At 31.1% G+C, this 264,281-nt stretch overlaps 31 protein-coding genes, 2 long non-coding RNA genes, 1 other non-coding gene and 1 pseudogene across 49 annotated transcripts; 20 read left to right on the forward strand and 15 right to left on the reverse strand.

Moving 5' to 3' along the window:
- Positions 1 to 898: 898 nt before the first annotated feature.
- TRNAK-UUU (transfer RNA lysine (anticodon UUU)) lies at positions 899 to 970 on the reverse strand. The gene has a single exon. It is a non-coding gene; the product is annotated as a tRNA-Lys (tRNA).
- Positions 971 to 17,052: 16,082 nt separating this feature from the next.
- On the reverse strand, positions 17,053 to 18,466 carry LOC137825865 (phospholipase A(1) DAD1, chloroplastic). The gene has a single exon (XM_068631658.2). It carries the CDS (start codon positions 18,419 to 18,421, stop codon positions 17,135 to 17,137), a length of 1,287 nt encoding a protein of 428 aa, XP_068487759.1. The 5' UTR covers positions 18,422 to 18,466; the 3' UTR covers positions 17,053 to 17,134.
- Positions 18,467 to 32,054: 13,588 nt separating this feature from the next.
- LOC137823555 (uncharacterized) lies at positions 32,055 to 33,315 on the forward strand. The gene is made up of 2 exons (XM_068628741.1): positions 32,055 to 32,386; positions 33,228 to 33,315. Exons 1-2 carry the CDS (start codon positions 32,055 to 32,057, stop codon positions 33,313 to 33,315), a joined length of 420 nt encoding a protein of 139 aa, XP_068484842.1.
- A 122-nt stretch (positions 33,316 to 33,437) lies between these two features.
- On the reverse strand, positions 33,438 to 37,923 carry LOC137825547 (uncharacterized). The gene is made up of 2 exons (XM_090293602.1): positions 36,219 to 37,923; positions 33,438 to 35,539 (listed from the first exon to the last, which is right to left on the reverse strand). Exons 1-2 carry the CDS (start codon positions 37,921 to 37,923, stop codon positions 33,438 to 33,440), a joined length of 3,807 nt encoding a protein of 1,268 aa, XP_090149728.1.
- Positions 37,924 to 39,260: 1,337 nt separating this feature from the next.
- LOC137826496 (RGG repeats nuclear RNA binding protein A) lies at positions 39,261 to 44,095 on the forward strand. The gene is made up of 7 exons (XM_068632474.2): positions 39,261 to 39,777; positions 40,714 to 41,032; positions 41,110 to 41,175; positions 41,290 to 41,419; positions 41,989 to 42,144; positions 42,247 to 42,303; positions 43,602 to 44,095. The coding sequence occupies exons 1-7, from the start codon at positions 39,591 to 39,593 to the stop codon at positions 43,782 to 43,784; spliced, it is 1,098 nt and encodes a 365-aa protein (XP_068488575.1). The 5' UTR covers positions 39,261 to 39,590; the 3' UTR covers positions 43,785 to 44,095.
- A 2,682-nt stretch (positions 44,096 to 46,777) lies between these two features.
- Positions 46,778 to 50,886, reverse strand: LOC137823376 (ras-related protein RABD2a). Its single transcript, XM_068628483.1, has 8 exons — positions 50,647 to 50,886; positions 49,727 to 49,799; positions 48,767 to 48,814; positions 48,636 to 48,683; positions 48,369 to 48,440; positions 48,114 to 48,269; positions 47,862 to 47,965; positions 46,778 to 47,076 (listed from the first exon to the last, which is right to left on the reverse strand). The coding sequence occupies exons 1-8, from the start codon at positions 50,658 to 50,660 to the stop codon at positions 46,983 to 46,985; spliced, it is 609 nt and encodes a 202-aa protein (XP_068484584.1). The 5' UTR covers positions 50,661 to 50,886; the 3' UTR covers positions 46,778 to 46,982.
- Positions 50,887 to 65,174: 14,288 nt separating this feature from the next.
- On the forward strand, positions 65,175 to 67,478 carry LOC137826844 (uncharacterized). Its single transcript, XR_011083596.2, has 3 exons — positions 65,175 to 65,250; positions 65,640 to 66,057; positions 66,880 to 67,478. It is a non-coding gene; the product is annotated as an uncharacterized LOC137826844 (long non-coding RNA).
- On the reverse strand, positions 65,515 to 67,076 carry LOC137826843 (flavanone 3-dioxygenase 3). The gene is made up of 3 exons (XM_068632989.2): positions 66,855 to 67,076; positions 66,328 to 66,575; positions 65,515 to 66,155 (listed from the first exon to the last, which is right to left on the reverse strand). The coding sequence occupies exons 1-3, from the start codon at positions 67,074 to 67,076 to the stop codon at positions 65,582 to 65,584; spliced, it is 1,044 nt and encodes a 347-aa protein (XP_068489090.1). The 3' UTR covers positions 65,515 to 65,581.
- A 2,016-nt stretch (positions 67,479 to 69,494) lies between the features above and the next one.
- LOC137826089 (uncharacterized) lies at positions 69,495 to 73,266 on the reverse strand. Its single transcript, XM_068631938.2, has 2 exons — positions 70,235 to 73,266; positions 69,495 to 70,011 (listed from the first exon to the last, which is right to left on the reverse strand). Exons 1-2 carry the CDS (start codon positions 73,155 to 73,157, stop codon positions 69,656 to 69,658), a joined length of 3,279 nt encoding a protein of 1,092 aa, XP_068488039.1. The 5' UTR covers positions 73,158 to 73,266; the 3' UTR covers positions 69,495 to 69,655.
- Positions 73,267 to 75,915: 2,649 nt separating this feature from the next.
- Positions 75,916 to 83,732, forward strand: LOC137823595 (uncharacterized). Its single transcript, XR_011083152.2, has 3 exons — positions 75,916 to 76,359; positions 82,213 to 82,287; positions 83,541 to 83,732. It is a non-coding gene; the product is annotated as an uncharacterized LOC137823595 (long non-coding RNA).
- Positions 83,733 to 86,908: 3,176 nt separating this feature from the next.
- LOC137823594 (subtilisin-like protease Glyma18g48580) lies at positions 86,909 to 96,144 on the forward strand. Its single transcript, XM_068628799.2, has 11 exons — positions 86,909 to 87,091; positions 87,244 to 87,353; positions 88,208 to 88,305; positions 88,388 to 88,543; positions 88,629 to 88,749; positions 89,090 to 89,636; positions 93,934 to 94,028; positions 94,142 to 94,390; positions 94,490 to 94,619; positions 94,718 to 94,934; positions 95,278 to 96,144. The coding sequence occupies exons 1-11, from the start codon at positions 87,005 to 87,007 to the stop codon at positions 95,817 to 95,819; spliced, it is 2,352 nt and encodes a 783-aa protein (XP_068484900.1). The 5' UTR covers positions 86,909 to 87,004; the 3' UTR covers positions 95,820 to 96,144.
- A 244-nt stretch (positions 96,145 to 96,388) lies between these two features.
- On the reverse strand, positions 96,389 to 100,238 carry LOC137823593 (uncharacterized). The gene is made up of 2 exons (XM_068628798.2): positions 97,269 to 100,238; positions 96,389 to 97,026 (listed from the first exon to the last, which is right to left on the reverse strand). Exons 1-2 carry the CDS (start codon positions 100,102 to 100,104, stop codon positions 96,671 to 96,673), a joined length of 3,192 nt encoding a protein of 1,063 aa, XP_068484899.1. The 5' UTR covers positions 100,105 to 100,238; the 3' UTR covers positions 96,389 to 96,670.
- Positions 100,239 to 102,446: 2,208 nt separating this feature from the next.
- Positions 102,447 to 107,068, forward strand: LOC137825925 (subtilisin-like protease Glyma18g48580). Its single transcript, XM_068631737.2, has 11 exons — positions 102,447 to 102,618; positions 102,803 to 102,912; positions 102,995 to 103,092; positions 103,185 to 103,340; positions 104,393 to 104,507; positions 104,684 to 105,230; positions 105,330 to 105,424; positions 105,514 to 105,762; positions 105,873 to 106,005; positions 106,121 to 106,337; positions 106,409 to 107,068. Exons 1-11 carry the CDS (start codon positions 102,529 to 102,531, stop codon positions 106,948 to 106,950), a joined length of 2,352 nt encoding a protein of 783 aa, XP_068487838.1. The 5' UTR covers positions 102,447 to 102,528; the 3' UTR covers positions 106,951 to 107,068.
- A 10,642-nt stretch (positions 107,069 to 117,710) lies between these two features.
- On the forward strand, positions 117,711 to 123,984 carry LOC137824008 (uncharacterized). 3 transcript variants are annotated; one of them, XM_068629421.2, is made up of 10 exons: positions 118,021 to 118,600; positions 118,682 to 118,749; positions 119,514 to 119,623; positions 120,196 to 120,264; positions 120,445 to 120,560; positions 120,658 to 120,712; positions 121,785 to 121,905; positions 122,543 to 122,590; positions 123,240 to 123,334; positions 123,463 to 123,984. In XM_068629421.2, the coding sequence occupies exons 2-10, from the start codon at positions 118,722 to 118,724 to the stop codon at positions 123,562 to 123,564; spliced, it is 744 nt and encodes a 247-aa protein (XP_068485522.1). In that variant the 5' UTR covers positions 118,021 to 118,600; positions 118,682 to 118,721; the 3' UTR covers positions 123,565 to 123,984. The 3 variants fall into 3 exon arrangements, with proteins under 3 accessions (XP_068485520.1, XP_068485521.1, XP_068485522.1); XM_068629419.2 differs by lacking the exon at positions 118,682 to 118,749 and having other exon boundaries at positions 117,711 to 118,600; XM_068629420.2 differs by lacking the exon at positions 118,682 to 118,749 and having other exon boundaries at positions 118,017 to 118,600; positions 119,529 to 119,623.
- Positions 123,985 to 125,783: 1,799 nt separating this feature from the next.
- On the reverse strand, positions 125,784 to 133,548 carry LOC137826977 (putative WRKY transcription factor 12). Its single transcript, XM_068633147.2, has 4 exons — positions 133,098 to 133,548; positions 132,839 to 132,915; positions 132,096 to 132,260; positions 125,784 to 126,224 (listed from the first exon to the last, which is right to left on the reverse strand). The coding sequence occupies exons 1-4, from the start codon at positions 133,362 to 133,364 to the stop codon at positions 126,062 to 126,064; spliced, it is 672 nt and encodes a 223-aa protein (XP_068489248.1). The 5' UTR covers positions 133,365 to 133,548; the 3' UTR covers positions 125,784 to 126,061.
- An 11,694-nt stretch (positions 133,549 to 145,242) lies between these two features.
- On the reverse strand, positions 145,243 to 147,572 carry LOC137826489 (Mitochondrial transcription termination factor family protein). Its single transcript, XM_068632465.2, has 2 exons — positions 147,051 to 147,572; positions 145,243 to 146,152 (listed from the first exon to the last, which is right to left on the reverse strand). Exons 1-2 carry the CDS (start codon positions 147,495 to 147,497, stop codon positions 145,781 to 145,783), a joined length of 819 nt encoding a protein of 272 aa, XP_068488566.1. The 5' UTR covers positions 147,498 to 147,572; the 3' UTR covers positions 145,243 to 145,780.
- Positions 147,573 to 148,809: 1,237 nt separating this feature from the next.
- Positions 148,810 to 151,501, forward strand: LOC137824288 (Ribosomal protein S21 family protein). Its single transcript, XM_068629863.1, has 3 exons — positions 148,810 to 149,049; positions 149,884 to 150,263; positions 151,126 to 151,501. Exons 2-3 carry the CDS (start codon positions 149,935 to 149,937, stop codon positions 151,133 to 151,135), a joined length of 339 nt encoding a protein of 112 aa, XP_068485964.1. The 5' UTR covers positions 148,810 to 149,049; positions 149,884 to 149,934; the 3' UTR covers positions 151,136 to 151,501.
- A 1,948-nt stretch (positions 151,502 to 153,449) lies between these two features.
- Positions 153,450 to 155,805, reverse strand: LOC137824289 (Pentatricopeptide repeat (PPR-like) superfamily protein). The gene has a single exon (XM_068629864.2). It carries the CDS (start codon positions 155,676 to 155,678, stop codon positions 153,654 to 153,656), a length of 2,025 nt encoding a protein of 674 aa, XP_068485965.1. The 5' UTR covers positions 155,679 to 155,805; the 3' UTR covers positions 153,450 to 153,653.
- Positions 155,806 to 157,671: 1,866 nt separating this feature from the next.
- On the forward strand, positions 157,672 to 158,628 carry LOC137825188 (uncharacterized). Its single transcript, XM_090293739.1, has one exon. It carries the CDS (start codon positions 158,063 to 158,065, stop codon positions 158,369 to 158,371), a length of 309 nt encoding a protein of 102 aa, XP_090149865.1. The 5' UTR covers positions 157,672 to 158,062; the 3' UTR covers positions 158,372 to 158,628.
- A 2,995-nt stretch (positions 158,629 to 161,623) lies between these two features.
- LOC137825189 (uncharacterized) lies at positions 161,624 to 165,128 on the reverse strand. Of its 4 annotated transcripts, none has more exons than XM_068630864.2 (5): positions 164,876 to 165,128; positions 164,600 to 164,677; positions 164,263 to 164,325; positions 163,952 to 164,140; positions 161,624 to 162,435 (listed from the first exon to the last, which is right to left on the reverse strand). In XM_068630864.2, the coding sequence occupies exons 1-5, from the start codon at positions 164,963 to 164,965 to the stop codon at positions 161,800 to 161,802; spliced, it is 1,056 nt and encodes a 351-aa protein (XP_068486965.1). In that variant the 5' UTR covers positions 164,966 to 165,128; the 3' UTR covers positions 161,624 to 161,799. The 4 variants fall into 4 exon arrangements, with proteins under 4 accessions (XP_068486965.1, XP_068486964.1, XP_090149867.1 ...); XM_068630863.2 differs by having other exon boundaries at positions 164,263 to 164,322; positions 164,876 to 165,080; XM_090293741.1 differs by lacking the exon at positions 161,624 to 162,435 and adding an exon at positions 162,650 to 163,695 and having other exon boundaries at positions 164,263 to 164,322; positions 164,876 to 165,070.
- Positions 165,129 to 167,034: 1,906 nt separating this feature from the next.
- LOC137824263 (uncharacterized) lies at positions 167,035 to 167,964 on the reverse strand. Its single transcript, XM_068629822.2, has 2 exons — positions 167,512 to 167,964; positions 167,035 to 167,379 (listed from the first exon to the last, which is right to left on the reverse strand). The coding sequence occupies exons 1-2, from the start codon at positions 167,915 to 167,917 to the stop codon at positions 167,174 to 167,176; spliced, it is 612 nt and encodes a 203-aa protein (XP_068485923.1). The 5' UTR covers positions 167,918 to 167,964; the 3' UTR covers positions 167,035 to 167,173.
- A 579-nt stretch (positions 167,965 to 168,543) lies between these two features.
- LOC137824264 (smr (Small MutS Related) domain-containing protein) lies at positions 168,544 to 173,286 on the reverse strand. Of its 3 annotated transcripts, none has more exons than XM_068629823.1 (5): positions 172,793 to 173,286; positions 171,283 to 172,130; positions 170,112 to 170,497; positions 169,162 to 169,231; positions 168,544 to 168,926 (listed from the first exon to the last, which is right to left on the reverse strand). In XM_068629823.1, the coding sequence occupies exons 2-5, from the start codon at positions 171,993 to 171,995 to the stop codon at positions 168,863 to 168,865; spliced, it is 1,233 nt and encodes a 410-aa protein (XP_068485924.1). In that variant the 5' UTR covers positions 171,996 to 172,130; positions 172,793 to 173,286; the 3' UTR covers positions 168,544 to 168,862. The 3 variants fall into 3 exon arrangements, with proteins under 3 accessions (XP_068485924.1, XP_068485925.1, XP_068485926.1); XM_068629824.1 differs by having other exon boundaries at positions 171,283 to 172,093; positions 172,793 to 173,090; XM_068629825.1 differs by having other exon boundaries at positions 171,283 to 172,045; positions 172,793 to 173,085.
- Positions 173,287 to 177,197: 3,911 nt separating this feature from the next.
- On the forward strand, positions 177,198 to 182,539 carry LOC137823949 (cysteine protease ATG4). Of its 5 annotated transcripts, none has more exons than XM_068629324.1 (9): positions 177,198 to 177,392; positions 178,282 to 178,811; positions 178,901 to 178,986; positions 179,127 to 179,177; positions 179,337 to 179,716; positions 180,693 to 180,831; positions 181,671 to 181,729; positions 181,825 to 181,895; positions 181,980 to 182,539. In XM_068629324.1, exons 2-9 carry the CDS (start codon positions 178,343 to 178,345, stop codon positions 182,192 to 182,194), a joined length of 1,470 nt encoding a protein of 489 aa, XP_068485425.1. In that variant the 5' UTR covers positions 177,198 to 177,392; positions 178,282 to 178,342; the 3' UTR covers positions 182,195 to 182,539. The 5 variants fall into 5 exon arrangements, with proteins under 5 accessions (XP_068485425.1, XP_068485428.1, XP_068485426.1 ...); XM_068629325.1 differs by having other exon boundaries at positions 177,269 to 177,712; XM_068629326.1 differs by lacking the exon at positions 177,198 to 177,392 and having other exon boundaries at positions 178,320 to 178,460; positions 178,553 to 178,811.
- A 2,236-nt stretch (positions 182,540 to 184,775) lies between these two features.
- LOC137825890 (2-dehydro-3-deoxyphosphooctonate aldolase) lies at positions 184,776 to 192,091 on the forward strand. The gene is made up of 14 exons (XM_068631692.2): positions 184,776 to 185,008; positions 185,120 to 185,217; positions 185,908 to 186,004; positions 186,707 to 186,772; positions 187,330 to 187,389; positions 187,494 to 187,568; positions 187,691 to 187,775; positions 188,239 to 188,297; positions 189,072 to 189,116; positions 189,904 to 190,002; positions 190,184 to 190,231; positions 190,371 to 190,418; positions 191,285 to 191,343; positions 191,831 to 192,091. The coding sequence occupies exons 1-13, from the start codon at positions 184,976 to 184,978 to the stop codon at positions 191,339 to 191,341; spliced, it is 870 nt and encodes a 289-aa protein (XP_068487793.1). The 5' UTR covers positions 184,776 to 184,975; the 3' UTR covers positions 191,342 to 191,343; positions 191,831 to 192,091.
- Positions 192,092 to 194,280: 2,189 nt separating this feature from the next.
- On the forward strand, positions 194,281 to 199,432 carry LOC137823536 (uncharacterized). 2 transcript variants are annotated; one of them, XM_068628723.2, is made up of 12 exons: positions 194,281 to 194,798; positions 195,603 to 196,150; positions 196,231 to 196,320; positions 196,443 to 196,682; positions 197,093 to 197,314; positions 197,387 to 197,684; positions 197,777 to 198,099; positions 198,207 to 198,313; positions 198,407 to 198,510; positions 198,596 to 198,669; positions 198,764 to 198,863; positions 199,042 to 199,432. In XM_068628723.2, the coding sequence occupies exons 1-11, from the start codon at positions 194,585 to 194,587 to the stop codon at positions 198,860 to 198,862; spliced, it is 2,319 nt and encodes a 772-aa protein (XP_068484824.1). In that variant the 5' UTR covers positions 194,281 to 194,584; the 3' UTR covers position 198,863; positions 199,042 to 199,432. The 2 variants fall into 2 exon arrangements, with proteins under 2 accessions (XP_068484824.1, XP_090150486.1); XM_090294360.1 differs by lacking the exon at positions 195,603 to 196,150 and having other exon boundaries at positions 194,313 to 194,798.
- A 2,922-nt stretch (positions 199,433 to 202,354) lies between these two features.
- On the forward strand, positions 202,355 to 206,677 carry LOC137823442 (uncharacterized). Of its 2 annotated transcripts, none has more exons than XM_068628579.2 (5): positions 202,355 to 203,060; positions 203,702 to 203,800; positions 204,480 to 204,524; positions 205,621 to 205,758; positions 206,271 to 206,677. In XM_068628579.2, the coding sequence occupies exons 1-5, from the start codon at positions 202,701 to 202,703 to the stop codon at positions 206,601 to 206,603; spliced, it is 975 nt and encodes a 324-aa protein (XP_068484680.1). In that variant the 5' UTR covers positions 202,355 to 202,700; the 3' UTR covers positions 206,604 to 206,677. The 2 variants fall into 2 exon arrangements, with proteins under 2 accessions (XP_068484680.1, XP_090150487.1); XM_090294361.1 differs by having other exon boundaries at positions 202,383 to 203,055.
- Positions 206,678 to 207,769: 1,092 nt separating this feature from the next.
- On the forward strand, positions 207,770 to 209,569 carry LOC137823443 (uncharacterized). Its single transcript, XM_068628580.1, has one exon. The coding sequence runs from the start codon at positions 208,388 to 208,390 to the stop codon at positions 209,336 to 209,338; it is 951 nt and encodes a 316-aa protein (XP_068484681.1). The 5' UTR covers positions 207,770 to 208,387; the 3' UTR covers positions 209,339 to 209,569.
- A 2,774-nt stretch (positions 209,570 to 212,343) lies between these two features.
- LOC137826542 (uncharacterized) lies at positions 212,344 to 214,064 on the reverse strand. 2 transcript variants are annotated; one of them, XM_090294493.1, is made up of 5 exons: positions 214,008 to 214,064; positions 213,819 to 213,845; positions 213,586 to 213,624; positions 213,460 to 213,486; positions 212,344 to 213,313 (listed from the first exon to the last, which is right to left on the reverse strand). In XM_090294493.1, exons 1-5 carry the CDS (start codon positions 214,044 to 214,046, stop codon positions 212,663 to 212,665), a joined length of 783 nt encoding a protein of 260 aa, XP_090150619.1. In that variant the 5' UTR covers positions 214,047 to 214,064; the 3' UTR covers positions 212,344 to 212,662. The 2 variants fall into 2 exon arrangements, with proteins under 2 accessions (XP_090150619.1, XP_068488640.1); XM_068632539.2 differs by having other exon boundaries at positions 213,966 to 214,053.
- An 86-nt stretch (positions 214,065 to 214,150) lies between these two features.
- On the forward strand, positions 214,151 to 216,571 carry LOC137826540 (uncharacterized). Its single transcript, XM_068632538.2, has 4 exons — positions 214,151 to 214,442; positions 214,530 to 214,638; positions 214,867 to 215,088; positions 215,580 to 216,571. The coding sequence occupies exons 2-4, from the start codon at positions 214,543 to 214,545 to the stop codon at positions 216,159 to 216,161; spliced, it is 900 nt and encodes a 299-aa protein (XP_068488639.1). The 5' UTR covers positions 214,151 to 214,442; positions 214,530 to 214,542; the 3' UTR covers positions 216,162 to 216,571.
- A 5,144-nt stretch (positions 216,572 to 221,715) lies between these two features.
- Positions 221,716 to 223,400, forward strand: CYCP4;1 (cyclin p4;1). The gene is made up of 2 exons (XM_068632371.2): positions 221,716 to 222,114; positions 223,016 to 223,400. Exons 1-2 carry the CDS (start codon positions 221,780 to 221,782, stop codon positions 223,293 to 223,295), a joined length of 615 nt encoding a protein of 204 aa, XP_068488472.2. The 5' UTR covers positions 221,716 to 221,779; the 3' UTR covers positions 223,296 to 223,400.
- Positions 223,401 to 229,192: 5,792 nt separating this feature from the next.
- LOC137826720 (uncharacterized) lies at positions 229,193 to 230,000 on the reverse strand. Its single transcript, XM_068632812.2, has one exon. The coding sequence runs from the start codon at positions 229,921 to 229,923 to the stop codon at positions 229,402 to 229,404; it is 522 nt and encodes a 173-aa protein (XP_068488913.1). The 5' UTR covers positions 229,924 to 230,000; the 3' UTR covers positions 229,193 to 229,401.
- Positions 230,001 to 233,914: 3,914 nt separating this feature from the next.
- On the forward strand, positions 233,915 to 234,957 carry LOC137825729 (transmembrane protein, putative (DUF1279)). The gene has a single exon (XM_068631473.2). It carries the CDS (start codon positions 234,145 to 234,147, stop codon positions 234,520 to 234,522), a length of 378 nt encoding a protein of 125 aa, XP_068487574.1. The 5' UTR covers positions 233,915 to 234,144; the 3' UTR covers positions 234,523 to 234,957.
- Positions 234,958 to 237,837: 2,880 nt separating this feature from the next.
- On the forward strand, positions 237,838 to 240,439 carry LOC137826116 (SNARE-like superfamily protein). The gene is made up of 5 exons (XM_068631975.1): positions 237,838 to 238,071; positions 238,180 to 238,276; positions 238,475 to 238,553; positions 238,647 to 238,728; positions 240,091 to 240,439. The coding sequence occupies exons 1-5, from the start codon at positions 238,039 to 238,041 to the stop codon at positions 240,229 to 240,231; spliced, it is 432 nt and encodes a 143-aa protein (XP_068488076.1). The 5' UTR covers positions 237,838 to 238,038; the 3' UTR covers positions 240,232 to 240,439.
- Positions 240,440 to 243,460: 3,021 nt separating this feature from the next.
- LOC137823701 (V-type proton ATPase subunit B3) lies at positions 243,461 to 249,313 on the forward strand. Its single transcript, XM_068628929.2, has 15 exons — positions 243,461 to 243,615; positions 243,796 to 243,852; positions 244,050 to 244,105; positions 244,218 to 244,316; positions 244,637 to 244,696; positions 245,344 to 245,455; positions 245,532 to 245,740; positions 246,461 to 246,592; positions 247,091 to 247,228; positions 247,485 to 247,635; positions 247,726 to 247,808; positions 248,368 to 248,415; positions 248,646 to 248,699; positions 248,781 to 248,864; positions 248,961 to 249,313. The coding sequence occupies exons 2-15, from the start codon at positions 243,798 to 243,800 to the stop codon at positions 249,144 to 249,146; spliced, it is 1,467 nt and encodes a 488-aa protein (XP_068485030.1). The 5' UTR covers positions 243,461 to 243,615; positions 243,796 to 243,797; the 3' UTR covers positions 249,147 to 249,313.
- A 10,154-nt stretch (positions 249,314 to 259,467) lies between these two features.
- LOC137826025 (AT-hook motif nuclear-localized protein 23 pseudogene) lies at positions 259,468 to 260,884 on the forward strand (annotated as a pseudogene). Its single transcript, XR_016514715.1, has 2 exons — positions 259,468 to 259,606; positions 259,755 to 260,884. The product of XR_016514715.1 is annotated as an AT-hook motif nuclear-localized protein 23 pseudogene (transcript).
- Positions 260,885 to 264,281: the final 3,397 nt, after the last annotated feature.

Here is a 264,281-nt window from a genome sequence, read left to right on the forward strand (position 1 = left end):
AGTTAAGGCTTAAAGTCTATTTCGTAATAAGATATCGTTACCATATTAAAAAAATGTCTCTTATTAATATTAATATATATTTAGCATATACATAAAAATTCACACTCGCTAATAATTCAAAAATCTATAAACTTCTAATATAATCATATGCAAAAAAAATATAGTTGGCAAGAAAAGAATTGTGTATTTCTAACATCGACGAATTAAATTTGAGGCTTTAGAATTATTTCTACATAATTGGTGCCGTATTCGTTTTATGGACCATATACTACTATTTTTGGCCTATCGTTCAACTCTTTGACATTTGATTTTATTTTCTAACAAAGGGTTCAAATTTTGACCAAAGTTCAAATTCAAACTTCTGCTACCCTAATTTTTTTATCTCAAAAGCATGAGTTTAACATCAAAAAGGAAACACAGAAACTTAAAGAACCAACCTCACATGTGTTTGAATTGAAGTCAAATAATGAGGTTGAAGTGTTTTCCAAAAAATTCATTTGTGGAGAAATGTTTTTCTTCAATAAACCCTACTCATAAAACTTCAACGTACGCTTAAATTGGAAATAAATACTTTGTATAGTAGGGTTTAATGATTTATAGTTTTTGAAAACAAAAAACTAATTAAAAAAAACCTAATATTATTGAAATTTGTTGATAAAGTGGAGCTTAAATTCATTTGTAAATTAACTTTTGAGCTTGAAATAAAACTAAAAGTGGCCGCGATTGATTTTTATTTATTTTATTGTGCTCTTATACCTAATAATTAATGTGCACTTATACCTAATAATCTTTGATTGATCAAAGTCAAGTACAAATTTAATTGTTAAATTTATGTTAGTTAATAATATTTCATTGATTAGAATGAAAATTAGATTGAAAAAAGAAAAATAAAAAAATTCGCCGTCTGTGGGGATCGAACCCACGACCACGTGGTTAAAAGCCACGCGCTCTACCACTGAGCTAAGACGGCTTCGTTGAGAATTTAAACATATAATACATTTTATAATAATTAATTTATTTCTTTCACCACACTTTTCGTTCTCCATCACCCAATAATATATTTTGTATAAAAAGATACTATTTTCAGGTTACTCATACATTCCAAAAAATATTTTTAAACTTTTTTAGATTATAGATTTCAAACAACAAATAAGGAGGTAAGAGGAATTTTGAAATACGTCATGTGCAACAATATAAAAGACATTTATAGATTATCCATTTTGAAATAATGTCAAACTTCTTCTAAAACAACAAGTCCTTATTCTAAGTAATATTGAATTTTATTCTCTTAAACAAGATTTCGATTTTGAGTTATAGTTGAATAAGAAAGGCTTACTAAAGGTGATGATCCTAATTTGTCCAATAAATATTAGTCATCAACAAATTCATTAATACCCAATAAAATAGTTAACAAAAAAACCTTAAAAATGAGAAAAATACCTTCTAAGATACACATTTCGAAATTATGATATAATGAAAGTGTGCTTTCCCTTTAAAAAGAAAGAAAAAATAAAAAAATAAAACATATTGGTGAAGGAGGAAGACATTGGTGTACGAAGAAAAAGTCTTATTCTTGTATTTAATGATCTGGGCCTAAAATTAATGTGATAGCCCATTTTACGATTTTAAGTCCATGGAAAAATCATGTACGATCCCTTGACTTCTTAAAATTGTGTTTCTATATAAAAAAAAATACTATTCTCTTCTCAAACTATTCTTTTCCAACTTGTTAATGTTTCTTAACTATAAATTCTGAAATGTGATTTGTGAAATGTTTGAAAAATATACATATTAGAAAATAAATTTCATTGTAACTCATATTTATAAAATTAGTCTTTAAGAATAAGGATTCTCCCATTTATATATTATTAATTTATTTATAGTTGATATGACAAACATATTTTTTTAATATTTTGTATGTAGAACTAGATATTTATAATTATTTTGATAATAATATGATAGAATGTGACATAACATCTTCAATAAATATCATTAGGATAGATTTTTATATTATATTATGAAGTGATTTTAAATTAATTTATCTTCACAAAATTGATTTGTAAAAGGATGTTTCATATTATGAATTTTGATTTTATCTTTAATTAATGTGGAATTTGTACTATATTATAAGGTTATTTTTTAATTCTCAAATTTTTATCTAATTTTAGGACATAATTCAGAATGGTATTATGAAACATATATTTTTATATTAGAAAATGATTATTTCAAATCAAAGTGTATTTTTTTACGTTTTGATAATTGAATGTGTATTATTTAGTTTTGGGTATGATCCTAATAGCTTATATGTTTTATATTATAAAATAATCATTTAAAACGGTCATTCCAAAATATATTCTAATTTACTTAAATATATTTTAGAATAAAATTCCCTAATATACTATTCATTAAATCATATGAATCGTAGAATGATTTAGATTGAATTAAGTTAAAGATTTAGATTAATATATTTTTAATGTAAGTTTTTTAAATTAATTAAATGATTTAGATTGAATTAAGTTATACAAGTAGATTATTTTCAAGAAAAGTTATTAAAGAAGGCTCATACTGTAGATTCCACATTTTGCACATTTTTCATAAAAAGAATCTATAAATATGAATAAGATATGAATGCCTATGAAAACAGTGAACTTAAAAGTTTGTTAAACTCTTTCTGGTTGTTCAAAAACTCATTATTGGCACAATATGCATTAAATGATTTTTATATAATGAATTTAAATTAATGTCAGAAATTAAAGCTCAATTTTTTTATTAAAAAAAGTGTACACATTACTTTCACTAAGAGAAATGATATAATATAATGTCTAGTTATGCTGTAGATTAATTAAAAAAAAAAACCTTGAAGAAACAAAATAATGATGTAACAGCTATGTTAAAGAAACAGAATAACGATGTAATGCATGCCTACAACTAATACCACAAACTTTTGGAAATATCTACATATTTGGTTACCAAAACACGTTCTTTTGTAATACTTAATTTTTTTATTACTTTATTATAAAAATTGATTTTTTTTGTGTGTAAAATTCAAAATGAAATAAAAAAATTTAACTCACTCACGTATTTTTTTTTAAAGGAAGAACTGGAATTTTACTAAGTTTGGTATTAACACAAGGTGTGAACAACCAAAATAAAATATAAAAAACTACTTAGACAATATATATCTCTACCTCCTTTTAACAAAAGAAATTTAAAGATTGTACTACATTTACAATCATGATTTGAGCTTCTTTAATATAACTTAATTATCCATACTCATCACATTTGGACCAATTCAAGCAACTTGTGATACAAAATTCATATAACACAAATTGTCATGAACCAAATACAACAACAAAAATGGGGTATTATATATGCATTTTTTTCTCACACCTTTTTAGGCATAGGTGATTTGAACTCACCCATGGATGGGTAATGCTACAATATGTCGTACATAATTGAGGTATAATGTGCTGTTGGCTCACGTGAGTAATGGTTGCAAAGACACCAAACTCATCATTTTCCCAATCCATAAATTGGCTACTCATTCACAAAGCCTTTTCAAACTCTATTCCCTTTTTTTCCCAAATTTATATAAGAGAGGAAGGTTAAAGGTTGAGTTTCATGTATAAGGGTTAAATTATATTTAAAATGGTTCTTATTTATTTATTTTTTATTGTCGATAAAAAAATGTAGAGTTTACCCTTTTATTCAACTCAACAATTCGTTTTCTTACAAATTCAATTACAATCTCAATTAAACAGTATTTATATATCATTTCAAAAATTATTAATTAAAAAACATTAAATTAGAAGGGATTGTTGTTATTGTTGCAATTGAAATGAATAATAAAATTAATTAGAAAGAAAATTGACTCTTAAGTTCATTCATCGATGAATTCTTCATCGATGAATTCTTCATCGATGATCGTATGATTATCATCTATCAAATTTCTAAATAGAATCGAATTTAGCCAAAGAAGCGTCACTCAAATTCAACAAAATCTAATTAATAAAACAAGCACCAATCAAATTCAACATAATCTAATTAACTAAAAAAGTGTCCACTGATTCATTTAGTACTACAATCATCTTCAAGCGTTTACTTAGTGAGATTTTAGTATTTTACCTCTTAAATTAAGGAAACAATAGATTGTTCAAAATAAAGCCAATTAAATAAAAAAAATTGAAATTTCAATAAGCATTAAAAAAATAATTCCAATAATCAAAATTAGAATTCGAAAACACCAAACTTTATTAGTCTGTTATTGAAATTGAAGAACAAAACTAAATTGCACCGGACCTTATAATATAATCAATCATTAAAGGTTTATTCTTCTCCACGGAGACAAAACAAAAAAAATTATAAAGGAAAAAATGTAAAACTAAGGAAAATAGTTCAACCAAGTTAAAAAGGACTTCAATATATAGTGTAAGATGATGATCTTCCTTTTTATACTTTGTATCAATTACAAGTTATTTTTCTTGTAAATTTCAAATTCAGTTTTTGTTTCCAATATTTTTTTTCTAAAATTTTATAATTTTAATCTCTAAGACTCATATTATGGAAGTTGAAATCTTTCTCACAAAAAACTCTTCAACTAAAAGAACAAGTCTATATAATTCTTAAAAAAAATAATGAGAAACTAAGTCACAAACTATAATCACTTTTACTATTGTCATTCATTTCCTTCTTATTTCCTTCCACCTAATGTATGAACCACATTGCAACAAACAACAAAATGTACCTTAATAACATCAATAACAGTCACACCAACACAACTAACAAAAACAAGATTAATATATACAAATTACTCTAATTATTAGGTATTTAATTTTAATTTTTGAATTATGCTGGAGCTACATTTATAATTTCAATAATTTATATATAATTACTCTTAACATTATTGACGCCTTTTTCGTATGTAACATTATTGGCGGGAATGTCTCTGCAAATAAGTGCTTATATTCTTTTTTTTTTTACATACGATTTTTCTTTATTCTTTCTCACATAAATGTTCTGAAAAATCGTTTTCTATAATGAATTTAGCTTTTCATGAAATTTATCCCAAAAAAATTATTTAATATATAATCAGATTATATAATAAAATATTAAGATAATAATACAACTTTTACAAATATTTCAAATACACCTTAACATCTAATTTTAGTAACAAAAAAAATTATAAAAACTTGTTAAAATATTATTTAAAATGTATTTACTAAATCACCATGTGTATTTTTTTAATTCCCATAATAGATTACACTGAAACCAAGTTGAGTTTTCGAAAAGTGAACGAAAAATAGTTTATCTTTAAAAAAGGGAGTTTCTATAATAAAGTATTTTGAAGTCCTAGTATATATAGTGATGACCCGTACACTACCATATTTAACATATACATCACAAACATATAACTCGTTAGATTCACGTCTTTCAATCTAATGAGTCAAACATATATATGCAAAGAGGTTATTCACTTGGTTACAATTAAAGTCACTTGTTTATTTGCTTGGCGAAAAAAATGAAACCTTCAACCTTTCACGTGTTTCACATGAATCTCAAGACAAATAGACCTTTCCATTATTTCAGTTTTGGCAAAAAATTATATTCAAACCTATTTATTGCTTTTTTTTCGTTAACTAATTTCTATAGGGTAGTTTGTCCGGTATTCTATGTTAACTTTTTATTTTTTTCCTAAAACTTATTTTTCACACATAACTTTTATGTTATATATTCATATTTGATGTATACATATAATTTAACCTTAAATAAATGGGAGTATATTAGTTTTAATATGTTTTATTTTAAATTAATAAAATAATAACAGAAAAATATCTTATTATTTCATTTACTATAAAAAAATAGGTTAAATATATTTTTCGTTAATGTACTTTCACTCGAAATTGATTTTCATTCCTAATGTGGATTTTACTTGTACTAAGAAAAATATTGTTAGTTTTTTTTTACAGATTTTCAATGTAAATTAGGATGTTAAAATATCTCGCAATAACTTATCGTGAATGTTATAATATTATAATACAGTTAACGCTAAAAATTTATTTGTTACGTAAAAAGACAGTTAGTAATAATCCATGTTAATAGTTTTCTTCTTACAAATACTCAGAAGGTCTAAAATTTGAATTAGGAACAAGAAACTAATTTTAGCTTACAAATCATATTTAAACCAAAAAAAACCACTCATACACTAACAATTACACTCACAATTAAAGGATATTGAAGTGATAGTTGTGTTGAATTACATATTTAAGTCTTTTGATGTAGATAATCCATATTAAAAAATGAAAGGTTAGTAATAATTATTGATGGAAAAGTGAAGAAGTGAGTGATATCTGTGGAGAGTAAGTAAACTTAGGAGGATGTTGCATGGAAAACATGAATTGCATGGAATTTCCCTTTATCAACTTGTGTAGGAGCTAAACAAAAGACTACACTTCACTCACTTCAAATTAGGCCGTTTCACGTTTAACTTGCTGACAAATACTCTCATGCCAAAAGCCACACCCAAATTGTCTAGTGAAGATATAAGAGATGGGTCTCACTCATGCAAGTTTTTTCATCTTTCTTGCTCACATTTTATGACTTTGTCTTGTGAAGATGAATGGGATGGGACCAAGTTCTTCAGTCATTTACCCAATCATACACCTATCATCTTCCTTTGGGACCCTCTTTGCTCCTTACTTTACATGCACAAATCACTGTTATTCAACCTTCTCATATGCATTTTTTTTTATCTTTTTCTGAGTTTTGGCCCTTCCAAGAGAACCACAGATTCATGCCATCAAATGTCTATCACTCTAAAAGTGCATGACAAGCCCATTCTCTAAAGCAGAAACAAACCCTGGCCACGAAATTCCACCTAAAATATCTGTGGACACAGTCATGTTAATTATCTTAATATATCACTCATTTTCAACTTAAGAACTTAATAAATTATAATTTTTTAGTTTAAGTTTTATAAAAAAAAAAGTATTTATTTTTTATTATTATATTGATTTTCTTAATTAATCCCAATTTTTTTAATATTTCTCTTCAGGTCCTTCAACTTGTTTTTATCGTGGTAACTTATATGTTACTTATTTTTATTATAATAACTTATATATTTTTCATCATATGTCTTGCAAAAGGGAGTTAGTGTGTATAATTTCTCAACATTCTAAATTTTATGATACATATTTCAACATGAGAAACACATGATACATGAGTGACAGAGGTCACAATAGGGATTTAAACTAAAATATTTACTTTAATAATTACTCAAGATAGATAAAAGGTTGTCACTCAAATAAAAATTGATAATCTGTAAGAATCCAAAACGTGTTTAAGCTAGTTGTTAATAAAAAAGATTCACATATTCGTGGTAATAGGTGTTAAATATTGTAGTTAAATATCGTTATTAATATTTTATGTGGATAAATAATTAATATTGTTTATCAAAGAAAATACTCAATTATTTCTACTACTAAACACTAAATATTTTTAGTTATAAAAAACATATATTCAAATAACTATAAGGACCAAAATTGTATTAAACTTATTATATATCCATTTTTTTTTATATAAGTAGAGTATTGTTAAAAACAAATTACATTGGTTCTAACCCATAAACTAAAGGTCCTCTCAGGTCAAATCAGAGAGATAAACAAAAATAAAGTACAGTTTCATTATAACAATAAAGACAAATTGAACACTAATCTTAATCTTAATCCATGTTCCTGAAGCAATAGTAAGTAAGTACAGAGAACCACATTGAAGTTAAAAGGAACATCTTCAAACATAATATTACTATGATAATTTATATAAATTATTAAGATGTGAGTGTCTAATACATGTTTAAAAATAATGGATTTTCTTTAAATGAAAATATTGGTGATTAAAAATAATAATCACTACAAAAAAAATAATTAAATAATTGAATATAAACTAATTTTAGAAAAAAAAAACAATTAGTTACTATAATGACTCAATTATAAATTATTTTAGAGATTAAAATAATTTTTGTTTCTAAATTAGTTTCTATTATTCTTAAATAGTTTTTAAATTTGTATCTAATTAACTATCAATATTTTAATAGAAACTAATTTAGAAAGCAATTTTTTTTAGTCTCTCAAATGTTCTCTAATTTAGTTACTATAACAATTAATTATTTTTTTCTCTAAAATTGATTTTTATTCAATAATTTTCTTGTAATGAAGTAAAAAAATTAAGTATTTATGTAATTATGAATATTCTAACATGTGTTCTATTTATGAGAGTTTGTTACCTATCACAATCCTTTATTATCTTCTATGTAAGGAGAGAAATAGTTCCAATAACGCTGGAAAAATCATATAAGGAATCAATTTACGCGTGGAACAACAAATTCAAATGGAGTATACATATATAAACCTAACATTGATCACACAAACAATATAAATTAAGGATATATTTATTTGAAGATATAAAGATTATATTACATAAAGATTATCTCCTATGAAAAATACACAATAATTGTCAATTTATGAAGACATGTAAAGACAAATACTAGATAATCAAGATATCAAAAATACAATGCATGCTTCTTGATTTATGAGCTCTTCAATCTAATAGTTTTCTGTAATTTGTTACGACAGTATATAAAACTTTTTGTATTATTTACCTTGTAAAGTTAGTAATTTGTATTTAGTCTACATCTCCCTTTAAAATATTAAAATAAATTATTAAATAAAATTAATTTTGAAAATCAAAATAATTAGTTATTATTTGATTAAATTAGAACTATTTTATAAACTAAAAAATTATTGATATTTAAAATAATTTTTATTATTAATAAAAATTTAAGAAAATAGTTTCTAAATTAGTAACTAATAATTAGTTACTAAAGTTTTAACTACTTAATACTTTATATTTTAAATTAATTTCTATTAGTCTTTTAGAGACTAATTTATAATCTAAAATATTAGTAACTAATATTTTAATAATTTTCTTTCTTCTAACAAACATTTCTTATTTTGTACCCAGGATTGACATTGAATTCTAAATCTTAGAGGGAATTAATAAAGAATAACCAAAAATATTATGTATTTTTATTCTAATTAAGAGTCGTCTATGTACTCGTTTCTAATACAATTTATTTTTTTATTGTAAAACTTTTTATATTTTTACGTTAAAGAGAATTGAACATAATTCAAAAGTTGTAGGTGAATCGTATAAATGATTGTATTGTTTTATTAAGATAAACTAGAGGTATTAAGCAATCTTGCTATGAGATAGAAAAATTGAGGCTTTCTTCTAAACTTTTCCTAATACTTCATAATTCACATGACTTATGTGTGAAATAAAATAAAGTTTAACTTAATATAAAAAAAAATATCATTTTAAATTTCATAATAATCAACTCATATATAATTGTGTTTTGAATTACATTGTTCATAAGACAATACTATCTTGGTAATGAAAAAGTAAAACACATAAAATATTCTCCCTTGAAACAATATGTTCATTTGCACACATTAATTTGAATAGCCAACCTATCAAGCATGATCCTCCAAAATAATGCAAGCACCTTTGAGAAGAAGACTGTAATATTCCTTTTTTTAGATGTAGACAACTTTGGTTTTTATATGGAACTATATGCCTCCAAAAATGTCAAGATGGTGTAAAAAAAATAATATATCTTTCTCATGTGTGTCCTACTTGTTGATATACATGTTTTTTCATCAATCCAAAGATATCAAAATTATTAAAAAATATATAAAAATGATAGGTCATTTATTAAATTTCAAGAGATGTAAATATAAATCTGTTTAGAGAGTTTTTTTATAAGTACCTTTAGAAGATAAAAAAAAAATTGAAACCAATTTTAACAAGTTAAAAATAGATTAGGTATAAAAGTTCATTTACACAAACTTTTTCATAAGCAATTTTAGAAGAAAATTTGGAATGAGTTTATTTATAAGTAATTAGCTTATTCATAAACTTGTAGAAGTTTATACATTTTTTCTAATTATTACTTTTTTAGTTTCTGAATAAATTAATTTTAACTTAAAAAAAAAAATTATTGTATCATTTTATTTTTTTCTTCTAAAAATACGTGTGGATAAAGTCACTTATACAAAATATATTTTACAGGAAATTTTTACATTGGTTATTTAATAAATAAATGTATAATAAAATGTCATAAAAAAACCTATAACTTTTCCAATTTTTTACAATATTTACAAGTTTATAAATTCTTTATTACATTTCTACACATCACAAAATAACACAACTATGTTAATATAACATTTAAAACACATAAATTGATTATAACTCACTAGTTATTTTATAAGTTATTATTATAAAATTTATTTATATATTATAATTATTGTTTAATGTATTTTTAATAATTTAAAATAAATAATACTTCTAAATAAGTAATAACTTTAAAGTAGTTAATTCGACTCAACTATTCATACTTTTTTATATTTACAAATATCATATATTTATACTAACTTAAGCGTTATATAATTTTTTTGGAGTAAATCTCTCATTTTTTGTTGTAATCAGTTAATACAAAAAATTGGATCCAGGTATAACTCATCTCTTCTCCATATCGAAACTCTCCAAATTCAGTTTTACTAAAAATAACATTAATCTAACTCAATCCAATTTAATTTAATCTTTTAAGATTTGAATATTGGACATGAGGTTTACATATTCTACTCAAGACTAACCAATCCTAATCAAAATTATTAAATAATATTAACTATTAACAAAAGTAATAATAATATGATTATTATTCTATTAACTAAATGAGTATTTTTATAATATAATATTATTTAAACATTACATAATATAGTTTATTTAAAAAAGTATTCTAAAAAAATAATAAAAAATGTTATGAAATTATAAAATTTAACCAAATAAATATAAAAACTTATGATCCTATTTATCCCATTTAATTCAATCTAATCAAGATTAAATTATATTAGATGGTACCTAGAGAATTATATAAAAATTTGACACAATATAAGGTGAGATTCTTTTATTAAATTGGATTATGAGTTTGTTGATCGTGTTTTTTTTATCAGCAAAGAATAAATAAATAAAATAAGGTACTTCAGGGTACCCCAACCCTTATACAAAAATCTCAAATCAAGTTTCCTAACACCAAACCAGTTAGGGATCCAACACATCAACCATATTAACATGCCAGATCAAGATACAAGGGCTCAACAAACACAATTACATCAACCCTCCAAAGGAATCACATTCTCAAAACAGGACACAACAATCCAACAACTAAACCAGATCTTTGCCAACAAACAGAAGTACGCCAAACATCCAAGTGTCAAAACCAACAAATCAACCCTACGAGGAGGATACAGAAACCAAAGAACCGGCACAAAGCACATCACGACTTCCAAATTTGGACAAATGTTGTTAAACGCGAATCACCAAACATCAATCTCTCAAAACTCATACAACATAATGATTTCAATACCAATCCGAGTAAGATAACTCAATCAATCTTTCCTTTACTGTAACCCAAGATCAAAATCATCAATCTGACCCTGTCAGGAAGAAACAGAAGCCAATAAAACCTGCACAAAACACACCACAACTTCCAAACCTAGACAAAACATTAAACATGAATCACCAAACATCAATCTCTCAAATAACTCATACAATATATGTATACCTTATGTTTCATACCAACTTCTTTGAATACCATGTTTATCTAAATAATGTAATTAAAAATAATTAGGGATTGTTTAGTTTGAGATTTTTTAAATTTTAATTGTAAAATTGCCACGTGATTTTTACTTTATATTTCATTTCCAAAAGTTTCAATAAAAACAACAATTAAAAGCTACTAGTATTTTCATTATTGATTACAGATTTTTGAAATAAAGGAAACTGGCCACTAGCTTTCATTCATTTATAAAAAAAAGTGAAATCACACAAATGGTAATGAGAACAATGTTAAGAACAAACCAAAATCTCTCCATTTTTTTTAATAAAGTAAATGCGTCGTTATCTAAAATCCAATCATGAAGGATACAAGGAGAAGTGAAAAATCACTATTTTTTTTTACCAAACTTAAATATTGAAATTGACAAAAATAAACAAACAAAGGTGTTCTTGTATGAGGAGGGCAACAATGGATATAATATCAATACCTGAAAATTTAAGAAAAAATAACTTGTGTTAGATGAATAAGACATCGATATTTTATTTTGTTTGATTGGCAAAGAATGAATATAATAAAAAAGAGTATTTTAGGAATATTTCAAACCCTCGTACCAAAAAGAAAGGGGCTAGTGAGCCACCATTTACAAAAAACACTAAAAAAACTAAACAAAAATACCTATGCAAAAATATTACACTACACACCCTAGGGTCTAACAAAAGGAGCTAACCCCATCAAGAATTGTTCACAACCCCACCTGTTATGAACAAAATGAGTCAACAGATGTGTTGTCTTAGAGATGTCTAACATAAAAACAAAACTTTCACAAAGTAAAGTCATGCATTGTTCCAACCTCTAATGTATGCTCCATCAGAGTTAGTTTATCTAAAACATAATTTGTAATTTAACATCATAAAAACTCATCCTCTACGTCTATGCTTAGAGATATGCCTTGTGCATCAGTTGTTTTTTCCTTCAAAATAGCAAAATCACACCTTCCCTTAGACATGATACCAGATTAAAGAAGAAATTAAGTCACTTATATAGCAAGAATAAACAAGACAACCATGAAAACTTCTTTTAAAATTTGTGGGGGTCATATCAGTCACTTATCCCCCTACTGGTCTATATACCTAGGGCACTGTATTAAACATTAGTATCTTGATCAGTTGCAAGCCTTCAAAGTCCAGAATTTTGCTACATTTCCACATATTTACAGCCTCTGACAGAATAAGCATTTCTCCCTTTTCACTTTCTTTCCTGCAAAGCATAACCTTGCAAATACATTTTCCAGCCAGTTAACACAGGACAAAAGCATAACATACAAAAAGCTGACATAAAAGTACCCAAAACAATTTAGTTATTTGATAAAGGTAGACACTTATGCAACAATTTCAAAATTGATTTCAATTAAAAACCCAAATGCAATTTCAGTAACAAAACATACTACACAGGTTGAACCTTAAAGCCTATAAAATCATAACAACAACAAAATATGACATTGTGTCTAATAGACACCATTATTGCCTCAAAATTGAGTTTTTGTGGCTACTCCAAAGACCATAGAAGACAACACTACCCATATTAACAATTCTTTCCTAAGTGCTTGTTAGATACCTTTTAGGAATTAAGAAGGACAAAGATTCCAGTCAGTACAAGAGTAACAAATCTAGGAAGTTTGTTTTTTTATCCAAGTCCAAGATTTCAGTTGAGCCATATAAAAAATCTCCTTTGTATCTACCCTCCCTTCTTAAAAAAAGTACATTGTTTTTATGCTCCTAAATGCTCCAAATTATTACAATCCAAAGATTTTTTTTTCGTACTAGATTTTGTTTTTGATTTAAATAGAAGAGGTGGAACTGTAGAAAATGTTGCATTAAATTGTAGTGTTGGATAGTTTGGATGCCTATCCACATACCACAAACTGCCCAGACTTTACACAATATATCATAGGACAAAAACATATGGTGGACAGTTTTCAGGTGTTTTAGGCATATGGAGAAATTTTAGTACTTAGCAGCACCCCTCTTCTAACTAAGTTTGTTCTTGTCGGAACCTTCCCTTTCATAACCCCCCACGCCAATGTTTGGACATTAGGTAAAACATTAACCGACTAGAATATACCAAAATCAGTGGACCTAATCATTGTATTACTGCTATTAAGATATGTATATGCATATTTCACTAGGTAAATCCCTTGATTTTCTTCCAACCATAATCGTCTATCCTGACTATCTAAATTCAAATTTACCGCATTAATCATATCTAATAATTGCAGTTCTTGTGAGGTCTCCCAAAAAAAATTGCTCTTTCTTCAAATTAGCAACCAGTCTCAACCCCTTTCCCTCCTAACAATTATGTCTCAAACTATTTTGTATTGAAAATTAGATATAGAATACAAACTAATGAATATATACATAAGTAAAGAACCTCCCAACCAATTATCCTCCCCAAAACGAACTTTGTTTCTTGTCCCACCTTCCACCCTATATTCCTATCAAACCAATAGTCTTATTCAACTATTTTTATTAAATCTTTCCACCACCAAAATTTCCAAATAAAACATCAATATATTACTTTATAGTTCAAAGGATGACACATTGGAACATTTTTTTTTGCATGATCATTCTTGACATGATATACATCATTTATTACTATATGGACTTATATACTATTCTACCAAATTCTATGAGAGCACTCTACATGCAACACTTGGTCTAGGAGAAGGAGATATTTTTTTCTTATCACTACAAGAAAATTATTAAATAAAAATCAATTTTAGAGATAAAAAATAATTAGTTGCTATAGTGACTAAATTAGAGACCATTTTATAGACTAAAATAATTTTTTGTTTCTAAATTAGTTTCTATTATTTTAAATAGTTTCTAAATTGGTATCTAATTAGCTACCAAATTTAGAATCTAAATAATTGGTAGTTAAAACTTTGGTAACTAATTAGATATCAATTTAGAAATTATTTAATAATAATAGGAACTAATTTAGAAACCAAAAATTATTTTAGTCTCTAAAATGTTCTCTAATTTAGTCACTATTTTTTGTTTTTAAAATTAGTTTTGATTTAATAATTTTTTTTTAGTGTATATGTGGTATAATGAGTTTGATAGAGAAATAACTTTTGCAATGATGCTATTATAGTGAGATTTTGCATCATTATTGATTTTTTTTATTAACAATACCTAACTAGGTGTAAGTGATATTAGAGGTATTAAACCCACATCATTATTGAATGTGATCGATAATATATATAAAACTATTCTTTCAACATGAGTGTTTGTATCCTAGGCTAAAAGATTGTTAAATAATGTGTTTTGGGGAATAAAATTACGTGGAGGAATAATATGTGTGGGTTACAGTGAGATCATTTTGGAAAACGTCTATCAGGTAAGGTAGAGATTGTTTTGTGCTAAACTATTTTCATGTTACATTACATTTATAATTGAGTAACCTCTGTAGAAGATTTTTTTTTTTTTTTTGGATACACTTAGTATCACTATAGAAAATATATTTTATTCCCCCTTTGAAAAAAATAACAATACCTCCCATTAAATAATTTTTTTAATGTAATCCCAGTTTCTACACACTTTAAACTTTGCATTATCTACATATGTAGGCAGTAAATAAATAAAAAATATTATCCTATTAAGAAGAATATATCAATTGAGAATGGGCAAAGAAAATGGTTCCTCGTCATTGCTTCAAAGAGCTAGGAAGAAACGACGTCTTAGAAAAGAAATAATGACAAATACAATAGTGTGTATCAAGACTTTATTATATATATCTCATTGTGCGTAAGAGCCTAACACTTGTGTTCAAACTTACATTATCTAGAGTGGGTTTCTTATTTTTTTTACATAAACTAATTCCAATTCAAAATAATTATGTGCTAATTGACTTGCGAATTATCCAAGACTAGTTGATTTGCATTTTAAGAAAATTTATTGACAACCATTGAACCTGAGTCAGAGTCAATGTCAAATCAATCCTTTTAAATTTCTGTTTTATCATATAATTGTGTTTCTCATTTCTTTCTTCTTTATAAACTATATGCTACAATGACATCCACAAACTTGATTTAGTTTTTATCACAATTACTAAAAATGTTTTTTATTTTCTTTTCTTTTTAAATAAATTATATGTTTTCACACTGACCTAATATAAGTTTGACAAGTTAGCATCAGAAGGAAAGGGACTGAGCAATCCATGAGTTTGTTAACCAATGAAAGCAACTGTTCTTTTGTAACTAAATTTTCAACCACTTTTTGACTCCAAGTTGTGATATATGCAATGTATGTGATCATTGACTTGCCATAATATACATATTGGTGAAGCTAGGATTCCAGTGATGCTTTGAGTTCATGCACACTACCTTTGGAGAAAAATGATTTGAACTACACGAAAGGACTAACTAAATAATCCTAGTTCTTTTTTATTCCGTTTTGTTTGTTTATCATTGAAACGGTGACGTGGTATCAACTATGAACCGAAGAAGCTAGAACCAAAATTGAAAACTGTGCATTGGCAACATGCTTTTCCATCTTCTTGGATATGATTGAGACGGGTACTAAGGGTGGCAATGGCGTGATGATGCAGAAAGATATGGGGATGAAAATGTGCTACAAATCTATCTAACTAAAATACGAAGGGGTTGAAAGGATAAATAGATAATGTTGTAAAAAAAATTTGGGGAATGTTTCTTGTGCGCTTGGTTTCCTTATAGGTAAGAGCAATTGTTTTTGTGATCGGAGATTATTCAAATGTATTACTTACACGGAAACATGTTTGCATTATTAACCTTCACGTATTGGAAGTAGCTTTCGTTAGCAACTTGAAGTGGACATTGCGAGCGAAAACCTTAATGGTGGAAAGCACGCATGCTCTCTACTTAGAACTCAAAAATACACCAATTGGGGCAATCTAATGGGGCCTTCCTTACCAATTATGTGCTCACTCACAACTTTCGTTTCGTATAACTATTTTATTAGTTCCTCATTCTGCCTTTTCTTTTTTCAGCCAATTTGTTCCACACCACTCTTTTCATATTTTTCTTCTATCTTTTTTTATTGCATTATTATAACTTTCAAATATCTGCAAATTACCATATGCATGCTCTGTCAAATAATGCACTACCCTTCTACCGCACCAAACTATTACTTTCTTCTTTCTAAGTTCGGTTGCCTATAATATAAAGGACAAAACCTTAACAATATGTCTAATAACTCGTTCAATCCCACATTCCCAAAATTAAAGCCCTGCAATGGAATATGAAAACTGTCAAACCAAACAAGATTCCACGTGTCACTAATTTACTTTCCTTGCTCTATCTTTTCTCAAAAAAAAAATCAATTCGAGCTGCTATTCACAGACTTTTGTACAGAGTTTAATAAAATGAAAATAGATTTAAAATAAATTAAATATACAATAAAGTTTTCAGAAAATTTGTGAAGCTCAATGGTGAAGAAACCTCTTGGCAGTGGCTCTAAAGGGACATGTGGAACTGACAAAGCCGTCAACAAGATGCAGATAGATGTTCAAATCGTGACACGTGGCAATGTTGATTCCCCTGAGGTACGGAGAATCCCTGCTACAAAGGCGAAGCTCCTCCCCAATCTCGGAGTACAACAACCACTGTACCTCTTCCACGCGCTTCCGCATCCATTTCTGAAAACTAGCCACGTGGGCACCTCCCATGCCTCCCACGTCACCGTCTTTTTTCTCCACGTCATCAAACACAAATCCCGGTATCTTGGTTATAACATCGTCCGAGTTCACTATCCGCAACACCTTAGACCCCTGCTCCTCCAGCCGCCGCCGAAAGCTCCGGTTTCCCACGCGGGGGCCGCCGAAGGAGATCGCCGTCACATGCGGTGGCCGGGGAAAACTGTTTTTTATGTCATACGCGGTTAGAGTCGCCAATGCCGCCCCCAAACTATGCCCAGTGATGGTCAAACTCAAGTTTTCTCCTTCGTAAGTTTTAAGGAGGCGAGCAATCTCTGTTCTCACCATATCTTGCAGGCTCATAAACGAAGGGTTGTTACTCACCTTTGACGTGTACAAACTGAGGAACCCACTTTCCACCATGGCTCCATTTTCTTCAATACTGCATGGCTCTGCTTCCCTGATCCCAGTTGAGTTAGATGGAATCACGTTTGTCAGAGTGGCTCGAAGATTCTCGAGCCACTCAAGACACGTGGTGGTACCTCTGAATGCGATAACAATGTCTCTTCGACCCAGTCGTTTGATCTCTTCTTTGTTTTGACACACTGCTACGTACCCAATGTAGCTTGATTGTGTTGCCACCCAACTCGGTGCTTTGTCCACCCAACTAGGTAGTTTGATCCCCGAGGTTGCACGTAGGTGTTTGGTTACCTTGTAACCGGTGTTGTGTAACCCGCACCGTTCCAAGTGCGTGCTCTTTGGAAACTTGCATGTGGCGTAGTTAGGGGAGGAAGGGTCGAACTCGAAGGACTTATACGCGGCCTCAACGAATTGGCCATAGCGGAGAATCTCGGCGCGAAGGTTCTCGTCCAAGGGGTCTAACAAACCATTCCAATTGTTCACTCCTTGGTATTCCTTCCATTTCTTTCCAACTTTGTTGGTCAATGACGACGATGATCGTAACTGGGGCATGTTTGTGTTAATCATTTTCTCCATTTTTTGTACGGGTTTGGTTGATTGAAGGAGGGTTGTGCAGCGTGGTCGAATGAAGGTTGGAGCGTGGTGAAGAGTTCTCATCAGTGACACTACTGAGTGAGAATGAGGGAAAGACAGGGAGGGGAATGAAGTTTTGTGCGCTGTGTTGGTATGGTTTGGAAGGGAAATTTATAGGTGAGAGAATAGTTGAGAATGGGAATGGTGCATTTACCGTATATGAGTGCCAGTTTTCGTAGAAATAAAAAGAGTGTGTTTGTGTGTGTCATATACGTTGAATTGTTTTTTTTTTTTTTTCTTTTGGTATTTTTTATTATATCTAGAAAACCTTATAGATCTTGGTTACGTAGAGCCATTTGGGTACGACCACGTTTGCAAAAGCTCCAGCTTTGTTGTGCTGAGGAAATTAATGGCCAATGTCTCACAGAGAGAGAGAGAGAGAGAGAAAGGATGTTTTGAAATGGTATCGATTTTTGGCGGAAAAGATTCTTGAATCCTGTTTTCTGAGATGACTTTGTACTGTAATAATTGATACAAATGTTTAATTAAGTTATAATTTTCTTTTGGAAATTGAGGTTCAGGTTTTGGGCAGACTAATTGCTAGGTTAATGTCATTTGCATACAATAAATTTTCATGAAAAAAGAAACTTTGGTAGCAGCGCTTAAGTCGCTTACTTGGGTGAACCAATCATGCAAGTTTTTTTCATCACTCTTGGTCCCATTTTATGACCTTGTCCTGCGAGGATAAATGAGATGGGACCAACATCTTGAGCGATTTAGCCAATCATACAGCTGTGATATTTCATTGGGTCCCTTTTCTGTCCTTAGTTTATAAATTAGTATTATTCGGCCATCTTATATGCACTTTTTTTAACTTTTACAAGTTCTGACCCGTGCAAGAGAAGCATAGATTTAAGGTATTAAATAAACAGTCTGTCAGTAAAAATGTATCACAAGCCCAATGTGCACTCAGGAGGATCAAAAGTGCCATATTGTCATTTAACTTTGCTATTATCAACCCAAATTATGCTTACACCCTGAGTCTAACAAAATTTCACTTCATCCTCTTAATTTATGAAACAATATACTGTTATACTTCCATCGCTTCTTATATGCAGAGTATTATTTGAAAAAGAAAATATAGCGCTGGGTACTAATCCGTAAGAAATTAGAGAGATAATAAAAGAAACTAATCCATAAACTAAGAAATTAGAGAGATAATAAAAGAAAAACAATCTACAAAGTCATCTAAAACTTGGTTAGATCTATGGTCAACAAGTAAGAAATATGTATTGCAAGTGATAAGAGATGTCTTGTAGAATTGCTTACTAGTGTTGAGATATAAACAAATTGATTGGGATCCTTAGAACCTTTATATTCATAAACACATGGTTAGAACATAAAGGTTGTAATGAACTTTTCAAATGACTATGGCTAAAACATATGGAGTACAAGAGCTATAAGAGGTGGAAGGAGAAATTAAAACAAACTAAATGAAGGTTTAAGGAGTGGAACACTCAAATTTTTGGTAATTTAGATAGTAAGATGAAAGAGTTGAGGTCACAGATTAGAAAACTTGATGAGAAGGATGATCTCTGTGAGTTGAGTAATCAAGGAAATGATTTTAGAAGAGAACTTATGGTTGAGATGAGTCTTTTGGAATTTAAAAAAGAAACTTTAAACCAACAAAAGGCTAGAAAAAAGTGACTGCAATTAGGGGACTCTAACTCTAAGTATTAACATTCAATAATAAAATGCAGGAGAACAAGAAATGCACTTCATGAACATAAAATAGATGGGATGTGGTGTGAAGACTTGGGAAGGATAAAGAGAGAAGTCAATAAGTATTTCCAAGGTAGATTTTGTGAGAATGTTGAAAGTAAGGTGAAGTTGGATGAGTGAGGCTTAATTAAATATCACAGATTCAAAATAGGGATTTAACTGCTGAAATTACAAAATTAGAAATAAAATAAGTCATATGTATGGAATTCTAGGAGCAATAAGAGTCATGGACCAAATTTTAGTTGTATAAAGAGTAAATGGAGTACAAATAAACAAGTTTTGATTGAGTTCATAAAGAAATTCCACGAAAAGGGGGAAATTTCACTTGGATGCAATACATCTTTTGTCACTTTCGTTCCAAAGTATGAGAACCCCAAGTTTTAGAAGATTTTATACCGATTTCAATAATTAGTTGCTTTTACAAAAAAAAATCAAAAATTCTAGCCAATAAATTAAAGAAAGTCCTTCCAAATGTCATTAATTTTTCACAATCTACTCTTCTTGAGGGTATTAGATTGTTAGATAGTATAACTATGGCTATAATGGATAATGAATTGTGTGAAGTCAACCTTAATTTTTTGTACTTATCAATGGAAGCATCATAGAGGAGTTTACACTTGTTATGAGATTGAGACAAGGGGATCAATTGACTCCCTTCTTGTTCCTCATAGCTACAAAGGGCATTGCAGGAGTTGTTAGACATGCAACAAGTAAAAACATGATTAAAAGAATTAGAGTGGGGTAGAAAGGGATATAGGTTGGTTTTTTGGAGTATGTAGACGATACAATATTCATTTATGAGGAAAATGTGAGTAGTATTGTTACGATTAAGAGCATTCTCAGATGTTTTCAATTGACTTCGGACTTCGGGTAAACTTCTTTAAAACTAAAATTGGAAGAATCGGAATACAGCATAAGGATCTTCAAAATGACTCTAGGCTTATGAATCACAGTGTCATGAGCATTCCATTAAAATATATGGATCTTTGGGTAGGTGGTAATCATAAACAAGTAACCTTTTGGGAACTTCTACTCAATAAGTTTAGAAAAAAACTAGCTTCCATGAAAGGGTAATACTTATCATTTACATGTAGGATATGCCTCATCAAAGTTGTTCTCACTGCTGTAGCATGTACTATATGTCTTTTTTCAAGATGCCACAAAAGGAACCAAATGAAAAAAAATCCAACTAAATTTTTTCTAGGATTGGGGTGGTGAAAATAGGAAGATTTCATAGGTGAACTAGGGGGACATTTGTACTAGTAGTGAAGAGTGGGATAAGGGGTTAGAGATTTAAAAAACTTTAATTTGGTTGTGTTAACAAAATGGAAGTGAGGTTGGGTTTAAATGGTAGGGATATTTAGAAAAAAAATTATAGACTCAAAATATGATGGGTGGAGAGATACGGTGGATATAAATAATATTAAACAGCCAAGATGGTGGAAAGATATAAATGAAACATAGAAAAAGGGAGAAAGTAATTCATTTGATGACAATTTAAGGTGGACAATGAACAATAGGTAAAAACTAATGTTTTGAAAGATAGATATCCTAGACTATATGTTAATGTTGTCCATAAATCAATAACAATAGAAGAAGTTGGATTTTTGGAAAATGAAAAGTGGACATGGCAAATTCTTTGGCGAAGTGACTAGTTTGAATGGGAAAAGCCTACACTGAACTCTTTTATGGCTAAGTCAGTGAGAACCCAACTTGAAATAGACAATGATAATTGGATATGAACCATCACCAATAATCGTACCTACACGGTACAATATGCATAATTGGTAATCCATGTCAGTGTAGACATGACAATAGATGGAAGTTTCACATAATATTATAATAATTTACATAATATTTGTTCTCACTTTCTTATTTTTATCTTTTCTACATGATAAAAATAATTATATCAATTTAAATAGATGAATTTATCAAACTTTTCAAATTTATTCTCAACCGTTACATTTATTAGAATACATACATAGAAGTCTTGATCATAATAATACATAGAAATCTTTATCATAATAATACATATGAATCATCACCAATAATCGTACCTTCACGGTACAATATGCATAATTGGCAATCCATGTCAGTGTAAACATGACAATAGATGAAAGTTTCACATAATATTAGAATAATTTACATAATATTTGTTCTCACTTTCTTATTTTTATCTTTTCTACATGATAAAAAATAATGATATCAATTTAAATAGATGAATTTATCAAACTTTTCAAATTTATTCTCAACCGTTACACTTATTAGAATACATAGAAATCTTGAAAATAATAATACATAAAAAAAAGTCTTGAACATAATAACACATAAAAAGTGTTAAAGCATAATAACATAATAGTGATATTTTTTTATATGTCACACATCATTCACACCAATCATTTAATCAACATGTTATTGTCAATAATTCTATATCACATCAATATAAATATAAGTTACAACTTACAACTTCTTATCATAATTATTATTCTATAATTTTTTAAAAGTTGCAGTGTGTTAATAATTATATAGATGTCTAAATATGTAATATTGTTGTAATTAAAATATTTATGAAATAACAGGAAAATTTCCGTTTTTTTGGGAGTGTATTTAATAATATGTTTACTCACTATACAAAAGTTATTTATTTTCATTTCCTTCCATACTTTAGTTATTAAGAATCAGTTCATATATACTAAGTTAACACATCCACCATTAATAACATTGCAAGAAAATTGTAGGTTTATAAAATAGAAGTTAGAACTATGGTTTTAGTTTTGTGAATTTGGACTAAATTTTATTTTAATTAGTATACTAGTATTATTTAGTATTAGTCTATCAATGGAGAATAACTCTCCTTATAGGTTGAATTTTAGTTTTTTTTTTGTCACGTTCGGTTATTGATAACACCCTAAAATCTGTACACATTTGTAGAGGTATAGAAAACATAAGTTAAAGTCTATGTATTAATTTTTAATTGTTAGATTAAATTTTAGTTTTATTACTATTAATACAAAAATATATATTAAATATCAATTAATTTATAAAAAAATATTATATTAACTAAATTATATATTATTTTATAAATTAAAAATTTATCGGTATTTAAAGTGGTTTTTGTTATTAATAAAAATTTATAAAATAATTTTTAAATTTGCATCTATAATTACTTATCAAAATTTTAATTACTAACTATTTTATATTTTAGATTAGTTTTTAGTTAAATTAGTGACTAATTTAGAATTTAAAGTAATTGATAGTTAAAATTTTGATAGCTAATGTAAAAATTATAAAATTCTATTAACAATGTAAACTTTAAATATTAATAATATTTTAATTTATATAATATTTAATTTAATTAATATAATAAATAATTTTTATTTTTAAATTAATTGATATTTAATGAATTTTTTATATATATATTAATATGATTTACTACAAGAAAATCATTAAATAGAAATCATGATTAAAACTTTATTGTTAATTAGATACTCATTTAAAAATTATTTTAAATAATAGAAACTAATATAAAAATCAAAAATTATTTTAAACTCTAAAATATTATCTATAATAATTAATTATTTTTTATTTCTAATTTTTTTTATTTAATAATTTTTTTATTTAATGAAATTTTTTTAGTGATTAATTAATGTTTTATCTTTTATTATTATTTAAGGATTTTTTTATGATGAATGTTTATCTCAATACTTTAATGTTTGATTCGTGTGCCAGCTAGGAATTCAAACTGAGAAACTTAATATTAGATATGATAAATAATATATAAAAAAAATCATAAGTTTATTAACTTTCATTTTGAATTAAAAATATTGTTTTAATATTTTTTATAATTTTTCCACTCTATAAATTTGGTCTCTATGACTAGTTATATTTAACCTTTCTTAAAAAACTCATACATTAGACTACATTTCTTCTAACTAATTATATTTTCGGAATAAATATGAATTTCAAATTATAAGAGTCTTAACTATTTTACATAAAAAAAATATGAATATGAATTTAAATTTAAAATTTAATCTAAATATTTAAATTTAGCTTAAATATTATTTCTTGTATAAATATGAATTTGATATTTTTACATCAAAAAATTGAAAATTTTGCTAGAAATTCATATTAAATGTTTAGTATTGGACAACAATGAATAAGAAGAAGAGCAATATATAACAAAATCATAAACTTATTCTCTTAATTCAAAATATTATTTTAATCTCTTATATAAATTTGTCTGTGTAATTGATTAAAGGCTGTCCTATCTTCTAAAAAATCTGTACATTTGGTTATACAATCATTTGAATACCAAAATAAGAAGATTAATGTTTATATATCTACGTTTCAACTAATTTTTATGTTTATTATATATTAAATAAAATATTTACTTTTTTAAAAAATAAATATAAATATAAATTTATAAAAATCTTAACTAATTCATTTAAAAAATATGAATTTAAATTAAAAATTCAATATAACTATTTAAAATTTAATCCAAATATTTGGATTTAGCTTAAATATGGATTGGACGGAGCCGTAGTTATCTAAATTTATGAATAAAAATTCATACTATAAAAGGATGGATTAAAAAAGTAGTGTAAGTCTTAAAAAAAGACATTTAGATTAAGTAGTTTGAATAATCTTTATCTTTCTGAATAAACAATAAGAGTGCACAAACTTTTTCTTTTCTAATTTCCTATTAATAACTTTTCTTTTTGTTTTGTTTAATACACTTAAAATGTGAACTCCTCCTTCGTAGTTAGATTTTTTTTCTCTTTTTATTCCACATTGTGTACTAATTATAAATGTGTTACTCACCACACATTCTTCAAAATCTTTAAACATTTCACACTTGTGTTTGGAAAGGAAACTTTACAACCTAGTTAGCAAACTTATAATAAAAATTATTTTATGCCAATAATTTTTAATTTATAAATAATATTTAATTTTATTAATATAATAATTAATTATTTTTTTAAAAAAAAATAGTTTTATTTAATAATTTTTTAATGTAAAAATGAAAGAATTGAGTAATATATAAAAAAAAGGTTAAGATTTTGGATTGTATCAAATTCATTTACTTTGGTTAAATTATGATTTATTGATGAAAGAAATTGATGATTGATGTGGAAGTAAAACATTCTATCCCTTTTACATCAAAGATGACCCTTCAAAAAATTTAATATATCATGAAAAAATTAGCTATAATGACTAAGGTTTTCTTCAAAAAGGGAAAAGGGAAGATGTTTAGAAATTATATTTAGAAACTTGAATCAACTAATCCAAATCAGCTAATATTATACTGTTTTTAATTTTAAAATGTTAAAAAGTATAAATTGTTTTTACTCATATTTCACAACAAACTCCTATTATACTGTTTTAAATTTTAAAATGTTAAAAAGTTTTTTTTTTTATCAGCATGTTAAAAAGTATAAAATATTGTTACTCATGTATATCACAATATAAAATATTGTTACTCATGTATATCACAATATAAAATATTGTTACTCATGTATATCACAATAAACTCGTTTATACATTGTAGTTGTATAGATAAAGTGTGTCTAAATAGTACTTGGTTGTATAATTGTTGATGTGTTTGTTGTCTCATCGCTCCTCATTTCAAGTCTTCTCTTTTAATTGTTGGTGCTCGATCAGGGTTAACATAAAAACGGTATTTCGACGATCAAGTAAGTACTCGGTGTATAGTGAGAACTGATTAAAGCGTATTGTCAAATATTTATTTATAATGTTTAGTCATAGACCCTTATTGTGATAAGCCAAATATCAGTGATTAACTTATATGACTTATATGTATCATGATGTCTAATTTATAGAGAGATATATTTGTATATTTGATATTTAGAGAATATCTTTGCAATCTCTCAATTAATCGGTGATTAGCTGATTTCTCAGAAATGTCACCCACATTAAGTGGAACATAATTATGAGTCACAGAGAAATTCTATAGCTGTCATTATTGTCATTTATTGAGTATTTTAAAGTATGATTTTAATACGGTCAATCAATTACCAATTACAAATGTCGGATGACTGACTCAACCATCATCCGATACCAACCGATTATATATAATAAGAAAACTCATCCTTAAATTTTTAATAATTTTTTCTCAAATATAAGTGTCTTTTATATTGTACATTCGTAAATATTTTTTATTTACCAGCACTCGATAGTATCGTTTACTTCAATGAGATAAAATATCAGAACCCATTTTTTAATACAGAATTCACAAATAATTCATCACCAATTTTTTTAACTAAGTCAATCATTGAAGTGAATAATCTTACACTTTACCTAAACCCTTAAAATAATAACACTAATATTTGGATCAAATTTCAATGGATTTAGGAAGAAAATATTTATAAACTATGAGTAACATTTAATCTTAATAACTTTAGACTTTTCACATCAAACAACAATAGTAATTATTAATAAGTTATACGTATAAAGAATTGAAAATTAATAACATATAAATGTCTTGAGAAAAAATAATTCGCAATTTACTCAGTAACTAGAAACTACCAGAGCCAAACAATAAATAGGCCACAACCTCATATGAAAGAGAAAAAAATAGGAAAACATTCATCCGACAATATTTCACCTAGATAATCAATAGGTAAGCTATCACAGACAGAGTTTATCTATTTAGAGTTCTGAAATAGATTAGTAGGTTCCAACATACTAAACAACTAGTTAGGTCAATTTAAATATTTTTATTTAAATTTAGTTTATATATTAAGAGATATATTTTACAAAATAATATGATTAACTCCTATTGTTACATCAAGTAAATACATTATTCTTTCTAAAGAATATCTTTATTAGTTTAATTTAAGTTAGGTTTTTCGAGAAATAATTATGGAAGAAATCTCAAAAATGAAACATAAATCAAACTCACTTTTTTACTTATATGCTGTTCAACCTTTATTTTTTATTTAATATAAGAATTAGGCTTAGAATTTTAAGAGATATATCACATTATAATATTAGTATAATTTTAGTAACTTTAATAAAAAAAATTGAGAAATTTAAAATAAAGCAACAAATGGGTTTCCACGGTTTAGAGTAGAGTTTAGTATAAAAAAACTTAATCACGACTACGAATAATGACACTTGATAGAACTCCGTTATAGCAAAAAGTGTGGTGGTCATCGTTAATGACGATTATAGTTATAGTCATCGTTAATAATGGTCACAATGAGAAATAACGATGGTTCTTCTACCTAATCGTCGTTATAAATGTTTTTTTTATGAAAAATGATGATTGTTACTCACTTAACCGTTGTTATAAAGGTGAATAAAAACGAAAATTTGCTCAGCCCACAACCTAACTTCTTCTCGAGCCCACAACCTAACTTCTTCTCGAGCCCGCGCCCTCACTTCTTCTCCATCCAACGCTCCATTCGCATCGTCGTCTCATTTCTTCCTCTCCTTCACAACACCGTGCTCCACTCCTCTCCTTTACGCCACTGAGCTCCCCCCTCGCCGCCATCACTGTGAGCCCTCCCCCTCCGCACTCATCGTCAGACACTTGTCGTCGGACGCTGCAACCACCGCATCTCTCACTCTCGAATCTCCTTTCACCTCACCACCGCGTCGGACATCTCGCTGCCCACCGCGGACTTTGCTGCACCTGCAACTCCACTACAAAAGGTTAGTTAGTATTTTTAAAATTTATTTTATAATAAATATTTGCATGTATGGGTTTACAGTTTAGTAGTTTAGGGTTTGTGAGAACTTGATTTAATGAATATTTAATGGAGAAGTCCTGACATTAAAGAGAAGAGTGATAAATTTGGAGTAGCAAAAAATTAGCATGCAAAAACTTCAAACGACCATAACTTTTGATAGATAAGTCGAATGAAGACGTGTAAAAAATGAAAATTGTTCGAAACGAGACAAAGAATCACATGGCCAATCTCTAAAGGGGATTAGGGTGGACCAAAATTCCAAAAATCCACCATTTACTATCATTTTTTTTTAAGTATTATTTAGGTATTTTCAAGTATTTTAAGGTTTTAGTTCTCATACTTTCACTTGTCAAAAAAATCTGAATTTTTGCATGATGTTTCCTAGTATAATTTCAATATTTATCAAATCATTATGATTATATTACATTCACAAATTTAATACCCATACAGTACATAATGTTATGTATTCTAACATGAAATCTTATTATTTTAGTGTTTATTCTGAATATAACATGTAGAGTGAGAGGGAAAGTGCAAATGCAAAAAAAAGTTCACTTGGATGCACCTTTAGATATTTAAAGTATATGTGTTCAGTCACTTTAATGTGTCTCATTCATTCATTTAATAACATTTATTTTGACTAGTAGAGCAATAAGCAATCTAAAAACTATGAGTGTAGTTAATATGTTATACGGTAGATGTCATCGACTATGGTGCAAGCTAAAATTGATAAAGGTTGATATTAAGTTATACCTCAATACAAAAACACTTTAAAATTTGATAAATATTTATTATTCATGCACTAATTTATTGTATGTAGACTTTCATATTTAAATTATGATATGACATGTTTATATGTAATAATAAAACATTTAAAAAAAACATTTATAATGACAGTTTAAAAACTGTTTTTAAGCATTTATAACGACAATTTCAATGGGAACGTCTTTAAAAATAATTTTTTTTTAATTTTTCATTGTTTATTTGGCATAATAACGACCATTTTTTACATGTGTCATTAATGTGGTTTTATAACGATGATTCTAGAATCATCGTTATAAACAACTGATTTATAATAGTACCTAAAGTAATGACGGTTCTTGAACCGTCTTTATATGATCTTTTATACTAGTGCTAGCAATTTTATACTAATACTAGTGCTAGCAAGATAATCAATTGTGTACCTTAGGCAGCCATATAGTTGACTTGGGGTGTGATATACTTTAAAAGAAAAAAGGTGAAAATTTTGGTAAAGGAATGGAAACGTAGCTTAATATGAACCACATGATGAAGTAATAGTAAAAGAAATATAGTATGAGAACATTGTTCAAATCCAAAACTTTAGGAGAATCTATACCAATAATTGTAAGTGATTGGACAAAGACACAAAGTAAGGCATTTAAAGTCAAAAGTGTAGTTGTTTACAACTGGGGATAATTATTAAGGACTAATAAGGACAGAAATCAAATCATATATATATTATTTTCTCTTTAATAATTTTGTACTGCTACAAGATGTGTATTTTAAAAAAACTGGAAGTGTATAAATACTACAACCAAACAAACTCAAATAAAGATAAAGAATACGTAGTAGTTGCTTATCATCTAACCAACATAAAATGCACTAAATGTAAAACCCAAGATGCTATAAATAAAACAAAAATTCCAAGAGAGAAAAAAAAAACAGTGCGTTTAGAATGAATTGAAAATTTGAATTCATGGAACTTTGTGACATATTAATGCAGACTAAATTTTTTTTATACCATACGTGTATGTCTCTGATTACTTTAATAAATGAAATTTTCATTCATTTTGTATATAATTATACTGGTTGCATGTCATCAATTATAAAGTATTGACTTAACTTTTTAGGTTTTATTATATTTCATTAATTTTAAGACTAATTTATAATTTTTACTTCAATATAACAGTTATATAACATTTGCATCCTCATTAATATTTTATTAAGTTATTAAAAAATTATTTTTTTAAGAATAAAAAGTATTTTTTTTTAGTTTTTATAATTAAGAGTCTTAAATCATATTTAAAAGTCTTGTATTTTGTGTGTGTTATATTAACATACTTTAATAAAAAAAATCGTATCTCATGACACCGTCTAAAATATAAAAATAATTTAATAAATATTTATTATTGTATAAAGGATATAAAATATTAATATTTTTATATAATCCAAAATATTTACTAAAATATGTTTCATGCCATACTTTTTTGGTCGTATTACAACAAAATCTAATACAGCAATTAATATTCGTACAAAAAAACAAACAAAGCATTTATGTCATGGAGATTTTTTATGCTTCCTGAAAAGGAACCTCTTTAATGAAACTTTTAAACTGCATAAAAAGAAGCGCAGAAATAAGGATATGCGTCAAAATTTTATTAGTTGCTAAAAACAAATGTCTAAGAAAATTAAGACAAAAAAAATATTAAATACTTCAAATGTATAAAACTAGATCAAATTAATCATGGTATCTAATTTTTTTACTTAAGTTTTTGCAAATTTTTAACGCAAAAACTTGATTAAAATACTGGAGTTTTGTTTTTAAGAGACTCAAGTTTTTTGGTGGAGACTTGAGTCTTTGTGTATTATTATTTTTTACAAAAATAACTTAATCACTGATTTTTTAGAAAATCATTTGGTATTTAACACTTAAGATGAATAATTCGAGTCATTTTTTCTTGAAATGTAAAGTAATTGTATAAAAGGACAGAATTAAATGCCATTTCACAAGTACAATTGACTTATTTTCTTTAATTATAATTGAAAATTTATTTATGGAAATTTTCATATTTTTTTTATAGTGATTCGGAAAATTAATTTGGAAAACCAGATTCTTACAAAGTTTTGAAATTTAAATTTTGAAAGACAAAGTAGCAGGTAAAAGAACTCAGCATTTGAATTTGTGTAACACTGTTACATTAGGGTAAAGAAGATGGACGCACTTAACACTATTTGGGCTTTACAACTTGTGGATATGGATTGGGCTTGTGTGGCGTGTGATCCATAGCCGGCTGTTTCTTCCTGCACCTCCATATATTCTTCTCCCACCTCCATACATTTTCATATTTCCAAAAATACCCCTCTGTAATATTCCGGATTATGTAATCCGGAAGTCTTTTTTTAAATTCATAATTAACTTCCGGATTACATAATCTGGAAGTATTTTTTCAGATGCAGGATTAATTTTCGAATTATGTAATCCATAAGTCTTTTTTAGCTTCCGGATTACATAATCCGGAAGTCTTTTTTAAATGGATGTATGGATTATATAATCCAGAAGCTATTTTATGGGGTGACACAAGAAGGTTAAAAATGTATTTTCATGTTGTGTATGGGGGTGCCAGAAGAACCTATGGAGGTGCAGGAAGAAACAGTCTCCATAGCCACTTCTTCTGTGCACCGCTAAGCCCAAAACTTTCTGGACCAAGATATCATGGGGAGATTCTTCCTGCACCTCTGTCATTTCTTCCTTCACCTCCATACTTTAGCCGAAAAGTCTATTTTAACCTTAATGAAAAAAATAATAATTCATATGTCCTTTCACTCCCATAAGCTTATTCGTTGAATGAGAGTAGTAATGAACCCCCTTTGTGGGATGAAAGAAATCATCTCTGGTGGTATGAACTAGTAGGTAAAATGTTTTACAAAATGAATTATGAGAGATAGTAAAGTACAAGAATATTTTGGTCTTCATATATACCTCCTTCCAAAATTTTAGTTTTCTAAATAGTTTTTAATGTGTGACTACCTACAAATCAGCACATTCAACATAAATGTTTGCATATATGTTTTATGTACGCTTTAGGAAAAGTAAGAGGATTTATTCACCATTTGTTTTTTGAATGTCCTAATGTTATGCATATTTAGAGTTGGGTTCGGCAATTTTTCCTTACTTCTCATTTTTCTAACGTGGATGATCTTTTTTTTATTATTAAAAGTGATGGTAGTCATTTGGTTAATTTGATTAAACTTGTTGTGATAACTTTTTCTATTTGGATGATATGGTGTATGAGTATTTATGTTAGATTTAAGGTTAAAATTGATGTTTTTAAGGTCATTTCGGTCATCAAAGATCTCACTTGTTTAGTGGGTAATCCGTCTAAAAGTTCTATGCAAAATGATATGTTTGATTTCAACATGCTTAAGTTTTTTGGTATTAATACTCGTAGTGCTAAAGTTTTATATTCTTTTTCTGTTCAATGGGAGTTTCCTTCCCCAGGTTGTTTAAAACAAATACTCATGGTACTGGTAGGGGTTATCCAGGTCTTACTACTTGTGGTGGTATTTTACGTGAGAGTATGGGGGAATTTATTGGTAGTTTCTTTGTTTTGCTTAATGTTCAAACTGCTTTGGTTGTTGAATTTTATGGACTTATACATGCTATTGAGCAAGCTCAAAAGATTAGTCTTACTAGTTTATGGTTTGAATGTGACTTTGTCTTGGTTTCTGTTGCATTTACTGTTATGACTAATGTTCCTTGGATGTTTGGTAATAGGTGGCACACTTGTCTTAACTACTGTGGGAAAATCAGGTTTATGGCTTCTCACATTTTTCGTGAAGGGAATACATGTACTAATAAGTTTGCTAACTTATGCGAGTATATTCATTGGTATAATAGACTTTCACATAGTCTTTTCTTAGAGTTCTTTATTAATATGTATAGATTACTTATGTACCGTTTTTGTTAATATATGGGTTTTGGTATAGTCTCCCCATATTTTCTTGTATTTTTTATTTTTTTATTTTAATAATATACTTTTCATGTGGTGACAGATGATTGTTATTATTTGAGGTGTCAAACTAGCCGAGATGTCAAGTTTCATAGTGATACCTAACATGAGAGTTTTTATAAAAAAAAATACAAGAATAAAGAGAACAAAACTGATATGAATTTTGACATAAAATAGTCCAAGCAATGTACAGTAAACGCTCAACATGGTTTCCGAATTCTACAATTTAAAATACAAATTTGTATTTTGAATTATAGAAGTTGAAATGCATTTTAATGACTTATGAATTCTACAATTCAAAATACAATTTGTATTTAAAATTGTAGAATTCATAATGCATTTTAATGACTTTTGAATTGTAAACTTTGGAATACAAAGTTGAATTTCGAAATCTACAATTCGAAAGCCATTTCTGAATCTATAAAATGAATTTCAAATTATAAAATTCAGAAGTTAACTTTATATTTTAAATTATTGGATTTAGAATATAAAATTGATTTATGAATTATACAATTCAAAAAAAATTACTTTTGAATTATAAAATTCAAAATATAAATTAAAAAAATATAATTTTGAAATTATAATAATTATGGGTTACAAGGTGAATGAAGAAATTTCAAATAACATGACATCTCTCTGTAGGGTACTGTTAACAGAGTCGACGCAAGACTATGCAATTGATAGAGCAAACCTGCGGAAGCTTGAAATGAGTCCAAGGAAGAAGCCCTGATTAACAAGAGAGAAGCAAGAGATACAGAAACCCTAAGGTTGCAATGAGAAGAACAGAGATAGGGTAAAACAATGTCGTGAAGAAAAAGAAGAAGAAAGGGAAAAAGGAATATCAATTCAATATTACTGAAAAACCCAAACTGTCAAAGCATTACAAAAGTGAATATATGGTACTGGAAAGGAAAAAGCAGAAATAAAGGCCCAAAGATCCAGAGGCCCAAAAAACAGAAAAACCCAATAAAAACATAACAGATATTCTTTATCACCCCCCTCAAGCTGGGAGTATAAGTTCTTCATTCCCAACTTGGATTGAAGAACATTAAAGATGGAAGGAGGTAAAGGCTTGGTGAATATATCTGCTGTCTGCATGGAGGAAGGGATGGGAAGTAGCTTGATCAGTCCAGCATGTAGTTTTTCCCTAACCAGATGGCAGTCGATTTCTATATGTTTGGTTCGTTCGTGGAATACTTGATTGGAAGCAATTTGTATTGCTGATTGATTATCACAGTAAAGTGTGGCTGGTTGAATGAAAGGAATGTGGAAATCATGGAGCAGATAGGATAGCCATTGTATCTCGCAAGTGGTGGCTGCGAGAGCTCTATACTCAGCCTCAGATGAACTTCTGGATATGGTCTGTTGCTTTTTTGATTTCCAGGAAATGAGAGAGTCACCTAGATAAATAGAGAAACCTGTAACTGATTTTCTTGTCTCAGTACAAGCTGCCCAATATGAATCACTGTATGCCTTGAGCTGGGTTGTGCTTGCTGCTGAAAGAAAAATTCCATGGCCAGGTGCATTCTTGAGGTATCGAAGGATGCGAAAAACAGCCTGATGATGAACGGTGGTAGGTGCAGAAACAAATTGGCTGAGCTTGTTCACGCTGAAGGTAATGTCTGGTCTTGTGTTTGTCAAGTAGATAAGGCGTCCTAGCAATCTTCGGTAAGAGGATGATTCTGCAGCATCTAGAGGGACACCTTGAGTGCTAGATGGAGGTGAAGAATGAACCATAGGTGTTGGAACAGGGGCACATCCAAGCATTCCTGTTTCATGAAGAAGATCCATGGTATATTTGCGTTGTGAAAGGTGGATTCCAGTGCTGTTTCTGGCAACTTCCAGACCAAGGAAAAAGGTGAGATCGCCCAGATTCTTGATTTTAAAATGTTGATGCAGCAGATTGGTGATGTGGGTGATTTCCTTAGTATTGTTCTCGGTGAGAACAATGTCATCAACATACACAAGAAGAGCAGTTATGTGATTATCAGTAGTTTTTAAGAATAATGAGTGATCAGCAGTAGATATAATGTAACCATTATTAATTAAAAAATTGGATAATTTGGCGTACCATTGTCTGCCGGCCTGACGTAGACCATAGAGGGAGCGTTGCAGTTTGCAGACAATATTGGAATTAGGAACAACAACTCCAGGTGGTGGCTTCATGTAGACTTCTTCAAGTAACTCTCCATGAAGAAAGGCGTTGTTAACATCGAGTTGTTTCAGATTCCAATTATGAGATGCAGCTAGCGCAAGTAAGAAGCGCAGGATAGTCAGCTTTGCGACCGGGGCAAAAGTGTCAAGGAAGTCGAGTCCTTCAAGTTGGGCGTAACCCTTGGCAACGAGGCGTGCTTTGTAGCGATCAATCGTGCCATCAGATTTGTGTTTGAGTTTGTAAATCCATCGACATCCAATTGCTTTCTTTCCCGATGGCAGAAGAATCCATGTATGATTAGCTGAGAGAGCTTCCAGTTCGTTCGCCATGGCCTTTTTCCAGAAGTCATGTTTGGAAGCATCCTCATAATTTTTGGGTTCAATAAAAGAAGAAAAGGAAACAATAAGACCTTTAAAATTAGGAGATAAAGCAGAATATGATACAAAATCAGTAATGGGATATTTAGTATTTACACTGTGTGTAGATGACGAATCAGTATTGAAGTCATGAAGGTAAGCGGGAGGTCTCTTTGCCCTGGTTGATCTCCTTGGTGAAGTATTAGTCATATTTCCAGTGGGTATAATGAGCTCAGTAGTAGTATTGCAATTGTTAGAAAAAAAATCATAGTTTGAATTGTAAGACTGTGGAATAGGCAGAGACAAATTGTTGGGACTATCATTTTTATCATCTTTCAAATTATATGGAAAGATATTTTCATAAAAGACAGTATGTCTTGAGATCTCAATTTTATGATTTTTAAGATTAAGAAAAAGGTAACCTTTAGTCTGAGGTTGAAAACCTAAAAAAATACCAGACACATATCTGTCATCAACTGTCATCAAGTTTCTTTCTGTGAGAAGTAATAGTGCTAGAATAACAAAGACAACCGAAAACACGCAAAGAAGAAATATCATAAAGAAAGCCACGTAACTTTTCATATGGAGTCACGTTTTGCAATAAAGGGGTTGGAATACAATTAATTAGTAAAACAGCAAATTGCCAAAAGATGGGGTGTAAATTGGCTTGAAAAAGCAAAGCACGAGTAACATTAAGAATATGCTGGTGTTTACGTTCGGCAATACCGTTTTGTTCCGGTGTCTCAACACAAGTTTTTTGATGGATTATGCCTTTAGAAGAAAACAGATTATTCATGGAAAATTCAGCACCATTATCAGAGCGTATAGTTTTGACAGTGGTGTGAAAATGATTTTCAACATAAGATAAAAAACTAATAATGTGTGTTCTAACTTCAGATTTCGTGCACATAGGAATCACCCAAGTATAACGAGAAAAATCATCCACAATAGTTAAAAAATATCGAAAACCATGCATGGAAATAATAGAACAAGGGCCCCAAATATCCATATGTAAAAGATCAAAGATATTAGAAGTATTGGAATTACTTAAAGGGAAAGAGAGTTTTCTTTGTTTTGCTTTATGGCAAGTATCACACATATAAGGTTTTTGAACAGAAATACAGGGGTATATAGATCTCAAAACATGCAGTCTTTCATTAGAAAGATGTCCCAGTCTATTGTGCCACACATTAACATCCTCAGAAACACAATGAACAGAAGGAATGTATCTGTTGGAGGCATTTCTTTGAAAGATAGAAGGATGAAAAACATACAAGCCATTTTTGGCCTCAACTATACCAATCTTCTCTTTCGTTAAATTGTCCTGTATCACACAATCCTTAGATGAGAAAATCAAATGACAGTTCAAATTTAAAGCAAGTTTGGATGCAGAAACAAGATTGAAGGTAAACTCAGGCACATACAAAACATCAGTAAGGTAAAGTTTATCATTAAAAGCCACAGTTCCAAAACAACTAGTATAAAATCGATGACCATTCGGCAAACTGATAAGGACAGGTTTAATAATTTTATATGATGTAAAATCAGATAAACAAGTACAAACATGATCAGTTGCTCCTGAATCTAATATCCAAGAACCTTTAACAGTAGTATAGACATTAGAGAAAATGACATTACCCGTTGAAGAATCCTTTTGATCTTTATTGACAGCAAAAGAGCCAACTTGATTCAACTGTACAGGGGGCTGATTTGCAATATTATTGATGGAGTTTTGCTTGATCAGTGCTGATAAAACTTGATATTGTTGGGCTCTGAATACAGAGGGCATGTCCCCATTTATTTGTTCTTGTTGACAAATTTCAGAAGAAACATCATCAGTTACATTAGCATTGAGTAAAGGAGTGGTCCTGCTATTAGGTGGGTTATAACCCGAAGGGAAACCATGTTTCCTGTAACAAGTATCAATGGTATGACCATTCTTGCCGCAATGGGTACAAATCTTTCTATTGCTATTGAACCTAAAATTTTTATTTTCCTGATTGGGAAACCCCACCTTTTTGAAGCAAATCTTCTCAGTGTGACCAAATTTTCCACAGAAAGAGCAAGTAGGAGTAGAATTACGACTAGCACTAGCATGGTTAATATTCGGAATCAAAAAGTTACTTGCTAATTGACGTTCTTGCTGGGCTACCAAAGAAATTTTTTTAGAAATGGGTGGTACCGGTTCCATAAGAAGAACGTGCGATCGAATGTTGTTGAATTGGTCATTAAGTCCACGTAGAAATTGCATAGCTTGGTCTTCACGTTTTCTTTTACTGATATCAGAAGCTACAGAGCAAGTACACTTAACTTGACAAACACATACATGGTTAGGTCGAAAGTTATCAAGCTCATCCCAAATAACTCTGAGTTTTGTAAAATAGTCAGTTACAGATAAATCATTCTGACTCAATGAGGATGCTTCAGATTGCAAATCAGAAATCCTAGAGAGATCACCTTGCGAATATCTGGTTTTCAAGTCGTTCCAGATATCGACAGCTACATCCATCCAAATAATACTTTGTCTAATAGGGAGAGATACCGAATGTACTAACCACGAAACAACCATGTTGTTGCATCTAATCCAAGCTGAATATGTAGAGTCGTTCGTTGGTGGACAGGGATGAGTACCCAAAACGAATTCCACCTTATTCTTTGCACTCAGCGTTGTTACGATGGACCTGCTCCAGGAATGGTAATTCGTCGAGTCAAGCACTGGCGAGACCAATGAAGCTACTGGATTCTCACCAGGATGGAGATACAGGTAACTGCTTGTGGAGGGTTCCAACGTTGGTGTAGTTGTTCTCGTTGTTCGCCCTTTTGCCATTTCGCTGAAAGAAAACAAGAAATAGGTCGTAAACACATAAAAGATTCATAAAGAAAGAGAAGATGAAAGGAGAGTAGAGCGTGCAACAGAGCTCTTCAAAGGAAGAGCTCTGATACCATAACAGAGTCGACGCAAGACTATGCAATTGATAGAGCAAACCTGCGGAAGCTTGAAATGAGTCCAAGGAAGAAACCCTGATTAACAAGAGAGAAACAAGAAGCAAGAGATACAGAAACCCTAAGGTTGCAATGAGAAGAACAGAGATAGGGTAAAGCAATGTCGTGAAGAAAAAAGAAGAAGAAAGGGAAAAAGGAATATCAATTCAATATTACTGAAAAACCCAAACTGTCAAAGCATTACAAAAGTGAATATATGGTACTGGAAAGGAAAAAGCAGAAATAAAGGCCCAAAGATCCAGAGGCCCAAAAAACAGAAAAACCCAAGAAAAACATAACAGATATTCTTTATCAACTGTGTCAAAATCTCCATTGGTTATTTTCATACTTAAGAGAGTTTGAATTTATGTTAGAAAGATCTACTTATTTTTAGTTTGTGATGGTGTCTTAAATATAAACATTTTCGAGAGAGTACATTTGATGTAAACAAAATATGTTATATATATATATATATATATATATAATCCGATGACTGAAAAAAAATACAACAATAGAAAATTATGAACAAATTAGTTGAATTAATTTTGATTCATAAACGTTACTGTATTTTAAAAAATAATCGATGATTACTAACATTTTCTAAAGTTAAATAGGTGAATTTGGTTTTGTGTGTGATAGATTGGATAATTTTTCTTTGCAAGTAGATTGCTAGATAATTGATAATGTAGATCTTTTGCACCATTCAAAATGAAGTTGTTTGTCTTTATCCGTTCAAAATGTGAATTATTGAATATAAACAAAAAAAAAGGCAGAACTTTATGGGGGAAATATAGAATGAATGGATCAATAACAATTGTTTTATCTGTAGATTATATGAGTGGTTTATTAAATGTTTACCACTATATTTTTTTTAATTAATAATACTTAATATCAACTAATATTATTTGTGTTATTTTATAAAATATTAAAATATATTTTGATAAATAATGCTTCATTTGCCTTTTTGGCCGTGTGACATCACAATAAGCAACAAATGCAAGATTGAGAAATCAATTGAAAATGAAATGGTCAAGAGACATAATAAAAATAGGGAGATAATTAAAGAACCTCCAAAGTAATTTAACAGTTTTAAAAAATAAAATAGAGAAAAATTGAAAAAGGAATATAAATATAAATTAAAATTGACAGTATAAAAAAAAATAATTAAACAAGAGTAATATTGTGGTGTGATGTAAAGATCAGATAGATACATTGGTATTCCTAGGTCTGAAATAAATAAGAGAGTTTGAAGAGATTAGGTTGTGCTGTCTATTTTATTCTATTCTCTCACACTCTCTTTCGCACACTCTCATTCTCTCTCTTGTTGCGGCTAGGGTTTTAGTTCTTCACCCTCGCATTCCCTTCAATCTTCTTCTTCTCTTTGATCTCCCTTTGCGTCTCAGTTTTCTTGGGAATGGAAACTTTGCTAGCTTAGTACTAAGGAGTGGTTCAGGCCCTGTGTTTCGGAACGTACGGTGTCGGTTTCGGATTGAGAATAACAGATTCTGAGAGATGGCAACCATGAACCCATTTGATTTGTTGGGTGATGACGCAGAGGACCCTTCTCACCTCATCGCGGCCGAGCAACTCAAGGCCGCGGAAGCGGCTGCGGCGGCCGCGGCGGCTCCCAAGAAGGCTCCGGCTCAGCAGAACAAGCCTGCTCAGCTGCCCACCAAGCCTCCTCCTCCTGCTCAAGCCGGTGAGGTTTTCAACTCATCAAAGTTTTACTTTTTGGGTTTTCCGATTTTGGTTTTTCGGGTGGGGTGGATTGAAAGAGTGTTAATCGAGTTTTTTGATGACTGTGTTTTGATATCTGATGTTTCTGGATTGTTTGGTTCAATGGGTTTAATTGAGTAAGATTTGCTGTGTGTTTTTGTTCTTTTATGTTATTGTTTGTGAGCGATTTGTTTGCATTTGCCGTTGATCATGATTTCGTTGTTGTGTGTGTTTGATACTTGTATTCATTGTCAGCGTTTTATTTTAGCCTGCTTGTCGTGTTTGGATTCGCGTAGGTGATCTCAAGTCACAATGAAATGATAACTAATTTGATTTTTGATAAATGTTCATGTCTGGTTTCATGTTTAGGAATTGATTCTGGGGTTAGATTGAATTTTGAGTTGAAAAAGCTTTAACTTGCTTTTTGCACTCGATAAAAAATTGAGATTTTACTAATTTTGGTTTTAGATTAAAATCATTAAAACATATATCACCATCTAAAAATCAATTACAATTATAATAAACATTGCAAACGTGTATGTGAAGGTTGGTTGTGTATATTGGAAGGGTATTATGTGGTAACTGGTTTTCTTGCAAGGTATTGGGTGTCGGATACATAATTCATTGTAAGTTTTGTTTGAAAACACTTTCTGTGAGAACATGAGTCAATTACAATGGGTTACACGATTAAACATTTTCCATTTAAAACTGTTCTTATTTGTAATTTGTTTATGGATATTTTCCATTTCAAACTCTGTTCTTTTTTGGAATTTGGGTATGACATTGCCAGAATTAACCGGTTGAAGGTTTTTTAAGTCAGTTGATTTTTGGTTGGAATTTGTCCCTCTAGTTCTGAATGTTTATTGACAATCCTTATGTTCTTTTTTATTCACATTTTCTGCTTCTGTGTTGTTGACAGTGAAGGAGTCCAGAAATGAACCTGTTCGTGGAGGTCGTGGAGGTGGACGAGGTGCTGGACGTGGGTTTGGACGTGGTCGTGGGTTTAGTCGGGACTCTCCCAATGATGAGAACTCATTTCCTGCTGCTGGAGCTCCTTACAATCAGGGTTCTGTTGAAGAAGGAGATGGTGGGAGGTCTTCTGAAAGACGTGGTTATGGTGGACCACGAGGTCCTTATCGCGGTGGGCGCCGTGGAGGTTTCAGCAATGGTGAAACTGTTGAAAGTGAAGAAGGACGCCCTCGAAGAGCATATGATCGTCGTAGTGGGACGGGTCGAGGGTGATGCTACAATTGATAATGATTCCTTCGTTTGATTTATGTTTTAAAAGTACTGACGTCCTTTTGTCTATTTGCAGAAATGAATTTAAACGTGAAGGTGCTGGTCGTGGCAACTGGGGAACTCAAAATGATGACATTACTGAGTAAGCATTCTTAAAATGTTTATTCTATTATTTGAATAGTAATTTACATTGTTTCAATGGAAATTCTGTTTTTAATTATTGTTGTTTATTTTTTTTCCTCCTTGTTTATATTAGAACAACTGAGGAAGTCGTGAATGAAACTGAAAAGAATTTGGGAGATGAGAAGCCTGCAGTTGAAGAAGTAGCTGATGGAAACAAGGACAGTCCTGCTAATGAAACTGAAGAGAAAGAGCCTGAAGATAAGGTGAATGCCAGACCTATTCTATGCTTTTACTAAACATACCATAAACTGCCATCTCCTCATTTAGTTGTTTGATAATTGAAGAACCAACAGAAGGTGTTTTCCTTCTTGCGGTGTCTGCTAGCAGCACACCAAATTGATTGAGCTATTTTATTTTTATTTGTCAATTGATTATTATTCCTTGCTTTTCCGTCAAATTTTTTCAGCCTTTTGCAAGTGTAAGTTTTCATGTGTATTTGTTTTTATTAATTAGTAAGTACAGTGCATGGCTCTGGTGTATCTGTAATTGCTAATTATACGGCGATGTGGTTAATTTGTGGTGGCTTGATTCCCCACATCCCCATTTCTTCGATCTCCTTTCCGGTCCATAAAGACTACCTTACTATGATATCATCTGATTAAATGTCAACATTTGATTATATCATATAGCCTCATTGATAACAAATTATGGATTTGTCTATATAAACTCCCTTGATTTTGTCTCTGGTGGTTGCCATTTGCACTTTACTTTCTACTCTGTGTTTTTAGTTTCAAATTTATTGATCTGTGGGTGTTATGGTTTCATTTGCTAGGAGATGACTCTGGAGGAATATGAGAAAGTGCTGGAAGAGAGAAGGAAGGCCTTCCAAGCACTCAAGACTGAAGGGAGAAAGGTGGACGCCAAAGAGTTTGAAACCATGCAACCCTTATCAAGCAAAAAGACCAATCATGACATATTCATTAAACTGGTGAATACATTTTTCACCATTGTCTTCCCTTCTATGTATCTGCTGTTGTTCTCATATGCTGGAAATACCTGTTAACATGTTTCATATTTGTCTTCTTTCCAGGGATCTGATAAAGATAAGCGAAAGGAGGCCTTGGAGAAGGAAGAAAAATCCAAGAAGGTTTGACTTTATTGAATTTTCTTGTCTTGTTTGTGAATTTATTTCTCCTAGATTTTCATCTTCTTCTGCTCAATTAACTCGTTTCATGAAAGATTACAAAACAAGGATCAATGTCACACACATTTCATGGATTATTATTTGGGAATTATAAGAGATTTTAGAAGTTAAAAATATATTTTCTATTAAAAAATTAAATATAACCAAATGTTTAATAAATTCATTTAGTATTTTAGAAGTTATTTAATTAATAGAATACCATTTAAATAATTATTATTACTTTATCTTTTTGTATCTAATGTTTATTGGGGAAATTTATGTATGAAGTAAAATACTTAAGGAAATGTAGTCAAATACGTGATTAACTAGTTTCAAGAATGAGGACTTAGTTTTTCATATATGGGTAATTAATTGCTTCCATTTTCAATAGTCTAAATTTTTATCTAATTACATTGTGAAATTATTGTCTCTTGTGGTCATTTTGCGAGAGTGAAGAGGTTCCAGCTAATAAGTAGTTCTATTATTTATTTTATTAAACTCCAGAATAATCTTTTTTACCTTAGTTCATCAAAATATTTCTATAAATGCTTGTTATTTTAGTATGCTTTACTCAGACACTCGTGTGTGCTCCCGCCTGCCTGTGTGACCCATGTATGGGTTTTTTGCAGGTGTTGTGCATGTTCCTTTTCTAAGCTTTAATACTAAACACCTTCTCTCATGCTACTTAGAATAGGCAATATAAGTCGTCTAGAGTCTAGAATTAGGTAAGCTGAAATGTTTCCTATTGGCTAAAAAATGTTTTTCTCAACAGCAATAATAATTTGTGCTGATGTTATTTGAAAATTTGTAACTAATTTGTACATTGAGAAGGATAACTTTTATTTTTTAAGAGTAAATAATTTGTACACTAAAGGAGTTTTCACTGTCCTACATGGTAATTTTGTTGACTTCTGCTTTAACTCTTAAGACTTAACAGTTTCTTTGTAATGCTTCTTTGTCTCACTTCTTATGTAGTCTGTTCCTAACTTTATTATTATCTTACCTGGGTGTCATATTATCTCAACTTGTTAACTTTATTATTTTCTTAACTAAGCATGGTCAAATACTCTTGCTTTGTTATTTATGTCCACAACATTTTCTTGTTCCTGTTTTATCAAATTTTTAGGTTGAATGTTTGCGACAAGCAATGTAATTTCCAAAGTGTGCAATGAATAGTTGATTTCTGTGATCTTTGTTGATGTTCATTATCTTTTGTTTTTCTGACTAAATATTGTTTTACTTATTGGATTTCATATTCTTAGTCTGTTAGCATCACCGAATTCCTGAAGCCTGCTGAAGGGGAAACTTACTACAACCCAGGTGGGCGTGGTAGGGGGCGTGGTGGCCGTGGCTCACGTGGTGGTTATCGTGGAGGTGCTACCAACAATGCACCTGCCCCATCCATTGAAGATCCTGGGCATTTCCCAACCTTGGGTGCCAAGTGAGGTTTCCCAGAACCCTTTTGACATATCCCCGTCATATTTCCATTTTTGGGTTCTCATTTTAAACTTATGCAGGAAAAGAACTTGGGTTATTGAATTTCCTGGTTTAGAAGGGTCATTTAATTTTATGCCTTAAAATGTAAATTTAGGTTGTTCTTCATACGGTCCTGTATCCCTTGTAGCCTGTTTCCCCTTATGCTTTGCTTTAACTGCATTTGACATGTTGGGGTATATGGTGTGGGGGGAAGTGGTAAGAGACATAAGTGTTGTTGAGTTTCCTTTTTTTCATAGATAGACAACTCAGTTTTGCTTCAGATTGTGTTATCGTCTTCTATCCCAGTCAAACAAGAATAAGCTAGAACATAAGTTGAAGGCTCTTTCTCTGCCTGGTGCCACTGCTTACTTCCCACTACCTAAATTTCAGCCAGATAGAATGTTACTCTTTTGTAATCTGTATGCTGCTTTTTAAAATACACTTTAAACAATCAACCCAACCCAACTTTTTAACAACTCACGCTTCCCATCATTATTTAGCACTACTTAATTAGTGATATATAATTGTAATTGTTCTTAATATTAAATTATATTTTGACACAACAATTCTCATGTGGTCTTGATGTTAAATTATATTTTTTCAAAGTAACTATTCAAAAGGCTCAAGAATAATGCTGCAAAAATCATCTTCACCCCTAAACAGTTTTATAACTTATTTTATAGCTGCTCCAATATTGTAAAAGAAGTCATCGAATCTTGAAATGCATTTATGTAGCATTTTGTTAGTTATGTCTGGTTTTTGAATTAGGAAACATTTTAAACTTAATCTTAGTTAAAACATCATTAATATATTTCAGTGTGCTTTCTTCAGGTAAAAGATGATTTAATTATTCTAAAACTCATGTTCTAACCGAACTTTTATAAAATTTGCAAACTGCTCTGGTTCTTTATTTTCTTAATTATAAATTATAATAATAATGTGAAATATAGTGGTACTAAAAATAAGGTCAAATGTTGAAGTTATTGTATAGCTTTTCTGTTTTGTGTTATTTTGGTAAAGAACGGAAAAACAAACGATATTGCGTAATTTAGATCGGTATATATAATTAACGAGTTATCTTAATATATTTTTTATATCTAGAATTATTATTAATGGTAATACATTGTTTTAATTTGTATATCTTATTTTAGACTGTATTTTTAAATTATCACTATTATTTGTTTCTACAATCGTATTTTGAATCTTTGATATGATTCACATATTTTTATAATACATCACAAACCATGTATGTAATAATAATAATAATTTTTTCAATAAGAATAAAAGTGCCTTTTCTTAAATAGTCATCATTATTCAAGAATATATATACTTTTGTAACTTTTTTTTTTTATCATTTTTTAATTAAACAATTTTATCTTTGGCAAATTAAAATAATAATTTTATTTGATAACGGATATAAGTGTATAACTTGTAAAATCTAATTACCCAATTTATATCCTCTGAAGTAATCACAGTATATCTTTTTTTATTATATATTATGACAATGTAATAAAAATATGGATATAAATGCAAGAGTATGCTTATTTAATATAATGTTAAGGATAATGGTAATTGTGGTAATAATTTGATTAAGTGTTTTAAAAAATATATAATCTAAATAAAAACATTTAAGGTGTAAATGAAAAAGTAGAGAAAAAACATTTTAGTTATGTAATTTTTTAGTTTGTTTTGAAGTTCAAAAAAATAGGAACTAATTTGATTTTCATATATAAGTTTCGTATCATTAAAAACTAACATTGTACAGAATTAACTAATTTGATCATACATTTTCATTTTGAATCCATTTAAAATTATATTTGGTGATATTTTTTTATAACTCAATAAACTTACTATGCACAATAGTTGGATTATCCTTTTCTGGAAGTGCCTTAAACAGTGTTCACTTGAATGAATGAAATGAAACAATTTCAAGATTCACACGAAAGGGGAGGAAGAAACTGATTTGAAATTTAAATTATATGCACCTATATAATTGAAGTAGAAGACATGATTATTATAAATTTTTATATCACAATATAATTGTAATCTTTCATAATCTAACAGCATTTGCACTAGTTTTCTGTTTCACATTAGATTATCCTTTTCCGCAACTACTCTAAACTTTCTGTCTTGATTGGAGATTGTGGTGATGTATATTCACTTTTTTTTTTATTGACATAGCATTATTAGTAGACAATTGTTTTTTTAAGTATACAACTAGAATTTTAATCCTTAGTCTTTAAGTATAAAGAAACATCTTTAGAAAGAAGTAAACTCCTTAAGTGGACGTAGACTTCTTTAGGAATTATTCCTTCACTTTCTACAGCTAGCAAAGGACATTTAATGGCTATGCTTCATTGCTCCAACTTATAATAAGAAAAGAAGAACAAAACCAACCAACAGCTTGGCTTGTTCTTCAAGGGTGAACATATATAAATGTGGTCGGTTCATCATTCATGATCTTGTGAATAAATATATAATTAATATTACTTTAAATTGTTGGAATTAATGTTTGTACGTTAATGAGTTTAAATAATAACTTATTCATAATCTTAACTACGAAGTTATCATATTTAAATAATAACTCATTGTTAGAGTCATAAAGAAAATCACGTATATATGTTAAAATAATTATTATAAAATAAATAAACATTAGCTTTTAAATGAATGAGCCTAAAAGAAAACTCATTGCAGCATTTATTCTTATTTAATTAAGATTTATAGAATCCTGATAAAAAGAACTTATGAAAAGAAGGATATAAACCTCTTCTGTAAATTCAATTCAAGTTCTATACATCATTTTCAAACAAAAAAAATAGTGTATACTAGTATTTTAATATTTATTTCGGTAGCCATGTGGAGTAGGAGTATAATATAGCCGAAACAGAGGATATAACGGGTCTATGACAACAAATTGTTCATGCAGTTCTATGACAGCACACACAGAATAAACAAAAAGTAGTAGTCCCAAATGGTTTAGTAATATATATTTAACAGTAGGAAAATATATACTTTGCACAAGCCACATCATTAAGTATATTCAAAGAATGGTCATCTAGGTCAGTTTCAAACCAACAAACAAATTCTGACATCGGTCCACTATTTAGTGAAATTAAAAAAATATTACATGAAGTGACCAAAATAAAATGGATCTGAATTACTTGTGGTTAGGAAGAGCAGCATCCACCTTTCTGTGCAACTGGTTGTCCCCTGATCTGGACTGTTGGAGGCCTTGCATTATTTGCAGGTTGGCTTGCCATTCTATGTTCACACAATAAAGAAATTTACCATCAGATTAGCTTGGAAGGACTAACAGCCTGACAAGAAAAATTCTATGAATATGATCTATATATCACTGTTTTTATACTTAAATCATCATTAGGAAATTAGAGGAAAGGTAAAGCATAAAATTAATATATATAGTTTTATACCCATTACTTGTTCATATACATTTTTCATAAGCTATTTATTTAAAGGAAAAAAACAAAAACATCACATGGCAATGTGATGGATGGCTCCACCATTTAATTACAGGTTGACGAACATTGACATTACATAGCTGAATAGGAAAAGTCAAGTTCTCTCATGACTCTACTACAGGTTGACAAGTTTATGAGTGTCCCTTCCCTTGGGTAGTAGCATTTGAATACATGGAAGGGAGCTTCTTAGTCCTTGGGGTTAATCTTAGTTCAAACTATCAATGGAGATTTGGATTTCAAAATTATTTCATCAGGGTCAAGTGGCCATGGCTTTTTGCCTGACCTAGTCAACCTCCTTACAATATGGGACCAAGTTATTCAGTCAAGGTAAGTGCAGGTATGGCTTAAATTGGAATGCTTAGAATTCCAGCATAGACATAAAAATAGTCGAGTACCATATGTTTGCTTGTATTCTAATGTAAAGAATATGAGCTACAGTATAATTATTCATTAGAGTAGATAGGCAACAACTATTTCTTGGGCCTGCTTCTAAGGCCATCAAGTCGCACTAAAATTTTGGAATTTTCTTGAATATCCATTAAGTTAGAAACAGTCAGGAATGTATACCTATTCTTGATTGAAGCAGCCATTGCCATGAAAGCTTGTTCAACGTTTGTAGCATCTTTTGCACTTGTTTCCATAAAAGGTATGCCTATTTCATCTGCAAATGCCTGTAAAAGATAAAAATATAAAAAGGTAGGGTAAGGGTAGCCCAAAAAGTAATATAAGAGTAATATCACTCGGCGACAGCACTAAGTGTGAACAAAATCTTGAAGCTTAATCCGAAAAAAATTAAAGGGATGTGCATCAAAGCCATACTTTAGCTGTATCATATGACACAGCTCTATTTTCTGTCAGATCGCACTTGTTGCCAACCAAAAGCTTGTTAACACTATCACTTGCATAGCGGTCAATTTCACTGAGCCACTGCTTCACATTATTGAAACTCTCTTCATCTGTCACATCATAAACAATCTGCCAGAGGAACCAGTCAGTAAAGTATGCAAGGAAAGGATGCACCTACAAAGGGGAAATCAATATCTAAATGCACATGCCAAGAAAATCATCACCCACAATGATCCCATGGGCTCCACGGTAGTAGCTACTGGTGATTGTCCTAAATCGTTCTTGCCCAGCTGTGTCCCACTAGATACAAAACAGATCAAAATCAAGGGAGAAAAATCTGTCAATACAACTATGAAATTTGGTAATCCACATGGTGCAGAAACATGATGACTTAAAGCAAAAATATTTGTCCAACAAAACAATGAAAAATGATAGGTCAAGCTCGCTGACAACTTAATATCAATAGATAAAGGACAAAGTCAATCAGATACATACGATCTGGAGTTTGATGGTCTTTCCATCCTGCTCAACTGTACGTATTTTCTACAAAATTTGACATGAAATGAGTTTAGACAATGCTTCAAACAGTTCTAGCTAAAAATTTGTAGTCTTTGTATTGTACTCACAAAATCAACTCCAATGGTGCTTATGTAGCTCTCTATGTATGAATCATCCTGTAACATAATATAGAAATTTTTATACAGTTAATCCAAATTACTCAATTAAGCTACAATGTACCATCTTGAAGAACCAAGGGCTACCATCATGCAGCGTGAAGCTACGTAAGTTAGAAAGTGAGATGAGTATAACAATCACAATCTCTAAAAAGTAGACTAAATGACAGAAATATTTCATGACATTGGCTGTATGCTTCGGCATTTGCCAGTTTAGTGAAATTCACATAACCACTTAATGAACCAAAACAGGTTAATAATTCTGTTTTCCACGTTTATTTTTTTATTAGACATTCTACAAAAGTCAATTTCACTTGTTCAAATCACACCAAAACCAACAACAGGTGGTCGCATTACTTTCAGCATAATCCAACAGGAAATAATAGGTTATGAAAAGGGGATTCAGTGCATCTGCAGTGTCGAATTACTTTGTAATCTTCCTTCTTTTTTCTGCATTTTCAGTCTCAATAATAGAGGGCAACTCTGCTTATAAGGAGTTCGATCTCCATATTTTTCTACTCAGTTATCAAATTCCCATCAAAGTACCCAACAAAAAGGTATTATTTATTTATAATTTCTTAAAAGCATGTATGATACGGTAAATGATGAACCATAAATATTTGTGACCATTCTATATATGGGGAAAACGTATGTTCTTACACACATAGCAAGTAAAGGCTAGTCCACTAATTCAATATTTCACTTTTTCTTTTAGGTATTATAGAGCTCCAACAGAACTAGAACCTCAAACAAGGAATCAGCTATCATTTATAAAGATGTTGTAGTTTGTTACCAATTACCATATTTAATTACAGCAAACGCAATGGACGGTATTATTCTTTAGACAAGAGATGTAACCGAAAGAGTAGTAGTAACAATAATTAAGTAGTATAAAAAAGGTTGACAGCTTACTGCAAATCTCAGAAGAAGACATGATTTACCAACACCAGAGTCTCCAATAAGAAGGAGCTTGAACAGATAATCACTGCAAACAATAACCACATCATATTAACTTTTGTCTCCTATAATAGACTATGCATCAGAGACGGAAGCAACCATTTCTCTTTCACACACAAACATTTAGATAACAGTTAAATTGAAAACCAATCATACTGTCTCGATTCATTAAGATCTATAAACCAATATAACACAAGGCGTCGTTTTCTTTTTCCCTTATTGTTGTTTTATCTAATAAATGGAATAGCCCAACACCATATAAGCACCAATCCAAATCCCATACTTCCGATGTGAGAAGTGAACTCCCATATCAATCTAACAACTAACAACCTTGTAGATAACCTCTCCCTTTTCCTCTAAGCTCACATGTTTAACATAATTTGATGATTCTCCCAATTAGCTGCTACTCAAATCATGCAAAACACAAATAAAACTACCAAACAGTATGCGCAGTTCAATTGTCAATTCAGTTTGTGATGACAGGTATTGATCAGGGCAAAGGAAAAATGGAATCATACGAACTCAAACGACTCTTAGAAATCAACAGGGAACAAGACCACGGTAACTCCGCACTTCAAAATCAATCATAAAGACAAACACAGCGATCACAAAAAACGAATTGGAACCCATGATTGAAAAACAATCCCCCAAAAATAAAAGGATAAAATATACCAAGCGGATCAAAATTTATAAAAACACATCAATCTAGGGTTTCACGGCAACAGTATTTGATGCTGACAGAACCAAACAAATATTCTCCAATTTAACTCCCACCCCACATACTCTTTTGGTATGGAACATATAAAAAGCGAAAAAGGAACAAACTTCACTCAAATCATACACGATTCGAAGGAAAAGGGAACAGATGAACGTACTACTCGGGATTCATTTCGAGGGAAGAAAATGAGGACCGGAGATTCACCGGAGATCGGGGAGATGCCGCCGGAGATAGGTCCTGGGTGGAAGCTTCACCTGGAGTTTCAGAAGAATCGGAAGCACGAAGGAATCGAAATCTAAATGCAACCTCGCTGGCGTCGCTTATTTGTGCTTCTTTTCTTTTGAATGAAAATCGCGTGGAAACGTGACAAATACGGTGACGTATTTGTATTTGGTCATGGTTCGTGTCGCCTAGAAGAGTCAATTAATTAAATTGTCAATTAAAGTAAAATACTTCAATTATTTGAAATTAATTCATAATGAGTGAAATGTAAGAAAAGATTAATAGAAAATTAATTACGAGTGAGTGAGAACGAGGAAAGATGCATAAAAAAAAAGAAATGAATTTTATATTCCATTAATTAACATTTAGATATTGAATTTTAGTGTCTACATAATTAATTATACAAGTCACCGAAGATTATCATATTAATTGTTAAGTAACATTTAAAAAAAAAATACTAACTACCATAATTTACTGCATTTCTCATCTTCAACCCATAAAAAGTAACATCAATGAAGAGCATATTTGATTTGATTAATCTTTTGACAATACTATTTTTTAAAAAGGTCATATTCTTTTAATTTATTTAGACAAGCTTTTTCATAAAAATAGTGAAAACAACCTTTTCAAATTAAAATGAAAGAGTATGTATATTTGTATTTTTTTAAAATAAATTATAAATTATAAATTTATATTATAATATTATAATTTATTGTAAACTTATTTGTATTTATATTTTTTAAATATTAAGATGCATTTATATTTTTATAAATTTTATTATAAATTTATGAATATCTATGTTTCATAATTTTGTGATAAATTTATATGTAAATTACGTTGTAATTTATATTAAAGAAAAACATCTTGAAGGCAAATTAATGTTTTCCTTTCTTCATAAATTTACAATACAAATATATATATATATATATATATAATTAAATTAAATAATATAAACAGGTGACAAATGACAGGTGATAAGCAGGTAAGATGTAACAGATAACAGATAGTAGATAACATGTAGTAAGTAACAAATAATAGAATGAAAATAGTAGATAGTAGGTAGCAGTTAACATATAACAGGTAGTATGTAACATAATGTGTAGTAGGTAACATAACATGTAACAAGTAAAAAATAGCATGTAACGGGTGGCCGATGGCAGGTAACATAGTAGGTAACATAACATGTAACAAGTAACATAACATTTAACAGGTAACAACTAGTAGGTAGCAGGTAACAAGTAGCAGGTAACAAGTAGCAGGTAGCAGGTAGCAGGAAGAAGGTAGCAGGTTGTAGGTAACACGTAGCAGTTAGAAGGTAGCAGCAAGTGTGTCGCATTGTCAGAAGTAATAATTTGTTCCTAAAGACGGATATCGATCTCACAAGGAGCAGTTGAATTATCAAGTACAATGTTCGCTAAATATAAAACAAAACAACAAAAAGTGTGTTGAAAGTGTTATGTTGGCGATGATTAATGAGAAAACACACAAACAATTGGTTGCTTCAAGTTGTAAAAATAGGGATTAGGTTTCATCTTTCTCACTCTCATGTATTTTGATTAACATGTTAACATTATGTTCTTTGATTGAAATTGATGTCCGTATTAAATTCATTTATATCAATTCCTCGCATATAAAATTATTAAATATGTTTCCTAAATATCGTTACATATTTATAAAAACAACTTAGAATCAAGCTCAGACGTTAATAACAATTAACATTTCAAATTTATTCATAACACTCAAATATGTTAAGTATTATTGTTTAGGTAAGAACCATAAAAATATTTTCCAATCAAATTTAAGATTCTATATCAAGCATTAGAAAAAAAAATACAATACCAATAATCAATCAAGAACAAAATATTATATCATATTTAAATATCACCTCCATACATAAGAGATTGAACAAATTACTCCCAAATCCACTAGGCAGAATTAGTCACACATCTTTTAGCACCTTTTATTCTCCCATTTGGGTTACAAGTCACTCATTGGTATTTTCCTTTCAATATTGCACACTAGGGTTGAGCCTCAAGCCCCCTATTTAACCTAATTTGCTAGGGTTAGGTGACTTCTTGTGTCGCGCTAATGGGCTTGTTGATTAAAACATAAAATGGCCCAAAGGTTCTGGCGCTTTCCTGCTTAAGTGAGATATAGCTCGCTTGAGTAAGATGCTCTAATGCTAATTTGGGCTTTCTGTGCTTTTATGCGTTTGTGCGTTTTGGGACCTTCTAGCTTTCTCCTTTTAACTTATATTATTCATCTTTAGCCCAATCTTCTCCATTCTTCCCTAAATATATGAAATTAACATCAAATTTGGAAATAAAATATTCTTATTCAAATAAAGATCATAAAATATGTAAAAAGGTAAAAATTTCAAAAATTAAGGATTATTTTATATATATTTTAGCAATTAATACTCATAAAAGCCTTTATTTTAATATGAAATATTACTGAAATTAGATACTTATCAGTAACAAATAGGAAGGTAACAGGTAACATGTAACAGATAGCAGGTAACAAGTAATAGGTAACAGGTAGTACGTTGCAGGTTGCAGGTGGCAGGTAGATGGTAGGAATTAGTATCAGGTTTTGGGTAAGGTAGCATGCATCAGATATCGAGTATCGAGGATCAAATATGGGTATTGGGTATTGGGTTTGGGGTATCAGGTTTAGGGCATCAGGTAACGAGTTTAAGGTTTATGGTATTAGGTTTATGGTTTATGGTATCAGGTTTAAGGTATTAGGTTTGTGGTTTAGGATTTGGGGGTATATGATATAATGTGTAGGGTATCGAGTATTAGGTATCAGGTATAAGGTACATGGTATATGGTTTAGGATATCGGGTTTACGGTAACGGTAATGGAAACGATAACGATAATATCAGGTATCATATATCAGGTAAGAGGTATTAGGTATAACGTATCAGGTTTAATTTATGAGCAATGATGATGGATAACACAGAAAAGCCTTGTGGCGGAAGGGAACGATTTACATTACTTTTGCATCAAATGGGACTCGAACATATAAAAACTATGTAGTAGTACATATGACCGTGGAACCAAAACAAATATGAAAGTTTAACCTGACAAATCACTTTCCCGTCTATGAATCTTAACGCCCAAATAATCAATTGGACCTCGAATTTCCAGATGAGGCTTTCCAACCTTTACTCAAACAGCAGAAGTTAAAGAACAACACATAAATAAAATTAGTTACCAGAGCTTCGTTAGTATTGACCTAAATGGGTTATGACACATCTGTAATGGTAACGACAATAATAACAGTAACTTAATGATAACAGAAATGATAACGGTAACGATAAGAGTAACGATAATGGTAACAGTAAAGTAACGATAAAAGTAACTGTAACAGTAATAGTAACGATAATGGTAACAATAATGATAACAATAACAGTAACAGTAATTGTAACTGTAACAATAAAGGTAACGATAATGGTAATGATAACGATAACGATTGTATCAGGTATTAGATATCAAGTAAGAGGTATTAGGTATCAAGTATCAGTTTTAATATTATTTCGTATGCCTAACTTTTTAACTTTTAGTCTTATGAGCAAGAATGATGGATAATAGAGAAAAAAACTAATGGTGGAAGGGAAAGATTTACATTACTTTTACATCAAATGAAACTCGAAAATATAAAAACTCTCTAGTAGTACATATGACTACGAAACCAAAACAAATATGAAAGTTGACCCTGACAAATCACTTTTTTGTCTATGATTCTCAACGCTTAAATGGTAACGGTAATGACAACAGTAACGATAACGGTAATGGTAATGGTAATGACAATGATAACGGTAACGGTAATAACAATAGTAATGATAATGACAATGACAACGGTAACGATAATGGAACGACAATGGTAACGGTAATGCCAACGATAACAGTAACAGTAACGGCAACGACAATGGTAACAAAACGACAACAACAACGGTAACAACGGTAATGACAACAACAACACGGTAATAGTAATGGTAACAACAACGGTAACAGTAATGGTAACAGTAACGGAACAACAACGGTAACGATAACGCCAAGGTAACAGTAACGACAACGACCACGAGAACGGTAACGGTAACGGAACAACAACAATAACGGTAACAACAACAATAACAGTAACGATAACAACTACGATAACGGTAACTGCAACAGTAAAGGTAACAGTAACGACAACGGTAACGGTAATGACAACAGTAACAATAACGGTAACGAAACCAATAACGGTAACGGTAATGGAAACGGTAACCAAAACGGTAACGACAACGGTAACGGTAATAGTAATAGAAATGACAACGGTAACGATAACGATAATGACAACGGTAAAGGTAATGACAACAACAACAGGAACGGTAACAGTAATGAAACAACAACAGTAACGCTAACACCAATGGTAACGGTAAAAGTAACGGTAACGCAAACTACAACGGTAACGGTAACGACAACGATAATGTTAACGGTAACGGTAACAACAACGGTAACCGTAACGGGAACGGTAACAGGAACGGTAACAAGAACAGTAACGGTAACAGGAATAGTAACGGTAACGGTAACGGTAACGACAACGGTAAAGGGAACGACAACGCTAACAGTAACAGTAACGACAACTGTAACGGTAATGACAATAGTAACGGTAACGACAACGACAACGGTAACGGTAACGACAACAACAACGGTAACGGTAACGACAACGATAACGGTAACGACAACGGTAACGGTAACGGTAACGGAAACGGCAACGGCATCGATAACGACAACGGCAACGGTAACGGTAACGATAACGGTAACGGTAATGGGAACGGGAACGATACGGTAACGGTAACGGTAACGGAAACGGTAACGGTAACGGAACGACAACGGTAACGGTATCGGTAACTACAACGGTAACGGTAACAGTAACGGCAACGGTAACGGTAACAGAAACGGGAACGGTAATGGTAATGGTAACAGTAACGGTAATGGTTACGACAACGGTAAAGGGAACGACAACGATAACAGTAACAGTAATGACAACGATAATGGTAACGACAACGACAACGGTAACGGTAACGGTAACGAGAATGGTAACGGTAACGGGAACGGTAACGACAACGGTAACAGGAATAGTAACGGTAACGGTAACGGTAATGGTAACAGCAACGGTAACGACAATGTTAACGGTAACGGTAACAACAACGGTAACGGTAACAGTGACGGCAACGGTAACGGTAACGGTAACGGAAACGGGAATGGTAACGGTAATGGTAACGGTAACGGTAACGGTAACGACAACGGTAACAGGAATAGTAACGGTAACAGTTACGACAACGGTAAAGGGAACGACAACGATAACAGTAACAGTAACGACAATGGTAATGGTAAAGGCAACGGTAACGGTAACGAGAATGGTAACGGTAACGGGAACAGTAACGACAACGGTAACAGGAATAGTAACGGTAACGGCAACGGTAACGATAACGACAACGGTAACGGTAACATTAACGGTAACGACAACGGTAACATTAACGGTAACGGTAACGGTAACGGCAACGGTAACGGGAACGGTAACGGGAACGGTAACGGGAACGGTAACGGGAACGGTAGCGGTAACGGTAACGGGAACGGTAGCGGTAACGGTAACGGTAACGATAACGATAACGGGAATGGTAACGGTAACGGGAACGGTAACGACAATGGTTACAGTAATAGTAACGGTAACAAAAACGATAAGGGAACGACAACGGTAACAGTAACAATAACGACAACGGTAATGGTAACGACAACGATAACTGTAACGGCAACGACAACGGTAACAGTAACGGCAACGACAACGGTAACGGTAACGGTAATTTTAACGGCAACGTAACGGTAACAATAACGACAACGATAACGGTAACGACAACAATAACGGTAACGGCAACGACAACGGTAACGGTAACGGCAACGGCAACGGTAACGGTAACGACAACGGTAACGGTAATGGTAATGGCAACGGTAACGGTAACGGTAACGGTAACGGTAACGAAAACGATAACGGTAACGGTAACGGTAATGGAACAGTAACGGTAACAACAACGGTAACGGTAACGACAACGGTAACGGGAACGGTAACGGTAACAACAACGGTAACAGGAATAGTAACGGTAACGGTAACGGTAACGACAACGGTAAAGGGAACGGAAACGCTAACAGTAACAGTAACGACAACTGTAACGGTAATGACAACGGTAACGGTAACGACAACTGTAATGGTAACGGCAACGGCAACGGTAACGGTAACCGTAACGGCAACGGCAACGGTAACGGTAATGGCAACGGTAACAGTAACGACAACGGTAACGGTAACGATAACGGTAACGGTAACGGTAACGGTAAGGACAACGGTAACGGTAACGATAACGGCAACGGCAACGATAACGGCAACAGTAACGACAACGGCAACGGTAACGGTAACGAGAACGGGAACGGGAACGGAAACGAGAACGGGAATGGGAATGGGAACAAGAACGAGAACGGGAACGGGTAATGGTAACGGTAACGATAATGATAACGATAGTATCAAGTATCAGATATCAGGTAAGAGGTATTAGGTATCGGGTATAAGGTTTAATTTCGCATGCCAAACCTTTTAACTTTTAGTTTGATGAACAAGAATGATGAATAACCAAGAAAAGCCTAGATTACTTTTGCATAAATATGGAACTAAAATAAATATGAAAGTTGAACCTGACAAATTACATTTTCGTCTATGATTTTCAACACCTAAATAATCAAGTGGACCTCACACTGCCACATGAAACTTTCCAACCTTTACTAAAAAAGTAGAAGGTAAAGCACAAGACATAAATTAGTAAACTTAGACAACGATGAAATACTTACGAGAGCTTCGTTAGTATTGACTTAGTTGGGTTATGAGACATTTGTAACGGCAACGGTAACAGTAATAATAACAATAACAGTAACAGTAACAGTACGTTAGTATCGAACTAGTTGTGTTATGAGACATCCATAACGGTAACTATAACGGTAAGGGTAACGATAACGGTAATTGTAACGATACCGGTATTAGTAACAGTAACAATAACAGTAATGATAACGGTAACGGTAATGGTAACTGTATCGGTACGATAACGGTAAAGAGAATGATACCTGTAATGGTAATGCAAACGGTAACGGTAACAGTAACGGTAACGATAATGATAATGATAATGATAACGGTAACGATAATGATAATGATAATGATAATGATAACGGTAACGATAATGCTAACTCTAACGGTATTGATAACTATAACAATTACAATAACGATATCGATAACAATAATGGTAACGGTAACGGTAACGTTAACGCTAAAGGTAACGACAACGCTAACCGTAATGGTAACGATAACGATAACGGTAACAGTTATGGTAATGACAACGGTAACGGTAACAGTAGCAATAGAGGTAACGCTAACGGTAATGGTAAGAGGTATTAGGTATCGAGTATAAGATTTAGTTTTGCATGCCAAACCTTTTAACTTGTAGTTTTATGAGCAAGAATGATGGATAATCGAGAAAAGCCTAGTAGTGGAAGGGAACAACTTACATTACTTTTGCATAAATATGGAACTCGAAAGTATAGAAACTCTTTGTAGTACATATGACCATGAAACCAAAATAAATATGAAAGTTGAACTTGACAAATCACATTTTCATTTATGATTCTCAACGCCTAAATAATCAAGTGGACATCACACTGTTGAGAGATTACTTTATCGGACTCTCTGTAGGGATTCACTTGGGTGAATTCTTCCTTCATCGAGAGGTTTTGTTTACGGACTCTCGGCAAGGATTCACGTAGGTGAATCTTACCTTCGCCGAGAGGTTTCTTTATCGGACTCTCGTAAGGGATTCACTAAGGTGAATTCTACTTTCACCGAGAGACTTCTTTATCAGACTCTCGGTAGGGATTCACTTGGGTGAATTCTACCTTAGCCGAGAGGTTTCTTTATCAAACTCTTAAAAATGTGAGCGTTCCTGCACTATACGGCTTTTTGGGGTCGCCTTATCTTGCTGGAGGCAGATTTTATCAAAAAGCGGTTGATTACTCGGTTGGTTCTCGCGTCCCTATGCCCAAAAGGATGGGCGAGTTCAAGGGATTCACTTGGGTGAATTCTACCTTCACTGAGTGGTTTTTTTTTATCGGGGTCTCGGTAGGGAATCACTTGGGTGAATTCTACCTTCACTGAGAGGCTTCTTTGTGGAACTCTCGACAGGGATTCACTTGGGGGAATTCTACCTTTGCCGAAAGGTTTTTTTATTGGACTCTCGGGAGGGATTCACTTGGACGAATTCTACGTTCACCGAGAGGCTTCTTTATCGGACTCTCGATTAGGATTCACTTTGGTGAATTCTATCTTTGCCGAGAGGTTTCTTTATCGGACTCTCGATTGGGATTCACTTGGGTGCATTCTACCTTTATCGAGAGGCTTCTTTATTGAAATCTGAGAAGGGTTTCACGTAGGTGAACTCTACCTTCACCGAGAGGTTTCTTTGAGAGTCTCTTGGCAGGGATTCACTTGGGTGAATTCTTTCTTGGCCGAGAGGTTTCTTTGACGGAGTCTCGGCAGGGATTCATGTGGCTGAATTCTTCCTTGGCCGAGAGGTTTCTTTGACGCGCTCTCTACAGGAATTTACTTGGGTGAATTCTTCCTTGACCGAGAGGTTTCTTTTTGGGCTGGTCTATACCTCTCCTTGCATATTCTTTTCGTTGCCTGTCATATTCCTCGTCGTTACCATGTGGACACTCTGAAGGGTTTCTTCCTGACCCCACAGTGGGCGCAAAAAATGTTCTTACAAGGTTGAAATCCTAATAGAGTGATTCCTTGAGTCTTCGTCTTCTGGTCTTCTTGACCTCTAGGCATGGTCTCCAATTGGTTCTTCCTCTCTCCAAGCCGAATGGGGGGGGGGGGGGGGGGGGGGGTACCTGCGAAGGTACTTTGTTGATCAAGTCAGTCCGAGTGCGATATGCCGATGAGTTGAGAGTGAAAAAAAAACCTTTTGGATATTTGTACCTTTTGGATGGGCCACAACTGTTATGGATCTGCTTTTGGGTCCAAATGAGGGCACTATTGTGCTTTAATAATGATTATAACTAAACTAGTTTAATTACTGTTAATTGCGAGTTTACTGTCTGTCCTCGATTTTAAGAGAGTTATTCGACTTTGCACAATTTCTCGGCCTTCTCAACCATCCGATAGTACAATAACTTTTCAATCCAATAATATATTAAAGTCAGTGGAGATAGTGGGAAAAAAGAAAACCAGACCTAATAAGACGATTCTTTGCACATATCTTAAAGACCTTCCACCTTCTCTGTGGTACATAACCATCACTCATAATAATTAATCGCCACCAAAATATGTTAGAGTGTCACTTTAATTGTATGTTTCTTTGCAATTATGGTTACAAAAATAAACTTGTTCTTGCAAGGGCCTAGAAACAATCTTCTTTCTTTTGAGGTTGTTGATTTCTTGGTCTTCTTTCTCGGTGTGAACTGTCGGTCTGGGCTTTTGGCTTGGACCTCTCGGTCTGGGCTTTCGGTTTGGACCTCTCGATTTGGACCTGAATATGACTTGTAGACTCTCACTTCTTTGGGCTAGGTCAACTAGATGTCTCAGTTCTTGGTCTCGGTCTCCTTTCACGGATGAGTGTGTGTACCTGAAAGGTGCTCCAATGCCAAAGTCAGAATTGGTACTAGTTAATTATAAGATAAATTCACTTTACTTACCTTTTAGGTTGAACATCTATTATAAGACTCTTTTATTGGGCTTAGAAGCTGCTTGTGTCATTTCTTTTTTGTACTAACATTTTTAAACTCACATCTGTATCTTTGAGTCTTTTTTATGGACTTTGTTACAATAACTAATTTAATTTAATTTATTTATTTTTTGTATTTAACTATTTGGTGACCTTTTCCAAAATGACTACTTAAAATTTGTCTCACAAATTCTGTGCCTTATACACGCACTACAAAATACTTTTTAATTCATGTCTCCAATTTTTAAGGAGTATTTTTATTTTTAATTTTCCTCCAAATTAATTGCATCAATCTCTTTTGATAAAGATATTTCAAAAAATGGTACATTTATGGTTGTTTGTAAGGAAAAAACTATTTTTTTATGAAATAGTTTAAGTGTATGTTTGTCTGGATATATTTTCTTAGAAATTTGGTACTGGAGATATTACAAAGTTCCATTGGATTAAAGTTTAATTTTCCTCCTATGCATCAACATCAATATATTCGTAATAAAAAATGATATTTTTTATCAATAAAAAAATAAAAAAAATAAAGTATTTAAGAAATATCCCAACCATTCAAAACTACTTATCATTCGTAACAAGAAATGATATTCGAAGAAGAAATGATATACCTGTGCATACCAGCATTTCACCTTGTGTTGGAAAATCCTTTCTAGGAAAAACCTCTTTCCTACACCATGAATTCCCTTGCAGTTTTTACCAACATAACACCATAGTTTGTGATGTGATATTCGCAAAAGTGATCCATACTAGTGTATCAAATTATCCATTCATGTTCGTTAGGACCTTTTGGAGATGCTATTACATTATAATATATATTCACTATTATTTGCTTCCTTCTCTGTTTTCTCACTTATCAGCAACAAAAATAATGAAAATCACGATATTGTTGATGATCATAACAAAGTATGAAAATATATATACTGAAAACAAATTCTTCCACTGATGCAATCACAAAGGAGTTGAACAACAAGAATTTTCATGAAAAACATATCAAAATAAGAGAGTGATAAGAAACATGAACAGGTTACTGATAATCATTTCATCATTAAACAATGAAAACTTAAAACATTCCATGCTAGCTCATAAACCAAAACCTATGTCACTGGTTTGAGACACTAGAATGGATCACCATGGCATATCGCATGATCCTAAAGGGAGCGACTCAGAGAAATAAACGCAGTGAAGAAATGAAAGAGATATATAATAATGGGATAGCTCATGATTTTCGATTGGTGGATGTGGCTTTTGATCGCTTTGCACTGCAATATTTATAGATGGATTGAGTTAAAGATGATGATATGAGTTTAGATGCAGGTGGACATAGGTTATGAATAGTTTTCAAAATTATTGTTGCGTCTCATGACTTTTTACGATCACTTCAACGACCATTCATCCACCAATAATGGCATTTGTGGTGGGTGGACACAACGTTTGAACTAATTATTACATATTTCTCCTTTCTCAATTTTCACTAGAAAAAAACTATTTTATTGCAGAAATATGTCCGTAATGTACCTACCAAGGAAAAAATGTAATATCCTTATTTTATTCACATATAATCATATAAGATGTATTAATTTTTTTTTTTATATATATATATATATATTTGTACAGTACTTCAAAATACATCTCTCTTCTTACTTCAAAATACATCTCTCTCAAAAATACATCTCTCTTCTTACTTGAGCAAAAATGGATTGAAAAACACCTTATTTTTCATCCTATTTTCACTTAAGCGAGAATAGATTTTGAAACAACCCAAAACTCACTGCATCGATCTAGCTTGAGTAAGGATCTTTCGCTTGAACGAGACATGCAGTACAAAAATGTGTCAAAGTGTTATCTTTCAAGTTTTCCTTCAAAATTTCACAATCATAACTTTACAAAATATAACATCAAAATAGATACCACTTTGTTCATATTTTTTCAAGTACTATTATTGAGTTATTATGTCAATCTATACACAGGTGTGCGCGCACACACATATGCTTTCTAAACCAAAATCATAAAAAAATAAACAATACTCATCAAACATTACACTTTAAGTGATTCATCGAACTATTCAAATACATTAATTGACTTCTTCAAATCAAAACCAATATAAATTCTACAACATCTACCATATCTACAATTTCACATTCCAATCTCAATCAAATTCTAATCTACTAAAAAAACAAGTCATGCTGAAAGCAAATTTGAGATGGTGATCACATCATCCCCACATACAAATCTTTTAACTTGATATTGTCATACTTATGTGGTACTTTTAAATATTTTAAAAAGTTTGTATTTTCTTTAGATATTGCATTATAAATTTATAATAATTGTAACTTTATTGAATTAATACATAATATTGAATTAATATATGATAATCTTATAATTTTGTAATAATATTTTTTTTTAAATAGAAGACCAAACAAAAATTAATGTTCATGAATCTATTTAAGTTTACTACAATTTATAATATATAACATTTTTTTAATGAATTTATTTATTAAATTATTAAAACAATTAAGTATATTATTTCTTTAAAGATAATATATATATTAAAAAATAAAAATTATTATATCGTTAAAATGTGTAAAAAAAGAAATGTACTTTGTAAATCGTTAAAAATTATTAATTTTATTGATATTATTAATATTATCAATTTTATTAATATTATTAATATTAGCAACGCGTGTTCACAGTTTTATTAGATGAAAATATTTGAAATTTTATAACAATTAGTTTTCTAATAACTACTAAAGTAAAAACATGTTATTAATTATAAAAATATTTTTATTAAAAGTAATTATAAAATAACTTTTTTTTAAAATTTTGTTGTATGTAAACAATTTTATTGTCTAAGTGGTTTTTTTTATTAAGAAGAATTATTTGTATGGATAGAAAAAATTATAATTAATCTTTAAATAGAAAGAATTATACTAATTGATTAGTTGTTAACAAAATAAAAAAAGATAATAAAAAACTAATAATATAGCAAACTATTAGAAGCTGACAGTCAATATATACATGATTATCTCATATATATTAAGAATGAGGTTTATAAAAGAATGTTTATAATGTATCTGACCAAATATAAGCTATTCCTTGCCTATTAAGGTTTATTTTGGTAAATAAATTTATATTTAACCCAATATTACAAAAGGTTTTATGAGATGAAATTTCTACACATTTGTATTATAAATTTAATTTGATCTTATCTATTCTGTAATTGAGGTGGATACAGGGCGACGATTTTAATATATTTCCAACTCAAATTTTTTATACAACATATTACAACTTCCAATAATACTGTTTTAATATTATTTATTTATAATTTTTCTTATTATATATTTATTTCTAAACCTATCATATTAAAACATATCAATAATAATTATCAAACTATCTTCTTAAATGACATATATCAAGAGTTATATACAATAATTGTCAAATTATCATTTATTATTCTTAAATGATACTGCAATGGTGCCGTTGCTTAGAGTAATTGCTTCTACCCAAATTTACCCTCCTTCTTTATAATTAATTTTATTAATTTTGTATTTAATAATTTAATTTATATTTCAATTAAATAAGTTAATTTAATATATCATTATTATTTGAACTTGTTAAACAATTGTAAAGTAAAAAATGAGTTGTCAAGATAAATTTTTCCTTTTCTTTACGAGTTACTTTTTTTTTTCTTTTAAATCAGATACGATGAATGAAGTTATACCTGTGCAATGGCTTTTATACCGTTAATCTCTTCCTGAAACTAATTCTCCTTGTTGGCTTGTGAAACACCTGAAAAAGTTAGAACCAACCACAGGACTACGGTGGTGGTGGCCTTGTGTTTGTCTGAGTGTGTTGGTTGTGTTGATCCCGCAGTAGAACAACCACACCATCATTGTCAGATGCATCCAAATAAGTGTTATAGGCAGAAAATGTAAGGGCATGTATGTGGGAGGAAAGAAGACACTTGTGTTCTTGATTATGGATGTAGTTAGGATCAGTTTCAACTCGAGTAGGGAGCTACTACATATATAGATACGGACACGAAGATATGTATAATTTTTAAAATGTAGAATAGGGATACACATTTATATATTATATAATTTTAAATTATATAAATTCAAAATAAATATTTATGTGCAAAAGTATGTTTCAGATTCTTTTGAGGGCAGAAAAATATTTTTCATGACGGGTTCAAAAAAATTTGTTCTTATTTTTATAATCATAATAAAAATTTATACAATAAATTTAAGTTTTTTAGAAAGTTATTGTATTTACACCTTTAGAATTTTCAAAAATCTAACAAATATTTTTTTGAATTAAACAGTTCACTGATAAGTATTCTACAAATGTCAATGTCGATACAGATGTGTGTGAGAGGCGCACACGCAATACTTAAAAGAAGTGTGGGAGAAAGATGCTAAGAATTAACAAAAGGCAGATAGAATAATGCAAGAAAATAGGGGCACTGTTTTAAAATAAATAAATAAAGAATTGGTGTATCTACGTGTTGAGTTGAGAAGCCTCCACGAGAAAGAAAAGAAAAGTAACCAAAATATGTTCTCTACGTGTTGGGTAGACGACCCTCCACGATGTGCTTCTTCTCCACGTGTTAACTATGGGAGAATGCTATATATTAGGCTTCAAGAACGTTAGGGAGTGTTCATCTTACAAGCCTGCCACACAAAGGCTTTCTGCAATGAAGAAAAGAAGAGGAGAAACGAAGGGAAAATCCGGGTAAAGTTTGAATTCATTGTTTCTTCTTTAAAGGCCAATTTTACATATTATCCAGAAAAACAATGGTGAGAAATGTAGATCGAGGACTTCAATATTATGGCAATCTGTGTGCGATGTTGGTGTCTTTCATTGGTAAAAGCTGAACTTTATTTATATATTTTCTTTATTCCAAGTACATACTATATGAGATCCATAGCTAGCCACACGCTAAAGGGAGAAAAAAAGAAGGGAAAAAACACATATACTTGTATGCCTATTGCTTTAGACCACTTCATAAAACAACCCCTAACAAACAGCTTGCTATTGATGGGTTTAGACCCTCTAAATATCTCTAGGGTTTGTTCAGCTTTAAAGTGTCAAGAAACCTACCCTTTGCAATATCATTGCAGGATATGAAGTCCAGAAATTCCCTGAAGCAGAACTCCTTGTAGGACTTAGGGTGCTGTTCATCAACAAGTTCCAGTGCAGGACCCATCTTTCTGTCCATTGCAAAACTGTGAAGACTCACAATGGAAAACCTCTTCTCATCCCCGTTAACCGTTGCTCGGTGAATGACACTCTTGTATTGTCCATTGCTCATAACTTCCATTTGGTCACCCAATTGCACCACAAGTGCTCCTTCCACAAAAGGCACGGGCATCCAGTTGTTGTTTTTGTCCTTGATTTCTAGGCCTGAACGGGTTTGAAGCAGCACAGTTATGGAGCCGTAATCAGAATGAGGGTGGATACCTAAGGTGAGACCAGGTTCTGGACACGCAGGGTAGCAATTCACTGCAAGTGTTTGCGACCCTCCATTGATTTCTTCATGTAAGTAACTGCGGTCCAACCCCAGGCTTTCAAAAATCATTTCCATCAGTTGATTTTGTAGAATTTGCACAGCTTTTACGTACTTTCCCATACTCTCCCTGACAACACAAGTTGTGTGTGTCTGTGAATTGTATATTTTATACATCAAGAGAAGCTTTCATCATGGCACCAGCAATTTTTTTATTAAAATAGGTCTATTTCGAAAATAGTTTGATATTATACCTTTATTTTGTTAGTAAAATTCTCATGGAGATTTCAAAAACCTTATACCTGTAATTTGACGGATTTGAAGGCCACATGTGAATCCAGTCCGAAATTGGATGGGAGTAGTGTTTGATGAAATCTCTCCAGCAGTAAACTTCATCCCTAGCTTGATTAAGGCTTGTTCCATACCTAACAGGTTTGTGAACATCTTCAGAAAATAAACGCATCTGTTCATCATTAGGAAGGTTGAAGAACTCTGTTGAGACTTCTAGGGCTTCATCTATTACTGATTGATCAATCCCATGGTTAATAACCTACACAAATTAAAGTCTTCTGTAAATATATAGTGAAAGTCACCATGGTTACACATGTCTTTCTAGAACCTAACCTTGCACTGAAAATTGTCTCTCTAAATGTAACTCACTTCTAAGCAACGGTGTCTTGAAAAACTATTATTCCACAGCACAATCAATGTAAATGTGGATACACATGTACATGTGTAAGCTTGGTACAAGAATTTGTAATAACAATTGGTGAAATCATATATATATATATATAAAATATTTGTTTATTTAAAATGTTGCTATATATACCTGAAAGCAACCAATCTCCATGCAGGCAATTCGAATTTCATTGATGTTTGATCTAGAAAGAAGAGACAAATCTATAATGGGAGGAGTGGTGGATACTGGAAGATGAGGGCTAGGTCGTTGTGATGGTGGAAGAACATAACGGTGGGGTACAGAGGACACTCCAAGCTGGTCAAGACTCACAGCACTGGTAAACGAAGAAGCACCATTTCTCTGTGGCTCCATTGTTTCTCTTCCCAAATCTTATCTTGATCAATGGTAATGATTTGAGATAGAGACAGACACAAATATATTTATAAGCCCTAGTGGATATGTCGGATTCATGACAGTCCTCTATCCATATTTCCTTAGGTTGTTCACTTACATTGTACATTGTACATGCAAGAAAGTACAAAAACATGTTTTTCGTTCGGAAGTGAGGGTGGATTGAAGTGATGATGGGAGTTGAAGTCAAAAGGGAAGAAAAAAAAAAGCAGAGTGATGAAGGAATTGTTGAGTTGATTCAATATTGTTGTGGAGTTAGTGCTAGTGGGAAACAATAGGTGGCTTGTTTGGTCCTTTTTTGTTGGATAAATGTTTGGACTTTTTACACATACTATAAAGAAGTACAAGTACATGCTGCATGGAGATTGTTGCCTTCTTTTGACTTTGCATACAAATCAGCAGTTCAGAAGCTGCCACGTGTTCGTGCAGCTGTAATCTAAATGCTATCTGAGAAACATAGGGATGAGTGTGATATTAAAAAATAGTTTATTTGATTACGAATGTGTCCCTTATATATGTGTCCTCGAAATTATCCAAACACTCATCATTGTTCACAGTTCCTTCCCCATTTCGACCACAAAACTGGTCATGAACAACGTATCTAATGGTATAACTAGGAGCTACGTTTTCTCAGGTGCATGAATTTGTTGTTTTGGTACTACTCTTTTTCACTAACCACAACATTTTGGCTGCTACTAATTTTTAATAGGATAAATATTTATTTATTTTACCAATGATTATTACGTTAGTTAATTTCATCAATTCTAATGTTTTTTTTTTAATTTCAATTTCGAATAATTCTTTTATAAAACTTATGTTTATTGATTGCTAGCTTATTTCTAATCATGAACTCATAATTGGGTTCTTAACAGCTTGAATGGTATATATTGACACACCAAATTTAAGAATTTGAACTACTTTTTGTGTTGACTTTACTTGAGACTTAATTTCTTTTACATGTTATCTCTCATTTTTCTATTTTATGTATTTTATAAGATAATAACCAATTTTTAATTACCGAAAAACAATATTATTTTTATGATTAAAAAAATATTACTTGAGATAAACTAAAATTATAACATAATTATATGTTTTTCGTGTTTTATTTAACGTTCTTAATTTTTTCTCTTATTTTGAAAAAACTACACAGAGTTCTCTCTTTTCCCGTAGTATGCTAATTTAAGCCACTCTACCATTTTTTTCAAAAAATAGAAAAAACAGTCACCTCCATTTAAAAATGTCTAAGACCATGCACACTGAGTGGAGAAGTGACAACACCTGCCAATAAATTGTGACGTATAGTCTAAAATTAATTGCTACAAAATACAACATATAATGTGAGTTTAATATTTCGAACGGAATTTTAGGTATATAACGTGAGTTTAATATTTCGAACTGAATTTTAGGTTTATAAATGGTGTAGGTAGCTAAAACTTATAGCTAATTAGATTAGTTTAAAAATTTATTAATAATAAAAAATATTTTAGTTTAGTAATAAATTTTTAATTTATAAAATAATATTTAATTTAGTTAATAATTATATTATTTTAAAATTAGTTTATATTATTTATTTTTTTAGTGGAAATCATGGACATTTTTCTGGTTAAATATTTCTAAAATCTCACTGAAATGTTGAAGCAGTGTGCTACTTCAATAATTTCTTTTTCTTGTTTCTTTGTAGGTTTAATAGAATATGATATGAATTATCTAATTGGGCTTTTGATTTTTACCCAATGGGTTAAATTTCTATGATGGATGAGAAAACTTCTTATATTTTTTTAATTTCAATAATACTTTTATAAAGATAGTGAAAAATGTGATGTTTTTTTTAAGTGATAATTATTTGTGGTGATGTGTGACTGGTAATAAGTGATAATTATTTGTGGTGAATTTTGTGGTGTTTTTTTTTATTGTGTTACTTATTTTCAGTGAAACGAATACAAAGAATGAAACTGCTGTATCAAAAACACTGATTGAAATAAGTAAGAAAGTGTCGTGAATAGAAGAGATATGAGAACTAGAAGAGATACTTTTATGTTGAAAATTAATATTATTTGTACAAATGCTTACAATTATTAATTTAAATATTATTATTATAAAGAAAAAAAGTTTTCAATTAAGTAAAAAAACTGTCAAACCATATACTTTTATGTCAATAATAGGTTATATTAAAAAATTATTGGAAAAAACATAATCAATTATGTTGATAATTGATTATATATTATTTAGTTATAATTAATTATATATGAATGACTGATAATAGATTATGATTATGATTGAAGTGATGAACATGTGATTGCTGCAACATGCATATACCAAAGTACGTGGTTGTTGCAACAGGCATAAGCCAAAAAGAAAGTGATTGTTGCAACACGCATATACCAAAAGCATAAGAGTGGTGTAACATATATAACAGTGTGAGGGTGAATCCCCTATTATTATTACAGTCACAAAACAAACAAGCTTACATCATAATACTTACAAAGGATAAGTGATGAACACAGACGCAAAAAAGAAAAACAAAATATTTAAGTAAAACTTTAGAGGAGTTGTGCAAGTCTGATCTTGGGGAACTTATCTGCTAAAGGTGATTTACCCATCATAAGCTTTTTGGCCACTTGATCCATGGTTGGACGAGAACATGGATTTTCACTCAAGCAAGAAAAAGCCAAGCTTGCAACCAAAATGACTTCCCCAACAACCCATTTAGGAGGATGAGGAGGTCTTTGGTCTATTACATCAATTAGTAGCAAGCTATGAGTTATTGCTGCTGAAGATGAAGATAACAACGAAGATATCAGATCCCCAGGATGCTTCCCCATGATGATTTCTAGACAAAGCACTCCAAAACTGAATACATCACATTTCTCACTCACTTCCATAGTCAGGGCAAGCTCTACAATAAACAAACCTTTTGAAGTTACTAACAAAACCACAGTAGGTTTTTGTATATGCTACAACTTCACCAGCGTATATTTTTATTTGCATGTAACACTTTTTTACTTCACTTCTTAACATTCATTGGATTAATTAGCTTAATTCCTCTACACGTAAACAATGGTTAAGCATACTTTGAACATAAAGTGGTGGAAATTAATTGCAAAAGAAAAGGATCATACCTGGAGCTGCATACCCAAAGGTGCCTGCAAACGTGGTCCAAGTGCGTGAACCAGGTTTTAGAATCTTAGCTGTTCCAAAATCAGAGATATGAGCTTCTTTTTGTGAATCTAAAAGAATATTCTTGCTGGATATGTCTCGATGAATTATTGGTGGTGAGCAATCGTGATGCATATAGGATAAAGCATAGGCCACACCTTTAACAGCATTTACCCTCATTTCCCACTCAAATGCAGCTGCTTTTTTTTCATGGATTAGTATTTGATCCAAGCTACCCCCTTCCAAGAACTCGTAGACCAAAAATGAGAACTGTGAATGTGAGCAAAATCCACACAGCTTTACAATGTTACGGTGCCTGATTTCTGTCAGAGCTTGAATTTCATTTTCAAAAGCTTTAAAATTAGGCTTCTCTTCATTTTCCAAATGAAGTTTCTTCACCGCAAAAACCTGGCCTGCAGGCATCTCAGCTTTGTAAACAGATCCTTGCCCTCCAAGTCCAATCAGATATTTTTCGTTGAAATTATCGGTAGCTTCAATGATATTTTCAAACATAATTTTTCCATCGTGACTCCATATGGAAAACACTTCTCCAGACACTGCTTTTCCTGAATGTACATTTTCTTTAGCATGTATATCTTTCTTTCTTGTTTTTCGACAGAGAATATACAGTGAAACTGACACCCCACCTAATACTAGAAAAAGAGCACCCAAGGCAATGAATAATGCTGGTTGAATGCCCTTGTGCCTCTTCTGACTGTTGTTGCTTGGGCAAAGAATCAAGCCAGTGAGGTTGCCACACAAGCCTCTGTTATTTTTCAATGATTCAATAGAAGCATTAAGAAAAGCTTTATTATTCGGAAGTGGCCCTTCTAACTGGTTGTATGATATGTTGACCGAAATCAAACCTGAAATGCCATCGAAACTGGATGGAATATTTCCAGAAAGATTGTTGTGAGAGAGATTCAGCGATTGCAGTAGCTTCATCTCTCCAAGCTGCCTCGGTATAGTTCCACTCAACAAATTCCCACTAAGATCAAGATATTCAAGAGGCTGAAATTGGCTAAACTCCGAGGGAATATTTCCGTTTATTTTATTATTGCTCAAAGTCAAGTTTCGTAACTTGGGCAATTCTACAACTTCTATCGGTATTGTTCCACTCAACTGGTTTTCTGCAAGATCCAACTGTTCCAGATTTTTCAGTGATCCGATTTCTTTTGGAATGTCTCCAGAAAGATGGTTGTTGCTAATCTTGAGTTCAATTAAGGATTTCATATTCCCAAATTCCTTTGGAATCTTTCCATTCAAGTGGTTAGAAGAAAGGTGAAGCTTGCCTAGGTTGGTTGCCTCAACAAGTTCTACTGGTATACCACCAGAAATGTTATTGTTGGATATCCTTAAGGTACCAAGATTAGGACACTTCCCCCAGTTTGGTGAAATTTGGCCGTAAAACTTATTGTCGCTCAAATCAATGTATACCAAATTTGGATATACACCAAAATCCTGTGCTATATCTCCTTCCAATTGGTTTCCTTCCAGCCTGAGTCTAGTAATAGTAGGACAGTTCTTTAAGCTTATTGGCACTGGACCAGTGAAATGGTTGTGATGAGCACTAAGGGATATTAGGGACCCAGCAGAGCAAATTTGAGGTGGTAAATGGCCTGTGAAATCATTCTCAGCAAGAAACACGTAAGGCAAGTTCCGAATGTTATTCAAGACTTGTGAAACGCTGCCATTAAGTTTGTTGAAGGACAGTTCTAAAACGGTGAGGTTTTTCAAATTTCCGATTGTGGCAGGAATTGTTCCGGAGAGACTGTTCGTTTGGAGACTAAGTGTTACCAAATTGTTCAAATTTCCTATAGAGGGAGGAATTGATCCAGAAAGATTGTTAGAGCGTAAATACAACTCGGTGAGCTTGGTCAAGTTTCCAATTGTGGAAGGAATAGGTCCGGAAAGGTGGTTGTAATCAAGTCCAAGTTGCTGTAAATTGACCAAGTTTTCTATGGAAGCAGGGATTGATCCAGAAAGATTATTGTTATCAAGAAAGAGCAAGGTCAAGTTAGACATGGTCCATAAGGAGGATGGGATTGGCCCAGATAGAAGGGAGTTATTAGAAAGGCGAAGTTGATTTAAATTACTCATGTTGCCTATTGTTTCAGGGATAGCACCAGAGAGAGAATTTAATGCCAGATCAATATTCCTAAGGTTTCTCAACATTGAAATTTCTTGAGGAATGGAACCAGAAAGTTTATTACATTTAATATTTAGATACTCTAACTTGTACAACTTTCCAATCTCTGGTGGAATGTAGCCAGAAAAATCGTTTATTCCTAAATCTAGATATGACAAGTTGGACAAGTTTGCTATGGAATTAGGAATCTCTCCATTTAGTTGACATTCGTAAAGATCAAGGCCTTGTAAACTTCTTAGTGTCCACATTTCTTGAGGGATGGAACCGTGGAAAGAATTTGTTGAAAGATTCAAAACATTTACTTTGGACAAGTTACCAATTTGTTGGGGAATGGTCCCATAAAAGGAGTTGTTGAAGATGTTTAGGATGAGGAGGTTGGGAAAAGCGGAGAAGTTGAGGGTGGAAAGTGTACCTGTCAGTCCGTAATTTGCAAGATTTATGCTGGAGACCAACATGGATTTGTCACACTGAATTCCTTGCCATTGACATGAAGTAGAACCTGTCCAAGTTGACAAGAGATCTTGGCTGTTATTATCAAAGCTGTGTTTCCACTTTAACAGTGCATTTGCTTCATTCTTATCAGCTGCAGCTTGATCACCAACAGTTCCTGTGCTGGCAGCAGAGGCCAAAACTACTGTTTTGGAAAACCAAGCAAGTTGGAGTGAAGAGTGTGTTAGAAAGGCCAAAAGAAAGGAGGACAGAATCCGCCATAAGGCTAGAATCTTGATGGATTCCATGGTTCAAGTGTAACTGGATTTTGGGATGAAGACTACATTTAAAGGCTCATATTCTTGTAAGGGAAAAGGTGTGTTATTGTGAGGATTGAAACTTGTGAAGCTACAATATCCTTATAATGTGGGACGAGTGGGCACTTCTGACATGACTACACTAAAGCCAAACAAGATATTTGACTTTTTTATTCAAACAATAAAAGTTATTTACACAAATACCAATCTCCAACATTCTTTTTCTACTGCACAAAACGAAGAAATCATTCATGGTAATGTCAAGAACCATGTTTACTTCATGGTGGTTGAAGAGCCGAAAAGACACCTACCTTGTGAAATGTGACTATGATGAGGATACTCTTGACAAAAGGAAACAGATTTAGCATGTTAGAATAGTAGAATAGTAGCAGAACCTTGACTCAACAATGATAAGAAATGATATTGGCACATTGATAATGTTAAGATGGGAACAGCAAAAGATTTCTTTTTTTGAGAAACTCGAGAAGGCCCAACATGAAAAAGATTTGGTATTTTTCACTTGACTTGTCTGATAAAAGGGTTATAACAGTTTGATGATATAACATGATTGATCTGTTTCCTGTCTTGAGCTACTGTGAAATACCAAGGCAAACTTAATATTTTTTTCTTTAGTTGTGCTGATTAAATGTAATTAACACAAACAATCAACAAGTTCATTAAATTGATTTTGATTACCAAATTTCTTTTCAACTATTGTAATGATTATTTAAATGAATCATAAATTCATTTACAATTATATTCATAATCAGTTCTGTTAATTAAGACTGGTTTTATATTAACCGGACAGGTTATTTAGTTAAACTTTATTGTTTAATTTTATATGTTGTGAAACATGTAATATTCATTCCAAATAATTTCAATGTATATAACCCCATACAAATTCAATTTATTTACCAATTAAACTTTATTATACATGAAATTTATAAAATAATTATGATTAACAACTTTTAAAATCTATAATATGAAAAAAAAAGTACTAAATACTTTACTTCACCAACAAAGTTAATTTTCTGCATTTCTAGTTCCCATTGAAGAAAAACATGTGTCCTTCGCAAAAAGGGATTAAAGTTGTGTTTTTGTTACCAACAAAGAATAAATAAATTAAAAAGAACACTTTAGATATGTTCCAACCCTATATAAAAATCAAGACGAGCTCACTTCCTATGTTTCAACAAGAAAAAAAAATCTAGTTTGTTTAGCACTCTACTATGCTTTATCATAACTAACACTACAACAACTATTGTAAAAGATTGTTACTATCATTACTGCCATAACAACTCAAAAAACCAATACAGTTTCTATAATTACAATCCCAAACCTTTCCAAACCAGCAACAAGATTTCTTAGACACTGTGTAATTTAACACTTCACTCACCTTTCATGTCAAGATAACTCCTTCTTACATAGATTTGTTGTGACAAAGGAAATGCAGCTAAAATGACAGTCACAATGATTTTGGAATTCCATTCTGAATTATGCAGTATTACTCTACTTCCCTGAAGGAGCATTCTTGGTGCTGGAAAGAACCATGAACCAGACCAACATACCCTTTGCCTCTTCCATCCTTCCTGATTTCCTGCTCATTGCCTTGTCTACCAAATTTTGCTTCCTTTTCTCAGATTGATAACCCAAAACTACATCTTCTAATAATAACAGTACGCAAATTTTCATCATTGTCCTCATAGTGCTTCTTCCTTTCACACTGGTCTCCCTCCATCTTATATCTCCTGTCTCCACTACATTACACAGCCTATGTGATTACCACCCGGACACCTATAATTATCACATCTACATCACAACAAAGCCTTAAGCAGCATACGTATATGATCAAACTGTTCTAAACAACACAAAACACAAAACAAAATTTTGTTATCAACTTAAGGAATGTAAACAATTTAAAGGATAAATCACCCAATCAGAGAAAGATAAATTAAAATTTGTTATTTTCCTTCTCATCCAAGACCAAACTAGTAGTTGTGTCAAACTAAAGATTTCTTCTGCATCCACCTTCCCTTCTTTAAAAACCACACAATTTCTTTGATTACAGATGCTCTAAATCACCGCTACCCAAACCCCTTTCCAAGCACGATTCTTTTTCTCATTAAATTGAAACAAACCAATCTGAAGCAAATGGTGTTTCATGTCACTGTGATAAACTGATTGTTTCCCCACCCACTTTGAAACCATCAACCATACCTGAAAAGCTATTTTACATTCTACAAATAGGTGACTGATTGTTTCCTCTACTAGATCACATAAAGGGCGCATAAGTGTTGGCAATTAAACACGTCTTCTCTAGAGATTAGCTCTAGTTTGGATTTTTCCTTTGAGAACCCTTTAATCTAGCATAAAGGCATTAGACACAACTTTAATATCCCATAAGACTTCCATTGCTTGGTTACTGTCATAGGGTATAGACATTTGCAAGGCTCGATATGCAGATTTTACAGAGAAGATACCACCTTCTTCAGCTGCCCAGACTATCTAGTCCTGAAAGTCACGTTGAATATTACCAAAATTCAAATTGACTATGAGTTGTACAAGTTGTTCTCTATCCTATTCAAAGAGGTCCTTCTCCAACCTAGGTTCCATTCTTACGTTGTTTCATTCCACAACCCAACCTACTGAATACTTTTCGTTGTGTCTTCTAAGATAACCTAGGATATTTTTGTTTCAAGGTTAAGTTACCTAACCACTTATTTTCCCAAAACAAAATTTCTTTCCCTGTCCCAACTTTCCACAAAACCAAATTATAGAACCAACTCCCTATTTGTCCTTCTTCATAGATATTGCACAAGTCACACCATTACCAAAACCATGACTTGCAGAGGTTAGAATTTCTCTTACCCATTCCATTGTCATACTTAGAAAAAATCACCTCTCTCCACATTCTTGACGATTCCACTTTCCATTTTCACACCCATTTCGCAACCAATGCTTTATTAAAGCTTCTTACTTCCTTTATCCTCTGACCCTCTCCTTCTTTGGTTTGCATAGGTTTTCCCACTTTATCCAAGCAATTTTCTTATTATCATTGCCCCATCCCCATAGATACCTCCTTTACAAGCTCTTGATTTCTTCGCAAACTGACACCAGAGCTTTAAATAAGGAAAAATAAAACAGCGGGAGTGCTGTGAAGACCAATTTAATCATGCAAACTCTTCCTCTAAAGGTTAGTTTCTTTTCTTTCCATAGAGATAGTTTCTTCTTGACTATGTTGGTAACCTCCTTCCAGAACTCCTTTTTCCTCGGGTTACCACCAACTTTTATTCTCAAATATTTGAACGAAACCAACATTTGAGTGCACTTTAGCATGTGTGCATATACCTGGAGCTATTGACTTTTCACTCCTATGACTCCTATCCTTTTCTTGTGAAAATTTACTCTTAACCTGACCGCAAGTTTAAAACATCTTAGAAATTTTTTTTATCGTCATAACATTTTGGTTTGTCGCTTGACACACCACCAGAGTTTCGTTTGCAAACTAAAGCATTGAGACCTCAACCTGACCAACTCCTAATTTTACCCCTTTCAACTTTTTTTTGTTTAATGCTTTCCTTACCAATCCTGCCAGACCTTCCAGTACTACCAGGAATAGGAAAGGGGCGATTGGGTCCCCTTACCTCAGACCCCTTGTGGTTGTAAATTCCCGAGTAACACTTCCATTAATCAAAACTGATACAGATGATGATTCTAAGCAATCTTTTATTCATCTTATCCATTTTTCACTAAACTAAGTCTATTTAGCATATAAAACAAGAATTCCCAACATACTGAGTCGTAATCAACATTTATAATTAAGCCTGACTTCTTCCCCCTTCATGAGATCCTCCACCACTTCATTAACCACTACAATACTTTTCAATAACTCTTGGTAAAGCAATTTTCATTCTATTAGCTAAAATTTTAGAAATAATCTTATATATTGCTCTGACAAGGGATATTGGCCTATACTCATCCAGTTTCGTAAGATCATTTATCTTTGGTACAAGGGCTATAAAGGAACAATTGCATCCTTTTGGAATTCTTCCTTTTTTTTCAAAGCTTTGAATCGCTTGGTAGATGTCATACTTGAGTGTTTCCCAACTTCCTTTAATGAAATTGAAGTTGAAGTCGTTCGGTTCAGAGCCTTTTGTACCATCACATTGCCAAATTTCCTTCCTTATCTCTTCCTCCGTTATCTTTGTTGACAACTTAATATTTTTCTCCTGAGTAACTTCAGAGAAGTCAACGTTTCCAAATCTAACCTTGTGATTATTAGGTTCAAAAAAGCGTTTTTGAACAGACTTCTAACCACAAATCTAACAGTAATAGGGTCCTCTTTCCACACACCATCCACTTCCACACCTTTAATTTGGTTTGACATTCTCCTCCTAGCAATAGTCGAATGGTAGAATTTTGTATTAGAATCTCCCAGCTTAATCCAATTTATCCTAGCTTTTTACCTTAACATGGATTCAATTTTGCAGTTAATTTCCTTGAGATCACTAAAAAGCTAAACTCTTTTCCTTCTACCCTCCTCACTCAACCGTCGGTCTGCATCTTCAATGTCCAACTTTCCAATTTGTGCAATTACACCTCTCTTCGCGGTATAGACATTACCAAAGACATGTGTGTTCCAGTTTTTCAAGTCATGTTTTAGCATTTTAAATTTCTCCTTGCATTTAGTCAAACCTTCTCTGCTCAGAATATAAGAATTCCACTTAGTTTTGACCATATCAGCGAACCCTTTATCTACAAACCATGTATCCAAGGTTCTAAAAGGCCTTGGGTACCAATCAACCGAGTTAGTATTAACTATAATAACATAGTGATCTGAGACTTGTCTTGTGAAAACATATTGTTTACATGTCGACCAAGTGTCAAACCATTCTTGTGACACCAAAACTTTGTCCAGTCTACTATTCGCCTTTCCATTTGACCTGAACCATGTGAATTTTAATCCCACAAGAAAAACATCAAGAAGTGAGTTCTTCTCCGTAAACTCATTGAACCCATCTATCTTTCTTTTATGTCTTGTCAATGTATTATTGTCTTCTCTCATTAAGAGACCTTATCGCATTAAAATCGCCAATAAAATAGCAAAAGCATTCCACTTGTGTTTGCCTTAGATATGAAAGATTGTTCCATAGTTGTTTTTTCTCCTCCCATGGATTAAAGTTGTATGAGTCAAGTCCTAAAAGTAATTTATTTCATTTAATTGGATTTAAGTTGTGGGAGTCAAGTCTTAAAATTACTTTATTTCATAAACAGTAAAATAGAAATTAACAAAAGAGACCATAAAGAAAGACTAAAAATAGAAAGGAATCCAGATATCCATTCAAATAAAATAGTTTAACTATGATGTATTGAAAGTGTTATAATCATAAATTACTAATTAGTTAATAATTTTTTTAAAGATCATTTTTTAATGATTGCTCATTTATTCTTTCAAAACGATGAGTAGAACTTATATATGTATGAATAAAAAAGGCACAATTTTATAGGCGTTGTCTTATTTTTACTTAAAAATTAAAGTTTTATCTAGTAAAATGGATAAACATTTATCTTCCATAAGGTAAGAGCATTATTTTTCAAGAACACTTATAATTCCTATTTATTAAATATGATAAGTTATTTGTGTGAGGCTTTGTGGGAATGATGTTTGACCATTATTCTAGACTATCCATGTTAGTAGCATTGTTCTACACATTCCAACCACCTTGGATAAGCTCTCACTGTCTCTCATTAGAACATCCTAACAAGAAAATTACTATAAGAAAATCATCAAATAAAAATTAATTTTTATATATTAAAATAATTAGTTGTAATAGTAACTAAATTAGAGATCATTTTAAAAATTAAAAAAAAAATTGATTTATATTATTCTTAAATAGTTTCTAAATTGGTATCTAATTAGTAACCAAGATTTTAACTACCAATTATTTAGATTCTAAATTTGATAGCAAAAACCTTGATTGTTAATTAAATATCAATTTAAAAATCATTTAACAATAATATAAACTAATTTAAAAATCAAAAATTTATTTAGTTTTTAAAATTATTTTTAATTTAGTCACTTTAACAATTAATTATTTTTTATTTTTAAAATTGGCATCATTTTCGGTTGCATTGAAACAAAACCTATTCATCCAATTACTCCTCAATGAAACCTCTCTCTGTTTGTGCTTTATAAGAATTTCTCCACAGAGAAGATACAACCACCCTTACCTAACACTCAACAATTTTGAATGTTACACTGTCTTAAAAGTCATCAGCATATTTATGACCAAACAAATCAAACCCAGCTACATATAGTCTTCATTCAAATCATTTTACCCACAGACTAGTTCAACAATCATTTTTGTCTAGAAAAATTCCTGAATCAACCCATAATTATTGAGATTGAAAGTTTATTAAACAATCCATTAAGACTGAATACAACTGGAAAGTGAATACTTCAGGAATAGTTAAAAGCCTTTGCACCATTAATTATTAAAATATGCAATTATTGGGCTTATCATATCTTGATGATCAGCTATAAGTTTTTTAACATAGAATTAATTGTAAAAGGATGGTATATTGAGGCAATAAAATAGAAGTTGGAAATAAGAGAAATGATGAACAAAGTGATTTTGAAAGTCTTGCACAAAGGTAATAAACAGGGCATCTATCAAGAAAATCATGAAATAAAAATCAATTTTTAAAGATCAAAATAATTAGTTACAATAATAACTAAATTAGATATCATTTTAAAAATTAAAAAAAAAAATTGGTTTCTAAATTAGTTTCTATTATTGTTAAATAGTTTCTAAATTGGTATCTAATTAGCAACCAAAGTTTTTGCTACCAAATTTAGAAACTAAATAATTGATAGTTAAAACATTGGTTGCTAATTAAATACTAATTTAGAAACTATTTAACAATAATAAAAACTAATTTAGAAACCAATTTTTTTTTTAATTTCTAAAATGGTTTCTAATTTAGTTATTATTGCAACTAATTATTTTAGTCTCTAAAAATTGATTTCTATTTCATGATTTTCTTGTAGTGTATATGATTAAAAGTAATATTTTCTAGTATGCATGGTACCATGGTTCAGTAATATTTTCCGATGAAGAAGGAAATCAGACGCTACATATTCTGTTGATGATCTTGTAAGATGTAGTTGGGAGGGAAATGTTTAAGAAATAACAGTGTCGTGAGTAGTAGTTAATTATGTTCATGTACACTTACGAAAGTTTTGCTGAAAGAACACATTTATAAACTGAACTTTATATTCCTCAAGACATCTTTTTCCAAAGTTTGCATTATTACGTCCCCACTTCTCAACTCTTAATTACTTTAAGGAAAAATACACAATGCCACTCTTAAGCATTGCATCTTTAGTATTTTCTTAAGTGTGGTTTTGTGAATTGATTATTTATATAAACAAGTTGATTATTTGTGAAAGCTTGATGAAAAAAAAAACTTTATTATTTTAAAAGAATGTATGTTTTCCTAACATGCATTTATAATTTTAGACATGTTGAACTTTGTGACTATAATCTCTAACTTTTTTTTATCAGTAATGAATGTGTTAGAGATTGCACATCGACTATAGATTAGATCATTTCATAATATATAAGTAAATGCAAATTTCACATCGTAAGCCGGTTTTATGAGATTAGGTTAGGCTTAAAGTCCACTTTTTAGTATGCTATCGAAGTCATTTTTAACCTATCATTTATCAGGTCATCCGCTATCGAGCCGAAGTGAGTGCAAACAAAATTCACTTCTTAGTACAATGAATTAAATAAATTGAACATTTAAGAGATATTTAAATTCATATATAAAAATATTAGGATTAGGATAGTCTATCACACCACTAGCACCTGATGATTTCCCATTTGTTCTTGAACCATACACATATCACCCTCTCATTGCATATTCTTTGATAGACCAAAAAAAGTTAACCGCAACTTTTTCACACACAAAAAATCATGTACATAAATCACCCAAACTTGAGAACAATCTAATTCTTCCCGGGTAATATTCCTCAATATCTTGTCCTTGATAACTCATGTATTCCACTTTCTTGCTTTTGTTTATCTTGAGTTAGCATTTCTCAAAATAATTATGTAGTTCAACCCGAGATTGCATCGTGATGAGCAACATAATATTGCATTAGAATAGCCTATTCTTTCAGTAACCCACTATCATACATTATGTTTTTGTTGGATTTTGGCTTTGAGGCACTAAGTTGTAACATATATGCTTCATCTATCCAAGCACCTGCAATATAGAGAAAACATACCTAATAATATCTATTGTTATATATATTTGTTATCTTATATATGTATTATTGATATTATTATTTTATTATTTTCATTATTTATAATTATATGTTATTATTAATAGTATAATTAACTATTTTTGAAATTGTTTAATAAATTTATATAATATTTAATTTTGTATATTGTATATTATAATAAAATGCATGCACAAGGGTATTTAGGTAAAATGCAGTAATTATACATAAAATTAGCACAAATCTCTTCATTTGTGTGTGAGGATTGAAAAAACACTTTCACCCTTCCCCCACCCTCAAAACCACTAAAATAAATACAAGAAACACCCTCTCCCTCCTCATACTTGGAAACAAACATAACATCTAGGAAATGTAAATTTTAGCACAGAACTAAAAGAAGATAATAAGGTGCTAACAAAAGAGTTTTTAGAAGAGGAGATTAGATGATTATGTTGTAATGTGAAGGTAAAAAAACCCAAGTACAAATGAGTATAATTGTACCTTTACTAAGAAGTTTTGGAACATAATTAGAGGGGAACTTTCTACATGGTGTGTAAAGACCGAGAAAATTAATCTTAGAGTAGAAGTGATACAATTAAAATAACACATAAATATTTTATTATTAAAATGAAAAGAGCATATAAATAGAAAATTCAGTTATTCAGGTTTCATTTTAAAAGAACCATCATCTCTCTAAAAGTTTCCTTTTGCCTTCATCTCCCTTCTCACTAAGATTCTGACCTCCTCACTCATCAGTTTGACGATCAAAGTCCGCCATCAAACTCCTGATAGTGAATACTACAAGATTGCCCTATCAGAATGTTTAATAGAGTAAGTTCATTTTTGCTCTTCTCTTTTAGTCAAATTTTGAACTTGTTTGAGTTGTCTCTGCATAAGCTTTGCATGTGACTCTTTTTAGTTAGAATATGAATTTTAATCAAGACATAGTATTTTAAGGAATGACAATACTATTAAGAAGTGGACTTTAAGCCTAACTCAACCCCATAAAACCGGCTCATGGGGTTGAGGTTTGCACCCACTTATATATTATGAAATGTCCTTATCTCTAGTCGATGTGGGATCTCCAACACACCCCCCTCACACCGAGAGTGATAGATAGAAGCTCGTGCGTGAGACTATATATTATGGGTGGTCCGATAGCGGCCCGATACCATATTACGAAGTGGACTTTAAGCCTAACTCAACCCCATAAAACCGGCTCATAGGGTTGAGGTCTGCACTCATTTATATATTATGAAATGTCTTTATCTCTAGTCGATGTGGGATCTCCAACACACCCCCCTCACGCCGAGAGTGATAGATAGAAGCTCGTGCCTGGGACTATATATTTTGGGTGGTCCGATAGCGGGTGGCACGATAGGCCCAACAAATACTCGCTAGGATAGGCTCAAAATGGCTCTGATACCATATTACGAAGTGGACTTTAAGCCTAACTCAACCCCATAAAACCGGCTCAATGGGGTGAGGTTTGCACCCACTTATATACTATGAAAGGCTCTAATCTCTAGTCGATGTGGGATCTCCAACAAATACCATGTTAAGATTGTTTAGGATGTGCATTGACTAGGTATTCGTTTAGGAGATATCCTAACTCTTCTAAGATAATGAAATCATATAAATGAAGTTATTCAGGTGGTAAAAGTCGAATGAGATTCATATGAAGGGGTAAATTGTTTGAAAGATAACTAACTTGACCTGTTATATGAATTAACATTGTCATACTATGAGAGATGATATTGAGATTATTTATGTGCATAGTTGTGTGGATTTCACAGTGAGATAGTATGACATATGCAAATCTCTGAGTCTAAGTCAATGCACGAGTCTTTCAGAAGTAGAGTCAAATGTCTATCTATTTTGAGTCACTAGAAGTCTGACATGTGAAAGATGAATTATGAATTTTAATATATACTTGATGATTTGAGAAATTGTATGAGACTTGATGAATTATGTTTATTAATTTGAAATTAAAATTATATAGAAATTTATTTTATAGCTAGCTTACCCTGTGCTTTATTTTGTGTTTGTTTTCTTTATCTGTGATGATCATGTATTTTACACAGAAGCATATGAGGCTGCAGGTGAAAGAAATCCCTAGTGAGCAGATAAAAGATATATAGTTGTTTTTATTAATTTGTTGATGTTTGTAAATATAATTTTACTTGTGAAATAATGTATATTTTGAACTACTAAACATATGATATAGATAAATATTTATGTTGAAAATTCACGCATATTATAATATTAGATGTTGAAAAATATGGGGATCCTACGTAATTATGAAGATCATACCTACAATTAAGGGTTGAAGTATCTGATGAATGTTTTATTTAGTTTATTTTGTCTGATAAAAAAACTTTTGCAAAATCAAATTATTTAATGTGTACATAGAAAGTAAAAATAAAATATTATAACTATTGTGAGTTCAAATTAAAATTTTCATAGTGTTTAGAATGTTAAATAAAAATGAACACGATACAAATATATAAAAAAAATTAGTAAATTTATCATTTAAAGAATTTTTGTTTAAAATAGTATATTAATGTTTTTTTTATGTGGATTTACAATTTAATTGTGCACCCATGCACCCACATTATCTTCTAATACATCATCATGAGATTCCTCTTTCATTTTCCAACGTTCTACACGTTGACACCCAATTGACCATCATTACTCATTGGAAAAAGAGAGAAGTAATTAATACTCCATTTCTCTTAACTCATGAATTCATTTATTAATATATATATATATATATATATATATATATATTAGACAATATTTTAATTTTTTAACATCCTTGCAATTGTAAATGTAATTTATACACCTTAGCCATATCTTTTATTATTATTTTTATAAATCTGGAATAAGTTTTTATTAGTAATGTATTTATTTCTAAAGTTATTTGTAAACTTTTATTTTCTAAAATTTAATAGATAATCCATGATAAAGAATCTTGCATGAAGAAAGAAATGCTTCAACTTTGGACCACATTCCTACTAAAACATGATCCTTTGCGTACGTACTTTATTTTATTTATTTTCATAACTTTAATCATTATTAATATTTTTTTATTTACGAAGTATATTGTTATAATTATATTTGTTTTTAAGATAATCCATGACAGGGACCACCACTTTATTTGTAGATTTGAAACATATGATTATAAATTACTTGTCTTAACTTTCTAGCGCACTAACGTAATACGAGTAACATATCGTTTTTTGTGCACTCACCTTTCTTTTTCTCCTTTACAAAAACAACACTGGACCAGAAACCTATATAAAAATATAAATATTTTTTCAAACAAAATTACTTTAGCCTTCGTTTGAATGAAGTGGTGTGTGAAAAAATGTTTTGTGAGATAAAAAACATTCTTTGTAAATATGCATCAATTGTGGAAAAAAATTTAGTTATTTTAATATTATAATAATAAATAATTAAACTAGTATAGTAAATATAATAATTAAAAATATCAATGGTAAATAACATTATAAAAATAAATAAAATAACTTCTATAATAGTTTAGCTTTTCATTTATTTATTTTTATTTTACTTTTTGCCTTTTTCATTTTCTTTCTCCTTACCAAATGGGTTAATAATAAAAAAAGAGTTAAGTTCCCCTCATAGAAAACTCAGTCATGGATGCTTACTTGTATAACATAGACAATTGTATAACATAGACAATGATACGTGCACTGATATGACACCGACACGGATAAAGAGATACGTATAATCTTTAAAATATAGCATATGAGGACACAAATATATATATTATATAATTTTGATTATATAAATTGACAATAAAAATTTATGTGCACGAGAATGTTTTAGGTTTTTTTGTAGCGAGAATATGTCTCTCATGGCTGGTTCAAAATTATTTGTTTCTTATTTTTATAATCATAATAACAATTGATTACATAGTTTGAGTTTTTTAGAATTAATGTATTTCTCATTTTTAAAATTGTGTTAGAATCGTGCTAGAATTTTCAGAACTCTAATAAATATTTTTTGAATTGTATATTTCACTGATACATGTCCTACGATTTTGATACGTATGTCCAACATCTACACACCATTTAAGAGGCATGTCTGAGTCGTGCGTACCCATCTTTAGCTTTATGAAAAGAACAATATATTATTTTTTATAAAGAATTAAATAAAAAAGTATTTTTTTAAACATTTTATTATTTTTTATTATACAAGAGGTTTATAAATACGTGAGAAAACACTCTTACATTATGATTTTATTTGTGGAGTAATAAAAGGAAAATTTTATAATTTTAGATATTTGAAGTTGAAAAAAATACAAAATTTGATTTAGTTTTTAAAAACCAGCGTTTTTAAAATTAAATAATGTTTTCCAATATATATTTGGCCAATCTTTGAAGGAAATGTGAAAATCTGATTTTTTTGGAATTAAAAAAACTTTTAATAAACAAATATTACTTTTCAATGAGAATAAAATATTATTATTTTATTTTGTAGAAAAAAGTGAGATGATTTTTCGAATTAATAATGAAAAAATATTTTTAGTGATACAAATATTATTTTTTTAGAAAAATAAATAAATGTGATCGATCAAACAAATTTAATTATTTATGAGAATTATGATTTGTAGGATTCATACATCAGGACATAGTTTTTTTTGCATATATATGTTTTTCTTATTTGAAAGGCCGTTAAAAAAAATCATGAAATAGAAAAAAAAATTAGAGACTAAAATAATTAGTTACAATAGTAACTAAATTAGATACCATTTTAGAGTATCTCTTATAAAAGAGAAATACATGTATCTCTTATAAAAGAGAAATAAAAATTTATCTTTTAAACTCTATGTAAAATAATACTTATATATATATTATAAGAAAATCATGAAATATAAACTAAATTTTTAGAAACCAAAATAATTATTAATAATAGTAACTAAATTAGAGATATTTTAAAAATTAAAAAAAAATTAATTTATATTATTATTAAATAATTTTTAAATTAGTATTTAATTTGTAATTAAAGTTTTTAAAATTATTTAATTTCTAAATTTGGTTAATATTTAGAATGCAAAGAAAACAATGAGCTATAAAAGTTTTCCAAAGATTGGTGAAGAAAAGAAAAAGTTTAGTTGTCTCCTTATTATGTCTTGAAAAGCAAAAGCTTATGTTGCACATTTCCCAAAGACCAAAAGAGAAGGTTTGATTGAGGGGTAAAAACTTATACATTAACAACTTACTTTTTATTTTTATTTTTTACATTCCTTTACAATCAATAATACTATTATTTTTCATAACATTTAATTACAAATATTTTTTTACACTCATTTTACAATCAATATTATTATTATTTTATATAATTTATGATATATATTATTTTAAATTCATTATATCATAAAATTATTAGATTTAAAAAAAAAAAACGGACTCTTCTTTACAGATATTTGGGTTTTCAAAAAGTAAAATTTTTTATGCCCTATATACATGCATTTCATAGCTGGTATGCATCATAAGCACTTCCCAAAGATCGCTTCAAAAGAATGGCCAACTCCATCTTTCTCCTCCACCTAGTTTCCTCGTTTCTTCTTTTCACTTTCTTGCTGGAAGCTGTTCATGGCACCAAAAAGGCAAGCAACCTTGTTTTGCATATTGCTCATTCATATCAGTAATTTGTACCATGAAATTATGATGACTTGCTTCTGATATTGCTGAGTTTCCCACCATTGATTTGCTTCTTCTTCATTGCTTATATTTCACAGATCTTTGATTTTGTTTACAGTGTTACATTGTATACTTGGGAGCACACTCTCATGGTTCCACCCCTACTTCTGTTGACCTCCAAATTGCTACGTATTCTCATTATCATTTATTAGGTTCAATCCTTGGAAGGTATCAAATCATAGTTTTTTGTGTTTTTTTTTCAAGACCTAATTATATATTGTTCGAAAAAGATTGTTTGACAGCTGAAACACTAAAAAGATTCATTTTGACAAATATTTAGGGGATGGTGTTTAGTCGGCAGTTATTCATTTATATCTAAATACTATTTTTATTTTATTTATATATTTTAAATAAGATTATTTAAAAAATATTTTTTAAATATAAACTAAAAAAATAGTCTTACATTTTAATTTAAATAAAATTACATAATAAATTATTAATATAAATAAAATTAGTTTTTTTAAAATAAATTATACTACGAAGTATAAGTTTAAATAACATTAATTTCTCTAAAAACAATTTTAATATCATAAATCTAAATAAAAAAAGTATAAAATATTTTAATAGTTAATTTTGTTCTTGTTAATAACTTCATTTATTCACAGATAAAATTTTAAAAAAAAGTAACCATAGACAATAATGCATAGATTGAATATAATAGTACTGTCCTTGTCTTATTAATAAAAAAATTAAATTGTCTATATCCATTACTCACATGTATTTAATATGTGGGTACCCACACATGTGTGGGGGTAAATTCTTTACCATTTCTACTCCTATTAAGTTTTAAGAATAAAAAGACATCGTTACATGATATGAATATCTAAAGCCACGCGACAAAAATCATTGGAAGGAATCTTCTTGGAGATTGACTATTTTAAGTAGTGATTCTATTTTTTACTTAAGATGTCCTTCTCACGTAGCCTTTTACAATTTAAGCATGTAATTAAACTAAGAATCATAAAAGTCTGTGAGATAACGAGATTAATTAATTGATAATATGTAGTTAATTTGTTTGACAGTGAAGAGAAAGCGAAAGAAGCAGTTATCTACTCATACAATAGACACATAAATGGCTTTGCTGCACTGCTCGAAGAGGAAGAAGCTGCAGAAACTGCAAGTGAGATTCCATTGATAACCTATTTCTTTTCATTTTATTTTGTTTCAAATTAGGTTGTGACACAGTGTTTGGAATGAGGCAGAAAACCCTAACGTGGTGTCTGTGTTCTTGAGCAAAATACATAAACTGCACACTACCCGCTCATGGGAGTTTCTTGGACTACACAGAAATGGTAAGAACTCTGCATGGCAAAAGGGAAGCTTTGGTGAAAATACAATAATTGCAAACATCGACACAGGTAATTATAATTAGCTTTATTATTTATTATTTGCATGCAAATTTATGTTCATCATCTTTAATCCTGAATTTGGCGTTGGATATAGGTGTTTGGCCAGAGTCAGAGAGCTTCAGTGATAAAGGATATGGCCCCGTTCCCTCCAAATGGCGTGGTAATGTCTGTCAAATTAACAAACCTCCACGCTCTAAGACAAATCCATGCAACAGGTTCTTCTTCTCTTTTACCCTTTCTTTCCTCAATATATATAATTTACATAATTCAGAAAGAAATAATGACAATAATTGGAGACCAAATAATTGGAGACCAAATAAGAAATTAATTTCGTGGGACCTTTTTTACAATTGTTTCTATCCTAGGAAGACACAATAATTCATGGTTGAATTGTTTTTATGTTTATGTCCTTTCTCTACCACCTTTCTCCTTCGCTTTCTCTTTTTCTTTTTCATCAATCTTTTTCTTTTGTACCTACTTTCCTACATTATTCAATTTATACATATATATCATATTTAAAACCATTTTCTGTTAAATATTGTTAATAATATACAGAAAGCTGATAGGAGCAAGATTCTTCAACAAAGCTTTCGAGGCTTACAATGGCGAACTTGTTCCCTCGCTGCAAACAGCGCGTGACTTCATGGGGCATGGGACCCACACTCTGTCAACCGCCGGGGGCAATTTTGTGGGAGGCGCAAGCGTGTTTGCGGTGGGTAATGGCACCGCAAAGGGTGGGTCCCCGAGAGCACGAGTTGCGGCGTACAAAGTGTGTTGGTCTCTGACGGACCCAGCCAGTTGTTACGGCGCCGACGTCTTGGCTGCTATCGACCAAGCCATCGACGACGGCGTCGATGTCATCAATCTTTCTGCTGGTGGCGGTTACGTTGTCAGCCCCGAAGGAATATTCACGGACGAGGTTTCCATTGGAGCCTTCCATGCGATTTCTAGAAACATCCTTTTAGTTGCCTCTGCAGGGAACGATGGACCGACGCCTGGTTCTGTGGTGAACGTGGCTCCTTGGGTCTTCACCATCGCTGCTAGCACCATAGACAGAGACTTCAGCAGTAATTTAACCATTAACAACAAACAGCAAATCGAGGTAAGTACCATTATCACTAATTAATATTTTTTTATCATAAAAAGTAAATAATAAATATGACTAATCAGTTGAACTCTTGTACAAAACAAAAATAAATAAAAACAAAAACATCAAAACTATCTTCAACTATCTACTCCAAAAGTTACTAGCTAGACAACAACACCAAGAAACATCTTATAAACAACTTTTAATGAAAATATACATATTTATTTGAAAAAACCATTAATTAGAAGAAAAAAAAACCATCGAGAATTTTTTGAGAAAATTCAATTTCAAACCTTTAACTAAGACAATGAGAAGTTTTCAGAATCATCAACCATTTCATCACTAAAAAAATATTTATTCCTATATTTCTAAATTTCACTATATTTCTAAATTTCACTTACTAATGTAGTCCAAATTTACCCAAAATTAAATTAACAAATGTAAGTGCATAAAGAATTTTAAACTGCCTAAAACGTGAAGATCTACCAAACTCACTAGTAATAAGACTAGCAAAAATTTCAAAAACTAACAAAAAAAACTCTGCAACCAAATAACAAATGACTTGTAGACTCTTTCATCATCCACAAGCAACAAAGGTTATTCTCAACCTCAATCTCTCATATCTCCAAGTTGATCTTAAAGCTATCTTGTTTTCGATCACCCTCTAGACTCTGACATGAACGTAAGGAAGAACCGTAGGAAAAGTTGTACAACTCTGAATTTTCCTCTTCTCTCCCCTCTCTAGTTAACATAGATTTAAGAATGTAAAAAACGTGAAAAAATTCTATGAAGAAAGTCATGATTCTAATAACATCAAGGAAAGAACAAAATTAGAGGGCTCCACGTGTGGAAAAACTTTTTTAATCACTTTGGCCACAAAATCTATGAGAAAGTCTTCAATAATTTATGTACTGCAAAATTTACATCACTGTGGTCACCGACAGATCTTTTCGTTTAATATTTTATCCATCACTGTGAATTTTGTTTTACTGATCTTATATCAAATATTTGAAAACGGAAACTAGAATTAATCTCATAGTTTTGTCAAATTAAGATTAATAGTATTGAAAAATACATAAAATACTTGTTTATTTTAAGCTGCCGATTAAAAAATCTTGTTTATGTTAAGCGGTAATTAATAAGTTAATTTATATATATTTAAAGGTTTAAGAAACAGTTAAGATACCAAAAATACAACTTGGTTTGTGGTCGACGTAGTAAACGAAATGATAATTATTTCAAAAGGCAAAAAGTTCATTAAAGGCAAAACGACAAATAAATATGCCAACTTTTTAGGAAAAAACATACACATTTAAATTTTCTTTTCATAATGTACGAATATGTAATTTTGGTTTTTCATTTTCAATTTCTGATGAGTGTATAGAGAGGACTGGTCTCGCTTTAAAGTGATGAACAGTAAAAAAATTATTAAATAAAAACTAAATAATTATTATAATAACTAAATTAAATAATATTTTAAAGAATAATAAAACTATTAGTATTTAAAATAATTTATAGATTTGTATTTAATTAGTCACTAAAATTTTAACTATTAATTATTTAAATTTTAAAATTAATAGGTAAATTTTTCATGATTAATTAAACATATTTTTTAAAAGTTATTTATTAATAATCAGATTTATTTTAAATATTTTTTTAATATATAAATTAATATTTAATTTAATTAATATAATAATTAATTATTTTTTATTTTTAAAATTAAATTTTATTTAATGATTTTGTAGTAGTAAGAAAAGATAAATTTACAAGAAAAGATGAAATTTTAATTTTTATACTAAATTGTGTTTAAAAAATATGATTTGTTACTTTAAAAATTATAAAATTCATTATCTTATTTTACTATATTTAAAGTAGTGTTTCTTTAATTTACTTAATGCTGAATGAGTGCAATTTATATTTTAGTTGTTCTGACATTAAATTAGATTTTCATTTAATTCTCAATTATCTCTCTACATGTGATTATTGCAACAAAGTCATGACTTCTAAAATTATATATAGAGTTACGCAAATTATTATTATTTCTAAAATCATGAAATAAACCACGATTTCTATAATTAATAAAAAAAATTATAACACGACTTATCTAATCTATATATATATAAAAAGGAGATTTCCCTCTTAACTGCTCTTAATTTTTTTTTCTATTTTATCCTTATATTAATATTTAATTTTATTATTGTATTATGGTCATTGTGTCATTTCTTATTTTTCTCTTAACTGCTCTTATTTATTTTTTTTTCATTTTTTCCTTACTTAATAATTTATTGTATTAATTTATTTTTGTTATTTGGACATTTTATAATTTCAAAAATTAATAAATTAATTTTAAAATTTTAAAATTTATTTTATTTGTTATTATTTAACTGGAGAGTGGGGAGAGTGGAGAGAGTGATTAGTTACTTTTCTATTTTAAAGATCTTCTTCACTATTAAATAAAAAATTAAAGATATTTGTAATATTTTGTGAACCACTTTAGCGGGAGAGTGTGGAAATTTGTTACGTTACTTTTTTTATTTAAACTGATATTCTCTTTTATTAAGAAACAAATTTTATGATTCTCCACTACACATAAACCACGTATCCTACTTCCTTCCGACTTTCTCTCTCATATATAGGTACCTACTCCCCACTTTCTCTCTCCACTACACATAACACATTCTTTTTTTTACCATACTTCTCACTTACTTTTCTCTTTCCTTTTCACTTTCATGTAAATAAATAAATTCATTCATTCTCTTTGCCATATGTAACTTTTAATTACCGCTCTCCACTATTTTATTAACATACACTTTAACTTCTCATTTTAATGTTATTAAGAGAAATTGTTTTTGAAAAATAAAAAAATACTAAAGAGAGAGAAATAAAAAATACGGATATACACTACTCTTTAATTGTATACTCTTTAACTTCTCATTTTTATTTTATTAAGAGAAATTGTTTTTAAAAAATAAAACAAATACTAAAGAAATAAAAATAAAAAATGCGGATACACACGTCACCACTAGTGTACATAACGTTATTCAAATTTTATCCATTCTAATAAACAGTGCTGACAAAGTGCTACAAATAGTTAACATGTATTATTTAGGTCAATACATTATTATCAGATCAAGAAGTATTTGATGACAAGTTGATCAATAAATTAAAAGAACATAATTTAATTTTAGAATAAGATCACAAGACTTAAATATCAAATTGCACTGTAAATAAATTAAGTCTCCATACATTTAAAAGTTCGGTAAATTTGAAGTTATTTTATTTGAGAAAGAAAATTGATTATAAAAATATTGCTCTGCTTTTACTTTTTTAAAATTTATTTGCAAATTATTAAAACATATTTGCACTATTTTACAAATAAATGCTTAAAATGAAAAATAAGATAAAAAATTCAGTTTAAGAATGAATACAAAATAAAAAGGACAAAAATTAAACAATAATATCTCTGTTTTCCTCTCTATATTTTTTTTCTCATATTTTTAAAGTATAATCAACTAAAAAATACTTTTTTTTATTCATTTCCTGTTTTCTTTTTCATTTTTTTTAATTTCTGGCATCATAAAACGTTGTTTTAATGCTGTATATATAATTTTTTTAATCAAAATAAATAAATTAATTAAAAAGAACACGGTAGGTTTTTTTTTATCAACAAGAAAATAAATAATAAATATGGCCCACTTTAGGAGCAACCTTCTTACAAAGTAAAAGAGAAATACACCTCAAGAAAATTTCAACTGTGTATCTTGCAACAACTAGTTAAAAAACGACTTAAAATGTAAAACTTAATCCCGCTACCCTATCAGCAACTATTAATTGAGTTGAGTATATACATATCCGGGATTTTAAGCACCAATGAGAGAATAAGAAACTCATGAATTCTAAGCACCAATCAGAGAATAAGAAACTCGTTGAAGATAACTTTGACGAAATCCAAGACCAAACTTTAACCTATATCAAGGAGAAAACTTCATAATAGTCTACCGCTCCGCCGTTGAATAAATAATTATTCCTATGTTTCCAAATCTCGTTTACCAACGCAATCCAAACATTATCCAAAATAAGATTAACTGAAGTAGTCACATCAAAAAATTTAAACTACTCAAAATATGATAAAAAAAAAATTTCACGAATATCTCAACCCTTATAAAAAAAACTAAAACCAAAATATCTACCATTTTAGTTTAGAGTTGATAAACATTACAAATCAGTAAAGACTAATATATGCCTAGGCTTTCTAATTACTTTTGCTGCGTGTTGGATCTATAATTATTGAGTTTGTATTATACACTTGCAGGGAGCGAGTCTTTTTGTAAACTTGCCACCGAATCAGGCCTTTTCTCTGATCCTCTCCACTGATGCTAAACTTGCTAATGCAACATTTCGAGACGCGTAAGTACAAAATCTTGCAAGCTCAATTTGCTTAAGAAAAACCTTGTTTATTAGAATATCAATGTTTCTTACATTCTTGTTGTTATTGACATGTATGTGTATATTTGGTGCAGTCAACTGTGTAGGCGTGGAACACTTGATCCTGCAAAAGTAAAGGGCAAAATAGTGCGTTGTTTTCGAGATGGAAAAATAAAATCAGTTGCTGAGGGTAATGAAGCTCTTTCTTCAGGCGCACAGGGAATGATTTTGGACAATCAAAAGCAAAATGGGAAAACAACTTTTGGCGAGCCTCATGTTCTGTCTACTGTGGGCACAAACAATGGCCATGCAGGGCCACAATCTGATTTTTACTTAACTGCAACGTAATTATATATCCTTCAAAATTGTTTTAACAGTTTTCAAATGACCTCCCACAAAACAATTGCTCCATTTTTTATACATGCACACGTACATTTTTGCAGGGACCCTATAAAATCAGGTGCTACCATAAGAATGTCCCCAGCAAGGACGTTATTTGGAAGAAAGCCAGCTCCAGTTATGGCTTCATTCTCATCCAGAGGACCCAACAAGATTCAGCCATCAATACTCAAGGTGCAGCACATTCACATTACTTGATTTGTTCTCTATATATTAGATGTGTGTGTGAGTGTGAGTTTTTTAATGAAACTCTTGTTTTATTTTGGTTTCAGCCTGATGTTACTGCACCTGGTGTGAACATACTTGCTGCCTACTCAGAATTCGCAAGTGCATCAACCTTGCTAACAGACAATCGTCGTGGTTTCAAATTCAACGTGTTGCAAGGAACTTCTATGTCTTGCCCTCATGTTTCTGGCATCGCTGGACTTCTCAAAACACGTCATCCTAGTTGGAGTCCTGCTGCTATCAAATCAGCAATCATGACAACAGGTCTGAATCTCTACTTTCATGAGTTGTATATAAATAGCTGTGGGAGGAGCTTTCTGTTAGGTATTGGTAATAGTCTAATATTTTGAATGAGAACTTTGCAGATTCAAATAATATTCGAAATAGAATTGGATTAAACGTGTACAATATACTATTTTGATGTTATATGTTACTAAATGGTAGATTTATTAAGTGTGTGTGTATATATAGTTACTAATTTCTTACACTGGAATTTGTCAAAATATGAGTTAGAGTGCGTTTCAGTGATGATGCTTGCAAGGCTATTTTGTTTTTCTACCAACTTGTTCAAATTGTAACATGATTAAGAATATATATACCTTTGCAGCAAGCACACGAGACAACACAAACAGGCCAATAAGGGATGCGTTTGCTAAAACACTGGCAACTCCCTTTGCTTATGGTTCAGGACATGTTCAACCTGACCTTGCCATAGATCCTGGCCTCGTTTACGATCTAGGCCTCACTGATTACTTGAACTTCTTATGTGCTTCTGGATACGACCAACAACTCATCTCTGCTCTCAATTTCAATAGAACTTTCATTTGTTCAGGAACTCACAGTGTAACAGATTTGAACTACCCTTCAATCACATTGCCAAATCTGGGCTTAAAAGCCGTAACCATTACTCGCACGGTAACAAATGTTGGAACACCAAGCACATACACTGCAAGTGCTAATTTGCCTGGCTATAACATTGCCGTTGTGCCAAATTCCTTGACTTTCAGTAAAATTGGTGAAAAAAAGACATTCAAGGTGACTGTGCAGGCAAGCAGTGTAACTAAGCGGAGAACTTATCAATTTGGAGAATTGCGATGGACAGATGGAAAACATATAGTAAGAAGTCCTATTACTGTTAAACGCAGATGAAATTTCCCAATGGAGTAGGTTGTGTTGGAATCCTTACTTATCATAGTAATTGCGTGGATGCGTGACTCCAGCTAGGATCTCATCTCATCATGTTATGGTATGATTGTGTTTTTTTCTGGGATATTGTCTACCTTCTTGGTTTTTTCTCTATCACTGTAAGATGTATTGCGTGTTTTATGTATGATAATAACAATAATAATGCAGATGCGGTTAGGGAAGTCCGCATCACATGACAACTTTCTCCTCAAATGTGGGTGAAATGATGCTTGTATAACATTACCATTACCATTGTGAGTTTAATCCAAAGCCTGTTTTAACTTTCTAATCTTAACATTGCATATTTAGAAATCTCTCAGTGAAACAATGTCAAGAATTTATACAGTTCATGAAATCAATCCTAAAGCCACAGTTCATGAAATCCAATCCAATTCTAAATCAATATTATACAGATCATTTGAGCTTTATAAAAAAAATTCAAACAAAAAAAGTTTACAGGATTACATTGATGGATGATCCGAAAATATTCCAATACAGATAACTCAATAAACCCGATCATAATTACTTTAGTAGACTCTGAAGTCATTAAAATTTGATTTTAAGCCTAATTCAGCTTAATAAAAAATAATCATAGAGCAAGATTGTCTCCCACAGTTTTCATTTTGGTTATATTGTCACTTGATATGAGATATTGGGTGGGTTAAACATTAATTTGCTTGAACAGATTCGCATTTTCAAATACTGTTCGTGTATACAATGAACAAAGCATGTAAGCTTACAACATGCAGGAAAAAGAAGAAGGATGGGATACATGAGAATGAAAAGGAAACAAAATACTTGAGTATTCCAATGATTCAGCAGAGTTGTCCCAGTCTGATCATAGGAAATAGGTCAGGCAAAGGTGATTTTCCTGTTCCAAATGCCTTGGATACTTGTTCCATGGTTGGGCGGGAACGTGGATTTTGACTCAAGCAAGCAAGTGCTAACCTTACGATTAAGATCACCTCCCCATCAATTGGTTTTGTAGGTTGAGGAGGCCGTTGATCTAAAACATCAGCCAATAGCAAATCTTGAACAGTTGGTGGCATAGAAGGTGACACAAATTGAGAAATGAGATCTCTTGGATGTTTTCCCATAATGATTTCCAAAGCAAGTACTCCAAAGCTATAAACATCACATTTCTCATTCACTTCCATTGTCTGGGCCAACTCTGCAAATGGATAAACAAAAATATTTTTTAGAGTAATGTTAAGCATAAAGCAATGTGGGTTATATGCAATCAAGTGTGGTAGCTATAGCATTATCTAAATAGATCATGGTATTTGCTGATAACTTGTTTCCACAATCATGGGGGGAACCAGTCTCTTTTTGTAGTTTCAAGGTAAAAGAGTGGTATAAATGAAAAATTATGTGACTATTTTAAGTTGTAAATATGAGGGAAAAGGGTCTAACCTGGAGCAGCATACCCAAAGGTGCCTGCGAATTGAGTCCAACTATCTGAACTAGGCTTCAAAAACTTAGCAGTCCCAAAGTCAGAGACATGAGCTTCATACTCAAGATCCAAAAGAACATTTTTACTTGATATGTCCCGATGAACAATTGGAGGTGAGCAATCATGGTGCAAATAAGATAAAGCATTGGCCACACCTTTAACAACATTCACCCTCTTTTCCCAATCAAATGCCGTTGCTTGTGTATCTTTGTTCAGCAATTGATCCAAGCTACCCCCTTCCATGAGCTGATAGACCAAAAATGAGACCTGTGAATGTGAGCAAAATCCATGCAACTTTATAATGTTCCGATGTTTGATTTCTGTCAATGCTTTAATCTCACTTGCAAAAGCCTTTGAACTAAATTCTGACATTTCCTCATTTATCACTGAATGAAGTTTCTTCACAGCAACAACCAAACCTGAAGGCAACACCACCTTGTAAACATATCCTTGACTTCCTGCTCCAATGAGATATTTGTCATCAAAATTCTCTGTAGCTTCAATGATATTTTCAAACATCATTTTCCCATCGTAGCTCCATATGGAAAAGAGTACATTCCTTGGCGCTTCTTCAGAATTAGAATGACTTTCTCCTCTTCTTTTACCACGACAAAAAATATACTTTGAAAGTGCCACCCCACATAGCACTAGTACTAGAGCTCCTAAACTAAGGAGTGCCACTAGGATCACTTTGTTTCTCTTTTGATTATGGTTGGTTGGACAAAGAACCAATCCCGTGACATTACCACATAAGCCTTTATTATTTTTCAATGATTCAATTGGAGCATCAAGAAAAAGTGGAATATTTGGAATTGGCCCTTCTAATTGGTTGTCTGATATGTTGAAGATACTCAATGCTCTGCTAAAAGTGGAAGGAATGGTGCCAGAAAGACTATTATGTGAGAGATTCAACATGAACAAGCTTTGCAACTCTCCAATATTTGTTGGTATTGTTCCTGTCAACAAATTGACACTAAGATCAAGCAATACTAAGGATTGGCTAAACTGAGAGGGAATGCTTCCATCAATTTTGTTTTTGCTCAAATTCAAATTCCGTAACTTGTGCAATTTCACAACTTCTATTGGTATTGTGCCACTCAGGTCGTTATCTCCCAGATCCAATTCTTCAAGATTTTTCAGTAATCCAAATTCTGTTGGAATGTTTCCAGAAAGATGGTTATTGCTAATCTTGAGTTGAAATAACGATTCCATATTCCCTAATTCCTTTGGAAGCTTTCCACTCAAGTGATTAGAAGAAAGGTGAAGCACACCTAGCTTGGTTTCCCTAAAAAGTTCTATTGGTATACCACCGGAAATATTATTGTTGGATATCTTGAAGGTGCCAAGATTAGGACACTTCCCCCAGTTTGGTGAAATGTGACCATGAAATTTATTGTCACTCAAATCAATGTACTTCAAATTTGGATATACACCAAAATCTTGTGCTATATCCCCTTCCAATTGGTTTCCTTGCATCCTGAGTCTAGCAATACTAGAGCAATTCTTTAAGCTTCTTGGCACTGGACCCGTGAAACGGTTGTCATAAGCACTAAAGAACTCCAGTGACCCAGCCGAGCAAATTTGAGGAGGTAAATGGCCTGTGAAATCATTCTCAGCAAGTAACAAGGAATTCCAGTTGGTAATGTCATTCAAGCCTTGTGGAATGGTGCCATTAAGTTTGTTAGTGGACAATTCCAAAACTGTGAGCATTTTCAATTTTCCAATTGTGTCAGGAATTGGTCCAGAGAGATTGTTTGCTTGGAGACTCAGGGCATTCAAATTGATCAAATTACCTATAGAGGGAGGAATTGATCCAGAAAGATTATTAAAGCCTAAATACAACATGGTGAGCTTTGTCAAGTTTCCAATGGTGGAAGGAATGGGTCCGGAAAATTGATTGATATCAAGAGCAAGTTCCTCTAAATTAGCCAGATTTTGTATGGAAGCAGGGATTGATCCAGAAAGATTATTGGCTTCAAGGTAGAGCACGGTCAAGTTAGACATGTTCCATAAGGAGGATGGGATTGGCCCAGATATTAGGGAATTATTAGAAAGGTAAAGTTGATTTAAACTGCTCATGTTACCTATTGTTTCAGGGATAGAACCAGAAAGAGAGTTTCTTGACAAATCAATAAGTTCAAGGTTTGTCAACATTCCAATTTCTTGAGGAATGGAACCAAAAAGGTTACAATTTCCCAAACCTAGATACTCCAACTTGTGCAACTTTCCAATCCCTGGAGGAATGGAGCTAGAAAAATTGTTGCCACCTAAATCTAGAAATGACAGGTTGGACAAGTTTGCTATGGAATTAGGAATCTCTCCACTTAGGTGACACAAGGAAAGATCAAGGCTTTGTAAACTCCCTAGTGTCCACATTTCTGGAGGGATGGAACCTTGGAAAGAATTTAAAGAAAAATTTAAAACATTTACTTTGGTTATGTTACCAATCTGTGGTGGAATGGTTCCATGAAAGGAATTTTCATAGATATTCAGGCTGAGAAGGTTAGGAAAAATGGAGAAGCTGAGAGTGTGGAGTGTACCTTTAAGTCCATAGGTAGCAAGATTTATGCTGGACACAGACTTAGATTTGTCACACTGAATTCCTTCCCATGTGCATGGATTATTACCTCTCCATGTTGACAAGAGAGCTTGGCTGTGGTTGTCAAAGCTGTGTTTCCACTTCAACAAAGCATTTGCTTCACTGTCTTCAGCTGCAGCTTGTGGCCCCGAGAGTGTTAGAAAGACACAAAGAAATAGAACCAGCATGGATTTTTCCCTTTCAAACGTGCATTCCATGATTCAAGTGTAACAAAGTTCTTGAATCAAGAATAAGAGGATATGGTGGTGATCATAGTAATTGGAACTCACAGAGTTGCTTATAAATGAATGAATAACCGAGTGGTGTGTTTCACATGTGTACGTGTGGTCAAACACTGGTCACATTCTAAGGTAATTAATAAACATTTATGGTACACTTTTTATTATAAATATAAGTATTCACATCATGGCCTCTCGAATAAAATATGCATTACCTGTTCTCTGGTATATTAAATTATTATGCATTACAGTGGAAAAGGAAAGAAAGATATTGTGAATGGATTGAATATGCGCGGAAAGATAAGGTGGAGTTATTATTAGTTTGAATGATGACGACAAAGATGAGACGAAGAAAGAATGAAGAGGCACAAACAGAGATAAAAAAAATCCATAAAGTGAAAGGATTTTCTCTGCTTTCTTTACTTTTTTGTTCTCCTGTTGTTCCTTCGTCTTTCACGCGTAGCCATAACAACAAGTATACTTAATTAGTTAATGGACATGTGAGACAATAATGAATTTTTAATAGAAAACACAACTGCCCCGTGTCTGCATGTTTTTTTTAAGAACCTCGTTCGTTTCCAGAGCTGTTAGTCAAAGGATTAACATGAAAAATTATGATTTTTAGTATAAAAACAAGTCCTTCAATCAAGATCCCGTTCACACGTTCGTCTTCGCCAGCTTGTATATCCACTGATCTTAATTATGATTGCATGCGCCAAACATATATAGTTTTCAAATCTAATTAAATCCCTTTAGAGTAATGCCACTCATTGTTACCTAACATCCACAAGCTGTATAATTTTATATTCCATCACAGTCACAAAAGGTTTCATCCACTCTAAAAAATTCATATCCTTTATGCTTTTTTATATTATAAATAAATATTCGCAAGAACATGCCTTGAAAAACAATTAGTTCAGACTTAGTAAAAAAAAAACAGTGTTGATCCAAAGCTTCTTCACAAAAACAAAAGTTCATAAGATACAAACAAAACAATACAACTCAAAGTGTGTTTCATCTCCTATTAGTGAGTTTAATTTAAAGGGTTTGTTAGGAAATCCATGAAAAAGGTTATTTCAAGTTTATTGTTGAACTGTTGTCAAGAGTTATCTCCAAGATGCTACGATCAATTGTTTGAAAAGGACAATTTTTTGTCTTCAAATTTAAATACTTTAATTTGCTTTCTTTAGTAATCTTCAAATATTCTTAGAGAAGATTAATAGGTGCTGCAACATCCTCCACTAGATTTCAATACTTTTTTTTTAAGAAAATTTTCCACTAACATTGAGCAATGATCATAGTGATGGTAGCATGACCACCAAATTACAAAATTATAGTTTATACAAAATTTTCTTATGACATGACACTTTCTTCAAGATTTTTTCTTATTTTTCTCACAAAAACTACAGTCTTTGTATATCAGATCCCATGGAAAACTCTGATACCAAATGTTAAGAAAGAAAATACTAAAAAAAGAATATTATCTTATGCAAGGAACTCATCCCTTTATTTTAAATATTACTTTATTTGTATATGTTTTTAAATAAGTTAGATATTAAATATTTTTCAACAAACATATATTAAATTATTAATTACATTATAATTTACATAGTATAAAAAATCATACAAAAAACACCTAAAAATAAAATAAAGAATTAAATATGTCTTAGCTACTTATTTTTAACTTTATTATTAAATGATTTCATTAAAAAGGGAAAGGTGGAGAGAAAGAATAATAAGGGTGAAGTACTTTTATTTATCATCATCATCATCATATATATATATATATATATATATATATATATATCTTATTTAACTCAAATTTAGGTTTAATACATAACTATTTTTTTTATAAATTGAGTTTCTAATGAAATAAAAAAAATTGTTTAAGTTTTTGAAATATTTCTGTTCTTTCTATAGTCTAAACTATTGAAAGATATGATACATTATAGAAAATAAATAATTTATTATGATAAACAAATAAATTAAAGAATAGTTAAAAAATCTCAAACTATCTCTCATGAGAGCCTCACTTTAGAATGAAAGCTGCATTATGCAGTAGTTATGCTTTTAAATTAAGGAATGAAGCAAAAAAAGAGCAATCATAAACTAATTTGAATCAAAGCAAGTAAAGGGTTTGGGGGCATTAACTAAAGCACCTTTTGATGGTTTTCTGCAAGTTTTGCTGCATAATAAATAGTCTAAAATTTAGATTAATGATTAAAAGCAAAAGTCTGTAAATAAAAAAAATTATTTTTGCAGAGAATCTATTGTAAGTCTTTAACCAAATAATATAAAATATGCCTTTGCTGATGTCTGTCATTATATAAGGAGAGGAAAGAGCAAGAAAGCCATGTGCTATGCTAAGCACTTTCTTGCTCTTTCCAAAGACACTGAGAAAGAATGAGTCGCTCCATTTTTCAGCTTCATCCTCTTCTTTCATCTTTTCTTCTTTTCACTTTGTTGCTGAATGCTGTTCATGCCAGTAAAAAGGTAGGCCTAGGCCAGTTAATTATAAATTTCTTACTCGGTTTGAGTTTTTTTTTATCAGTTTTTCTGCTTTGAAAGTATATAAGGTGATGATTTTTATATATAGGTTGTAATAATGGAATTTGGATGATATAATTTAATTTTGTGGCACTACACCAATTGCTAGTTTTTTATCTGCTGTTTGTAGTGCTACATTGTGTACTTGGGAGCACATTCTCATGGTCCAAACCCTTCATCTGTTGACCTTGAAACAGCCACACATTCTCATTATGATTTACTGGGTTCGGTCTTGAGAAGGTACATTGAATTCAGCCTAAGCTCTGGTTTTGAAGAAACTGATTTGTATATTAACTGTGTTGTGTATGTGAATCATTCACAGCCATGAAAAGGCCAAAGAAGCAATTATTTATTCATATAACAAACACATCAATGGCTTTGCAGCTTCACTTGAAGAGGAAGAAGCAGCAGATATTGCAAGTGAGAAATTCAGTAGTCTGTTCAACTGATTGTTCGGTATTTCTAAAATTTATTTTCAGATTAGTTGACACACAATGTTTCCACTGATGTAGAAAATCCAAGCGTAGTGTCTGTGTTTTTGAGCAAAGAGCATAAACTGCACACAACCCGTTCATGGGAGTTTCTTGGACTGCAAAGAAATGGTATCAACTCAGCATGGCAAAGGGGCAGATTTGGTGAGAATACAATCATCGGTAACATCGACACAGGTAAATTTTTGTCGGAATTTTCTTCTGCTCTTCTGCTGGGTTTTCTGTTTCTGGTTTTCAGCTTTATCTATGTTGGTTTAAGGGTGGTGTAGAAGGGCTCCAAACTAAAATAGCTTAAAAATAGCAGGGAGTTCTACCTGGATGTTGTACCATTTTGTATAAGGATTCTAAAATGTTTTTCTTCATTAATTTAATTCTTTACCAATAAAAAAATAAAAAATCGAAACAGGTAAAAACTTCATCTCTTTGCCATAATCTATTGTGCATGCTTCATTTTCTTACTACTTTATTTTCTCATTCACGATTTTTTCAATAAATTTTAATGAATAAAAAAGTGATGAAAGGATTTCTTTTAGTTACCTTAAAACTCATTTAATGCTCTAGAATGGTACTACTCAATAATTACAATCAAATGGTTATGTTCAAAATATTTGAAGCAGCATGAATATTTATGATCATAACCAGAGATATCAATTTATCCTACTGTTTGCTATATAATTAATAAGGTTAATGTTGTAATGGCATGTTAATTATATAGAGCATTAAGGACTTTCCAGTTTTCAAGTTATTTAGTTCACCTTCTCACCGACAACTACGGATTCTTGAGTTGGCAAGATGCTTTTTGGGGTCCAAAAAATCCAAACAAGAAAGCTGGGACCATTTATTCGTCAAAGCATTATATTTTATTTTTCCAACAGCTCGCACACATGCTGTGTTCCACATTTCTAAATCGCAAGGAGAATTTCCATGAATTTGTCTACCTTAAATTGACATAATATATAATCAAAAGTATATAAAACAAAAACATTTTGATTATATACTATTATTTCCAATCATACAACAAATTTGACTTAAATTATTTAGGTTATATATAGTTATAATATAATAGTTAGACTATCAAAACTCATAATATATACATATATATTTGATGAAATCAGTGTCAGTTATATGTTAACATATCTAAAACCAAAGATGAGTTTCTCATTTTATATCTGCTATATACATCTAGAATGAGAAGTCTATGATCTTCAAAAACTTCACCCCTTGCATAGGTGTCTGGCCTGAGTCCAAGAGTTTTACTGACACTGGATTCGGTCCTGTTCCTGCAAAATGGCGTGGTGGCAATGTCTGTCAAATCCGGGGTTCAAACAAAGTTCCATGTAACAGGTCATCTTCCTTTCTTTTAATCTTTCCTCTTCAATAATTTAAGATTTCACAGTAAGTTACTGTTTCATATGTTTTTTATTTATTTGGGTAGGAATAACCCTTGTAGTTCATATTCAATACATTTGATTTATCCAAAATAAAACTTGGCCAATGTATTTACATGTTATACAATTCAGGAAACTAATAGGAGCAAGGTTCTTCAACAAAGCTTATGAAGCATTCAACGGTCAACTTCCCCGATCACAACAAACAGCACGTGACTTTGTGGGGCATGGCACGCATACTCTATCAACAGCAGGAGGCAATTTTGTCCCAGGTGCGAGTGTATTTGGCAATGGCAATGGCACTGCAAAAGGTGGATCCCCAAGAGCTCGAGTTGCAGCCTACAAAGCGTGTTGGTCTCTCACTGATGCAGCTAGTTGTTTTGGTGCGGATGTGTTAGCTGCTATTGACCAAGCCATAAGTGATGGTGTTGATGTTATCTCTGTCTCTGTTGGAGGCCGACCAAGTCTCAGTGCTGAAGAAATATTCACAGATGAGGTTTCCATTGGGGCATTCCATGCACTTGGGAAAAATATTCTTGTGGTTGCGTCTGCAGGGAACGATGGACCAACACCTGGAACTGTTATCAATGTGGCTCCATGGCTATTCACAGTTGCAGCTAGCACGCTAGATAGGGACTTCAGCAGTACCATAACTTTTGGAAACAATCAGCAAATTACGGTATCATCAATGCATCATTATTATTCTTAATCTATGGTTTTAATGACAGGGCTAATGTTATTATATTGCTGAGCATAATTAACTTTATCATACTACCAGGGAGCCAGTCTTTTCGTAAACATACCACCAAACCAGTCCTTTTCTCTGATCCTTGCTACTGATGCTAAATTTGCCAATGCGACAAATCGAGACGCGTGAGTACAATTCATCTCAAAAGCATGCATATTTCAAACCTTGTTTATTGAATGGCTATAAATTCACTTTCATGTGTATTTTCTTGCAGTCAACTTTGTAAAGCTGGGACACTTGATCCTAGAAAAGTAAACGGCAAAATAGTGTCATGCATTCGAGCTGGAAAAATAAAATCAGTTGCTGAAGGTAATGAAGCTCTGTCTGCAGGAGCCAAGGGAATGATTTTGGGCAATCAAAAGCAAAATGGGAACACACTTCTTGCCGAGCCTCATGTTTTGTCCACTATCAACTATCCTCCACGCCATAAAAAGACAACACCTGGTTTTCACATAACTGCCACGTAATGATATATCCTTTCACAATTCATTACATGATATCAAACCCTCATTGTGACCACTAATGGCAGTGCTTCATTTATACTGATGTTAATCATATATGTTTATATTTAAGGGACGACACAATAAACTCGAATACGACAGTAAGGATGTCTTCAGCAAGAACATTGCTAGGAAGAAAGCCAGCTCCAGTTATGGCTTCATTCTCATCAAGGGGACCCAATAAGATTCAGCCATCAATACTCAAGGTGCACACTATATAGTATTGAAATATTTGGAATCAACTATGTATATTGTACAGTTCTTATAATATTGTCTTGGCTGTTTGATAAGACATGTTTTTGTTTAATAATGTTGTTTTAGCCCGATGTAACTGCGCCTGGTGTGAACATACTTGCTTCCTATTCGCTGTTTGCAAGTGCTTCTAACTTGCCTTCAGACACACGCAGAGGGTTTCCATTCAATGTAATGCAAGGAACTTCTATGTCTTGCCCTCATGTTGCTGGCATTGCTGGACTCATCAAAACACTTCATCCTGATTGGAGTCCAGCTGCTATTAAATCAGCAATTATGACAACAGGTATTCTCTTTCTCAACAGGTGTTAGCCATTTTTTGGAAATTTCTAACTTACCAAAAATATGTTCTTGCAGCAAACACAAGAGATAACACCAACAGAACAATAAGGGATGCGTTTGACAAAAAATTGGCAAACCCTTTTGCTTATGGTTCGGGACATGTGCAACCAAACTCTGCAATAGATCCTGGACTTGTTTATGATCTAAGCCTTGACGATTACTTGAACTTGCTATGTGCTTCCGGATACGACCAACAACTCATTTCGGCACTCAATTTCAACAAAACATTCACTTGTTCAGGATCTCACAGCATGACAGACTTCAACTACCCTTCAATCACATTGCCAAATCTAGGCTTAAATGCAATCACTGTTACTCGCACCGTGACCAATGTTGGGCCACCAAGCACGTATTTTGCAAAAGCCGAATTAGCTGGATATAGCATAGTTGTTGTACCCAATTCCTTGAGTTTCAGGAAAATTGGTGAAAAGAAGAGATTCAGGGTTATTGTACAGGCTACAAGTGTAACTAAGAGGGGAAATTATAATTTTGGGGAATTGCTTTGGACAAATGGAAAACACACCGTTAGAAGTCCAATAACAGTTCGGCGCAAATGAAAAACTTTAAAGCAGATGCATGATGTTTCACTGTTGGGGATTCCATGGCCGTGAAGGGCCCTTTCTTATTTCATCTGTTTGATTATTATATAGTAATAGTAATTTGATTTTAAATACATATGAATTCAATGTTGTGGTGGATGATGTGTTTTTGTGGGGAACATGATCCTTAAAGCTTATTTTCCTAGATGTAAAAAAATAACTTAAATCTAGATCCTAATAGGTTCCACATATATATACTCATGTATACGGGTTGGTACTCCTTTTACCAAATATATATCATGTTTGTTTAATATAATCTATATTCTGTATTCAGAGTTATTTCTTACTTATAACAAAAAACCTATTTCTTAATAATTAAAAGTATATAAAATTATTATTACTAGTAGATGAAACAAAATACATTTTCCTCATTTTTTTTTAAGATAGTACATGACATTTTATATGTTCAAACAAAGTATATAACATTTATTCTAGTTACTAATAAAAGACACCACATATAAGAATAAAAGCTTTCTCAAATTAAAAGAGAATAAAACCAAAAGTGATTCCAACTAAAAGGTCAACCCATATGTTTCCGCTAGTATTAAACTAAAACTATGTTTCTTAAAAAAAAAACTTCGAAATTATATAATGTAGAAAATTTCCGAATCAAACAATTCAAAACACAACAACGAATGGATAAGTGTATATTAAGGATGTTTTTATTTCTTACACCCCCCATGGAAGTGCAATATGAGGGTATAAAAAGAAATCCCCCGCACGGACAAGCAGTGAGTATATTTTTGCATTGAAGTAAGCCCACTTTAGAACACCCAATATCTGGGTTTCAACATGGTTTGAGATCAAAACAAACAAAAAGCTAAAGGCTTCTTCTTCTTACACCCCTATGTTTTTCTTCCTGCACCCCCACAATTTTAAAAATCTCAAAACTGACCTTGACCTTTTATTTGGAATTGGGCATTGTGTGGTGGAGTGTGCTACGCATTCATCAATCCAAAATTGAATCATGTTGTTTTCTGGATGAGGAGGTGTTCCGGAAGCAAATTGTTAATAAATTGTTGATTTCTGGATTGTTGAATCTGGAAGCCTAATTTCTGTTAGGGATTGATGGATCTGGAAGATTTACGCATTCCCCACTCCAGAAGATTTAGGGATTCCCCAATCTGAAAGATTTACAGATTCTCCAATATGGAAGATTTATGGATTTCCAAATCTGGAATGTGAAAAAACCAATTCAGATTCCTGATTCTCTAAAATTACCGAAATGTATTGTATGGAATACTATATATAAATTGCAAAAACGATAATCTGAGACACTACCGACCATCACCAAAAGAAACACCTTCTTGTGCTAAGAGATGGAGCAGCATCGTCGTTGTTTAGAGAGAAATGGAATCCGTATGTGCAATTTGTGGGCAAAGGAAGAAGAAAGAGTGGGGTGGGTCTTATGTGCATTTTAGGATATAAAAAAAAAAATATTGTGGGGGTGCAAGAAGAAAAACATAGGGTGCAAGAAGAAACTACCAAAATTAAAACTTTACTTAATGAGAAAACAAAATGATAGTGCATCAGAAAAAAAAAATTGACGTAAATATGTGTAATTTATCATATTTATTTTAGGAAATAAGGTTTGATTATAATTTGAATGAAGATTTAATAATTTAGTACAATGAACAAAAAAAGGGATGAAGCATATTGCTCTTTGAAATAAGACTTCAGAACTACAAGTTGTTCAGTATGACATACCATTTAATTAACTAAAATTCAACAATTTTAATTAATGGTTTCAATTTTTTATTTTATTACAAAAATAAATATCTCATTTTAGACCAATCTGATTTTAAGGATAAAATGTGATGATCATGATTAGATCACACATCCTTCTACCTTATTTGGTGTGCATGCACCTCCAACATGTAACAATTAATTAATTCTGATTCATATTACTAAAGCCTTTCAAAAAAGATCATGCTAATTAGTGTATTTTGTAGTAATTAAAACCTTAAAATATAAACAAAGTTAATTTTTTTAGGTGTAAGTGATCACTGCTTTTAACAATTTATCTCCAATATATTCTACAAGTCTTCCAGAATATAATAGGAACTTCTTGAAAAATATTGAAGATTACAAGAAAAACAAATGAAATTTTGCACCCACTTATATACAATGAAAAACTCTAATCTCTAGTCGGGATCTTCAACATCTTGCACGTGAAATACCTCTCCTAACAAATATCATGAATTGTAGAAGAAGATCTCATATCCAAAAATAACTCTAAAATAATCATACCTGCTACATGAAGATTGCCCAAAAACACACAACAATTAAACAGAACCATATAATTACTGAAAAAAAAAACAATATCTTTTATCTTTTACTATATCTCATATACAGTTTTACAACATATTTCGAGAAAAAAAAAGTAAAAGATGTATTTAAAGTTAGTAAATTCCTTTCGATTAATAGCTTATATTTATTATTTTTTTATTTGAAATTATCATTTGATAGTTTTGCAAAAAAAGAACTTTTTAAAAGAGTAAATTGTTCTTAAAGCACATACCCCACTTTCATCAGTATACCTAACAAGAGGAAGAAAGAAAGAAAAGTTGTTGATAACTGAGAGCATATATATCTGAATTGGATTATTGTGAAAGTAAATAAAGTGTTTTTGAGTGAAACATCACTTTCTGTACCTAATATTCTTATTGAATTATATTGTAAAAGGTTATTCCATGAAGGAGGAGGCTTCTAACGTGTCCCACTCTCTGCTACAATGGAGCAACACCATAAAGAACCATTATTCATTAATAAACATCTAAAGAATTGTTTTCCAAAACAATGGTCCCCATGCATAAATTCACCTTTTTCATAAGTTTAACATTTTATATATCACAACAAAATGCCTTTTACTTTTTATTAAACTATATAATTCCTGTAACTTCGCCTTCAGATCAAAATAGGATAAGGACTACATATTCTTTCTTTTCCAAGACTCTTCTTTCTCAATCCAACATGCTTTATATTATTTTTTATATAAATTTTTTTATACATTATTATAAACTTCACATCTCAGTTAAATTAAAAAAATATATATGTTACTGAATTATAAATTTAAGAACATACCTATTTTATTTTTTTTAGAAAAATTCTTTTTAAATCGAGACAAAGCATTAACCATTAAATTAAAATCAATTTTTAAGACAAAAAATAATTAGTTGTTAAAGTGATTAAATTACATACCATTTTAGAGATTAAACAATTTTGATTTTTAAATTAATTGATATTATTCTTAAATAGTTTTTAAATTGATGTCTAATTAACAATCAAAGTTTTTCTCCCACTATCATTATAATAAAAAAACTAAAATATTTATATATCAATTATAATGGTCATACTCAATTATGACCTTTAAAAATAATATAAATATTAATAAAATTTTAATTATGTTACTTCACAAAGACATTTTTTTTTACACAAATAACAAATATTTTAATAATTTTTTAACTTTTTCACACATTTCATCTGTTCCAGAGTGAATATTCCATCCATTTCTCCTCCTCCCTTCACTTTTAACTCAAACAAACATGGCGACGGTTTAGAAAATGACAGTATATACTACTTTCATATTATTTTTTGTATTTGAATTAATTTATTTTACAAAAATTGTTTGTAACTATTTTTTCAAAAGATTTTTGAAGTGATTTACTAAACAACAGAACAAATGAAGAAAATTATGGTTTTCTATACATTTTGTATAAACAATGAAATTTTTTAACAATTATATATGTGTGTTACTCTCACAAAATGAAAAAAAAAGGTAATATTTTTAGTTTAAATAATTGTTTATTGAGTTGTTGATAAAGTCTGATGAGAAATTCAGTTGCAGAAATATAAATGTAAATAAAAGAGTTGAGTATATATTTTATGTGAAATTCATCTATATTTATAAGATGAAATATTTAAAATAATAAAAATTACGATTAGTTATTAAATATTAGTCATTTACCCAATTATTACTACATGAATATTCAATTCAAGTTATATGATTATATTTTATTTCATTGCATTGCATTCTCCTTAATTTCCAATTAAAAACTTGTTTGGATAGATCGAATAGTCTTATATTACTAAAAAATAGAAATTAATAATAAATTTTATATATATATAATGACGTAGGATTGACTCGTGTGTAGTATAGAACTTTATTGGGATAGTGTTGTACTTGAAGCAAGAGATATTGAAAACGACCCAAGTGTAGAAGTTTTAATGGAACTTATTAATTTATATATTCAAAATTATTAATATTTGACAACTCATAAAAGCTTGTGGTCACTGCACTGGTGGCGTGTGACATCGTCGTATGTATTATTAATTAATCTTTTCCATGACCTAAAAAGTTGCTAATCAAAAAGTTATTTAGAGATTAAATATAAGTTAGAAGTGATTAGTTATTGAATTAGCATAAGGGCATGAAAGTTATGACTTGGATTCCTCCACAACATTAGGTTGCAATAAGGATTATAATTATGACTTCAGTTATGTTTTTATATTGGTTTTTAGTTATGTTGTACAATTTTTTTATTAATGTAAGTTGTATGTTGTAATGATTGTTCTTATCTGAATCTTTTCTATTTTCTTTTTGTTATTTTTATCCATTTGGAAACATTAGTTTTAGGATAATTTTTTTTACAATTGAAACATCCTTAAATAATTTAATTTATTTATTATTGATAAGAAAAAATTATCAAACAACCAAAGTTTGCAACATTAAATAAGGATTATATATATGATTCTTATACTTTCCAAGCAAAATTATTTTCATTCTCAATTCAAATTTTAGATAAATAAAAAAATTATTGCACTACAAGAAAATCATGAAATAAAAAATAATTTTAGAGACCAAAATAATTAGTTACAATAGTAACTAAATTAGATACCATTTTAAAAATTAAATAAAAAATTGATTTTTAAATTAGTTTATATTATTGTTAAATAATTTCTAAATTGGTATCTAATTAGAAACCAAAGGTTTTAGAGACCAAATGTAGAAACTAAATAATTGGTAGTTAAAACATTGGTTGCTAGATACCAATTTAGAAACTATCTAACAATAATATAAACTAATTTAGAAACCAATTTTTTATTTAGTTTCTAAAATGGTCTCTAATTTAATTACTATTGCAACTAATTATTTTGATATCTAAAAATGGATTTCTATTTCATGATTGTCTTGTAGTGTTGGAATGAATTATTGTCAAATTTTTTTACGTGACATAAACTATAAAAAAAACAATCTAAATTTAGATTATAAGAAAAATCAATTTTACATTATCATACAAGAAAAAAAACATTTAATTCTAAAATAATAAGAACTAGGCAATTAAAGTACAACACAAATTTTCCCTCTAAGTATAAAATTTCCTTACATTTGTAACTATCAAGATTTGGATTCTTAAGATACATGTCTAGGTCATTGGTAGGTCAAACCCAGTCAACGGATTCAATTCCATAGTCCTATTACAGTCAACATTATTTAATACAAACATTTTGTTGTGTTAACAATGAAAAATGGCTATACAAGCAGCAGCCTATTGAATATGAGAAAAGATAAATTAACATGAACTTGTGGATATTATTTAGATTCGTCCCAATATTAAAAAAAAACATATATATGAAAATAACACTTAATTTTGTAAATTAGATAAATAATAATAATAATGAATTTGTACATATTTATTTATGTTATTAAAACTCTTTTAATTTTTTGGATACTTTATTTTTAAATTTATATAATTATAGTTTATTTCTTGTTATTTAATATTTAAGAGAAAAAATAGTGTATTTTTTTATATTTAATATCATGTTTCTTTTATAATAATTTTGATATTTTATAAAAAAATATTTAATAAAAATATGGTTATGTACGAGTATATTCATTATCTAAAAGGGGCTAGATATAAATTTCATTCCTATGAAGTATGAGGAACAGTGATTAATATAAATTCTTACTTTCAAAAAAAAAAAATATGATGTAGTAAAACTTCCACTTATTTTTGCCATTCCTAAGCATGACATGAACACATTTCGTAACTATGTTACTCTCAACATTTATATGTAAACATTTTCTTTATAATAAATGACGAGAGATTACTACAGTAACGCTTTATAAAAAAGGTGTTGAATTTATTAAAATTCATACTCAATTATTTTTTAACATGTTTCAATACTAATAAAAATATTTGCTTGATCGAACATAAATATTGTTATACTCGACTTTATAAATTGAATACAATAAAATATGAATGTTTTTTTCTGGAGAAAAATATTTTGTATATAGATTAGGACACTTATAAAATGTATCGTTTTATTCTATTATTTTTTACTGATAAAAAAATAATAACAATATAAATTTACATCTTCGTCTCTCGTGTTTATCATTATTTTCAATAAAACAATTGTATATTTGTTTAATACTTTATTTTAAATTTCATGTTATTACCAACATCTAATTTCGTTAATATAATAATTAATTATTTTTAATCTTTAAATTTAATTATTATTTAATAATTTTTTTATAGTATATATTAGTGACGATAGTGTTTCTGTATGCATGCACTTTTAATTTTTAGTTATACGGTGGACGAAGAAAGAATATTTATCGGTAAGAACTGATTTTAGTGGTTTGAAATATATATATATATATATATATATATATATATATTTATTTTTATATAAGTGTTGGAGATTTCACATCGATTAGAGATGAGGACAATTTATTGTATATAAGTGGGTGCAAACTTCAGTATCGTGAGTCGATTTTATGGGGTTGAGTTAGGTTTAAAGTTCACGAGCTCACCCCATAAGTTGATTTTATGGGGTTGAGTTAAGCTTAAAGTCCACTTTGTAATAATAAGTTAGAGTATTTTTTTTAAATGTTTTTATTAATTTTATTTATTTTTTGTCGTGATATAATAAATATTATAAATAAAAAAGTAACATATTGCAAATCACAAACATCATGAAATCGTAATCAGAATTTTTCTCCGGGCATAACATCATCATAACAACTCAAACAAATATATGACGTGGTTTTGTAATTATTTGATATATACATATATGAGCTCTCAAGAGAAAACAATTGATAATATCTGATATACACCTCCACGCCTTAATTAGAAGCTAATCATATATATATAAATAGTAAATTAGCATTTGAAAACTCCATGGATCATGAGAATAAGCATCGAGTTATAATCATAAGAAGTGAGCTTTTGGAAGATGGTAATGGTCCCATGACCTTTGATTCAACATTTGTTTAAATGATAAAAGGGTAGGGTTTTATATTATTATTATTATTATTATATATATATATATATATATATATATATATATATATATATATCATTTTTTAAATGTAGTGGTGCCGTCCTATATACTTTAAGCCATACAAGCAAGAAGACATAGGAGTATGCAAGAAAATGATCGATGTGCTCACCACTCACGTACACTTCAAGCATTAAAAAAGGTTAATACCTTTTATTTTTATTTTTTTTATTATCCCAATTTTCCTATACTTTGAAAAACAAAATTTCTAAAATTTGGTGTTGCAGGCCTATATTATACTTTACCAAGACGACATACGAGTATGGAACAAGAAAAATGTGTTCACGTAGACTACAATGCAAGCATCCAAAAACCTTCTCTTATTTTTTGGTTGAGAAATCTAGACCATAATAATCCTTATTTCAACATTTTCATATGCATAATAATTTCTTACGTGAATTAATTAAACGTAAAGTTTTACGTACGTCAATGTAAACTGATAAGGTTACGACCTTAAATGTTTTTGTTTAGGAAAATGATAACATGAAAGAAACCAGAAAAGATTGATAGAGCATGCATGTTGGTTAGTCTTGGAAAAGTGAAGCACCTAAAAAAAGTGAGTACTTGCGTGTTAAATTCACCCACACGTAAAGTGGCTACACCTTTTTCTGGAGGCTTGGAAGATGCATGCGCGTGGACCAACTTCTTCAAACATGCACACTGTTTCGTTTTGTTTAATAAACACTTTTTCTTTTCTAATTTTTGGCGTAAATTTGTTAAACAAAGGAAAACACTCGTAAAGAAGAGCAACTTTACAATAACAGGAATAGTTTTATTGCCGAATCTATGAAGAGAAGAAGCTTTCTAATAAGGAAACAATTCTGATAAAATCTACTTTTTCTAATAACTATCCATGGGTTCTGAGAAACCTATATTGAAACGGACAATGATTTCTCGAAGTCCTTGTACTTAAAGTTCAATATATATATCTCAAAAATGGAACCTAATTGAGTCAACCATTTGGGTGTAATTAATATATAAAAGGAGATTTTGATATTGAATGATAATGAAGAATCCTTAGGGCGTGTGCATTGATTCTTATATTTAGGTTTTATTTGAGTTTAGCATGAATTGAAAGAGTTTTTAAGGTAAAAATGAGTGTGAATATATATAGAAGTATAAGGTGAAAGTTTTGGACAGAGTTTTTGAAACGAGGTTCCATCATGGCCGGGCCATGTTTGGCAACATCCCATGTGAATGTGACTTCTGTTTTCAAAAACTTGGAGAGCATTGTGGTCGACCCCAGCTTACACACACATGATGCTGTCTAATGGTCTCACTAAGTTTTAGCACGTTCAACGAAAAACTCAATCTGGGTAATATTATAACTTTTATACCTTTTAAGCTTTTCAATTTGCTGTCTGCAAATTTCAAATTTTCATCAATGATTTTTCACTGTATTAGGTGGATACAGAATTTGATATCTTTACATTTGTTTCATTTTTAAAATGTTTAATATTTTTTAAAAAAATTTCAGTGTAAATGTTGGAGATTTTATATCGATTAGAAATAAAAAAAAATTCATAATATATAAAGTGTGCGTAAACTTCACCTTATAAACTGATTTTATAAAATTGAATTAGAGTTAAAGTTCACATTATATAGTTTCACACATAAATTTTGTATTGTAACCTTCACATAAATCACACATTAACAAAAATTAAAAACATCATATAATATATGTGAAAATTATAGACTTAAATCCATTTTAAAAAAAAAATTATGTTAACAAGATAAATAAATCGAAATCTTCCTAGACACACAAAAAAATTAGTCAGAAAATTGGGGTTATATAATTCAATTAAATTTGATGTTATGTTGGCCTTAATATCTATAAGAAATAATTGTGTTAGGTTTGTGATTTTTAACATCTAAGAGTTCCAATACTATAATGTAACTGAAAAAGGTTGTGTTACCAAGTTGAAAACATAAAATTTTTAAAGGGACCGAATTCCCATTCCGCCTTAATTTTGTACCTATTTAATGTTGATCTTCCAAGATTATGTAACAACAGAACTTAAAATAGTTACTTGAACTTGGATCTTGTGTGAGAATAGTTTAACATTGAATTTAGTATATTAACTACTTGTGTGTGTTCAGCTTCTTAATCATATTAATTCAAATTATGTCTATATATATATACTATATTAATTATTTGTGTGAAAAATTATTAAAACTAAAAGAATTTCTATTTATTTAAAATGTGTGTATGATTTTGACTGATATAATGATTTAGAGTATAATGATTGTATATTGATGATATTGTGTTTGGTTGCTGATTTTTTTAACACAACTGTTTTTAAAATGTTTTTTCTTATGTAAGAATATAAAAAATATAAAAATTGTGTCGTTCTTCTCTAATGTTTCTGTTCTTTTAGGATGAGATATTCTTGAACTGCCTCCTTATTTATTTAGTATTTGTTGATATTTTTTTTTTACTGTTATGAATATTAAAGAATTTTATATTTTAAGACAAAAATTATCTACTTATAAATAAACAGTGTAGTATATGGTTGATGTAAGTTTTAGTGCACACACTGTTATATATAAGTTTTGGGTATTAAAACCACCTCAATTCATTAGTTTATAACAAAAATATAAGAAATAATATTCTATACAATTAAAGGACGAAACTAATGATAATATTATTTTAGTGACTAAACATCTATAATTTAATTATCATATTTCATTGGATGCAAAGGTCATTGTTACTCCCAAATTTTTTAACTCCTTTTAAATTTTATTTATAAAAACATTCACCAAATTTTTTTTGTATTATTCCCTTTTTTTCTCATTACGTCTCTACCACTTACTGAACGCGCATTAGAAATCCAAATAGCAATGCATTAATATTTAGCATTTTCACGTTACTTATACTGAGAATTTTGTTGATAGCAAAAACTCAATCAAACGAATAACCTAAGACTGTGAATGGTGTATGTTCTTCTATACAGCAAAGTTATTTTGTCAGATTTAAACAAATGAATAAAGTTTCATTAATGTTTATGTTTTCTTCCTGTCTTGTCACGAATTTGGAGGAAATATAATTTAATTCTTCATGATTTTATTTGTGTTAATGTTTCTTCCTTCATTATTTTTAAATTCTGAAACAGGGGAGTTCATGAAACCTGATGTAGCCACGTGATTTTCTTCTAGAAGTAATGAAAGGTTTGGTTTGATAAATTGACGTGACTCAATAAGCTTTTCGTGATTTATGTAGAAGTGGTTTAAGTGCCCTCAAAACCAAACTAATTAGGACCAAAACAAAACCTAATTAATTGGATTAGGTTCACTTAGCTTTATTTAGATATTATTGCTAACTTTAATCAGGTATTTTGAAGAATAAACATTAATCCATTTAACTCACTTCACTTGATGGTCATGGATGAGAGTGAGATAAGACTGTGTTTGGAATCATATCTGTCATAAAAGTTGCAACGGATAACATCACATTTTGAAACGCTGCACTGCACCTAATTAATTTTGGAACACCCACTACATTAATTATGCTTTCTAACATATTTAGATTTAACTAGTATTTGATTCAATGACTAAATAATCATTGAATTAAAGAATATGTTTCTAATATTATTCATGCATATTAAAACCTATAGTATTTTATTTAATAAAAAAAGAAGGTAGACGAAAATAATAAAATAAAAAGCGGCATATGTAAAAGCGAGAGTACAACGCAGTTGTGTGTCTTCCCAAACAGGAGCGGGTGAAGGATGCGTTAAACGTGCGTTTAGGAGAGAGAAGAGAAAAGAAACAAAACAACTGAACTGATTCTCTCTTCTCTTCTGTCTCAATATCTTAACTCTCTTCTCTACTCTCAGATCTTGCGAAAAATCCCTTTCTCCATAACCACAACTCTTCTATCTGCTCTTCAAGATTCTTTTCTCTTTCTTTCTCACTCTCCACTTTCCCTCACTTCATTTTCCGTTGTTTCCCGGGAAAATCCCCAACCGCAACCACTGCTTCGATCTTTCCCGCGGCCTCCAATTGCTTCTTGCTCTGTTCCCGCTTCCGCATTTCAGCTCCCTGGAATTTCCTCCCCGAACGGAATTCTGCACTGCGCAATTTTCCGGGAAAGTGGGGATTTCCGGGAAACAGAGCGTTCTCGCCATGACTATACCATTGCTGCAGTGACGGGGATAAGAAGAGGGGGAGGTGAGAGGAATGGACGATAGAGGCGGTTCCTTCGTAGCTGTGAGGAGGATTTCGCAGGGTCTTGATCGGGGCAACACGTGCCATTCAAATTCTGGTAAACTTCTCTCGTGATTTTCGCGACTTTCAACATCTGATTTTGTTTTTGTTTTATTACTCTCGCTCACTCTCGCAATAGTCTTTGAATCGAGATTGAACTCAGGTTTTTCACTTGCGTGATGTTTGCGGATATTCAAAATTGCGTGGGTGGGTGAATTACTGAATTCATAATTCCTTCAGCTACTACTGCTTTTTAATTATTATTAGTTTTATTTTGATTGGTTTGAGACTGAGTTAAGCTTGGTTGAGATCTCTGTGGAACTAGCTCAGTTTACTATGGAGGGTGTTACTGTTAGTTAAGCTTAGCTTTAAAAGCTGTTTGCTGTGCTTAATTTATAGTTTCTATCTGTGATGGGGTTATCTCTTAGATCTAACATTCGTGAAATGCGTTGGTGCTTGTTTATGTACACTGGAAAATGCAGATACTGTTGTATCTCTTTTCATCTTAGTGTGAAGCTGAGTTCAACTGTTTAGGTGCAGAAATAGCGGGGGATTGTGAATAAAGCAAGCTGGTGGGTGGAAGTATGATTAAAACTGAGCAAGTGGCTAGCATAATGATTAAAGCAAAACTCACTCTTCCCTGTGGTTATATTTGGTTGCTTGGCTTTGTCCGTTTCTCTTGTCCTAAGCTTTGGCAATAATACGAGCTATAGAAAACAAAATATTTATAAAGTGATACGTCGGTTGGAAAAGTTAGAAAGGGAAACGGGGAAGAAATAGACGATTTTTTTTGTCGTTAGAATAAGCTGTGTGCTTTTAGAAACTGGGCTGAATCAAAATAGTGGCGTACTAGTAAGGATAATTAATTACTCAGAAACATGATTGATTTCTGTCGATAAAATGACTATAAATTTGCGACTAAAAAATTCGAAGCTCAATCTACATTTATGGGCAGTTTTATTTTGTTACAGCTGAGTTTGTGACAGGATCAACAGCATGGCTTGGCAGAGGTTTGTCCTGTGTCTGTGTACAGAGAAGAGAAAGTGATGCTCGACCCTCTTTTGATTTAACACCAGCCCAGGTAATGGTTTTCGTGATTTAATTACTGAAACAGTAATTTAATACCATTAAGTAATTACGTTAACTTTTCTCTTGGGCACTGCAATAAATAAATAAATGAAATTTTATAATGTGACTTTGTTGATGAGATGCTTAATCATACTCATCTTTTAATGAGATACGCTTCTTCTAAACTACTTACAATAGCAAGCAAAGCCTTATCTTCATAGAAACATATTGAGCTATAAATTTGTATTGAAACATCTTCCATTTTACCAAATAAAAACAATACAATAAAATTCAATGGTATTTTGGGCTGTGTTTTATTTTTCTCTTGTTTCTGGAAAATTCACTCGTTTTGTGAAAAAATGAATGTAGTTACATATAATATATAGGTTGCTCTGAATTTGTAACAGCTAATTTGACTCCCGTGTTTCACATGATTGGATTTTTTCTGTATTTTATAATGTTTGCTTGTGATTTATACCTTCTGAGATGAAAATAATATGCCACTCTATAATTCTTTTTTCATTAAATATTGTTTATAATTATGCATGGCATGATAATTCTCTGTGCTGAATCTTGAATTCTCAGGAGGAGTGCTTGCTGAGGTTACAGAGTCGAATAGACATTCCATACGATAGTTGTATTCCTGAGCACCAGGTATATCTTCTATTGATGATTTTTTTTATGTCACTGTGAGTGATGTGGTAATAACTACTAAGTTCATCGAAGACTTTAAGCCACCTGCATATAACGTTATGTGCTTCTTTTTATCTTACCATGTGTTCAATATTTTATCTCTTAAGAATACAATTTAGATTTTTTTATGCTTTCTCTTAGGATGCTCTAAGAGCTTTATGGAATGCTGCATTTCCTGAAGAAGAACTCCATGGCCTGATCTCAGAGCAGTGGAAGGACATGGGCTGGCAAGGGAAGGATCCATCAACCGATTTTAGGTAGATATTATTCCTCTTGTTTTTGTCTCAGTGCCATAAACTGTCTTCACTTTATCTACTTGTTGCTAATAATTTCTGTTTGTGTATATTTTGGTAGGGGTGGTGGTTTCATATCGTTGGAGAATTTATTGTTTTTTGCTCACAATTTCCCGGTATGATCCCTTTCTATTTATTTATAAGGTCTTTTTTCTAGTTTTTTTCACACTTTTTTGTGTTGTTAAAAGTATTCTAAAGTCATTTTGAATTATCCAAAATCAATGTCTAGATTTATATTGTATATAAAAACTATTTGATTGTCTGAAGGGATTAACAAAGAAATCATATTAGGATTCACCTAAGGAAATGTCATTTTTGTTTGTAATTGTAAATAGGACTTCTGTGGATAAATATTTTGTTCTAGGATATTTATCTGTTCAAAGAATTAGTACTTCTCCTTTTTAATTTGAAACTGAGGAATTACCATCTATTTTACGGGGGAAGAAACTAATAAGCAACAATTTAGCCAAAATATTTGCTGATCTAGGTAGGCTTAGCTAGTGGCTTCAACTCGCTCTTCAGCAACTAAGAAAGAATATGATTTGCCTTCCTGCAGACATGGATAACATTCTCATGTTCTGATTTTGGAATTCCTTCCTCCGTAGAAAATTTTGGCCATATTAATTTGTTCTTTTGCTTTATCTTTGACATATAAGTATGACATTTAGGTTGAGTTATAAATGAGAAGAGAATGATATTAAAATTAATTGATTTTGTTTTTCTTTTGCAATGGTCTCTCTCTAAACAGCCCCATCAGAGTCATGTAAAATATAAAGCCATGGAACTTCACAGTATATTTTTTTACGTTATTCACTGTTTGCTAGATGTTGTAAATCTATACCAGTCTAACCAATGTGGATGTCCTCTTTTTTATGCACTTATCCCTGGCTTCCTTGCATACATTACTTTCTTGGTGTTTAATAAGCATAGACTACAGGTTTTCATTTGTTATGAATGGTTCCCAGTTTTTTGTTTTAGAAATATTATGCATCAGACATGTCTACCCAATCTTTCAGGTGTTGCCAGACACATTTCTGCATTTCTTTTAGACTCTTATTCCCACCGTGTTTGTCTATGTTAATCTTGTCTTGGTGCACTCCTTTGAGTACTGTTGCGGCAACCTTAATTTAAAACAATCTTTGCTATTTGTATAACTTTATAATGAAGCTTGAACACTTCTTTTTGCAGAAATCCTTTCAAGATCTTTTACGGAAGCAGGAAGGAGATCGATCAGTGTGGGAATACCCATTTGCTGTTGCTGGTGTTAACATTACATTCATGCTTATTCAGATGCTTGATCTTGAAGCAGGTTGTTTTACTTCTCCTTTTACCGTTTTTTTCTAGTCTCAGCATATTTCATGTTTAAAAGGATGAAAAATGGATGCCTATAGGTGTAGTGAGCACAATAGCTTCTGCTTTCCGGTCTTGTGATATAATCCTTTGAATGTTATATGCTGTCATAAAGTGCTTAGGATATTTTACCAATTATTATTGTATACTTCAGTATGGCTAGTTACCACTGATCATTATCTGAGTGATGGACAGTGCCACACTGTAATTATGAGGGATTAGGTTCGGTGTGTCCATGGGCCTTTTCCCTTATCCCAAGAGCATAATGTTTTTACTTTATTTGAAAGAATGGAAGAAGTTGGTCATTTCAATCCAAATGACAGGCCAACCTTATACATCCACTCTTCATTTTGAAACATTTTCCTTTAGCTTTTTGCATTATGTCCATGTCCATGGATTTAAATAAAAAAAATTCCACATACGATACGAATATGGCTTTTTATTGGTTATAATATTTTAATTATATTTTCTGATTCGAGATATCATGAAACTGCATGTTTCTTAATGCAGACTATTGCATCATAGATGTCTTTCACAAGTAATGAGTTGAATTTGATTATTAGGTTTTCTGTTACTAATGTTGTTTTACTTGACAGTCAAACCTCGGACCCTGGTAGGAGCAACTTTCCTAAAATTTCTTGCAGGTAGTCTTTATGTTTGCTCTCGTTAATCTGTAAATTTTAACTTGTCATTAATTTTGTTTTTCAGTTTAGATGGGAAGCGGGAGGTGGGAACTTAAGAATAACAAAATGCAAAAGTGCAAAATGTTACAAAAGTATTTGGGCCTGTTTTGACGAACTTCTTCATAAACTCCTAGAAAAAGAATAAAAAGAAAAATTGAAATTAGTTTCTTAAGCTAAAATTATCTTATGCATAGCTAATTTATAGAAACTTTCTAATAACTTCTTTAAATTTTTATTTTAACTTATGAATTAGCTAAACCTTAGGGAGAAGTTAAAATTCATTTTATTTTTTCTTTCCTAGAAGGGTTTTATGGAAAAGCTCGTCCAAACAAACTCTTGATACATTTTGTTTTGATTTATGAAGGCTTTTTTAAGGAACATGTTTCTTCCACACCTCTCTCACTTTTCTTTTTTAACACTTTTCTCTCACACAATTGTGCTACATAATTTGTGATAGGTTCATGAAAAATCTTTCCTGCAAATGGCATTGCTTGAAAATGCTTACTTGTGTGTTTGTAGCGTACTAGCGTTTACCTGATAGCGATGGTCTTCTTTTAATGTTAGTTTCACTCTCAAAGTTAGTAAATTAATTTTTACACTTGTCTGACAGAAAATGAATCAGCTTTTGATCTTCTCTATTGCATTACATTCAAGATGATGGATCAACAATGGCTTTCTATGCGTGCATCATACATGGATTTTAACGTATGTATTCTTTATCATGAATTTATTCTGCACAGATAAGGAAATATATGCGCTAGCAAATTTAACTGAAGTATGTATATTTCTTAGAATTGCTAGTGATTATCAACATGTTACTTATGTTATAACAGACAGTAATGAAATCTACACGCCGTCAGCTGGAGAAAGAGCTTCTGCTTGAAGACATAATGCGGCTCGAAGATATTCCTTCATACAAACTTCTCACACGATAGTTATCAGTGCTTACTTCGAGTCTACTAGTTTTAGCCAGAAGGTTGTAGTTGATGTGATGCTACTCTTGTAATTTTCATTCCTTCCAATTCGGCATTTAACCTTCTAACATCTGAGCGAGACTGAGGCGAGCCTAAGTATGATATCATCAAGGTTCTCGAGGCAGCAGTTAAGATTTTAATCTAGTGGGAGGAAGATATTGTGGGTGGGACAAACAAACTGTCTGGAGAGTCTGAAATGTAGGTTTGCTTGGTACCAAAAAGATTAGATTGTAATGAATTGTGGTTTGCCTATATATTTCATCAGTGTCCATTGATTGGAAAATAGCTTGCAGTATTGTAATTCAGGCAGGTGTACCTAGGTAGGTAGATTCTGCCTGGGCCTTGTTTGTGGAAGAATTAATATACTGCATTGTTGTTTGAGTTGATGAGTTAGTACCTTAACTATTACGTTAGGCCAAAAGTACCCTGTTTCTTTTTTATGCATATTTTTTTTCATGCTCTTGTTCTGGTTGGTGCTCAATCGAACCACTCAGCTAATTTCAATGAACTATCTTACAGTTTCAAATTTTTGCTTCTTTTCCTATGCACCATCAGATTTATCACTGCTTCGATCTGTTAGAGCTGTGCAGAGCTACCTGGACTCGTGATGAAGATACTGCAAATACAAACGAGCTGAGTGAGTTATGTATCAAAATTTGGACTCGTGGGATAATATTTAATGACTCGGGTTAGTTGCTTAAGTGGGCAATTCAGTTTCTTAATAAAACTAGAGCAACTCTTATAACACGAATTGAGACAAAAATCAGACTGGTGTATTTTTTTCTATTTTTTGAAATATAAAGAAAATTAATTATAAAATGAGGCCGAAATCACCCGTGCGTCGTCGGTCACTGTCTATCCAAGCACTTTAATTACTATGCAACTTTTTTTTCTATCGAATTGTTATAATTTCTACACACAAACCTTTTGCATCTAGTTGACATGTCAGCAACGATAGGTATGTGATTTGGAAAGTAAATTTTATTACACAAATATCTCCATCTTCATGTATTAAAGAGAAGGTGCAGTGTTGGCCATTGTCCTAAAAAATGGGGGTGTAGCGTCTCTTGCAGCTGTGAAGAATTTTCCATTTTCAAGCTCATTGTCTTAAAGGTGCAGGTATGATAGGTCATTTTTGTATTATGTTGTTTTGTTCTCTTCATCTTAATTTGTGTGTCATGTCTATGGTCTGTTGTTTGAGGATTGTTTTGGGTTGTAGGTGTGTGGTGTGTATGAATGTTGTTGTTTTAATTTCATGAATGGAGAATAATGTATTTATTTGACAAATTTGAGAGTTCCTTTTTTCTTATTAAGAATAAATTATGGAGGTGCAGAATGCAATTGGTTTGAGCAACCTTTAACGCCCATATTAAGTCATGCATCAAACTTATAAATTTCTGTCCGGTGAACAAATTGGCGCAGTCCATATCAATGGCGCATATGAGGCCCACTCAAACACTTCAGCCACCCAATTTAAGGTCCTAAAACTCGGGGTCATGCCCAAAGTTGTACATAAAACGACAACATATTTTCTGAATATCTTCTCAAGTGTAATTCTGAGAAATGTAGAAGTGAGAACGAGCCAAATTGGCGAAGAAATCTGCAATTATATTATTGTCTTTACGTAATGCATGCACAATCCACGTCCCTTCCTCTAATAAACGGATATATAGAACAAGTGATTCCTGTGAAACAACATTCCCATGCATTCCAACAATACTCTTACTTTACAAGTTTAAGTTGTTAGACACTAAAATGGTGAAACTGTGGGAAACGAAAATGAAATCTCTTGTTGTTAGCTAAACAAGATGCTGATTAGTATCACACGCATTGAGTAGATTAAGAACTTTAATGTGATACTTAAGTCGTTACACTATCTTAATAGATTAGTTCTTGTATAATACTATTTAGTATAGAAAATATTAGACGAACCCATATATATTAATACTTTCTGTCCTTATAATATGTATCCCTTAAACAAAACTAAACAGATACATACATATATATATATATATATATATATATATATATATATATATATATATATATATATATATATGCATGTTTCATCTGTTACTTTTTTAGCAGGAACAGTATTATATCCTTCAAATGGTATCAGTTATAGTGTACCTGTACTGCAAAAATCAAGATACAGTAAGTTCATGACATTCCTACAAAAGAATAATAATAAATCTATATATATTGACAAAAAAATGTTCCGTAAATATGAACCAAGCAATATTTTTGATGGGGGTATTGGTTCCCTCCAAGCAGGAAAAATATGGAGAAAGAAATGTAAGGAGCGTTGTAATAAGTATACACACATAGCTTTCAACTTTGAAGAACATTGAACTCTGTGACAAGTACATGGCAACATATATATATATGAATGAAAGTGGCTTAATTAAGTTGATAAATACACGTAGATGATCGTAACCTAAGGACCGACATTGACCTACTAGAAAGAGGTAAAGCATTCATGCTCCGATGAATTTGAGTCCTCGCAAGGAGAGTGATTGTGTCTACCTTCGTAGGTGGTTATCACCATACGACAATCTTCTGAGAGTCGTTCAACCCTCTTCTTCACCCTGCAGTTGTTGTGGGTGCAACGGTAATAACTTCTGCAATATCCAAAACAAATAGCTCAGAAACTCCAGAGATATATATATAACTTTTTTATCATGTTTCTGTGCCAAATTAATCCTTTAATTATTGTCATCTTACTTGTAAATTCTTGATGTGCATGACAGAAACTGAGTACAAGTTGTAGCTGGTCTGTGTTCATTACATTTCTATTAATTAGCAAGGTTAATCTTAATAGAGAACTATATAAGAAGGATAAAAACTTGGATTAGGCCTTTTGGTTTTGGTGTTATTTTTCATTTCTTGCTGTTTTGTTTGGATTAACCTCTACTACTTAGAATATATCCAAGTAAAATTCTGATTTTAATTATACAAAAAAAACTAATGATTTAAGTTTTGTCTAACAATAAAACCAGTCTTACCTCTGCCCACTAGGGTATGATTATTTGCATGAAATCATATGTTTTAATCTTACTGTCATAGTTAATTTTTTTTTTAAACTGAACTCTGATATAAGTTCATAACAACATTGTACAGACTATATATGTTCGCTGCTGAAATTTGAGATATATTCTATGATTGGTTAGTGTTTTATGTTGTGCTTCCTTTAAAACTTAGCAATCATTTACACAGCGTCTTTGTAAAGAGACTTGAGAAATATGCATGTTGTCTTTGTTTGTCATTAAACAGTTACTTAAAAAATGAAATTGCTTTAAGTAAGACGGTGTTGGAGATCTCACAATCCATTAGAGATGAAGACAATTCATTATATATAAGTGGTACAAACCTCACCTCATGATCTAGTTTGAGTTAAACATAAAATCCACTAGATAGATAGTACTGTTATTTTTATCTTACACCAAAATTTTCTCATTATAAATTACATCTAAAACAAGGTTATTGTATGTTTCTTTTTTATTGAAAAAATTAATAAATAAATTAGAGTATTTGAGAAATCCTTAGAAAAAAAAAGTGGTTAAAACTAAGTTTTATCAGTCCACTCATTACATTAGAAAACTCCTATGATAGTTTATAATATGCATGTCACAATTAACTAGAAATCAATTTTTTTACAGAATTTATTATTGAAAAACTTACAGATCTATCATACATTAATAATTTGTTATTGATAGAATAAAAAGGTGCATATTAATAATATATAGATTGGTCATAACAAGTATTTGTTTTAGTCCCTACCAAATATTTTTCATAATATAAATAACCCCTTTAATATATAGTAAGCAATTAAATAAAATTTATATTAAATATGTTTCAAAGATACAAAAATTAAATATTTTTATAATTAGTAATTAAAAAAATTTAATTTTTAAAAATTAAGTCTCAATAATGCATTTGATTTCTACCAAAGAGAAATTTGTAGCCTTGTGTCGAATGTGTGAGAAATTATAAAACACAAAAATAAAAATAAGTATATTAAATGCGACATTCTTATTGTTGAAGGAACCTACTTATTTTATTTTCTTTTATACAAATATGGTTAGGTAGCCTGTCAATATCATATTCTGAAAATAAGTAATAATTATACATTTTAAAAATTAAGTATTTAATTATATCTGAAAACAAGTATTAATTATAGATTTGAAAACAATTAAGTCTCTATTAAAAACTAATTGACTTGTCTTATCATATTATATGAGATAATAAATATATGAAACATATAAATGGATTTAATGAAAATATATTAATATATAAAAGTAACTTGAAACCATCATCTAATTAGTTATAGGTTGCTATATATTTTGAAAAAATATTAATTCTGTTAAAACTTATTCAAAAAGTCATACTTAATAGGTTATATAGCTAATTGATAACATAAAAACATAATACTAAAAATGTATAAACTTTAAATTTTATATAATTTTAAATCGAAAAAATTTACGTTTCTTGACATATTTATGATTCTACCCCATGTACAAGGGAGAATGATGTAGTTAATTCACATTTAAATGTGGGTTTTAGATATTTATATAATTTAATGCTAATGGAAGACATTAAGTAAGATATATGGTATAATTATTTAGTCTTTTACATGTATTTCTGAGATATTTATGTTAAAAACTCGTCAAAACATGCTCATTTCTCTCAATGAAAATTTAAATTATCTTAAAAAAAAACTAGTATTGTTAAAATATAGTATAATTAATAAGAGTCTAATTTGATAAGCATAACCTAATACAGATTCAATGCAATTAATCCTAATTGAATTAATTATAACGATTTTATAAATAAAAGCAGTTCAGTGCAAATTCTCCACAGGTTTATTAACGAATTATATAATTAAATCGATTTTCAATTTAATCCAACATATGTATAATATTTTAAATTAATCCAACCATGGTATCATTTTAAAGTAATGTACAATAAAACAAAAGGTATAACATTTAATTATTAAAAAATGTAAAGTCATATTATGTTTTAAATATTCAACTCTTTCCATTTAATTTTTTATAATCATATTTCATTAAGAATAAATTCAGATACATATACAGCAAGCATTTTAGTAACCATAAATTAATGATGAATCAGTAATGAAGTTCATTAGAATTGAATTTAAATATTTTCTTTATATTCTCTGTATTTGTTCAATGAGTTAGTTCGAACTAATAAAAAAAATCAATTTCCAAATGTCGGCGTAAAATTTGAATCACTAAACTATTAATAAAGAAACATATAGAACATTGTTTTTTATTGGTTGAAAATGCTAATAAATCTTGTCGGTTTCATATAATAAATTCGACTAAAAAACATCAAAATACATTAAATATTATTCTATATGTTATATGTGTGAAAAAAAAAATCTAAATTCTAAACTAGTTGCCAATCCCATAATATATCTATTTTTTTTATTAAAAAAACTTGACGCAACTCGTAATATGATGAGAAAGTTTTACATAAGATTTTTCTAAGGATAACATAAATTCCTATGGTTGATTAAACCTGTCACTTCAAAAAATACATATCACAGACATATAATTGATATATATATGGATTATGTTATATATATATATATATATATATATATATATATATATATATATATATATATATATATATAGTTCCTTTGTCGAGAAACAAACTATAATGTTTCCACACCAGTATAGTTCCTCTATTTTAATTATTTTCAATAAAAATGGTTTTCAAGGTTGGTACTACATCACTTTATGATGTTAATTATTGTTTGTTAAACAATATATGTTAATGTCGTGTCTCAAATCATGATATTAGAAAATATATTTCTGGTAATTCCAGTTCCATGAACCTTTATTCCTGAAGTCATATCAGGTTTTCCATCTTCCTAATTGCACTTCTAAGTACATATCTTTAAGTGCAATCTTCTGATATCTGATATCTTGCTTTTTAGTTTAAGGATATTGGATTTACATAGATGCCACTTTGGCCACCATTTGCATTCACAAGTACCTCCACGAAAACTACTTTAACTGTTTCTTCCCATGCACGCAACATTAATTAAGTACACAATTTTTTTTTTATCTTTTGGGTCAAATATGCTTGTTACAAATATGTAAAGCAATGACAGTGTTTGGGTTTCTAAAAAAATTATTAAATGAGGATTTTTTAGAGTGCCAAATACAAAACTAAACCTATAGAAAGAAGGAAATTTTCTAAAACACACTAACACGAGAAGAAATCACAAGTAGCTGTTTAACTTGCAAGTTTTGAACCATTTTCTTCCTTAAGACAATATATATGTTCATTATCCAGTGTCATTGAATTTGAGAAATCAATACACATTCGTAACAAAAATTTGAGATATTAATTAACATCATGACTCTTAGCTGTATTGATTATTAAATCATATTGGATTGGTTAAACAACTAACCAATCTCAAAATTATGTAAAACCTATTCAAGGTCATGTTACGATTTATATTAGGTTCTTTCGGGGAGATGGTATTCATATCTAATTATAAAGTAAAATACATCTTTTTATTGTATATTTTGTTTATGGATTTATGTAAAAGATTAAAGTACTTCATATATTCTTTTATTAATATATTATTAAAAAAAATCCAAGATATATCACAGTTATACTATTCAATCTGTTTGAACAATGGCTTGTTAATCAAAGTAATAACCTAGATTAATAAAGCTTGTTTAATACATGTATGATCTATTTACCTTATCAAATCCTAGCATGTCTCCAATGTTCTCAACATTTTACAAAGATCTCATTATATGTTTCTATTGGCATTCGGAATGGAAGAGTTATGTACCAGACGAAAAGATTGGATAATTTTCTTCATAAAATTTTTTGTACCACTGTTAATTCAGGAAGTTTTTGCTTTCTCAAGTTTATATTTGTAACATGATAATTTTATGTTTGTCAGATAGTTTTGGTGGATGTTGTTTGGGTAAAGGAGACTAAAACTTTTACAATTATATAATTATGATACATTAAAGTATACGATTTAGAATATTTTTATGAAATATTTTATTTATTTATTTATTTTATTTTTTGCCAATAAAAAATTATGTTTCAACTGGTATGCTATGGGTGCTTACTTCTTCTTTTAAGTTTATTATGAGTAATGTTGGAAGCAACTTGCTCCTCATGCACAACTAACTTACTCAACTATTAGCTTTTGCCTGTAGTAGCTTTGACACACATGCCAATAACTATTTCCCCCCTTTTTTTCATACAAGATAAAACTTTGTAAAACCTTTCATGATAATGTAGCTGAAAAATAGATGTATTGTGCTTTATCAACTTTTTGTCCTATATATCACTCAACATATTCTATCATATATATTTTGTCAACTATGATCAGTGTCTAATTAAAACTTCATTGCCACATATAAAACTTAAATGGTATCAAATTAGTAAAAAAAAACGATGATCCGAAACCCAGTTGCTGATACTTTCTCTTATAGCAGTAACCTTGTGATATAAGTCATATGTTTTCACATAAAATTTTGGAAGGTGTTATTACTCCATTTAAACCAAAAAAGCTCCATGCATGGAATCAATAAATTAGTTAAACTAAAGTAATAAAATATAATGGTATGATGTAATGAAATATAAAGCAAACTAAAGAAGAAGTATGCAATATAAATAATTGAGTTGCAAGGAAAAAGTTTAAGTTGAACTACAGCCTTTTACAGAGATGGATGAAAATGTAGAGAACTTTTGTCATAGAAATACCAGGACAAAATGGATGGTTTTGAAATAGAGTACGAAAGAGGGGACCCTATAGTGCATCTTATGGTCAAAACTCTAATAATAGCCCACCAAATATTACAACTGATTATATATCTATACCTATTTTCTCCCTTCCCTTTCAATATTTGACTTCAAGTTAAACCTGCTCTCAATTAATATTCATCAACCATGTATTATTCTCTTCACCATTTTATGCAGTATTTTCCAGCATCCATTTGTTTCTCAAAAACAAAAGTCTAAGATGAATGATGCCAATAAATCTTGTGACTTGTGATCAGGATTTGATTAAATTATTCACTACCGACACACTTTTTCCAGAAAAAGACATTTTACCTTCATTCCCCCGGGTATAATGCCTGTGATATTGCCAGTGTACTCAACCACAAACACTTCTGTTCATAGACAGTTTCACACACCAAAACTTTTATTTTCATTTCTCCCACATCTTCAATATCTTCTACTTATTATATTCAATGAAGCTCATTTCATTGGGTAGTTGAGCACAGTTCAAATCCTAGTTATTATGGCTTCCTTTTATCCAAAATCAAGTGCTGCTTTAAATTCAGTTTTGCAAACATATACCAAATGAATCATTTTATTAAGAAAAAATTGAACTTGCACGTGATATGAACATCACTCATTATGGTCCTTAAAATAAAATAAAATATCTGTTTTGAGCAAATAATTAATCAAGCTTTGAATATTACCTCGGATGAAGGCTGTTCTTGACAACTTTCTGGCCATATTTCCTCCATTTGTAACCATCATCAAGCACATCTACATCGCTTCTTGTTTGGAAACAAAACCTTGGTTCTCTAAGTTTTCTCCTTATCTTCACCTTGTTCTTCTCTGTAGCTGCTGCGCTCCTCCACCTACCACAACACACAATATATATAACGTAATTAACATGATTCAGAATATTCTTCATTACCTTTAATCACGTCTCTTGAATCCAAAGAAACATTTAAAATAATATAGCAATAAGAGAAAATGGACAAGTGATCTGTTTGAGAGAGAATAAACATGTGAAATCAAATATCAGAAGTGTATTCGAGATTCAACAAGTTTATCTGCACTTTGTGGTTTCATTTCAGTTCTTGATGTCACAGAAAATTGTAGATAAATACATAATGTGATCACATAAACTAAAACTAATTGTGGGTAAAATGCGTCACACAGTCCCAAATAGTGGTGAAAATAATCACAAAAACTCAAAAAATGTTGATGTTGGAAAAAAATCACGAATTGGAAGTGCTTTTTAAAACCTTGAATCCAGACAAATAAGCAATCAATCGCTTTCCTATAAAGATTGGAGACCTTTACAATTTGATCTGATGCCTGAAGAAATATATCTCTTTAACTGGAATATAAACAAATATCTACGTGCATGCACTTGGAGAGAGAGAGAGAGAAAGGAAATTGAAGCTATAATAGGAAGAAGGATATATACCAAACGTTGTTGTTGCCTTCACTAGCATTTTCAGTGCAGTTTTCTTCATCTGCAGCCTTTGGATCCAGAGTTCCCACCTGAAATACCATAAGCAAAAAATCCTTCTTACAAGATGGAATAATAATAAAAATACCCTAATTAAGATCGATAAGGACATAGAAGAGAAAAGAGAATTATTATATAAGGGTGAAGATTAGAGAGGTTGATTTTGAATGAAGGAGATTAATTTTGCAAAGTAGTGGTGAAAGTGAATAAGCACCTGGTCGTTATTCCAAGTTTTGGTGACAAGTGGAGTGTGATTCATGAATCCGATGGTTGCTGCAGTTGTAGTGGTAGTATTAACAACTACATCAGTATTTAAGGATTGAGAGAGGTGAGAAGATTGAGATTGTGAAGAGGGTGATAAGAAGCCAAGGACCTGGTTTTCTTCATACTGAACAAAACCCAATTCGTGTATGGCTTGTGGGGTGTTGGTGAATGAAACTTGAAGCTCATAATTGGGAGCACCACCTCTCTCTCCTTCCATATATGGTTTCAATTTGAATTTGGTCTCGAACTGGTGTTTTGGTTCGTGTGCTTCCTAGGTAGATAGCTAACTATAGCTCTTCTTCTCGTATAATACCTCAAATCCTATGCCAAGTGATTGGAAAGAACACGGGAATTAAGGGTAATTCAGCAGAGCAGGACAAGGGTTTTGTACTTGGTCAACTGCTACTATGGAAATTATTCCTTCCCTTTTCTTTAAGGTAGTCTAGTCTATTCTAGTATTCTACGCACACACTCCCTCCTAAAATACACCTACATTGTCCCACACAAGTCTTTTTCTCAAGGGACTTTCTCTCAATTATCGTCCATGAGGGAAATCATATTACCAATCTCTTATCTTATTTAATTCATAAATAATTATATATATATATATATATATGAAGTAGTTTCTAAATTTATAAATGGATTTTAAAATTGGTATTTAATTAGTTAAATAGTATTTAATTAGTTATTAATTTTTAGTTATTTATCTGATTAGATACTTATTTAAAAATTAATTTAAATTTTTTTATTTATCAATAATTTAGTCTCAAAATGACTAGTTATTTTTTATTTTTAAAATTAGTTTTTATTTAATAATTTTTTTAGTGTACATATACTATATATATCTTAAGAAATTAAAAAAAAAATTGTTAAACAACTAATAATATTGCACAATATTTAAATGATTTTTTTTCTTTTTTACATAACTTAAGTTAGTTGTGTGTTCTTAATTTGCTCATCTCATAAACAAATTCATATATGAAATCAAGAGAATGCTTTTATCTAAATCTTTAAAGTAATGAGTATGTATGTAAATATTTTTATTTATACATTGTTTATTTTTATTTATTATAGTACTTTATATCTTACCTTTAATATTAGTTAATATTAAATTTAACTTTTAAGTGAAAAAAATAGAAAAAATATATTGATAATTCAAGTTTTTTTTTATATTTTTACATACATGTAAAATATTCATATTTAGTTTTATTTTAACATTGATTGTTTAAAAAAGGATATATATATATATATATATATATATATATATATATATATATATATATATATATATTACTTTTCATTATTTATTCAGTCTGCACCTGAAATCATACATATGTGAGGTCTCCGAATCAAATGCACACTCCTTATATTCTTATTCTTATTCTTATCAATAACATTCGATTCAATTATAAAAGAAAAAAGAAAAAAAGTGCACACTCATAACAATTATCATAGACCTTATAAACCTAAACTCAAAGTCTAAACATATGATGATGTTATTTATATAAGCCAAAAACACTAAAATACAAGTTCAATTAAATATTCAATGACTCAGAATAAATTATTTTAATTCGTATGCATTCCTAGCTTGGGTAAGAATTATTTTAGCAAATATCTAATGAGGTGATTTTTTTTTTCTAATAAAAATGTAGAAGAAGAAAAAGACCAACACTGTTGCATTCTCTTCCTATTCTGTTCTCTTTTCGGTAAATGTTGTCATTTACTTGACTGAAAGATTAAATTTGTCAAATGTCAATTGGTCGGCAACATCTTTCCACCTAAGATTTCAATTACATGATTGACACAAAAGGCAACCACGAAACATTCTAGTAAAAGAAATTGCTATAAAGTAATAAATATGTGTAGAATGTGACATTTTATATTGCTGAAGAAAAAATAAAATTGATCACAGAAACTAAAGTAGAAAAAATTTCCTTCAACCAGAATATTTTATGTTGAATGGTTATAGTGTTATATTTTCAATAAAATGAGTTTGAATTGAGCATCCAACTGGGGAATTTATCTACAAGTTAAACTCATATTATGCAAGGTCATTACTTTAAACAACTTTTATTTCACTATTTGGAGGAAATAACTGTGTTATAGGGATGACTTTTAGTTTGTTTTTTTTTAATGGTTCTTATAGTGGGGAAAGAAGGGTTATCAATGAAAAAATCTAGCTGATTTTGGCCTGCTAATCATTTAATCAAAGTTAATTATGTTTTAGACTATATGTTTTATAAATATGGAAGTTTTTCCTTAAAAAATAGTTTAAGTTTTCATCAGATTGTTTCTAGAGAAGGTTCTTTGCGATAATTTTTTCATATAAAAAGATTCTTTCAGATTATTATTATTTTTATTAGTAAAAAATATTAGTAGTGCTTAAACTTTTTTACAAAAACCTAATAAAGTTCTACCAGTCAATTAAATAGTTGACATCCTTCACATGCCAAACTTAAGAACCTAAACATTGTCATCCAAACAAAAAACATCATTACAGTATAAAGACTCAACTCGTCTAGTAGAGATAAGATCTTGACCACCAATATATTTTGTAATACATGCTAATCGACCACATTCTATAAGCACGACATAAACAAAAAAAATACTTACGTGGATTCCTTGTAAAAAGGTTGTTTTAGCTGTCTTGCTTACAACTCTATTTAGAGATGTTTTAGACTTGTTACCTGCTACTTGATTTCAGATCCACCACACCAGTTATGAGATTAATGTGTTGTCCTCACCCTAGCTTCAATCAGTATTTATTGTCTCAATGTGCATATCTCTCTTGCAAGCAAACATCACTCTCCTAGCAAATGCACTAAGATCAAGTGAAAGTTGTCATGTATATAAAAAGCTCTTAAAAATTGGACACCCTGCATCTAGAATTTTTAACCGATTTTAAGCAAGTTATTAGGCTCCACTGCTAGTCCGTGTGGGCCGCAAGTTATGCGGGACGGGCTAATGCGGGTCAGCGGGTTAAAAAAATCAATCTATCCTGTTTTGTCAAAATCTATTTTTAACTATTTTGCATTTCTCCTTTGTATCTCTTTACTACATCCATCACTTCATTTGCTACCACAACCTTGTCTAATAAACCTCAGAAGATTTATCAATAATCTTATGTAGAACTTTTTCAACCTAAGGTTTTAGATATAATTTTGTATACACTCCCCACTAAAAAAATCGACCTATATTCGTCCAACTTTTGTAGATTGTCTACTTTAGGTATTAGGTTTATGAACAATGCATTCATACTTTTAGGCCGTTTTCCAAAGTTATGGTAATTATTTACAACTCTCATTACACCCTCCTTTACAATGTCCTAGGACCGTTTCCAATCAACATTATTAATACCCCATATTCCATAGCATTTTCCAGAATTTACTGTATCTTTTTTACTCTCTTGGACACATACTACATCTATATCTTCTTTTGCCACACTCTTCCTAATTGTTGGAAAATAGTTATAAATTGCAAGTTTTCAGATTCAAAAGAATGGTTTATTTTTCAGATTTCTTACAAATTCTAGCCATTGTTTCAAACATTCTATTAAAATTCCAAATAATTTTTTTAAAACAATTAAAATCAGTATTAATAATCTTTCCTGAATATGTTCTGCAATATGCCTAATCCAATCCAATAAAATTGTATTGGTAGAAGAAATTTAATATTTTTTTAATAAAAATATGTATAAAATATTATACATAAAAGAAAAGAGAATATTTTCCCAATATCAATTATGAAGAGTACATACTTGTAAAGAGAACTGAAATAGACATAAAAGTCTAAAGAACAATGAGTGGGAGGGGTACATAAACAAATTCCTTCGATGCCAAAAATGTCGAAGGTTATAGATAGGAAATTGAGAATAATTAAAATATATAACAGTGTAAGAAAAAAAAAAGAGTGTAAATGTGAGACCTGATCTCATAACTATAATATTTAATTAATAAAGAATGAAAAAAATCTATATATTTAAAAAAATCATCCTTTTAAAACTATTTTTATATATTTTTCTAAAAATGTAAATTATAACATATCATATTCCTAAGGAGAAACATTATATTTGATCAAGTTGTTGATTGAAATTTTCATCGGCGGAATAAGCTTACAATTTTCTACAATTGGTTTAATCCCTTTTTTTTTATATGGAATTAAAAATATGAAAGTAATATTAGTTTGAACAATGTGGATAGTAAAAATATAGTGTAATGGATACAATTGTTTTAAGTTATGATTTAAAATTTAAACCAGAGATATCAAGGTAATTTTTATCTTTATGGGATTTTCATCACTTATAAATGATAAGTGGTCAAGTGTTAAAATATAACAACAATGCATGATATTTCACTAATTTAGTGGATCATGTAATAAGTGGTTTCACTCAAATGACAAGTGGCTGTTCAAGTTTAAGAAAGTCGTGGTGCATGATATTTTTTAAACTTGTTGGATCATACAACAAATCTCCTTATTTAAACACTTATGTGACACATGAGCAAGAGGAATGATGATCACGTAAACAAGGAAATGAGGCTCAAATGAGAAATGTTGTACCAATTATCTCTTATAGATGTTATTGTTCAACGAAATGAGTTCACTCAAATGAGGAATCAACATCACTTCAAACAAAATGGGTGTTCAATCAATCCATGTGCATCTAATTGTATGTAAGTTGTGTTATTATTTATATTTGTCGAAATATGTATTTGTGTGCTTGCATATCTACATGTGTTATTGATATATAAATACATTATATATATCATGTAATGTGGATTAATTATTAAATTATGATAATTCTTAGTACATGATCATTTTATAATAGAAAGATCAAACAAAGTTAGAGAGATTGTATTTTTCATATTTTTATGTATTATATATATTTATTTAGTAAGTAATATATACATATGTGTACATGTATGTGTATTCACACTTATGTGCACATCTATGGGTCACATGTGGACTCAATTGAACCAACATAAAATTGAGAATCATCTACAGTAAACAACATATATTTAACAAACACTTATAATAATATAATAATATTTTGAATTAATAAATAAATAAAATATTAATGTATTGAAGTGTGAGACGTGTGTTTTCCCTGTTCACAGTGTCAACATATCACAACCCCATAAAATTGTATAGTTTTTATATTGTTCTTACCTAGAATCGAATCTAACGACTTTTGAGGGAAAGATGAAACAACTTCGGTATAAACAACTATTTGTGATGTTAATCGATCGTAAGAAGAGGTGAGGAGCGAGTATAATAAATATAAAATATATAGTTTACTCCTTGAAACTCATTGTCTATTTATATGTCCTTGTTAGTGCTCGTTAAGAATACATTGAGTACCTTTTATGAGACATAAATGAATTTTATAATAATATTTCACAATCAAGTTAAGTGTTTAAAAAATTATATTAAATAAACTATTATTAGTCTGGATTCATCTGACTTTAAGTATGGATATAGAAATTAACATATTTATAAATCTGTTCAATTAATAAGGATCTAAGAAATTTTGATCGTTCTCATAAATTTTTTAGAAATAAATGTAAACATTTAAAAATATTCATCTCATATCCAAATGAAGATGAAATCACGTCTTTTGTTTGACCTTAAATATTTAGGAAGATCGTCAATTGAATCTTACATACCGTTATACATGATTGTCAATTTGGGTTAAGTCGGTAAATATATCAATTATATTCTAAATTGAAGTCACCACAAGAAAATTATGAAATAGAAACTAATTTCAGAAACAAAAAAATAATTAGTTGCTATAGTGACTAAATTAGAGACCATTTTAGAAACTAAAAAAATGTTTGGTTTCTAAATTAGTTTCTATTATTGTTAAATAATTTTTAAATTGGTATCTAATTAGCTACCAAGGTTTCAACTACCAATTATTTAGATTCTAAATCTGGTAGCAAAAACTTTGATTGCTAATTAGATACCAGTTTAGAAACCATTTGACAATAATAGAAATCAAATTTTTTTTTTAGTCTCTAAAATGGTTTTTAATTTAGTTATCATACAATTAATTATTTTTTATCTATAAAATTGGTTTTTATTTCATGATTTTCTTGTAATGAATTAGAAAGAAAGTTTTTTTTTTTTAGGTTAAAAGTAAAATTTTATTTTTTACGTTTTATTTTTGTGTGGTTCTTCTCCTTCTTTGGTGTTCCTCCTCTGCATATTGCTACCATGAGAGAGGCACAAGAAAACCAGTGCTGGACTGCCAAGATTCTCATTCACCATTGTGACCCACAACCCGACCACTGCAATATCTCACCACCACATGTAATCGTAAGACTATCATTGCCACTGTTAGTCACCACCATAAATGCTCCATTCTTGAGTTGTAAAATAAATAATCATAACAAAATATTTTTTTAAAAAAACAAAATATATGTCTTATTTAATCAATTAAAAAAACTCAAAATTCTTGTATATAACTTTTTCTTATGTATAGCTTATATCCGTATTCGTTTGTTACGTACCTATATGTATAAAGATGTCATAATTCACTTTAATTATTAATGCAACTTTCAAAACATGTCAAATCTTATCCCAATTTACACGCATAATGCTTAGAACAAATCTGAAAAAGATACGAGAAGACTAAGAAAATAGGCTGTTAATGTGTAACAATTTTTCGATAATTTTCATTCCATCATGGTGTATATTAAATTTATTAGTTTTTATGATAATTACTTTAAAAATCATCTTAACAATAATTTCTGAAAGCATAAAAAAATATATTCCCAATATAAATTATGGAATTCCTCTCCAATTCGAATTAAACAATATATTTAATTCTCCCAATTATTTTTAAGAGAAAAATATAATATTAAATTAGGACAATTCACCCTTACTATATTATTTCTATAACAAACTTTTATAATAAATTTTGCACGGACAAATAAATGAATTATATATGTGATGAAAATACAAAATATAAAAACAATGGTTTATAGTGAAAAAAAAATGTTATTCTTAGAAAAAAAGAATGCGTGAAAGTATGAGAAGAGAATTGAAAATTTTGTTTCCAATGTTTCTTTGTTTTCCATTATTGTCTTAATCTACTTTTATTTGCCCCTTGAAAAGAGTCACTCATGTCCCCTTCACCATGTCAATTACCTCTACCATTTTTCTTTCTCTTCTAATTTAGGTTTTCTTTCTTTTTCTTCTTTTTAATTCATTGCCTCAAAGGAGTTTGTTTCAACTGTAAAATCCTATTCTTATTATGTAGGGTATTGAATTTATGTAAATGTGAATACTTTTAACATTAAACGAGAAACAAATTATTTCAAAATCTTAACTATTTCTAAATCAAATATCGATTAAACCCAATTGGTAAGTTAAAAATATTCTTGTAATGATGTCATTGCTAAATCAACTTAACCTAATTTATTTATGATCATTGCAATTAAGTGTAAGATATAAATGTCTTTATTTTAAATTGATGTGAGATCTTTAATACATCATTCTTACATGGAGACTATCAACTTGTGTGTGAAACAATATATATTTATAATGGTTCCGATAGTGGGTGTCTGATAAACCCAATAAATTCTCATTAGGATAAATTTTAAAGGACTCTGATATCATACTAAGAAATTAATTTTAAACCTAACTTAACCTTATAACAACATCTTATAAAGTAAAATTTACACCCAGATATATATTAATGTTCTTATCTACAACTGATGTAAGATCTTTAACACATAAGATCAAGTTTGTACATACTTATATACTATGAAAATATCTTTATCGAGATCTTCTCAACAATTTAAGAGTACAACAACTTCATAGGATTATATACAGAATACAAAATGATACATTCATGTGTGGAAAAGTAACTTTTGTTTCTCTCTGTGTAGAGGTGAGAAAAGTTGATGAGAAATTTGAATAGTTTTTGGTCTTAAAAATTGGAAACAAACAGTGTCTCACAGAAGTTGATGAAGATACGTTTTAAAAGTATTATCCATATAGTGGACCCCGTACAGCTATGTTCTCACATTTATGCATTGTTTGTTGCCTTCAACTTGTTCTCTCTATCTCTTTCACTTTCTCTTTGTCTCCTCATATATTCTTTCATACATGCATGTTTTGTTTTTCTTACTCTAATAAAGTGCATTCATTGTCCACTGTGTATGTCTATATATGGAGATGTTTTCATTTTTTATTTATTTTTTACATATATGAATTGTTAAAGTGTTCACATATACAATAACAATTAAGAAAAAATATGTATGCATACAAAATATAAAATTACAAAAAAAAAATCAATTTGATTCTCATAATTATTTAAATTTTGCATGCTGCTCTCTTTTATATTTAAAATTATTACAACTTTATAAATAAGAAAGTTTTAATTTTTATTTTGATCATTTCTTAAGTGGTAAAAGGATTAAAACATTGATTTTTTTTTATTAAATATAAATATTAACAGTGGAAAAGAAAATAATGACAAATTCTAGAACCCGACAACAACTTCAAACTGTAATGTTAATATTTTAGATTCAACATTTTTTTAATCAACAATAAATAAATGAATTAAAAGTGATATTTTATGTATATTTTAACTCTTTTACAAAGCTCGTCTCCAAATGTACCATCTTAAAAATTTCTAGAAGCAAAAAGACCTAAGCTTCGAGAAGCAGCGTTTTAGATTCAACGATGATTTACACATCACATAATTATTTGTTTAAAACTCAAATATAATAAATAAAAAATTATGTGACAAACTTTTTAGGGAATATTCATGCATATCATGGATAATAATGCCAACAGTAATATACCCAAAAAGACAATTGGCAGTTGAATCGCTATTAAAATTATCATTGACTTTTATATATATATATATATATATATATATATATATATTTACACTATAAAAATAAATAAATAACAGTCAATTTAAAAAAAAAAAATTAATTATTATATTAATTGAGTTAAATATTATATTTAATATTTTTAATAATTTATATTAATAATAAAAATATCTAAAATAATTTCTAAAAAATCATAACTAATAATATTAGTTATTATCTATTTTATATTATAAATTAGTCATTAATTTAATTAAAGATTAATTTTCTAATAACATTATTAATATTAATAAATATTTATTTAGTAGGAGCAAAATACTTGAGAATTCGATCCTGGTTTAACTTATACATATTATAACTTTTATTTATAACAATTAATACCTTAAGACTCCACATGCAATTAAGTCAAAAAATTATATAAGAAAATTGCTTGATAAATGTTAATTTTATCCCAAAAAATACCATCATATCACCAATTTGGCATGCAAATGTCTATTAAATAATAAAACAATAAACCTACAAATTCTTTCAAATGTATTAAACAAATTAAAAAAAATGGAGTTATAAGATAACAAATACTCCTAAATTGGTTTATGTGAATAAATTAAAGTTAAACACAGTGTTTGATGAGTGAAAGTTGGATATTAAAGAGTGAATCATGTTGAAATCATCATTTAGACCATAATTAGATGGAAATGACTGAGGTTTGTTCGTACGGATAGATAACATTGATCCGTTGGCACAATGTGACCTACCCGAATACTCAATCATGTTCATGGGCCTCATTTCTCCCTATTACAATTTTTTTTCATAAATATTTTTTTTTCTTTTTAACAGTCGGATTTTAAAAAATTTGGTTTTACTTAATCATCATTTTTAATTTATTGTAAATTACTCTTATTTTTAATAATTAACTTATATACATATTTATTTATCAGTATACTCAGATTAAGCGTAGTAATTAAATAAAATGAAAGAAGTATATTTTTTAATCACTAACAAGTTAATCTAACTTAACTTATGTATCATAGATTATACGAAAACAAAATATAATTTTTAAATGTAGGATATAATAATACGAATCTTTTTTATATTATATTATATAAAATAATAATAAAAATTTATGTGTATAAATATATTTAAGTGGTTTTTAGCAGATATTTTTCATAATTGGTTCAAAAGAATTTATTTTTTATTTTTATAATCATAATAAATAAAATTTTATATAATAAATTTGATTTTTAAAATTGTGTTAAAAATATATTATAATAATTAGAAACTTAACAAATATTTTTAAAATTAAACACTCATAAATATCTTTCACCGATTATCTTACAAACATAGTACAAATATCATGTTTGATATATGTTATGTAAAGACGTTTAGGGTTTAGGTAACTAACAAGTTTAATTACTATTTTTGTTAAAAAGAAGATATAGAAAGAGTGAAATTGAGAATAAAATATGGGATGAAGGGTGGTTGTAGCACTTAAAAATGTTTGGAGAAAAAGAAGAAAGGATATGGTAAGAGGAAAGAATAAAGCAAACCGACAGGGTCACAAAAAGTAATGATTTCAAAATATAAAGTTCAAAAGTGTAATAAATAATAGTCGAAAAGGAGGGTTAGGAATAGAGAAGTTTTGAAGAAAATGATAATGCAGAAGCAGTGGTATGATGGAATAGTGTATATTTTGCTGAATTCCATGCAGCAATTATGGCTCTTGGATCGTTTTCAAAGTCTTCCAAAATCTAATCATGATGGAGTGAAGCATCACATATAACATGGGTCCCATTCTCTCCAGCACCTTTTTCCATCTTCATTTTCACATTTTCACTTCCTTTCGAATCTTCTCTCAACTGCTCTCACTTTTTTATCTTTACCAAACTTTCCCAACCACAATCACTTCTTACAAAACACTTCTGCCTACACTCTTTTAATAAGGACTAATGAAAAAGTTCTAAAACTCCTTATGAAAACATAATAATATTTTTTATTTTATTTTATGTGTTATTATCAAGGATAAGAATCACAATATTTTTTTTATCATTTATTCCAAACTCCAAAATGTCTCTCCCCTTTTCATCAAACTGGGCCTCTTTTCTTTCTTATGGACTTCTTAGGCTCCTTCTTAGATGGGCTGCTGCTGTTTACACATTTCCCATCTACAACAACTTAACACAACCTTGTTGTGCTCTCTTGCCTCATTAAAAATGGTTGAAAAATAAGGTTTTATCACACCTTTATATTCCCATATACAATATTAATCCCTGTATTTTTTTTATGTCACTGTTTTACATAAGTAAACGTTTGATATAGAGAATCGAGTGACATTGGTCCTCAGGTATATTTAATTATGTCACTGATTTTAATTATACAAGAAGTTCATCAACGTATATTTATGTAGGCTGAGAAAATGTGTATGATACATGTATTGAAGTTATTACAGAAACAATACAACAGAAAGCTCTCACAGTTATCAAATGATCACAGTAACAAAGTAAAAAATTATAACTTGATATACCCTAATAGTATTGAAAACAATCAATAACATTAAGTTTGTTACATGAGAAACAAATTTAAGCTAGAGACAGAGAGAGATGTTTTGTAAAAGTTTCAGCAATTTGACCACATGCAAGAATATGAGTAACAAATTAATTAAAGAATATGAGTAAACATGACCTACACATGGGTTTTAATTAGCTACATGAGTCAAAAAAAGTCCAAAGAGAAATAAGGAAAAGGAAATTTGAATGAGTTTCTTACAAAAATTTAGCAAATCAACCATACATTCCCACAAAAAAGGGATACCACCAACTAGACCATATGCTAAACATACACCTTAGTTCTTGGAAACTAACCCCGATATTAACATTTACATATTGCAAAAAGGAGCACTGCTTGTTGTGAATATTGGAATGCAATCAGCATAGATAACCACCAAAAAAGCAGACAAACAGCATAGCCCAGTAATGACAGATGCTGTACATCCTTCACTTCTTCAACAAAATCCAGTGGGGAGCATCACCATTCCAAGGCATTAAAGGATTAACAACATATTGATAAAGATGGTGTATCTTTATCACACACTCAACTTGCTTCCAAATTAAAAAATTCGTATTGGAAAGTTTTTCTGTTATTAAATATGAGAAGATGATGGGTGATGGTGTTGACAAAACAATCATACGCAAAGGAGATGTTGGCTCATGAACAGTAACCACAAATAGAAACTAATCAAGCTCTGACACTGTGATAGGATCAAATATACAAGTTCATTAATATACATTTATATAAGCTACAAGAAAAGTACATAATGCATGTACTAAAGTAATGGCTAGAACAATATAACACAAGTTGTTACCGCTATGAATGAGGATCAGAATAACAAACTAAGAAATTATAAACTGCATAGGTTAACAGGCATCTATAAACCTTTGGCTTCCAAGAAACCAACATTCATTAGGTCAAATTGCACCATACCATGTCAAATTTACTTTCCAAATTACTTGAACATCTCACTTAGTCTCAAGCGAAGAAGAATGCGGCAGACATGGTCAGACTCCTGAAGCATTACGTTGGCAACCCAGAATTTGTCTACCTTCCCACACAGACTTGCACACAAGTCTATGTTGTTGATATGCAAGCAAAACAGAGACAAGGCGAGGGATACAGATACATTCTACTCCTAAGAATTGTTACTTACTAATGGAGAGTATCAGATGTTAGAATATTCAGCATTAAAAATAATGTGCTGCATGATTTATATATGAGCAAATATAGCAATTGCATGGCATCACTTCCACTTCTTGTAGAACTTTTCATCACCCCACATCAACATTCTGTTCAAGGGAATCCTAACACCCCTCTCCTTCAAATGCAAGTGCCTTGGCATAATCCTCTCCTTCAAACTGAACCCAAAGTACTGAGGAAACTTCTTCAACTCCTCCAAATCCCTCTCCATTTCCTTCACAAGATACACGTACTTTGGCCATAGATTGTTCTCCACGTCATAACGGAAAATGGCCGGCAACCTTACACATACTTTTTGTGCCTCCTCGTAAGAAAACCCCAACTCCTGCAAGAACTCAACCTTCGCGTGCAGCTTATGCACCCGCGTGTTCAGCAGGTGTGCGTAAGTGGGCTTTTTCAGCCCCTGCATTCCAATCTAAATGAAACTAAACAAACTATATCAGTCTTTTCCCAGAATAAACAAGCTATATCACGTTATAAAATAATACAGTGGGTTCTTAAGATCAAATTATTATTTTAAACTAATTTCATTGTTATTTTTTCATTTTATCTTTATGAAAAAAAAAACAAAATGTTAATTTAGAAGAAGAAAATGATAAATAAATAATTGAAAACATATTTAATAAAACAAGCAAATATGACTTTATTGTCTTTTTAGTTCTTCATAAAATTCTTAATTTTAGTTTAGTCCCAACTTTTAAAACATTAGTATTATTTTTTTATATTTATTAAATACCTAAACTTTGATTTCTGTATAGAAAAGGTGTACAAACTATATATACTAAAAAAAATTAGACCAAAAATTGATCTCAAAAGTTGGATATTAGCTTCAAAATTAAAAAAAAAAATAGAGATAAAAAATATTTCCAATAATGAAATTACATTTTCTTCAATATATACAATATATACAAAATATATATATATATATATATTATAAAATCAAAATGTTAAAGTTTTTATATTATGATTCAATTATAAATTATGATTTACTATAAAATTGTAATTTGTTTATAATAATTAGTTACTTTAAAGTTTCTAACTAAACGGGAATAATACATTCAAACTGAATCCTAACATAATTACATCCAATCATACTTTCAACATTTTTAGTAGTTACTTTTAAAAAGTATAATATAAGATGATGGTTAATCACTAACAGTATAAAAATACCCCACAACTAAATTTAAAGCACTCTGTAATTCTTTAAACATTGAATTATATACATTATTAAGTTACAAAATCACATTTTTTTATGCAAGAAAAATGTATATAATTTAAAACAAAATAAGAAAACGAAATCCATGTGTGCGGACCTGCCGGAGAAATTGGAGCGTGGGTCGGAGGCAGAGGTCGACGTGGGAGAAGAGCAGCTTGGGGCATCGGAGGATGAGCTCGCGGGACTCCGACGCGGTGGCCTGAACTTCGTCGGCCAGGAAGCAGAACACGGCGGCGACGTCGGAGGGGAGGACGGCGGTGGAGAAGAGTTGAGGGGTGAGGTAGTTGAGGCGGGGGATGTCGGCGTCGGAGAAGGAGCGCGACTTGAGGAAGGTGAGAGTGTGGAGGATGTGGTCGACATCGGTGGGGAGAGGGAGGTCCTCCGGTTTGGTTTTGGGGTCGATTATGGTTAAAGTTCGAAGGTATTGGAGGTTTTGGCGGTACCTGGTTTGGAACTTTATATAACCGCTGGTGTTGGGAGCGCGGGTTGATTTGTGTGAGTAAGAAGATAGTATTGGGAGATGAAGAGAGTGACAGAGGAGCATTTCTGCTTCCAAGTGATGATAAGCAAAGTGGATAACACTATTCAATTTCACCTTTTTTTTTCCTTTGGACTCAATTTAGAGAATCAAAATATTAGATTCTATGACTCAAGTATAACTTCAAATTAAAAAAAACAAATATATTATTATTCATAAAAAACTTAGAAGCATTACGTGACATGCAAATTTAACTCTTGATTTAATGAATAGCAAAGTCAATGTAATGGGTTGCTGAAAACTAGAATGATTCTTCATATATATAATTTAACTCTTAGAGTGGGATATAATTTTTTTTTATGAAATAGGTTTAGAAATAAATATATATAATAAAGGATAAATTTAAAATTAAATAATATAAAAAATATTAAAATAATAATATTGAAAGTTATAATATAATTATATAAAAATGTGAATTTGTGAATATATCATTCCTCTAACTTAATAAGAGAGATTATATGTGCGTGATTATTATTTTATCCTGTAATTTCTATATATTGTTTTTGTATAAATATAAACAACACATTTTTTATTAACATAACACTTATGATCACTCGTTTCCTATAAAAATTACCAATTAAAAAATATAGAACTTTTGAGTAATTAAAAGAGTTTTTTTTTAATAAAACTTAATTCAAAATATCTAAATTTTAACAAGAACTTAAAATTTAATTGACCTTTAATTTATCTCATATTTTCAAGTCTAATTAATGTTTTGTTCTATTTTTTTTTTTACCTCTTTTAATTAAATTTCTCCCTATAAAACATTCCTGATGTTTTATTTTATTTGTTTCGATGGAATGGTACATCAATAATAAAATTGACAAGAACACAAATTATTTTGTTTAAATGAGTTTCATCATGTTTTAGTTTTATGGTTTGGTCAATGGTCCTTCCTTATTCCCTAAATATTTTTTTATATTTAGCAGCATAATTATAAAATATAATGTAATAAATGATGTAAAAAAGAAAACGCTATACATATAAATTAAAATAATTATTTCACAATTTTGGACTAATTCTTTGAAAATAACTTTTATGACTTCTGTTTTCAATAAAACCATCTTAAAACAAAATTCTTAATCTATTATCTTTACTTTTATTTGTTAATTGAGTTTATTTTTGAAATTAAGAATAATTAAAAATATTTCATATCAAAATATAAATTATGTATCATAAATTTAGAATATATTTAATATATTAAAATGTGTACTTATTATAGATTTAATTATGATATATAATTTATATAAGAATATTTATTCATTATATTAATTAACATTCACTAAAATAAAATTAAAAAATTCCCAACGACCTGTTCCAAACATTAATAACCAACCTGGCCACTCCAAATTTGTCATCTTTTTTTCACATTCCCCGTTTGGCTTCACTACAATTTTCATTCGTCCTCCAAATTAGGGTTTTATTTTCAATTGGGTGAGCTGATACTTCCATTTCTATACGACGTCGTGTCAGCTGAGTAGACGTTCTCTCCAAAATCTCATATTCGATTTCGAAGCCCTATTCGTGACGACGTCACTTTCTCCGACGAGGACCAGAGGTAAATTCTTCGACCTCTTCATTTCGTTCCCCTGTTTCCTTTCTTTTTCTATCTGATTTTAGAGTTAATCTATTCGTTGCAGTGATATAGTGTTGTTCTGTGATTCAGTTATGAGCATCTGGTGTGACATTGTGGTTTTTATGATTGATAGAATAGTGGCTGGTCCGTTTTGTTTCGGAAACTGTTTTGCGTGTTTTTCTTTGTTTTTAAAACCAGAATACATCAGGATGACACGATTATTCAATCAATATATTTCAGCATATGCTTATTGCACTTTAGGGAAATAATAATACCTAAGTGTAGCCTAATGTAATGGATATTTCGACAAAGTTCTGTTATGTTGAGAAAATTACGATTATTTGACAATATGAAAATTCTCAAACATTATGTGATTTGAAATCTGTCCATGAATTGTGCCTGGGTACTTTACATAATTTATATGGGCATACCTGATGCTTAATGGTAAGGGCAAGTTCTGTCATTTGAAAGATCTAGATGTAATTGTTGTTATGTCATGCCTTTTTTAGTCACAGGCTTGAAGTTCATGTCCATAGACGTACAGCAGATTCTTCATAATTGATATGCTTGTTTTGGTCTTCTTTTACTTAGGAAACCACTACAATCCGAATGGATTCATTTGGATTTTCTTCTGCAAAACTAAATCAATCCTACTTGTAGACACCCCTAACCACAAGATATTCAACAGTCCCAAAAAATTTATAAAATGTAAAAAATTATAGTTGACCTCCTTTTTTATGCATGATGTTGTGTCAACAACAATACAACTAGATTTTTTTTTTAAATTGAATATTTTTCCTCCTTGCTTTTTACTAGTGCTCGTAAAAGGAAGAGTAGAAGGAGTAAGCACATTCTTATCTGTAAGATATGAACTTCGTGGCAAGGCGTTTATCAGGCTTATTCAGAACTTCAGGTTTCACAACTGAACCCTTCAATATTGGGCATCATCAAATGCAGCAGCTTCAACAATGCAGAGGCATACGAGTGAGAGTCATAGATGGGAACTTGGAAATGGCATTGGGATTGATGCAGCGTAAGATGCAAGGAAGTGGGATTGAGAGGATGATAAAGCAGGAGCAAAGATTCCATATCAAAAACTCTGAGAAGCGTGTTTTAGCCCAAAAGAACTTGCACCAAAGGATTCGGTCTGAGGATCTCTCTAAGAAACTTAAGGCCATTTTGATCAAGAAAGTCAGGTATTTAGCGCTTATATAAAAGACCAAATTTTATCCTTTAGAGTATTACTAAAATCTGCACCTTATCTCTGCATCATATTATTTTCAAGTAATCTTTTTAAGTACATGATGTTTAGATAAATTGCAACGAAATTCCCCTCAATGACATGAATTGTTTTAAGCTATGAAGCAGACAGATTTTGACTCGTGCACCTTGAGATGGTTAGTATCCAAAATGTAAGACACGACCACACACCACACGTAACCTTTGCTAAAAAGGATTATTAATGGCTCTATGTCATTGTAAAATAATCAAAATAAGGTGGATTTTACCATGTCACGTGGACTTATCGATATAGCCCACTCTCTGAACGTAGTGATATATATATAGTTTTGCATAAGAGATCAATTTGGCCTGCAATCTTTAACCTTGAAGATATTAATTTGGGATCTGTTGATTTGTTCACTAGTTAGTTTAAAGTTTGGAAGTAATGGTATCCTACATGAAAAATCTTGAATTGGCACATCTTCTTACAAACTACTGATAAAGTTAATTTATAATTGACGCAAGGCTTGAAGGGTAAACATGCAACTTCTAGTCTCTTGGACTAATTAATTTCCATCAAATGTAAAAAGCATATTTTGGTTGTTTGTATCAACTCATGCTAGTGATTTTGTTTCTGCCGTGATTTCAAGTTGGTTTCATTGACTTTGGAACTGAAAATGTTATTATGTGGCTTACAATAATATTGGTGGCCACGTGGGAACTTCATTTTGATCAAAAGCATATTATAATATTATATCATGTAAACCTCTGGATTTTATTCCACGTGTTGCTTTCTATTTGTTCTGACATTTTGCTTATTCTGTTGCAATATCACAGGGGTCTATGAGGATGTTGCATTTCGCACAAAAAATGGTCATCATAAGTTGCATTCATTTGATAATTTGCATGCGATCACTGCAGTTGACACATTTTCTTTCCAATTGCCTGGATCGGGTCGTTTCATATGTATTTTGTACCTGTTATTTTGGGTAGCATATGCATTTGCAAATTGCAATACAGAAAGTATTCATTTGATGATAAGTAAGACAATTGTTTGGTCAGTTCTTGAGTCTGGGTCAAGACGTTGAATGTTGTTAAGTTGTGTTGGAAGCAGTTTTCAAGCAACAGTTGGATGCAGCATTTTCCTGTGACTTTTTTTCCGGGATAATTTGTTTAATATGCTCCTTGAAATGGAATTGACGAATTTCATGAATTCTAATCTTATGTCACTTGTTGAAATAGCTTATATGGAATAGATCTCTAGCAAGAGCTGAAACCTTGTAGTATGGCTTTTACTGAGGTTTTTTGCGCGTCCTGTCACTTTGATTTTTGTAAATTAAGATGACAAAAAATGACATTGTTTCTCGCCAAATACGGAGTTGGATTCATATGAACTAGATGTCTTGTTAACGAATGATAATGGTGTATCAGTCTTGTATTAATTTATTCGACACCTTCAACATACTCTTTAAGCTTTGGCTTGTAATCTTCTTACTGCCTGGTTCAGAATGATGCTTATCATGTTTACTTGGCTTGGTGCTGAGATCAATAACCATGGGGCACCCAAAACTCTGTCCAAGGCTTCCTCTCTTCTGTTGAGGGGAGAATCTTGCAGTTTACTAATGTTTTCAATTTATCCTGCCCACACCAATAGGTCACATCATGTGGCAATTAGCAATGCTATTAGCATTACAACATATGACTCTTATAACCAGATTATATACAAAAAGTATACTGAATCAATGCAGATGTACCAATCTTCTTTCTGAAATAAGCCAAATGCGCAAGGCAAAGTTACGCAATGAATATCACCCATACAAAAATATCAATAAAGTTGGACTAAATAAACTAATCATATTATCCTAGGTAACAATTTAAAAACCCTGTAGAGTCAAACAGGGATCATAAATTTAAAATAATCACAAGGAACTCGAATGCCTTAAGTGCATTATGTTATATGTCTACGATTGAGCATATAAAGTAATCCCATAAGTTATAGGACATTGTGTGCCTCGAGAGGTAAGGAAAGAAATAATGTATGTTTAAGTCTACATAATTCATATGATCTGTGTTCTAAGAAACTCGCAACTTAACATCACACATCATCTGATTTTCATAACATCGTAACTTCCTGTTCCAAGTTCCTTAAGTACCTGAAAGGTGATTCCACTGAGACACACAAAATGGTTTAGTGCTGTACAAACTCAGCACTTGATTTTCTCACTCACAGGAACCATAGCTAATGCTTGTCCGGCTCTGAAAATTGTAGGGGGAAATACTTGTGTTCTACTGGAGAATTCCTATGTAAATATTGTTAATTATAATGGAATACAACTGGTTTTCAGCCCCATAAAATAAGCTAAACTGTCACATACATATATTCCACTGCTGCTCATTATTATAAGAAACAGAGCAATAGATTCACAATTATTTCAGTCTTGTAAATGAGCTAACTTGCGACATATATCTGTCCAATAGTAATTAGGAAAACAATAACAGATTTACAAATTTTACATCCAGATTATTTGTCATTTCCCTTGACAATGCTTCTTTGTTTGCTAGAACAGCTAGCACTCTGGAATCTATTGTTATTTTGTCAACTACGGTGTCAGTGGGTGAAGAATGAGTAGACTCGTGGTTACTTTCATCTAACTAGGCTGCCCAGATTCGTCAACAGGGCAGAATCACAAACGGTATTAGCAATCCAGCGTAAATACTTGTAATAACTACAACGACACAACTTTGGCCTTTTATCAAGCAAGTTATGATAAGCTGGACAGACATCATTAGGAGAAAGTTGAATGAGTAGTGTGGCGCAACAAACACCAAAGATTATCTGTATCTAAGATGCAACTTGCAAGACAGAACATGGACCAATGATGTAATATTCCAATTTCCAATTGAATTTTTGGCAATTTTAACAAAAATCCCAAAAATTCAACCATGCAAAGCTACTCAAAGAATGGTGGTGGTAAAGGAGGAGATGATGCATCAACAGTGTAGGTAAGGAACAGAAACAATAATGGCAAATGACAGTGATGCATTCAACCACGGGATAGTCACTCTGAAGTTTTAGGGTTCTAAAATTTTAAGGGGCGTGAATTGCAATTTGAAACCCTGATAAGGTTACTTTTGTCCAAATAATTTTTAAAACACCAGATTCCCAAAAACTACAAATTCATGTATGAATTATATAAACACTTAATTTGGTAGAGAAGCTCAAAGAAAATCTTATGAGCCGTACAGTATGGAACAAAATTACAAATACATGACAACTCAGAAATTCTGAGACAAAAGTTACATGTCAGGATTCTGAATTGTTCATTCTATAAATCTTTCAGAAGGAAAAGGTGTTGTTGTCTCTTCTACAAGAAAGAACTCATTTGTTCAAATCTTTGAGCTTTCTCTAGTTGACCATTGCGGGTAAGTAGTTGCACCAAAATAGCAAAGTGTTCCTTAGATGCTTCAATTTTATATTTAGGCATTAAATTGAAGATTCTACAGGCATCATCAACAAATCCAGCTCTGTCACATATAGATAGAATGGCGGCAAAAGTGAAGTGATTCGGAGAAGATCTCATATGATCAAAAAGGTTAATTGCATCGTGATAAAATTCATTATATCCATAAGCCTTTATAAGAGCGGTCCATGTTATAGAATCTTTAACTGGGACTGCATTAAACACCAACTTAGCCTTGTTAACATCTCCAAATGAACCATACGTATTTATAAGTTCTGCAGAAACAAAAGGAACTCGTGCAAAGTCCCTTTTCAAGATCTGCCCATGAATCTCCTGCCCAAGCTTTACAAGTTTTAGTTCACCACAAACACTCAGCATCCTTCCTATAGCAACAGAATCAGGCCTGTACTTTGACAATTGCATTGACCTCATCACACCAAGTGCTTCACACAGATGTCCATTATTTATAAATGAATCAATCATGGCGGTCCACGAAATCACATTCCTTTGTTCCATATTATCAAATAATCTTCTAGAATACTCAACAACACCACACTTAGAGTACATCATCATCAATTGAGAAGTTATAGACACATTAGGCAGAAACCAATGTTTCAAAGCATAAGCATGAATTTGCCTCCCTTGTTCCAGAGCCCTCAACTGTGCACAGACTGGAAGAACAGTCGCAACCGTGACCACATCAGGCCTGAATCCTTCTTGCTGCATCCAAATGGTGGACCTCAGTGCCTGCTCTAGTTTTCCATTCACAGCATACCCCGCCATCAGAGCCGTCCAACAAACCACATTCCTCTCCTTCGAGCCATAAAAAACCCGTCTTGCCGAAATCATATCCCCACACTTGCAATACATATCAATCAAAGCAGACTGAATCGGTACCTGCTTAGAGTAAGATTTCGTTTTCAAAACATAAGCATGAAACTCCTGACCCAACCTCCTCGCACAAACCTCCCCAATCACAGGAACCGCAATTGCAATCACAACCGAATTGGGCTTCATTCCCTCCTTCACCATCCACCTCACATACTCCAACACCTCCTTCTGCATCTTATTGTGTGCAAACCCAGCAAGCATCGCCCCCCACGCGACAACATCCCTCTCAGGAATTTCCTCAAACACATGGCAAGCAAGCCTAACCTTCCCACACTTGAAGTACATATCAATCAAACTGGTTCTAAGAATGTAGTTGTCCACAAATCCATTTTTAATCAAAAGCGCATGAGTCTTCAAGCCTTCCGAAAACGCCGATGCGCCGGCGAAGCTCTTGATCACATTGGAGAAACTGTACACATTCAGCTGAACCCCCAATGCCCTCATCTCAGCATAAGTCTTAAGCACATCAATGTACTGTCTTTCCCCAGAAACCACAGTGCCTCTGAGCAAAGCATTCCAGGGGTAGACACTCTCACAGGGCAATCCCTCAAACAGTTTCTGCGCCTCTTCCAACGACCCACATGAGGTGTACATTTGAACCAACTTTGTCCGCAAGAAAACATTGTTTTCGAGACCATTGATTCTGATATGGATGTGAACTTCCCTCCCTTGTGGCAATGACTTGGTACGTATGCAGGCGGCGATGACAGCAGAGAAAGTCGTGGAATCCACGGGAATGCCACGTTGGTCCACGTAGTCCAAGATGGTGAGAGCTTCCTTGAGCTTGTTCTGGCGAGCGAAACGCTTGATGTCTTTGTAGATGAAGATTGGGTTTTTGTTGTGGAGGGGTAAGGAGCATGGAAACGCGTCCTTTTCGGTGAAGGGTTTTACCTTCTTGGTCCTCTGCTTTCTGGGGGTGGTGAATCTGGGAGGTCTTCTTGGGTGGGTTTTGGAAGGTCTAAAGCTCAAGACTTGGAAAAAGTTGGGCGTTGGGTTTGGAGGAAAACGCAGCGAGAGAGATGAAACAGAGTTTTCCATGCCTAACTGGTAGATAACAAAGGGAATGGATATTTTTCTGAAGCATGTCTTTTTGGCAGAACATTAGATTTCAGATATTTTTCTAAAAAACTGAAGATTCTAGACATTGTTTCGATTGAGATGAGAAGGAACAAGGGGAAATGATGGTTTCACAATCTTAAAATTGGTATACAATTTTTTATATAATAGATTTAAATATATACATATATGATAAAAAATAAATTTATAATTAAATAATATAAAAAATATTAAAATAATAATATTGAGAGTTGTAATGTAGTTGTATAAAAAAATTTGGATTATTAAATCTATTGAGAAAAAATGGAATTACTCGTTACTGCTTTGCTATGTAGCGCACACACGGACGCGAACAGAGATACATAAAATTTCTAAAATGTAGAATACGGGAACACAGATCTATATATTATATAATTATGAATTATATAAATTGACAATAAAAATTTATGTGCATAAGTATGTTCCAAATTATTTTTAGAGTAGTGTTTTTCATGACTGTTCACAAGGATTTGTTTATTATTTTTTTAATTATAATAACAATAAAGTTTGAATTTTAGAAAATTAATGTATTTTTTTTAAATTGTGTTAAAATCATACTTAAATTTTTTAGAAATCTAACCAATATTCAAGAATTATATAAATTATTTTCCTTTTTATATTATCAAAGTGAATAAGTTTAAAGATTTTTTTATTGAAATTGATCAAATTTTTTGAATTATTAAGATGGACAAGTTGTTTCAACATGTCAATTTTATTCTAAAGAAATTGTGTGAATGCTTTGGTCACCAGGTGATATCAGTTGAAATCTAATTTTATATTAAAGTTATGTCATAATTTTATTATTGTGATTAGAATTGTGTAACTATAATACAATTTCTTTCTAATAAAGTCGTCAGTATGAGTTGTCACTTCGATAATTTTAAAAGTAATATCTTATTTTAATAAAAAAACCTTATAAAATTATTTTATCTTTGTAAAAAAATAGTGTTACACTAATGATATATGTGTCATTAGATTCAATGAACGTTTGTAAGTACTAAGAAGGTCCCCATATTGACTTCAATTCGTTGCTTGCCAAATCTTCTACAAGCTGCCTAATTCAAACACTTAAATAAAAAAATATAAAACACTAAATATTTTATATTAAAATAATATAGTTTCAAGAAAATTTCATATTTTTATTGCATTGGAAGAATACAATTCCAAGAGAATACATAGTTTTAAGTTAGATATATGAAGATACAATGAGTCTTCCATCTACGGCATAATTTGTCATTGGTGGGGTGGTGGGGTGGGTGTGTACCTGCAAGGCGCTCCGATGCCAAATCAAATATAGTTTTATGTTCATCAGATAAATTGAATCTTACTTACTTCTTGGGTTGAACATCTATTTATAAGGCTCTCTTATTGGGCTTAAAAGTTACCTGGATCTTTTCTTTTTGCACCTAACATTTTGAAAACACACCTGCATATTTGGACTCATCTTATTGACTTTGCTATAATAACTAATTTAATTTTACTTATTTACTTTTTATATTTAACCTTTCGGTCGAGACTTTCGATACAACCTTTGGTTGACGTTTCGGCCTAGACCATATTATATTTACTTTGTACTAAAGTAATCTTCAAACTAATCTGAAGGATTTAAAAAAAAATTCCAAATCTTGAGACTAATCCAATAGCCACATACACCTTCAGAAACTAATACTTTTGTTTCTCCCTAATTACCAATACTATAGAAAATGTGATGTCAATGTTAATATATCTACTACAATCTAGAACTAGGCAATTAAAAATTAACAACAAATAGAGTTTTATGGTGAAGTTTGTATTCTATGGTATTAGTTGACTAAGTCCTCAACGCGCAAATTACTTTCAAGTCTTCAAATTCAAAGTTGTAGTCAACCACCTATTCTGAGAGCAATTTCTTTAATGCTATTCTTTACATATTCTATATATGCATCAATTTGGTCCAAGTTAAACTCATCTGAAAGTTATATACAAGTCTATATTCTATCTTACTAGTTTTCTGTGAGACGTTTTTTGAAGAAAACTCTTATATTATTTGATCTTCCAACTTTCACTTCAAGTGCCATGGCAAACTATGAAACCAAGCAGAGAATACCTAGCTCCTCACCACCATCCACTGAGCCTCATGAACCAGAACCAAAAGGGCCTCAAGAAATGTTCTATGCCAACTTCCAAGTCTACTGCCCCATCAACATACCCTCAACATCAGAAGCTGCAGGAGTCCGCATCATGAGAAACATAGGGAGTTTTGGCTTGTACTACACACTCTTTGTGTGGATCATACTCTTCATAACCCTCATCCTAAGCGTAAGGTGTCCTTGATTCTGTTGGTGATCATGACCTATGTCACAACCGTTTACTGTTTAATTCTGAGGTCTTTTCCCAACTCTGCTGTGCTTCACAGAATCATAGATAAAAGAGTTGTGTTGGCTTTGCTGGCAGTTGCAACTGCAGTGCAGCTGATTTTGACAGAGGCAGGTATTCATCTTGCAGTGACTTTGGCTAGTAGTGTGCCTTTAGTTTTGCTCCATGCTGTTTTGTGGGCTAATTTTGATGCCTTTGTGGTTGAGAGTGGTAAAGGAGAAATGGTTCCTCTCACTGGCCATGAGGAAAGTGTTGCTGAGAGTAATTTTGATGCTGTTTAAATTTTTGTGGCCTCAGTCTTCACTGTTACTGTTTAGGCCTCTCTTGGTGTTGTTTCATAAACATGATGGATGAGTTTTTTTGGAGAAGAAAATCATTGATATCCTTACAGTATTGCAAGAAGAATAAATATATGGATGTAATAAAAAGATGCAAATGCATCCATATGTGGTTACTGTGTGTACAATTAATATCTTCAAGTTGAAGATGAAGATACCAAAGTGTTGTCAACTAGTTCCATTTTCTTTTTCCTATTTAACCTATTTGTTTCAAAATTATTTCTCCAACATTAATAAAATCGCATTGGCTTTTCAAGGTCACTTTGCAATAAATAGATCAGACTGTTCATGTAATTTGCTAAATATTAGTGTTGACTTGGTGGTTCCATCCAATAAAGTCCAACCGATTGAGATGGACAACTCAAATGCATCTTTTCAAAATTTCAGTTCTTAATAAGTCATCTCAACAATTCCAATTGTGTGATTTCTTGGACTTTTGGGATGGAGAATTTATAATACAGTTATCTACCACACACATCTTTTACTAGGGCAATTTTTTTCACAAATTACAATTTTAGATAATTTCTTTTAATGAAAAATAGGTAAGTCCTACGTGACTTTATTGTAAAATAATACAACTGAAGTCGTACAAGAGTGGTATGATTTCAATTGTATTGTTTTACACCATATTGTTTTACACTGAAATCGTACCGACCATATACAATTCTACCTAAAATTAAGTTCATATTTAATAAAGTTGTTGGGGTGTCATACAACTTCTGTTTAATGAAACTGACAAAGTCGTACTGGTGGGGTACGACATCCACATGGAATCTTTCTGACCTAAAGTCGTATAAATAAGTATAACTTCCACTTTAAAATTGTTTACATAATATACAACTTATCCATTTTCATAAAAAAAGTTACCCAAAATCATAATTTACGAAAAAATTACACTAATTTCTTACAAAACACACGTCCATGTCTACTAATATTTACAAACATAATTAAATTTTATTAATTTCTACTACTTCTTAATTATTATATAATAATTTTGGTTTGTGGTGGAGGAAAAATATTGAACTTAACTATCTTTTGTTAATCTCATATTATGAAATAATAAGGACTCTCTTTGGTGGAGAGATCTGAAAAGTGTGTGGAGCTCAGATGTGTGGGGGTGTGATTTCGAAGACAAAGTTGAGTGGGTGATTGGGGAATGGGAAGGAAATCAGATTTTGGGAAGATAAATGGGTTGTTAACGAAACTTTAATGTTTAAATATCCAAGATTGTATTCGATCGATGTAGATCATGGTTGTTCTCTGGTACAAGCTGAAAGTTGGAACAATGGTAGGGGGAGTGGAAGTTGGGGTGGAGGAGAATTTTGTTTATGTGGGAAGAGAATCAGGTCGCTCAGTTGTTGCTCTTGTTAGATAATAAGAAGGTAGTCAAGGAAGGGGAGAGCGGTATGGACAGTTGGAGTTGGAGGGGTGATATTTCTGTGAGATATGCCTATAAATCCTTAAAGTTAGATGGGGTAGGTGAGGATAAGACTCTTTTTGAGAAATTTTGAAAGATAAAGGTTCTCCCATCTGCACGAACTACAGTCTAGAGGGTGATGAATAATAGCATAACAACAAAGGATAATCTACTGAGACGAGGAGTGTTACGGGTAAGTATCTTGTGTGGGTTGTGTGGTGAGGAATAGGAGATTGTTTGTCATTTATTCTTTAAGTGTAAGGTTGCGTGGAGAATTTGGAGTTTGTGTTTGTCTTGGTTGGGATGCTTGTCTATGAACCATTTTGATGCTAAGGTACACTTCATGATGTTTGGCCCTACAAATTGTGAATGATCTTTATCCAGAATTTGGGGAGGGGTGTGGATTGCAATTGTAGGTGAAATTTGGAAACTTCGAAATAGGTGTGTCTTTAAAAATGGGAGAGTAGACCATATAGAGGTGTTTGTGGTGGCACAAAGAAAAGTTTGGGCTTTAATTACTAGTAAGAAAAATATGCAGAGTTCACTTATTCTGACTGGTGTTTGGAACGCATGGTATGTATGAAATCTGTTAAATAATTTTGCTTATTTTACTATGGTATTTATTGTTAAAACCTTGTTTTAGGAAGGAAGAAATTGTGTGTTTTACGGTTGGTTGTAAGTAGTCAGACTACCTAGATGGAGTAAATGGTTATATTGCAATAGGAACATTTGCTTCTTACATTAGTTTAGTTTGACCTTTTGGAGGAGTATTTGTGACGCTAAAAAATTATGTTCTCTTGTTTTTTGTTTTGTTATGTTCGTAGTTTGTTAAGGTTTTGTACTTTTTTGTAAAAAAAATGTCTTTTTCTTTTGGAGGTTAATTTCTTGGTGAGTCGATTATGTCTATTTGTATTTTGGAGTTTGATGTAATGTTATATCCTATTGCCAAGGACGGACCTCTTTAGTTGTTTATGCGGGTATGAATTTGTGGGTAGTTTATGTCGTAAGTTTGGGACAAAATAAGGAGTGAGGTCCTATTTTATTTTTTTATATATAAGAGTTAATTATTCTTTAAATGATTCATATTTATTTATTATTTTTACTGATAAAAAAATAAATTTAAATTTTTTTAATTTTTTTTTAGGAAATTAAAGAATTTGAGTGATTGCAAATCACCAGTTCGTTGGAGAAGATTGTTTTCAATCAATCAACAAAGTCATGTCCAACTTCTCGTGACCACTAAAGCCTTTACATTACCCTCTGAATCAATTAATAATATTTTTACTTATTACAAAAATTTGAAAGAAAATTATTAACCTGATGGTAATATCATGAGAGAATTTTTCATATCAAAAGTAAGTTACTCGTCTTAATTTGTCTCCTTTTTTTCTAATTAGTAATTAGTTACTTGATTTATTTCATCATTCAAATTTCATCTCTTATCCAATCTAAAATTCACATCTTTCACTCTTTAATATTGTAACATTATAAAGTTATCAAATATTATCATGCCATTAATTATTTATTATGCTTCAAAATGTTATAAATGTTTTTTGTTATCAAATTTTACTAATTTGATATATAAATAATTTACTATAAGTTATATGTAGAAAGATCTGCAATTGATTTATAAATTGTAAAAGTCTTTCAACTGGCAGTGAAAGCTAAATTCATATAATGAGTGAAGCAAAACCTACTTTAAAAGTACAAAGCCTTAATATGAAGGTAAGTGCAAGTTTAGTACCCTTCAAACCATAAAGATAATCACCATCCATGTATAATGCAGAACCCATATGCTATCTTAATGGTGTGTTAAATTCATCTTATTAATAACATTAGAAATGAGATTAGTCTTTCACCAAAAATATGGCTGGAAAAAAACTCAAAGCACCAAGAACTCATTACCAAAAAATTTACCATAATAACACAACACTGCAAAGGCACCAAGAATTCATCACTTTGCTCCGCCATCTTGTTTTGTGCATCTCCAGGAAGCAAACATCACAAGCAAGAGCAGAACAAGAAGGATCAAAGCAAAACCAAGAACCCCTAAACATGCAAATAAGATGCCACTCATTCTAAACGTGCCACACGTGACATTAAATCCTGATGCTGCAGCAACCAAGACAGATAAACTGTACAGAAGAGCAATGCACAGCATAGAGATAATAGGCACTCTAAAAGGCAAAGACCGAACCACCACTATTGTGTACACAAAACTCGTTATGAACATTCCACTCCACACTAAGGCTGGTAAGAACCCATTAGAGGCTTGCCACATACTTAAAGTTGGTGCCTGTGAGATGTTTGCTAAGCTTATTGTGGATTTGGATATGTTCTCAAAAGGGTTACCCAAAGCAGATAAAAGTGCTGCTTGAACTCCATACAACTTCACTGCTAGTGCAGCACGATGTTCTTGTGGACAAATTATCTCTGTTGAACAGAACTGTTTGAATGCCTTGCTCATGGAGGCACTTACGTGAGAATCATTTCTTGTTAATCCTTGGCCTCCACGCTGTGAAGTTTTGCATATGTTTTTTACGTTTATCACATGGGAAGAGGAAGAACATAGAGCACATTCCTTGCTTATCTGTCCATATTCGAAAGAATCAGTCTTACAAGTTTTGGAAGAAAATAGTATTGTAGTCTTATAAATTACTACGATTCTGACTAATATTTATTCCGGGGCAATCAAAATTCTAGTGTCACTTCGTATAACATCTTTCTCCTTTATTTTATTAAGATGGTATTTTAAAAAAAAATTATCAAATACTAAAGTGCATAATGTTTGGAATAGTACTTAATTCAATTAAATTTGTATATGATTTATCAATACTTTTCCAGAGGAAAAAAACTATTCTGTGTATTCAAGATTTATAGGTTGTGACAGTATTGAGTTGAAGTGGTAGTGCTGCATAATTATGCAGAAATATATGGAAAGGTTGTGACGGCAGAGGACATTTATAGACTGCTATGGGCAGAGTTGGAGGTAGGGAGTTGATGGAAAGGATGCTGTCATGATATTAAGGTAAAACATGTAACAGTATTTGTTGTGCAGCAGGGTCATTCAGTGTAGGAGTGCCTCGGGTGCTCTCACAAAGCTGGCGGGAGTGAATTCTTTTTTTGGAATGTTGTTCTACAAGAAGGAGCTGGTCAAGGTAGACTTTGTTTAGTTCATGAAGCTGTTTGTGACAGCATACTAAAAGACCAAATGGAGGTGCTGGCCCAGTGGCTGAATTATGCAGCAGATAACCACATGCAAGGGTCAAGCTGTCATCTACAGGGAGCTGGTTCTGGTTTCTTGTTTATTGCTTTATAGACTCCAAGAAATTCTGCAGCTCTATGCCATCAGTCCTCGCTGGTTACCTTCTCTGCAGCTTTGTGCTATCAATTTCGCTTGTTTGTTAATGCTGGAGAAAGTGCTTGTGATTCTTCCTTCGATTAACAAGCAAGGTAAAGTCTCTAGCCAATTGTGTGCCTTGTCTATAGGTGCTGCAGATTTGTGCCAGTGCCTTAAGCAGCATAGGGGAGGCACTTTCTTGCTGCATAACTGTCAAGTCTAAAGATGGGTCACGGTGCTGCAAGTTTTTTAAAGAGTGAAGCTTTGGAGTTGGAAGGAGCTGAAGCAGCTGTTCTGCTTCAACTCTGGATCGGGTCATTGGTCATCTTAGGTGTGGTGCGCCAGATCCAATACAAGTGAAGATTGAAGGCAGATTGAAGGTGCAGAATTGGTTGGAGGTGCAGGGACGGTCTTAACACAGAAGTTGCTGGCCTTCTTTATGGAATTATGCAGATTCCTTAATGCAGAATTCAGGTCCAGTGGCTGGATTTGATGAATGGGAGGGTAGTTCTGAAGGAAGCATTATTATGTTATATGAGGTAATCTAATCTTGTCCAAATCTTGCTCAAAAACCAGAATTGGTAGTGAGATATAGTATTGGTGTTATAAAGAAGGAGCAGCAAACTGTGTTGATTATGCAGACCAGCAATTAAAATGCAACTTTGTCTATAGAATTTATATAGTTACTATGTACTTAGTCCAGATTATTAATATGATGGTACTTTTTTAAAAGAAATTGAGCAAGCAAATTGATCAGATAACTAACCTTGGCGATGTTGTTGCCTGTCTTTCTCTGGTTTTTGGTGGGTGTGTACGTAGAGTCGTTGCTGTTAAGCTTTTGAATTGACTTGTAAAGCTTCTTTTGGCCTTTTTCCTCCTCGCTTTGTGTGCTCCACTCTTCTTCATCTTCCTCGTCAATAATATAGGCTTTATTGTTAGGCAACATTTCATCATTCTGCATGCCATGTGGAGTCAAAAATCACATATAATTTAATGATTTCAGCATCCGTTCAACGTTCTATATGTAAATCAAAAGGTACTAAAATCAAATACTGGAAATAATGGTGGTGATCTTACCTCATATATGGCAGTTCTCAAGTACGCTATTGTTCTCAGTAACTCCTTATTTGTAGGGTACTTCTAAAACAAACACACATATATGTTAGAATGGAGGGAGGGGGAAGAGAACACAGAGAAAGCACACAAAATAGAGATGATCATAATGAATCATCTATTTATACACATTTTATTCTAGAAGATTGAATACATGCTTGAATTAAAGTTAAAAGAACTAAGTACTTTTATTGCAGAAACAACAACTTTTTCTTCTTCTAGACATTAGAATGCACAATTTTATATCAAACTTCACATATGTAACTTTAAAGAAAACATATACTAATTAACAGTTTGAGACCTCAATTTGTTTCTCTGGAATTCTCCCTGCAGAACCTCGACGCAATTTCCTGTATATGATTTGATTTGGTTGTCTTGCCTTTGTTGTAATTTCGAGATTTGCAACATAAAAAGGCCAGTTAAAGCAAAAAAAAAAAAAGAGTCAAGTTTTAATGGGAAGAAAGGTTCATAGAAACTATTAACTGCATAAACTTGCAGAAAGCATATGACTATTTTTGTTTACAAAATTGAGTTAAATTCAACTCTGAGAGAAAGCAAGGTGTGCAGAGTAACTTACAGGTTTTCTTGGAAGCAAGAAGTTCTTGTTTACATTGTTCTCTCTGACCTGTTCTGGAATTGAAGAATTACTCCAAGAATCCATGATCATACAAGAGGATTACCAAAATGAAAGTGTCAAATACTTCGCTTCCAGCTTCCAAGATCACAAGTCTTAACTACTTAGTGTGGTGATGAAATTACATAGAAACTTCAAACCGTGTTTTTCAAAGACAATTTATGAATTTTTAAAGTATATATGATGTGAACGCAACTTTTTGCTAGATAATTTTAATTTTAGTTTATGTACATTTTATCAGTTTTGAACCGACATTTGTTTTTTGTTGACAAACTTAGCTATAATTTCACTGTTGTGGTAGGGACATTGATTTAGACGTGGAAATGGGATTGAAAGGGGAGTTTTTCTCTTTTATTATTTAGATCAACAGAAAAATAAGAAAGGAAAATATTAAATAATATTCATATATATACTATATAATAAATATTAAATAAGAATTTTACGTGTTTGTTCAGATAGTCTTCTTTGAGATGAATTTTGTTTACTGTTCCAGATGTCCCTATATTCGAAAAAAGGGATAGATGTCTGCAAAAATACTAGTATTTTTCTATCCCATATCTTCGTTACCTTATTATATGATTAATCACATCTTAGGACCAAGGTTATATTAGGTCTGACTTGATCGAACAAAGACTCACTTAGATCTAATTCAACTTTACTAAATATGGATGAGTCCTGACTTTAATGAATAGGGATCCATTTCAATTTGAGTGAATGTGGGATTGACATAATTCAACTCAACTTGGATATGGACCAATCCGGTTCAACTCGACTTAACTTACCTAGGTTTACTTAACTCGATTGGGTCTGTGACAACTGAACTTAACCTAGACTCAGACCAATTAAGGTCAACCTAGACCTGGACAAACTTGACTTGACCGGACTTGACCCAATCTTGATCGAGCTAGGACTGACCTAGTCTTAATCATACTAGGATCAATTTAAATGTGGCTTAGCCCTAACTTTGATGAATGTTGACTCGTCCTGACTCTGATGACTAGGCTCGACTTGGTCTTAATCGGACTCAACTTGACTTGGACTCGAGTCAACTTGGTTCGACTTGGACCTAGACTTACTCAGCTCAACCTATGTCAGATAGACTCGAATCAACCTAGGCTCGGGTTGACTTGACTTGACTCTTACTCGTGGTGACTTTCGATCTTGTATGAGCCTAATTTAGTACTATCTTACTTAAGTCTCATCCGATCTAACATTTCATAACTTCAAAATAATCTTGTTTAGTGTAAATTGAAAGGAAAAAAATTATAAATACAAAATACAAAAAAAATTAAGATTATGACTCAAAATTAAAGGATAACATCAATCAAAATCTATTAAAAAAAATTACCATTATTGATATTTTTTGAATTTTTAACAATTATTTAATATTTAAATCACTTTTTTGAATTTTGTGATAAATATTTTATTCAAATAAAAAAATTAAAATTCACTAAATTCGAATTTTTCTTATATAAAAAAGTATTTGTAAAATAAAATAATTTGAAGTGAGGTCCATTCAAATACATTGGATTTGGAGGTTAGAACCTATAAAATTTCCTATAAAAAAAATTAAAGATTTTAATATCTAAATTTTAAAAATCAACCTTAGCAAAACAGTCTTTTCAAAATGAAGGTTAGACTAAAAAATATATTTAAACAAATATTATCTTAAATATTTGTGGTCAATTTTTTTTAGAAAAAACATCTTAAATATTTGAACTATTTACTGTTGTTTATAGTTTTTCCCAAGATGTAGAGAAGCCGGATTCTATTATGATTAGGTTATTCTATCACCACATGGACTATTTACTCATATATTTTATGTATTCGAAATCGCATGCTTTAGTATAAGTTATTTAATAAAAAAATTAATGCAAATACGAATATATTTTAATTATCCAAAATTGATAAAATTATTTTATAAATTTTTAAAATATTAAAAATAGTTAAAATCAAGCACATACTTTTGTTATCCTCATTTCTGAAATAAAAAAATATATACTATTTTTTAAAATTATTTTTTTACACCATATAAGTCACCGGTTACCCAAAAACTATATAAATCCTTATTTTTTTCAAAATTTAAAAATTCAAAAGGTCACTTGAATCATCTACAAAGAAAATTAGATATAAGTAGATAGAGATTATAACTATGAACATTTTTCCTTTTAATTTGCAAGAATCCCCACACCCACTTTGCAATGGCAATTTAAAACCATTATGTACACCAAAAATCAAACATTAAACATTCTCTAAACCCTTAGCTCCACATGTACATCTACTATGAGCACCAAGAGAAGCCACTTCTTCGGTACAAGAATCATCAAAGGCATGGTGACTAACCCACAAAACTGCATGCACCAAAACCAAAGGCACAGCACAAGCTAAAGTCACTGCAAGATGAATCCCAGCCTCAGTCAAAATCAACTGCACTATTGCTGCAAACACTAGCAAAGCCAAGACAAACTTTTTATCAATGCTTCTGTGAAGGAAAACTGATTTGGGGTATGCCCTTAGAAGTAAACAGTAAAGGACTGTCACATAGGTCATGATGACCAACAAAATCAATGACATCTTACGGTGAGGAATGAGGACAACGAAGAGAATGATCCACACAAAGAGTGTGTAGTATAAGCCAAGGTTCTCCAAGTTTCTGATGACACGAAGTGCTGCAGCTTCTGAAGTCAAGGGCATGTTGAAGGGCCAGTAAATTTTGAAATCAGTGTACAACTTCTCGTGATGCCCTTTTGGTTCATAAGTGTCCAAGGTGGATGATGAAGGTGAGGTGGTGGTGGAGGGTGTTCTTTGTGTAGTTCCAAAGTTTGCCATAAGATTTGAAGTGCACTTTGGAGGATCACAGAATGGCTCAGTTGAGATACCTCTTCTGTTGAACCACAAATTAGTGAAGTTTATTGCAAATGCACCACAGAAACTGGAAGGGTAGAAGTGTGATGGGTACATGTTGTGCAATTGAATGAAATTCATATACGTATATAGAAGCTTAGATCTTGATTTTATTTTCTAGTCCAGGACAAGACAACATAAAGACTTGGAGAGTATCATCAAGGAAATTTCGTAAAGAAATGTACAATATTAGGAAGCTTCTTTGTTATTTCTAATGTTGCTGAGTTTAACTTTTTGTTCTTAATGTATGTTTAGACAAACAAACTTGGATTTAGTGATCATTAAACTTTGTTTTTACGTGTTCATGTGTGTCTGAAAATTATGCGGTTTCAGAATAAACATTTAAAAAAAAGAGAGAAAAAAAGGCTATACAAGCATTTACACTAAAGAAAAAAGTATAAGATTTGTCAAAAATTATTTCCAAAATAAATTGATCGAAACACATTTAATAATTCTGATTTAATCACCTAGTCAATACTTATTGAAATAATATTAAAACGGGTTTCTTATTTTTATCTATATTAGACTGAGGGCTAAACATGAAATGGTGTGCTAAAAAAGGTGTTCAAATTATGGTTCATATTTAGTTCTTTCTAAAATCATATTTAGGAAACCCACACTGAAAACACAGAGGGAGGGAGATTCAGCCCTTAACTTTGAGAAAGTTATGGCAAAATTTTAGACTGAATTCTGAGATCATCTTCAAATTGATCGCATAAAGAACACGCTGTCTGGAATAAATAATGGAAACAAGTACATCCTTTTGGTCACACCCCTATCTAGTTTTGACTATGATGTGCAATGTTACAACATGCAAAACAATACAACAAAAATGAGAAGTTTTGAGAACCATAAGAAGTTCAAGTCAAATTTAATACTGAAGAAAGCCTACAACTAAGTGCCTTCATTCAAAAACCAAATATTCGAACTTGGCTAGCTTCATCTGAATTCAATATCTAATTACTAAATATGATCCCTATCAATGGTACATACAAAATAAGAACAAGCTTCTAAAGGGGTCAATAATCAATTTTGACGAAACTTAGGCCACACTGTAATGACTCCTGGTCTCATCTCCTCAAAACGGTACCTGCAGCAAACAAATGAAACAAAATGAAATAAGAATCAAAGCAAACCTTATTGCTAGAGAAATACAATGGTATCTCATGCACTAGGCTACACTTTTATTTACTTGTTTTCAATGTTCTTAAACGCAGGTAAGATGATGACAAGTGATGAAACCCTAATCACTACTTAGGGTAAATGATTAACACCCTCATCAAGAAGGAAGCATAGATAACATACTGCATTAGGAGATGTCCTACCTGTTTTCATTGAGGAAGCTTCTGACAGCTGCAGGAAGGGAGGCCTGTCCTCGGCTGTGATTACCAACACCTGTAAAATGAAAACACAATTAAGGTCGTCCTTAATGCTCATTGTTGGTTCCAAGCAAGAACACAGGTTTGCTAAATGAATAATTACAATCCTAATTTTGTATTCTAGAAAAATGATAAATTTTCAATAAATAAACAGATGCATTGAATGGTGCCAGGGAAGCAACAAGTATCATAACTAGAGATTTGGCGAAAAAGTTGGAAAAGAATAACAAAGGAGAATTTCTTTGGATAAAATCTTCCTTTTCTATAATTTTTCCAAATAGATAACAAGTAAAAGAGAATTATCAGCAGAAACAAGTCACGACTTAGTGACAATAAGATTAGCTGCATGCAAAATGATGATTAGTATTTTCACCTTTAAATTTGTTAGAATTACATGATTAATTTATATGGAAAAGAAATAAATTACTAATCTTAACAGATGATTGCATCATTCCATGAATAAGAGAAGTCTTAAAAGTGATAAAATGTCAGATTAGACTGGATTTTTAAAACATATAGAAGTAAGGTGATCACTTGGAGAATATGGCATACTGACATTTCCAAACGTTATCAAGAACTTACAAGAGAATACCAAGTTGTCAAATCTTAGAAAAGAAATGATTGACCAACAAAAAAAAAGAGAACAAAAACAATGGATGTTTATTTATATGACTGATGAAAGGGATAGTTAGATTTTGAAGAATGTTTGCTTCAATCAAATGACAACTAACAGACACTAACAAAATGTAATTTTATGTCCTAATATACATGCAACAAAACTGTTGAAAGAGAATAAACAATATAGGAGATAGACACAGAGAAAATAGAATGCCAACCATGTTGGTTAAAGTTCATATTAACCTATGCATATCCATGGTCAAAAGAAGTCAACATACCTGTTATGACATGTAATGCTAATGATCTAAGCCGTAATGGTGCTTGTATATCCAATTTTTCAGTGTTGATAATAGTAGATTGTCCAAGCCCATTTTGTTTCAATCCATTTGAAGTGGCTGAACTCTTTGAGAAGCCTTGGATTTCAATTTTGTAGAGATGTTCTTGCAATGCTTGAATAGCTTCAGTTGCATGAAGACCATGCAAATCAAGTCTCCAGATATCATTTTCATTATTCCTGATACTTAAAATTTTTCTGGCTGCATCAGAATTAAGTCCCTCAGCAGTATGCCATTCCCCTCGAGCTTTCACTGAATGATGTTGAGCAGACAAATGATCACCTCTTAGAAAAGCAAAAGAGGCTGCTCTAGAATGTCGTGATGCTGACCTGTTTCATTAAAAAAGTATGAAGTCTAAAGTCAGAGTGATGATATGAATACAGAAATGTGACCTTTTCAATATAACAACCATTGTAAAATTCTCAAATGGTTTCATCTCGAATTATGGACAAGGATGAAAACCCTGTGATTGAAAGTGATATAAATGAAATTTTTTGAAGAGGAAATATATAATAGCATGGATTTAGACCCTTCAATTCTAAAATAACGTGCAAAACTAGAAATTCTATCACATAAATCAGTATTTATCTCTTTCTCAAAAATTTGTTGCAAATCAATCTAAAACCATATTACTATTTACTGTTATAAAGAAAACAGTAGGCCACACCATGGAAGTTAACTCATTACGCAATGATGTTTTCATTGTAAATGATTAAGGTTAAAGTGACCTGTTAATTCATTACTTAGTAGTAGTTTGGCTTGTGAGACAAAAGACTTTACAAGTATATCAGATAACAATACAGGAATTTGTTCAAGTTATCAACTAAATTACAATGTGTTTGATTTGGAGACTTCTTGATAAGGACAAAGTAAGTCAAGCATTGAACAATATGTTTTACTGCACGTAGATCCCATCTTCACTAATGCGTTTCACTATGTCATATTAGAAATAGACAACAGAAGAAAAAACATAGATTCATACATAAATAAGTATATATTACATGAGGGGGGAAGAGGCTGATAAGTAAATAACCATACAAAAGAAACAAGTAAAAACAAGTAAGACATAACAACTAACACCATTTCCAGAAAGAATACATGTTATAATTCGTACCTCATTGTCCTTAATGCATCCTTTCGATTGCTAACGTAAATATCATCATCCTCCCATTCAGGCTCTACAGGAACAGAATTCAAGAGGTTTTGAACTGAGGAAGCATTTCTATCCTCCAAGTCTTTATCATTGTCTTGGTGATTATGAAAGGGAATACCATCCTTGACCTTTTCCAAAGTAAGACTTTCATTCGTTTTATTCTTACAAGGGGTATCATCTGTAGTAGTCGATCTAGGATCGCATGATACTTTGTAGTGTTCAAAATTCACTGCAGATGCCATTGTTTCCAATAAAGCTGAGGCCTTATCAACATTGTTATTAACAGCAGCCAGGATATCATCTATCAAACTATGTTCAGCCCAAAGATTCTGCTCTCTAAGCTTTTTGATAGCTAAATTAACATCTTCCTGAGCAATAGCCGCACAATTTTTTACATCTGAATCAGAACCTGACACTGCCTTTTCGCTATTCAAACCATCTTTCAAGGGGGGGAAATTTTTAGTCGGAAGAAGTACTGAAGAGAAAGGCTTTGCTGGAACATGATTCTTCTTGACTATAGGAGCAGAAGTGCCTATAGCTGGGAAATGATCTTTGCCATCTCCAGATTCAAGATTGTTGTTCTTTCTCTGCTTGAGAGCAAAAGCTGTCCAACCAGAGGATTGACCCTTAGCCCGTGACATATTCTTAATGGAAGATTGGGCTGGAGCAGTCATCTAGGTTTTACACCATAATTGGGTCTCGAATCACTTTACAATATCTCTGTCTGAAGAATTATGCAGATATAGAACTCAGAAAGCCACGATGTCAAGATCTTGCTTGCAAAATGTCCAAGTCAATAAATGTAAGCACTACAGCACCATACCATGCATCAGTTTGTTAAATAATCACGCTATTATATACAGATGAAAACATGATATGATAAATATTTGATTTCATATGGTTCAATTTAAAATTATGGTGCGTTAGCTTATTTGCATTTTAAGTTGTGCTAAGAGAAACATCTCTATAAGTGTTTAAAGAAAAAGAAATCAGATGGTAAGATGAATTTGGCTAATCCTGTAAGTTCAAAATCAACTTATGCCCCTTCATTTTTTAACATGATAGATCATAGAACTTCTGTAAAAGTTAATTAAGTGAATTCATTTTAATTTGGGGAAGAAACTCAATTCATTCTTCATTTTTATTTTCTTCTCTTGTAAATTGTCACAGAGAAGTTTATACAAGAGAACCTTAAACTTATATTATGACATAACTACTTGCGCAAGTATTTGGAATATCTTATAAAAACAGCTTAATTAACTTATTCCAATATAAAGAACAGCTTGAAATAACTTGCTCCTCTTTCATTATAAAAACAACTTATATACAAGCTTACATGATAACAACTTATTTATCCAAGCACACCCTTAATCACATAAAACACCATCATACATCGTCCCCAACAAACCAAATATAAAAACACAATAAAAAAAAAATCCAGCTAAAGAAGAAAACCCAGATGAAAGCTAACCTTTTTTATCTTTTCAGATGAAAATTTCAGGAGAAAGAAAGTAGCTTGAATGTTATCTGTGACTCAGAAAGCGTAGCCAAGGAATGAATCTATCGAAGGGTTGAAAAAGCGACGGATCCACAAAGTCAAACACTTGTCGGTGGGAAAAAATTACGAAGGAACAGTGCTGCAGTGATTTGCACCTGTTATCCATAAATCTTCTGTATAGATATTGCAAAGAGAGGAAGAACAAAACTTTGGGAGTTTTCTGGCGTTTCTTCCCAAATGGTCTCTCAGAGGCCACAAATAGATTCTAGAGAGAGAAAAGAAACACGCGCACGCGAATAAAGAAATACTTGACAGCCGCCGCGCCGTCACCGTTACCGTCACAGAATCAATAACGCCCGTCAAAGAATCGATAACGCCCGTCAAAGAATCAATACGCGAAGTGCAATCATTACTTGGGAATTTACGAAATTCGGCTCCTTGATTCCGGTATCTATTATCGTTTCTCCGACAATTGACAAAATAAATTGAGTTTTAATTCTTTTACGGATTTTTTTATTTTATAATTAATTCTAAATATAGTTAAATACGTATTGTAAATTTGAATTTTAAAAACATAATTTATATTATATGGTTTACAAATTAAGTTATTAATACTATTTAATCTATACTATATATATTTATACCTATAAAGAGATTTTTTCTCTTTAACTAATCTTTTGATATATATGAATTTTATCTTTATATTCATATTTATTTTATTGTTTTATTTTGATATTTTAATAATTTTATTATTCTTTAAGAATTTAATAAATAATCAATTATTTTTATAATTAACTAAAAACTTCTTTTTTATTTTTTATTTTTAAAATTAATATTTTATTATTTTGTAAAAAGTAGTTACTAATTTTAAATTTTGAATATCATACAGTTTATTAAATATTTTGTACGAGCATTTAATAAATAATTAATTATTTTTATAATTAATTAAAAAGTTTCATATATAATAATAGATTAAAAAATTATTTATTTAATTTAACTTTATTATTTTTATAAATTACCAATCTTATATCAGAATCAATCATTATCAAATTTAATTAGTTTGGATAAGATACAATTGAGTTTAAGGTCTAAATTAATGTAATGGTTTCGATTTTGGTTAATTAAGTTTGTCTAAATCAATTAATACTTAAATTGTATTAAATATTTTTTTGCAAAACTAAAATTTATAATAAATGAAGTGTTTTTCTTAAATATATAATTTATATTATAAATTTACAATAAATAATTTATTTGTATTACAAGAAGGAATAACCTACAATTTTACCAATGAATACTAATGCAAAGTTTGTCATGATGAAAAAAATAATAATAATTATACTTGTACTAATTATATATATGAAAGAGTGTCCTCAAAATTCATCTTTATTTTGTCATTTCGGTTCCTTCTTTTCTTTGTCTACTCCTTCTCTCGGTCACTCATGTTTCTAGAACTACCTTCCGGTTTTTCGGTATGAGATGGGGTACCTGCAAGAATTCTCCAAAATTTAAGTCAGTATTAGTATTAATCATTCATCGGAAAAACTAAACTATTGAACTAAACACTCTATCTATTTATACTACTTGTTAATGTGTCTATTGGCCTGTCACATCACATTAATCATTTTGCTCATGCTTATTAATTGATTTTAAATACTTAATTAACTTTATTTATCTTCCATACATGTCTTTTATTGATATTGACACATGTATGCTTTTTCACCTAATATTTTCATTAATATTTTTCCTCGTCCTTTACTTCTTTCGACCTCTCTACTTTTCGGCATTTTGACATCTTTGTTCCAGCATGACCAGTTCAATAACTATTCAAGATTGACTAAAAATTAAAGGAATCTTTTTATTGATTAACAATAACTATTTTTTTAAATTGAATCCTTCGAGTATTTTTTTTTTTAAAAAATAGTTATTAGCAAACAATTTTCATTTTGACTTTAATTACATTTCTTACTACGACAATTGACCATAGATGTTTTTATCATATTAGGATTATGTGAAACTGGTTAAATTTACAACACTTTAGACCAATTAAAGTTTAGTTCTAGTAAGTATATTGGATTTTATTGATGTTTTAATCATTTTTCTCTCTTTTTTATATGTGTTGGTTAAGAAGGAATGTTGTCCATGTGAGATTGAGTTTTTAGAAGTTGGTCTGATGGGTTGAGTTATTCGAAGGGATTCTCAATAAATTATTGGATAAAAGTATGCTTCAATATAGGTAAAAGAATTTAATGCTACTTTTTTTATAAAAAAAAATTGATGGTTGTTTTGAATATATAAATGGTATTACATTTGATATTGTAGGATTTGTATGATGAAGTGGTGATTTGGTATGCCTATATGGTTAGTTTTGTGGATGATTTGGAAGTAGCAGAAAGTTTAGAAATGTTAGAAAACATTGTGTAATATCAGTTTAGGATGCTCTCAAGTAATCTTTTGTTATTAAGGTAAAACTCAATTTGTATGCATAAATTGTATTGACCTCCTTTTGTTACTTAAGAGGTTAGGTGTTTAACTCAAGCGATGACTTGAAGCTTGAGTGAAAGAGTAGTTGGGACAATTCGCTCAAGACACTCAAACAAAATGTTTTATGGCTCAGACATTATTCTGAACCCTAAAGCATAATGTTAAGGCGGTGAATACATGTTGTGAATGTGTGGTACTACCTAACATATGGCTTGATGCTCAAGTGCTAAATGAGGTTAAAGCGCTTAAAAGACAATGAAGATGTTTTTGAAAGTTGTTGGATTTCTTCCAACGAGGTAGTATCGCTTAAGCATTGCTATGAAACTCAAGTGACAAAATGTTGGAGTGAAGAGATCCCTAGAAGGGAGATGTTTTTGAGTTGTATTTTGCTTAAAGAGCAAGAATAACATTTAAGTGAGAAAAATCCGTTCAAGTAAAATGTACAAAGTTATGACAATGTTATTGTATTTTAAATATGTTTTTATGCATCTAGTGACGATATGATGTATAAAAGGTAAGAATAATTACACATATACTCTAAAAAGGTCAATGGTGAGATGCGTAACATGATGTATGTATGTCATATGTCCTTTTTAGGTGATCCTTATAGGTAGTGGATATTAGATGAATCATTTATATGCATGTATATGTGTTAGTATATATGTATACAAGGTTTGACTCTACATGAGAGGTCACATGGTCCTTAATGAGTGATGTATGAATAATTGAGGTGATATTGTATCTTGGGTGATGATGATAAATACAAAATTCAAGAAAATATATGTGTTTTATTATGATCTAATCGTATTAACAAAAATATAAGATGTTGAGAAGACTAAATTTACAAAACAGTAATAATTCTAAAATTAGAATGGTTTACAAAGACCAAAGTTTTGTTTATTTGAACTTTCTATTTACAATTGTGTTAATTATCAACACTTAATTTTATTAACTATTTTTTTAAAATAATAAAATATTTTAAAATAATGAAAAAGAAGAAAATTTCAAAAGAAAATTATAAGAAGTAAAAAAAAAAAAGTGTGTTGCGCAGTTAGTAGTGTCTAAAAAATATAAAATAATATAAAAGTAAAAATGTAAAACAGATTCATCATTTTAAAGAAAGATTTCATTCTATATATCTAAAAAAATCCAAGAGAAAATTATTCTAATCCCTTATTTTGAGTTTTAAATTTAAAAATGGTAATTAAAAAATCTGCAACTTTTGTAAACAGTATATATTATTATTCTCTTTAAATAGTAAAAGTACTTAGACTGGTTTCTTTCGAATATTATTTCTTTAATTTTTGTTATAAATATTGAATATTTATTTAAAACAAAATTTTATCCAAGATTTTTTTAAAAACAAAATATTTTTCAAAGTATTATATTGTTGTAATTTGAGTTTTAGTTATACAAAAGATAAACATTTATCCCATCAAATAGATTTTTGTTTTCCTTAAGAAAAGGTTAAGGATAAAGCTTAAAGCTTTCACGCATTCATTCTACATAACCATCTTTTACAATTATACATCATACAAGTTATCATGACATAAGAAAAATTTATTGTCTTCTTCTTAAGGAAGAATTACTCATCCTCCCAAAGAATCTCCATTTATTCCCACTCATTACTAATTAAATGATGATGTATCATTGATTAATATCTTAATTCAACTGGAGTATTGATTTTTGTGAAAGACAAACTTATTTAAATAAAAAAGGATTATAAATTATAAATTTCAAAATAAAATAAAATAAAAACAGAAAATTCATTTAGCAAAAAGATTAAAAAAAACAGAAAATTTATTGACCCTTGTTTTCCTTTTTAGCAAAATAAACTTAATTTTGTTTTGTAAATGTTGTTTGGTATATAGTTTGAGACTTGTGTTGTTTTAATAATAGTGTGAGGAACATACCTAAAATTTATGAAAAAAAATAAAAATAAAAATAAAAGAAGAAACATACCTAAGAGCTTGAGAGAGAGAAAGAGGAAGTAGAGTCCCGAACCAAGTCTCGTAGCTGAGAGTTTAGGATCGGAATTCTGCCACCGTTTTTTATCATATCGCCGTCCTCGCTCACCAACAACCTTAAATTTGTGAGTTACCTATTCCCTCTGTTTTTTGTACCTTGTTTTCTTCGAATTCCCATTGGACACAAATTAAAAAAAAATCTATTTTTTATCCCACAGATTCGTTTTTTTCTTGGTACAACTGCTTTAGTTTCTTCCCTGAGCCTTTGATTGAATGCCCTGAAACCCATTCGAATTGGGTCTCTCAGCAAAATTCCATTCTGGGTTTTGTTTCGTGTTGTTTGGCTTGGCTTTATACATTTTTCTCGTCGGAATCTACGTGGTTGATGCATAGTTTCGTATGAATTATCCAATATATGTGAAGCTCTGGGGAAACTTCAGCATGTGTAATGATATTATTTATTCTTGGCTTCGATTTCTTGTTTGTGTGATTTTCTCTCTCTCTCTCTTGTATTTAAGATGGTTATGTGGATTTGGGGCACTTAACTTTACATCAAAATTTCTTCTTCTTATTATTTTGATTAGGGGAATGAAGAAGTCGTGGATAGATATTTGTGGTGCTTGGTAGAGGGCACCATAGGTTATTATTCTTATTATTGTTGTCTGTTTTCTTTCTTGATTCCTTGCTTTGATTCTTTCTAGCTTTCTTTCTTTATTCATCGACTGGAATACATTTCTTCTTATCTACTAATGGAAATAAAGCTTTATTTGCATCACTTTAACCATTTGACCCAACCTGTATCGGCTGTTCCTCAATCATCCCTTTGTGAAATTGTAGAAGTCTGAAATGCAGATTATCATGTCTTTGTTGGCTAGCTACGGAATGTCTTAGCTTAAGAAAAAACTGTTTTTCTTTTTATGTTTTTTGGTGTATCTTTCAAGTTTTGTCAGCGCATAGTAATGAGCATGTGTTTTTACGGCTTCTTTATTTCATTATTTACCTTTCTACTGGCAGATATTGGCACAAACTTGGTTTGCTTCTATGAGCCAATTCTCGTATTTTCTTCAGCTTCATAATGGTATTGAAGAGTTTATGTGAAAGGATTGTTGCTTCGAAATGTACTTCTAAAAGCTCAACCGAGACTGTAGATTGTACTCAGGTGCCTGCTTATTTAAAAGCAGGGTCTAGTGACAGTAAGTTTCCCAAGGTTTCCTTATGGTCAAGCATCTTTACATCTGGTTTTTCAGTGGCTGAATCATTTAGTGAATCATCGGCTTCTGAAAAGAAAGCAGTTCATTCTCGAAGTAGTGGGTGGGCAGCTGCTGTGAGGAAAGTTGTAACCAGTGGTTCAATGAGGAGATTTCATGAGCGTGTACTAGGATCAAGCAGGACTGACATTTCAAGTTCTGACGGTGATATATGGCTTCTAGGTGTCTGTCATAAGATTTCACAGCAAGAATCATCTGGAGGTGTAGATACTAGTAATGGATTGGCATCGTTTGAGCAAGATTTTTCCTCAAAAATCCTAGTTACGTACCGGAAAGGTCTGATGAATATGTGCTACTTTTATTTTCTGGAACATATTTAGATAATAGATATTAGACTAACAAATTTTAATATGCATACTCTATAGGCTTTGATGCTATTGGAGATTCAAAGTATACTAGTGATGTTAATTGGGGCTGTATGCTTCGAAGCAGTCAGATGCTTGTTGCTCAGGTATTATGCCTTCAATTTAATAATTGCTTTTGACATTAGAATTGTAATACGGTACCTTCTTATAATCTCTGTCCTCTTTCGTCCTGTTTTTGTTCTATTTCAAAATGAAGCAACTAATGTGGCTTTCTTGTGGTGTGCAGGCATTAGTTTTTCATAAATTAGGTAGATCGTGGAGAAAAACTGTTGATAAGGTCAGGTGATTGATATGCAATGTTTTGTTTCAGTAATTGAGACTTTTTTTTCTCCTCTATCCTTCTTTTGTTTATCTTTTTGCATGTCTTGTTTTTCCTTGAGATATATTGCCCTTGGGTTGACTCATTGTTGTATTTTTTTATTTCTTTAATTTGCAGCCAGTGGATAAAGAATATTTAAAAATCTTGCAACTTTTTGGTGATTCAGAGGCTTCTGCCTTTTCTATCCACAATCTTCTTCAAGCTGGTAAAGGTTATGGCCTTGCTGTTGGGTCATGGGTGGGACCATATGCCATGTGTCGCACATGGGAAGTTCTTGCCCGTATCCAGAGGGAGAAAAATGACCTTGGAGAACCACCACTTCCAATGGCTATTTATGTTGTTTCTGGAGATGAGGATGGGGAACGTGGTGGAGCACCGGTTTTCTGCATTGAAGATGCCTTCAAACACTGTTCTGAGTTTTCAAGGGGCCTAGCTGCTTGGACACCTCTACTTTTGTTGGTTCCTTTGGTTCTTGGACTTGATAAAGTCAATCCAAGGTGTGTTACACTCTCAAGGTTCATTGGTACCATTTAAGTGATTCACAATTGAGCCTAGTAGTATCATTGTATTTGTTTAATAGAAATGTTCTCTGCCTATTTGGTTTCTTTTACTAATAGGAGTAAATGACAATTCATAAAGAATGTTTACTTTATTTTAATTCTTAAATTGTTAAAGTCAAGAGTAAGCAGACTGAGTTATGTATATTTCACTGGAAAAATCTGGTTTTTAGAAGTTAGTAAGCAGACTGAATTATGTATTTTTTACTGAAGTATATACACACTGTTTCCCATTAACAAGGAGTCTCCCGCATTCAGAAATTCATAAAAAGTATCCAATGAATAACCACCCTCAAGCCCCGTACACATAAAGCATCATTCAACACACCATTCTGTTTACATAACTGACTACATAACTTTATAAAGATATAATACTACACAAAAATGACAAAAGTAATAATTTCAGATCCATAACTACCTAAAGATACAACTGCTGTGCAGCTTACTTAGTCTCAGTATACTTATCCCTTCTCTCAAATTTTGCAATGTCTATTGTAAATCAGATAAGGCAATTAAAAACATAATAAATTGCATAATATTTACTGTTGAGTATATGTCAAAATTGTGCAAAGCTACATTTCCTTTCCCTCAACCCTGTTGTTATACTATTGACTTACAATTGTTATGGACAAACTTGATCACTTAGATAGACTAGTAATTATTCATCACTAGCCCGGTGAAAACCATTGTTTGCTCAAACTTAAGCCATTTCGCACAGTGATGTAACTCAGATGATTATTGTCTCTGTCTTTCTAATGATTTAGTACCCAATAGAGATAATAATTAGGTGTAATAGGTGTTTGTAGTCTCATAATCATAGGTAATATATGCTATATGTTTGGGACATGAAGTTTTTAAAATTTCGATTTTTACTGTAATGCAATCACTGATAGTTGCATGTATAAGCTATTGTCAGGTATATTCCATTATTGCACTCGACTTTTAAATTTCCCCAAAGCCTCGGCATCATGGGTGGCAAACCAGGCGCATCAACATACATTATTGGTGTTCAGAGTGAAAAGGCATTCTACCTTGATCCACATGATGTTCAGTCGGTAAGAAAGTATAAAAATTATGCCTTTTGCACCTCATACTTTTGAGATTGTGAAAATTGTGTCCCATTTCTTATATATGAATTAACTTATTGAATGTATAATTTACAGGCACGCTATGCTCCATCTTGATTCCAAATCTGCTGTCAATTACTGAAAAAAAAACTAGTATCAAATGTTTTTGTGTATTGATATAATAAATGCTTTCTTTTCCACTAAAAAGATATTCTGATTTCTTAAGATGTGTCTTTTTTTCTAAATTTTTGTTGGCACTTCATCCTTGGCAATGACTACCACATACCATCATTTGGCTTTTAACTATATAGTAGAATTATCTGTGTATGCAAATACATGTATATAAGTTTAAAACAATGGTCTGCCTGAATGTTTTGCAGGATTAAAATCATGCATGATTTGTTAGTTATTGTGCCATATTGTGATTTTGAATTTGTTATCGGGTAGCCAACAATGGGATCTTGAACTTTTGGTTACAAATTGTTGACTATAATATAGGAAAAGGCTAGGAGAACTCAGTTAATGATGTAGGTATACCCATATTTGGAGTTTGGCAGAGCTTGAGACGGTTTTTGGTGTTTAGAGGAAATACGGCTATCTTTGCCGATCTTGAGTTTGAAACAATTATAAAAAATATCTGGTAATCACTAAAAGGAAAAAAAGTTTGCAAACAGATGGATCCATGATAACCTAGTTGTTGGGAGGAAATGAAATCCTATTTGTTTTTTTTTCCTGTTTAAGCATGACTTCAATCATACAGTGTTTAGGCTGTTATCGGGTTGTTGAAGCATTAATAGTTCACTAAGTACGTCTTAAATGGTTTTCAGGTAGTTAATATCAGTGGGGATACTCAGGAGCTTATTAGTACTTCATCGTACCATTGCAAGTAGGCTTTATATGAACATTGATTGATTTTATTTGATTCTGTTTACTACAATTCGTTCTTTCTGGATTGTCTAAGTTTCTCAAAACTTTTATCAGTGTTATGAGGCACATACCCCTGGATTCAATTGATCCATCCTTGGCTATTGGATTTTACTGCCGAGACAAAGGTTTGCTAGTTGCTTTGGCTATTTCTTGAGTTCAATAACTATGGCTAGTATGTAAGCTTTCTCTTCATCAATGGTGGTTGGCAGATGATTTTGATGATTTCTGCTCCCAAGCTTCCAAACTTGCAGAAGAATCAAATGGTGCACCATTATTCACTGTAGCTCAGTCTCGGAGTTTCTCAAAGCAAGTCTCTAGTAATGATGTGTCAGGTGACAACACTGGATTCGAAGAGGACATTTTCCTTGGCACCGACCACGATAACGATACAGGAGCCAATGAGGATGATTGGCAACTCTTATAAATGCAATTGCCAGACAGAGACTATGACACAGATTCAAAGTACTGCCTCAAAAAATTGTTGCTTGATTCTCACGGGCCTAATTGCCACTGCAGGTTGATTCCTGGCATGAGGCTCCCACTCTCCAAACATTGTTTAATAGTCCTGTAGAAAGTAATTTAAACTCATCATGATTCTTTGGCTTAAATCGTAATTTGCTCATTTGTTTATATAGCTAACTAGAATTTGTTGTACATTACAGCGGCTAGTTTGATCATATTTGTTGCCTTTTCCCTTTTATTGGCTACAAAAATGTAGTGGATAGTGCTGTGGGGCTACAAATAAATGGTAGAAAGTAGTTCATGTTGAGATGGAATGTTTTCTTTAAATAAACTATGGTTAAAGTTTTCTATTAGCTGTACTGCTGTGATGTTGCAATAACCAGTCATGTGATGATGAGTATGTGTTTGGTGAGACATTTAAGAATCTGTTTCACATTTATTAAGAAAACAAATGTGATTGGAGAAATTTGATGGATTTAAGCTTAACACATTCAACATTTTTACAATCACACCTTATGACATGTCAGTAATGCTGTCATCTTGCATGCTTTGTATTTGGATACTAAAGCCATTGCTAGTTAGCGTGTTGGAAATCACTTCCATGAATGCTCTCTCAATTTATGAACTATGTTAAAGGGATTTGAAATGATGATACAGTTATGAATCACCTTGGTTACATAGTTTGACTTTCAACCGTATCTAATGGTTAAATTATAGTAACTCAGAGCCTCTCTAGTGAACATAACAATGACAAAAATATCTGAATAATTTGATCAGGAAAATCAAAGTTAAAGTTTTCCTTTGAAATGTTTTGCCAGTGGCAGAAAATCTGCATAAGCGAATATATGCTGTCAGCATTTGTTGTAAAGTAATGCATCATGTGGTGATAAAGTAGAATCATATGTATACCTCTATTATATATCCAATGACTCAAATCTAGCTCAAGCCAGCTAATGAAACTTCTAGTAAGCAACGCCATATTCTGGAAAAAGGAATGGTGGATTCGTTCAGCTTGAGCTTAGCAAATTATAAATGATAATAGTCTTCAAAGATACACAGAAAAACCAAGGACAAGATAAAAGATATATCTTTAAAATGATTCAAATGTGTTTGCATTTTAAAAGATATATATATATATATATATATATATATATATATGTCACTGTTAAACATTAAAAGAAAATCATTAAAAGAAAACTAATTTTAAAATAAAAATAATTTAAAAATAATTAATTGTTATATGAATTAAATTAGATATTATCTTAAAAATTAATATATATATATATAAATTAGTTTTTATTATTAATAAATAATTTTTAAATTTATATTTAATTAATTATTAATATTTTAATTATTAATTATTTAGATTTTAGAGTTGGTAGCTAGAACATTGATAACTTATTAGATATCAATTTAAAAATTATTTATTAATAATAAAAACTAATTTAGATAACAATAATTTTTCTTGTTTCTAAAATATTATTTAATTTAATCAATATAACAACTATTTATATTATCTTTTGTTTTTAAAATTAATTTTTATTTAATAATTTTTTTATTGTGATAATTTTAAGTTAATATAATTGTTTTAGACATAATTCAAGTTAAAATACTTTTAATTTATTAATGAGTTTTCAAAATAAGTTATTGAATTAAAATTGTTTGAATAGTATACTACTTTGTAGGAGTTATATTGGTATAATAATTTAATCATTCATCTCTCACTGTAATATACTCTTATTCAATTCTTAAATTGTTAACTACTTTAAAAGTCAATACAGAAATAATTTGTAGTGATAGTATAAAAAAAATGTGTTGTTACAATAACTATTTTAAAAGTCACTTTTAAATATTTTATTGATTTATTTAAGTTTTTATTCCCTATAATTTATAAATATTTTCTTTTAAAAAAAAGACATTATGCTAACATAAGCATGTGCCATGTCAGCACTACCACATCATCATAACAATAAGGAAGCAAAAAATAAATATTTTTACTGAACTGAAAATAAATAAAAAGTTACAGAATCAAAAGTAAAAATTTACGTGAACTAAAAAAAAAGAAAAGGACATATTTATAAACACAAAAAATAATTAAGTCTTAATGTAATACATAAATTTAAATGTAAAAATGGAAAATGTAAAATTTAATAAACTTTTTAATCTAACCTTTCTTTCAATATTTCTCAGATTTTGCTTGAAAGATTGGCACATTATTTAAATACTTTATACTCTCATACACCATATACATTATTATGATTACTTTCTAAAAAAAATAAACTCAAAGAAATGATCAATTTCTTTTACAAAAACGAAAAATAACAATATTAAATTTTAAAGAAGAAAACATTAATTTTTATTTTAATTGTATGTATAATATTTCATAAAAATTGAAATCACTGTAAATATTCCCAAAATGGTGGTGAACTAAACATTACTCTCATAATAACTGAGACTAGAGAGTAATATTTAGGAGTGATTCGTTGTACCATAATTTAATTAATTTATGAATTTAATTACTCTCATAATTTAATTAATTTTATTGTTTGCTGATATGAATTGAAGAGAACAAGGTACAAGTAACGTGGTTTCTCTCTTCAGATCTCTCTTACTCTTTCACTCTCACTTCTCACGCGTTTCAAAAGTCCCACAAACTTTCGTTACTTCTCAAACATTGACAATGGCGTGCTGAATTACTGCATCTTTTCTTACTTCCCCACTCTGCAGCTTCATTTTCTGCAAAATGGATTCGCCATTGCTGTTTAGCCACCTCAAGGTTCGTCTTTTCTCGCTGATTATGAGTCTCTAGACTTTGAATTTTTCTGGGTCATGGGTGCAATTTTTTTTGAATTTTTTTGATGGGTTGTGTTTCTTTGAATCTCACCAGGGTGCAGACCCGTTCTTCCTGCTAGCGGGACCTAATGTGATTGAATCAGAGGATCACATTCTGCGGATGGCTAAGCACCTCAAAAGCATTGCATCTGAGTATGTAGTTATCTTTATTTATGATTAATGTGTTTCTGTCTATAGGAAAATAAATGCCATTTGGTGGAAATCCCTTGGGGAACTGCTACTGTAGCTGTATGAATTGTCAAACACTTATTAGGTGTTGATTTTACAATAAATTAGATTTTTTGGCAAATCATCTTTGATGTTTCATATTCACGAGAAAAAGATGGATACTGGAGTAATACTCCTTGGTTTGAAGCCAACTTCTATTTTGTCTTCAGTATGAAGTTATATATTTTCTCTTTCCTAATATTTAAAGTAAGAGCAAATTAGTGTAACACTGCCTAAGATTTATTTAGCTTGCGCATGATCCCTTGTTTCTTTTAACGTTTACAACTATCCTCTTATAGGGATACACACTAAAATATGTTTTTTGGGTATCAGGGGTGTGATGTAATATATTTCAAACAATTAGAGGGTCGTGTAAGATAAAAGAGGGAATTAAACGAAATCTCTCGAGGGTATGAGTGTGATTTGCTGTTAAAGTATGGTATGATATGGTAACAACTAATTGAAAACTCAAACTCTTATAGTAACATGGTAAACACATAGTTTCCTGATGGTGCAGCAACTTACACAGAATTGTCAAAGCTAAAATCGTGAATAAAAATGATTAGTAGATGTGATATTAATTGTTGATGGCTAACAAGAATATGTGTCTTTCAGAGTTGGAATACCTTTGGTTTTCAAGTCAAGCTTTGACAAAGCTAACCGAACATCATCAAAATCATTTCGTGGCCCGGGGATGGTTGAGGGATTGAAGGTCAATATTTCTGCTATTCTGTTATGATAATATCCCTTGTGGTTGGTATATTGAGGATTCTAGGTGTTGTAATTGTCCAATAACATGAGACTATATTATATTAGATCAGTGTAAATTTTGCATGACTTCAGTTACATGAGTAATCTAAAATTGTCTTATCCTAAACTAGCCCCAAAAGATATCTTGAGAGGCAGGGGTGTTTAGTTTCCATATCATAGTAAGGGGTACTTTAGCCACATATCTTGCTAATGATTTTAACACGGTCCTTTATATTTTTTCTGGTTCCACCTATCCTCGAGATTCTGGAGTTAAATGTTGTCAGAGTTGGAGGTAGCATCTGTGCACTTTGTTGCAGGGCCTTGAGAAATGTCATCTTTCTAGGTTCCTTGTAAGGACTTTCAAGGTTCTGAATTAGCAGTGATGTCACCTTGCAGTGCCAAAAGAAAAAGATACTGTACTGGTACTAGTCAAATTTGAAGTCATCTTTGTAGTATGTGGGAGTTGTACTTGTACAGAAATCTTAGGAAGGAATTATTTATGACCTATATAGCCATTGACACGGGCACTGGTACAGTAGTAGACATTTAGTGTGTTTGTTTAAAATGTAAGTTGCGTTGTCTAAATCATAGTATTTGTGCTGGATAGAGCTATTTTATCCTAGTTGAATGTTTTCCTTTTCTTATTTTTCTGTTTTATTCTCAGATACTCGAGAAGGTTAAAATAGCTTATGACATCCCTATAGTGACAGATGTGCATGAGACCATCCAGGTAAAGTATCTAGTTTTATTGAATTCATATTTCATGGCCTTCTTGTAGGGTTGAGGATCATATATAGTATTAACATTTTTTGGCATACCGATCAGACTAGTTGATTTTAATTATATGTTGTTTCAAAAGGACATCATTATATGTTTGTTAGTGCTGAAATAAGAAAATAGCAAACAAAGCTCTTAAGTGCTTTGCTGAATGGAATGTGAGCATCATGAATACCGTGTGTAAATTCTTGTATGTTCTTTCCCCTTGTGTAATCAGTATATGTAGAGACAGTAACTTGAAAAACATTTTGCTTGGATCTTTCATTGGTATGAAACTATATCTTGTTCTTGGCTCTCTTATTATCACTGATATTTTCCTTAACAATTTGTTGTACGCATCTAAATTTGAAAACTAAAATGGTTAGCACCTTTATTATTAATAATTTTTTAATATTATCATATTGAATTATCAAATTTATTCTTCCAGTTTATAATTGTGAATGGTGTGTGGTATTTAATATGTTAGATTCTGACTCATAATCTACATTGGACACATATATTTTTTGCCAGTGTGAAGCAGTTGGCAGAGTTGCAGATATCATTCAGATTCCTGCATTCTTGTGTCGCCAAGTAAATAGTTACTGCATTCAATTCAATATCCATTACCATTGGCGGTTGAAATTTATTTGATGTGTCAACTTTACTTGTTTCATTCATTTTGCTTCTAATGACAGACAGATCTTCTAGTTGCAGCAGCCAAAACTGGGAAAATTATCAACATTAAGAAGGGCCAGTTCTGTGCTCCTTCTGTTAGTATACTATCCAAGTTTATGAGTTACAATTTCAATAGTTAGCAATGACTTAACTTAAGCCTCGGAATTAGTGTCTCCTGATTTTTACCATTATTGTTTCATTGTTTTCATGTCTATAGGTCATGGCAAATTCAGCTGAAAAGGTTCGGTTAGCTGGAAATCCTAATGTCATGGTTTGTGAGAGAGGAACAATGTTTGGATACAGTGAGTAGATAACAACTATTTTGATGTTTTCTGTATGTTTCTGAATTATGTGAATCTTGCAAGAATCTTTCAATAATTGATGATTGATTGCTTTTTTTGTGGAGAAGATTATTGTTTTTCCTTTCATTCTCTAATGCTTCATTTCTAGAGCATTTTGCTGTACTGCAAGATGTGATTTCACCAAGAAAATCCTATCAAGTGATGCTAGTTATCGCTATATGCCCACCTGTTGTATTTTCATAGTAGTCTTGTGTTCTTTTACTTGTCTAATTTAAAATCGAAATCTCAATTATGTTTTATTAATCTGTTATCCACCTTCTTGGCCTCTCATTTTAATCAAAACTTTTAATGTGTATATGATGTATAATATTGCCTTAGAAAAGCAATCATGAAATGAGTTGTCTTATGCATTTTTCTTTACAAAACCTAGAGTTGATTAAAATCTTTTCCTTTTTTCATGCAGATGATTTGATTGTTGATCCACGTAACTTTGAGTGGATGAGAGAAGCTAATTGTCCCATTGTAAGTAAACCTTTCTTTTATAGTATGTTTTAGGATAAATTATTTGAATATTTATATCCTTTCTTATTGAATGAAAGGTTAAAGTGGAGAAGGGCATTGTCCCAATCATTTATTTGATGAAAATATTTTACTTGATTGAATGACAAATCCCTGTTAACACAATCAACCTGATACACAACTTTTCATATGGAAAATGTTGCTTCAATCCCTATGGACATTTTCTCTCATGCTCGCATCTCTCCTTTCTCTGCAACTCACATTGACTTAGGATAAGGTTGAATCCATAGTTCCTGAAAATATTTTTTTCTTCGGCTGGAGATATATTATCCAAGTTTTAATATGTAGACGACTTTCATCAATAGTCTTTAGTAATATCCTTAAAAAACTAGAACTAGAGTATTTGATTTTGAATTTAAAATTCAAAGAATTGATTCTGGCGTGGTTTAGAGGACCTAATTCATTTTTTGTTGATCTTTTAGTCAAAGAGGTATATTAACATTTCATTTTTTTTTTGCAATCTCAAATTAATATATTATTTATTTACTCAATTGATGAATTAAAAAAGAAGTAAACCGGAGTGCATGCATTTATTTTAGTATTTATAAGAGTGAGACTTAATTTAATTCTTTACTATTCCCTTATTACAAAGAACTATTCTTTTACGCTGTTTTTTGCATTGATATAAATTTCCTCATGGTGAAGTTTCTTGCACCTATCTCTAATGCTGTTTGGTTCTTGGAAAACCCAAACATTTGATATTGGTGTTTGTCTCAGGTAGCTGATATAACACATTCTCTACAACAGCCTGCTGGAAAGAAGGTATACTATCGTTGACTCCCATATTTGTTTGATATTAACTTCATTTTGAACTGTATATTTCATGTGATACTATTTTAGCTTGCAACATTTTAAGCAACATAAAATAGAGGGATAAACCTTACTGCTGTAGTATTGGTGTTGACATTATCTGTTAGAATATTTGAATTGTTAGTTTACTTTCCAAGTCTTATTATGTTAGCAGTCTTATTGGGCTATAGGCTTATATTAGTTTGCTACTACACTAGAACGTAACCTGATTACTAGTAAAACTATACAAGTAGGGTTGTTGCAGTTTGTATTTTAAAACACAACACATTAATCTTCTGTCAACCATTAACAAGTTTTTTTCTCCCTTTCTCTTTCACATTAATTATCTCAATTTCAACTGTCTCTTTTATATATTTGCATTAGGCATGTTGGTACGTGAATATAGCATAGGCCAAATGTCACTTGATTAATTTCCCTGGGAGAATTACAGATCACAGTTTTCAGATTTACAACGCCAAAAGTTCAAGCATTGCTTCTATGGTTTGCTGATTTATGAGGATCTGAGAATCATTTAGAATCTTTGACCATTGAGATTTTCACTCTCTGTGGATTTGTTGTATAAACCTTAATGCTATGCTGCATTAGAATGTTTATATTGGCGTCTACCATATGTTTTTATTTTTGAAGTGAACTTTAATATCTGACTTCTGTAGTTGAAGCTTTTCATTTGACATTCTGAAATGACCTTTCCAAATCTTACACCAGTTTGGTTGGATTAAGATTCTGCTTTCATGTATAGTTGGATGGGGGAGGTGTTGCAAGTGGAGGTCTTCGAGAACTAATTCCTTGCATTGCAAGGACAGCAGTTGCCGTTGGAGTGGATGGGATTTTCATGGAGGTACAGAGAATAGCCAATGTCATTTATAATTTAGTAGTATTCTATAAAAGAAGGTATTTTAGAGTAAAATTTCAGCTATATAATTATCACTTGCGATTCCAAGATCTTCTATTCAAAGAGTATCTTTATGTGTTTAGTTTTGTCTATCACTGAGCTTCTAAAAGCTTTCTTGGGCTTTCAGGTGCATGATGATCCACTGAATGCTCCTGTTGATGGACCAACACAGTGGGTGAGTTGTTGCTTATTGGAGTTATCCAGATTAATGAACATAATTTCCTCAACATTTGTTTTCCTTTGGATGTTCCCTGTGATTTTTTTTTCAAATAGGGCACTTAATGAACTATGTTCAAAATCCTCTTATTTGACAGCCTTTGCGCCATTTGAAGGAGCTACTTGAGGAGCTTGTAGCTATTGCTGTAAGTTATTACATGAAATTTATGATTCTTAGTTGCATGATATACCTCTAAATAGGCAATTGGGACGAGTCTTCATACTTCTAGGGCCTAGGAAATATCTTATTGTAAGTATATAAAATCTTGTTTGTTATTAAATATATTGCCAACAAAGATGATAATAAATACACTTTTAGGATACGTTTCCAACTCATACTATTCTGTTCTGTGATTGGGAGGTTGGTTGATGAGATTGGTGTGTCAAGAAGGTTAGGTTTCTGGCTATGAGATCATTGGTGATTGACCTATAAGAAAAAGAGAGAGCAGGGTTGATATTGAATCTGTTTTTTATTATAAGTTAGATGTTCAACAAGCTGAATTTGTAACTCTCTTGTGTGAATCCTAAGTTAGCCTTGAAGATCAGAAGATTTTACAAATAATTAAAAGGATTGAGCTTCTCAGTTTTCTCGGTATAGAAATTTCATGGACTTAATGTGATTGGTCCTTATATTAGAGTGCAAGGGAAAATTTGAAAATAAACTCCTTTTGACTTCAATCTTTACTAGAGAAATAAAACTTAACATTACCCGCAAATTCAACTTTCTCATGGAAAGGATTTAATCTCTTACTTGAATTTGGATGTGATGAAAAGTCAGAGATCCTAGCTCAGCTGACGTATATTTTATATATATGATAGAAAAGAAGAGTACATTATAAAGAAAAATGTTTCCTTTAACGTTCAACCCTTTGTACCCTGTGCTGGTATGTAAGTAGAGGTGGTGAAACAATCTTAATCTGGTTCCAGTTGGGTTAGAGTTAAAAATTAAAACAATAAGCTGCTTTGTAGTTTTGAACATGAATTCGGCTAACTTCAATTTGATATCTTGTAGAAGGTAAGCAAAGGGAAGCAACAGTTCAAAATTGATCTCACGCCATTTCGTGAATAATGGTAAGAAATGCTTTGTTTTTCACTATATATTCATTTATGTCTATGTTTCTCCAGCTAGTTAAGGTTCCTTTTTCTTTGTTGATTTTTTACTAAAATTATAACCTGCATACTGTGAAGAAGTATGTGATTTAACATCTTATTGTGAAAGCATGTTCTTAAAGGCATTTTTAGAGGGTCTAAAGGCAAAGATTTTATGTACTACATGAAATATCCATTGATAAAGACAAAATCAAAATTGAGCTTTAGAGTCAATCAGTTGTATAAGTTATCCTTAAACTTCAATTAAACATTGTTATCAAACTTATGTAAACATCGAAATGAGGTTTTAAAAAACCAGAAACTTCTAATGGAAAACACAAGGAATGCAACACATTAATGATGAATTTAGAACTAATTATCCTATCTTGATTTGAGTGAAATCAGAAGTGCTTTACCTGTTTTAAAGTATAAATGAATACACATCTTCTAATCCGAACTTTGTTTGCAGGTGATGGTTTTCAGTTATGCTGAATATGATTCTGTGAGTCAATATGTTTTAAGATTGCTCAAGGTTGAATACAAAACTGTCTTCTCCCACAAGGGCCTTATAAAGAGATCTAGTTTATCTTAAAAATATTATTTGATAATCCATGCTTGTTACTCTGAAGTGGTAACACTACCAACTTATGTCAGGCAAATATTATTTGTAGTCTTAATCATGTTAGTTGTTTAAGTTGAGGTAATTAATTGAATACTATTTATTAACTAAGTTTATTATCAGGAAACTAGTTTATTATTTTGATAATTAAGTTATAGTTTAGGGTTCTTGTAACACCCAACTTCTCAAGCATTAACCTAAAATGTTTAATAATCTACATCTTACATTCAACCTTGTTAAGATCTCACCACCTCATTCTATACAATGTTGTCAAAGTAATACTAATACAAACTTGTTTTTCTTATAATCAAAATTCTCCATACACAAAGTACAAAGAAATTCACTTTGTTTATTTCATCAAACTTTGTTTCTGAAAAAAAAAAGTGTGGTAAAATTCAGCTATGTTTTTTCTGTTGTTTTCATGTTTTTGTGTGATCTAAGAAATGGTTTGTTGAGTATAGGAAGTGACTTTTGGTATAAATTGTAGTTTATTGAAAAAAATGAAGTTGTTATCTTCTCGATAAAAAATCTTCTTTTATTTTTTTTTTTAACGTGAAAGTGTAAGGTTTGCTTATATTTTATTTATCATAGTTTTCAAAATTGCGTGTCTTTATATATTTTGTCATATATAATTTTTTTTAATATTTTTTTCATAAGTTATCTTATTTATAATGTTTTTGTATCTTTTGACCTAATTTTCTTTTTCTTTAGCTCTAATTCATTTCATATTTTAGTGTTTTTATCTTTTGAGTTTAATTTATCTCATATTCAAATATTTGTTTTCCATAAATCTTATCTGTCTCAAGTTTTAGTATCTTAATTTTTTTTTTAAATTAATTTATCTCATATCCTCGTACCTAATTTATGTCTTGTTTTATCTTCTTCTTTGTCTCTTTTAATTAAATTTCTCCCTATAAAACATTCCTGATATTTTATTTTATTTGCTTTTATGGAATGATACAACAATAATAATGAGATTGAAAATAACAAAAGTTATTTTGCTTAACTAAGTTTCATGTTTTAGTTTTATCGTTCGGTTAATGGTCCGTATATGTGCACAACGCTCACTAAATAATATTTTATATTTAACAGCACAATTATAAAATATAATTTAATAAATTATGTAAAAAATAGTTATACATATAAATTAAAATAATTATTTCACAATTTTGGGGTAATTCTTTGAATAAAAGTTTATAAACTTTGTTTTCAATAAAACCATTTTTAAACAAAATTCTTAATCTTTTATCTTTTGAATTTGTCTTTAACTTTTATTTGCTAATTGAATTTACTTTTAAAAATATGAATAATTTAAAATATTTCATATCAAAATATAAATATAAATATAAAGTATGTACCATAAATTTAAAGTATAATTAATACATTAATACAAATATTCTCACGAACATAGAGAAGCAACTAAACGAATTCAACGCCACGAAACAACAGAAATAATAATTTAATAATTAATTGAAGTTTAATTTCTAAATCTCTCACCACTTCAATCTTCTTCCACCTTCTATTCCAAAAAAATAGATGTACTTCCACCTCTAATTCGGAAAAAATATATGTATTAAAACTTGGGATACAATTGAATTTCTCTCATTCGGCTCTTCAATTTCTTTAACTATGAGCAATACAAGGAGACATCGATTTTCCTAAGCATCTCTTCACCTAGTTTCAGAAATGATTGTGGTATGAATTATGTATGGTATAACTCATTATTTTACATTATGTTGGAATGGAGAGTAACTGATTGAATATGTAAGTTATTTTCTTTGATATGTAAGATTGGATATGTGAATCGGACGAGATATATTATCTCTTTATGTTGTTGCATTATTCTTATTTTCTAAAAAAATATCTCTAAAAAAGATTGTGCCTTATCTTGTTAAAATAAGGAGTTAAAGGTAGAGTAAGGAAATTAACAAAAGAGTGAAAAATTAAAATATTTTTTAAAGTTGTTAGAAAGAAAAACTTATAAAAAAAAGAAATACAATGAATATTGATAACTCAAAATTCTTTAAAAATAAATGAGAATCTTATCAAATTTTGAAATTTTAAAAATAAAATATATTAAAAAAATAAAATCAAGAAAAAATTATGTAAAAAAGACAATTATAAAAAGGATTCTTATTATATTTTGTTATAAAAATAAAATAAAATTATACACACCAAGATAGTTATGAATAGAATTCTCAATATATATTGTTATAGATATACTTTATATATAAAAATATTTATTTATTATATATTATTGATTAACATTCACTAAAATAAAATAAAAAAATTCCCATGATATGTTCCAAACATTAATAAGTAACATCCACTTATTCCTTTCTAAGGGTTTTGCGTTTCCCTTTGATCCCTATTAGATTCTCTCTCCCTGTCTCTCTCTCTCTCCCTGTGCTTTTCCTTTGTCTCCCTCGTCTCCAAATTTCTTATATTTCTTTCACATTCCACATTTGGGTTCACTTCAATTTTCATTCGTCTTCGACTTTCGGAACCCTTCCTTCCTTCTTCTGCAAATTAGGGTTTTATTTTCAATTGGGTCTTTTTGGTTCGGGAATCGTTTCCTCGATCTGCGTCAATAACTCTGCGACAATGCCTCCGAGGGTAGTGAAGAGAGGCGCGGCGAAGAGGGCATCGAGAGGATCCTCGAAGGCTGCACTTGAGAACCAGCGTGAGCCTGAAACTGCGGAAGTGGGGGAGAAAAATCATGCACAAAATTCTGCTGCTGATGTTGGAGTGGAAGAGAAACACGTTGATGTGGACCAAGAACCTCCGGAAGCTCCAAATGGGTCGGCTAAGGTGGAAAGTAAGTCCCTTTTTTAATTTATATATTTTTAGATTTTTTTATTTGGATCTTTGGAGGGTTACATGTATTTTAAGGCTTTGTTGTTTGTTCTGAGTTTGGTATGTCATGGGGTTTCTCAAAAGTTCAAACTTTTACATGGACTTTAAGATGGGGGTCGTGTGAATTTCGGTCCTGCCAAGGTTTTAAATGGAGGTTGTAGTTATGGTCGTGGCTTCCTCGCAATCCTTGACATTGGGGAAAATTGGAGATAGTTGTGGTGGTTGGTTTCATCACAGTCGACGGTCGTGGTTTCCTTACAATCCTTGGTATGTAGGAAATTGCAGATATAGTGGTGGTCGTTGTTTCATCACAATCCTTGGCATTGCGGAAAATTGCAGACCAAGATGACCACCGCTGTGGTTGACAATTGTGAGATTGTGGAGAGCCCAAGAACCTTGACGAGGCAGCCATGATTATGGTTGCAGACAGTTTTTTAAAGCCTTGGGTTCTGCACCTGTGGTACTATTTATAGAAACATTCTTAATGGAGTATATTGGATGGTGCTACTCTTGTTGCTCCTTTTTGTATTTATTGTGTAACTTAAGATGGAAGGCTGTTATATGGGATGGATACGCAATGAATATGGGTTTTATTTTTTTTTCCTTTCCTGATGCATATTAGTGCTGTGTATTATGCAATGGTGGACATAATTTAGACCACGAATGCTGAGGATTGTGAAACACGGACTTCCTTATTTTATTAATTAATATGATGATAGAAGGGTTGTGTATTTGACTGGGGTTTTAAATATTTATTTTTTGGCAGACAATGAAGAGGAGGTTAAGGAGTCTTTAGATGAATATGAAAAAGGTGAACATTTAGATTTAGAGGATAATTATCCTGAGTATGAACCAGAGGAGTATGGTGGTGTTGACTATGATGAGAAGGAAATTGAACAAGATGAAGGTCAGGATGAGGCAGATGAACTAGAGGAAGAACCTGATGAGATAATAGGTGAAGAGGGTGATACAGGTGATGAAGAAGTTGAATATGTTTATGAAGAAGTTGAGGATGATGATGATGGAGAACATGCTGGTGAGGAGCATGTGCAGGTGCCTGATGTGGAAGAAGAGGAACACCGTGAAGTTGTAAAGGAGAGGCGAAAGCGTAAGGAATTTGAAGTATTTGTGGGGGGACTAGATAAGGATGCTACTGAGCATGATCTGAAGAAGGTTTTCAGCAAAGTTGGGGTAGTTACTGAAGTCAGGCTGATGATAAATCCCCAGACTAGAAGGAACAAGGGATTTGCATTCTTGCGTTTTGAAACTGTCGAGCAAGCGAAAAGAGCTGTGGTGGAGCTAAAAAATCCTGTGGTAATTTTTTATCTTATTGTTGTTAAAGCTGGTTTGAATTGCTAGCATATTAAATCATGTTTTTATTGCTCCAATTTCAGATTAATGGTAAACAGTGTGGTGTTACTCCAAGTCAGGACAGTGATACTCTCTACCTTGGTAACATATGCAAGACTTGGAAAAAGGAAGCTGTAAGTTTTTCTCTTGGTCTATTTCTTGCTAGCTCTGATACCCGAGTTATGCTTACTTGTATTATTTCTTGCCACATTTGAGGCTTGACATTCTAACTGGTAAATGCAACTTCTGGTGCCAGTTGAAGGAGAAACTGAAACATTATGGAGTAGAAAATGTGGAGGATTTGACTTTAGTAGAAGATGATACCAGTGAGGGGATGAACCGAGGATTTGCATTTTTGGAGTTTTCATCTCGTTCAGATGCTAAGGAAGCCTACAGGCGATTGCAAAAGAGAGATGTTGTGTTTGGAGTTGATAAGCCTGCAAAGGTTTCCTTTGCTGACTCCTTCATTGATCTGGGTGATGAAATTATGGCACAGGTATTTTTATGATTCAGATTTCCTTGCTTTTGCCATGGGTCATTACATAGGAAATGCAAAGTATGGTTCTTTGATCTTATTGAAGCATAACATCTACATTGAGTTCCAACGTAGTACTTTGATGTTTTTCGGTTGACGGTATTTTAGGGTTATGACTTTAGTTTTCTACTGATTTATAAAAATAATACCGTGGCTTAACTGTCTTGTTTGATTAAAAATTTCCCACAAACTTAATCCAATTTACATTGGAGAATGGGCAAGGTTAAGCTTTAGCATATTTAAGAATACTTTCTATTCTATCCTTCTCATGGTCATGGGTGTTTAGCTGTTAATAACTTGAAATACCTTAAATTCGTTGATTAATTGTCATTTTTTTTTTGGTGTTACTGATAATGTGTATGTAACTGCAGGTTAAAACTGTATTTATTGATTCACTACCTCCATCATGGGATGAAGATTATGTCCGGGATCTTCTCAAGAAATATGGAGAGATTGAAAAAATTGAGCTTGCTCGGAACATGCCAGCTGCTCGCAGGAAGAACTATGGATTTGTTACATTTAGTACACATGCTGATGCTGTGGAATGTGCTGATAGCATTACTAGTGCAGGGTTAGGTGAAGGTGACAAAAAGGTCAGTTTGACTTTTAAATACATTGTACATTTGCAAGATGTGGCTTTATATAATGCTTCTTTGTTGTTTCAGGCAAAAGTTAGGGCTAGATTGTCAAGGCCTCTTTCGAAACCTCTTCAGAGAGGCCGTGGGAAACATAATAATCATGGGGACTTTCGTCCTGGTCGCAATTCTGGAAGATTGCCAAGGCCTTCACGGAGTCGACCCACTCCACGTAGTTATCCTCCTGCCCGTGTGGTTAGAGGCATTGGAAATCGTGCTCCACCAGTTAGACCTGTTAGTGTGAGAAGTAGACGTCCTGTCACATCCATGCTAGAAAGAGCCAGGCCAGTTGCTCCTCCAGCTAGAACCTATGACAGGAGATTGACTGGTATATAATATCTATCTATATGTGTGTGTGACCTCCCCTTGTTAGCTGTCTTCATGAATAATATACTATAATATTGTTTTGTTGCCTGTTAGCTCCTGCATATTCAAAAAGTGGCATGAAAAGAGACTACAGTCGACGTGAGGATCTACCACCCCCAAGAGGTAGAGTTGCTGCAGATTATGGGTCTAGGGTAGCCTCTCAGAGGCACACATCTTATAGGGATTATCCTGCCCGTGATTCTGACTACCCTGAGCTACATAGAAGTACATCTCGTGCTGCTCCAAAGAGAGGTTATGTTGATGATGGCTATGGCCAAAGATTTGAGAGGCATCCTCCTCCCCATCTAAGTTATCGAGAAGGACGCCCACGTGATTATGAAACCATAGTTGGCTCAAAACGTCCTTATACTGCTATAGTAAGTTTTATTTCTGAAGTCTATACATTTATTGTAATGCCATGTTTTAAATGTCATTTTAGTTTTCTTTTTGATAAATGAAACACTTTACATTATTTTCTCATTAGGATGATGTTCCTCAACGGTATGATACTGGTGCCCGCCAATCAAGATCTCGTTTAGATTATGAATATGGAGGTAGTGCTTCACAGTATGGAGATGCTTATGGTGATAGGTTAGTTTTTATCTAAACAAGGTTCTTGTCTTGCATTCTCCTTGCCTCAGTTCTGGTGTTTTTTAGTAACATATCCCTCGTTTTGATTGTTAGACTTGGAAGATCTAGTCTGGGATATAGTGGCAGCAGAAGTTCGATTTCTAATCAAGAATTACATGGGACATATGGCAGTCGGCAGGGCATGAGTTATGGTGGAGGTGGATATTGTTGTGCATAATCTGAAGTGTTATCTTAAACATCAATTGTTAAGTGCTTACATTGTTATTGTGTGTTGCATGTCAGGTTCTTTTGGTGGTAGTGATGGTGGTATGTACACATCAAATTATGGTGGTGATTATGTATCGCGTGGAAGTGATGTAATGTTTCTTGTCTTTCTCAATTAGAAGAAGTGTGTTTTATATTTATCCATCTGTGTGATTCTCATATTTTAGTGTGTTGTTGATGCTGTAGGTTGGTGGCCGTTCATATTCATCCATGTATTCAGGTAGAGGTGTGGGTGGTGGTAGCAGCAGCTATATGGGTGGAGGTGGCTCTGGGTCTTATTATTGAGGTAAGTTTTCTAACTTGCTGCCATTGCATTTTGTTTAGTACACGCAGAAGCACCAGAATATGTAAATCTCATTTTCTCTGAGATTTCTCTATCCTCGAATGGCATCTACATATTTTTCACGAGGGATGACTGGAAAAAGGTGGAACACCTGGTCACTAGTGAATTTGTCTATGAACAGATCTAAATACAACAAAAAGACTGCTGTAGGGTGTGGAATTTGGAGCTTATACTCAATATGATGCCCTACCATTTGGAGCTGAACATTGCTAAGTAATTGCCTGGTTTGGGAATGTCACTAATTGAAGGGTTATTGCCAATTCAAGCCAATTCAAGTCTTCTCTCGATGGACAAACTCCTAGTTCTTGAATCTGTGCTGCAAGCTGAAGTTGATTAGAGATGGAAAGAGAAGTGCTGAGCATATGATGTATAATTTAACTTCGTATTAAGGTTCCCTAATGGGTGGGAAATGTGAAAGATTACACTCCATATCCTGTACATTTGGAAAGAACCAAGGCCCTGGATATTACTTTTTGATTACGGATTATTGGATTTTTTCCTGCTGTCATAAAGTTGGTTTTTTTCGTCACAACAGAGATATATTTCTTTGGATTGATTATATTTTCGCCAGTGCTATGATCACGAACAAGAATGAACTACGCTGCACTTTGTGGAGCTACCATTGGTAGTAGTAATATGAGCACGCTACTTCAGCAATAAATAAAGGAATGATTAGGAAATAGTAACATCCTAGAAAGCATGATGCACTGATATTGTGTTGCTGGAGTGTTTAACATGATATCTTGTACGGAGGGGAAGTACAAGATCCAAATGGAGCATTGCATAATTTTCCTTGAGATTCTTTACTTGCCCCCCATGGAATTTTTCTTTTTCTTTTTGCAATGCAACTATTTTTCTACACTTCCAGTTTCGTAATATCTGGAAGACCAATTACCCTTATGCTATATCATTGGAAAATGCAACTTTACGAGGTTGTAAAGTAGCTGAATGGATTCAATATCATCTGTTACTGGGAGATTTTGAATTTCAAGAAATTAAGGGAATTGGCACTTTATGTCCAGATTATATACCCACCTACCTGCATGATTTAACTAAACTCATGCCCCAATGACAAACATAAGCTAACCAAAATATCATACTAAAAAGTGTCTTCTCTTCATTTTTTTTATCTCCAGTTGGCTAGTTAGTTTCTAAGTCACCTTTAGCTGCAAATCCTTTTTACGTATTTATCATGTTTGGAGTCTTAAAAGGCCCTGGGAGCTGCTGCCTGCTAAATGAGAATATTAGATTACTGACTCTTTTATATTTAAAAGTTTCTTAGGATTTTTTAACATTTCACCTGCCTTTCAAAAGTGCTTCTAATCCATACTAGAGGTTTAATATGATGATGTTTTCTATTTTTTTCATGCAAATTCGAATTCTCTACATTGCTTTATGTTTATTTAAATCCTTGTGCTGCTTGTGAATGATTGGTCTCTCAATGGTTGCATTGTTCTTAGTTTTTTTGTTGAAAGGCTTTCGTTTCACTACCCTTCATGGTGTGAGGGATTCTAACTGACTTATTGGAGTTTAGTTTCCTGTGTTATCTTTTTCTGCCCTGCAGGGTGTTGCCCCTCACCAAGTTCTTTGATAAAATTTGTTTCTGCATAGCTCTAGAATTTTCGTTGCTTTTGTTTGACATGACCATCTCGTTACAAACTATGTAAATTGTTCCATTCATGAAATTGTAATTCTGGGTAAAATACTACCATATAATGCTAAGTTTCAAATTACTTGTCTTGTATTGTGGTTATATGCTATTCCACACTCTCGAGCTGCTTTTGTTTTTTTATGGGGTTTTTTAAAATTCTTAATGTGCTATTTATGTTTGCTTTTGATTAAATACAGATATGCTTAACATTTTTGCAGTTGATGTTTGACGCATTTGTCAAATCAACCATAGTCTTAAGAGGAAATCTTAACCAATAAAATGTCCGAAACTATTAAAGTACCTAATTTATGTAATCACTACAGTAGATTACAGAAAAATCAATTATGTCAGATGCTTTTTGCTTGGTATGAACACATTTAAAATGAATTCAATCACCTACTAGTAAAATTTATTTGGAATTGAATTAATTTTAAAATTTGATTTTGGCTAAAATAAATTTAGAAGAAATTTGTGTTTAAATGATTTTATTTAAGAAAAGAGTAAAGTTTAGTATTTTTTTTGTTCAACGCAAAAGTTGGTTAAAATTTCAATTCAAAATTAATATTGAATCTAAAGGTAATTCGGGTAGCTAAGTATGTGCATATATTAACATCAAATAATGATTAGTATTTTAATATAGTATTGGAATATGAATTCAAACCCGTAGTGATTATATTGGGTAAAGAAATAATGTCAATAAAATTATACTTGAATTATAATAAGCTATTTTTCACTTAAGTTTCTTATTAATTAAGACATCGTATTATTTATATAGATTGGAATTTCAACTTTTTGACAAAGCACCTCTGTATTAGTCTTTGTTATAATATTTCTAAATTGTAATTTAGATTAAACTGTAATTTAAAATATAATTTCAGATTTTATAATTTAAATAAAATTATGTAATATAGAATATGATTTTGAATTATATAACTTACAATATAAATAGGGATTCAAAACATAATTATAATCTGAAATATAATTCTCGTAATAAAATATTCTAGATTATGTCATTTAAAATATAATAATTTAGGATTTTATAATCTTAAAAGTGTTCTGGATTACGTATTTAAGAATATAGTTGAATTAATTTTGAGATATCACAACGAATCAAATTGCTCCATATATACATATATAATATGATGAGAGAAGAAATTATGAGAATAAAAAAAATATAATCTAAACGGTTTATTTACGAATGATAAATTGCCAAATCACATTGTGCTATACCTAACATGTCCACTGACTTTAGGAAGACCAAATAAAATTGTTGGTTTTCACTGTTCACCAGCACCCACCAAAAAGAAGCATTCACTATTGAGAAACGAAACCCATTATTTCCTAAACTTAAGGTTCTTCATGCATTTCAAATCATGGAATTGTGTCAATGTCACAGTTTAATACTTTGGTAAAAAATTGTTGATCCAATAATAAGTAAATATCATGTTATTATGTGCCTTTCACTGTAACTGAGCTGTGGAAGATCGACACATGTCGAAACCATCTTTAACTTTGTGAATTCCTTCCTTTTCCATGCCATGAATCTCTCCAAAACTTCTCACATCTTTATCAAAAAGTGTTTCGTAATTTAAATGGATTGAATTGCGTAAATGCAAAATGCCTTGCTTTTTAATGTTATGTAAATTCTTACTTAGTCTTTTGAAATTACGATATTATAATTTATCTCTTGAAGTTATACAAATATCATTTAATCCGTGAAGCTAGAACAAGGAAAAAAATGATAACTATTTAGTAATTTTAATAAATTAAATAACAGTATTATGATTCTCTGGTGGTGGAAAGTAGGTTGTAGAGTAATTTTGTTATGCATGGACTTTGCAGGATCAATGTGAGGTGAAAATAGTGACAAGAGTCACAAGAAAAAACTGAGTGCATAAATCAGAAACAAAGGAAAAGGAGAAAGAGGTAAAGATAGATTGATGAGAAATAATGTGTCGTTTTTATTTGAGGTGGAAGCATCTCCTTCATAATGAAAAAGCCGCCAACGTTCTTCTCTTCCTCCCTGTTCTTCATGTTCCACCTTCCTCTGTTCTCCATACCCCAAACGTAGAAACAAACAAAAACCAAAAACCAAGGCACCCCTTTTCATTTTCTCTGCATTCTGGAAAATGGGTCGTCGTCATAACGATTCAGATTTCGGTAGATTCGCGCTTATCGCCCTCTTCTTGATTGGCGCAATCTCCTGCTCTGCCGTCTACCTTTTCCTTACCGTAGTCTTTGTGCCCGACATTGAATCTCTGCCTTCAGTGGAAATTGAGGGTCCAACAGAAGGGCAATGTTGCCAAGGGGTTGAGCATTTGGAGCTTTGGGGTGATGCTGTCAAATGGGGTTCTGAGTTTATGCTGAATTCCTCTGAGGAATGTTGCATGGCGTGTAAGAGAATGTGTACCGGTGAGGGAGGGCCCTGTTTGTGTAATTCCTGGGTTTATTGTGGCGATAAAGAGGCCTGTGGACCTAGATTTGGTGAGGTATCGTTGCATTTCTTTTGGTTTGCCACTGCTAGATTTAATTTATCATATGTGGCAAGTGATTTAGGATATTTAGTGTGTTGATTGGCTTGTGCTTTTGGCTTCTAATGTAGTGTTTATTTATCATTAGTGTGTAGTTTTCATTGGTTATACTTCCCCATGTGAGATCTAGCCTAAGATTATATTTTAATGCTACTTGTTCTCAAGGCCTGACCCCGATGATTGTGCATTGGGTAGGTCCGTTTTATTTTTATGCCAATGAGCCTAAAGCCAACATTTCCAATTATCAGAATTTAAAAGACGCTGTTCTCATTTTTTTCCTACTTGCAATTGGGCTTTATCATATCTTATGTTTTAATTCCTGAATAATTGATACATGGCGAACTCTTAGAGATCATCACAAGTAAGAATCTATTTGCTTAATGCCTTTGTGCTTTAGTTGAATGGCTTGATTTGGGAATTTGATTGAGTTGAGCATTAGAGTATCATCATTGTAAAGATATGCTGTTCTAGCTGGTGTAGTTTATCATTGCCTTGAATGAACAATTGAATAAGGATGAAATTTTAATCCTTTTTTTGTGCAGAGAATTTTAGGTGTACCTGATAGTTTATTCTAATCTTATTTCCTGCTTTCGTTTCAGTGTTGGTTAAAAAAGCAACAGGATGCTTTAAATCCTGATCGACGTGACTCGGGAGATAAAGTAATGTGGACTTCTGGGATGGTCTTTGATAAGGGAGAGGTAGGAATATTATTTATTGTAGTTTGTTCTATCAAATTATTTTATTTTGTTTATAATAAGTATTTTCTTCTCTGATAAAAAAAATGATTGCAACAGAAAACCTAGAAAAAAAAAAGAGATGTGTCATTGACACCTCCTCAAAAATACGGTGTTAATCTCCAACCAAATGCATGAGATTGTAGAACTTTTATGTTATGGAGGAACCTGTTTATGGATGAGAAACAAGGTAGAAAGAACTGCAATCCTCTTAGTTGTTATAAAAGACAGAGTTTTACTATACAACTAAATAGGTAGTATTGTATTTCCTGCCTGTTAATCTGTCAATGATTAGACATTCATGTTTTAAAATCTTCTCAATTACTTTTGAAGGATCTCTGATACCATGCCGCATTACTCTCTATATGTATTTTGAGAATCCTGCTTTATGTTAGAATCACTTCATTCTAATGTATTTTGACAAGTTTTATGTCCTTAATTGTATCCCATCTTTCTGTCCATAATTGAATAAAAGAGTAAGCATTAAGCAATGCTTTATGTTCATTATAATTTGCTCAAATATATATTCTCAACATCCTTTTGTTTTCTGCTCAGGATGAAGCTATGTGATTGTTGAATATATTATAGTTTCTGTAGATCTTTGAGCTATATATAACTTTCCCTTGTACACTTGTATTTTTAGGGAATTGTTGGTATAGAAACGGACTATGGAATTGTTCGTCTAAAAGTAAGTAATTCTCTGCATACCCACTATATTATATCATTTACATTCATTGCACTTACCCTGGTTATTTTGCATCTGGTATGCCAGACATGTTTTCCATTTTTATCTTATTTCTATCATGTATTTCTTAATGTTTAATCTAACAAATGAGGCACGTCCAATGTGTTTGAAAAAAATAAAAAGCATCTAGCTCTTAATAAATTGCTTCTCTTTATATTTCTGTATTTATGTGTGTGAAGTAGAGGGGCCAATAGATGCCATCCTTGTTTTGGCAGTGAAAGACTTTGCTGAGCTTTAGGTAGTATGTTTGTTTGGTTTATCAGTATTGTTTTATGTATCATTTAGTCATTTTACAGATGGACTACGAGAATTTTGACTATGCATAAGTTTGTTGATTGGCTTGCTAAAAGAAAAAAATAAGAAAAGAAAACGGAAATGAGTTCTCTACAAGCTAAAATTAGCTAAATAAAAATTTAGGAAAACTATATGAGATAGTCTCTGCAAACTAGCTTTGCATAGTTTAGTTTTAAGTTATAGAGAAACTCATTTATTTTTTTCTTTTTATGTTTCTCTCGTAGTTATCCTTGTGGAGAAGCTTGTCCAGAACAGGCCTTATATACCTGAAGATAAAGAGAACACATATTTTTACACTCTGTAGAATTTCTTGTAATTGCACCCATTTGTGCCTTTTTTTCCAAAGCAGTATTTGATCACATGTTTTCCCATAATGATTATTTTTCAGCTTGAATCATCCATCTATTATCTACTTGGTCTGATTATTTTATGAAACTTTTCATAAGTTGCAGCTGATAGCATCAGCCAAAGGTTTGAATTGTAGCAATGTAAAGCATGTTATTGGTAAAAGATCACTTTGAGCGAATTATGTACATGTGACTTTTTTTAGGGATGTAGGTTCAGAAACATTTGAAAAGGTAGTTCTTTTAATGCATACAGGCTTGAAATGCATACATCTAGATATAATGGCTTGCTGTCTACGGATATATGATTTCGGACAATCTAATGTTCTTCTAGTTGTTCGATAGATAGATTGAAAGGAGGAAACTGAAAATAAATGTGTTCTTAACTTTCATTGCCACAGCTTTTGCCTGAATGCGCTCCAAATTCTGTCTTGTTCATTCTTTCGCTCTTGGCACTGCCTCACTGTATTGGTTGTCAGATTCTTAGAGCCGAAAGCCGAGGAAGCTTTTGGGATTCAGAAGGAAATCACATAAAAAGGGTAAGGTTCATTATGTTAATAAATATACAAATATATCTTCTGCATAGATTTGCATCTTTTTATTTTTTGGCGATTATTTTTTCAAGCAATTTCTTTGTAAATGAATTAATTTTGATTAACATGATTGGTTGTTGTATTGTTATACTTCCTGCCAATATTAGTTAAATGATTTTATTTTGCTTTTCGTGATTCTCTTATATCAATATTTCTGGGTTTTAAGTAAACCTTTTGTGGCCTTCTACTTCTTCTATCGGCCATTTAAATGCAAAAAAGGAGGAACATCAACTAGTGGATCCTTTTGTGTTTAATACTGGTCCTATATCTACTTAATTTTTATCCTAGCTTTCTTGTTTTGAAATAGTTGAAGTTTGTTCCTGGATGGTGGAAACTTGTCCAGTGCTGGCTGCATTTTCATTTCTGTACAACTTAGTTAGCTCCAGATTATTGATTATTGATTATTGATACACCCCCCTCCATATTTTTTTTGTTTTTGAATTTGAATGTTGATGTAGACTCCATATGGTCCTCCTTTTGCACTTATTCAAGGAACATTGGAATCCCCAGGGTCTATGTTCAAGGATATTCCAAAAGAGTACTGTCCTACCATAAGAAGAGGATCTGTAGCATGGGTTGGTTCTGGTCCAGAATTCTTCATCAGCCTCGCGGATCACGAGGAATGGAGAAATCCATACACCGTTTTTGGCTCTGTTCTATCTGAAGACATACAAATCTTAGAGAAAATTTCTCAGCTTCCAACTAAATCTGAAATTTGGAATAACATTAAGATGTCTATCTTGGAAAACCCAGTTTCATTACGGTTTCGAAGAATGAACAAAAATTCTTGAATCCTCAGTTTCTTTCATTTGTTAAGTGACAAAGGGTTCCATATGGATCTTGGGCTCAAGTTGCTTAATGCTAGGTATTCAGACACCAAATTCTAGCCAATCAAATAGAGTTGAGTGAGTATACAAGTTTGATAGGTATGTCTTTGTGGATATTTCATGCTTCTGTTATTTCGTATTTCCTTGAAGATAACTTAGTATAAAAGAAAGGGCACCATCATTCTCATCATACGTGAAATGGGATTATGCTCCAAGATACTACTAGCTGATAACACCCATTTGCAGGCATTATTACGTGCTACAAAATTAGTGAACATTTCTTAATTCACCACCAGATTAGGTGGACTCATTGTATTGAACTTGTGCCTTGCACTTCTTGCTTTTCGTCATACAAAAGAATTTCGTGGCGAACTTTTAGTATTCTCTCATGTTAGGTAATATTTTGTAAATTTCTGGAAGGTTCCATTTTTGACATGGTGCAAGTTACATAATAAAATATGGACATAAATATTGGAACGCGTATCCATTCTGATAACTTTGAATACAGTCCAAAAAGCCTAGTTTTCATGTGTTTGTAACTCTCAGGAACCTAGAAAATCAATCTATCTAAATTAACAAATACTGGTAAAATCAATACAAATATAATGAGAAGAATAAACAAAGTGTTCCTTCAAAAAGAATCAAAAGGTTGACAACACAGTACACAGCGAAAGATGGCGTGACTTTAATTCTATTACATACGAACAACTTCGGAGAGAGACAAAAGGTTCAAGTGTAATTATATCGGTTTGAAAACCCGAATTGCGTGGTTAACAAGAAATGTAATGACAATAACTACTCTTACTCATTCAATAATCACTAAATTTCTTCAGAATTTTAACTTTACATCTTTTTCAACAAATATAGAAAAGAACTAGTTTAAAACGAAAATAATGACGTAGTGACCTAAATTACATGAATTATTCGTCTAAAAAATGTTTGTATCACTAATAACCATCATTTTAAGAATTTGTCGTTTGGTATAATAGCTGCAATAATAATTCTATATAGTTTAATTGCAGCTTATTTTTTTAATATTCTAGAAATATTAAATATTGCCAAAAATATGAAAACTTAAATTTTTATTAATATATAAAAGTAGGATTTTAGGTAAAAGGTCTTCCATGTTGATGGTTGGGTAGGATTAGGCAGAGTAGTAGTGAAGTTGATTTTAGGATTTGATTGAGGATTTGAGTAAGGTTTAAGTTAAGAAGAATGAAAATTGTGAAAGGCAGAGAAATGCAAGCACGTGATGGGGTTTAGAAATAATAAAAAGAAAAGGAGTAATGATGGGAGAAAGGAAGCATTGGTGTGGTGTGGAGAGTGAAAGGAAGGGAAGGGAAAGGGAAGAGAAAGGGAAGAGAAGGGAAAAGAAAATCGTTGGCGGTGGGTAACTTTAATAACACCCACCAAGTGCCCACCCCACAAACAGCTAATTTTGATGATAAGGGGAAGGGAATTGGTCATGGCCAAAGTCAGAGGTGGACCTCTCTCCCCCGCGGCGCACGTTAGCCCCTCTCCATCTCTCCCAAGCGGTGGTGCCCTCCTCATCCACCCACGTCACAAATTCAGCCGCACATCCCTCCCCACTTTAACAACAACCATGCCCCTTTCCCTCCACCACACCCAACCCAATCAACCTTCTCACTCTCTTCTCCTCTCCCCCTTATCCTCCGCCCCCCTCCTCCCTATCCTTCACCCACCCCCTTAACCTAATCAACACTACCTTTCTTTTCCTCTTCTCCGCCATGGCTTCCCCATCTTCCCCCACTGATTCCAACCCCCCCTCCGCGGTTCCTCTCCCTCTCCCCGCCCCTCCCTCCACCTCCTCCCGCCGCCTCCCCCCGCCCTGCTGGACCCCGGAGGAAACCGCCGCCCTCATCGACGCCTACCGCGACAAGTGGTACTCCCTCGGCCGCACCAACCTCAAAGCCACCCACTGGCAAGAGGTCGCCGACGCCGTCACCGCCCAGTGCCCCAACGCTTCCCCCACTGCCAAAACTGCCGTCCAGTGCCGCCACAAAATGGAAAAACTCCGCAAACGGTACCGCACCGAAATCCAACGCCTCCGCTCCCTCCCCCTCCCTCGCCTCATCAACAACTCCACCACCGCTTCGCCCTCCTCCTGGGTCCACTTCAAATCCATGGACTCCATGGAAAAAGGCCCCAACAAACCCCACACCGACACCACCACCGCCACCAACCCCAGCACCCCCTCCAACAACCTCAACTTCCCAGACGACGACAACGACGACGATCTGTACGAGGAATTCAAGAACGCCCCCGGATCCAACACGCGCAGCCTCAACAAACTCTACAAGAACGGTTTCGGATCCGGCTCCGGCTCCGGGTTCCGGATCCGGATCCCGGCGGGGGTGCCAAACCATACCCCTTCCAAGTTCTTCAGCGCGCCCCCTCCCGGCATGGCGCCGCGCAACGGCGCGAAGAGGGAGCGCGAGAGCGACGCGGTGGCCGAGATGGTGGGCGCGATAAAGGTGTTGCGCGACGGGTTCGTGAGGATGGAGCAGATGAAGATGGAGATGGCGAGGGAGATTGAGAGCATGCGGATGGAGATGGAGATGAAGCGCACGGAGATGATCCTGGACTCTCAGCAGAGGATCGTGGAGGCTTTCGCCAGAGCCGTTTCGCAAAAGAGGAGCAAGGGCAAGTCCACGCCTTCTCCCTCGTCGCAACCCTGATTACGAATATTGGTTGCTTTATGCCTCTAAGGTGTTTGATTAATCGTAATTAGTATGTTCTGTTTCTCTTTTAGGTAGCTTCATATTGCTATACTCTCTTCTGCTGTGCAACATTTGGTCATGTTTGAGATGTGTTGATTCATGTTCAATACTCTAGCCTCGGTCAATGTCTTTCATCGCCTTAATTGTAATTCTCTGTCTCATTACAAATTTCCTCATACTTCTCTTTCATTACCCTCTAACTTTCTATCTACTTTTTCATTAGTCCCCTCTCACCTTTTGTTTCATAAATGAAGGTTATTATGTTATCTGTATAACATTTTTCTACTTAGAAGACCAAAACCACTGCCATGTCCAAAGCTAAAGTTGCACATACACTCTAAAAATGCAATTCAGGTTGGAGTAAATTATGTGGTTCCCTTGTGTTTAAAGCAAATTGTTCAACTCGGGACAGAAAAGGAAAGGATTTGGCAGATGATTTCTTCGCCAAAAGTTACTGTTTTAGTTCGAGATAAGATATAGATTGAACTGAAAATACATGAATCTCTTTTCATTTTTCATGCATCTTGATTAGATTAAGCATAACTTTGAAACCCATATAAAATTATGTACCCGTGTTATCTTTTCTTTAACCCAGGTAAGTTATTGCATTTGGAAAGAGATTATTTAAATAATACCATCAAAGTAGTCTTGTTAGTGTAAGAAAAAACATGTTTAGAGAAAAGGTACTGTATAGTGCAACAGGTTGCATGTTCAGATGAACATCTTGTCAACCAAAGGAGTATCAAATTGTAATTTTTTTAACAACTCTTTTTTATAGTTTTTATAGTTGAAAGTCATAGGTAAAGAGTAGTTGAGAAAATCAGAAGTGACGAAAAATAATTGTCTCTAACTCAACATAAGATCAAGAAGATTGTAGAGATTGTAAAGGAGTAGACATGGATAAAATACCAGTACCAGTCTTTATAGTTAATTATTTAGTCAGTTTTTTACAGTTTTTTTTGAATTTTTTTAACCATCAAATGATCATCCTTTTGGGAACATCTTTTTAACTATCAAACGAGTCTCTTTTGTGAAAATTTGGAAGTTTTATTTAAAGATGTCTTTTTTTTAAAATGTGCTATCTCTATTTTTGAAAAAAATATTAAATTTCATCTTTTAATTTTCAATATTGTTCTTTCATCTAATTTTACTCATGTAGCAGTGTTTTAGGAAGAAGAAAAACATCAACTCAAATTTTCTTTTAAAAAATAGATAACCAAATTAAATATTTGTAAAGAAAAGATCCAAAGAAACTAAGTTGAATGGTAGAAATAAGAAGAGAAAACAAAGAAACATTTAAACCCTTTAATAAGCATCAAGTATGTTTTCTAATAGATTGTTGCCACATCATCAATTAACAATAACTTTAATCAAAACCTAAAAATATTTTATATGGATTAAAATCTTAAAATAATTATATTATGGAGATAGAAATCTATTTAAGAACTAAATTATTTAATGTAAATAATTTATAATGAATGATGAATAAGAATGTTTTATATCATATTATTTAACTTGTATTTTATTGTAATATTACAATAGAAAATTATATTTGACAACTTTGTGAAAAATAAACACCTATTTAACAACTTGTTTTAATATTAATCTTTAAGTTAAAACATAAAAAATTTAATATAATTAGTTCTCAAATGATAGTTTTATTATTAATAAGGTTTAAAAATATCGATACTATATTACGATTCAATAAAAAAAAACAAAATGAAGTATTGATGCATGAACTCCAATAACAATTTATCATGATTTGTCAACATGGACAAAAAAAATCTTCTCTTCTATTTCAAAAGTTTACTTCAAAAGTTTACAAAATTTATATTTATTTATCTATTTATATCCGCCCAATCAAAGTATCTCCTAGAATATTTCTCCCAAAATATTTCTCCCTTTTATGAGTAAGTTCAATATCTTCTTTTGGGACAATTCTTTGTGAATCTCCATTTAATTATTCATGTTTACAATATTTAAAAATATATAAACATAAACAAACATAATATTATAAATTTATGATATTATAAATAATATATATATTATTTTTTTTTATTTTTTTTTGTTTTCCTCTAACATATGCCTCTGTCTTGAGTCTTGGATGTTGTCATGATTTTGCATTCTCCATTCTTGTTTTCCAGCAGTACTACTAACAAGAACGTATCTACACCGTTATTCCCATTTAGTTGTCTGTCTTGTTGAATAACAAGAGAAACACATTATTGATATTTGGTAGATTTTCTACAAGGAGAATATGCGTTCTTACATTTCCACATAACTCAATAAAACCTGTGTCTAGAGTTTATGTATTTAGTGATAATCTTGATTAAATTACAAGGTATAAATAGGTCTCAAGAACTCTCTTCCTAAAAAACTTTCAAATATGTATAGTAATCAAAGACGTTTCTTACTTCTTGTTGATCGAAATTGTTTCTTGTAAGAGATCATAGATCCGAAAATGACCACTCTTGAAAAATCTTTCCTTAAATTTTCACATATTGTCAATTTAGATGGTGTTTTGTCCAATTTGCACTATCAAAGTTTGTGTTATGCATGAGATAAATCGTTCCTAAGCATCAAACATAAGACTGTCTCGTGCTGATTTTGTGATGTCTTCATTCATAAACTTGACTTTGTTCTTGGATACAGGGGCACATTTCATTCTTCTACTCCAAGAATGATAATTCATGTCATTTAGATGATTATTAACAAAAACCATGTCAATATTCTTACCTGAATGTAAGTAGTAAGAACTTGAAGAGTTTTGTGAAATGTTGCTATTGGTAATGGAAGAAAACAAGGTACAACCGAGCACAAAGATAGAGCTAGAAGACAATCCAAGAAAAAAGAAAGAAGAAGAAGGAGGAACAACGGGGAAAAGAGTAGAATCAACTTGCTCAAAGATAGAACTAGAAGACAATCCAAGAAGGAAGAAAGAAGAAGGAGGCAGAACGAAAAAAAGAGTAGAATCAACTTGGTCTGATATCATATCAAGAATCCGTGTTGCAAAACAAACTATCACATGCAAAGGCTTAAAGACCCAAAAACAAAAGTTCACTATTGTTCACAAAATACATGCAAGGTAAGATATAAATACAAACGGAATAATAACGAAACTCGTGAGCTGGGCCATAAAAGGTCCAATACTAAAACCTCAATACCACAGTTCATCAGCAAAGAGTTTCAACATCATGCAAACAAAACAAAGCAAAACACATGCTGCAATAAGTTTTTGAATTTATGTGAACTCAATAGTTGGGATGTTGAGAGCTTAATCAGCTATGACATAAAGCCCCCCTCAACAATTACAGAAAAATCTTCCAAAGTAAAATCAGGTTCTCTCCCTTTTGATCTCCCTGCACCTACATATCTCTGGATAAGGTAAATCACGAGGAACATCACAAGACAGACAATGAGAGAAAGAGCAAAAGCTGCTGAAGTAGTAAACAAGAGGAGAGGAAGCTTGAAAATGCCACAAGTCACATCAACCCCTGACAACTTGCCCAACAACTTTAGAATATAGTGAAGTGATTCAGAAATCAATATTAGCATGATAGAAATCTGATACACAGGTTGCAGTGGCCAAATCAGCAACAAAACTAGAAGATAACCCACCATTATAGTCATTTTATCAGTGATCTCTGGATTAAACTCACCAAATGCTTCCCCAAAGCTCAGCAGTAATGTTGTGTTCGATAAGTTTCCCAATTTGAAATCAAATTGAGCTGACAACTTTTCTGCTTTGAATTTTAGAAAAGCACCACCCGACACTAGCAACATGTAATGAAAGTTAAAAGGAATATCCTCTATACTCAGCACTATAGAAATTATACAGTCCATGAAGCTGATAGAAGGAGGGTTTCTTGGTGGTTTTTCAGGAGGAGGCTTTCTTGCCGGTGTTTTAGGAGGAGGCTTTCTTGCTGCCTTTACCTGACAAAACCAACAAATCCAATCAAGTGTTTTTTTATAAGAGACAATTTAAAACATCAGAAACAACGACATGGTTGTGATGAAGAACAAGTGAAATGCTCATATCTTATCCAAGATCACGAGACAGATTCGGTTTCAGTAATTACCAGATCGAGTTTCTCTTCCTGTAGTGCCTACAATCATCATCAAATATAACATGTATTAGCTATGAATGAACAAGCAAAGAATCACACTAAATAAACAAGAAAATTAGATTTGCTACTGTTTATTACATTTGGGTTGTGTTCTTCAGACAGAGTCTCCCTTTCAATCTCCATATGCAAATTTACCCAAGGTAGTGCCGTTAATCAGAGCACAATAAGTTTTTCAAAATACAATTATAATGATAAATAAATTTAACACTAAAGAACAACTGCAACATGAGGATGATGATGAAACGAGTGAAATGCACATGTCATGTTCATGATCACAGAATAAATTCAGTAGGAAGTTTTTCATCACTCACCTGATCGAGTGCCTTATTGGGCAGTATCTGCAAGAGTTAACAAATATATATATAGTATGTGTAAGTTATCGAACATCAGCATCAACAAAAGAAAAAAACACAGACAATTAACGAACGGGATAAAAGGTTTGTCACTCTGTTTATTACGTTAGTGTTGTTATGTTTTTCAGGAGTGGTCTTCATCTTCACCTTTGCGTTAGAGATAAACTGCAGAAAGCTCCGTAGCATCACTAAACACAAGCTGCAGATTTGAAACAGAGGAATTCAAATCAAAGCAAACGCGTTTGCGTGTAGTATCAAGGGACAAGGAAGCTTCAGACTTTATTCACTCAAAGCACATACCTTCGTCACCTTTAGACAAATTCATACCAAACAGAAGACATTGAAATAGTAAAAGGAATTTTGATTATATTACTCATTATATTATTCTGGTCTTGCAGAGTTTCATTTTCAAACCCCGGGATTAAGGGTCTCTCTTCATTTTTATTTATTTAGAGTCTCCATCTACCAAAGACAATTGCAATAAATTAACTATTTTTCAGCCTCCCTTAAAGTTTATGCAGATTAACGCGTTTTCCTAGTTTGAATCCATTGTTCTTGATCATTTTCGGAGAACACAAGGAGGTACTGTCATTTTTTTTCTGCAATATTGGTTTCTCATTGTGTGGAAAGACAAGAACTAAACTAACTGCTTGTGTTTTGTGGATCTAGCTCAACTTATCACATGCCCGAATTCATCTGTCCCATTTTTCCTTCCCTTATGATGGATCCTCAATGCGAGAACCGTGGATATGTGAGAGAAAATCACTTTGAAACAATGGTAGGTGTTACTTCATTTACATCCACTGCAGCTGTTACTATTTTTTTTCTGTTTTCTTCTCACTGATTACTCCTCTCACTTGTTCATCTGTAGTTCACTTTTTTGTTTCCAATTTCTTGTCTTGTTTCCTTAAAAAAACCTTTAATTTGTAATAATGACACAATGTTGTTTAAGGATTGAGTTGAAAGTGTATGTGTATTACCATTTCTTCTTCTTCTCATGCCTCAGTTCGAATTGATGAAACTGATTTTAGAGCCCCGTGAACGAAAAGTGGAGTATACTGAACCAGTGTATTACCTTGGGAAAAACAAGGCCAATGAAACGCTTTGCTTTGAGGATAACTTGTTTCTTGAAGAGGAAACTCCATACTTCGACATGGCAGGTAGATTTTTGGCGGCTCCGCTCTCCACACATACTTGTGAAACTCTTAGCACGCTGCAGTGCCTCAAGGTAAGTTGGTAAGATTATTGCTTTGTGAATAATTATTCTGTATGATGTTCTTTTGCTTTCTGATTTGTCTTACCATGTAAGAGGATATATATTCTTTGCTTTTCACATCTTTGTTAGACCACTAAAACAAATTACAGAATCTTGGTCATGTAAATTTTTCAAGGGAATCCTTAGAATTTTAAAACCGATATTTGGTATTATTTTCTGACGATTTTAAGTTCACAAAAACTATCCTAGAAACCTACATTTTAGTGTAGGAACCCAATTATATAAAAGTTTGTGTTTTATGAAATTATAATGTTTGTGACAAGTTTCTATGTAAAACACTCTTAGAAGAGAAAAATATTTTATGTAATAACATACACATCAATTAAGCTTAACTTGAACATAAATTATTTAGAAAAATACTGTGATTTCTAACCAGCCTGCTGTAACTACGAGAGATTTCTGTAGCATTTCTGATCCTTCTTGGGACTTTCTATATGCTGCAGAAATATAATACATTTTCTGTGCCTAGTAACATGAGAGGTTTCTGTGACTTCAACGGGAAAATTCTAAAGGTGAATCAAAGAAACACCATTGCAAACGAGTTCTTGCTGGGTACCGATGAACCATCTATTGTTAATATAAAGGCTGCAGTAATGCTAAAGAGTTCCCTACTGCAAGACAAGTTCACAGGTTGTGATCTAAACAAGAATAGCGAAATCTTGGGTTCTGAAAAACGCAAGAAAACCGTACAGCGTGTTTCATCTTTTGTGATGGCTTCCACTGTGTTTCTTTGGATTGGAATGGACTTGTGTAGCCAGTTATCAATTATCCAGCTTCAGCCAAAACATGGCCCCAGTTTGTTTTGGTCCACTTTTCTCAAGCTGTTCGGTTTCATGGCGTATGTTTCAGCTACTTCAGCGATGATTGTTGTTGGTGCACCATTCTCTGGCACGCAGAGTTGTATGCTTATGTTTTGGGCCATTTTGATGCTTCTCAATTCTGCTAAATCACTCACAGAAGTGTACCTTCCATTAATGGGAACCATTCTCACAGGTTGTTATGTGCTCGTGCTAAAGTACCCCTAATAGAAACTGAGCTTCTATAACTTAAACCAGTTTGTGTTACCTCCTATATATATAAATTTATCTTCTGTGTGTTAGTGTTTATGGTTGCTATCTAACATGCACCTTGATGTTCAGGATGTTCATCCATGCTCCAACAGTTTATAGCCATAGATTTTGTTTCAAATAATCATAAACTTTAAATAAAAACAAATATCTATGGCTGTAAAGGATGGTGTGCTTCCATTCCCCAAACTCATGGTGCATTTTAGAACCCTTTTGTTTCTTGTTCTTGTTTTTTTCTTGTTTGTTTCAATAATTCATAGGTGAAACACCGTACTTTCGGTGCTGTACTGTATTGCTGTGTTGGATTTGACTTCCTTGTGGCACCATTACGTTGAAATTTTATATTCCAATGATTTAATATGTGCAAATACCATTTACTAATTGTATTAGGCATGCAGTTCATCTCAAAGGTAAATTAATTAATATTAAGTAAGTTTATTAGATTCTTGATTTTACTGATATTAAGTAAGCTCCTAATGTTGTTCTTCATATACGAATGCATGCTTGTGTATGATTTAGCTTCAGCATAGAGATTTCTAATATTTAAGATTAAAACATTCATGTCTATATGTTGTAAATAATGAAATTATTCTAACACATTATAAAAAAAAAAAAAAAAAAACCACAATATGTCACTTTAAAAATTCCTTCTATGAATTCCACAAATCGTGCTCTAGAATATTTTTTGGAATGATAATCTAAAAGTCACTTAAAAAAATGTAAAATGATCATTTTTTAAATTGTAAGGGTGCGCCAAGAAATTAAAGAGGTGCAGGAAGAAAGGTACATTAATAGTAATCGAAGGTCCACTTAGGATCAATTATAGGCTTTTTCTTCCTGCACCCTAACATTTTCCAAGAAAACTATTTTACTCTTTTTAAAAATGACTTTGCTCTTTCTAGAATATTTTTGGAACATATTTTCTGGAATATATTTTATTAATTTCAAATTTAACAATCCATAAATAAAATAAATGTGTTTTGAAAAGGATATTCAGAATGATTTTTTGCTTTCCAGATTTCCTAATATCTGAGAACACCCTTTCCTTGTGGAACCTCTGTTCTGGAAATATTTTTTACTTACAGAACTCCTATTCTGGAATTACCCAAAACTGTGAAAGAATATTTTTGGTATTAATCATTAATTAATACTATAACTTAATAATTTAAATTATTATTATTATTAAATATTTTTCACCATTAAACAACTTCATATATTTACTTATTCAAAATATCCTTTATTTTAAATAAAAAAGTTTCATTATATAAAAATCACTTTTTTTCCAAAATGTTATACTTAGAAAATAAATAATTATAACATGCCATCTTTTACATCACAACATAATTTAATATATTATTCCATATAATATTACATAATTAACTTAACAAGTTTCTTAAAATTATAAAAATATTTACAAAAATTGAAAATTATTAATAAATTTAATTAATATTTTTATTATAATTAATGTTTTTAATTTATATATTATTATGTACTCATTATTTACTCTGCTTGTTTCATGTGAATTTATAGTTTCTGTTTTTAATATTCATTTTAAAGTTTCAACTTTTAAGTTATTTTAATACACACAAAAAATAATAGTTAGTATATTAAAAAATTAAACACATATTTACAATATTAACTTAAATCATTAATTAATATCATACCTTAAATTTTTAATTATTATTATCAAATATTACTTATTTTAAATAAATATATTTAATTATAAATGCACCCAAAACATTAATTTAAATCAATATTTAAATTCATAATTTTATGATCTTGATATATTTAACCAAAATTTTCATATGAACATGTTTCATCTGTTGTCATTGCCACTTTTGTGAGTCTTTTTGGATTATCTTCACCATTTGCAGCCAATCATGGCTAATCTAGTTTCAGCCACTGCATGAACAACTTAGGCTTGTGTCCCCTTCCTCTGGTTGTTCAGTTTCATGGTTTTTATTTCAACAGTTTCTGCAATTATTCTGGTTGATGCACCGTTCAGTCGCATGCAAACTGCTATGCTTTTTTTTTGGACCATTTTGATGTTCTTCAAATCTTCTTCTCATATTGTGAATTTGTTAGGTAAACCATTACAATAAACTATGTTTTTTCTTCCTTCTAATAACAAGACTAGACAAATTTTTGTTACTTATTTATATAACATGAAACTCTTGATTGTTTTTAACTAAATCAATCTAATCTCTGTTCAAGTTGATTTGGTTTAGTAAGAAAAATAATTGAGAATTTTTAGCAAATAAAAATTTATTTGTTTGTATTTTATTTTTCTAAATTTGACTTAACCAATTATATAATTAAACACTAATATTTATTCAATAGTATATGTTCATTCACTATAAATTTATGATACTTAATATTACACATGTATATCCTAAAGCTTTTCTTAATAATTTGTTAAATATTACATTTATGTTTATTTAATTTAAAACTAAAAATATAAAAAAAGTCAATTCAATATATTTCTTTTCATTTAAAAAATATTTATAAAAGAATAGCTAATAAAAGTCATTTAAGTTCTCATTATTGAATAAGAGTGTTGTTAGCTGTTTCTTTCATAGAAAACACTTTTATAACTTTTAAAATGCACCATATAAAAAATTAATTAATACAATGCAATTTAATATTTATACAGAGCACCACACTAATATTTTTTAAACACTACATTTATTATTACTGTGTGTACATGTATATAATATAATAGATTGATAGGAAATAAAATCATAAATTAAATAATACTTAGTGCATTAAGTATTACATTAATTATTTACTTTGAGTGTGTTTTACTTACATCTAGCTGTTCATATTGATGAGAGTCCAATGCAACTTAAGTATCAGTGACTTAAAGATGTATCTGTGGAAGATCTCACAATAATTGTATTTAATCTAGAAAATATCAGATATGGTAGCTGTTACACAAAGCAAGCATTTGTCGTTTATTTGGGCTTTGGATTGTTTAATTTGTTTTATAGAAAATGTCTGAAACAAAGGTTTCTGAGTAGTGGTGAGTTAGACATGGTTGTAAGGAATTGGACAACAAGTATAAGAAAATGGTAAGAAAAATGAAAAATATTATAGTATTTCTCTGTTTTGTAGCTGCATAGATGCCGTTAAAGGTCTTACACAAAAAAAGTTATTGTCACCATTTTCTATTTGCAGTTACAGCCAATTGTTCCAGCGTGGTTATCTAATTTGTAGCCTAAATCCACCTCATTCTAGCTGTAATTTTAAGGTCCAGTTGTTGCTATGCTGCTATGTAGTTACCACAAGGAATCTTCATTAATTCAACAATAACTTTAAGGAATGTTATTTTAAGATACTCAATTATTGTTTCTGGGTAATTATTCATCTCTTAATTTATCAAACTTTTGATGACATAAATTATAGATAACTCTTATATTATGTTAAAAAATAAATTTTAAATTTATAAAATCAATTTATAAAAAAAAATTACTTAAATATATATTATTATTTTTAATGGATCCAAACACACTTCAAAGGAATAGTTTGCATTTCAATATTAGGTAAAAATTTAAGTATCCCTAGATAATGTTCTCTAATTCATCATCTTCATTAAAAAATTATTAAATCAATTCCATTAGCATTATCAGATAATTTGAAATAGATCTAGATAAAATCATTACTTTATTTATATTCAATTAAACCATACTTTTATTCTCTATATATACAATTTCTCATTAAAATTTTGGTGTGTCATTCTTTTTAATATAATTTTAACATATTTTCACATTAGCATTATCAGATAATTTAAAATATATCTAGATAAAATTATTACTTTATTTATATTCAATTAAACCATATTTTTACTCTCTATACATACGATATCTCATTAAAATTTTGGTGTGTCATTCTTTTTAATATAATTTTAACATATATCCTTGACGCGTTTATTACATATATAGTATGAGTTGATTTTGATAATTTAATATTTATAATTTATAATTAAAACAATATTCAATTTAATTCCATTAATGTTAGTAGAAATTGTGTATATAATTCTTCTCCATATAATCTAAACACGTAGTTAACGTGTTAGTTACCTAATGATATTCATAGTTTATAATTAGCACTAATATATTACAAATATCATTGTTTATAATATTCATATTTTATAACTAATATAATGAGATATTTAATTTCATTATTGTTTATAATATTTATATTTTGTAACTAATACTAATGATATATTTAATTTTATTGATATTTGTAAACTATGGTACTACATAGTGGTGAGATATTCTAGTAATGTCGAGAATATATCGGACAGGCTAATCGAAAATCACTTGTCACCTGGTCGATTATAACTCGACACCTCAAGAACATAAGATACTTAAGGGCAATATTAGTAGATAAATCATATTTCATGTCAGACTAATACAAAGATTAAGCATATAACAAATATTAATCTAGGTCCATCAGCATGAAGGTCCAACTCATCTCTATAAATAGGTTGACCAACGTCAAACCAAATTACGTATTTAATATTATTTATTACTCTCTCAAACTGAATACCAAACACTGATCAAACGACCAGAGTACGCAATTAATATCATTTATTACTCTTACAAATGGAATACCAAACACTAACTTTAACATCGAAAAATCTTTTACAAATACTTTCGATCGAAACACAAACTTTAAAAAAAACCGATACCTATATAATATGATACAAAATGTTATAAAACAAAATTGATGGATGTATATTTATAATGTTTAGTATTCATAATTTACAAGTAGCACTAATGGGATATTGAATTTCATTAACTCCCTTCTCATATTGTTCTGATAAAAAAATTTAAATTATGTTTAACATTTTAAAATAAATTTGATGAGCAGGATGGAATAAATGGAGCCTTGTACATTACCCAAGCATTCACCAACCCATTTCAAAAATGAAAGAGCCTTTAAGATGCCAAACATCTAAATCTATCTTGAATCCAAGCACCACCTTTCTCTGCTTTCGATTTATAGGGTATGAGCAGAGAAGAAGGAACAAAAGCAGCATATACTAATGCCATGGACCAACACAGCAAATCCATGTTATGTCACCCCACTTGTTCAGAATCAAAACACATGCAAAGGTCGCCTAAAACGTGGGACCCTTAGAATACCATTGCAAATTTCCCACATGTAATCACATGATGGGTATGGAATGCCCAAACCCTTGTCACAAGTCACAAATAAATAACCACACAAAAAAACACCACAATTCCTTTGCAGCAAAGAGACATCACCAATCCACAATAAACACCACCCTCTTTCCCTCTATTGCAAGTCAAGTTTTGAAACAAAGAAGAGGAAAAACTAAAATCATTACCCAATTCAAACACCATCAACTTTTTAAGCCGAAAAGGACACAAGCCACCACAAATGCCAACTTACACAGATAATTTAAATTACAAAGGGGCATTTTGGCCAACAAAAGTACCTACCTTTAACAAACAACCTCTATCACTAGTTTATCATAAACCTTTTGCTATATATACCCTCTCTGTCTGACATCAATTCCAAGCACTTTACTACCTACAATTGATTCCATGGCAGAGCTTGAGAGTCCTACTGTTATGCCTAAGTTGATATCTTTTCTCTCTTCTCTGCTCAAAAGGGTTGCTGAATCTAATGATCTCAACCAGCAACAACTCCACCAAAAGATCTCAGTTTTCCATGGCTTGACTCGCCCCACCATCTCAATTCAAACCTATCTTGAGAGAATTTTCAAGTATGCCAACTGCAGTCCATCATGCTTCATTGTTGCATATGTCTATCTTGATCGCTTCACTCAAAGGCAACCTTCCTTGCCCATCAACTCCTTCAATGTGCATCGGTTACTCATCACCAGCGTTATGGTGGCTGCAAAATTCATGGATGACTTGTGAGTATCTTTGTATAATCAAAACACTGCTTAATTTCCTTTTCTTTTGTAAATCTAATACCCTTCAACTTCAAGTCCATCATAGTCAATGATGAATCGTAAAGATTAGTCCACTCTGAAATTTCTTTGAGATATTCTTTTCATGAGGTCAAGCTAATTGACATGGAATGGAAGAGCAAATTTAAGACAATTCTGGGGGGTGCTTGAATTTCCTGGTAACAATTTGTTGTGATTAGATACCCGTAAACCAGCCAACATGGTGGGGTATGTATGATTAACAGTTAATCATGTAATTTAAGTATGTAGTGGTAATTTGTGAATGAAATAAGTTACAACATTTGTTGAAAGAGGTCAGATCCTTTCAACCAAATCAGAGAAAAAACAATGGAATTGCTCTGCCATTCCTGTATATGGAGATTGATTTTTCTCCATGTTGATTGTGAGATACTTCATTTCTAGAACAAAAACAAAATAAAATCTCTAATAAACCCAGATCTTGCATGTTAGTTTTTCCCTGTAAAGTTTCTTGGTTTTCATTTTCTACCATAATAATTCTCTGGTACATAGATGTAAATTGAAAACGACCATGTTTCTTAAAAGAATATAGTCTTGCTTGTGAATACTACTATGTCCAGGCTGGCCTTACCTTGGAAAGAGACAACCCACCCATGTGACCCCACCACTTTATTGCATGTACGCAGCAGCTAACTTTTAAAGACAATCATGAACTTCCTGAAAAACAATGTCTCTACACAAATCTATGGTCGAATTTAGCACAAGACATAAAAGGAAATGCCAAACTCTTAATGATTATTGACTTGCTTGTTTTATCTTAAAAAATTTACATGCTATTCAGCAAATTCTTCACTCTTTCACTTTCTGTTCCTCTTGAAATCCTTAGGTACTACAACAATGCTTACTATGCAAAAGTTGGAGGAATCACTACAATAGAGATGAATTTTCTTGAGGTGGACTTCTTATTTGGTTTGGGTTTCCATTTAAATGTAACCCCTGGCACCTTCCAAGCTTACTGTGCACATCTCCAAAGAGAAATGCTGCTGATTCAACCACTGACCTTTGCAGATTCTTCCCTAAGTTTAGGAAAATCACTAAAGGCACATTTATGCTTCAACGAGGATGAATCATCTTCCCATCAAAAGCAACAACAATTAGCTGTTTGATTTTCTTGCATTTTCTCAATGCATGTAATCAGTACTCTAGCTGTAGATGTAGTGAACCTATTATAGATTTGCAAATTAAATCATTTTGCTCGAGCACTCTTCTTACTTCTTTGTGTCTCTAATTACTTTTTTTTCTCTTTCTGAGTTCTGGTTGATTAAATTATTTGGTATTGTACAGAGTTACAGATAATTGTCTCTTCTTTACAGTCTGGCTAGATAAGTCTGGTATTTTAGTTCTACTAATATAATAATGTATGTTTTTTGTATGGTTGAGACCGATTCTTGTCCACCTTTGGATTCCATAGCAATTTGCAAATTGCATTGTCACTTAAAACAAAGGGAAAGCTTTTAACAACATTTTGGACAAAAATGCGTGGTGACTGAGGAGTGCATGGCCATTTTGGCCATAAGAAGACAAAAGAATGATGTGCACAGTTCAATAGATAGGTACTATTTTAATGTAACCCTGTGCTAGTCTACACGGAATAGGGTCCAGGGATCAATAAGAGATTCAACATGTTACTTGAATGGAAAAAGACTGGTGAAACCTTAATTCCAATTGACATGAAAAAACCAATATAGATATAATCTAATATAAAAAATACTATATACATGTTTCTATACTTTTGCCTTTCTATGCTCTATGCTCAAGTGGGAATATGAATTACTAGGATTTTTTTAGAATATTCAAGATTATCTTGGGATTATACTTGATATGATTGTGACTTATCTCAAAAAGTGTCTTTTACTTTGTATCTACACAAATTGTATGAATTGTTAATCTACTGATATATATATACATGCTCACTTGGGGTGTTAGAAAGTCTTTCACACTATGGTAGCTATACATTATAAGCATAATCACCGACATTCCATTCAACATCAAACAGGTAGTGCATGCTAATTGACAGTTGGGCTAATTCTTCGGGACTGAAGAAACATGTGCAATAAAGGTCAACCAGAGTTAGTTGGCTGCATGTATATAGAATAAGACAGAAGGATAATAGTGCTAGTACCAAGTGAAAATTTTGACTGCTTGGTAAGTGTTTTTTTTATATATATATATATATATATATATATATATATATATAAAAGATATATTTTTCTACAGTAATGATATAACAAGGATTTGCAGAGTTCACTGTTTCAGAAAGAATAAAAAGCTGTAGTAAATACCATAGAGAAGTGTTAAAAACACTTTATATGTGTTAGGGTGCTTTTGGTTCATCTGAGGTGGTGAGCTATTCAGGCAATGAGGCCTAGAAGCATATCTATGTGTGAAATGTCTTAAGTGACTTTGGTACATCAACTGATACTGACATGACAGTCTGAATCATCAGAGCAATTTTGAAATATCAAATATGATTGGATTATATTTAGAAGATAAGAAAGTAACTCTGTTTAGTTTAGAATCCAATAGAAATAAGCTTAGTATATTGAATAGCGTGTTTGGTCTTATGTATAAAACATGTGTTTTTCATGTTTATTGAGAAGTTCAAAGTTATAACTTCTGCAGTATTTTCTTTATGCAAATTGATGTAGTTTTTCACTTTTACAGTGAGTCTCCAAACAAGTAAGAATGTGTTCCATTTTATATTCAAACATGTTTTCTTTTGAAATGTCAAAAATTAGTTTAAAATTTTGAAGTATGGAAATGTTATCCAAATTGTTACTCCAAGAGAATCTTACAACTAATACTTCACTGCACAATGAACTAAAACTAGTTGGTGACACAATTTTTTATAATCTTTGCATTTTTGTTGAACTAGTATATTTTATTTGAGATAGTTAACATAAATTATGGATAGAAGTCACATGTTCTATCATCTTCTTCTAATATATTCCTATAATGTATGTGTTATTCCTACCACTCCCTTCCAAATTAAAGTGCACCTTATCAGTTATCAGTTTCTGACCTCTTTCCAGAATAGTTGGTACTTGCTGGATCTGCAAGCCATATTTTGAAGAACATAATCATGTTGAGTAATTATTACATTGAGCAGGTTAGAAACTTCAGGAGAAAAATAAGTTCAACCAATTCATAAATTAAGAGGTTAAAATGTATCATTAATTATTGATAACATACCTGTCATATTTCACTAGCAGAAACTGGTATAATTGCAAACGATGATTAATAAAGTGATTTTACAAATATGATCAGTTATAGTCTTTAATATTCTAATTATAGATTATATGAGAAAGACTGTTAAAAAATGAAACTCGATGATACTAAACTATTTTATCTAAACTGAGAAAGAAAAATATAATTATTTCTATCATGAAGAGTATAAAAGAAAAAATATAATATTTGTAAAAAAAAAATATTTTTTATTAAAAATGTAAAAAATAAATAATAATTAAATATTCTTATTTTCATACTCAAATTTTTTTAACAAAAGTTTTTAATTTAAAAAAAAAGGAACCCAGACTTAACATATGAATGGTGTGGAAAGTGACTTCTGTTTTGTAATGGTGAGTCAATTTTCATTCTTTTATTTCTTTACGAAGAGGGATCAAATTATATTTTCACAAGTTATACTATTTTTTAATATTAATAACTTTTTATTACATCCTTTTATTTCAAAATATATAGTTAAAATGAAACTTCTTGTCATATAAATTATATTGATAAAATCTGAAAAAAAAAAACAACTTAAGAGCGTTATTTTTAACTCTAAAATGTGGTACTTAATTAACATAAAATAAAATAGAAATTGTACTAGTATGGACTAAACGGTTAATATCACTCTGCTCCCACAGCCGAGTAGACCGAATAATACACGTATGTGAAGGACAACTGACACGCCTTCAATCAAGTAAACCATCATTATGAATTAGATAATACACCTCTAAGTGTGATCCACCTCACTAATTCGGTCAAATAAGGTAAGTTCATTAAAATAATATAAATAGCGCACATTCTAATAACAAGGTACGTCATTAATTACTGTACAACTCCGAGTGTCGAACGTCTATCAGAGTACTTTCTCCAGGTACTCCCATTCGGCATTCTCCTCAAAGACTGAGCGATCAGGCGACCGAGACCCTGAAAGAGTAGCACGAAGACTAAAGGAGTAGGTTAAAGTGTGAGATGATTGATCGACAGGAGGAAGAAGAGCGAAGTTAATCAACAGTTCTCTAGATCTCATCTCCTTAGCATGAACATAAATAAATTACATTCCTGGCTTATTTACCAAGTTGTGCTTATATGCACAACATTGTTTAATATTTGCTAACATTACTTTAAGTGTGTATTATTAGAGAAATAAAAAAGTGTCATATAATATTATTTGAAGGATGTATTTTAATTAATGTAGTATTGAAAGAGAAAAAAATTGGCTTAAATTCTTGTATATAGCTCTTCCTAAAATATAACACTATTGATGTATTATATTTATATAAAATTATTTAATATTCTATTAATACATATTAAAATCTAAAAAAAGTGTGACACGATTAACAAATAATTTTTCTCTTGATTAATAATCGCACGTCCCAGTTCCATTTAAAACGCAAAGAAAACATGTCGTATTTGTGTTATAGAAGATGATTTTTTTTTTTAAGGTTCTTTTTATTAAAAATAAAAAAGGTGTCAAAACAACATTGGTCTTGCACTTTTCTTCATTTTGTGTTACCAGGGTTTGTATTCTGTACCCTGTAAAACTCAAATGCATCTCCATACTTCTTGTTAAAAGATAGAAATATCCCTTCTTATATTTATATTTAACTTCTTTTTTCTTCTCTTTTATCTCCTCTCTATCCCTAGTGATAATTTTCTTCCTCCCTTCCGTGAGTAAGAAAAAAAAGTAAGTTTAAGGTCTATTTTTATTCTTAGTAGTTTTGTTTATAATTTGATTTTTTATCTGAAAATACATTTTAAATTACACAATTCAAAATGTATATATTAATATTTTTAAAATATAAATTAATTATTCGTTATTATTATTATAAGAAATATGATCAGATCAAGAGTGGATCATAGGGTAAACTAGATATATAGAGAACAATAACTTCGATCTATAAAATGAGATAAAAAAATAAGTTATTATTGTTGTTATTGATGTTGATGTATTGCCACCATTACTGAGAAAATTTGGAACATAGTTTTTCAAAGAGACCTATTGAGTTACACTAATCAGATGACATAAACATTGTGGAGGATTGAGCAAAACTAAAGTTGGTTTCTCACCGACCTAAGTTTGAGATCACTCATTTCCGAATTAATTTTAAAAGGGTCAAAATATATTTTTAATTATATTGGGGTGCAATATAGTTTTATGGGGGGTAAAGAATGGAAAACCCTATAATACTTCTCTCTATTTGTTTTTGGTAACCCAATAAGCTAAACCCAAAACGAAGCAAAGTTCATCCACACAAGAAATAAAGAAAAGGATAAAGGCTTTTTCTTCCTGCACCCCCACAATTTTCTACATCCCGAAATTGGCCTTAATATTTTATTTGAAAAAGGACACCGTGGTTACCGGAAATAAAAATATGAGAGTGTGCTACGGATTCAGCAATCCAGAACTGAATATTTTTTTTTTCCGGATGAGGAGGTGTTCCGAAAGCAATTTTTGCATAAATTATTGATTTCCGGATTGCTGAATCCGAAAGTCTAATTTTATTACGGATTCATGGATCCAGAATGTTTTTTTTTTTTAAATTACGGATTTTTGAATCCAGAATGCATATTTCTGTTACGGATTGGTGGATCCAAAATATTTTTTTTAATGATGCATATTTTTAATTACGAATTGATGGATTCGAAATTTTACTGGAAGTACCAATCCAAAATTTTTCCAGATTCCATAATCCATAATGCAAAAAATAAATACAGTTAAAGTACATTTTAGGGTTTTTAAAGAATAATAGGGAAAATTTGATCTTTGCATAACATTGTGGGGGTGCAGGAAGAAAAATGTAGGGGTGCAGGAAGAAACTGCCAAGGATAAATAATTGGCCGAAATAAATTTTTAAGAAATAAAAAAAAGGCTGAAATTGGGAGTCCAATCCAATAGAAAGTAATATGTTTGTCCAGTTTGACTCAAATTTATTTGATCATTTTTGTTTAATGACAAAAGAAAAAGAACTAGTAACAAAGACAATAACACTCAAGTTAAAAATAATTTGAGAAATAAAAACTAATTATTCATAAAAACAATTTGCATTTTTGGGAGGTGGTAAGTTTCAATTATAAAATTTATCAAACAAATATATATTTTTTAAAATAATACGATAACGAATAACTATTTAAATAAAAATGAAAATCGCTATCTACTCAAGATTTTTTTATAAAAAGAATATTATTCATTATGCTTTAAATCTATGTCACTCTCGAACTTATAATTACTCGCAAAATCTATTGAACTATTATAAATTGTCTTTATTAATAAGAAGACCAAATACGACACTAAAATATACAAAAAATATGAAAAATTACTACGATGAAAAAATATTTGTTGAACAACAGTAATATGATGAAAATAAGTATTTATATCACAGTTCAAGGAATCAATTTTTAACGTTCCTATATGTTTATCTTATTGGTAAATTTTCAATTTAAAATCAAAATGAAGGAAAGGTGAATAGACTCACTTTGAATACAAATATAATCATTTATAACATAACATATTATAAAGGTAATATAATATTGAAAAGAAAACCACATAATACTTAAAATTATATTCATATACCATATTTCTAAATATAAAAAAGAATATAACAATTTCAAAAAAAAGAACCATTAAATTTGACTTTAAAGAAAAAGGGAAAAAAAAAACTTTTCATAAGCTAAAACTAACTTATACATAAACACAAAAAATTAGAAAAATTGTATTAATTAATTCATGTAAAAGTTAATTTTAATTTTTATTATTATTTTTCTCACGTAGGAAGAGTTTATAGAGAAAATCGTTTCTAACAAATTGATAAATAAATATGGAAATTTTGTTCTATCTCAAACCTAGTTTTGTACAATAAACTATTTATACAGTGTGTAACAGTCACTGCTACACAAAGAAGAGACCAAGTTTTGGAGTATTTTATCCAAAATCCATTGCAAACTATATAAAAAAAACAATAAAGTCCTTGCTAGAGATGCAGAAGGTTAAGAATGATCTGAGTTTGGTGGAGTGTGTGTGTCTTTCATAAAACGTTTCCTCAAGAACAAGTTGAACATAAGAACCAAAATTCTGAGAACAAAGGGGGCCGTAGCAGTGATAAGAACATAGCGTAAATGGATAGGGTCCTTAGGAGTGATTGCAAAAATGGCTGATCCATAACTCACAGACATGGAAACAGTGGCTGTCCATATCTCCAATTGGAAGGGAAACTTGTGTGTGAGTGAGAGAATGATGAAGACGGAATTAGCAAAAGCCAAAGTGTTGAAGATGAGGAAAACATAGTAACCTTTTTTGTCTAAAGAATATGTTGCTTTTCCTGCATGTTTTCCATCCTCAGTTTCTTCCCAAACTCCACCAGGAGGATTCACTGCAGCCTGAAATGTTACTGCAGCAACCAAAGAGAAGATGATTAGAAGAATGTTTATTGTTTCACTTGGTGTGTCCCTTCTTTCTTCATACTGAAAGTATCTTAGCCAGTTCTTCCATGTGCCTGGAAGAGTAACCATTTTTTTGTTTTGTTAGAGGTTATTCAAGCTGCTTAGTTGAGTCTGGTATTTATAGAAGATATTTGAGGTTGGAGAAGTGGAAGAGAAAAGTAGTGGTGTTAATTATCATATCTTATTGGGAAAATTTGCTATAATTTTGCAGAAACAAAATATGGAAAAGGTTCACGGTTCACCTAAGTTCCGTGACGTATTGGACTAGTTAAAGAATGAGACAAGAAAAAGCTATCATCTAGTAATGATTTTTCTAAGGTTTAATAAGGACAATATATGGATTTTTAATTATTTTGAAGTGCAAAGTTGTGGATTCATATTTTTCAGGAGTTGGCTTTGCAGTAGGATACAAGAGTTGTAGTTGCTGGATGAAGAAGTTGTTCTTCCAACAGAACACCTTCCAGTTCTTCAAGTTCCGCTTCCAAAAGAAATTCAAAATGGTCCTAAGACATGCACTGAGACTCTATAACCAATGTGTCTTGTTCAAATACGTGAAAAAATCAACTTAGATAAGAGGTTATATCTGGTGTTTTTTTTTGTTATCCACCTTCAATGGTTGAAAGAATAACTTTTTTTTTTATGCTTGAAACCTTGAAGAGGACTTGTGATATACATAGTTATCAAGCACTAAATTAGGTTCTCCTTAGTAAAATTCAACCTAATCTGTTACCGATAGGACGGAGGATCGAGTCAAACGACATTCGTATATAACAAATGCGTAATAAAAAAGCAATTGTAATTAAAGTTGAATGAGTCAAACACACATCTCGAAGTACACTCACGAAATATCAGGAGGCCACTACATACGATCTAAAGGTTACTACACACGGCATGGTGAACTGACTCATACAAGTGAAGACCCAAGTCAACCTATATAAGGAACTTCTGAAGGGAGTGTTAGTACATCAGTTATGATATTACCCTTTTACTCTGTAATTACGTAACTCAGGGTTATATATACCCATCTCTTGCTCTCACAATAACACACTCAAATTTATCTTTCTCTCTCTTCTCTCTCCAATACTCTCTCTCTTATTCTATATGGTCTACAGAGCATCATGACTTCATCATCATCTCTTTCTGAAAATTTTTCTTCCAAAACAGAGCCTGCTGCGCCCTATATTTTTCACACTCCTATTCCGATAAAACTCGATGCTGATAATTTCTTGATTTGGCAGCAACAAGTCACTGCAACCTTAAGGAGCATGGATCTTCTACCTTTCTTGGATGGGTCTTGCATGCCGTCACGCCTCATTACTGCTGCTGATGCCTCTCCTAAGTCTGTCAACCCCAAATATCTTACATATGAGCGTTAGGATCAGGCTGTTCTTGCATGGTTATTGGCTTCCATGACAGCTCAGAAATGGTGGGCTTGGATTCATCACATCAGGTATGGAGCAAACTTCAAACCCACTATGCCTCTCAAACCAGAGCACAGATCAAGAAACACAAACAACATCTACGTAACCCCAAGAAAGATATGTCTATTTCCACCTTTCTCCTTGATATCAAGAAAACCGTCGACAATCTTGCTGCAATTAGATGTCTCTTATTCTATAGGGAGAAAATGGACGTTTTTTCATATCCTGAGAGGACAAACTAAGATACTAACACTAACTTGAGCGTCGGAATGCAATCGCAGGTACCCCGACTGGCGGAGCGCATGCGTAGCGAGATGAAAAACTTCAAAGAATTAGAAGACTACTAATACGACAGCGAATTGTGTACTAGTGGATAAATATTACGTAGGCCTCGTCATTCATAGGTACATAATCCAAATACCATCCAATTTCCTTTAGGATGTGTGACAAGTTAGAGATTTTCTTCTTTTATCTTAATATTTTTTTATCATCATAATATAAATCACTAATGAACTATTAGCCTAATATTCTTAATTTAGAATGTTTATATAATCTCAAATATTATTATATAAATTGCATAATCTATAACCATATTCGAGGTCTAACTATATAAAATTGCATGATCCAAAACTGTGAAGGTCTTACATACGATTCTTTTAAATATTATGAAATTTTATAACATAAACGACAGTCTATTATATTATAATCATTTTGAATATTATAGGGTGTTATAATGTAAACACATTGATAATTTGTTATATTAAATGGCAAAAGAAGAAATTATACTTGTGGAAGAGAAAAAATTCTGAAATTTTGTATGTGCAATGATTCTTAATTCAATCCAACAAAAGTTATTAAATATCATTAATATAGTAAGAATATAATGATTATTTATTTTATTTGTTAATAATTTTTTAAATATTAAATAATATAGTCTATTCTTTAAAAAATAGACCACAAATTTTAACAAAAGAATTTTAAAAAAATTAAAATTTGATTGAAAGATGAATTAGATTTAAATAAGTATAATAATAATAATTTATAAATATATATAAAGATGATTCTTCTCTGATTTTTTTTTATACACATTTATTTTTCATCCTCTCCTTATAACAATATTTTACTTTATTAGTCTAGAAATATATAATAAAAGGTTTTTTTGTCATTTTATTGTTATGTTGCACATTCCGTAATTTCCTTATCAACTTCTCACTTCTCTCTCTTTCAAAAACTTCTCAATTCTCAATTGTAGTTGCTTAAACTTATAAGTTACAATATTAGCTTATAGTTTCACTTCTTTTATTTTCTCTATTCTCTTTCTTGTAGATACGTACTCCCATATATCTTTTTTTTTATCTTCTTTACATGCATTACATTTTTGTATATAGAGCTCAAAATCGACTTATGACTATGATAACAATAGGAAAACTCAAAACTCACTGAATTGCATTGTAACACCCAACCTGTTAGTGTGTATTGTGAAATCTAAAATTTTAGAGTAAACAGAAAGTGAAACCTAAAATTCTAGAATAAACAAAAGTGTAAGAAAGGATGGCGAAACACTTCCTCATTTTTTATTTTTTATTATTAATAGTTTGACATAAAATACATAATTGTATTGAATTAATCCACTGGGAAATCAAACGGGTAAGTTTTTCAAAAAAAAAATTCATAAGACACTGGAATGGTAAACCCAACCATATTTTGTTTGTTGTATTTCAGATTTGCAACAATTTGAAGCAAAATTTAAGTTTTTTTACATGTTTATGTTTTGTTCCATAAGAAGTTGTAAAAGTCATTAATCTAAAGGTAAATAAGACGTAGAGAAAGAATCACAAAGAGAAAGATGAAAACATGTTTTTTTTTTCTCTTTATAAGTCGTTTATATAAAAGAAAGAGATAATTATTTGAAGATAAAACAAATTAAAAAATAAATAAAAATATCAAATTTTTCTCTTTAAATTTAAAAATAGTATTTAATTTTATTTTCTTTAAAAGTAATTTATCACTTTTAAAAGCTTTTATAATTATGAAAAATATTGATTTTAAAATAATATTATATTTTTTTACTTAGAATAAAATAGTATTGATCACTTGTTTATTTGATTTTATTAAAAGAATTAACTGTATTAAATTTTGATTTTAAAAAATTAAAAAATACTAGTTACAATTTTTCTTACTATAAACAATAATAATAACAACTTATGTTTTTAAAATTTCACTTTAATTATGATTGAAACAATATTATTAAAATAATTAGAATAAATAAATAGCACATAAAAAATATATTATAAACATAATATCACAATTTTATAATATTAAAAATTAAAATAAAATATAAAATTTAGAAATTCTTAATATACATATATATAAATAAATAAAATAAAAAATCATTCACGTAAAATTATAGAACCTGTTAAAACCAAGATAATAAAAATGTTCCGGTAGTAATAATAAAAAGTATAAAACCAACATAAAATTCTTTTATTTATTCAGACCTGTTAAGTAGTAGTATGTACGTGTGTATTATATATATATATATATATATATATATATATATATATATATATATATATATATATATATATCAAAAACCAATTAACATTCTTATTTCTAAAAAAAAAGTAATATTCCAAAATTTGTTCAAAAGACGGTGTCGTATTACTGGTTTGGTTAGTGTTAGACATTTAAAACCCTAAGCCCCTCACCGAGAGAGAAGCCGCCGCCTTCTTCACCGCCACCACTCCTATTCCCGCCCCATTGATCACTCTCACTCATTCTCTCTCTCTCAGACACACAAACAAATACAGCACTAGCCTCAGCGGCACAACGTTGTAACAATTGAAAGAAGTAAAACCACACAGAAAAAATGGCTGGTGGTCGATTCCGCGAGCTGATGAAGAAATACGGCAAAGTTGCCATCGGCGTTCACGTGAGCGTTTCCGCAGTTTCCATCGGGGGTCTCTATGTCGCAATAAAGAACAACGTCGACGTCGAAGCCATCCTCGAGAAGTTCCACATGGGCGCCGCCTCCGACCAGCAAAACCCTAACCCTACCGACGAAGGCGCCTCGCCGCCTCCCAATAACAAGACGGCGCAGCTCGCCGCCTCCGCCGGCGGAGCCTTTACTCTTGCGATCCTCTGCAACAAGGCGTTGTTCCCCTTGCGCGTTCCTATCACCGTCGCGCTCACTCCCCCAGTCGCAAGGTTCCTGGCGCGGAGGAACATCGTCAAGAGCGGTGTGTGACCTGGATTCGGTGCGTGCTATATTCTTCTTGCCTGTGACGAGGATCGTGAGATTATATTTATATTTGTATACCTTGTTGCATTGGTTGGTTTTTTGAGACCTGAAAGGGGAATAACAAAAGGGTTTTCATTTTCTAAGGACTAGTTTTTCTGCTTAATAAAATTCCTGGTACATACTTAGTTTAATTTATTGGTTGGAGTATGGAGTGGACAAAACTTACGTGCAATTCTAGAAGCTCAATTTGATTTTGTTCGATCATCAGAATTGGAGTTTTAGTAGGAAAGAAATGCACACAATACTAATACAAGTGTGATGATCTTGAGAGATTGGTTTATGTGTATCTCTCTTCAACTTAATTACCCTGTACTAGAGAGGATACTCTCTCTTTATGTAAAACTTTTATTGTACAACTCAATGCAAACTTTTTTATGCAAATTGTCAACGTAAACTTCCATGGATGTTAGAGGTTATCTCCAAAGGCACCTATAAAATTTTATCTATGTTTTATCCTTTCAAATTTTAATTGGTTGCAATTAAGTTTTATATTTTGCAACAGTGTGAGGGATGGGACATTTAACTTGTGTCTTGTTCGTTTTCATGGTTTTAGAAGTAAAATTGGAATAGGGAATAGAATTTTGAATAATGAATTTGCTTTTCTACATACCAACCCTTGCGCATTGTTTCAGGTAAATAGAAAGGAAAGAGAGGAAAAAGAAGTAGATTGGATAGAAATGCCAATTTAGTGTATAGGCTTAGGTTTGTTTGTGATGAGAGTTGGATATATTTTAGACTGACATATAGTGATTTTTTATCCCAAGAGTATGGATAGTTTAGTGGACATGATTATAAAGATTATTTGATTGCTACTTGGTTAACCCTAAAAGTAATGTATTTGAGTTTAATTGGTTGCATTCTATGTCCTGCTTTATTTTGGACTGAGATGGTCTAAATTCATCTATGGATGGTAGTGTTGAATTAGAAATGAGTAGTGCTTGCACTCTTAGTATAATGGAGTAGGAGATATCCTTGGATGCCGACTAACTCACTGTATGCTCTTTGTATTGAAGTAATGAAGTCTGAATGGTTGCTAATTATCTGTGCCCGACGGGAACTAGATTGGTCTGGTCGTAGACTTCCCAATAGATATATCCAATCCTTGATTGAATTCAGCATCCAATCCTTGTGTGAGTGCGGAGTTTATCAGTGTGAGCTTTAGATGATTGAAATTGAGCTACATTAAATGGTGCAGTAATATCATATCATATGCTCACATCAATTTAGCCAACGAAGAGTCTACTCAATTTCTAATATGATCACTATTTCTTGAAACCTTGTCACGTTTTATTTGAAGTTATATTTATGGTGCAATTGTTCATTGTTCAGAAAACCTTGGTATGATGGTGTGATATTGGATGATCTGGGTTATTGGTTTCATGAAAAGCCATTTTGCCAAATCTCTGAACTATTTTGAATTGACTGAAAATATGCTGTTGTCTCCACCTTCCTGTTGGATCGGATTCTCAGATGGCAACTCACCATTAAACAAACACTTCATCTCATCACACGTGCCATTTGTTTAACTGCCTTGCTTTCAGGGGAAAAAGGACTTAGCTAATCCAATTCATTCTAACTTAAAACTATGTATTCTGACTCATGGAATTTCATATGGTTTGAAAGAGATTGTAGATTTAAAGTAACACTGAATATCTCTATGAAACGTCCTCACACTTTCCAAGTTGAAACAGGTCTGAGACTTCTCGATTTCTCTCTATCTCAAGTGAAGGAATCTATGATTAATTTACTATTTTAATTGAAGTTTCTACCATTTTTTCCATACATTTCTCCATCTCTGACTATTTATTTCTCTTACCCCCCTATAGCTGTTTAGAAAGATTCATATTTTAAGAAAACTCAGATTTAATGCATAATAACTTGTATTTAACATCATTCAATCAGGGATGTTTGTAGGGCTTATGATTTGATTCAAAAAACTAAATTAAGATGACAAGTGTATTTTAGTAGTATGAAATCATGATTTCATTGACAATAGGAAACTATGCATTCAATTTATTTAAATTGAAGTTTGAGTGAAAAATTCAAAGGGACCCGCTGTTAGAAAGTCTTTAAGAAATTGGATTTTTTAAATTAAGATAAAGTATAATGTTTAAACTCCTGATAAAACATATCTCGTTTAAGTTAGCCTCTTACCCTTTTGGCACTTATTTTATAAGATCATGTTTAAGAAATTATGAGTAATGCATTTTGAGGATAAGTTTCAAATTGTTGTATATGTTTTAATTCTATAATTTAATTTTATATTAAAACCAATATTATACTAAATAGTATTCTGTGCATGAATAATTATGCTATTGTTTTAGTCTAATTAATAATTTGAATGAGTTTTGAATAAATATGCTAAATATTCGGAAAGAGAATTTATTATTTATAATGATCCTAAAATTTTTCTTTCGTAGAAATGGTATATTAAATCCTAATTTCAATTAAACAATTGAACCTATTAAAATTTGAGAGAATTGTACAAAACTTATCCCACAATCTACCCATATTCTATATGCACAGATAACTCTTTTAGAAGGGAAGAGAGAAATTTAAAATAACGTAAAAAAAGTCATATCCACACTAAGCGATACTAAATTTTGCAATTATTTTTTATGTATTTTTTTTTTACAATTTACTCTTACGCATGCTATAATATTTTTTTTATTTCATAAAAAGGCTGCTATTTTTTGGTAATTGTATTTTTAGTATGCATCACAATACGCTTTAATTTGTAATATTTTTTTACGTCGGAAAATTGTAGAAATTCAAAGAAGTTACTACTTAAACTATATTTGAGAAAATTATTTAAATAATATTCGAATAAATTGCTTAAAGAAATAAATAGTGTTTCATCATAATTAGTTAAGCATACCATTAACAGGTATACGACTTAATAAAGCTTAGTAATTTAAAATAATTAGATAATCTTTCAAAGATGGATCAATATAAAATAATGTATCTCTTTTGTATATATTTTTTTTTAAATATTGCCTAAAATATATTTTAAATTAAAAAAAGATCTTAGGAACAAAAGTTTTAGAAATTATAAATTTGTTTCTTTGCTCTTACAAACTTACAACGACAAAATAATGTAAAACAATTTTTTATATCAGCAAAATAATGTAAAACACTTATATAATTATATATAAAGTTTCATATATGATAGCTAATAGTTAAAAAAATAATTGTTCCTTATAAATTATATTGGTTTCAATTAAGCTACAAATTTATGTAAACATTTTAAATACCAAATTCAAAGAACATTTGGTAAAAATCCAAATTCAAACATTTGATAACAAGATTTAAACATAATGTGTAGTTTAATTCCACTGGACCCCTGCACACCAGAACACTTCTTACAAGCCTTTTTCCTTCAGTCCATTGATTGGGTGGGTGCGGGTGCAACGAAAACCGGGTAGATTCTGATCGGTCATCGGCACACCGCCGGAGTACAACATGATCGTCTGCGTTGCCGTCGTCGGTCACCAGGTGAGTCTCCTTCACCTTTCCATAATCAATTTCAATGTCGCCGGAGAAAAGCCCCGTTTTTCAATCGCGATCTGAACTCAAACTCTTCTTTTCTATGAAATCGTGCAGAACAATCCGCTATACATACAGAGTTTCACGGAAGCTGATGATGCTCTCAAGCTCCACCACATCGTCCATTGCTCGCTGGATGTGGTCGACGAGAGAGGTACGTTTCGTTTACTATGAATTGTGGATCCCAAGGTTTTTATTTGAGATTTCGTAAATTTTATTTTTTTTGCAATGTTTTGTTTCTTTATGCATATGGTTGTGGTTTTTAGATCCTCAAGTCTGGAGATAATTCAGTTACAGATTTAAATTTTAGGTGGAACTCTGAATCTGATGTAATGTGTTTTTTACTTGGCAGTGAACAATCCTAAAAGGTCTGGGCCTATGCTCAACGAGACGTTTCTGGGACTTCTTTATCCCATTGAAAATTTCAAAGTGTGAGTGCATTTGTTTTCTGTTGGAGTTTTGTTTGATTCATGTTTAATCCAACAAATAAAAAGTTTGTGGGTTTCCTCTGACGAGATTTGCAGCTATGGATATCTAACTAATACGAAGGTGAAATTTATCTTGGTGACCACTGATCTCGATGTTAAAGATGCGGATGTAAGAAATGTGAGTATGAATAGTAATTGTTTTCTTCATTTCGTCAGTGTAATTTCCTTTGTCTTAGTGGAAGTAGATAATTCGTGATGTAATAGTTATTAGCAATGATATTTAGGATATATTGAAGTAAATACTGATGGGTGGTATTAGTAGTACTTTGATCCCAAGATTGTGGCAGAAAGATATTGGATATCTTGCCCATCATGTAATTTGACTACTGTTACCAGTTACTTTGTATGAATTGGAGAAAAAATATCAATTCTGGCAAAGGAAACTGTTGATGTTTCTTAATCATTATCAGTAAATGGTATTATCATGTTTGAAATGTGTAGTTGCTATTGCCATTTACCTATTGTATGTAGAATCTGGTCTTGTTTGGTACAGTTATTAAAGTGGGTGTTACAAGAAATAGAAAGGGTGGCAGTGTATTATTAACCCGTGATGGTGATGAGGGGAAATGCAAGGAGAGAGTACCGTAGTTATCTTAAAAGTAACCAGTTAACCTGCATGGCTGCACCCATGTCAGGCTTGTAGGATTAGGAAGGTAAGGGAGGGAATCAGGTAGAATATAAAAGGAGGCTGGGAGATAGTAGATGTAAGAAAGAATAGGGTGATGAGGTATTACTGCTTTATTTATATGTATATATATTTTCTCTTTCACTATCTGTACAACTCTGCATAGCTACGTGAATGAATTTAAATTTAGTATTGAGTGCAATACTGGCATATATCATATAGAAGTGCTTTAGTGTTTTTTGGTGAGAGACTAGCATGTTTTCTTAGAGGTTCATTTTTAAAGCTTAGCTTTGATGCACTCCACACCTTCAAAGAATTTCATTGTTAAACTTACAAAAGCAAAGGGATTTGTACATTCTTTTGCTGATGGGGTTTTATTGCTTTGTTGTACTTTGTTCTTTTCGACATCCTCCTGTTTATTAATATTTTTGTTTTATAAAAATTAAAATGCTTGAACTACTTGTTTTAATTATTGACAGGGATGTTTCACTTAGGAATGCGTTATTGTTGTGATTCCCTGCTGTCATTTTCTCCATTATGAAATAGTTTATTTTGTTTATGAATTTGGGGGTATACATTTAAGATCCACTAAATTGTTTTCCTTCAATAAGTTGCTTAAAATTTTACAATTTTCAGTGCTACTATGTTATGATACCTCTTTTCGTGTGCATTTTCTTGTTAATTGCGTATAGACGGGTAAGATTTATGGTTGAAGGAGATAGGAATACTTGGATTTATCTACTATTCTTTTCATTGTCACATCACTCTAGAAATATGACTCCTATGCATGAAATATTGTGCTATTTGATGTTATTTTCTCCTTGTTAACTTCTGGTGGATTGTATTTCTGTACAGTTTTTTAGGAGGTTCCATGCTGCATATGTAGATGCAGTTTCAAACCCATTCCATGTGCCAGGCAAAAAGATAACCTCCAGAACATTTGCAGAAAGAGTGAGCACAATTGTCAAGTCATTTGGCTTCAGTTCTGCTGGATGAACATTTTCAACTGGTGCGAGTATGATGCTTTGTTAATATCTGGCACAAAACTTTTCTTATTTTAAGCTCTTGCCTTGTAGTTTTAGCACTGGTAAAATGTTTAGAATTAGGGACATTTTCAACAAAATTCTGAGTTCAAATTGAAACCATCGCATATGATTCAACAGGAATTTGAGTTTTTAACATTATTCATATCATTGAACGTAAATTTGTGATGGATCCCTACCCCCTCTATACAAAATACGTGGCATTTAGGTGGTGGGGTGGGGGAACGATTGATTTATTCTTTTGCCAGTTTATTAATTAGCAGCATCTTATAATAATGTTTAGTCCCTTACTACACTCCCATATTTGCAACTTAAGTTATCAAGATGAAATAGCAGTGAAATCTTTCGGAATCTATACCAAGGAGCTGCGATTTTGGATGTGTATTATACACTTCTCTACTAATTTCCTGAACAGTGTTATCAATGGCGGAAGGCCAAAAATTCTGCCATAGAAATATGCCATTGTGACCTATGGCACAACTAGTATGGGTCTCTCATCCACGCCATTAAAACATTTTCATCAATAAAATATCATCTCTAAGCATTTAAAAAGTTCCAAGTTCTATCTTTATTTGAGTCTTCTATTTTTATTATCATTCGATGAATTAACTTCCTTTTAGACAATATCATTGTGATTCTGTACATTCTTTTATTCTTTAATATTTAAATCATATTAAATATATGCATAATAACTTTTAAAAATATTAGTCGTTTAATTATTATTAATCTTGTCCAAGCACAGCTTAATTACAAGTGAGATCAAGCGTTCTTTTTAGTGATTGAAAGTTTGATCATTAGAAGAATTGAGCTGTTGAGGTTCCTATGAACTTTCCTTATCCAATGTTATGACAGGTTATTTATAGAGTTTATTAAATATTTTCTTCTAAAACTTATTCAAGTATATATATTTTCCCATGATGGGAGCAGAGTGGGGGCACCATTCAAACTGTGTTACACACTTCTCATTTCAAAATACACTGAAAGGCATTTAAAAAAACATCTAAGTACTATACTTTCTCGTATAGTAAGGAACATAGATGTGCTCCACTCGACAACTTTTGTAAATAGAACTGAAAATGAACAACAAAAAGTCACATGCAAGTAAATTCAATGATTATGTACTTTTCTGTTCGTCTATTAGTGTTTTTTTTTTTGTAATTTCATGAAACATTCTTGTAATGGTTGTAGGTGTGGTCTGAAAAAAAGAAGAAACAATGTTGTACAAAGAGAAATAAATAATAGGAGTCTGTGTTGCTTTAACACGAGCACTACTGTCAAACATTACTGTCAAAGATGAAAATAGACCAAAGTCATTTCTGATGTTTGAGTAACTGATCTTAACAGTATGAAAGTTCGACACAACCTTTAAATTTATTTAAAAAATTATAAGATCTAATAATTTTATTTTTTATGAATAGAAACAACACCCTTTTCACTTAAAAATATTAATTTTTTTTTCTAATAGACAAGATAAATTAGATCATAAAAAAGCTTGATGTCGTGATATTTTAATATAAAGACATGATGGTATTTTCAATAAATTAATATTATTGGAACAAAGCTTGGTGTCAAAAACTAAAAGTAAAATGTTGGAATTTATGTGACTGAGGTTACACTTACTAGTTCTTACTAGTTTGAAGAAGGAACACATTTACAAGATATAACTTCATATTATCATATTAGCGTCAAAAAGCAATACAAGATCTTATATGATTATTCAATTCAGAGCTAATTTCTAATTTCATTAGATTATTAGTGTGTTCTTCATTACATCAAAAGCACTCTAAGATAAGGTTTATTTTTTTCCAAAGATTATGTTATGCAACTTAAAATTGAGTAATTTGTCCAAAAACTAGATGTTAACCACATGTTTCTGTGTTGTTTTAGCAACCAAACAACTATTAACTGAAAAATACAATAATTATCATATTTTCTAAATGATCTTAGCATCAAGATCCAATCACCATTTGTAGTTTACTGTAATAAATAAGAATTAGACTTTAAGCTCAACTCAACCTTATAAAATCGATTTATAAGATAAAGTTTGTATCCACTTATATATTATGAAAAATTCGTATCTCTAGTCGATGTGGATTTCCAATACCTCTCATACCGAAATCTATCAACTCGTGCATGAGAATATATATTATGGGTGGTACAATAACTTATTTACAAAATATAGATTATTTACGTGTAGAATATGATTCTCATGTTCTAATATAAGAGCAATCTAAAATCACTAAGTTATACGATTCATAATTATAATGTGTTATTGAACAATTGATTTCACACGAGTTTTATACCATTTTAATTTAATTATTATATTATATGTTTCAATCATGTATAGAAATCAGTTTACACCTCATCAATCAATTTAATTATTTTTATCTTAGTCATTTTTTTTTTCAAATATCCATAAATTATTTTCACCCACAACAAGTTAATGGAAGTTGAAGATGGATCTTATATAATATCAAACATGAATTTGAATGATATTCTTGTTTCCAATACGCCATTTCATTGATGAATTGTGCTTATGATATTTTGATTTATTTATAAGAATTAAAGAAAAATATTAAAAATTTATAATAACTCACGTAGGCATACCCTCAATCAATTAAATTAATTTATTTTACGGTTTAGAGAGCTTTGTACACGAATATTAACTAAAATATTTATATTTTATTATTGAAGAGGAAATAAAATACACAATATAGAATGTTTCAGAACTTTAAAAATGGTGGGGATGTGTTTTCCCTATTTTCCTTACAAATTTAATTTCCTAATATTTTAACTATGTTTTTAATCCACCCATTGATTCACCATCTAATATTAAACAAATGTACATCGTGGATATTAATGTTTTTATTAATATTACATGTCAAGTTAGCATATAAATACAAAATATATAATGAAATTAAAATTATTTTGATCTCAACCTTACTAAATTATAACAAGAATTCAAAATTTCATCATAATTTTATTTCTTTAAAAAAATGTTTCGATTGAATAAGAAAGGAAAGTGAATATGAGTTAATTTTATGTCCAATTCTAAACACTTTAGTTTATAATGGGAAAAAATAAACATTAAATTAAAAAAAGATGAAATTTGGAAATGATTGATAGTGAAAAGAAGGAAGATAATAGTAAAATTTATATATATTTAAAATTATTATCTGTCTCTGTGACAATAATTGTTATTTCCAGGATGGTTCCTGAATTTGTTTGGCCCATCAATTAGATCTGTCACATACAAGCACATCAACCATTTCTCTCTCTCTCTTCATCTTCAGATCAAACCAACACAGTTACCCTCTTCAAATCAATCTCTTCTCAGGTTTTTCTCACTCTTTTTATTCCTTCATTTCTATTGTTTTTTCTCCTCACTCTAATCACTCCATCAATAATCACTCGCAACTTTTTTTCTTAAGCTTTGGCTCTTGCTGTGCCTCAATTTCTCTCACTCGCTGTTTTTCACGTTTTGACTCTTTGTAACGCTTCCTGCTTCCACTTCCAGAAATGGGTGTGGCTAAAAACGTTCATGATGCGGAGGAAACCTTGGAGATTGGAATGGGTCGGTGTCGTTTCTGTTTATTTATTTTTGCGTTGGTTTTGCTATTGTGATTTTGTGGATAAATGCACCAATGGTTGGTAAATCAGCAAACTGCAATGTTCTGTCATTATGGAAAAAAAAACTTTTTTTTTTGGAGGGGTATTGAATTGATCAGTTTTTAAATTGGTAACGTTGCGAGTTGTCTCTTTGTGCTGCAGAATACAGAACTGTGTCTGGAGTTGCTGGGCCATTGGTCATTCTTGATAAAGTTAAGGTAATGGACACTGTGTAATACATTGTTTGCCATGCCTTTCGTATTGCTTATTCTAGAATTTTGAACTTTTTTTTATATGGTGACTGAATTTTGTACTGATCAACTGCATTAGGGACCCAAATTTCAAGAGATTGTTAATATTCGCTTAGGGGATGGAACTACTCGGCGTGGGCAAGTGCTTGAAGTTGATGGTGAAAAAGCTGTTGTTCAGGTGAGTGCCTACTGCCCTATGGTAGCTTGTCTCTAATAATCTGTTCTGTTACTTTTGAAATTGGTGGTGATGGTAGTTGCATACGGCGATTTTCATGAGGAGATACTTCACCCTTATCTTTGATATGATGATTTCTTTATAATTTGAATTATTACCAAATGTTCTTTATTAGTAAGAAACCCTTCATTGTTGTCTACTTTGTTCATGTGTCTGTATTGACTTCAATGTCAAATGTTTTTTTCTTTCAGTTGTTTATTTTCTTTACTGATACTATTACAAACAGCAGGCTTGCTTATTTACCATTTTGTACCTTTTAACAGGTCTTTGAGGGTACATCTGGGATTGACAATAAATTTACAACGGTGCAATTTACTGGAGAGGTAGACTTGTTTTTAATTATTTACTTAAATTAAATGTAAACTTGTGTGTGTGAAATCTGTTTGGAATTTTTTTGTCAATGTACCTGTTGTTAATTGGTTTAGAACATTGTAATTCTGATTGTGTGGTAGATAACATGTCAACTGTTAGTTTGAGATTTGTTAATATAGAATTGGGTCAATCAGTGGCTAGTCTCAGTTTTCTCTCTGCTAAATTATAATTGTAAATAAATATGAGGAATCCTTGAATAGAATCGTAATCTCATAAGCATGTCTAAAACAGTGAAGGTGGTTTCCTTAGTATCCATATTGATTAAATGATTTTTTTTTGCATTATGAGTTTGTTTTTGAAAGGGTATCTTGATATATTTACTGGTTAGCCTGATAACCGAAAAGATAGCTTCCAAAAAGAAAATAGAGGAAGAATTATAATTAGCCAAATTTGTTGCATTTTAAAGTTCGGCTTCTCTCTACTACTTACATATTAAATTTGTTCCAGAAGGATAATTTCCAAAGTTGTATCCCTTCCAATCTGATTACTTTGTCCCCGTCAACCAATTTATTGACGTTGTTGATCATTGAATCCTTTTTGCTTTGAATTATTTTAACCGTTGACTCCCGTTTTTCTCTGTTATTGTTTTTGTTCACAGGTGTTAAAGACTCCAGTATCACTGGATATGCTTGGTCGCATTTTCAATGGTTCCGGAAAACCAATTGATAATGGTCCACCCATATTGCCTGAGGCTTACTTGGACATATCAGGTATATAATTTCTTGTGGGAAGGTCTGAATATGCATGTTTATCTTTTCCTTTTTTAATCTTTTCGCTGTAATTCAGGAAGTTCCATCAACCCCAGTGAACGAACCTATCCAGAGGAAATGATACAGACAGGAATATCTACCATTGATGTCATGAATTCTATTGCTAGAGGTCAAAAGATTCCTCTATTCTCAGCTGCTGGTCTCCCCCATAATGAAATTGCCGCACAGATATGCCGTCAGGCTGGCTTAGTCAAGCGACTAGAAAAGTCTGAGAATCTTCTCGAGGTATATCCAATATATTAAAGTGAATTTACTATGTTAAATGCTCCTGGATTATAAGTTTAGGACTTCACATTTTGTATTATTACTTTCTTAGCATTGGCAATTTTGTGTATGCATCGTTCAGCTGCACATATGAGGACTTGAAAAGAAAATGAACTTGTTTGGCTGACATCTTGTCCTCAGCCATAGTTTTTTACCTCGCACCTCCTGTTAATGCTCATTGTGCGTGCATAACTTTAGTTGCAGATTTTCTTGCAGTAGAAGAGTTGTTCCTTTTTTTAACGAATTAATATCTACAATAAAAGTTGAGTTCATTCCTTGTACCTCTGTTTACCAATAGTTTTGTTCCTTGAAGGTTTTTATATGGTATATAGTATCAAACAGGTCTATTGTAAGATGTGGTTACTTTCTTCAACAAATGTGGATTTTAAAACGTTTGTGCTGTTTGAATATTTAAGCTTATTTCTGGTTGTTTCCTTGGAACTTTAAAAACTTGAATAAAAAATATAGTATTACTGTTACCTTCATGTCCTTTAAAGTTTAAATTTAAATATTATCTTGCTTTTTGTTTTATATCCCTTACAAATTGTCTAGTTATCTACCTTTCTTCTTATTGCCTTCACATTAGTAAGGCTATTTTTTTGCTTATTCATTTAGTGGAACTTATTACTTTACGATCAGATGAAGAAAGTAATCTTTGCATCAAATCTTGTCTGAATACAGGGTGGAGGAGGAGAGGACAATTTTGCCATTGTGTTTGCAGCCATGGGAGTTAACATGGAGACTGCACAGTTTTTCAAACGTGACTTTGAGGAGAATGGCTCGATGGAGAGAGTGACCCTTTTTCTTAATCTGGTAGTCTTTAGAACCAGTATGCAATTGTTCTTTTATTCACATTTATTTGTTTTCGTGCCTTCTCAATTTCCTGTTTTGTAATTTTGTCTGTGTGGTCGAGGCAATAAAGAAAAACATGGCCTGTAGCAATAATGTCTAGTAACTAAAAGTAACAAATATAATATTATTTTGTTCATTTTTCTTTGGTATATTGCAATTATTCCTGATCTGGCAAGGGTCATAAGATTATTGTAATCTGATAATTGTGTTCAGACAAATTGATAAATGTAGTGATAATTTCTATCATTAGTTCAAAACAAATCTTTTGTCTTGTTAAGCTGAATTACTTGTAAAACTTTGAAATATATTTTTTTTTGGAAGTACCATTTGGTGGAATTGTGACCCTACAAATATTTATTTGCTTTTTATGGATGATCGAAGTGTTATTTTCAAACTTTTATTTCATGTATGCAGCAGCTGATCGTTAAAAATATCTCTTGCTGCTGTGATTTATTACAGGCAAATGATCCAACAATTGAGCGTATCATCACTCCTCGTATTGCTCTTACTACTGCTGAATATTTGGCATATGAATGTGGCAAACATGTTCTTGTGATACTCACTGATATGAGTTCTTATGCTGATGCTCTTCGTGAGGTAATGTATCTGAAACTCTAACTTCTTCAATGATGTGGCAAAAGAAGCAAAGGGATGTGAAATCTTTTGTAGCCTCTATCATTCCCTTTGTATTATAGTTTCCTGGTTCTACAAATAATATTTTAGGCTTGCATAATAATTACTAATGGACTTTTATTTCTCTCTCTTTTTTTTTTCTCAGTATAATAAGTAACTAGTTTTTTTGCAATCAGTTAGAATTGATCCTGGAACTATTGATTCCTTCGGGATCCTGCAGGTGTCTGCTGCTCGAGAAGAAGTACCTGGTAGACGTGGGTATCCAGGTTACATGTATACAGATCTTGCAACAATATACGAACGTGCTGGAAGAATTGAGGGGCGAAAGGGCTCTATTACGCAAATTCCTATTCTAACCATGCCTAATGACGGTAATGGAATATTATTGATTTTCATCGGTTGTATTGCATTATACACTATAAATTCTGTCTGATTATCTTTCTTAACCTTCTTCTGTACAGATATTACGCATCCAACTCCTGATCTTACAGGATACATCACTGAGGGACAGATATATATTGACAGGCAGTTGTATAACAGGCAGGTGGGTTCTATTTAAGCTTTTGGTAGTTATAATATTGTATAAAATGCTGGGTTAGTAGTAAACTGAATTATGTACTAGAGAATTTGGTGCAGAATGAATCTTAACATTTGACACATGATATTACTTGAAGAGCAGTACCCTTTCCCCAACATTTAAATTTTCTTTTTAACTTTTCATTGCCTTAACAAATATTTGCATTGACACATTAAGGGTCCTTTTGATTGAGAGGAGAGAAATAGAGGAGATGGAAATAAAAAAGATGAATGAAAATAGATGAGCAATAAAGTGAAAATTAAAGATGTTTGGTTGAAGAGAAATAAAGAAGATATGAGGAGATATATAAATAAGTAGAAATAAATGAAAAATAGGGCTCATCTGTAATATCAATAGCGAATTATTATGCTCATTCTCGCATTACTAAATGAAACCAGTTTTTTATTTAAATGATCTGCTCCACTCCATTATTGATTTGTGTATCAAATAAGTGTAAATCCACTTTGCAAATTGCTTATGAAATACTAGCTTGAAACTGAGCATTCAATTCCTTTTCTATTGGCAGATATATCCACCAATCAATGTCCTTCCATCATTGTCTCGTTTGATGAAGGTGAGGTTAAATCTTGTTTATCTGATGTCAATGTGCCATCAAGTGATACATTTTTACTCTGTTTACTCATTGATGGGTGAGAGTAACCAAACGCTAACAATACTCATGTTAGTTCAATCAACACCCTTGTTCCATCCAACAATCACTATCAAAATTCTGTTAGCTTTTTTTTCCTGGCTAAAACAGCAACACCCTTGTTCCAAAATTAAGTTATGAGGTTTTCTCTGCAGAGTGCCATTGGTGAGGGAATGACGCGAAAGGATCATGCTGATGTCTCCAACCAGGTCTGCTGTTGTTTTGTTTTCACATTGCTACTTTTTACTTTTTATAAACAGTCTGACTGGTGTTATTTTGTTTCTTTACAGCTCTATGCAAATTATGCCATTGGAAAGGATGTCCAGGCAATGAAGGCCGTGGTCGGAGAAGAAGCACTTTCATCTGAGGATCTGGTCTCTACTATTCTTCTCTTGGATATCCTTTTTTGGTTATAGTGAGATTGTCCTTGAAGTGGGGTACTGACTATGTTTATTCCTTTTGATCAACAGCTGTATTTGGAATTTTTGGAGAAGTTTGAGAGGAAGTTTGTTGCCCAAGGAGCTTATGACACACGCAATATCTTCCAGTCACTAGATCTTGCATGGACTTTGCTGCGGATTTTCCCTCGTGAACTTCTTCATCGTATTCCTGCAAAGACTCTTGATCAGTTCTACAGCCGAGATGCGGGTAACTGATGACATGTATGTAGCAAGGTGGCATATCTTAGTCACGTATTCAATCATCTTGTAATGATCATGGCAATTGTTTTATTTATTAGCTTTCTCATCCAACAATATTTGTTTCTTGTATCCAGCATATTCATTATATATAATAAAAGGTTTGAGTCTGCTTGAGTGCCTCATATTTTGATATAATCAGTTAGTTGGAATGAAGACCCCACATAGATAGTTTATCTCCTTGCCATTTTGTTATGGCTGGTTGGAAAATTACTTGTTGCCAGTTTGGAATTCTTATTTCCCTTGTATGTTGCTTGTTTCTTCAGTGTCTGATATATTTTTGTTATTTGATTCTTCAGAATGTTTATAATCACAACAGTTTTGGGACGATTTTTGAAGTTATTTTTTCCCCTTGTATGTTGCTTGATTATATCAAGTGCAAGAAAGCTTAGATTTTTTGGAGAATATTTGTGCGTTTATCATTTTGTGGGTGAGAAGCTCGCTCGCCAAAATCTTAGTTTTGGATCAATGTAGATTCATTTATTTTAGGGTAAAGTGTGTTTGTCTTTCTTTTTTTGGTCAAAACTGATCTTGGTCTTTGCACTTTTAAAAGCAATAATTTTGGTTGGGGTGTTTATGAAGATAAGTGGAATTAGTTCATCGTAGGTCTTTGACAATTGTTTGATGACATGGTTAGGGTTATGGTTATATCAGGACAAGGAAACTAGTTGTATCGAGTTATAATCTTCGATTTGACTTATGAAAATAATTGAATAATCAAACTTAAGTTTATTTATGGTTTGATTAAAAATATCAATTGAGTTTGATTTGTTTAGTTTATTATAACTTTTTTTATATAGTTTTGATAAAAAAAAATTTATAACTATTTTTTGACTCTATAAATAAGGAATTTAATACTAAATGGTTAGAATAAATTGATACACGAAACTAAAGATTTTTAAATTATTATTATTATTATTATTTTCAAGAAAAAAAAATATAATTTATTGTCAATTATGAAGAAAAAAACCTTCAAAATCAATTTAACATTTTCAATAAAAATCAGTTTATACATCTCCATAATTAATATATAAACAATAAAAACAAATAAAATATTCATCAAATTTATTTTAGAAGAAAAAAAAACTTGTATACTAAAAGAAACTAATGTGAAACATACATAAAGATCACTTTTAACTAAGTTTATAATAATAGTTATCTTTATCACTCCTTCTAAAGCATTATTTGTTATACATATATAATACTTTTGGAGTATTTATTGGGATGTGTTTAACTCACATAATTAGATTTAGTTGGATTTATTATAATTATATTAAATCTAACTTAAATTAATTTACTCATATGCATTGGATATTGGATGATGAGTTTAGTATAGATAATGTGAGACTCAATTCTAAAGTCAACTCATATACTTATGTCACACTTAATTGTAATTGACATAATCTTAATCAAATTGAAAATTCTTACATGTGACTTCTTTCGCCGTCCTCATCATTTATCTCTTATGTTCATCTCTCCAATATCTAAATGTTCATCTCTCCAATATCTCAGTCCTAACATTAGGTAAACAATGTATTTTTTTCCCCTAACATTCTTGCATTTATCATTAAACTCTTTTTATATATAAAATTAATTTGAATAAATTTGATATGATACGACTTATTAACTTATTTAAAACTTTGAATATTTTTTTGTAAATATTATGTTATTTTTAATTAGGTTGATAATAAAAAATTACAATTCTCTAATCTTAACTCAATCTAATTCAACCCGGATCAGTACTAGGCTGAGTTTGATAGATTGTGTATTTTAGTAGATTGTGTAAAGAATTTGTTCAAATCTACCATGTGAACACCCTTAACAAGTTTGTATAAGGAGGGATTTTGAATGTTAAATTTTTAAGATTTAATTTTAATTCATTGAAATAATGAAACTTGAATTTAATCATTTTAAGAAATATAAACAAGTGTAATCAGCTAAAATTTAATAATTTATTAATAATCGGTTCGTTTATGCTTAACAGGTGTCAACTTTTTTTAGGTGATAGTGATGAGGTAATAGAGATATTTAAAAAACATTTTTTTGTTTTGTTTAAGTGTGTCATTTAAATTTGATGTGAAATGATATATAATAAAATAAAATAAAATAATTAAAATTGTTCTCACTTTGTGATTATGAAATGATGGTGTTGTGATACTGACTCACGCTTTGTCTCTTCTGAGGAACATATTTAAAACGAGCAGTTTTCCCATCATATATATATATATATATATATATATATATATATATATATTAAATTTCTTTTATTTTATATTATTCCAAATATTTTCTTTTATTTTACCATGTAATAACTATAAAAAAGTAAATGTTTGAACATCCCTTTTTCTGAGATGATGAGGGAAATAGTAAAAGGGTTGTTAATGTTAGACTTAGAGCTGACATAACATTATATAATTTTATATATGGTCAAAATAAAATAATTAAATCACGTATGCATAACGATAATATATTTTAAATTTGGATATATACATAGTATTCGTTTGCGATGGTGACTCTAATTATTAATAGTGGGATTGGAATCCTATACTATATATAATATACTATACCCTTTCTCGAGTTTGTGCTTTCATTTCAACTTTACAATTTATATAATTAATAATTTCATTAACACAACACAACAACAAGGTTGAGATTTATAATAGAAAACTATAATCAAATAATGCAATGGAAGACTTTATTAAATATGCATATATAAGTTTTTTATTCAATAATTATGTATACCTCACTCTATCAAAATTCAACTTTATATGTATGTGATAGCTACAAATGAATAACTACTCCAACGCCATCACTAATACCCAACGAATTTCCAAAGAATTCATATGCATAAGTTTTTGTTTTTGTGTGTGGTCATTTTCAACTATATAAAATTAGGAATCTTTTAGATGCACACATAGCAATTTACTGCGGACTAATACACAATTTTCTGATTATTTTTGGAGTAATGGTTACTCTTCTTTGAAGATTAGATTCTCACACAAAATCTCATATTGTCGTGTTAAGGTCTTTCCATATTCGTATTTTTTGGTTTTGATCTAGGTAGCGTATTTATAATAATATTTCGACGCTTAGTTTTATATTAGAGTTATATTAAATATCAAGTGTTCGTTACCTTTCATCCAAGGACATCAACTTATTTATAGTTTTTGTCTTGGATCCTTATCAATAGGGGAACCATGCTAGGTCAATGTAGATCTTTGAAGGATAATTAAGTTTCTTCTTGTTTTTGTATAAGGATTGGAACATCCCTGAAATGCTCCATTTTATTTTATTCTGATAAAAACACTAGTTTTAAGTGCTAGGTTGAGAGACTGATCGATTATAGTTAAATTAATTCGTTAAACCAAAATTTAGTGAGGTCAAGATGTCGAGAGTATGTACTCATACCTCAAATTGTTAATAGTACAATTAATTTAAATAATTTTAATGATTTTTTTGTAAAAAATAATATATTTATATAGAGTATTTTAAATACTCCAATCCATATGACAATATATAAAAGTTTCCAAACCACTTCACAAAATAATCAATTATAACTATCTCTAAAAGTTTTGACGTATTAAGTGAAATATTATGTACATATATATTGCAAGAGATGCACAATTTATATCTAGATGATACATCATCATCTAAAGTTTAGCTAATGTTTAGATGAATATATATATATATATATATATATATATATATATATATATATATATATTCGAAATAGAGTTAAGTTTTGTATAACCATCATATAGGTATAACAACATAGAACACTGATAATGGATGTAAAAAACAATTTTTTTACCTCAAACAAATACACATAGCATAAATAATCAATGTAAAGTGTATTGTGTAAAGTTTAATTTATAAATACTATTAATTTATATTATTTTTACGTAAATGGTCTAATAAAAAATTTCCAGCTCTTTAATATGTTCCAAACACTTTGATAAGTTTTTAACCTCTATTAGACACTATTCTTGGCATCTATCTGGAAGAAAATTTAATACAAAATTCAACCTCTGTTTTTATTTTTATGTATTTTGACCTAATTTTCACAATATTTACAATTATCTTAAAAAATATATTATTAATTTAATAAAATATGTACACCAAGAAATTTTTTAAGAAATTAAATATACATTTTGAGTTCATAAAATATATGTACTAAGGAATTTCTGAAAAAAAAATATATGCTGAAATAAAAATTAATATTTTGAAAAAATATTTAATTACTTTAGTTTTAAACAATTTTGAGAGATCTAATGAAATTTAAAAAAAAAACTAAAATAAAAGAAAATCATTAAATAAAAATAATTTTATAGACAAAAATAATTAGTTATTATTGACTAAGTTAGATATTATTTTGTAAACTACAAAATTATCAGTATCTAAAGTAGTTTCTATCATTAATAAAAAATTATAAACTAATTTCTAATTTGGTATCTAATATTAACTATCAAGGTTTTAACTACCAAAACTTTAGATTTTAAATTAATGTGACTAATTTAGAATAATAATAAATTATAATTATGTAAAACTTATATGATTTTATAATATACTATGAATAATTATAAAAATATAAAATATAGATATATATTTATATCTACGAGGTTATGTTATGACTAATGTTCTTTCTAAAAAAAATATTATTATAAAAAATATTTTACTCTCAATTTATGTTTAAATAATAATTATTTATATAATAGTTGGGATTTTACAGTAAAGAAAAAAGTTCTCATACAAAATTTGGGTCGGGTTTTGGAGGTGGTTTCAGGTCAACCTTTTAAGTATGTAGCTTTTAGATGTTTGAAGATCACAATGAAAGGAGCTTCACCTGTTGACAAGACTCCGCGATAGTAAGAGCATTAAAAAGATGAATGTAATATGTATTGCATGGAATAATACTTACCTTTTGTTTGGGGTCTTAAAGTCCTTTTATAACACTCGTAGATCTTGAGAAGTTAGTAACCACACATGATATATTGTAAATATATTCCCTTTATTTTAGGGGTGTGGATATACAAAGTATCATTTCTAATTATTTATTTTTGTTGAGCTTGTGTTAAGAAAAAATATAACTTTAATCGATTCAGTTGTATTTAAATATTTAAGTTGTTTTTTTGTTTCTCCTTACTTTAGTGCGTAAGGTTAATGTAAACGTTATCTGTAAAAACTGGTCCACCTAGGTCATTGGGCCTTCCCTCATTTAGACCGAACCACGTTTGTTACGGCCGAGCTTAGTGGACCGAAGAAATATAGTTTAAGTGATCGAATCCTGATCCAATCACGATCGAACCGTATAAGTAACCTTATAAAAATGGTTCTTCTCTATCATCTTTTCAAACAATACTAATGTTCTACAAATCTTTCTTTTTTTACTTAGTTATTGTTTAATTTTTTTATTGACTAAAAATAAATAAAATTAAAAAAACACTATCCAACCCTTATACGAGAACACTAACAACTATAATAAATCACATCTAGTATAAAATAGCCAAAACTTTTAAGAGACGCCTGTGTTATATTGAAATAATGCCTACCTATTTCTTCTAGCAACTCATAAACCGAAAGTTTGAGGAAAAACACTACCCATATTAAAAAAAATCTCCCAAAACAAAATACCAACATCTTACAGAAGCAAAAAAAAAGAAAGCACAGGATCATTCTGCTTGACTTACTCATTCTGCACTGATACAAACCAGAACTATCAATTGATTTCAATATTTTTTTGTGTGATCGATTCAGTTTTGGTAGTAATGATAAGGTGAATATTAATTTGCTGGTTTACAATCTATTTTGTATTTCTTATGTGCTATAAGTATAGTAGGAACCAACCACCTATCGCAGCAGGAAAATAATAACTACAATGTATTGAGATAACAGAAATTTTTTATATGCTGCAAATTGCAGCATTGCCCTTAGTAGTTAAAACATGTAGGAATCAAACCAATACCATGATAAAATTTTAAACTTTTTTTATTAACAAAAAATTAATAAAATTAAAAAGAATAAAAAAACTTCAAAGATGTCAACATTTATACCAAATATTCACTATAAGCAAATCATGAAATAGAAACCAATTTTTAGAGACCAAAATAATTAATTACAATAGAAACTAAAATAAAGACTATTTTAGAAACTAAAAAAAAAATTAAATTAATTTCTATTATTATTAAATAGTTTCTAAATTAGTATCTAATTAGCAACTAAAGTTTTAACTATCAATTATTTAGTTTCTAAATTTGATAGTTAGATACCAATTTATAAACTATTTAACAATAATAAAAATTAATTTAGAAACTAATTTTTTTTTTAATTTCTAAAATAATCTCTAATTTTGTTATTATTGTAACTAATTATTTTAATTTTTACAAATTAATTTCTATTTTATGATTTTATTGATTAAACATGACTTTCTTTTCTCGAAAAAAGTAAAAAAAAAAAAACATTCCATCTGAAAGAGAAATAAATTACAGGTACCTGGCAAACCCATGTTCTGCAATACCTTCTCTGAAGACCTAGGGATCAAAAACTTAAAACAAACATTAACTCAAACAAGGCAGCTCCTAAGACTTACCAGCCTACAAAGATCAAAAACAAAAGAAAAAGATGGTTCCCCAAATAGACCTGCAAAACTTATATCATGCAACATCAATGCAACAAAACCATCTCAATCATAACCACCCCATTTGCTCCTAATCCATGATATTGTAAATCAAAATTTATCAGAAGACCCATTTGTTCACCATCTAAGAAGGGAACCAATTTTCATAGAAGTGCTCTGTTGAAGCATTAAAACATAACTTTACCACCCTTCTCTACCGGTTCATGTTCTTCCCAAACTTAAGCTTAAGACACTGACGTTCTCAGACGTGTGAGATTCCCCATGGAGTTAATTCATATCTGCAAGCACTGCAGCAACCAGATCCACCTTTCCAACCAAAAAAGCTAAAATTAATAGTAAGCACTCCATATCACTCACCCACCAGAATTAGCAGAATTGGCAAAGTATACAACAAGCAACAACACAAGTGCATAACAGAAAAATAAACTTGATGCAAAGTCAAAGTTAGCTCTCAACATCTAGCACACACACTTCAAGCAAACACTTTAAAAGATTAAAATTGGCTTGGAAGCAATACGCAGTAAAAGGAAGAAATATAATTTAAATAAAAATCAATTTAAACAATGAAAATATTTTTCCGCAGAAATTGATTTAGAAACTGTTACAGAGACAGAACACGATCAGTCTATAAATTAGTCTTTGTGGTTATTAAAAAATAAAAAATGATTAGAAAGATCTAATTTGCTCTCCGAACTAAATGTTGTTGTTATAGTTCATCGTTATCTTCTTTGGTTATCTACTTAATGGAACCAAAAGATTGGTGAATCACTTTTTTTTAAGAAAAAGAAGAATAGAAAAGTGATTTTAATCACTTCCTCAGTACTCTTGATGCTCTGAAGTAGAGTGTTGAAATCTACTTATTCCTTCTTCTCACCTATAAACATGCGTAGGTATCTAGTGTTGGCATATCTTCTTTAATTCATTTTGCTACTAACTTTTTATGCAAAGGATTCTCCTTCTGTTTTGAATTTTGCCACAGCTCAACCAATCAAGATTTTCTCTATTTTGACTCATTTTCTAATATCTTTGGCTTTCCCCTTCACATCTGACAGTTATATGTAATCTGTTAGCCTCCTAATTCTTGGATCCAAATTTTTCTAAATGAGTCCGAGTACATGAAGATAATCACCCTAATTTTTCATTTTATATTCTAGTGGCTAACCGCCAATAAATATTTAAAACTAATTGTTGACAATGCTAACTAAGAAATGACTGGAAAAGGAGAAAATAAATAAACAAATGGGTTTTATTATCATTAAGGATAGATTAAAACATGCATATTACATCTATTTATTGAATATGGGTTTTACTAGTTAATGACTTATGTGATTCTGCCTTTGTGCTGCATTTACAGTCATGATTGGTGTTCCTTAGATTTTTTATAATATGTGGAATACTTGCCTTAATTACCGGAGGAAAATCAGGTTTAAGATTTTCACACTTTTTTTTTTAAGGGAAAGCATGTGCGGACAAACTTGCTAATTTAGAGTTTATTCCCCTACAAGAAAATTATTGAATAGAAACCAAGAGACAAAAAATAATTAGTTGTTATATTGACTAAATTAGAAACTATTTTACAAACTAAAAAAATTATTGGTTTCTAAATTAGTTTCTATTATTGATAACTAGTTTCTAAATTGATATCTAATTAGCTACCAAGATTTTTTTGCTACTAAATTTAGAATCTAAATAGTTGGTAGTTAAACTTTGATAGCTAATTAGATACCAATTTAGAAACTATTTATCAATAATAAAAACTAATTTAGAAACCAATAATTTTTTTAATTTGATATCTACTTTAGTCAATATAACAACTAATTATTTTTTGTTTCTAATATTGGTTTCTATTTAATGATTTTCTTGTACACTACAAGAAAATAATGAAATAGAAATCAATTTTTAGAGACCAAAATAATTAGTTACAACAGTAACTAAATTAGAGACCATTTTAGAAACTAAAAAAAAAATGGTTTCTAAATTAGTTTCTATTATTGTTAAATAGTTTCGAATTGGTATGTAATTAGCAACCAAGGTTTTGGAGACCAAATTTAGAAACTAAATAATTGGTAGTTAAAACCTTGGTTGCTAATTAGATACCAATTTAGAAACTATTTAACAATAATGAAAACTAATTTAGAAACTAATTTTTTATATAGTTTATAAAATGATCTCTAATTTAGTTACTATTACAACTAATTATTTTGGTCCCTAAAAATTGGTTTCTATTTCATGATTTTTTTTGTAGTGGTAATGTTCATATAAAACAATTTTATTGGTATAATAAACTTTCATCTAGTCTTTTCTTAGAATTCTTTATTAATAGATATAAATTACTTAAATATCGCTTTTGTTATATTTTTTATATATCCATATTTGCTTGGATTTTCTTCTTTATACTAATAATACTTTTTTCATGTGGCAGATAATTATTGTTACTTGAGGTGATTGTTACTTGATGTGTCAGTCTAGTTAAGATGTTAATTTTATAATACTTTAACATGAGAGCTTTTATAAAAAAAAAACATGCATATTACATATTAAATATTTGAAAGAGAATATATAATACAACATGTCAAATTAGTAATGTTTTAATAGTTAGTAATTACACTAATAAAAGATTTTCTAATGGTTTTATAACCCTTTTTGTGGAAGAATAATAAATTAATATGCCTAAAATTAACAAAACATAATGCTCGCCGGGCTTTGATCTGCTTAAGAATTAATCTAGATTGTTTAGATGAAACACAGTATCCAAACAAATACACACAAAATCTAAGCTTATAAGTAAAAGGTTTTGACTTCTCTCATCAAATTATATATATTCCAATAACGGATAACAAGAAACATATAATAAGTAGGTAAAAAATATGTTATTATAAAGGATCGTTTAAGTTTTATTTATGGAAAGTGACAATTAAAGTCCACTCAATAAACAAAAATACACTTTACGATTTTTTTTTTCTTTTCCTTCTTATATATACAGTTCTCTTTTACTGTATATATACATATATATTCTTTTAGCAGTGAGCTTCTGTGTAGGCCAAAGTCTAGTATTCTATGAATATATATTGTATGGATAATGTCTTGTGCCTATTTTATATTAAAAACTTTAAATTTCAAATTGATATAAAATAAATTAGTCATTTACTTTTGACAACTTGCAGTAATTTAGTTTTGGCAGGTGGTATGTGAAAGCAAAATGACAAGGTATCAATGGGAATAATAAAACCCTAATTAACAAGATATATAGGAAGAGTTGCATGGAGTCAAAACCTCTTGAAATAAGTAAAGAAACTGTTATAAACTGATGAAGGAAGAAGTATTTGTAGCCCTTGATGACCTAGAGAAAAAACACACACACACACTACATTACTTTTTGTAAAGTAATTGTTCAACATGTGCAAGAATTACTTATTAGCTAAGGGTTCAAATATTTTAGGTTTTCTCTTTGTCGAAAGGTAACCTAGGTTTCCTAAATAATCATCCAACCTCTCTCTCTCTCTCTCACCCACTCCCCACATCCTCCAAAGATATAGACACAACATTTTAACTTCACCCCATGATTTAAAAACTTTATATAAATGTGGTTTTCAAAGAAATGAATAAAATAAGAACATAGTTTAATCCCATGATCATTATTTTATTGTTCCGTATACTTTTCTGGTTGTGAGAATGGCTGCATGTTGCCCACTTTATTTGTCTCTCTCTTTCCCTTCCAACCTCATCCCATTCCATTTTCTCTGCAGTACTCAATTGATCCCTTTGTTTTTCTATTCGTTTTGAGGTTTGAATCATTGGGCACTCCTAATACTTCTTTTAAAATTCCCTGTGCATAATTTAATTCTTCATCGTACTATTCTAATTAAATTTCTGTTATTTTAATTGCTCCAATTTTTTTATTTCCTTTTGTTTTTCTGTTTCCACTTCTTTAGAGCTTTGTGTGTATGGCCGGCATAGACTTGGGTTCAGCATCGCATTTTGTTCATCATCGCCTTCAACGCCCCGACCTTGAAGACGATGACAACCAACAAGACCAAGACAACAACGTTAACAACCACGAAGGGCTTGACCTAGTCGCCACGAATCAAGGTCCTGGTGATATTGTCGCTCGCAGGCCAAGAGGAAGACCTCCAGGTTCAAAGAACAAGCCTAAACCACCTGTTATCATCACAAGAGAGAGTGCAAACACTCTTAGGGCTCACATCCTTGAAGTCAGCAGTGGCTGTGATGTCTTTGACTCCGTCGCTACCTACGCCAGGAAGCGACAAAGAGGGATCTGTGTCCTCAGTGGGAGTGGCACCGTCACCAATGTCACGTTGCGGCAGCCGGCCGCAGCCGGCGCCGTTGTCACGCTTCACGGAAGGTTCGAGATCCTGTCCTTGTCGGGATCATTCCTTCCACCTCCTGCTCCACCAGGCGCCACCAGTTTAACTGTTTTTCTCGGTGGAGGACAGGGCCAGGTTGTCGGAGGCAACGTTGTTGGTCCTTTGGTTGCTTCTGGGCCTGTTATTGTTATCGCTTCATCTTTCACTAATGTAGCATACGAGAGATTGCCTTTGGATGAAGAAGATTCTATGCAGATGCAACAGGGACAATCATCTGCCGGAGGTGGTGGTAGCGGCGGTGGTGGTGGTGGAGTTAGTAATAACTCTTTCCCTGACCCTTCTTCAGGGCTTCCATTCTTCAATTTGCCCTTAAACATGCCTCAGTTACCTGTTGATGGTTGGGGTGGGAACTCTGGTGGAAGACAATCTTACTGATTCAGCTTCTTTTGGAGCACAAAGGTGAGAAGTTGAATTCATATCACACATACATATTGGTTCTCTCTAAATTTCCTTCTTTCCTTTGAAATTGTTTGTGAAGAAGAAGTACTCATATTTATCTATTCAAGAACTCCTTTTGTTTGGCTAGGTATGTTGTAAGAACTCAGTTTCTAGGAACAACTGTAAAACGGTTTATCTTGGTTGTTTAGTCTGTTGTGCATTAACCTTGAGATGAATAAATCATAGGCTCAAATCAATAACACAAATATCTATATATATCTTTTGGATTACGAAGTTCAGTTTTTGTTTTCCATCTAACATATTCCTTGTTTCCATGATTTAGCATCTCGGGAGGAACATAATTTTCGTTAGTTTAACCCTAACATGTGAAAACATTATAACAAAAACTCAATCTTGAAGCTGTGTTCAAGATTTTGTTAAGCAACTGCCTCAGAAAATATTCAAGACAAATGGATCATTTATCTTGTTTTGTTGGTATTAGAGAATAATTAATTAAGGGAATCCTAACATTATTGCTTTTGACCAAGTGAAGTTGAACATCTCTCTCTTATAATTAAGTAACTCCACCACAAACAAGTGGGGTAAACTAATTATATATATTTCTTTCTTTCTGTTTCCATGATTTCATTCATTAGGCCGGTTGTTGAAGTCATGTACATGAAATAAGCTTAATTAATGTCTTTCTAACATGTGAAATCTAAAGCTTAATCAACCTTCATCCTTCTAAACTATCCATCGAATCAAAGTTGGGAAAAAGAAAAGCAGATTAAAGAAAAACAAACCAAGAGTGAGAGGAAAGGAAAGTGTGTGATAGATCTCTAAGTGTTATAAAATATTTTAGGGTACAAAAGTGTTTGGTTTGACATTATGTAATTTTAAAACAAACCTTGTTAGAAGCTAAATAGATTCTTCTGTATTATATTTACCATTATCCAATGCTTAAAAGCGACAAAACCTGTGCAAGCAAATACTTTACGAAACTGAGAATATTTTGCAGCTTCTCCCGCAGTGGATGAACTAACTTTGATTGCTAGATTGAGCCACTAATTCAATTCTTTAGTTTTATACGTGAAATTCCTGAAGATAGGATTTAACCTAATTCAGACTTCTCATACCTAACAAAACACATGTTTATCTACAGATTATGTTAAAAACATAACATGAACTCTATTACAAGTTTTCCATATTTTGTGAAACTTTTCTTATGACATGAAAATTTATAAAATTCACCCAAAAGTTCACAGAAACATTCAAGTATATTTATATAAAAGAGACATTCAAGTACATATTCTTGACACTTACATATACATTTTGTACATTATAACTTAATAATGGATAAATTTGTTTTTTTATAAGGGTTACACTTAACTGTTATTTTTTTATTTAATTCATTTTTTCCTTATAAAAAAACTTAATTATGGAAACAACATTTTATATCCCTTTCTATATATTTTACCTTGCTTGTTTCACTAGATTTGCTATCTTTTTCTTTGGTTGATTTATCTCTTTGATTTAAACACCGAATTAACCTTCCTTCTCTCCTTTCCTTGTTTGCATCACCTCTAATCCACTGTCATTATCCTTGGTAGGTTCAGACAACTTGGCTTTATCGTTGTCCATTTATTTTTTTCTCCTATTTTTTCCTTTTCCATTGTAAAACATTCCCATATTTTCAATGCATTCTTCTTATAAACAATTATAATGCATTCTTTTGTATCTTACCATAAAATTAATATCACATCCTGGAGGAAAAGATTCAAATATTTATGTAAATTTGAAACCCTACCCAAAATTTGCTTCCAAAATATGTGTATAAAAAAATTGTACATTAACCCATGTTGAATTCGGATGATATGATAAAAGCATGAAAGTTCGGGGTGTTAACTGAATTGTCAATTGAATAACTACCGATTTGGACAGTTCTAGATATTAATTGAATTATTTAAATATGTTTTTTTTTTAACTTGTTATTATGCAAAACTATATTATTTACTTATGGAAATCACGTGAGAAATTAGAAGAGATTTTTAAGAATTATTTGGGATAGTCACTCGGAAGCAAGCATACGGTATCATTTTCCAACATATTATTAGTTAGGAAAAAGGAAAGACAAAAGAAGTTATAAATAGATAACAGGTCAAAAATAAACAATTAACTCAAGTTTTTTTATTAAAAGAATAGAATTAATAGAAGTATTAGATGTAGCCGAAGTTATTATAAAAAGTCTTAAATGTACAATATAATTAAGAGGATTTTAATCTCCTAATAATCCTCCAACAACTAATTCTAGTTAACCAATGTCTCCCAAAATTCAATAATAAACTTTCTCTTAAGTAGTGACAATGGGAGAGGTGCTAGAAATCCTAGAATTTCATGACATTTATCTTTGTTATGCTAAGTTTTTTTTTAAGTTAAGGGTTGTGTGGATAGTAGTTGTTGGAGAATTGTAAAAACACATGAATAAGATGATTTTTAATAGTGGCAGGATAGATCATAATAAAAAATTTACTTTAACACAGTTGAAGACTTGGTTTTGGGTAAAGTCTAAAACACGTGGGATATGTTTTTCCTATTATGATTGGTGTCTTGAGTTACTGGTTTGCATGTCAAAAATTATTAGGAGGTCTAGCTAATGAGTATAGAGACTTTAATGGCTTAATTGTATTGGTTTATCTTATAGTTGCATGTGTAAGGAGGTTGGAGGGAATGAGACTTAGGTTGATCTTTTGTATAAGGGTTAATGTATTCTTGAAATACCTCTTATTTATTCATTTGTTTTTTTATGATAATTTTTTTTGTGTGAATCTTATAAGAGTTGGAACACACCTGAAATGTTCCATTTTATTTTATTTATTTATTTATTGTTGATAAAAAAAATTAGAAGGTTGTGAAGAAATAGTTAAGAGGATCTAGAAGTGTAATACCACAGGAGGATGTAGATGAAAAATCTCTTACCTTTCTATCAATTATGGCTAAATGATTTGCAACAACAAAAATGAAAAGGTTATATGAGCTGATGAAACAACAAGTTTATGAAAAATTACAAACAAAGAACGAGGAATCGAGACGACGACGTATGAAGAACAATTTGAAAGTACAAGAAGAACTCAAGTAAAAGAATGACGAGCTACATAAGCTTTTTAAAGCACAAAAAAACCATCTTAGGAATGAACCGATTTGATCCTATATATATGGTGCCAAATATTAATTTGTTTGTTAATGTAAAACATCCTAACTCACGAGTTATTAGAATCTATTACTTTAAATTTATTAATTTTTGGAATAATTAATCAATAAATAATAAGTTGCTAAGAAAATCATAATTGAATTTAAATGAGTTGTATAAAATTCTATTCAAATTTAAAATACGTCACGACTTGGATGAATTTGCCACAATTATTTTTAGTTGTGAATTGATAAAAGTGTTAAACTTTATTTACAATTTTTCTTTCAAGAGGTAACTATTATTTGTGATACCTAAAATAAATCCCATATAGAGAAATGAAATAATATTATCTAGATATAATTCATAAATCCAAAACAAATAAAATTTTAAAGGATTCAAGTTAATTAATATTATGAGATTTATATGCAGTAGAAAATTATTATATATAAATGTTGGAGATCCCACATCGACTAGAGATTAGAGCCTTTCATAGTATATAAGTGGGTGCA

The sequence above is a fragment of the Phaseolus vulgaris genome, chromosome 8, assembly GCF_051622355.1.
Source record: "Phaseolus vulgaris cultivar YP4 chromosome 8, ASM5162235v1, whole genome shotgun sequence".
NCBI classification, from domain to species: Eukaryota; Viridiplantae; Streptophyta; class Magnoliopsida; order Fabales; family Fabaceae; genus Phaseolus; species Phaseolus vulgaris.

Bases quoted from the DNA above. Each gene is read 5' to 3' on its own strand.
- LOC137825865 (XM_068631658.2), bottom strand. From the start codon at position 18,421: ATGAGAACTCTTCACCACGCTCCAACCTTCATTCGACCACGCTGCACA.
- LOC137823555 (XM_068628741.1), top strand. From the start codon at position 32,055: ATGGGAGTTTCCTTCCCCAGGTTGTTTAAAACAAATACTCATGGTACT. The intron at 32,387-33,227 runs GTTTATGGCTTC...ATCTCTCTGTAG, and splicing joins AACTACTGTGGGAAAATCAG to GGTACTGTTAACAGAGTCGA.
- LOC137825547 (XM_090293602.1), bottom strand. From the start codon at position 37,923: ATGGCAAAAGGGCGAACAACGAGAACAACTACACCAACGTTGGAACCC. The intron at 35,540-36,218 runs GTATTTCTGTTC...GTATTTTTTTAG, and splicing joins TTTGAGATCTATATACCCCT to GTTTTCAACCTCAGACTAAA.
- LOC137826496 (XM_068632474.2), top strand. From the start codon at position 39,591: ATGGCAACCATGAACCCATTTGATTTGTTGGGTGATGACGCAGAGGAC. The intron at 42,145-42,246 runs GTGAATACATTT...TCTTCTTTCCAG, and splicing joins ATGACATATTCATTAAACTG to GGATCTGATAAAGATAAGCG. The intron at 42,304-43,601 runs GTTTGACTTTAT...TCATATTCTTAG, and splicing joins AGGAAGAAAAATCCAAGAAG to TCTGTTAGCATCACCGAATT.
- LOC137823376 (XM_068628483.1), bottom strand. The intron at 48,815-49,726 runs GTAAGCTGTCAA...ATTATGTTACAG, and splicing joins GTCTTCTTCTGAGATTTGCA to GATGATTCATACATAGAGAG. The intron at 47,966-48,113 runs GTATGGCTTTGA...TATCTTTTACAG, and splicing joins TGTCATATGATACAGCTAAA to GCATTTGCAGATGAAATAGG.
- LOC137826843 (XM_068632989.2), bottom strand. From the start codon at position 67,076: ATGGAGCCACAGAGAAATGGTGCTTCTTCGTTTACCAGTGCTGTGAGT. The intron at 66,576-66,854 runs GTATATATAGCA...TAATTTGTGTAG, and splicing joins TGGAGATTGGTTGCTTTCAG to GTTATTAACCATGGGATTGA. The intron at 66,156-66,327 runs GTATAAGGTTTT...TTGTGTTGTCAG, and splicing joins TCAAATCCGTCAAATTACAG to GGAGAGTATGGGAAAGTACG.
- LOC137826089 (XM_068631938.2), bottom strand. From the start codon at position 73,157: ATGGAATCCATCAAGATTCTAGCCTTATGGCGGATTCTGTCCTCCTTT. The intron at 70,012-70,234 runs GTATGATCCTTT...TGTTTATTGTAG, and splicing joins CTTTGGGTATGCAGCTCCAG to AGCTTGCCCTGACTATGGAA.
- LOC137823594 (XM_068628799.2), top strand. From the start codon at position 87,005: ATGGCCAACTCCATCTTTCTCCTCCACCTAGTTTCCTCGTTTCTTCTT. The intron at 89,637-93,933 runs GTAAGTACCATT...ATACACTTGCAG, and splicing joins ACAACAAACAGCAAATCGAG to GGAGCGAGTCTTTTTGTAAA. The intron at 94,620-94,717 runs GTGCAGCACATT...TTTTGGTTTCAG, and splicing joins TTCAGCCATCAATACTCAAG to CCTGATGTTACTGCACCTGG.
- LOC137823593 (XM_068628798.2), bottom strand. From the start codon at position 100,104: ATGGAATGCACGTTTGAAAGGGAAAAATCCATGCTGGTTCTATTTCTT. The intron at 97,027-97,268 runs GTTAGACCCTTT...ATCCATTTGCAG, and splicing joins CTTTGGGTATGCTGCTCCAG to AGTTGGCCCAGACAATGGAA.
- LOC137825925 (XM_068631737.2), top strand. From the start codon at position 102,529: ATGAGTCGCTCCATTTTTCAGCTTCATCCTCTTCTTTCATCTTTTCTT. The intron at 103,341-104,392 runs GTAAATTTTTGT...CCCCTTGCATAG, and splicing joins CATCGGTAACATCGACACAG to GTGTCTGGCCTGAGTCCAAG. The intron at 104,508-104,683 runs GTCATCTTCCTT...TATACAATTCAG, and splicing joins AACAAAGTTCCATGTAACAG to GAAACTAATAGGAGCAAGGT.
- LOC137824008 (XM_068629419.2), top strand. From the start codon at position 118,516: ATGGACGATAGAGGCGGTTCCTTCGTAGCTGTGAGGAGGATTTCGCAG. The intron at 121,906-122,542 runs GTTGTTTTACTT...TTTACTTGACAG, and splicing joins GATGCTTGATCTTGAAGCAG to TCAAACCTCGGACCCTGGTA. The intron at 122,591-123,239 runs GTAGTCTTTATG...CTTGTCTGACAG, and splicing joins TTTCCTAAAATTTCTTGCAG to AAAATGAATCAGCTTTTGAT.
- LOC137826977 (XM_068633147.2), bottom strand. From the start codon at position 133,364: ATGGAAGGAGAGAGAGGTGGTGCTCCCAATTATGAGCTTCAAGTTTCA. The intron at 132,916-133,097 runs GTGCTTATTCAC...ATGGTATTTCAG, and splicing joins AAACTTGGAATAACGACCAG to GTGGGAACTCTGGATCCAAA. The intron at 126,225-132,095 runs GTAATATTCAAA...TGGATATTGCAG, and splicing joins AAGAACAGCCTTCATCCGAG to AAGTTATTACCGTTGCACCC.
- LOC137826489 (XM_068632465.2), bottom strand. From the start codon at position 147,497: ATGCTCCTCTGTCACTCTCTTCATCTCCCAATACTATCTTCTTACTCA. The intron at 146,153-147,050 runs GTCCGCACACAT...AGTTTCATTTAG, and splicing joins CGCTCCAATTTCTCCGGCAG to ATTGGAATGCAGGGGCTGAA.
- LOC137824288 (XM_068629863.1), top strand. From the start codon at position 149,935: ATGAACTTCGTGGCAAGGCGTTTATCAGGCTTATTCAGAACTTCAGGT.
- LOC137824289 (XM_068629864.2), bottom strand. From the start codon at position 155,678: ATGGAAAACTCTGTTTCATCTCTCTCGCTGCGTTTTCCTCCAAACCCA.
- LOC137825188 (XM_090293739.1), top strand. From the start codon at position 158,063: ATGACCTATGTCACAACCGTTTACTGTTTAATTCTGAGGTCTTTTCCC.
- LOC137825189 (XM_068630864.2), bottom strand. From the start codon at position 164,965: ATGATCATGGATTCTTGGAGTAATTCTTCAATTCCAGAACAGGTCAGA. The intron at 164,678-164,875 runs GTAAGTTACTCT...ATTACAACAAAG, and splicing joins TCTTGCTTCCAAGAAAACCT to GCAAGACAACCAAATCAAAT. The intron at 164,141-164,262 runs GTAAGATCACCA...CATGGCATGCAG, and splicing joins TGAGAACTGCCATATATGAG to AATGATGAAATGTTGCCTAA.
- LOC137824263 (XM_068629822.2), bottom strand. From the start codon at position 167,917: ATGAATTTCATTCAATTGCACAACATGTACCCATCACACTTCTACCCT. The intron at 167,380-167,511 runs GTAAGATGTCAT...TGGCTTTGCTAG, and splicing joins CGTTGTCCTCATTCCTCACC to TGTTTGCAGCAATAGTGCAG.
- LOC137824264 (XM_068629823.1), bottom strand. From the start codon at position 171,995: ATGACTGCTCCAGCCCAATCTTCCATTAAGAATATGTCACGGGCTAAG. The intron at 169,232-170,111 runs GTATGTTGACTT...TTCATTTTACAG, and splicing joins AGCATTACATGTCATAACAG to GTGTTGGTAATCACAGCCGA. The intron at 168,927-169,161 runs GTAGGACATCTC...TGTTTGCTGCAG, and splicing joins AGCTTCCTCAATGAAAACAG to GTACCGTTTTGAGGAGATGA.
- LOC137823949 (XM_068629324.1), top strand. From the start codon at position 178,343: ATGGTATTGAAGAGTTTATGTGAAAGGATTGTTGCTTCGAAATGTACT. The intron at 178,987-179,126 runs GTATTATGCCTT...TGTGGTGTGCAG, and splicing joins GTCAGATGCTTGTTGCTCAG to GCATTAGTTTTTCATAAATT. The intron at 179,717-180,692 runs GTGTGTTACACT...AGCTATTGTCAG, and splicing joins CTTGATAAAGTCAATCCAAG to GTATATTCCATTATTGCACT.
- LOC137825890 (XM_068631692.2), top strand. From the start codon at position 184,976: ATGGATTCGCCATTGCTGTTTAGCCACCTCAAG. The intron at 188,298-189,071 runs GTAAGTAAACCT...TGTTTGTCTCAG, and splicing joins GAGAAGCTAATTGTCCCATT to GTAGCTGATATAACACATTC. The intron at 190,003-190,183 runs GTACAGAGAATA...TTGGGCTTTCAG, and splicing joins TGGATGGGATTTTCATGGAG to GTGCATGATGATCCACTGAA.
- LOC137823536 (XM_068628723.2), top strand. From the start codon at position 194,585: ATGCCTCCGAGGGTAGTGAAGAGAGGCGCGGCGAAGAGGGCATCGAGA. The intron at 194,799-195,602 runs GTAAGTCCCTTT...ATTTTTTGGCAG, and splicing joins TGGGTCGGCTAAGGTGGAAA to ACAATGAAGAGGAGGTTAAG. The intron at 198,100-198,206 runs GTAAGTTTTATT...TTTTCTCATTAG, and splicing joins AACGTCCTTATACTGCTATA to GATGATGTTCCTCAACGGTA.
- LOC137823442 (XM_068628579.2), top strand. From the start codon at position 202,701: ATGGGTCGTCGTCATAACGATTCAGATTTCGGTAGATTCGCGCTTATC. The intron at 203,061-203,701 runs GTATCGTTGCAT...CTTTCGTTTCAG, and splicing joins GTGGACCTAGATTTGGTGAG to TGTTGGTTAAAAAAGCAACA. The intron at 205,759-206,270 runs GTAAGGTTCATT...ATGTTGATGTAG, and splicing joins AAGGAAATCACATAAAAAGG to ACTCCATATGGTCCTCCTTT.
- LOC137823443 (XM_068628580.1), top strand. From the start codon at position 208,388: ATGGCTTCCCCATCTTCCCCCACTGATTCCAACCCCCCCTCCGCGGTT.
- LOC137826542 (XM_068632539.2), bottom strand. From the start codon at position 214,046: ATGCTACGGAGCTTTCTGCAGTTTATCTCTAACGCAAAGGTGAAGATG. The intron at 213,625-213,818 runs GTGAGTGATGAA...TTGCATATGGAG, and splicing joins CCAATAAGGCACTCGATCAG to ATTGAAAGGGAGACTCTGTC. The intron at 213,487-213,585 runs GTAATAAACAGT...TGATGATTGTAG, and splicing joins CTGAAGAACACAACCCAAAT to GCACTACAGGAAGAGAAACT.
- LOC137826540 (XM_068632538.2), top strand. From the start codon at position 214,543: ATGCCCGAATTCATCTGTCCCATTTTTCCTTCCCTTATGATGGATCCT. The intron at 214,639-214,866 runs GTAGGTGTTACT...CTCATGCCTCAG, and splicing joins AAAATCACTTTGAAACAATG to TTCGAATTGATGAAACTGAT. The intron at 215,089-215,579 runs GTAAGTTGGTAA...TATATGCTGCAG, and splicing joins GCACGCTGCAGTGCCTCAAG to AAATATAATACATTTTCTGT.
- LOC137826720 (XM_068632812.2), bottom strand. From the start codon at position 229,923: ATGGTTACTCTTCCAGGCACATGGAAGAACTGGCTAAGATACTTTCAG.
- LOC137825729 (XM_068631473.2), top strand. From the start codon at position 234,145: ATGGCTGGTGGTCGATTCCGCGAGCTGATGAAGAAATACGGCAAAGTT.
- LOC137826116 (XM_068631975.1), top strand. From the start codon at position 238,039: ATGATCGTCTGCGTTGCCGTCGTCGGTCACCAG. The intron at 238,277-238,474 runs GTACGTTTCGTT...TTTACTTGGCAG, and splicing joins GGATGTGGTCGACGAGAGAG to TGAACAATCCTAAAAGGTCT. The intron at 238,729-240,090 runs GTGAGTATGAAT...ATTTCTGTACAG, and splicing joins AAGATGCGGATGTAAGAAAT to TTTTTTAGGAGGTTCCATGC.
- LOC137823701 (XM_068628929.2), top strand. From the start codon at position 243,798: ATGGGTGTGGCTAAAAACGTTCATGATGCGGAGGAAACCTTGGAGATT. The intron at 244,697-245,343 runs GTAGACTTGTTT...TTTTGTTCACAG, and splicing joins CGGTGCAATTTACTGGAGAG to GTGTTAAAGACTCCAGTATC. The intron at 248,865-248,960 runs GTCTCTACTATT...TTTGATCAACAG, and splicing joins CACTTTCATCTGAGGATCTG to CTGTATTTGGAATTTTTGGA.